The sequence below is a fragment of the Maylandia zebra genome, linkage group LG16 (genome assembly GCF_041146795.1).
Source record: "Maylandia zebra isolate NMK-2024a linkage group LG16, Mzebra_GT3a, whole genome shotgun sequence".
Classification (NCBI taxonomy): Eukaryota; Metazoa; Chordata; class Actinopteri; order Cichliformes; family Cichlidae; genus Maylandia; species Maylandia zebra.
Window position 1 is genome coordinate 26,028,364 of NC_135182.1, and position 288,358 is coordinate 26,316,721.

General features: G+C 40.9%; 9 protein-coding genes across 22 annotated transcripts; 6 read left to right on the top strand and 3 right to left on the bottom strand.

Moving 5' to 3' along the window:
- Positions 1 to 7,657: 7,657 nt before the first annotated feature.
- Positions 7,658 to 28,198, top strand: gcc2 (GRIP and coiled-coil domain containing 2). Its single transcript, XM_004555584.4, has 24 exons — positions 7,658 to 7,850; positions 8,355 to 8,417; positions 8,665 to 8,749; positions 8,834 to 8,913; positions 9,004 to 9,108; positions 9,286 to 9,790; positions 9,909 to 11,767; positions 11,921 to 11,996; positions 12,129 to 12,229; positions 12,469 to 12,567; positions 14,416 to 14,535; positions 15,398 to 15,562; positions 15,756 to 15,860; positions 16,555 to 16,717; positions 17,117 to 17,217; positions 17,429 to 17,506; positions 17,601 to 17,738; positions 18,888 to 19,006; positions 19,496 to 19,672; positions 19,948 to 20,156; positions 21,917 to 22,144; positions 22,368 to 22,507; positions 24,985 to 25,186; positions 26,049 to 28,198. Exons 1-24 carry the CDS (start codon positions 7,845 to 7,847, stop codon positions 26,120 to 26,122), a joined length of 4,998 nt encoding a protein of 1,665 aa, XP_004555641.3. The 5' UTR covers positions 7,658 to 7,844; the 3' UTR covers positions 26,123 to 28,198.
- Positions 23,710 to 24,773, bottom strand: tmem223 (transmembrane protein 223). Its single transcript, XM_004555583.3, has one exon. It carries the CDS (start codon positions 24,614 to 24,616, stop codon positions 23,834 to 23,836), a length of 783 nt encoding a protein of 260 aa, XP_004555640.1. The 5' UTR covers positions 24,617 to 24,773; the 3' UTR covers positions 23,710 to 23,833.
- Positions 28,199 to 29,951: 1,753 nt separating the features above from the next.
- On the top strand, positions 29,952 to 66,723 carry LOC101469398 (LIM and senescent cell antigen-like-containing domain protein 1). Of its 9 annotated transcripts, none has more exons than XM_004555589.3 (11): positions 29,952 to 30,133; positions 54,993 to 55,152; positions 57,093 to 57,159; positions 57,317 to 57,437; positions 59,489 to 59,638; positions 59,892 to 60,042; positions 61,219 to 61,311; positions 62,813 to 62,861; positions 63,093 to 63,168; positions 63,522 to 63,709; positions 65,092 to 66,723. In XM_004555589.3, exons 1-10 carry the CDS (start codon positions 30,105 to 30,107, stop codon positions 63,661 to 63,663), a joined length of 1,038 nt encoding a protein of 345 aa, XP_004555646.1. In that variant the 5' UTR covers positions 29,952 to 30,104; the 3' UTR covers positions 63,664 to 63,709; positions 65,092 to 66,723. The 9 variants fall into 9 exon arrangements, with proteins under 9 accessions (XP_004555646.1, XP_012775759.1, XP_004555645.1 ...); XM_012920305.2 differs by lacking the exon at positions 29,952 to 30,133 and adding an exon at positions 34,624 to 34,645; XM_004555588.6 differs by lacking the exon at positions 29,952 to 30,133 and adding an exon at positions 38,418 to 38,646.
- A 1,964-nt stretch (positions 66,724 to 68,687) lies between these two features.
- On the top strand, positions 68,688 to 91,471 carry ranbp2 (RAN binding protein 2). Of its 3 annotated transcripts, none has more exons than XM_004555591.4 (30): positions 68,688 to 68,892; positions 71,433 to 71,500; positions 71,589 to 71,700; positions 72,981 to 73,133; positions 73,420 to 73,650; positions 73,809 to 73,942; positions 74,416 to 74,611; positions 74,850 to 74,990; positions 75,101 to 75,260; positions 75,378 to 75,559; positions 75,903 to 76,099; positions 76,608 to 76,731; positions 77,296 to 77,457; positions 77,600 to 77,737; positions 78,035 to 78,166; positions 78,317 to 78,544; positions 78,646 to 78,729; positions 78,873 to 79,014; positions 79,147 to 79,241; positions 79,332 to 83,811; positions 84,223 to 84,300; positions 86,219 to 86,395; positions 87,235 to 87,321; positions 87,514 to 87,689; positions 87,875 to 88,115; positions 88,877 to 88,963; positions 89,078 to 89,232; positions 89,329 to 89,602; positions 89,785 to 90,140; positions 90,391 to 91,471. In XM_004555591.4, the coding sequence occupies exons 1-30, from the start codon at positions 68,821 to 68,823 to the stop codon at positions 90,694 to 90,696; spliced, it is 9,168 nt and encodes a 3,055-aa protein (XP_004555648.3). In that variant the 5' UTR covers positions 68,688 to 68,820; the 3' UTR covers positions 90,697 to 91,471. The 3 variants fall into 3 exon arrangements, with proteins under 3 accessions (XP_004555648.3, XP_004555649.3, XP_004555650.3); XM_004555592.4 differs by having other exon boundaries at positions 79,159 to 79,241; XM_004555593.4 differs by lacking the exon at positions 84,223 to 84,300.
- Positions 91,472 to 92,612: 1,141 nt separating this feature from the next.
- On the top strand, positions 92,613 to 98,406 carry tpt1 (tumor protein, translationally-controlled 1). Its single transcript, XM_004555594.5, has 6 exons — positions 92,613 to 92,769; positions 93,390 to 93,463; positions 96,190 to 96,374; positions 96,464 to 96,569; positions 97,599 to 97,715; positions 97,925 to 98,406. The coding sequence occupies exons 1-6, from the start codon at positions 92,742 to 92,744 to the stop codon at positions 97,925 to 97,927; spliced, it is 513 nt and encodes a 170-aa protein (XP_004555651.1). The 5' UTR covers positions 92,613 to 92,741; the 3' UTR covers positions 97,928 to 98,406.
- Positions 98,407 to 99,255: 849 nt separating this feature from the next.
- Positions 99,256 to 164,572, bottom strand: LOC101471877 (general transcription factor IIF subunit 2). The gene is made up of 8 exons (XM_004555596.3): positions 164,416 to 164,572; positions 162,981 to 163,054; positions 162,723 to 162,741; positions 161,793 to 161,937; positions 106,241 to 106,322; positions 104,442 to 104,541; positions 102,413 to 102,556; positions 99,256 to 100,495 (listed from the first exon to the last, which is right to left on the bottom strand). The coding sequence occupies exons 1-8, from the start codon at positions 164,479 to 164,481 to the stop codon at positions 100,367 to 100,369; spliced, it is 759 nt and encodes a 252-aa protein (XP_004555653.1). The 5' UTR covers positions 164,482 to 164,572; the 3' UTR covers positions 99,256 to 100,366.
- Positions 128,638 to 130,607, top strand: kctd4 (potassium channel tetramerization domain containing 4). The gene has a single exon (XM_004555595.2). The coding sequence runs from the start codon at positions 128,968 to 128,970 to the stop codon at positions 129,742 to 129,744; it is 777 nt and encodes a 258-aa protein (XP_004555652.1). The 5' UTR covers positions 128,638 to 128,967; the 3' UTR covers positions 129,745 to 130,607.
- An 18,069-nt stretch (positions 164,573 to 182,641) lies between the features above and the next one.
- LOC101472453 (TSC22 domain family protein 1) lies at positions 182,642 to 224,834 on the top strand. Of its 4 annotated transcripts, none has more exons than XM_024805407.2 (3): positions 182,649 to 186,034; positions 221,266 to 221,317; positions 223,192 to 224,834. In XM_024805407.2, the coding sequence occupies exons 1-3, from the start codon at positions 183,417 to 183,419 to the stop codon at positions 223,459 to 223,461; spliced, it is 2,940 nt and encodes a 979-aa protein (XP_024661175.1). In that variant the 5' UTR covers positions 182,649 to 183,416; the 3' UTR covers positions 223,462 to 224,834. The 4 variants fall into 4 exon arrangements, with proteins under 4 accessions (XP_024661176.1, XP_024661175.1, XP_024661179.1 ...); XM_024805411.2 differs by lacking the exon at positions 182,649 to 186,034 and adding an exon at positions 213,557 to 213,924; XM_024805410.2 differs by lacking the exon at positions 182,649 to 186,034 and adding an exon at positions 220,548 to 220,942.
- A 1,738-nt stretch (positions 224,835 to 226,572) lies between these two features.
- Positions 226,573 to 235,144, bottom strand: serp2 (stress-associated endoplasmic reticulum protein family member 2). The gene is made up of 3 exons (XM_004555601.3): positions 234,973 to 235,144; positions 230,339 to 230,411; positions 226,573 to 227,045 (listed from the first exon to the last, which is right to left on the bottom strand). Exons 1-3 carry the CDS (start codon positions 235,054 to 235,056, stop codon positions 227,005 to 227,007), a joined length of 198 nt encoding a protein of 65 aa, XP_004555658.1. The 5' UTR covers positions 235,057 to 235,144; the 3' UTR covers positions 226,573 to 227,004.
- Positions 235,145 to 288,358: the final 53,214 nt, after the last annotated feature.

A 288,358-nucleotide genomic window follows, 5' to 3' on the forward strand; every position in this document is an offset into this window, starting at 1 on the left:
TTAAATCAGTGCCCCAGCCACTATCTTAACCTATTGTGAGGCTAGAGCCAACCCCACCTGTCATAGGACAAGAGGTAAGGTCATGCAGTGCAGCCTCGGCATATTTTAAATATATGTGATTTTATGGTTAATTATTAAGTGAACCTCTTGGGATTAAGAATCCACACTAAGAGATTTTCCTGGGTTCAAATAGGCACATTAAACTAGCATGTTTTTCAATAGCAAGCACTCCTGGAGGAAATCCAACTCAAGCATGGACAATGCAAAAACAGCAGGGCCTTACATGGTTTCATACATGGAACTCTTTTTGGCACTTTGCTCATCAGTTTGGAAAATAAAGTCAGAACTCTGCCATGTTTTACTGCACTGACATTTTCTTTGATTTATGGTGAAAAATTAGCATACATGAATCTTGGTCAGGCTTAATGATTTTGAACGACTACCATTGTCCTGTATCATTAACTTTTATTTGCCCCAGTTAGTCTAAAAAAAATCAGTTTGCTTAAAAAGGCCTAAACAATGCTTTTATATATAAGACACTGTATCACTGCTGAGAAGCTTTTTATTTATGTAAGGAGTTTTTTTTTATCTTTTACTGGAAATGCTTAATGCTGAACTTCACTAAATTTGACACACACATTCCTGTACTTGTGTGTGTGCAAAGGAGCAGGGCTGAGCTGAGGGTTGGCCAGCACTTCCATTAGCTCTGATTGAAATTGAACCATGTAGATGAAATATGTGAAGGCTAAGAGATCTCTTTAGTACACACATATATATACACACACACACACACACACACACACACACACACACACACACACACACACTGGAAAATATGTTCATGCGTACAGCTACAGGCCAATGGTTACAGGTCACAGCTCCACCAGACTGATGATGAATGACAAGAAGCAGAAGAGAGAGAAAAAGGTGGCGAGAGAAGAAGCGTAAGAGGGACGCAGAGCGAGGCAGTATTTCAGTCACACTTAGCAAACAGCTGTCACTGGTGAATCCAGATGCCTCATCACTCTCTGAGCCTTCAGCTACAGCGCTTTATCTCCACAGCCGCTAATGAAATCAACACTGGCCTGCTGTGTGCGCGTGTGTGCGTTTTTTGTATCTGCATGTATGAGTTTGGGTTGTTGTTTGGCTCATGTATTAAACAGACCTGACATTTCAGGGCTGCCTCACTACGCTGAATGAATGTGTACATTAGCTTCTGTGGTGACTAAGCAACAGGGTCATGTATAACAAAATGACAGTGAAAAATTGCATTTTCACTGATGGTCTTGAAATGATTTGCATTACAGCTGGCTGTTTGAGTGCACAGACTTCAGAAAATGTCCGATGTGAAAATGTGCTACTGGGTGCAGACTTAATCTTCTCATAACCAGTATATGTGTTATGGAAAAATTATATGTTAACTGACCCTTACAGCTCTTGTGGCAGTTTCCCCAAAATCATCAGGTCCAGTATGAATATGAATACAAAAGTGCATTGATCCTTAATTTCACCTTTATTTTTAAGATGACTGTTTGGTTTCAGTTTTCTTTGGAGGAAGCAATTCAGTGAATCTGCAGTATCTGTGCAGGATGTTCAAAATGTGGTGTAAGCATGTGGAAGAGGCAGGCAGGGAGTGGGGACAAAGGAGGAGGAAGAGGGGGAGAGAGGAAGACGGTTGTAATCAAGTGCATCAAGCGTAAGTGCAGACGGATGCAGGTTGTGCCCGTGGTCCTTGATGAAGTGCTGTTCTCCTGCTGAGCCACCAAACTATTTATATACAAGACACTGACAGCCTTTAGGTACGGAAGAGAAAATTGCTACACTTACCACTCTTTCTTCCTTATTGCTCGATACCTCACTGTGTGCTATTGTACACAAAGCGAAGTCCAAGACTTGTTTTCTCCCAAAATTTTAAAGTGTTTCCAGAAGCAGTTGACCCTGTCCTGTGGTAACTGGTGTTCTGGACCCAGGGGCATCTGCCTCAAAAAGTCGGGTTAACCAGAGAGCAAAATCCTGATGAGATCAAAGGTCACCCATGCATTTGGATTCATCAGATCAGAGGCCTTGCTGCCTGTATGCAACATCAATAATATACTAGCATCACCGGGATAGAGGGCCGCCACCTCTTCTGTTACACCACACCTGGAAACACAGAATCAATGAGAAGATCCACCACCAATTTTTGTTATCTTATCACATTTAAACAGTCATTCTTTTAACTTAAAATTGTTTGGCATTTTTTAGCAACCTGCCTAGAACACCTCCTGTTGCAAAGCTACATGGGGTTAGGTGATGGGGGCCATTTAACAGTCACAATATACCTTTCATGATGCTTATTTTCATGCTTCCTACATGACTCACAATCTCTTGATGAGTCCAGACTTAAATCACTAGTGAACTATATATTTATGCACTGGTGTTATGGTTTACATATGATCTACATCCATCCATCCATTCACTTCCACTTATCCTTTCCAGGGTTGCGGGGGGCGCTGGAGCCTATCCCAGCTGTCCAGGTACACCCTGGACAGGTGGCCAGTCTTTCGCAGGGCTAACACGCAGAGACACAGACAACCATTCGCACTCACATTCATTCACAGATTCACACCTATGGGCAATTTAGATTGACCAATTAACCTATCCCCACTAACTGCATGTTTTTGGACTGTGGGAGGAAGCCGGAGTACCCGGAGAGAACCCACGCAAACACGGGGAGAACATGCAAACTTCACACAGAAAGACCCCGGCCTTATGGTGGAATTGAACTCAGGACCTTCTTGCTGTGCAGCAACAGTCCTAACCTCCGTGCCACTGTGCAGCCCAGTAGCATTGACATGGATTATTATTTGCGTTGTAACTACTGATGCATGGTTTGATATCGAGGTTTAGGTCTCCAAAGCTCCAGATGTTTCATAATGCTGTCTTTGTCTGGTGCCTTGATTTATCATTATAGGTGCACAGAACTGATGTGATTTACAACACCTTGAGCTCTACTGAGCCATTTATGATGATGAACATTCAGTATGCTAAACTAAGATGGCAAAAATGGTTATCATTACCCTTCCTTAATATCGGCATTTTAAGTCACGGCAGATGACTACTGCTCCCTGAACCTGATTATGCCGGTGTTTCCTTCCTGTGAAAAGGAAGTTTCTTCTCTCCACTGCTGCCAAGTGCTTGCCTAACTGCTGGAGTTGTCTTTTCATTATTGTACATTCTCAGTGTACCTACGAAACATCTTGAGGCAACTGTTGTTGCAACGTGGCACCATATATAAACAGTTTAAATTTAATTAGAAACTAAAAGACTACACAAAAAGACTACCTATCTCTCATCTCTACTTGAATAATGAAATACAGCCACTGACAAATTGCCTCATCTGGGAATTCTGACACACTGATTTGACTATTAACCTGTTACATAAAGAGCCAGAGTTATTAACAGCAGCTCAGGATATAATGACATATTCTGTCATCTCTCAGGTGTTCACGCTTTGGTCATTTATTAGAGAACCTGCGCTCTCGGGGTCTGTGGTGAAAAGAACAATCTGAGAGGTTCAGTTCCCACATTAATACATTAAAATGTCAAAGCTCTATGTTAAAATGCCAACCCTATTAATGGTGCTGCCAGTCTGCAAAGGTAAAATGTCAAGAGGGAAACAAATGCAGGAAACAATGAAGAAAATAAGGGGGAGACCAGTATAAATACTGAGTAAAGGTAACAATCTTATCTCAAGGACTCATTCAAACAAATGCAAATACTTTGTTACAAGAGAGATTAGCAAAAAATAACTGAATGAAGTCGCTACTGCTGTGGTGAGTAAAGATGACAGATGATGATCTAAAGAGTGTGTAAAGAATTTTGTACATAGTTAGTGATGAGTAGAAATCTTGTATTCTGAATTGTTCATTCAGTCTTTATTAGCAGTGAGTTGTGCTTGTTTAAGCCTAAATCAAAATGCCATTGTCTTCAGTGAAGTTGTTGCTTACTCAGGAGCTAATCAACAACTGCCTTGGCTTCTGCAGGGTACCCACTGGGAGGCTTCAATCACACTGTAGGGGTCAGTGACATAAGCACTCCACCTCGCCACCCCCAAAGTCACCTTTCAATGATTGGGTAGGAGGTCGAGTGGAATAGATTGGGGGAGCAAGCGAAGACAGAAATGGGGCGCGGATGCCAATTATTTTATATCCCCTTCAGCTCTGCTACAGCTTCACTACAGCTACACTGATTTCCATATTGTTTAAATCAGAGTTGGTACCTTACACATCACTGATTTAAGAAATCCATTACACTGTCAAAGACTTGCTTAATGTAGCGACAAACACACTGAGGATGATCGCCAAACTCTGCTGGATCACTAAGCTTGACTGAGCTGTGTGCCTTTAACCTTATTATTATAGTTTTCTTGCAGGTTTCCTACAACTTTACTATTTTATTTTATTAAGTTCAATTCATTTTTATTTATGAAGAACCAAATCACAACAACTGTCACCTCAAGGCACTTATATTTTAAGGTAAATACCTGTGACAGCATGTGTATATGCTTTTTAATGACAAAAAACAACTGATTTTTATATTCACTATATTTATAAAGTCACAAATGCAAATCATGTATGCGTGTGATGCATAAGAGGAGCACACTTCCTGTGGCTCCCTGCCTCCCCTATTTTAAGGTAAATAACTCATTATAATAGTGAGAAAACCCCAACAATCAAACGACCACCTATGAGCAAGCACATGGTGACAGTGGGAAGGAAAAACTCCCTTTTAATAGGAAGAAACCTCCAGCAGAACAAGGTTTGGGGACGGGCAGCCATCTGCAGTGGCCAGTTCGGGGGTGAGGGGATGGAAACAGGACAGAAGAGTGCAAGACAGTCAGAGATGAATATGCCGAGTAGTGTGCACACAGAGAGTGAAAAAGAGGTGAGTGAAGAAGAAACACCCCGTGTCAGCAGCCTAGGCCTATTGTAGTTAGTTAGTTATCTTTAGCTGATGCTATGCTCTAACAATCGTTTTATTTGCTACTGTTAACTAGCTGGTGAGGACAGAAAATAGCTTCAAAAGTCTTCTCATTCATAGGTTACTCGCTCATTAAACACTCATCAGCAGAAACATTTATTATGTGACAGCTGTTGCTGATTAGTGGTTGTGATTTTGTTTTGTACTGAACTAATACTGAACAATAAATTTACTTCCCCAGTAACAAGTTAGACACATCAACATAGCTTAAGGTGATGATGAATGGCTGTTGTCCTTACCAGCTATTAGTCACAACTTTTAGTAGTGTAAATGCAGCACAAAATTTCTAAAGGTAAATTTGACATGACATAAATATTTAAAGTTAAATTGTAGAGATGCATGTGTATATGCTTTTTAATGACAAAAAACATCTGATTTTCATATTTACTATGTTTATAAAGTCACAAATGCAAATCATGAATGCGTATAAAGCATAAGAGGAGCACACTTCCTGTGGCTCCCTCTTCTTATACAAAGAGATGAGGTGAGGGAGAGCAGCAAGAAAAGGTGAATGTGTCTCACTTGTTAGTTTAGTTTGAAATGTGGGAGCAGAACTTACAGGAGAGAGAGATAGAAATAAAGAAAAGCAGAAGCATGAAGGAGCGTCTGTTGCTCCTCTTGATAGACCCAGTCAGGCTATTCATTACTCCCGGAACGCCAGCCAGTGTCAGTTATATTACGGCAAAGCCATCCCTGACTGACGGCCACGAGTGGGGGGAGAAAAATGGCAGCAAAATACTGCTCCATGCCCTGGGAGAAAACAAGGGAGTTGCTGTGATGGATGGATGTGTTTGACCCAGGCGGGGTGGAAGGTAGAGATGGGTCTCTTCCAGATGAGACAGGGAGTCGGCAGAGTCTCTGCACCCCCCTGCTCGGAGCATCTCAGCCTTGTCAGGATGAGAGGCATCTTGCTAAGTTGCTTCCGTCAGTGCTTCTATCACTTGTGTCAAAACAGACGCTCTCCATATTCAACAGATAAAACTGGACCTCGCGTGATTGGAATACTGAAACAGAGCTAGGCTCTCCACTGGGTTTATGACAGCCCTGATGTCAGCAGGAGGGCAGATACCCCCCAACCTCTCTATAGCAGTCCCAAAAATATCATTGTAGTATCAGACAGCTTTGGGATGATTTTATGGCTTGCACACACAGTAAAAAAAAGTCTCTCCTTTTTAGGATCTCAGCTATAGTATGCATCCAACTCCTATAGCCTTTGACTCCACAATCTATATTGCCTATTTCTTCCTGAATATTTCTTATGCAGTCATGCTTTTTGTTTTTGTTTTTTAAATTTGTCTTACTGGCATGTGTTTTCTATAGGTTCATAAGGTATTCCTCTTTAGTGGGACTGCAGAACAAATGATTTCAGTAAAAACAAAAATGTGTCTAAAAAAGAGATTTGCAAATCTATGGATGGTCCGTGAAACCCAAAGATGATTAACAGAGAGAACAGCAGATGAAATAACTGTAAACTGTTTAAACAGATGTTGCAATACAAAAGCCAAATACAGGATGGCAGAAAGCCCATCAATAAAAGTCTGAACCATTTGATTTAAATAAATATAACAGAATATCCCTGTATTTTCCAAATCCCAAACTTATGACCTGCATAGTTTCCTTGTCTTAATCTCTTAAGTTATATATCAAAATTTGATTCTACCCCATCCTGCCTTGTCCCATGCAAACATACACTTTGCCTCATGTAGTTTGTTGGTATCTGTTCACTCTACGGCTAGATCGAGTGGCTTTGATATAGCCTATGTGTATAATAAACAGCAGTTGTATTTTACTTTTACAGTGGAATAAAATCTTTCTTGACCATAATACTAAATTCTGTTAATAATTTATTAAATGCTGAAAGCCCTGCTGCAGGCAGCTACTTACTATTTCTCCTCTCAGACATCAGGCCAGCAGTTAATTACAGGTTTTGCTGCCATATAACATACCCAGATAGACATCACATCTATGTAGCCATTTAAAACTATTTACCATAATCAGTATGTAATTAAGTTATTACCTAAATTATTTTCAGTTTTTGCCTTTTCCACATTTTAAAAATCCGAGCTGTATCTAACAGATGAAAGTGAACAGGAATTCAGTCTGTGCACAACTCAGAGAATGCAAAAGGCTCTGATTTAAAAGACAGATGTGCTGAGCTGGTGAAAGTGAGATGCAGAAACTCAAATTCCAGTTGGTAAATAATGTAATTAGATATAAATAAATTAAATATGAACATAGCAAATGTTCAATGATCAGCCAGGATCAGTATAACTTATACTACTGTTATGCTCTTTTTTCTTTTCTTTTTTTTAAAAACTAAATTTAATTTGAATTAAATGCTTCAAACATTTTATGTAAATTATTATTATTATTATTAAGGCATATGGGGGGCAGTTCGTTATAAAGTTTAGCTGCTGACATGTTTTTATTTGTTATGAATTTATAAGACTCAAAGTACTAATCATCACAACTTGGAAACAATGTAACAGTTAGAAATGTATCAATAATACATCGTTTGTTGTCTTTACGTTGAAAATAGATAGTTAACTTTTTTCTTCAATGTTAAATTATTGGTGATTGCCAGTGTCTGTGTTTAAAGTTGTGACGTCAACTATACCGACGTCACCTGGTTGACGAATGCGGAAGCGTGTGCTTTAGCTTGTTAACTCAAAACCATAACAGAGGAGATGTTTTCCGTGTTTAATCTGTGACGAATCGTAAAATACTTTGGAAATCGATTCGACTTTGTCCGGTCAGGTTCCCGGCAATCTCTCTGAGCTTGTCAGACGATTGAGAAGCAGTAAAAAGTCCGAAAAGCTGGGATGGAGGTAAATGATCAATGTGGAGGGGTTAGCGTTAGCTAGTCTCACAGATAGTAATGATGTGTACCTCGAGGTTAGCAATATATGAATATATATATATGTGTGTGTGTGTATGTGCGTCTGTTTCTTAATAGCTGTTGTTGTAATGCATAGTTAATTATCACGATGAACTGTGCTGGTAACAGTAAAAGTCACCTGCAGTAGTCCTACTGTAACAACCATGAATTTTAAATGTGCTTAATATCGAGACGTTACCTGGTGATACTTAACTAACTTTGCTTACACAGTTTCAGTAAAAATTCTTCTGCTTAGTTTCTTTGCCGAATTGACAATAAGTCCGTAATTAATCATAAAATGTTGTAAACGTACGCCACCAGAGGTAGACTTTTGGTAAAAAAGGACATTAAAGTAAAATTCAAAGGAAATATTATGCGACCTTTGTGGAATAAATCTGGAGTTGATCATAAAAACAAAACATTTTTTCATATTTTTCTTTTATTAAAAAAAAAGGACCCTGGTGGTACCGGAGCTGAGTCTGCGACTCCATCAGCAGCAAGCACACCCAAGTCAAAGGTACTGTACTTCAGCTGTCTACAGGCTTGTGAGAAATTATAGGAAAACCTTGACAGCCCCCTTTGATTCCCAGAGAATTCAACCTATTCTGTTCCTTTAATTTGTCATTACTGTCCTGCATACTGTTACGACTTACACATAAGAGTTATATGTATCAACACTCTTCAGCTGGATTTTTTTCTGTTTTGTTAGAGATGTTTTGGTAAAGATATTTTAGCCTCCTTTTAACTTTGTGTCTTATTTTAAGCTGGACACGCTCTCTAAAGATGATCTCATCAAGTATGCAAAAAAGCAGGTAGCTGCCATGCAGAAGATGAAGAGCAGATGTACAGGTATCATTACACATTCATCCTGTGTATGTGTTGTGCCAGTACTATACAAGTTTATGTCATGAGTTTGTTTATTTGTCTTCTTAGATTTGGAAAAAGAAGTTGAAGCCCTGAAACAGCAATCCAAAAGCAGCAACAACAGCAGTTCAGATGACTCTTTGATACAGGTTTGCATGTTTGCTAAAAGCTTCTTCTGTTAACATGCAGTACTTCATTTTCATACTGCGTTACGTGAATTGTTTATTTGTGTGTAACAGGAGCTGACTGAGAGGATGGATGTGGTGCTGCTGGAAAAGGCGGAAACTCAGCAAAGTCTTGCAGTGTCTCGTAAAGAACTAGAGAAGACTAAACAGCAAGCCAAGGTGAAAGATAACACTCACACCGCTGTATGATGTGTAAGCCTGATTACACATTCAGGTTTGTGTTCAGAGAAACTCAAACGGGTTTATTTGAACACACTTTGACATTTATGCAGTCTAATAAATGTATTTTGTTATTGTAACCAGATCTTCTTAAAACACATATGCTGTTTGTTGCAGGATGATCTGGCAGCGCTGCAAGGTGAGTTTGACCGGGCGATAGGAGAGCACCAAAAGAAGATCAAAGCCCTAGAGAGCAGCATTGAGGAGTGCACCAGCAAACACCAAGAAGAGGTGTCTCATTTCCAGAAATTACTAAAAGAGCGAGAGGAGCGTGACAGAGAACGGGAGAGTGAAAGAGAGAGGGAGCGCCAAGCAGATCTTGCTAGTGCAAAAGAGAGTGCAGAGGAAGTCCGACGTTGCTTAGAAGCTCAGCTGGAGACCCTTCGAGCTGAACTGCAAACAATGCAAGAGCGAAATTCTCAGGAGGTTCTTGAGATCCAGGAGAACCACCAAAAGGAGTTGACACTGGCCCAGCAAGAGGTGGAGAACTTGAAGGAGGAGCTGGCTCAGAAGAGTCTGCAGCACGAAGAGGAAATGAGGACTCTAGAAGAGGACTACGAGATTGAGAGGGAACGTCTCTTGTTGCTCCAAGAGGAGCTAACTGAGCAGCTTGCACTCAAAGGTAAAAAAGCTCTTTTTAGTTAAGTCTGTTCTGGTATCAAAGTATTAATATTGTGTTTTCCTTTTTTTTCTTTAAATTCAGTTTCAATTAAATCAAAATATTACTGTTATATTTCCAGATAGCTACCTGCAGGATGTGCAGGAGGAAGATGAAGAAGCTGCCCGTGGTTCGGGGATCGCCAAAATGCTGGAGCTGTCTGGCTGCAGTCAGGGTGACTCGAGCCATGGTGATGGAGAGGAGACAGAGACGGGAAGACTAAAAGCGACACTGGATGATGTTCAAGCCCAGAACACCATGTTACAGGATGAGATGACCCTGCTTAGTAATGTGAAGGGTGAGCTCGAGGCAGAGCTGGAGAGGGTTAAAGAAGAGTTTCAAATAGAAAGAGAAGAACTGGAGTTCAAAATTAATGAGCTGCAGATGCTCAAGGACAGTGCTTCTGCTGAAGCTTCAGTGACCCAAGATCCTGATCAGCAAGGTGTCCTCAGAGAAGCTGAAGAGTCTGTGACCAGTCTAGCCAAAGAGCAAAACTCTCAGAGTCCAGAGGAGGAGCAGCAGAAACTAAACCAGGAGCTGAGGACAAAATGTGAGGCCTTAACCAAAGAGCGAGACTCTGCCCAGGCCGAGTGCCACCATATGAGGGGCATACTTCAGAGTTTTGAGACAGAATTGGGAGAGAAGACAAATGATTTTATCGTACAGTACAAAGCCATGAAGGAACAGGCAGCTAATAATATACGAGACCTTAATGAGAAGGTGGAACAGCTCAACAAGGAGAGGGATGAACTGCTGGAGAAGGTGAGAGAAGCTACAGATGAGAAGAATGCTCTGATGGGGGATATGCAAGACCTGAAACTGAAGCTTGAGAGCTCTCAAGGTGAAGAGCAAATGTCTTCAGCCTGCGAAGTGAAACAGTCGTTGGAGGACGTTACTAGGCAGAATGAGGAGATCATATCCCAGCTAGAGATAAAGGAGAACATGACTCAAGATCTGAACAAAAGGGTCGAAACACTGACTGAAGAGCGAGACAAAATGCAACACCTGCTGAAGATCAAAGAAGAGGAAATGCAAAAGCTCAATAATGAGAGAACAAAAGAAATTGAGAGGCTACAGGAGGAGAAAGAAAAGGAGGTGCTTTTGCTAAGAGAGGAAAAAGAGACGGAGCTGAAAAGCCTGAAAACAGAAACTGAGGATAAAGTGAAACGTTTAAACGAGGAGAGAGAAAAGTTAGAGGGAAGCCTAAAAGAGGAGTTTGTGAGATCTGAACAGACAGTTTCCACTTTAGAGCTGACTATAAAAGAGCTTTACACTGAAAAGTCTGATCTCCAGCAGAAAATGGAAGAGGCTCTCTCAAGGCTTTCCAAAGCTCAGGAAGAGAGGGAGCTCTTAGACTCTAAGCTAGCAGCCCTGGAAGCTCAGCTGAACCAGGAGACATCTGAAAAGCAAGAACAAGAAGCAAGGCTGAATTCAATGAAAACAGAGGCAGAACGAATCTCTGGTTTTCTTGGAGTAATGGAGGAAAATCTGGGTGAAGAACTCCAAGAGTCCATGAGAGAAGTCAAAGACCTCCAAGCACGGGTTGATGAGCTGGAGAAGGAGAGGGCCCTGTTGAGAAGCAGCCTTGAAGAAGCTCAAGGGGAGAGAACATTTGAGGAGGTGCAAACAGAGCTCAAGGCCCACATCAAAGACCTGGAACAAGAAAGAAACATGTTGAGAACCAACATAGAGGAGGTGGTGAAAGATACTGAGGGTCTCCAGAAAGACCTGCAGGATATGAAATCAGTCAATGAGAAGATCATCGAGGAGAATGAGAAACTGCAAGCTCAAATTTCTCTCATGACCAAGGAGGAGGAAGAGAGGGAGGAAATAGTGAGAAAGGTGGCGATCATGGAGAAAAAGAACAGAGAGCTCAAAGAGCAGCTGACAGAAAAGGATTCACTCATATCGCAGCTGAGGACCGAAATGGCTTCTATCCAGGTGAGTGGAGCACGTGATGTGTGTTTATTTTCTGCAAATGGGGAGAGTAAGTGCTTCTCCACACTAGCACTAATGCATCTGTGAGGGGAAAAAGAACTGTTACTATGACAATTTGTTTTTGTGCTCTTTCTAACATTCTCTCTTTTTCCTCAGTCACCCTCTCAGGAGTCTCCAGAACAGTCTGCGTCCTCTGAGGAGAATAAATCGAATGAGACTGCAGAGAAAATAGGTGTGAAGATGATTTCTCTTCATGCTATTTATAAAAGCAATCTAATCTACAAGTTATCATGCAGAAAAGAACCAAAGATACTTTCCCGGACTTTTGATGAATCATATTCTTCTTTGTTTTAACTTCCTGCAGCTCTTTTGGAGAAAGAAAAAAAAGAAAAGGACGAGAAAATGAATAAAATCAAGGCAGTCGCTGTCAAAGCAAAGAAGGAGCTGGATGCCAGTAAGAAAGAGGTACTGTGAAGAATGAAGAATGTTATCATTTACCAACACAGACAATAAGGCTATAATGAAAAGCTTTAGATTTCTCTAAATAGCAAACATTGTGGTAGAAAACTTGCACTCCATACTGATCCTTAGGAGAACTCCACAACATTCTCTTGTTTTACAGATTCATGTAAACATGAATAATCAGTATATTTTTTGCCAGTAAATGAATGCTCGGTGGGGTTTTTTGTTTGTCTGTTTTTCAGGTTATAACCCTGAAGGAGGAAATAGAATCACTGAAAGCAGAGAGGGAGAAAGTGAACAGCTCTATGAAAGATATCATCCATGGTGCTGAAGGCTACAAGGTAGGAATCTTGGGTTGGAAAAGACTTGTAGCATACAAAGGAAAATAGTTTGCATGAAGTAGTGCACAAAGTATGTGAATTATCACAGTTTTGTCTTCTTACTATACAAACGTAAAAGACTGGGACAACTACATATTAATGCCTACGGGAGTTTAATGCCATGAAAACCATGGCATGAAGCTCCTGGCCCACAGTTTTTGTGCTGATTTTAATCCCAGAGGAGGTTTGGAGCTCTGCAGCTACTGAAGTAACTCAGTATCTGGATTCGATAAATCTGCTCTGTAACTTTATGTGGCTGACACTTCCTAAACAGTAACGCTCTCAGTGGCAGTATTTCAAAGTGGATCATAGAATATCTAAGACAGCATCCTGTTACAGCATCACACTCGAATTCAGCAAACTTTTTAAAACAGCCCATACTTTCACAAGTAAATGCAAAGCAGAAATTTGTATTTTCTTATATAAGTAGAGCGTTATAACTCCAGGAAGCCACTTTTTTTTCTTTCTCATTGGATGCAGTACCCTCAACATATTTTGGTATTCAAAGTTTTAATTTATCAGCTCACCAACAAGCTCTAGATTTTAGCGTGTTACGTAGTGAGAATATATATTTTAACATGCGTAGTGATTCTGCTTGTTTCTGAGTAATTGACCTGACAGTGAAGCTGAGGGATAATCTTTCAAGGTTGACTCCATTAATACAGCACCATTGATTCAATCAGTTAACAAGCATAATGTATTCACTAGAGAAAGAAAATCTTTGGCTTATTTTCTGGAGAAGTTTCTAATGAAATATAGGTGCACTTTGGAGTTACTGGGATTTCTGACTTTCCTGCTTATAAAATAGGGTCATCTATTGATTGGAAGGTTGGTGGTTCAATCCCTGGTTCCCCCTAGTCTTTAATTTTTAATTTGATACTGATCAAAATGATTGAAAAACAGCATTTAAATAAAGTAATAACACATATACAGTTTTACACTGTAATGATTTGCGTTGCAGGCTGTTTGTCTATAAGAGTAATTTTTAGGCACATTTTATAAGCCAGCACTGGTGAAATACTTGTAATTGGGAAGGCTTCACAAACATGTTCTTGCTACAGTACCTGCAAGAAGAATCCTGCACTGTTTCTAATAGGCCTGACTTCCAAACAGTTAAGATAAAGGGTGTAAGTAAGGCATCTGTTGTTTGCATGTTAGATACTGTCTATATTACTTGAAGACACTAGGATCCTGTAGTGGGACTTTCATGAAACTGAAATTTCCAAGTGGAAAAACGTTTGTTTTCCTCTCGGGATTATGATGTCAGACGTGTCAGAACAGAGACGCCACAGTGAAGAATGTTTACACTGTGGCTCTTTTTCTCAATGGCTGTTTGAAATTGGCAGAACTATTAGGTTTGTATCCGGGTGTATCAGATGTTACTGCTTCGCATGGACCTTTTTATGTCATTAGCTTTTCATCAAAATAAAAGCATAGCATGAATTAAAGCAAAATAAACTTGACAGATTCCATTGTGCATTTAATTAGTTTCATGCATTACTAATACAAAAATCTTTCTAATTGGCAAGTAGAGGCACGCTCACTTTAAAAAAAGACTTTGTGTGAGACATTGCTCCCAGTGGTCTTCATAAACAGCCCCCAGATTGCACTTTGCTTTATGACTGTGTCTCCATTAAAGAATAAAACCACTGTGTTGTGTCTAATGAGAGTTTTGTCCCACGTTCAAATGTAAATGCAGCTGATAACTGAGATGCATAGTGTTTACCTTCACTGAGCTGTTCATCAGGTTTCCAGTAATGAATATTGAAGACTTGTTTGTGTGCGTGCGTGTGTGTGTTTTGTGTTTAGAACCTGCAGATAGATTACGACAAGCAGACAGAGCAACTGGATAAGGAGAGGGAGAAGGTGGAGGCGGCAGAGAGACAGATTGCTGAGCTGACCAAACGACTCAGCAGTGCTGTCACACAGGTAACACAGACACACATTCAGTCTCATGCACGACAACACACACACACACACAAACTCTCGGCCTCCACTAAATCAAAGCAGGGGATTTTGTCCAGTAATACATTTCTTCAATACTTACCCCATAATTCAGTTTCTGTATGATTTAGAGGGAGTCGTTTTAGCCGACAACACTTTACCCAGCTATATCTGACAGCCCGGCGCCCACAAATAGCCCATCAGATGTGACTGGGTGAGCTAGGGAGAAATTGTTTTTATATGTACTCTTTTCCCCAAGCTCATAACTGTTTCTCTCCAATGAGAGAAAAAGAGGCAGGTAAATGGAGCGGGCTGTAGCTTCCATCTGCTGCGTGCAGTACTGAAACACCATTTTCTGAAGCACAGGCTTAGTCTTGTGTGCGCTCATGGATCTCAGGGGAAGCGCGAAGACTGGAGCTAGTCGGTGATCTCAGAGTACGTCTGGGCATCTCTGTTTACCAATCATAGTTTCACTGTTTGGCTGACAGATGATGGGAGAGAGCTGCTGCACAGGAAGCCCATAGAGCCTGCTACTGTCAGATTTGCATGAATGATTTTTTTATTTTTATTTTTTTAGGTGTCACGTGCCAACTGGTGTATTTATAAATGAGAATGTTGACTACAAAATATGTAAGACAGCTTTCCTCTTTGTAAATCATCCTTTTTGTTTCCTGCGGTTCTTAACTGACACAGTAAACTGAAACCAGAATGAAGTTCACACTGTAGAGTCACTAAAGCTGACAGATTATGAGCAATAAATCAAATGAGAATACACCAGATTTCCTCAAGAGTATCACTGCACACTCACCTGACAGCGGCAATAAACAAGTCTTTTTTTTGTTTTCAGAGTGAGACACTGAGCAGTGAGAAGGAGGACCTTCTGGCTGGTATGGAAACCATGAGGAGCACATTGAAACAGTTAGAGACCAAGAATCAGGAGATGCAAAGGCAGTCAGCAAATTTGGAAAGAGACCTGCTGGCCGAGAGATCAATAAAAGAGCAAAAGATAAAGGTAGAAATGAAGAGAGATGAATGTCATCTCCCTCTTTTGTGCAAGCAACTACTCTATGTTTTATGTTTTTAAATAATCATAAAAACAGCCATGCACGGTGAATTTATTTTTATAATATGTAATCTGTATTACATTTAAATATACCCCCCCCCCCCCTCCCCCCCCCGCCATATGCACTTGCTTGCCTCTCTAGGATTTGTCATCTGCCATGAAGGAGGCAGAAGAGCTGACAGCCCAGCTTCGCAAGCAGCAGCAGCAGTCTCAGCAGACTGCCCAGGAGCTGGAGCAGCTACGCAAGGTACACACACACAAATAACACACAAGTGCTTCTCAGACACTAGCGCGTCTCAGAGGGCCGATCCAGTCAAGCGACTGAGCTGGTGATGGCCGGCCTGCAGCTACAGCAGCACCTGATGAAGAGAAGGAGAGTAATTCTAGCCCACAGTACAGGGACCGCTGTTACTTTTCCATTAGTGGAGACCTACATAGTATAGACGTGTACATGAAAGCTGCCAGGAGGTGCCTACGTCATGTGAACACAAAGATTGGATTTTTCAGGTTGATACTGATAGTAGAAAGACAATTAAATGCTTATAAAGGTTTTTTTTTTTTAATCTCATTTTGGCAGTTTTAGATCAGTAAACAAGCATGTTTTAAGTGCAGCAGAAATATGTAGATGTTAGTTCAATGGTAATTTAAGGAAGATGAGGGATTGTATTGTGTGGTTGTGATTGTAATTATTTAATTTAACTAGATTTTAGGACTTTAAAAAGTTAGATCCTTACTTTTCTTTAAGAAAACAATGTGTGTGTAGATTATTTCATCCACTTTCTTCAGCTGTCCAAGTTTCCAAAATACTAACTGCACAATATAGTCAGCATAATTCAATTAAATGTAGAGAGGAGGAAATCCAGAGTTTCAGATAAATGGACTTGAAGATGAGTCTTAGCTGTGCTCCGTTTAAAGCTGTAATACGTTGATTCTCCCTGCAGGAAGCACAGCAGAGCTCTCTGTTGGACATGGAGATGGCCGACTATGAACGTCTGGTTAAAGAACTCAACACCAAACTATCAGAAAAAGATGAGTGTGTTGAGGAGCTAAAGGGTCAGATAAACAGCCTCAACCTGAAGGAAGAAGTGCTCAAACAGGAAATTGGTATGATAACAAGTTCAGTGACTGGCACACAGAATAATACAATCCAAATGTATTTAATGTTGCACCGTATAATAATCTTTAATTGAAATTTTGCTCGGTGAAAGCAAAACTTCAGTTTTATTTATGTTCTATATTAGCAGCACACACCTGCTTTCACTGACCTGAAACATCTATTACTTTTGCATAGCCCTGTGTATCTGTGTGCCAGTACATGGGATCAGTAGGATCATTATTTAGGAAATGTTAGAGCTTGTTTTTTTCATTCCTCCTTTAGTTGCTTCATGCTGTCAAGCTCCATAATGACAGCAAAATACTAGAAAAATAAGAAGACTGCAGTTCAGAAATTATGCTGTTTGTGTGTGTGCACATGCCCATTCAAATGTGCAATTGTGTCATCAGAGTCTTTGAAGTCCCAGCTGGACCAGGGGGAGGAGAAAAACGCTAAGATAAAACAGCTGCTGGTGAAGACCAAGAAGGACCTGGCTGATGCCAAGAAACAGGTCTGTGTGTGTCTGTGTGTATTTGAGGTGTGTCTCCAAGGATTTCTTATGAATGTGTGTAATGTTGCTTCTTGATGAATGTAAATAGTGTTATGCAGCCATGTGTGGACATGACTGGAGGGGGGCCTTGAAGTTATTGGGAATTCTTAGTCATTTGTGTGCTTTCCTATTTGGTTGTATGTATTTAAATATTCCGTGTGCATGTTTGCAGGAAAGCTCACTCATGGTGCTGCAGGCCTCTCTGAAAGGAGAGCTGGAGGCTAACCAGCAGCAGCTAGAAAGCTCTAAGGTAACACACCTAGCACTATCCCTTTCAATAAACTGTAGAAATCCATTTGTTTCATACCTGTGGCACTTAATAAAGCCTGTGTTTGTGAATTTAGATTGAGGTGTGTGACCTGACAGCCGAGCGCCATCGCCTGCAGGAGCAGCTGAAGTCTGCGTTGGAGCAACAACAGAGAACCAGCAGCTCTCTGCAGCAACGCATACAGAGTCTGCAGCAGGAAAGAGACACTGCCAAGGTGCGTGTGTTGACTTTTCACTTATAACAGTTGAATTGACAGTTTACGCTATAATAACTCAACCATAACGACACCGAAGTCGTTCAAGGACACCTTAACTGTAAATTTTCAGGTGCTGTAGCTACGTCAGACCCGTCCAGCTTTGATTAAATTAATCGAAGGCTTCTACAGCTCAGGCTCAGTAGTGTTATATGAGTCTGCAACTAATGACTACTTCTATTATTAATATCTGAATTTTTTTTTGATTAATCCACAAATCTTTGTAGTATGTAGAATTTTTGAAAAGTGCTCAAGGTAAAAACTTTTAATTATTCATTTTTGGGTCACCAACACTGAAAAAAACAAATTCCACTATATGTATAACACAAACGAGAACTGGGTAATGTATTTATGCATGACGTTTTTAATTTTATTGATTATTTTAAGAATATTTTAAGGTCTTACCTTACCTTATATCTTATATCTTACATGTATCGTGTAGAAACTGTTGTTGTGATTTGGCGCTATATAAATCAAATAAATGTATTTGATTTGAATTAATTGAATTTAACTGAGGTGATACTACTAATCTGAAGTCAATGGAGGAAGATTCTTTGGCTCAGATCAGTTAAACAGCTTTACAGAAACTTCTGTAATTAGATCTAGAAACTGTAAGTCTTTATAACCATAGATTCCTGCAACAGGAAACAAAAATCTGCAAACTAGTCCTTTCTGGTAAATACCCGACCAACCAACTATCTATCTGACCTTGATTTACCTGTAATCTCCAATGCTTGGTGACATCCAAGACTGACAGTAAAATAAATGCTTTAGTCAGCTGCTGCCACCTCTGGCTCAGTCTTTACTTTTTCCCCTTTACATTTTTAGACAGTAAGAGAGGTTTGTGAATGGGTTGTTTGCCTAGAGCAATTTAAGTTAAGTTATTGCTTTCTTTCTGTAAAAGACAGTCTTCATCATTGTTCATCCAGTGAAAAACTGGTTTTATGTAAGCTGTGGTATTGAAATCTCAATTTTTGTAAATGTGTGAGACACAACAAAAGTTTTCTTTATTAGATTTTCTAACAAGACTCACTAAAATAAATTTGTTCACCAACAATATATTAGAAAGTCAATCGTATACGTCTTGTTAACCTTTTGTATTGATTCCAGGTTGAGCTTGAGGCAACAACCAAGGAGTTTGAGAGTTACAAGGTGCGAGTCCACAATGTTCTCAAGCAGCAGAAGAGCAAGACGACCCAGAATGAAGTAGACTCTGGCAAACTAGAGAGGTAAAGGCATGCAAGAATGATAGAAGTCTACAAAGACTGTAATAACAGACAGCTGTTAAATGTATGTAACCAGTGGCGGACTGTGTGATGCAGATCATTGCATGTGAAATTAATGGTAACACATTCAGTTGGCTTTACATTAGAGGAATTCAAATCTTACTGCATTGATTAAGGATGCTGTTCTAAAGCTTCTCTCTCCATGTGAGACTTTTAAACACATGAAAAACTCAAAGTACACCCAGAGTTAGGGTTAGGAAAGAGTGTTGTTCAGATGTGATCAAGAAAACTTAAATAACATGCAAAATGTCAAAATGCACAGCACATAATTGATTTTGAACACAAACACCGTGTATTTACAATGACCAAAGCTGAATTATTGAAGACACGGTATAACCTACAAGAAATCCCACATGAGAAATAATTTACATTCATTTTCATCCTTCTAAAAGAAAATATCACTGTAAGAGTAATGTGTGGTGTGTTTTTCAGGGAGCAGTTGGTCTCTCAGGTGGAACAGCTGAGGACGCGACTGGTGGAGAGCCAGCAGAGTCTCCAGAGCAGCGCAGCAGAGCTGCAGCAGCTCCAAACTGAGCATGACACTCTTCTGGAGAGACACAATAAAATCCTTCAGGAAACTGTAAGCAAGGAAGCTGAGCTCCGTGAGAGGTGAACACACTTTTATTTTTTATGTTGTTCTTTAATCTTGTCTTGGCAGGAATTCATTGTACTGTCACGTTGTTGATACGCAGCACGTTTTAGCCTTTTCAGCTGTTCATCCTTGCATTTGATTTTGCAATCAGGAGACATAATCGCACATGCTGAGAACACCTGATTGCGCCATTTTTATTTATTTATTTTTTTTACTTACCTGTAGCATTTCATATTGATTCGCTCCTAAAGGAGCACTTTCTAAACTCTCTTCCTGCTCTGTCCACCTACAGGCTTTTGTCATTGCAGTCAGAGAACGTGACCCTGCGGTCAGACCTGTCCCAGGCCCAGGCTGACCTGTCTTCCCAGGTTGAGGCCCAGCGGCAGACCTACAGGGAGCAGCTAAGGAAGCTGCAGGATGACCACCGGGCCACTGTAGAGACCCTGCAGGGCCAGCTGACTCGTGTCGAGGAGCAGCTCTTTACCCTGCAGAGCCAGAACAGTAAGCATGGGGGTGGGGTTGTAAACTTGAGCCAATACCTGATTCCCTACAAGAGGTAACAGAGCAAATAGGTGAGGTAACATTTTTATCTTTTACTAAAGAGCAGACAGCAATAGACTCAAGGAGTACATGAAAGGTATGGTATATAGAGATCAATGAAATCATCAAGTGCTTTAGTTTTCCATGGTGCTTGCACTTCTCCTACATGAGTGGAGTGATGTGAGTCAGAAAGAAAACCATGAAGAGGGCATCAGTGTGTTTATCAGAAGAGCAGCATTGAAAGCTCATTCATCACCTCCCACACAGCTGCCCGCTGGAGTCAAACAGCAGAAACACACACAGTAGTGACTAGGAAAGGCGTGTGTGTGTGTGTGTGTGTGTGTGTGTGTGTGTGTGTGTGTGTGTGTGTGTGTGTGTGTGTGTGTGTGTGTGTGTGTGTGTGTGTGTGTGTGTGTGTGTGTGTGTGTGTGTGTCTTCTCTGTCACTTGAGGACGCCAGGTGTTGGCAAGGTTCCTCAGCTCTATCCCCGCCTCTCAGTGTGGCAAACAGCTCACTGTGGCATCTGGAGAGACTCATCATTAGTGGCTCACACATGGATGCAAGGATTAACTCGATACTGGAGCCAATATTAACCTTAATTTGAAGTCATATTTGAGCCACTTTTTACCACTATGCTTCAATTTCACGCCAGATTAAATGCGTTACTGCCCTATCGGACAGACGGGAGATAAAACTACTGGCCTCGTATTTTTTTTCTTTAATAAATCAGATGTAACATTTATATATGCCTTTTGTCATATTTTGTCTAATCTTTTATCCAAACCTTCAAGCAGCACATAGACACACACATAAAAAAGTCTTTTATAAATTAGAAATCGGTCAGTGTTTAAGCCTTTCCAGCTGTTCCCTCTGTTGCAGGCTGTTGTGATGGCTTTGCAGAAACACTGCTCAGTATTTTTCAGATATACATATGATCCCCAGGGTGTTTACTTTCCTGTAAATTAGATGCTTTTATTTCCTTATTGATTTCTTTAAACCTTTCTATTAGAGCCTGATGTACTATTAAATCAGGACTCCTGTATGCTTCACTCTTTTGAGTGGCAGTTGTCATGATTTGGTTGATTAGAACTGGGTAAATATGTTGGGCTCTTGAGTTTACTGGACTTGAACTATTATGAAACGTGTTCAGTATGCAGGTAGACTTCTTGCTCCTCTCAGTCGGCTACATGACAAGGGAAGTAAAGAGCCTGACGGGAGGTGGCGAGGTGAGGGGGATTGGTAGCGAGTCTGGCCTCTTGGATCAGTTCAGGTTCATTAATCACAATCTATTCTTCTGAAGTTTTCTCATTTTTCCCTCTACCCTTCTCTTCCCACGTCACCATTTATGCCAGCTGAACTGGTTAAGACCTGGAGTAGTCTGGTGCCCCCTCATGTTACAGTGAAGTAGGACACTAACTCACAGCTGCTGTGATCGGACTTGTTTGTACATAAGAATCCAGAGATGCTTAAAAAAAGATCTGAAGGCTGCTTTCAGTTGAAACCCTTTTAAATTCCTTTATTTATTTACTATTTTCCACCAGGGATTTTACTTAAACATTTTAAGGCCATGAGCAGAAAGTCTTTTTTTCTTTTTCTTTCTAATTCTTGTTTGACACATCTTGAATCCAACCTCCTCCTTCTCTCTTGTTCAATATGAATGTATTGATGTGCCCAGAAGACCCACACAAATCTTCTTCTTCCAACCTTTTACACCCACTCAGATTCAGTTGCTGTCCAGTCCAGCCGTAAACCGCTGGCATCAGATCCACAGCGCAGAAACACTGACCAGAACCAGGCGGGTGTGGGACCAGTGGCCCTCAGCGACCTGCAGTCTATGGCCAGGGAGGAAGGTGAGGGCATGGAGACCACTGAGACTGAGAGCTTCTCCCCTGCTCCTACATCCCTACCCTCTCTGGAGCAGCTTCTCACATCTCCAGAACCCAAACAAGGTGTGTTTGAAAGCAGAGGTCCACAAAAAAAAAAAAAAAAAAAAGCGCATTCAGTTTCCAAAAGGACTGCATATGTGACCTATTCAACAAGATATAATGATGAGCGTTACAATGAACAATGAATGACTATGTTTGGGGGAAAAGAATAGATGCAGACTTTGTGTAGTGACAGAGTTTAATGTATTATATCACCTCCTGTATGTGGCATTTGTTATATCTCTAGAGCCATTTGTGTGGACAGTGGAGCCAACCAAAGAAGAGTTAAGTGAAAAGCTGAACACAACCACCCGCAGCATGGAGCACATGAACAGCCTGCTGCATGAAACTGAGGCTACCAACGCTATTCTCATGGAGCAGATCACTGTATGTATACTTCCTCAATTATACAAACACAGAAACATTTTTTTTTTGTTGCTCAAAACTAAATTAGAGACCTAATAACCCAGACAAGTTGTCTATTTTAAAGTTGCCTCCCCTGCGCACTTAGCAAATCTACTATATGACACATCCCCTATAATAAATAGGACCTACTCCTAAGCATTGGTTACAAAACTCAAAGAGAATGATCCCCTTTATTAACGAACAACTTGCAAGATTTAAAAACATACAATTAAAATCACTGAAAGATGTTTCTTCAAGACCGAGAGCAAACGCATTGCCTACATTTGCTGTACTACTACTACTGTTAGCTGAAGGAATGGCATAATTTTAAACCATCTGATTACTTTCTTATTTACCTCCCCTTTCAGGTTGGGCAGGACATTCAGCATTTAATTAAAAAAGAATCTGCCAAATCAAACGTGCAGATATCCACTGTATCGACCCGCTGAGGATAAGAAAGCAGTCAAAAGTAGATTAACTTTAAGTATTTATTTTACATACATTCTGAGTTATAAAGATCATCTTTAAAGTTATTTTGTATTGTATTAGTATATTTACATTATAGGTTTTATTACATTAGAATATGCCATATTTATTAAGTGTTATTAAAGGAAAAGGTCTGTTCTCTGGTTTCTAGCACTTTATAAGGCACATACAGAATTGCTGTAATTCAGGCTCAACTCTCTTACTTACTATAAGCTTTTATTTAGGAGGTTATTGGTGGAAAAACTGTTAGAATTAGTCATGCTTGTATGTGCTACTGATCTGTGCATTGTTAAGAAAGTCGTTAAAGGTAACTGTTTCTAACAGTTTGTTCTTCTCTACTGATAAATATCTGTATTTTTACTCATGCTTATATTTGTGTTGTCTGTTGCCCGTCTTTTTTTCGGGTAGCGCGGTCGTGTACTGGCTATATATCACCTCAAAGCATGAAGGTCCTGGATTCAGGCCTGCAGAGGTCTGTTTTTTCCAGGGCTTTTGTGGCTTTTCTCCAGGGGCTGATTTTAATCGGCCTATAAAATTTCTTTTTAGGTAAAGCACACTGCATTTACACGTAAAGAAATGTGCAATATACATAAAAATTCCAGTTCATTACTTCAAATATTAAATTCTTGGAAATTTATATAATAATACTGAGTCAAAAGCGTGAGGTTTTCAATGTAATGAACTAAATGAGCCAAGTATTTGTTGTCAATCATTTAATTAATTCGGATTGTACAGATCAGATGAAAAACACACTGATATATTAGTGTGGCAGCCACGTGAGCACACACCTGTAGACTGCTGTTTCAGGTGTGGCAGCTGTGTTTAAAGTGGCCTGTATGCACCAACGGTAATATCAAACAGCTTGGCGTTGTTCACAGTCCCCTCTTTGTCCAGAAGAAAATAGAACTTGTGCCCTTTGACCCTTAGAGGAATAAAGGAAGTGGTCTCCTGCCTGTGGGCGTGGCAGGCTACATGAGACAGAGGGACTGTTATTCTCCTGCCTTGGCTTGGTCCCAGAGGTGACTGTGTGCAGACTGTCACCATCCTCCCACCCTGGTGTAAAACCACTTTGCTGACAGAGCGCCGACAGAACAGAGCCCCGAGTACCACTATGCCTGCTCCTATTGTCAGGCATCCCAGCGTGAAACCATACCTCCAGGTGTTTGAACCCAGGTTCATCTCAAAGCTCCATATTCCCGCCAGACCCGTGGTGGCAGTGCTAGGCGTCTTGGTTCTCCCCTTCTCTTTAGTGCCGCCCGTGTCTCTGAGCCCCGTGTAGGCGAATTGAGCCAAGTACGTCCAGAAGACGAACTGTCCGCCGCAGAAGATCGAGAGAAGCCGGAAGAAGCGGGTCCTGTCGTGCTCGAACAAGGTGACATCTCTGGGCGGCTGGGTGGAGGTGCACATCCTCCGGCGTACGGCCAGCTGGGGGCCTGTGTGGGCAAATATGCCGCCCAACAGTCCGGGAGAAGCACCAAACCGGGAGGACGTGCTGCCGAGAGGCGTAGTGTGCGCCGACAACGACGTGTTTCCAACCTGGTTTAGCTGAACGCTACGGAACCGAAACCGCCTGGAGTAACACCACAGCAGCTGCTCGAAGCCCATCTTTGTCTGTCGCTGTAGTTTTTTAAGCTATTTCGCACAAGAACTGCTGCAGTCCGGGTTTAAAAGTCGCTGTTGTACTCGCGTTCAACGCTTCATATTCAGTAGACAAGAGGACGTCGCCATGCTTGTTGTATGTGACGTAAGTTGCTCGCTTACGGAAAGTAGCGTGGACCAAATTTAATGTTATCTCTTCGATATACTAGTAATCACTAAAACCTCTGAGCTGACCTCCTATATTCCTATTTTTTAAACCTGAAATGGACTCGACAATCTATTGTGCATTAGCTTATTTTCCTGCCGTTTAGCATTAGCCGAAGGGACGCTTGGATATTGTAAATTTTAAAGCGCTTGTATGTTCTACCTCCTAGCTGTTGAAGAGTGAAGTTCGCCGTCTTGAGCGAAACCAGGAGAGGGAGAAGAGTGTGGCCAACCTGGAGTACCTGAAGAACGTCCTCCTGCAGTTCATCTTCCTGCGATCCGGCAGCGAGAGGCAGGCTCTGTTGCCCGTCATCCACACCATGCTGCAGCTCAGCCCAGAGGAGAAAAGCAAATTGTCTGCCATTGCACAAGGTATGCAATGGGTAAACCTTGTTTGCATGCATTTATAAAAAGAAAAATCTTATTCACCGCATGACCTGTTCAAAAGGTTATTATGTATGATTTAAAGTGTAGAAATCTTTTGGTCAGAAATTTGCATCCACGCCTCATGGAAAAGAATTCTATGGGAACTTTGGACATTTAATGATTTATGTGAGCTCTTATTTTTCTTTTGTTAATGTGAGGGATGATTGTACCGTATATTTCTCTTAATTAATTTAAAAGCAAGAATTGGGTGCACAAGTTTGAGCTTATCTTGGATTTTCTCTAATCCACATAGGGCCAGAATTATACTTGGAAACTCAAATATATGCATACACTCCAACTAATATTAATATATGCTACCACCACCATGCTTGACAGCTGTCACAGTAGTCTTAGGTTTGAAAGTCTCACATTTACACTTCCAAACATATCAACAAACATTTCTCCACAAGTTTCCAGCTCGTGGCAGTCTTGAGCCTTGGTGATTTCTGAAAATAATTTATTCTCATTTTATGATGGTAAAGTGAAACTGCCAAGTCATTAAAGGTGTATGCTGTATTCCACCCTGAAAAAGAAACCATTTCCAATTCACTTACAGGAGCGCACGGCCCCACTGCAAGAATTTGTCTCTGCTGTGTTTTCTACAGAGCAGCGTCACAGTGATTTTCATGCTGAGTCATAATAGAAAACACATAACGACAACCTGTCTTTGATTTTTTTTTTTTTTTGTTTCTTCAGACAAAACCCTTTTTTTTAAATTAATCTCCTCTTTTCTGAAGTGCTGCAGGTTATAGCATCCAGAATACCTCATTAATGTCTAACCACCTGTTCTTGTGTCTCCTCTCTGCAGGTGAGGAGGAGGCGTCTGGGTCTCGGAGCTCAGGCTGGACCTCCTACCTCCACAGCTGGTCTGGGATCAGATAAAACCGACCACAAATCAAAGCCAAGAAAACACTGGGAGCACAAAGTCGGCGTTATTACTGAGCCTTTATTTTTAATGTAAAAACCTGTCCTCATCATTGAAGCTGCACTTTTAAAACAGTGACAACTGGGAGGTTAACTGGGGGAACTTAAAACTTTGGTGGGATGCAGTAGATGGGACCAAGGAATGTATCAGATAAAGAGGAGTGTACGATTAAGATGAAGAAAACCAAAATATTCAACATGTATAAGAATTTGAGTTTGCAGTGCAATAGCTACATGGGTCTCTTACTGATAACTGTGATGAATATCTGTCTTCCTTCAGCGTGCTATAAACATGTATTCCAAACATTTACTGGACGTAATGGTTACACAGTGAGGCATTACAAAGCATCATTACTAAAATGAATGGGTATAATAAATTAAGTGTATGTTATGTGATGATCGCAGTGTTTTTAAATCCAAAAGGGTGCAAACTAATTGTGAGAGGAAACCTAATCAAGGGGAAGAAATGTGTGCTGGTGTATTGCTTGATATGATTTATAGATCTTTAATTACTTCTCAAGACAACTTTACCTGCATTTTATGATGGGCTTGATTTAGTAAATCAAGCCCATCATAAAACCGTGTAAATTTACATTAATGTAAACCGTGTAAATTTTACACGGTTTACATTTTAGCTTTTCTCAGAGGTATACCTAAAACTTATAGGCTGTTGAATGTGATTGAACTGCCTTCATGTCAGCCATTCTACTGGTCTCTGCTGTATAGAAATTAACCTTATTCACAAAAAATTTGATTCTCTGATTTTACGTTTAACTTGGTTGTTTCCCGGAAGGTAAAGAAAGCATTAGGCGATCTGTAACGCAGTATGCTGTGGGAAACGTGTGTGTAATTTACAGTAGTTCATGGGCTAAACTGCCATAATCTCATTTCAGTTGCACTGGGATGCGTGTTTATAAGTCTGAGGTTCTCTTCAACATTACTGATTGTTGGTGAGGAACTGTGATGACCTGTTATGCTCCTTCCCACCTGTATATTTTTATTTTCGAGTAGTTTCTCAGACTTCATGGTTTAAAAAAATGCTTGTCTTATTCTGAGCTTTGATGCAGCCCTTCATCCACTTTTGATTCTCACTCCCTTTAAGACAGCCTCTTTTTCTGATTGGCTGCCCCTCACTAGCAAAAGGTTGGACCTCCTGTGATCATATCAGTGATTTCACCCCTCACTGACATCACACAGAGCCAAGAGTGTAAGAAAATGAGTGTTTATAGCAGTATAAAGCCTGGGCTTATTTGCACATACACTCTTTTGTGTTTAATCCAAACTTCCATACATATGTCTATAAAACAGACAATAATAGAACACTTTTAACATTTTTCCCCAGGCTGGTTTTACAGTTTTATTGTTAAATCATCACATACTCAACTCAGGTGCACTAACAGTTTCCATGTCTTGAGTTCTGATTCATCGTGCCCTGTAATAATTTGTAATATTAGTTGCGACTTTAATATTGGACCATTATTTTAATAGTTTGTCTCTCTTTTATGGGAGTGTTTTATAGTTTTGTCATTTGTGTTGCAATTTAATCACCGAACCTTAACAAAGATTTGTTGCATCTTGCAGTTTCCATTGCTGAAAGCACATCTGCCTCGCAAAAGTGTCCTTGAGCAAGGCTCCTCATCAGACCTATAGATGCTGTTGATTTTACATTCTGACTTTTGACCTGTGCTTTGAGTTTGAAAAACACCTCATATCTACCCCGCTCCCAGTGAAACACATACTTACTCATATGAATACAGTTTTCTGCTGACCAGTGATAAAAATAATTATTAACCGGTTTATTTTCTCCCCCTATTGGCAGCTTTTGGTGATTCACCCAGCACAATGGACTGTATTTATATCTAGACTTTTATATTTATGATACTTAACGTGGGCAGAAGCTATGAGAGATTACCCGAACTGCAAAATCGTACTCAAGAAAGACTACGGCAGTGATTGTTTGTATGTTTTTCTGGTGTATTTACAACTGTAAAAAAAAAAAGAGAACTTAACAAAGATTAAAATGATTCCATGCTTTGCGATCAGTCCGTGTCCTTTATTTATAATTGATTTTTGAAGTGCAGCATTGCATCTACAGCTTCTAATCAGCAGCCAGATGTTTTACATTTTTCTTTCTTTCTTTTTTTTTTTTTGAGGACATGCATGTGGTGAGGAAGCACTTTTATGGACATGTTTTGCACATTAAATCAAAAAGAGCAGATAACTACAAGATGAACCTTAATTTACATCATTAATAATCCTCCTGTTTTTGGTGTTACTGCTGGGCATCTGAACAGATGCAGTAGCCAGCCTATGTGCTGCTCTGAAAGTCCTTCATCCCTCTGGAAGGAGGGAGCAGGGTCTAGGGGTTTCCCTTTTAAGGAAAAAAATGGTGGGTGCATTATCATGACGCAATCGGGAGAGGAAATGACAAACTCCTGCATCTTTTACTGTAAGTAATGTAAACATGCTGTTAGCCCCGTCTCCCTGCCTGCTACTGTTATGTGATGGATTCTGTGATGTTTTTTCAGGGCTCCCACCCGCCATGTTGAACTGTAGTTACAGTCCTCCCAGTGGTGGCAAACTGAAAGTCAGATTTTCCATCAATGCTGACCAGATGTGTAGATACAGCCCAGCGTAAAGCTGAAGCGGATGTAAAAGCGGCTCTCGGAATCCGTCTCATTTATATTATAGTGAGATAATGAGCGCAGAGAACCTACTGAGTTTACTGGGTGGTTTTAGGTGCATCCTGCCAACAAAACCTGAAAAAAAAAACAAAGTCACTTGGACCGCGTGCAACAATGCACGAGCCTCTGGTCTCCAAAATAAAAGCACTTGATTTGATAACGCTGCGTTTCTGTTCTTCCCAAACGTGTTTGGACTCTGTTTTATTGCCTCACTAATGTAAAAAAAAAAAAGATAAAATAAAATTAGGGGGAAAGGCAGACAATTGAAATTTTTTGCTTTCTAACAGTTCTGAAATCACAAAGTAGCGAAAGAAAGGAAAATGAATTACAGTATCATCCGTTTTTCTTTGTTTTGTTGTTTTTGTGTTTTTTTTTCTTTAAGCAAAGAGCAACAAGTATAAAATCTTTTGGAGTGACCAACAAGCTCTTTGCATCATACACTTAAGAAAAAAAAACAAAAAAAAAACACACTGACTCTGAAAAATTATTTTTTTAAAAACCAAAAGGTAACTCAAAATTATTAACTTAGATCTCGTCTTAATAACCCAATTAATCCAAGTCATTTTCTCAGTTTTGAGTTATTATTGTGATTTATTGACTTAGGTCGGGGATGGGGACCAATGTCAATATATATTTGCAAAAAGGCACATGAATAAAATCTTTAAATTCCATAAATTTCTTAAACATTTTAGCACCAATACTAAATAAAAAAATGTTTAAAAATGTTTTCATTCATTCATTCATTGATATTTTTTCCTGTATATTTTATATTAATGTGCATTAAACTTTGTATAGTAAATGCGAGGCAAACAGAATGCAGTACAAACACACACAAACACATACAGGTTAAAGGTATAAAGGAAAATTGTTTCCTACTGTATTTTAAGGCAGTTTTCCTGACTCCTCATTAGCTTAAATGGAAACTAAATTTGTGTTAATAGTCTCGTGCGATATCGTGGGAGACCCACGTAAGATGATGTGTTGCTCGAGTTTGTGCAAAAAGGGAGGAATTTATTCTTTTTAAACCGATTTTTAGGGTCCTGTTTGAATCTTGCAAGCCTGCTGTTTTACACTGAAAGGTCCCACCTGGAAGTGGCTCATTCACTAGAGTGAGATCGGCCGGACTGAGGCGAGGCCCCTTCTCGCCATTCTACTCCGCTGTGCGAAAACCAACGTTACATCCCGGACTGCACAACATCTGGACAGCTGCAACAGTGATCGGGTGACGCACATCTGGTGGGAGAGAAGGCACAGTGATGCTCGGCATTACAGAAATGACAAACGGGTGAGCGATTTGTTAAAAAGTTTTATTTTTTCTAAAAAGAGAGAAATTGGTCTGAAAAGTTGACAGTCCGCTATCCTCTGTTCTTTTGTGGAGTGAAAAACTGCAGTTTAGTCATTTATAAGTCATCCAAGGCGGTTGGACCTTTTTAAATACACAATATACTCCAGAGGCAATTCTCTAAAATAGACGTAATAGTAAAGATAATTAGTAACACAGTCATATTTATTGTATTGCATCTTTAGAACAACTTAAGCTCCTCTTTAGCCCCTCCTACCTAGTTACTTTCACTGTGGAAAAGGGTAACGTAGTTTTTATAACATATGATTAGAAGTAAAACACGTCCAGCTATCACATGGAAAATGATACGTAATCAGAAGTGGGTTTGGTTTAAGAAACCTCTGTTTAAATAGCTGTTTAATCTGTTTGGTCTGTTGCTCTGTGTGGCCAACGACATGGTCTGGAGGTTTGAAAATGATGTTACCTTATGTTTGAATATTTTTAATAATTGCAACAAATTTTCTAAAGAGCACTACTGTTTTTTTAACGACTTTAATTTTTCAATTTTATCCAAGTTTTGCACTGTTAAAGATGTAGTGTTTATATGACGGTGCAGAATTTAGGCCACAAAATCTGGAGTTTTTAGCCTTGCACCAAATGAAAATCTCCAAGCCTGATTTTTAACAAGCTTTTATTTGAAAATTTGGGTTTATATTTAATACATTTTTGTTGACCTGGTACTCATGTGTGCAAGTCATTGATGCATGCCCTTCTCACACAGAAAACAGACCTGTGGGTTTTTCCAAAAGCACAAAACCTTGAGAATATTTTTCTCTAAAGGAAGGCAATATATATTTTTGTGGATGTTTTCTTTCTTTCTTTTTAAAAAAACAACAACAAAAAAACGGAGGAGGATGTTCCTCTTCTCTGTGACCTCCACCCTGCCCTGGAATGTTCATATAAAGAAACTGGACAGTACTGCTTTCTAAATCACTTCCTGGCTAAACAGTCCCTGTGGGACTGCTGTTCGGAGCAGTAGTTTCTCCAAACAGCATGAATGCTTCTGCAGAATTAATTATGGGTTAGGATGAATATGGCTTTTATAAAGCACTAAAAGCTCTAAGATGACTAGCCCTTCTAAAAGCCTGAGGATTGCTGCATTCCCATTGCATTACATTTTTTATCTGATCCCACATTCTGTTGATACAACCAGAGCTTAGACCAGCGTCTCGGTCTCCAGTGTGGACTTGTCCTTGTTTGGAAGCAGTCAAGTTGTGTGATGGTGGATTTAACTGTGTGGGCGATTATTCATACTGTGCTCAATCACTCTGAAATGCAGGAGTTATTTAAACAATTCAGGTTTTAAAAGAAGAAACATAAGTTTGTTTGTTTTTTCCTCCGACACAGTTCCTTCTTATATATTTGATGATTAATTGTTGGAAAAATCTCCATGCACCATTAAGTAATTTATTGAGTCAGCTTTCTCTAATTGTCTACACTGTTGCCTCACAGTGAGAACCTACCTCTTACTGCTCATTAAAAAGTATTTATAGTCATGGGAAAAAACCAAGTACACCCCATGTTTCAGTAGCTTGTAGAGCCACATTTAGCAGCAATAAGTCAAATGAATTGCTCTCTGTATGACTTTATCTGTCTGTCAGATCATTGTGGAGGAATTTGGCGTTGCTTCAGTTCATTGAGGTTCACGGGCATTTGTTTACGCACAGCTCACTTAAGGTCCCACCACAGGATTTCAACGCCTGGACTGTTGCAGCATGAAGATTCATTTCTTTTTTGGCCATTCTGTCATGGATTCGCTGCTGTGCTCAGGATTCCAGTTTTAGCTGTTGGACAGATGGCCTCACATTTGACTCTAGAATACTTTGGTTTACAGGAGTTCTTGGTCGACCCAGGTGCCAGATCACACACCCCTCCCTTCACACTATGCACGACAGTTGGTATGAGGTGTTTGGATTTTGCCAAAGGTGGAGCTGTGCATTATTGTCAAACGTCTTAACTTTGGATTCATGTCTTCCAGAAATCTTGTGGTTTGTGCAGATGCAGCGTTGCAAACCTAAGTTCGTGCCGCCACATTTTGTTTTGTTTGTTTTTCAGAGAGAGGAGGCTTTCTTCTGGAAACCCTTCCTAACAACACATACTTATTCATTCTTTAAATGAGGCCTGTAAAGTCTGAAGTGTAGCTCAGGGGGGGGGTTGCAGTTTGTCTGAGCATTGTGCATTCTGGCATTGGGGTGAATTTGCTGGGACGTTCTTTCCTGGTAAGATTGTAGCATTGCCTTAACACACACCCGAATCCTCCAGAACAGCAAACTGACAAAATTTAAATGGAGCTTTTCTACTCAACTTGAGGACTGAAAACATGCCTCATCCATACAACTAATTTTTTTCTACAACTGATTGCTTTCTGTTTAACATTCACACTCCAATGGATGCACCGGAGAGCAGCTTGGGGTTCAGTATGTTGCCTGAGGATGCTTTGGCGCAGACAGGGATCAAACCACCAACCTCCAGATTACTACACCTGCTCTGGCCACCCACTGATGACAAGAAAACAACATAGTGTTAAAAGTGTCTGGACTGCTGTTTTTGATAAATAAAGTCCAAATAAAAAGAAGATGACTTTGTAACTGATGCAGCAGTTAGCCTCAGTCACAGTAATTAATCAAGGTAACATCGCCACAGCAAGAGTTTTTTCTTGGCTAATGACTAATTGCTACTAAAACATTAAAGGCAATGAGGTTGTGTTATTTTATCTAACAGAAGTCTTTGCATTTTCCTGTTGCTTTTTTAAATTATTATAAATGAGCAAAAATGTATATCACCCCCCTCCCCCCCCCCCCCCAAAAAAAAAAAAAAAAACTGATAAAAAAAAACAATTGTTTTGTTGTTTTTTTCCTTTTGGGGGCGCCAAAGTTCTTTCCTACAGGTAGAAACCATTCACGCCACAGTGCTGCTCTAAAGCACTATGGTTCCTCTTTGTAAGTACGCTGAAGGATTGTCTGCGGCTTTTATGAAACCCTGTTGATGTTTTTAGCCTCTGGTTTGCAACTAATTAAAGTGTTTGACAGGAAAAAGCACAGACTTCTGCCTTTAACTCTTTCCCTCATGAAGATATGCAGAGGCAGAGACCACTCTCACTAACATCTGATGTACACTCAGTCATTTTGTTCTATAAGCAGGCCTGAAATTGGACAGAAGCTGCTCAGTTCAGAAGAGTGCTTGAAAGGTTACTCCTAGAAGGCTTTTAAGAGGTAAAGGGTTAATAAATGCTCCGCTCATGCCTGCTGTCATGTGCAGTCACCTCTCAAAGGCTCATTCAGAGCAAGAAAAACTCTTCTGTTAGTCAGCTGGGAGCCTGACCGATGCATGGGGAAGTATGGACCAACAGGATGTGTAATGATCGTACAGTAATTACAGAAGTTCCTCAGTGGTGTGTGTTTGTGTGTGGAAAAGATGGCCTTTAAATCGGGTGAGGCAGATGTAGCTATTATTAATCCTGCAGACAGAAGAAGAAGTAGCTACTTTTGGCTGCTTTGTTGTTTATAGCCCACATGTTTGATTTGGCAGGTTTTTTTTCTCATCCTGACACATTCCCAAAGGGATCTGTGTTTCCTCCTGGGATCATACCGGGAATCTTTTGCTGCAATTGACTGCGAGCTAAAGATTCCCTACACGCCGTGCATGACTTGAGTTCCTCCTCCTTGATTATTTGTATCAAGATTAGCTTGTAATATGTTGTACTGAACATCAGGACTTTTAAAAATTATTATTTTAATGTGATATGCATTTTTGAAGATGTGAGAAAAAAATTTTTTTCTCTCTCTCTGTATCCTGTGATAATGGTAGTGAATCTTTCCAAAGAATTTATGTATCCAGAGAGTTAATCTAAGTTGAATCAGGGAACTGAAAAACTGAACCAATCATATTGTTGGTAGAGATAAATGGGCGCTTGGTTATTTCAGCAGGGAGATATTTAGCAATCTCTTTTGTCTCATCACAGTGAAACAGCCTGTTGTTAGACATATGAAGGCACACCCATCACTATGATGAATCCCTCACACACACACAATATAACATGAGCTCAGCCTGTGGTTTACCCTCTTGATTAAAACTGAGAGAAACACCAAATTTCGCAGCTCTGTGAGAATTACTTTATTATCAACGCTTCTTCATCAACGGCTCCTCGCGCCACTTCGTTCCTCCATTTTCCCCCTTTTCCATGTGACCTTTTATCTGTCCTCCTCACACCCTGCCTTTATCCTGGCAAACATTCTGCGAGCCAGTGGCCTGAACAACGCCCCCCCCCCATCACTCTCAAACACACACACAGTGCTAACATGTAGACACAAGTGACCACAAACACACACAGCTGTGAACAGGAAGTGATGTGGCCGCGTTGACTGAGATAACGGTTGTTAGAGTGTTTGCAGTTATAGCAAAGGGGACTTTGCACCAACGGCCGAAATATTCTAGCTGCAGTCTGACAAAATATTGGTAAGATGTTTGTTTTTTTTACATTTCATTATCACTTTTTGTGATTTTAGCAGCTGCGAGGCTTTACTACGTGCACAAGTGAAAGACATGTCAGGGTGTTCGTCTGTTTTAGTTGTCTGTGCTTCCTCATGCAGGTGTCAATCCTGGCAAGAATCAATTTATTATTTTAATTTAACATTATATAGTGTACCTATTTGACCACCTTCAGAAATGACCTAATATTGACATGATTGCATCACACAGTTGTTGCAGATTTGTCAGCTGCACAATCTCCTGTCTTCCACCACATCTCAAAGGTGCGTTATTGGTTTGAAATTTGGTGACTGTGGAGTACAATGAACATATTGTTAGGTGGCCAAAAAAAACCAGGTTGAGATGTTTGGGCTTTGTGGCTTGGCTGGAAACAGGAAACAGAAAATGAGTACACTGTGGTCATAAAGGGATGGACATGGTCAGCAACAATACTCAGGTAGGCTGTGGCACTTAAATGTTGCACAGTTGATACTTAAGGGCCTGAAGTCTTTGCCTTCTTCTGCTGCTGCTTTTTTGGGGTCGGCACAGCAGATCATCTGCCTCCATCTCATCCTAACCCTGTCATCCTCTGTCACGTCTATGCGTGCATGTCCTCCTTTACTACAGCCACAAATCTCCTCTTGATCCTCCTGTTGTATTGCAGCTTTATCTTTAACATCTTTTGTCCAGTATAGCCACCATCCTTCCTCTGCACATGTCCAAACCATCTTAGTCTTGCGTCTCCCACTATGTCGCTAAAACCCTCAACCTGAGCTGTCCCTCTGATGTACCTTCTGGTTACACATAATGAAAATCTTTACCTCTGCCTCTGATCTTTTTTTCACTGCCACGCCCTGCAAACCATCATTTCATATTTCATAGAAGGGTTCACTGCCATCTTGTACACCTTCTCTTTCACTCTTGCTCCCATCCTTTTCTCACAAATCAGCCCTGACACTCATCTCCACCCAATCCTCCTTACCTGCACTGTCTCCTCCATCTCTCTTGTGCAGTCCGTTGCTTTGGTTGGATGACCCCAGGTATTAAAATTCATCTACCCTCAACCTGTATCCCTCTCATTCACACACATTTATTCTGTTTCTTCTACTGACTTTCATTCCTCTTTTCTGCAGAGAAAAGCTGTAATTCCACTGTCAGCTTATTGTTGTATAACATATTAATCATCATTGTGATGAAGTTTGTTTTCTGGCATGAACGTAAACCACACATAGGCACGCAGAGCTGGCATGCAACACCTTAAATTAAACGAGAAGCAGCATTGTGCTACTGTTAGCACTGTTTCTTAATCCCACTGTGATGGGTTTCATCTCTTACCTGCAGTGGTGCATGTCACACAAACCGAATATGAAAAGCGTAGGATTGAAGTCAGTAAGAGTAGCTGTAATATCAGCAACAGCCACACAGTGGCAGTGTGTTCATGGTGGAAGGCTTGTTGGGCTTGTGGGAAACGTCTGCTCAGCTTGTGTGTATGTGTGGTGATGACGATGAGTCAGTCTTAACTCAACATATCCCCTTAAATTCCAAATTGCACAAATGTCATTGCACAACATCACTTTTCCTCTTTTCGAAATACAGCTGGCACGCTTTTATTCGTTCCGAGGAAACTTTTAGAAACTGGCTGAAGCATGTGAAGAGTGGGGAAGAAAGAGAACGGTCTGGGATTCATCATGAGTGTTATGGCATACTGAGACATGTCAGCCGGAGCTGCTGTGACCCTGTTCCAGCTGCTCCAGGATGTGAAGCTGACATTAAATTTCAAAATTCACACTCTGTGCATGAGTGTGTGTGTGAGAGCAAGTGTTTGTTAAGGCTACGTGGAATGCTGAACAGGTCAAGGCAGGCTGTTGAAGGTGAATCTGCGGGGTGGAAATGTTGCGTGTAGTTGTCTGTACATACATGATTTTTGTCAGCCGTCAAACAGCTTTCAAACCTGAGCTGTACCTTTGCATCTCTAATGGTCATTTTATTTAATATAAACATCATAAAAAGAACTCCTAAGAAAGCAATAAGAATTAACTCATGAGAAGTAGTAGGTTGTTCTATAACCAGCACCTTTATAGCTGAGCTGTTAACTTTCTACAAAATGTGCTAATAAACAATAATATAATAAATGAAATAATTGTTTCAAAGGTGTTTTGACACCTCTCCTCAACCTGTGGTTGCGTTGTGCAGATGTTAACACCAAACCAGCTGCACCAGGACACTTTTAGAGGAGATGAAGTTAAATGAATGAGTCACATGAACTCCAAAGTGGTTCATTTATGGTGACACCATGATCCAACCCAGCTACCTGTTGTGCTCTGCAAGTTTGAACTAAACACCTTCCTGTTGTAGCCAGGTATGCTTTCTGGCATGCAGCGGAGTACCGCAGATGTTTAGAATACACAAACTCTAGGAACTAGCCATAAAATGAGTAAAACTGCCCAGACAAAGATGAATGCTGGTCGGTTCTCTGTCTTATCTACTAGTTCAGAACACAGCACCTTCTTCAAGCCCAGCAGACTGAGTAGGCATGTGCAAGAGTAGCTGCAGATACATAAATAGATCCTTTTAAAATCCTCCAATGAAATAAGAGAACGTAACCTTATATTTGTTTTGTGGGCAGTAAAATATTTAAATTAGGTTTATTTAAATTTAGGCGCAGGGCAGAGGTAAACAGGCCATCTGTGCAGTATAGTCTTCTTTTAGCTAAACACAACCTTCCTGCCTTTTTATACAAGATGTAACGTGAGGGACAAAAGACTCGCCTGTGGCAAAGCGCAGCAGGATCAGGGGGCTTCAAGGCCGACAAAGAAATATGCATCTGATCGCTATACTGCACTTTAGCACATATAAGCACGCAGAGCAAGAAGTCGCGCACCCTTCGACTTTATATCTCAGGAAATGCTCTGTGTGAGGGAGCTTCCTTGACAGAGCGTGCATATAGTCAGTTGATGGCTGTGAATGCTGTTTACCGAACCCCGTCCCTTCTCTGATGACATCACAGCTTCATGTTTTGAGAGGTTTGCGCCTGAATATCTGTTGTGGTTTGTGTTCGCTGTAGATTAGCCCTTCCCACATAAGCGCTCCCACATAGTGCTGTGATGAATTATTCATAGAGTGACATTTTGCTTTTTCTCAATAGTTTGTTGTTTGTTGCTGGGAAATAATTTCAGTTTACAAAAGCTGTGAAAATAGTATCCGTGCCGACCCGTGTACCCGTGATCAGATATCAGCGCTGGTCCTTAGTGCGTTCCAAAGTACAAGAAGTTTGAAGTTTGGCTTTATATTCCTGTCATCGATCATAATAAAGTTTCTTTATGAACAAACAAGACATCTACAAATACTTATTGGCAATATTGACATTTTTTTACTTTAAAGCTCCAACATGAATGCCTTCTTAAGGATTATGCAGAAGGCACTCACACTCTGTATGAGTGTATTCTAAGTGTGAGAAAATAAATCTGCTTCTTTTTATCAGCTCTTCATGCCTTTTCTTCTCCAGCTTTTATTTGCTGTACAGAGAGTGCTGAGGCAGAGAGATGTAGGAGGTGAACAGAGACTGCGTTGACAGTGTTGAAAGGTCGAGGACTCTTCTTCTTCTTCTTTTGTCTCCTCCTTCCTGTGATGCATTCCCCCCCTTCTACCTGCTGCAGGAGGGGGAGGGGGACCATATCTTTTTTGATAGGTGTGTAACCACATAACCACACCTCTGTGTGCTCAAGGGTTTGAGCCCTGGAAGTGTATGTGAGAGACAAGTACTGGAGTGAGACGAGACTCAACAATTCGTACTGGGGACTGAGCGTTTTCAGCCGACAAGAGGTAGGAAGGAAGGAAGGAAGAGAGGGAGGGAGAGAGAGAAAGCAAGGCAAAGGGGAGATGAACTCTTTGAGGCTGAAAGAGTTGTCAAACTCAGACTTATACAGGCGAAGGAAGGAAAAACCAGACAATGGAAATGTCAGCGAGAGTTTGGCTTGGGACAGCTACAGGTGGGTGCAAACTGTCACATTTACGGTGAGAATGACACAATTTTCTTGTGTCATTGTGTGTGTTGTATTGGCCGACATCTCAATGCGATTGTCAGTCTGTAGCACTCAGTTTTTAGGAAGTGTGGTCTACACAGGGCGTTGAGCCCACTTTGGTTTTCACACATGTAAATGGTTTTTAATGGCTCAACAATGACACTTAGCATTTCAAATAAAAAACCATTAAAAGTGTGCGGGTTCTTCAAAGGTCATGTCAAGTACTGCAGTGTGCTTACAGAAGTGTTCGGCGAGATAACAAACGATTAACTTCTTCAAATCTGTTTTTGAAGTCTTTGTTCGATGTTTCTTTTAGGGTTTAATCTCAGTTCACAAACATTGATTTTTAGTGTGGGGTCCAAGTGTTGTCAAACTTATCAGCTTCCTTATCATCAGCACTGACTTGCAGTCTCACATGAAATAGCAAATGTGGTGTGTGGTATACTACAGATACTTATCTTTACTACAGGCTCTTTGAAGAAAACTACTTACCGATGTGTTGCGTATTAGCGTGGATGGATAAGGTGATATTTTCTGTGGTGTTTGAACAGTAAGTATTGTGGTTGATGGTTGAATTCCTGTGAGTTATGTGAGCAGCAGCAGCAACAGATGTGTACATGTACAGAGTTTTGTAATATTGGTTTTTATAATATGATAACATCAGTTTTGGATGTCTGTTGGTTTCTTTTTGTCAGACGCATCTCTCTCTGTCTCTTGCGCTGTCGCTCTCCTCTGATGTGTGTTTCTGCGAGTGTGTGTGAGATGCTGAGTCGTATGTGGCATGCAAAAATGTCAGGAATGTGGACAGAAAGAGGGCTCTCTTCAGAGGTGTGTTGAGCCAAACCAAAAAAAAAAAGCTCCGTTCTCGCCCTGTAACCCTGAAAAAGGGTTTGAGGAGCAGGCGGAGCAATTAACATTTAAACAACTAAATTAAAATCAAACCTTTGGTGAGGCAATAACATCGGACTCAGCAGGGCCGCTGTGTTTAACAGGTATTCAAATGCAGTGTCACAGACAGCTTATATGAATATAGTGCATAAAAATAACAAATTAATTAAATATCCCTGTGACAGTTGTGACTGTGCAGTGTTTGTATTTATCTAGAATTACATTTAGGCAGCATCAATAAATGATAAGACTGCTTTAAACTACAGAAGTCAGAAAACGGAGGTGAGAAAGACAGTGGGCATTTATTTACTCTTGTATTTCTGATCCACTCTGTCATGTGAGACGCAACTCAACTGTTCCGATACTCCTGACACAGAAAGGATCACTAAGGGTTTTCACTTAGGCAGCGGTTGTCCTTCTCTCCGGCATCGGCTGGAGCTTTCTTTAGGTGCCTTCCCATCTTTAACAAATATCCAGCAGGGATGACTACATTTACCCAGGGCCCTGTTTATGTGATGTTTTTCTGCTTCCCTGGCCGCTCTGTCTGTGGAGATGGTGTTTGCTCTGTGTTGTAGCGACCTGATGACACCCAGTTTGTGATTCAAACATTAAATACTGGTTCGCATGCATTGGTTTATAGTATACATTAGCTTTTAAATGTCCCCCATTACTGATGGAAATCTCACAGGCTAAGAAGGGTAACCTGCGACTTTTTATATACTCCCTGGCGAATTTGATGTGTTAGTCCACCAAGTTAATGTAATCAGTGAACTGTGGTATGTCCTGAGATTTGATTTTCACCCAGGTGTCCTCCACATATCTGAACCAATGAGTTGGTGGTGTTCCAGGGTAGGATAACAAAGTCCTCTTTTCCACTTCTTCCATGTACAAGTTGGCCACAATGGGTGAACCTGGGGAACCCATGGCACACCAATTTTTCTGCCTTTATTACTGAAACAGGTGGAATGAAGACTGGTTGTCGTTTCAGGGGCTCATTAGCATTTTTGTCACCCTTGACTGCCAGAAGGATGATATTGTTGTTGTCATTACTAAGTGATGTGAGTGCCTCCCTCTCCTCCATGTTGATGTTGGATGCTGGGGGCTTTGCGTTGCTGAGACAGGCCGAAACCTTTGTCCGTAGTTGCTCTTCTTCCACGTCTGCAATGTTGTTGTTTTGAATCGCTGTTTCTGTGGCTGTGATCAGTTCCACTAGCAGGATTTGTCTCGGCGTCACAGCAAAGTTCAACCCTTTAGCAAGGATGTTTTTCTCTGCTTGGATGAGTTGTCTGTCAGACAAATTTTTCACCCATTTGTTCACATCCTCAGCGTGGCATCCTTCTAAGCTTACGCACAGCTCATGCATCAGTCATATTCCTCTAGAAGCAGGCTTGAAATATGACACAAACTGCACAGTTCAAGTAAGAGGAACATGGGCTATTCCTAGCAGGCGTCCAAGGGGGAAAGAGATAATATTTATATTTCAGAGAGAAATATAACCAAAGAAACAGTGCTACAGGATTTAACAGTGGCAGGTTATTAGGCTATTTTTGGTGCCAGACATGTCCGATAAATTTTCAGCAGAACCGAAATGAAGCAGATGCTGTAAGTAAAGCTGATAATAGTGAACCTTAACAAGCAAATCAGAAGAGCAAAATGAATCATTAAAAACACAAAGAAGGAAACACTTATCAAACTGATTAAAGGTTTGGGTGGAAACAGTTTTTATTTGATTGCCTAATCATTTTTTTATATAGGTATAAATAGGGATGGGTATTGATAAGATTTTAACGATTCCGGTTCCATTTTCGATTCTGTTTAACGATTCGATTCTTTATCGATTCTCTTATCGATTCTTTTTTTTTTTTAAAAAAAGGAGAACACTAAGGTCGATTAGCTCAGAGCTTTGTTTTATATCTTCTCTTTGAACAAGATAGAAATTTAGGAGTAACATGGCCTTACAAACCCAACAGTGAGATCTTGAGAGATCCAGCCTACGGCTCTTCAATGGGGTGTCACAGGGTCCCCAGGAAAAAAAATTGTAAATGTAAAATAATAAAATAAATATTCTTGTGAGACATATCACATATTGACGGGGTCGGGTTATGTTAAAAAGTATAAATTTTTATACTTTGTTCATTGGTTCAAAGGTACCCCACACTTCTTTTTTTGTTTGCTTGTTTGTTCTGGTGTATTTTTCATTTGAACTGTTACTCTGCCAGAGTACTCATATTTACAAGATGGCATTGAACGCCCCATTGGTGTATCAGGAAAACTATTTTGTACGTATGTTCCTTGAAGGGGATTGAAGTCGTTCTTTTTTCCACCGCAACGAAGGGCTAGGAGTAGGAGAGGAGCTGCTGTATGTTTTTGTTATCGAATCGATTTGATTGTGAAATAAAGCATATGCAGTGAGAAAGCAACTCCAGGAGTCATCCCTGCCTTAAAGCTGCAACATTCTTCTGTAGCAATAACAAAGTATAACATAAATTGTTCTGTGGCAATTACACAAGAATATCCAGTAATGTCCCTGCCCACAATTAAACACATTCACTTACCAAAAATCGGGGGCATCTGCTGTGGCAAATGGGTGCAAGCCTTTTACCACAAACTTAGACACTGCTCGGTGACATTCGTCTATCCTGGCCTGAAAGGAGACGCTACCGGTAGACTGCAGCGAGAACTGCCAGCATCTGAGCCAGACTCTGTCTGTCTCTCTCATCATGGTCACCTACATGTACAGTAATGGCAGGTCTTGTAATAAGGCAGATTGCGCTAACATAATATGCACTGTTAGTTGATTATTTACCTGCCGCATTAACGGGAGAGGACGTGCAAACGTTAGCGCTGCTGCTGGGTTGAGAGTCACGAGTCCGGAGCGGAATTAAAAACGCGTGTCATCGCGTGTTTTGTGAGCAAATGCTTTTGCATATTCGTAGTGTTTCCTCCCTTAAATGAAATATCTACTTTGCAAGTTGCCCTGTTGTCATCGGTTCTCATAAAGTATAATCAAACTTTTGAGCGTTTGAGCCGCTTAGGCGCCGTGTTTCCTGCCAGGTAAATGACGCTCCGCAACGTGGTGACGTCATTCGGGGCGACTGGAATCGATAAGGGAATCGTTTGCAAAAATGGCAAACGATTCCAAGGAATTGAAACAGTGGGAACCGGTTCTCAACAAGAACCGGTTTTCGATACTCATCCCTAGGTATAAATCCTATGACAATTCATGTACTGTTGACTATCCGTGTGAGGGAATAATAGTTAATATCACAAAAAAGGTTCTGCTTGAAGAACAGTAAATAGTAGTCTAATTTGAGTTTTATGATTGTGTGCATAACCTCTTACTTCACTATTGGTTGTGTGGTTTGGCTACAGGGGTGGCCACATTTTAATCTCTGTTGTCAGTGGCCATGGCCACCCCTTACCTCCGGCCCTGCAGTTAGATCCGCCTACACACTTCCACTTGTCGTCATCAGAATTAGGTGGAGCAGTTGCAATGTTGACAAAGAAAACAAACACCGCAATTTCAAAGATTAGATTACATTTACATTTTCCAAACCAAAAAAACATCCATAACTATGTAAAAATTATTTATTCGTTACATGTAATGATCAGTTGATTCATATTTATTGGGGATGGGGTGATGTTAAATAATCTTTAAACGAAGATGAAGATTGCAACTTGCTAGTAACTCTGCACTAATAACAAAGAGCATGTGACATGTTGCTGTTATGCTTTGTGTGTTTTTCCTGTCCTGGGCAGTTAAATGGGATTGAACATTTGATAGTGGAGGTCAAAGTGGCCTTCAGGACACACTCATCGAATCACTCAGTTTTACATGTTTGTGTGCACTTCTATGCTTGTGCTGGTGTGTGTACACTTGACTTGGTGCCAAAGGTTTTGCTCAAAGAGACGTCAGGTCTGTGTTTCCATGGCTGCTGTTGACACTGCGAGTATGTTACAGGTGGTGTGTTAGATTAGTTTCTTTGGTCTGAGACTCCTTGTGTTGCATCAGCTGAGAGGAATCAGAACTGCTGCTGATTCCAGTTTTAAAGCGAGCCTGCAGAAAGAGGCCAATTAAGCCTAGAGTAATATACATTTAAACATAAATGTTCTGTATTATATTGTATGAATAAATGACCTGCTTTGTTATTATATATACATAAAAACAACAAAACTGGTTTGGTTCCATCTTAAGTTTAAAAACCAAATAGAATAGAATTGGATGCCCTGTAGGAAGAAGGCAGTGTGGACAATGTTCTGCTGAGAAAACATGGGTCCTGCCATCTATCTGGATGTTAGTTTGACACGTACCACAAACCTAAGCAATGCTACAAATCCAATAGTGGATCCGACCCGTTGGAGTACTCCCTGATGGCTATAGCCTCTTTCAACAGGGTGACACGCCCTACTACAAAGCAGAAATGTTTCAGGAATGGTTTGAGGAGCACAACAATGAGTTTGAGGTTGTTGACTTAGCCTCCAAAGTCTCCAGATCTCAATCCAATCAAGTATTTGTTGACTGTGTAGGTCAAACAAGTCAGATCTATGAAGGCCCTACGTCACTGATCAGTGCTGTTAAAATCTTGGTGCTAGATACCATGGCACACCTTCAGGGGTCTCGTGAACTCCAGGTCAGAGTTCTTTTGGCAGCAAAAGGGGGACCAACACAATATTAAGCAGATCTTCATAATGTTATGCCTGATCGGTGTATGCTCCCGAACTCTGCTGAAGCTCTGCCGTGTTTATTTGCTCATTTGAAAAATAGAGGACCTGTATTTGTGTTTTTAGGATAAGCTAGTCAAAAAAGTGCACATCTAAACATCAGCTCCTTTGTAATCAATGGATGCTTATCATGAGTGCCAAGGGCTCGGACAGTGATAGAGTCTATAAAGGGATCAAATGTTGGTTCAGCACATCTAATGTTCCTTTTGTAAAAAAAAAAAAAGAAAAAAAGAAAGGAAAAGGTCTCAAATATTGCACACAGAAATCATAAAGAAAAAATCTGTTATCCTTTTTCTGTCTAATGTCTAAACATGCTCCACAGTTGGAGACAAGCCCAGGTCATTTGATTGGAACCTGACCTGTGAACCCTCCAGTGATTCCCCCTCTCCAGACTTTTATTAGCACTGGTCATTTATAGCACTCTTTCAAGCTAATGCTGGACACACTATCCCGAGTGTCCCATGTTCTGATTTTGGTTGAGGATTAAGATAAAGTACATGATTTTTTTGTGGCAAACAATTCAAACCACAAAACAATATATAGATGACATAATTCAGAACACTGCAAAACTACTTTTTCGGTGCTTTCGCCCTGGCATGATGATGTTGACACTGTACCACACTCATTGACCCTTAATTTAAGTGAAAGCTGTTGCTAATGTTAGCTTAAAACTAGATTATATAATTTTTTGATGTTTTATTATTCACTTTATGTTATGCAGCCGATGCTGACACGGATATTTGTTCAGTTAAAAATCTAATATGATCAACCAATAACATATCTACGAAATATTTTTTTCTTTCAGATACGCAAAGCACAAACACATTGCCTTAGCATTTGTTTTATTTAGTTATTTATTTACGTGTTTAAACGTAACAAACACAAAAACAGTTTTTTGTGTTTGTTCCAAACACATGTTGCCAACTGGGAACTTGTCAGGAAAAAAAGTCTCAGATTACTTGTTTACGCAGATAACTCTGACTCTGCTCTATCCACTCTGTTTCCATTAGGGATGTTGTGGAGTGCCCTCTGGTGGGCAAACTATGCAACATCGATACTCATAATGTGGTTAAAGGTTGTTTTTTCCATCTTGTCTTTACTTTTTGAATAGATTTTTAAAATCTTTGTTCAATTCTTAAATTAAAACACAGTGCTCACCATTTTTGTGTTTAATATTAAAGAAACAGCAATTCTCTTTCATAGATTCCTTGATTATTTACCTGATTATAACTGCTGGAAGACCAACTACACTGATCCCTGTATTAGAGTATCTTTTTTTAATCCTCAGTAGTGCTTGACACTATTACGTCAGATTTAACAAGGAGTGAATGAAGCCTAAAAATCCTGTCCTGCTAAAGGAACACACCAGAGACATTTATCCAACTGCTGACAGTTGCTGTAGCCAGTTTTAAGCTCAGGTTGACGTTCATATCAACACTCACATTATCTCTCTCTTTCTCTTTCACTAGTATTGAGAAGCTCTTTGGCTGAGTGCTGGGATCAGACTATACACTTACTGTCCAATCTGAGTTGTAAAAAGCAACAAAACTCTGTCAGTATTGTGTCTTGGATGCTTCAGGAATCTAAGACAGAAAGTCCTATGTGAAGGTGTTTTTTTTCACATTTTCTAGTTTAGGTGTGTCTAGAATGATCAACAAAAACGAGAGGCACAGTTTGAGCGGTTTCATCTCCTCACATGTCTAAACAGTCATTTTGAGTAATGACAAACTCTGCTCTGGGGTGAAGTCACTTGTTTGGCCTTTAAATAATATCTAGAGAAGAAAAGTTATAACAATTGAATTTTCCAGTTTCAATATTGGCACATTCAATATTTTCAAATTGACACTATGGTTAGAAAATAACCAACTTGTAAAGACAACTATGATCAGTGTGGGCACCAGAGAACTTGAATAATTGTTTGTTCAAGTCTTTCATTTTTGAGGGTGGAACACTGTGCTGTGACTGTAATCAGGAGGAAAGCTTCCTGTTCAGCACCCACCCTGCGTCCATTGTGCCCCGGTCACTCAATACTGATTCCAAGTGGCTAAGATTCGCCGCACAGACCACGTGACATTATGACAGACAATGCTCTTTTCTGAAAAAGCTCTCGAGGCTTTAAATAGTGCCCGGTGATATGTCTGGCTGATTATGTCATCTATGTATGAATCCAGACTTTGTCTTTTGATGACAACCAGATTGTTCAGACATACCTACCAAGATGTCATCCAAGGGTTAGTATAGTCCTGTTGTGAAGCCTTGAGCTTTTTCACCATATTGATGTTTGGAAAGCAGGCATGACACATGTGGGGTAAATATGAGTAGGAGCCACTTATCAGTACTTTACCCCTCTTTTCTTTACCTGAATCAAGAAAGTTACAGATTAAACACCACATATTATTCAGCAAGCTTAAAACTAGCAACTGAGACCATGAACTCACAAGAAACTCATTGCCTCAGGTTATAAATCAAAGCCTGTACACTTTGATACAATCAGTTGATTTTTGCAACCAGAGGAGTCTCCCATTCCTAGAAAGAAAGAATGCAGGTTTAAGGCATCTGCGTACTGGCAACCTTTTGATTACCCCCCGAGTCTCTACCTCCTGAGTTTACTTTGCTTACTTTCTCACTCGTTTGCATCTTCCTATCACAGATAGGCATCTTCTCCGGTTGCCAGTGGTTTCGTAACATCTTTCAGTCACTGTAAAACTACTATTGTATTTTAATAAAATATGAACAATGTCTTTACACCAGTTAGTATCTCTGGTGTTGCCTAGCAAGAGCACCAGTCAGCTAGTCGCAAGCTTATGCGTTGGTATCGAGAAGAGGCATGAAAAAAAAATCTACAGCTATGATGCTTTTAAAAACAAGCAAGAAAAAAATGTGGGTAATAGACTTTGAATGTGAAGTTATGTAGCCTTCCTCCACTCCGAAGACAGAGCTGGCCTCTATCATGTATACAAATTCTCTCGCACACATACACAGACACAAAACAGCAGCTGCCAGCACCTAGTTTGGAGTCGAGGCTCCACTGGGTGTCTATTTGTAGAATGGAGTCATGTAGTAAGACTTATACTGAAGGACTCCGACGTGTTTCAGCTGGACGCACAATGACACATGGGACTTGAACATCGTGGTGCTGACGCTTTACAGGTTTAAGCAATCATCAGCCATCCCTTACTTTGCTGGATTAACACACTGGCTGCTCTCCAGTGTGGAGAGTCAAACATGTTTGCCTCACTGGAGCGTATTTGCGGATATAGCCTGGTGTTGTTTTGATGGTTTGGGAAGTGGTCATTAATTTGAGATGCCAGCTTAGTGTAGCCACATAAAGAGCTATCAAAGAGAATTGTGGCTTTAAAGGAATGCCCTTGGCTTGGACCAATATAGGGTAGAAAGATGATTAACAAATTTATAATTGTAGCCCTAGACAGCTTCTGATGTTTCAGACTGATATTGGAGAAGATTCTTACTATTTTCTCAGTTGAATTCAAGTTTGAATCCTGCGGAGACTTTTAAAGAACAAAAGCAGTTCATAAACGGTGTTTTTGGAGCTGGTGAATATGAAAGTGTTCAGGGATTCTGACTCAGCGAGGCAGCTTGCACTGATACAGACTTTGACATGATACCAAACTTTTTTTTTCTTGTGTGTGAATTTCCTGCTTTGCACAACAACACAACAGCTGGAAAGGGAAGAAACAGGGATGTTTGTGTGTAAAAAAAAAAAAATAAATAACAAAGGAAAATGCGTGCAATTAAAGCCACTTCTGTTTTTTCCTGCATGTGTTAGCTACTTACCTCGTATCAGGAGGCTGATTACGCATTCAAGTCTGGCCCCTGCAGGCTTGCCGAACACACTGCTGCTTGGTTTCTTTCACAACTGTGTTTATCCAATGATGTCTTACATGAGATGGAATAAACAGTAATCTGTTACACTGTTATTCTCTCTGTTCCTGGTTTGTACTGGACTCTTTTAGGCTCTTTGCGTCGCTGTCTGACATTCCCGCTTTGCGCAATCCTCAGTTGGAGCCACATTGTTAGATCTCCCAGAAAGCTGAGAGCTCCAGCTGTTTAACACAAACACACACACAGAGATTGATAGCATGAGGAGATATCAGGCGAAGACAGTTTATATATTAGGGATTTCAAAAATTAAAATAATGCTGTGTGTGTGTGTGTGTGTGTGTGTGTGTGTGTGTGTGTGTGTGTGTGTGTGTGTGTGTAAGTGCGATCTGACACAGTGACCTCTGCCTGGACAGGCGTCAGGGTGGGCCTTTCAATTTCAGCAACCTGCCCAAGAATAGACAGCGAGTTTGGAAAAGTGTGTGTGTGTGCTGAGAGTTGATGGGGGAGTGAGAGAAAGGGGGGGGAGTATGTCCATGAGAGAGGGTGTGTGTGTGTGTGAGAGAGAGAGAGAGAGAGAGAGAGAGAGAGAGAGAGAGAGAGAGACTACTCCCAGTGTAGTGTGATTGGTGTTTTGCTCTCCTTCTTGCTATGTGGATTACGGCTCTCCCTGCCTACTGCATTCCTGCTGCTGGAAACGAACACTGAAGCATCCCAAAGCATTTTTACTGGAGTGTAAGGACTTTTAATAGCATTTCTCTTGAGCCAGCGGTAGGCGGACTATTGCTGTTAATTCAGATAAGCATGGATATGAACGGACGTGGAATGCCTCCATCGATACCTGAGGATGAAGCTGTACACCACAGTCCTCACAGCGAGATGAACGGCTACCATCAGAGGCTTCAGGGCGGTGGAGGAGATGGAGCGGAGGATGAGGTCCCCGTGTCCAAATCACAGAGGCGGAAGAGTGATGTGAAAGTCTACAAGGAGTTTTGTGATTTTTATGCTCGCTAGTAAGTAGATCAGAAGTAAGATTTTATTGTGACTTGGAGACCTCTAACCACAGATTTCTGTGAGTGTAGTAAGAAAAGATATACCTCAGTGTAGGATGTTGAATGTGCAAATTGTGCCTTGAGGTGTGTAGTAGTCTTCTGCTTTCCCCTTTCAGCTGCCCAACTGCCAAAATATCGACAGGACTTAAAGAGTTGTCTTCTTTGCCTGGCTGTATGATGACTGGTATCATCTCATTCTCAGCTTAAGAATATGCTTTTTGTAACCAACATGCCAATTGAAGTGGTAGCAGTGCACACAAAAAGGGATTATGACAGAGAAATTGTGGGTTAAGGACTTTACTCTGCTCATTTGCTGACGTAGCGTTAGTGTGTTAACCCCGAGCTTACGGCCGTGTTACAGAATGTGAAGAATTCTGATTTATTTACTGGGCTTTATCAGCTTAAGCTTCCTTAGGTGCCATGTTTGTGCAGGGATAGCTCTGAGCGCTACAGGAGGGAGCACACAGGAAGAGTTATTTTTGTGCCAAGGGGGGGAGTTGTTATGCAAAGCAGAATATGCTGGCTGGCATTTGAAGTATGTGTGCCTGAAACACAGGAAGGCTAAATATACATACTTTATTTCTGACTGATCAGGGTACATCATCACATGTGGGAAAGCATGAATGTAGGGTCACCCACAGGTTTCTCTAAAGGACGCTTAGAGGCCTGTCATCGGAAGCAGTCAGTAGAGACAGAAGAGACAGAAAATTTTGTTTTGAGGAAAGCAAGAGCCGTGTCAGTCGTGTAAAACATTGAAATGGAACTTTTCAATATAATATTTCTTTTCGTGTGCTAAGACAGTCATTTCATCCACTGATTTTAGCTCTATCTTTGAGCCTGCCCCTCCCTGTAATCCAACTTTTCGCTGACTGGCTGCACCTAGCAAACAAAAGGTTTGAACAGCAGATGGGTGGGGCTTCTGTGCTCGCAGCCTAAAATGGTCATGTTAGGAATATCCGTTCTCAATGACATCATACAGGGGCCGAGTCAGGAAACCGAGCTGTTGGTTCACGGGGATTACTGGCACATGTGCTGACATCATTTTTTAAAAATTTGGCTATTTTTACTGTGAGCCCTCACCAGTGTAATAAGGCAATTCTTATTTGTAAATCTGTGTTGAAATCATTCTAAGAAAAGCTGAAATTTACCATTGCATGGTCAGAACAGTCAGGTTTTTTATATTAAAGATACAAGAAGAATGAGAAAACACTGAAAAATCAAATCAGAAGACCTGAAGATAAATGGAGACCAGAGAAGGCAGAGTAGAGAGAACAGATGGTGCTCATAAAAAACGATTTTCTTTATCCACTCTTATCCACTTTATATTCACTGTGGAGTTTTAAGAAATCTGGACCCATTTTAATTGTATTAGAAATCATTTTGCCTTCTCTTGACTTGTCCATATGAGCAGTTCATGCAGAAGCTGGTGAGAATTTTTTTTCAGCCTACACGGCCTTAAAAAGAGCCGGATTGTCATTGATTGCACCAGGCTTAAAGAAACAACGTATTTTCTCTGAAATCTGCATCTCTGGCTTGTCTTTGGCTCACACAGAGTGCTAGAAGCTGATAGCAGAGTGGAAATGCCTAAAGGATGTATCACTTCCTCCCACCAAGCCTGTGGACAGGGCAGGGCTCTCAGTGTGTTTGATATCAGCCCAGACAGGGCATATAAAACAATATGCGTCTGATAAGCATGTGAGGAGTGGAAACATCTTGTTTCAATGTGTTCATGTTAAAAGAACCTCCACTCACTCTACCCGTTTGATGTAGCGCGCATTCTTAAAGCCATTTGGCAGACATTTGGAATGATGACCAGTTTAGAGTAAAGCCCTAAACAGTGAGTTAAAATGTCTTGAAGTTTATGGAATTCTTGATGATTCCCAAGTTGGTGTGAGTTTAAATGAACAGATGGCATCACTCCATAAACATCCTTCAACGGCCTTGTGTGCGTACTTCTGTTGCTTAGATACACTGTGGTATTGTGACCTTTAAAACAAAGCAGCGAAGCCGGGACAGTCCCGCTATTCCCTTGTCATTGTTCCTTTATCTCTGCAAATGTCTGCACATTCCCATTCACCTCCAGTTTGTCTTAAGTGTTAGGAGGTGTTGTTATTCTGAGCAGGGGGCATATGCTTTTATTAATTAACAGTGAATGTTGCAGTTTTGGCATTTGATTGCTTTCTGTGCTTGAGGTCGAGATGAAAGTAGTCCAAAGTTCAGCCTGAGTATAATTTGTAACAGAAGTGGGTTTGGAGAGTTATGACAATATAAAGGATCAGATTGGGGAGAATTGTGTAGAGATTGCCATACCGGATTCATTTGGTCAGATCTCTGTGCTCGGTCTAACAAATCCTACCTTTAGGAGTAAATACAGACTGGTCAGATGCACACAGGACCAATCAGCCAAATATTAGATGATAGTATAGCCAAAACTTGTCAACATCTATAAAAACTAGATGCTGTAAATTTGAGCTGACTGTTTGACAGATGTGTTGCACATTTTTCATAATAGATTCATTCAGTTTGAGAGAGAGCGTAGTTTGCCCGTTGCCAGATCAGATTGGCTTGTTTTCCATTTTGTAAATCAAAATCAAAACATCCAGCTGTGTGCCAGCTGTTCATGTGTCAGATTTTCTTTTTATTTAAATGAACTAAACGTTTGGGGGTTTTAACTGTGTGTTGTGACAAATTTTGCAGATGTGATGGTTGACAGAAGAAAAGATTGCAAATAATTCTTTTTGTTTTTTGAGGATGGTTTCACGGATCTCTGTTGCAGGTTTTTGGGTGTGCCTCATAATGTGCTGCTTGTTCTGGCACCGGTTTTTGCAACATAAGGAAATATTAGCCTGGGGCCCACCCCCAGTGATGCATTACAGTTGTGTTTTTAGCAGTACAGCAGTAAAAAAATGTAAGGACTGGTTGTGTGGCTGGCAGAGTTGCACTCAGAATACAGCACATGGAAACAAGAGGATTAAACTAAGCTAAAAATGCTTTTATTAAACTAAAATGAAGTATAAAATAACACAAGCTAAGGAAGGTATAAAAAAAACCCTTTAATAAAGATAATGCAAGGGAGAATACAACCATGAGAGAAGATGTGACAAAAACAAGGGAAGACTGAGGCAATAGATACAAACAAAGGATAACGAGAGAATGGGAAACAGATGAGAACACAGCTGGAGATAACTAGCATAATGCCTAAGGAGGAAGTAAAACTAGACACAAGATACAGGGAGGAACAGACACCAAAATAAAACAGGAAAAGACTGACACACCCAGACTAAGACAACCAGGCTTAACACAGACAGAAGACAAAACATGGAGACCAAAGACAAGGAACAGAGTGGGAATACACAAAGGGGATACACAACCTTCAATTAACTAAATGCACAGATAATTGAACAGTAACCTTAAGATCATGAGAGAAAGCCCGAATGTCAACAAACAGAATACAGAACCATGACACCAAGAGTAATCAAAAATACGAAACCAGAGAAACCCAAAGTTTCTCAAAACAAACAATTCTGATTGTCGAGCAAAACAGCAATAGCTGTTCTGTGTCCTGTGTACTGTTTGTTTGTATATGTGTCTTTTTGGCTGCTGTTACAACCAAATTTCCCCTTGTGGGACAATTAAAGGATTATTCTATTATATTCTATTCTAATAGCTGCTGCCTGTCTCAGGTTTCCAAACTTTAAAAAAAAAAAAAAATCATTAGACCACATCTGTTCTGTTTTGTTTGGGGTTTTTTGTTCTGTTTTGTTTTCTGTATGAATCCATGTTAGTGCATGCACTCACATTTCTTGGATGGACGAGCAGTAACTTTAGTTTGTTTCCCAAATCAGCTGAGCCAAAATAAACCTAAAACCTTGTGTGTATGTATGTGTGTGTGTGTGTGTGTGTGTGTGTGTGTGTGTGTGTGTGTGTGTGTGTGTGTGTGTGTGTGTGTGTGTGTGTGTGTGTGTGTGACTGGTCTTTCCCACATTACTTTCTCTTTTGACTCAGTATATCTTTCAGCTGTTATGATGTTGGTGGACGATACTACATCAGGTGTGTCCTGGCATGACCCTTGTTATTATTATTCTTTAGGGAAATATGTTACAGAAAGAAATTCCTTACAGATGTAAAATCAATGGTAGGAAACAATAAAATATTTTTTATAATTAAGTTAGAGAAATAAGGTTGGACTTATTAAATAGGGGGGAAAACCCTGGGTACCCTAAAGAGGAGCCGTCTAGAGGACTACTCATACATTAATAGCAGTTCTTTTGTAAGCCATAGGAGTTGATGCAGATAAGAAAGTAGTTTACTCAGTATGGCAAAAACAATTTGCAGGGAAGTGGCAACCAGAGACCATGGAAATGAATATTTGGTAACCACAGGTGTGTCACGGTTCTGGGTCAGTTTGACCCAGTATTTTGAGTTGTCATGTTTTTGCAGGTTTAGTTTAGTTCCATGTGTCATTTTCTGTCTGTCTCTCTATGTCGAGTCTGCGTCTTAGTGTGATGGTTTCTTGTTCCTGTTTTATTGTGAAGGTCTGCGTCTCATGTGAGTGTGTTCAGTTTTACCTCTGTCTTGTCTTGTTGATTATTCCCAGCTGTGTCCACCACCTGTGTGTAATTCCCCTGTGTTTCTCTGTGTATTTAAGTCGTGTCCTCTGTCATTGTAGTTGCTGGTCCGTCTGTGTATCCACCATGTTTCTTCCGTGTGTTCCCCGCTGTCACCATCTTATGCCGTCGTCCACCTTGCTTCATGTTTGAGTTCCGGTTCGTATTCAGTAGTTTAGTTGTCTCCAGTCTAGTTTATTTCGTGCTCCATTTGCTGTTTGTCTATATTTATTTCGTGTTCAATAAACCACCTTCACTTCTCCACTACTGCCTGCGATTGGATCCTCATTTGTTATTTTCACACGGCTCTTCTCACCCGCCGTGACAAGGTGAAGTAACGGTTGGCAACACAAAGTAGGTAGGAGCTGAGATAAACTTTGTGACTGACTGAAGCAACCATGAGTGAGAGTAAAGGAAAAAAAAAAAGAGAGTAAAGAATACTGTTGACTGAGATATGACCTGGTACTTAATACAATAGAGGGCTTACCTTGGATACTAGAGCCTGGGATGGTGGCAAGCAACCAGCAGTCACCTTCAAAGCAATGCACGGAGTGACTTGGTTCCCAGCTTTAGGATTAATGAAGGCCAATAAACCGGATTATAGAATACACAGTTATGTTTTCTTAGCATTATGAACCACCTTTAAACCACACAATGATGCCTGCAACAGACAAAAGGCAATGCCCTGACTCAGAGTAAAGTATGGTGTCATCTGCATAAAGCTGCATTTTAGCAGTAAATCAATTCTTTTAAATTGTGTTTTTAAAAATAGAAAAAAACGGGTCTAAAATTTAACCGTGGGGGACTGTCCAGAAAACTTGACTTGTATCCATCTGTATAAACACAGTGAGATATATCCGCAAGGTAGCTCCTGAACACAGTCACCCAAACCAACATCACTGAGTCTGCCTAAGAGCAGGGTTTGCTCAAGAGAATCAGATGCCTTGGATAGATCAACAAACATGGTAGCACAATGTGTCTTTCTGTCCAAGTGAATAATAATGTCATTTGTTACTAACATACCTGCTGCTATGGCACTATTTCTTTATTTGAAGCCAATAATATCTTGAGCGAAGCGAGTTTTGCTTCAGTTGCAAAAGCTTTTTGTAATGATTATATTTTATTTAAGGTTTATATCAACTAATCTTTTGAGTACAGAAATATACTTTGTCCTTGATTTTAAGTTTGTTTTTCTTCTCCTCAGCAACATGGCCAATGCACTGGCCAATGCCATGTGTGAGCGCTGCAAGAGTGGCTTTGACCCAGTAGAGAAGATAGTGAACAGCAATGGGGAACTTTACCATGAACAGTGCTTCGTGTGTGCCCAGTGTTTCCAGCAGTTCCCAGAGGGGCTCTTCTATGAGGTAACATCTTTTTCTTTACTAATCCCATAAAATATGCATGATGGTACCATGATGGTTTGTGCATTATAATAAACACCTGCTAATTGTGTCAACTTTTTATAGCAGATATGCTTCATTGCCTAACAAAGCTTACAATGCAGCTTAACAATAAATTGGCCTTCTTTATATAGTTAGATCAATGTTTAGTGTGAGGGAACTGTCCAGTTAAAGTAAATAAAGAAGGGTGAGCACAACCTTAAAGGATTATTGGATTATTAGAAGCTCTCTTCCAGTAAACCGTTTGCATACTTGACACAGGGCCAGATGTTTTACCGGCTCCAGAGAACCTGTTAGCTCTGATCAGTAAATAAACATCAAAGCCAAGGATGTTAGATGTCATTCCTCATGCTACATGCTCCTATAAATACTCAGATAAAGATTAGCTGCCACATTGTGTGACAGTAAATACTGGAATGGCTGGTAATGAGTTTTTTGTTTTGCTTTTGAAGTATCAGTATCAGCCTCACAACTTGTGCATCCTTGATGATTGTGCTGTACTTCTTGTCATTTTGTCAGCTTTTGCTCATCACTGCTGTGTCAGTTGATACATATTACCTGTAAAATGTAGATTTAAAAGAAAACCCTCTTGATAAGAATGATAATAAAACTCTTGTTTTAAAGGGAAGACTTAATATATAAAGTTTAAATACAGTTAAATGTATACAAAGAAATATGTACAAAAGCCTGTTTATTCTTTTTATATTCTAAAACTGGGTTACAACAGTGTGGGTTTAATTCCCCCTGCCGAACTGATTGAAACACCCCTTCTGTTATTTGACCCCCACCCCAAACCCACTTTCTTTTCCTGCATATCCTTTAATCGTTCAAAGGAATTATCATTTTTCGTCATTAGACGGTCCATTTTTCCGACACCCCTGTTACTGGATTGTAGCCTGTAAGTGTCACATTCATGATATAATAAAATATAAACTGTGGCAGTCACTCATCCAGATTAACCTTTAGAAAGCTCGGTCATGACACTGCTGTTACACCCAGACAGTGGGACGAGAGATTACCCAGTGGTGCGTGAAGTCAATTTATGCATTTCAGTTTTCTCCAACTGAGAAACAATGACACTGTGGACTCATAAGGTAGCAACTTGTCAATCAAAATATGTACTTTTTTGTTAAATTTCACTCTAACTGGCACCTTAAATAACCAAATAAACATCACGCTGTGCTGAACACTTGAAACTAGTGATGCATGTGGTTGCAAGTGGATGCTTGAGGTTTATGGCTTTTGCTGGGTAAATAATGTCTAAAACTTACAGACCGGTTAGTGAACCCCTGGAAGCCACATGGAAGTCACTAAGGCAAAATGGCAAAAACCTCCAAACTGATTTTTTTTGAGGTATAGCATGTTGCTCCAGTTGTATTTTGAATAGAAGTGATGGACTTGTCTACAAACATTTAACAGCTACTCTCCAGTAGTAAAACTGTGGAAAGGGCAACACAAACCAGAAATGCAAACAGTTTGCCCTCAAAATCATCGATTCGTTGTACTGCTGCTTGGCTGGAAGTTAGCAGGTATAGTTTGTCCAGATAACAATAAAGTACTAACAGTGGCCGTGGCAATCACTAGGAGGTTTTTAGTGCAACACTTTAGTTTAGTTGAAGACCCAGCAACCAGCAACGGCAGACGTCTCTCAAGCAATCTGCAGATGATGTCATGTAAGAAACCCCAATACAGTCCGATCTCTTTTTTTTAAACCAGAATCGCCCCCTGCTGGCCACTACAAAGAACTTCAAGGCTACATCCACCTTTTATTTACAGTCAGTGGTTCACACAGTATAATAATTAGAAGTTTGTGTATATTTTAGCTATTTGAGCTTTTTTTTTTTTAATGATATTGTTTGTCAGTGTTATGACTGTTCTAATCTATTTATGTGATCTGTTGACAGTTTGAAGGCAGGAAGTACTGTGAGCATGACTTCCAGATGCTGTTTGCACCTTGCTGCCACCAGTGTGGTGAGTACAGGGAATTAATTAAATCCATCTTTTTTTACCTGCTACATTTGTTTCAAAGGGAGGATGTGGACTTTGTTTCTCTTGACATAATTAATGTCTGCGTAACGTTTGCATTATCATGAACACACCTATTTAAACGTTTTTTTTTTTCTCCCAGGTGAGTTCATTATTGGCCGTGTGATCAAGGCAATGAACAACAGTTGGCATCCAGACTGTTTCTGCTGTGATATCTGCCAGGCTGTGCTCGCAGATGTTGGATTTGTTAAGAATGCTGGAAGGTCAGTCATCTACATCAACTCACCACAGTTTCGGTTGGGATTCTTTTTAAATGATGTCTTTTAACAGCTATAGAAAGCTACAGTTTTTTTTTTTCTGTAATGCTTTTTATCAGGTACTTTATATTAGAGATGGACCGATCCGATATTACGTATCGGTATCAGTCCGATACTGACCTAAATTACTGGATCGGATATCGGAGAAAAATAAAAAATGTAATCCGATCCATTAAATATCATGAAAGCACCTCACAAAACTTGCAACACCCGTAACTCACCTCAGAACGTTAGCACGTCGGAGCAGTATGCATCACGTGATAGAGCGGCTGTGGCATGCAGGACCTGTTGGTGGTCTGGATAGCATTTGGAGCTTCGCTAGCAACCCGGCATTTCATCTCCGACAAAGTTATCCCCGAGAGAAGTAAAGCAAGTGTGTAAGTCCATCTCTGAATGTTTGTAAAGCATTCCTGCGTTAAGCTTAACAAGCGACTGCCTCTTCTTGATGCTACTTCAATCATGAAACTGCTTAAATGATCAGCTGATCGGCTTTTCTGTCACGAGTCCGTCTCTCTTGTTTGTTTTTGGCCCACTTTGCACCAGAAAGAGGAAGAGTGGATAAACAACAGCAGCACGTTTAAGCTTGATCAGCTGTTGTTAGAATTTATTTAATATTACTTTCTACTCGAGGATCTTTTTCTACGTAGCTGACGGCTGGTAACTGTGCAGGGGCGGATCTAGCAAAGTTTAGCCAGGGGGGCCGATAGGGCATTAACAGGGAAAAGGGGGCACAAAGACATACTTTTCTTTCTTATTCTAATTTAAAATGTCGAGCTTTTAATAAATAATTATCTGACACCCAAAGTTTTAATTTGATGTAAAATGAATAGAAGTCCATTACTGTATATAGTGACTATTAAGTCTAATATATATACCCTAGTAAGCTATAGTACTTTTTCCTTTGGGGAGGTACCATCTGTGCAGTCTGCAATTTTGTTGAAGAAAGATGTTGAATCTATTTAATATTTCTTGAAAAATAATTGATTTCTGTGCATTTTTTTTCACACTGCATCAAATTAAGGTTGATTACGTCGATTAAGCATCATGAGGTGGAGCGTGAGGGGTGGTTCCCTATTTTTTATTTATTTATTTTTGTTGCTGGGAGTTGGAACCTTATTAGTTAGGTTGCTTAATATTTACGCTAAGTACTTAAGTTTATTAGATTGATCAGTATTGCTGAACTATGAAATGTTTTTTTTTTTTTGCATACAGGTATAACAGAATAGCTTTAGTGTAGTTGTTGTTTTAAACTTGAGTATGAACTTATACAAAATGCAGCAAGATATTTAAAAAAAAACAGTTTTGTTGATTAAAAAACACTATCGGATTCAAATCGGTATCGGCAGATATCCAAATTTATGATATCGGTATCGGTATCGGACATAAAAAAGTGGTATCGTGCCATCTCTACTTTATATAGAGCCTGTCTTACTCTCCCCTGACTTTTATATTGTCTTGGCTCAGCTCTGAAATCTTACACCAAAGCTCATAGATGTAAAACAGCCCTGAATTTTTCCCAACACCTTCCGACAGCGCTGAATGTGAAAACCAAAATACCTGGCACAGCTGGAACATATTAAACAGTTTTAACTTTGCTAGCCTCGTAATAAATAGTCAATCTATTGTCCAACCAAAATAAATGTGTGGTTTTCACACCAATGAGCAAGCATCATTTGTTCTGCGTCTTGCAAGCTCTGCACAGGCGGCTTTGTTTAAGCCAAAATATTTCAAGTAGTTAAAAGTTCTACATATGAGGAAGTCCCAACCTAATTTTCACTGTTAGCCTCAGTTAATGTATAAAAACATGTCATGGACACATCTAACTCCTGTGAGAAGGATTTATGGAGGATACTTGTACCGGTATCTGTTTGATTCACTTGAATCACAGAAGACAAAACCAGATGTGGAAAGATCTACAAAACTCATAATTAGGTGATAAAGCATCTAAACAAGTATTCTGTCTTTCTATATTTCTCTCCCCCTTGCTGTCCCACCAGGCATCTGTGCCGCCCATGTCACAACAGAGAGAAAGCTCGGGGCCTCGGCAAGTACATCTGCCAGAAGTGCCACGCCATTATTGAGGAGCAGCCTCTGCTTTTCAAGAACGACCCCTACCACCCTGATCACTTCAACTGCAACAACTGCGGGTAAACAGAGACTTTCTATTAAAAAGAAAATCACCGTCAAACATGTTTGAAACAATTGTTAAACAAGGAGCATTTTCAGAAAGGCGTATTATTGCTCTCTGCTGGACAGGTTGTTATTGCAGCTGTGTGAAGCTATCTGATCATATTCACATATGCACTATTGTGTTGTGTACGTAAATGACAGCTAAATAAATCTCTTCAATTACAGTAAAATGTACTGGGATTGTTTATTGTGGGTTTTTTACCTTTTCAGTAAGGAGCTGACAGCTGATGCAAGGGAGCTGAAGGGGGAGCTCTACTGTCTACCCTGCCACGACAAGATGGGTGTCCCGATCTGTGGAGCCTGTAGGAGACCCATTGAAGGCCGTGTGGTTAATGCAATGGGCAAGCAGTGGCATGTGGAGGTGTGATAATAAAACAACCGAAAAGCATATGAAAACAGCTTTAGTTACATTAACTTGGCTCAATTTATTCACTGAAAATAGAGTCACCTTGAAGGAGGTAATATTTCAGTGTGTTCATTTATTTAGTATGATTCGTCAGATTGTATGTGGATCTATTTTAAATCTAAATGATGTATTCTTTGGTTATTTTCCTTTTCTGTATTTAGAACAAACACAGTAATTCTCAGCTGGATTTCATAGAGAAAAGAAAATGATTGCTTTCTATTATCTATATTTTATCCTAGTGAAAAATGTGCCATACTTTTATCCATATTTTTTTTACCTCCACAGTTACGTTTATTGGCTTTATTTTTCCTATTTACATCTCTATTCTTACATATTTCCTTGCATATTTTCCTGTCTTCCCTCCTCCACATGTAGCATCATGTGTGCACTGTGTGTGAGCGCCCGTTTCAGGGTCACCCGTTTTATGAGCGAGGCGGTCGTGCCTATTGTGAGAGACACTTTGATATGGTGAGGGGATTAAGCACCGGCCTTACGTTGGTTACCGCCCCGCCTCCCTGCCTGGCTACAGTCACCCGGCCTCCATACAAGGGGTTACACAAGTATAAAAGTTTTCTAATCAGTCTTTCAACTAAAAAGTGGATATCTTGGCAAACTTTTTTCTTGGGGCCTAATCATACTTCCACCTTAATTTCAAACGAGGTGCTTTTCCTGACTTAACATTTAAGGGTATCTAGAGAGCTTTATTGTCCTGTGACATCTAGAGCTCTGTCTGAGAGTTTATATGTGCTACCAGAAAAAGATAGTGGCTGTATATATAGTATTTATTTTGTAAAGTGGATCGTAAAACTATTCACCAAAATCAGCTATTTAAAAAATCCATGCCCTCACATTAATCAAAAATATGTTATATCTCGTAGCTGAGATATGATTTTTATTCATTACCATCATAAAAATGTTATATTTTCCCAATATCCTCTAGAGGTCAGTATTCTGACTTCTCAACTCTCTGTATGGATGCAGTAACAAAACCTTTGAAACAACTGATCTATTTATGTTCTGATAATATCTAAGCCGGACTGTGCTGCTACCTTTAACACAGTCTGAGTGTGGGGTACTGTACTGACTGATGGCTGTGCTAACCATGTGTGCCTGGCTTGGGTTTGCTTGCAGCATTTTGTGTGTGCTAAGTGTGAGAAACCTTTCCTGGGACACCGTCACTACGAACGCAAGGGCCTGGCCTACTGCGAAACGCACTACAACCAGGTAACACACACTGGTACTCGAAATATTAATGTGGAACACCAAAATAGAAATTGAAACATGCTGTTATGTTTAGCCTGTTGTGAAACTCGCATTTCTCTGTCTTAGTTTATGGTATGCATGACTCCGTCAGTATCAGTAACAGAGTTTACATTAGCAGTGAACTGGAACTGTGTGTTCGTCCACAGCTGCTGAAGTATAAAATAAAGATGAAAACGTGAAAATTTGCAGTCGAACATCGAAATGGACAATTTTTTTCTTTCATATGCTTACTGGACACTTTATTGGGTACACCTGATCAACAAATTGGTGTAGCTGACATGAAAGCATCGCCCCATCTTGCCCTGTACTAACAGCTCAGGCTCCTGGTGTCATTTGAGAATCATTAAAACACCTACTTCAGTATTGTTCCTGACCATGCCCATCACTTTATGACCACAGTGTACCCATCTACTGATGGCAGCTTCCAGTAGGATAACAGACCATGTCGCAAAGTTCAGATCATCTCAAACAGGTTTCTTCAACATGACGAGTTCACTGTGCTCAAATAGCCTTCAGTCACCAGAGCTAAATCCAATAGAGCACCTTTGGGACATGGTGGAAGATCATGGATGTGCAGCTGACAAATCTCCAGCATTTGTGTAATACTATCATGTCGATATGCACCAAAATCTTTGAGGAATTATTACAGCACTTTGTTGAATTTTTGCCATGAAGAATTAAGGCAGTTAAGTTTCCAAAAGGAGGTTCAACCAGGTACTAACAAAGGTGTACCTAATAAAGTGACCATAAGTGTATGTAAGCATTATGGATCTGTTCCAGATATACACGTATTAGTTTTTGTCCAGTGAGTCTAAACCACTTGCACAGGTAGATATGTGTAACATTGAAAGAGATATTTCTCTTGTCCCAATGCAATTAGCATGATCATGATCATAGATCTATAATATTATATCAAAATGCTTACATTTTTTGGTGGACTTTATCTCTTTATCATCTAAATCATTATTGACTAAAATCTCAATGAGATAAACGCATGTAGAAGCGAGCCGAGCAAAAAGCTCAGGTTTCTCAGTTTCTGATGTTTTTTTTCTACTAATGAGCTCGGCACAGACTTCCATGATCGTAAGGAGTTTGCTATTATAGGCACTGATTTGGTGGGGAGCAATCAGGAAAGCAGGCTTTCCGAAAATTAATCAGGAGATTTTTTTTTTTCTTCGTAAAGGAGCCTTAAAGCTAGTCTTTCTCATACATCTATATGAGACACGTTACATCAGTGTTCACTTCAGTGGATCTCAAAGATGATTGTCAATGTAACAACTCCACCTAGTGTTCGAAAGCTTTAATGGATCTTTTTTCTTTTTCACTCCAAATGCCTTGTAGCCTGCGCTTGTTTCTGTGCCTTCTGAGCACAGTACTGTGTGTCATGTGAGCCTCAATAAAAACTGATAAGATGTACCAGTGCATTGTTAACCTTTTGTTTCTCTCTCCTCATCACATGCAGCTGTTTGGAGATGTTTGCTACCACTGCAATCGTGTCATTGAAGGCGATGGTGAGGAAGTTAATTTTAATAAATATAATGTATAATGGCTGTTTACATCAGCATTGTTTTTTTGTTTTTTTACTTTTACTGCTTCTTTATTATATTGAATTTAACTTGATTTCTTCTCATGGTTTGCCTTGAGAATTATTTGTAGCCTGAACTTCACACCAACATTAGTTTAATTTAAACTATAAGTCTACAATCTGCCTCATGTGGCTGCTCCTTCTGCTTTTTTCCCAGTGGTGTCTGCTCTTAACAAGGCGTGGTGTGTCAACTGTTTTGCCTGCTCTACTTGCAACACCAAGCTCACCCTGAAGTAAGTTTTGAAGACAATTCAAGCTGAATTATGAATCTCTGAAGGCTCTCTGTAGACTTTCACATGTGATATGTTTGACGGTTTCTCTGTGTAGTCTGTCACGTTTCTTTTCACTATCCTCCATATGAGACTGTTTGCTGCTGCTACCAAACTGTTTTTTCTTACCTTTCTCTTATGCTGTGTCTCTGATGGCTTATTTCTTCACCTCACCTTCCTTTCATCGTCCTCCTGTCTTGTCCCACTTTCCCCCTTCCCTCTCCTTCATTCCTTTCCCTTCATCTTCTCTCTCTGCCCCTCCTCATGTCTTCCTCCTCTTTCACATTTCCATCTCTGCTTCCTCCCTGCTCTATCAGGGATAAGTTTGTGGAGGTGGATCTGAAGCCGGTGTGCAAACACTGCTATGAGCGCCTCCCTGATGACATGAAACGTCGGCTGGCCAAGCGAGAACGTGACTCAAAAGAGAAGAAGAAGAAATTGATACCCATGTGTCTGTGATCCCTCTCTTTCTGCTCTCTCCTTACTTCAGCTGATTTTTCCTTTGGTCAGTTTTTGTCTTCCTTGCTATCTGTTTCAGTTTTTTCCTACTTTCCATGCCACTTTTAACCCTTAGATCACTGATACACTGAGTTCAGTTGGCTTCCAAGGCATGAAACAAAAATACGAGCAGAGAATTGTAGATGACTGAGTATATCTGAGTGACGTAAGACCGGGAACATTTCAGCAAAATGTTCTTTTCCTAGTCGGAAATGCTAGTAAGGATTTAAGCCGGTACTCTTGTAAACTCTGCTGTGCAAACAGAAAAATCAGATCAATCACAGGTTGAAGGGAAAGCTTTGTTTCATGGGTCTCCCAGTCTGTCTGATGTAAGGCGCAAAGCCGTAATCATTTCCGGCAGCTTTCTGGCATCAGCTGTTGAAATTCCGAGGTCCTAACAGTTATGACACATGCGCCACTCCATACAGCGATTATCTACTTTGGGAGGGAAGGCTGTTCAGGGGCAGCTGGCGGAAATTGGTTAGGGAGCTGGCCAAGTTAGTAGAAGTGAACACAATCAGAAGGCACCCAAAGACCTTCGACATCTCTGTAAATATTTTCTTGTAACTCTGTGTCAGCACACACATTGATTTCTGTCAAGGAAAACACAGCCAAGATTCTGTTCATTCAGGAATTGTTATTCATCAAAAGGCATTAAGAATGCCCATGAATCCCAGCATTAAACAGACATAAATTAGGACTGCTTGAAAAACAATGATCAGAATGACTTCATTTAAAGTTGAGACTGCAATTATTAAAAGAGGGATGCGTGTTTCTGTCATCTTGATCATGTCTCAGCCTTGTAGGGTGTCAGTTTTTGTTATGAAGGGTGGGAAAAGATGAGGTCAAGTTGAAAGAAAGGCAGATGTGAAATGTAAATATTAGGTCAGAAGTCAAATGTGACATGATACTTTGAATGCAGAGTATAATGTGATTTTTAGAATCCCCGTGTATCAGTATCCAAATTTAAGTCTTAAGTTAAGACAGTTGTCTTCTTCTTGTGTATTGTCTTAAAGATAAAAATATGATTAATTGCAGCACCCTACCAGAAACACACATGGGGAGGTGTGCATCTTTGTCCAGGATTTGGGGTTTTGAAATAAAGGTCTGAAAAATAACATTCAAAATTCAGACGTTGCTACGTCCAATTTTTGCAGGAGTCAGAGTTTTAATGATGGAATTAAAATGTATTCAAAAAATTGGATTTTAAAAGTAATCTCTGAGACTTGTCAGAAACGGGCTTCTGAAGGAATGAGATCATTACAGTGATGCTACACAAATCATATGTTACAAAATAGCAAATAGGTCCTCTCACCTGGAGACAATATCCTCTACTGATCACTGACCAGTCTTCTGAAATACAGCTGTTTCTCACTCTCTCTCCCACAGGAACAAGTTTGTGGAGTTTGACATGAAGCCGGTGTGTAAGAAGTGCTATGAGAAATTCCCCCTGGAGCTGAAGAAGAGACTGAAAAAGCTGTCTGAAACTGTTGCAAGGAAGTAAAAACACAGTGGAGCAGCTGGAGAGGGAAAGATAGACGAGACCGTGATGTGGCCGTGTACAAGCCCAGAATTAAAATAAAGAATTTGTGTGTTTTGCAACTGCTATGTTGCATTTAGGTTGGTTATAGCTAGAAAGCATTGCGCTTTCAATTTCATGTGCCTGCAGCCGGCAGCTCCGCAGTCACATTGTCGGTCTGACAGCTTTAACATTGTGCCTTGTACCATTTTTGCAGAATTGCTCCACTGTGTGTTTTACACATGCCTGCTAATTTCCTATATTTAAAAAAGTGACATGAGTTTTAAGAGTACATGGAAAGCTGGAGGTAATATGATGACTTAAAAGCTTTGCCACCACCTTTATTGAAAAATATTACTGCTTCATTATTATAACAATCAAGTAAGCCCAAAGAAAGAAAATGTCCTAAATGTGTAAATAACCTCAAATATTTCCAACTTGTATCATTTTATGTAATAGTAGTGTTTATTTCCATTAATATTATGCATAATAAGTATTTTGTCTGCCTTTTTTTGTTGTTGTTTTTTGGACCTACATTTTAATATACAGCATGCTACAGAGGTGGACTCGACCATCACCTGCAGTATGTGGATTGCCTTGTTACTGTATGTGCTATGTATCTTTGTGTGGCATGATCTCTGTGCAAATTGGTATTTATTCAGCATTTTTTTTTTTAAGTTTGCGTTTACAATCTGAATTAATTCAATACAGCCAAAGTGCCGAGGGTGAAATTTTGATTTATTAAATACATGTGAGTGAATAACTGTTACCTGTCAGTGTTCTATAAAACAATCCCTCCCCCGCCTCGATGTGCTGTCAACAAATATTGATCATAACAAGCGTCTGAGCCACAGGATTTATTGAATGGTTACTGCAAACTCACTGTGTGTTACAACATGACGGCTTGTAGCATGTACAGAGACCGGATGTGGGATTGATGTTGAACGTTTCCTCTGTTGTTTGTAATCCAGGGAAAGTGATCCTCTTAGGGAGGTGTACCGACTTCCTCGGGGCTCAGACCCACTTAGGAAAGAAAGCCAAACTGGTCTCATTCTTGCAGAATGCTTCACATGAGCTGCATTTTATCACAAAGCTTTGCTTAAAATACAAGCTCTATAGATAAACACATTCCACTATTTTATCATTATAAAGTGTATGTTACTGCTGTGCATTTCAGTGCAGATGGCACAACTTTCTCTATGTCATATAGAAGTAAAACTATCCGCTGGGCTGATTGTTGTGAGGCAGAATTTCGGCACCTCGAGCCACAAATAGTTCAGTGCATGGTTTTATTTGATACTTTACTACTCTGATGGACTGAGATGACTCTGTGCAAACAGATACTGCTCTGATACTGGATATCATCATTGCAATGTTTGCGAGCAGATTTATTCATGTTAACACACCAAAGTGCATGTTCTCAACTTGAAATTTGGAAAGTTGTTTATTATATTTAATGGCGTTCTGACACTTCATCAAAATAAACACATATGCCAATGCTACCGGTGTGTGTGTGTAGTGATTTATTTGGTTTACAGCTTCTTACCATTCTTGAAGTGTAATGTGAAACCAGCAGCAGGCTCAGGATTCACAAGTGTTGCGTAATGTTTAATGACACCCCAATTTTCACATATGGTATGTTGCATTCGGGTCCACGTTAAATGGGAACATGCTTGATTTTTATGTTTATCAAGTATATTAGCATCTCCACATTCTCATATACACACACATATGAAATGACTCAGAGGACTACTAATGGACATTATGCACATGTGTGCAACACTAAACAGCCATTAGCATCTGCAGGATAGTCAATATGACAATCATAATCTGAAACAGCATCCATCTAACTTCAGAAGTTATTAAGAGCACAAATCAATAGAGTTCAAGACAAAATTGTTGGCCATATCCAGATGTTAGCTAACTCTCAGTCACATTCAGCTAACAGAAAATAATTAGAAATACAACTGCAACATGTTTGACTATTAAAATACCAGTTCAAAACATAAACTGATAGAATAAATATTTATTACTAGAATTATGCTGTAAGTTTATACAATGACAATCATGCAGAGTATAAAACTTTTGGGAATAAAGTTAAAGATAAAAAAAATACAGGAAGATTAATCAGTGTACAATATCAACTAAAGAAAGGCAACATCCAAGATGATACATACTTACAGACAAAAGAACATCAGTTTTATTAATACATATCTTCAGAGTACACCAGCTGGAGTATTTTCATTTATATTCTACCTCCTTTTGCCTTCAGCACTGCCCTAATTCTCTGTGGCATGAATTCAATAAAGTTCTGGAAACATTTCTGTGAGATTTTGGTTCATGTTGAAATGATGGTTTACATTTTCAATAAATAAGAGATTACTGGTTTGATCGCAGGAGAAAACAAAAAATCTACCAAATCAAATATGTAGAATTACCTGCTGTGGTGGCCTTTTTACAAGCTGCTGAGTAGTACTGGCATGATAGCATCACGCAGATCCTGCAGATTTGTTCTCCTGTTCCAACACATCCCAAACGCGCTCTATTAGATTGAGATCTGGTGACTGTGGACGCCATTTGAGTGCAGTGAATTCACTGTCATGTTTGAGAAGGAGACAAGGAGAGTCATGCTACTGAAAGCAACCATCAGAAGAGAGGTGCATGGACATGATTAGCAACAATACTTAAGACTGCTGCATTTCAGCAATACTGAGTTGGTACAAAAGGGCCCCAAGTGTGCCTATAATTACCATTACAGCATCACAAGAATCGGAATCTTTTTTATAGTTGTTGTGCAATGGAACATTGAAGACTTTTCTTTTTCTGACTATTGTTAGTCAATCTTAGATGTGGTTATGTGTAAAAATCCTAGTAGATAATCAGTTTCTGAAATCATACTCAGTTGACTCCATCTGGCACCAACAACCAGTCACCCAAATCACTTCTCCATTCTGATGCTCAGTTCATAATGGGTGATGAATGTGTGTGTAGCTGATAAAGTTCAAATGGGCATTGCATATCACAGCTTTTCCTCGACAACTGCTACTCATTCACATGTGCAGAGGTTTTGATGAGAACACTTTGGAATAAAACAGGTGACTAAAAAGTGTTCTTAAATACAAAATACTTGACTGAAGCTTAACAACAGAAACAGACAGGAAAAATCTGCAAAGGTATCAGCCTATACAAATGGACATGATATAGCATGATTTGTTTAAGTTAATAGTATTGGTTACACATATACATGGTTTAAATATCTGTTTGTTTAATTTAATTTATGTAACAAAAGTTAGCCAAAATATTTAGCAAATTAAGGATTAAGGCTTAATTGTTGGAGAAATGAGGATTTTCAGGTATTTGTAACAGAACCCTTCAAACTGAAATGCGTCAGTCTGCGTCAAACTGAATTCTTGTTCTCATTGGTTAAGAAGTCACGTGACAGCTGCCGTTTGACGGCATTGAGACTGCGCAATACCATCATGGGGAGTTTACGTCAGGCGAGCTGATGTTCGCGTCAGTTTTGTTTTAAATATTTAGTGAATTTCTGGTTTTCTATGTATCACATTCAGCCGCTGTAGAAGCCCCTGACCTTGGAAGCTATGCGGCGAAGTAAGGCTGAAGTGGACCGTTACGTTTCCTCTGCGCAGAGTTCCTCTCCCTCACTCAAAGAGGTAAGTTAAGCCCGCCGAGGCTAACGTTAGCATGCTGCTGCCATCATGTCAGATCAGCCGGTATGAGGTACGACCTGTTCACATGTTCAATGAGCACTCGTTGCTTTTTTGATTATGATGACGGTATTTCGGTTGACTCATATATCGTTCTCTGTATAACCCCCGTCCCCCGGATAGTCTTAAAGACTATAGCTAACCGGCCGGCGTGATGACGCCCCGTCGTGTCCTCCCCTTTATACTCGGGAAAATGCGCGGCATGGGATCCCTTGAACAGCGCCAGCTAATCAGCTATGCTAGTTAGCCACGACAGCGAGACAAAGCTAGTTGGATAGGGTGTGCAAGTTTCATTTCTCTGGAAAAGCGAGGTTTCGGTTCAGACAACAATTAAAAATGCTCGTTGCTTCATTGTATCAGGAGCAGCAAGCCTAACTTTGTTCAAAAACTGGTGGTTTTAGCATAATTGCAAACAGACTTGTCTGTTAATCAGGCACAGTTCCAACGTTTCTTGATTTGTTTTCGTTCTTTTTAAGTATTGTTTATTCGTTTATTTATTTGGATCGGATGTGACGGGGGAAACTGCTGCACCCACAGAAAATCAGAATATTTAATGAGAAATAAATGCAGTGTAAGAAAACATTGAATGCATCAGAATTCGGGCTTATCAACAGTCTGAAAGTGGCTTAACTAATAGTGATTAGTTCGAAAGTGTACTGAAATGACAAAGAATACAGAAATATATGCTAGTGTTATTATGAGATCTTGATCATTTGTTTTGTAGATATCTTTTTAATGTTGCAGCTGAAAATGTTGGTTTAATTGCTTATACATATCTACACCTACACCATGGCAGCATAATATGCTAGTCGATCAGTCAATTACTTGAGTAAATGTGATGCTTTGTGGTCAGTGGTCCTAACCATGCTCTCAAGTTGCTTTACCTAGTCAGGGTTTTGTTTTTGCGTAATTCCAACGATATTTTGGTCTTACATCAAAGTAAAGTCATCAGGATTGTGTTGTTTGTTTGTTTTTATTGATGTAGTGTGTGTGGTTTAATGTACTCAAGCTTAGAATACACTTTGTGTGTTTAAGATCAAAAGTAATTTAAAAAAATGCACGGACCTCTAGAATAGAATAAACCTTTATTATCCCACGAATGACAAATTTGGGTGTTACAGCTCCTAGAGCAAGGGGAATATAAAGTATAAAAGGAAGACAGTGGTCCTATATACATAAGCAACTGAAGTTCGTGTATATACAGGTAACAATGTATAGAAAAAGTAAAAAGTTAGGCCACCCGTTGTGCTTACATGCATAGTCACCCTCCCAGAGGCTTGTTTTCAGTCAGGAGAAACCTTGGTATTGTAAGATTAACAGTCTAGCCCAATGGTATTTGTAAAGTTGCACCAGTAAAGCCAAAAATGTAGTTTTGTTTGACAATAGATTCGCACTACTACACATACGTGTGCATTTTGTTGTGTACAGTAGTGTGTGTAGTCTGGAGACATTTGCCTGAAGAATTAAATCACAAGATTGGGTGTCATGCTGTTCAGAGCTTAAACCTGTATTCTTATCAGCAAAATGCATTCCTAAACAAACATACAGAAATTAAATGTTTTTGTGATTTGTAAGTAAAATGTAATTATGAAGGACTTTTTAAGACGGGAATCTATTTTTAAAAAGTGCGTTACAGGGAATTTAAAAATACATCAGACAAAAACAACGTATTGCACAAGAGCATTACCCAATTGCCTGTCTAAATAGATGAATTTTCAGCTTTTTATTTTTTATTATAAAGAAGCATCATAGTGCGTAGAGGGAGAGGTAAACTGTTCCACAGTTTTGACGCTAAGGTTTGGATTGCGTGATCCCTCTTTGTTTTGAAATGGGTCTGTGGAATAGCCAGAAGAGCACTATCTACTATCAACTTATTCTACGTTGTTCACCTGACACTGAAAAAGTCAGTGATAATAGTTGTAGTGTGGTGGGTAGGAGAAGCTAGCAGTAAATCTGACAATGGGTAATGCTGTAATCACGATGGCTAAGATGTTACTAACTTTAGCCCCTGGGAGGAATAATTTCCCAAAACTACATTTTAGTTAATTCCTCAGGATAAAAGATGTTTTGGTTTGGTTTTTTTTTTTGGTTTTTTTTTCCTTTTTGTGGGGGTGGGGTGTGTAAATACCACAAAGCTGATCACTTGATCAAAACTAGATAATGAACAAAAATATCTTTCACTATTCTGATGTATTCCCACTTCACAAACTACTTGAACCATCTATAAAAAATTATGGATGGGCATGATTTAACTAGGCATTGGCAGCTCCATCTGCAGGATTTTTTTTTTTTTTTTTTTTGTATGGCTAAAAATGGGCCTTTGAGTTTGGGTATAGTTACTAAGCAGGTACTGAGTACTGGTGAGTATTTAAATCCCAGTAAGCCAGATAACTCTTCAGGACATGTGTAATTGCATCTTCTCACTATCATAACAAGATGAATCCATTTCCTCATCCTGGTCCACATATTTTTTTTTCTCTCCACAGAAGCCAGTCAAAGGGTTTTTATTTGCTAAATTGTACTTTGAAGCAAAGGAATATGATCTTGCAAAAAGGTAAGCATGTGAGCCTCTCCATTGTTTTGACCCAATGCTTGTGTGTCGCTATATTGTTTGTAATTCCTGTCTTTCATGCTTTTCCTAGGCATGTGTCAGACTATCTCAAGGTCCAGGAGAGGGATCCTAAAGCACACAAGTTCCTTGGACAGCTCTACGAGAGAGAGGGAGACATCAACAAAGCAGTTGGATGTTACAAGGTAAAAAGAACATCTTAGTGGAAGCATTTCTCCCTTTAAAAGTGTGTCAGAATGTGGTTTAAGAAATCATAAGATTCAGGTATGAAATGAGGAAATATTGTTTAAATGACAAAATGATGAACAGCTTCCACAAACCCCGTATTTGCTGTCAGTTGCAATCTTTGATTTTCAGATTCAGCTTCCTTTTGTTTGAGAAATCAGAAAGATGATTGACCTAAAATTCCTCCAATTGTCTATGTACATAAGTGAATATGTGTGTGGGTTTAAAAACTGCTCTGTAAGTGCTGTCGGTGCAACTGCTGATTCATGCTCACACCAATTTAAATGGACCAACCAAACTCGTATATTTACCTGGACACGAAAGGGAAATTACCCACATGCACTTTGAATAAATTTGGTTAGTTGTGATGAATGCATATATTAAAAAAAAGTTAAAAATAAGTATCCTCTTTGTTACTATGGGTAATTTCCCACAGCAAACAACAAGGCTTTAGATGTGATTTCTGTCTGCCTTTTGGTGTGTGATTCTTTTCCTTTTTTTTTTCTTTTTTTTTTTTTTTAAATATAAAATGCACTGGGTAGTCTATCAAACTGAATGCTAAATGCTCTTTGTTGTTTTACTTTTTAAAAGATGAATCACCAAGCTCTCTCTGACATTCAGGAATCAATAATCAGCTTCCCAAAGGCACTGTTAGGGTTTTATTGCTATAGCATCAAATCTAGAAGATGAATGATGACAGAAAATTGAGAAAAATAAACTGTGATTTATTTGCTCTCCCTTCTTGTAGCAGTAACTTTTAAGAACATTAAACTCACCTTGAGGGAGTTTTTTACTGATTCATTTGCACCTGAACACTAAAACTGATGTGTACTGTAATGAAGCTGGTTCTCAGTTAATGAGCTGAAACAAAGTGATTCAGAGTCGGTGCTGAGACTCATCAAAACACTATCAGCTATATAATTGCTGTACATTTCCAATCTTTTTAAATGCACTCAAGCTGTGCTCTGTCCACCTGTGGGAAGTGAAAATGGCCCACTTAAAACAGTTTTTTATTTTTATTTTTTATGCACAGTTGGCTGACTGTAGTGCAACCTGTTTCTTGGACGTAAACGGCTCCAGTTGCTGCTGTAATAAAGAAATTAATAATCAGCACAGTGTGAGAAAGAAGAGGAGGTGATGAGTTTTTAATTCGTAAAGCAGGGAGAGAGAAAAAACTGGCAGAGCTTTTGATGCATATGTTCAGCTTCAGACTAAATGTTTTTCTTCGCTTCTATTGCAGCGGTCGGTGGATTTGAATCCAGCCCAGAAAGACCTGGTGCTGAAGGTTGCAGAGCTGCTTGTCAGTAAGCAGGAGTGTGACAGCAGGGCAGAGTTTTGGGTGGAGAAAGCTGCAAAGCTGCTACCAGGAAACCCGGCAGTTTTCAACCTTAAGGTGAAGCTCCTCCTTTCTTCTTTAGCTCCAGTAACATTCACTAAACATTGCCTTTGTCAGCTGTGAAGTCATTTGATCCCACTATTTTAGGTTGTTTAACAAACTGTTGTCTAGTTCCCAGCCTGATCCGTCCATCACTTTGCTTAATATTCTTAAATTAAAATGAGTGGGAGTTTTAATGTCATTTAGGTTTACAAAAACAGTCGAAGAAGAGGGTACAACTTAATTAAAAGTAGAAAGAATGCCACACTGAATGTCTTCTGTTCATTGCCACTGCTGCTTTTAGGAGCGCCTGTTGAGTCGTCAGGGTCAGCAGGGTTGGAACCAGTTGTTCGACCTCCTTCAGACCGAGCTGGCAGCGCGGCCGGCTGACGCCCACGTGAACGTGAAGTTGGTTCAGCTGTTCCGTCAGGATGGCCGGCTGGAAGAGGCTGTTAAACACTGCCTGGCTGCTGAGAAAAGAGCCATGCTGTGCAACAGTCTGGACTGGTACACTGAGGTGGTGTGCACACTGCAGGTTAGTATGGACTTTGCACTAGTGTCCTGCTAAATTAAAGTGTACCTGAATAGGCGGGACCAGTATGCTTTAAGTACTTCTATTTTGGGCCTTATACTCATCCTCCCACCTTTATAAGTGCATAAACTTTTCTAAAGAATGGATGACCTGTGTTTCAGGAGTATCTGGCTCAGCTCAGCAATGAGAAGATGAGTCGATGTATTCGGAGAGAGCTGTTGTTGGCCCGCTGCAGCCTGCTGAGAATCACACTATCTGAAAGCAGCGTGCAGCCAAGTGTAGATGCACTTAAAGAGTAAGTTGGGTCCTGGATTGTTCAAGAGAACTGGACTAAAATCTGGGGCCTTTTTTTTGTTTTGTTTTTTAAATTAAGGAGTAATTTACAACCTAATCTCTCCCGTGTATTCTGGTGACCACGTGTCCTTGTAGTAAAGTTTTAAAAAAACAAAGTTATATGGTTAAAAGTTAACATTCAGATTCTTTTCCTCAAACATTACTGATGTCAGAAAACCTTGCCAACCTCATAAAATGTAATTGAATCACATTAAGTTCTGGTCTTTAGTAAAAGTTCAGTCTGTTTAGGTGTAACAGGTTGTTTGCACCTGATCTACAGGTAAGAGAAGCAAATAAGTCTCAAGCTTTGACTATTTACAAGTCAAAAAGGCTAATTGTTGCAGCTGTTTCAACAAAGGCTAACATTGTTGTTGTTAGTTGTGTTTTTAGCATTCCAACTTTTTTGTAAACTGTTCATCTGCATTGTGCTTGTAGGTTTGACCAAGCTATGCAGGAAGTGAGCAGCGTTGCAGGCCGCAGTGCAGACGAGCTCCTTGAGGTGTTTGTGGAGATGAGAGGGCACCTCTACCTGCATGCAGGCACGCTGCTGCTTAAGCTGGCTCAGGATCGCCAACAAACCTGGAGGGCTGTTCGTGACCTGGCTGCACTGTGCTACTTACTGGCATATCAGGTAGTGAGACACCAAATGAGCAGATTCATTTACTTATGTTGTTGTTACTTTAAATATATTCCAGTAGTTGTACCATCGTGCAACTGTGCTGTCCCTTTTACCTTTTTTTTGCCTGACTTGCAAAGGGTAAAGGACTTAACAGTTCTATAAACTTGTTCAGGACCTAGTCGTGGTCTTTCAGTGAACGCTTTGCAGTTTTGTTTTTGTTTGTTTTAATTAAAGTTTGTTTTTCCTCCAGGTCCCCAGACCAAAGACAAAAGTGACCAAAAGAGATCAGACCGCCCCACAGTTTCTGGAGCTGCTGGCGAATGACCGACAGAGCCAGGCCGGCCACATGTTGTTCAATCTGAGTACAGATTCATCTGCCTTGATCAGTGAGGTCTGACCTTGGTTATATGTGATTTCACATGATTCTCACTGAAGTGTTCTTATGTCAACATGAACATCAATCATTCGTGCGTCAGTGTTTAATTATTTTTCTCTTGGTAGGTGGTGGAAGCTTTCGGGAACCGGAGTGGTCAGGACTCCCTGTTTGACCTCCTGCGGGGTCCGCAGGCCTCTGCTGGATTATCTTTTATCGCCAATGATGACATTCATTCCCTTACTGCCATGGCTCCAGAGCTCTCTCAAATGGCCAAATGGGACACTGGTACGAACCAGTTAGCTACCTGAATACTAAAAAAAACTGTTTTGTTTGTTTGTTTTCCTGAAATTAAAGAAGCATTTAGTAGTGAGTAGTATAATAACTTTGCTGCTTTCTCTTTAGGCTCCATCTTGCTCCACAGTGGTCAGTTGCAACATCTGAGCTGGTTGGGACTCCAGTGGAACCTTCTGGACCAAAGACCACCGCTGCGGGAATGGCTACAGCAGCTCTTTCCTCGGCTTACGCTGGAAACCTCTAAACTAGATACCAATGCGCCAGAGTCAATCTGCCTGCTGGACCTAGAGGTAAGGTGGTGCTGCTCCTGCTCTGTGTGTACTGGTCTAACATACTCTGTAAACCTCCTCCTGGCCAAAGCACAGAAAAATGTATGAATAGATAAAAGGTTTTACTTGAGAGAAAATCTGGATCTTGGACTTCTGGAGTTTTTCTGTTGCATTTTGGTTCATTTTCATGAACTTATGTTGGCACTTTATTACAGCAGGCTGTGCAAAAGTCTTAGGAGACAAAATTAAGTAAAATGAAACTTCAACAAGCCAACAGCACTGCTTTTAATTTATAAACACAGTTTTGTTCTGGTATTTCTTTCAGTATTAAAGTTTTTTTTTCACTTGTGTTTGCTCCATCAAGGTGTTTCTATATGGTGTGGTGTTCTGTAGCCACTGTCAGCTTCAGAGGACGGCAAAGATCAATGCTGGAGTCAATCAGTCACAACAACAGCTCTTTGAGCCTCGTTGCCTCCCTCTTCCTCTCCTCCGCCTCTTGACCACTGACAGACAGAGGGAGTGGTGGGATGCCATCTACAGCCTCATTCACAAGCGAGCAGCGTGAGTTCTAGTGCTGTCGAGAGCCAAATGGAAAAACATCCAGAACTATTGCATAAGCAAAAGGGATATGATTGGTTATGTTGTGTTTACTTAAACTGATTTAAACACTATTTTGAGGATCTCTCCCGATTTGAATCTAGTTTGTTTCAAATTAGTGTTGTCTTGTTCCTGTATGTTTAGCTCTGTGATTTATATAATTGCATAACAACTCTCTATTCTGGTTTTCAAATTGTTTTTTGATGGATTTAGCCATTTATTTTCCTCAGTATTTTCCCAAAATGGTTCAAATCAGTGGTCACTATCTGTAGTCTGTTTTAAATCTTAGAAAACTGTACTTAACAGGGCTAAACTCATTAAAAATACATTTCTAAAACCTCATTTCATTTCAATAAGCGATATGAACCTATCAAAACAGTACATTAACATTTAACTGCAATTAATTTATAGTCCCATTATTGGCTATGTTCATATATTCAGTGTTTTTGATGTGTGGCCTTTTGCTTTGCAGACCTGGTGTGTCAGGAAAGCTACGAATGATTGTGCAGCATGGGCTGAGCACATTGAGAGCTGGAGAAAAACATGGGCTTCAACCAGCACTGGTCATCCACTGGGCTCAGTGTCTTAGCCAGACGGTACAGAAACACACACAGATGCATACACTGTTTGCTTAAACTCAGTGAGTTGCAGGATGGTAAAGTGATTAAAATTCTAATGTATCTCTTTTTGAATGCTTTTTTTATAAAATAAGGCATTTAGAAAGTCCCTTGTACCTTTGTACCCCTTGTATTGTAGCTTCTAATGGGAAAACCAGCATATTCTGACTGTGCTGCATTAATGTCATCAACTTCCTTTATTTAATACTTACTTTATTAGTAAGTAAGTCCATATGCTTTAAAAAGACAGCAGTCATCTACCGTCACAAGCTGCACTGACAGTTAAAAGCATGTAGGTAACTCAGAGCTCTCTCGGCTTTCACACCTGCTCCTTTCTGTCACTCAGTCTGCAGCTGCTAAACAGAATTAAGTGCAAGATGTCCAAACAGCCACATGTGCCACTTCTTTGGCTGCGTGTCTGCTGGATTTAAAACCACTAAGAAATGAGTTGTGACAAAAGGCTTCTGTGTACCATTCTGCTCCTGTGCCAGACTCAATTTCTGTGTGTTTTTTTTTTTTGTTTGTTTGTTTTTTAATAACCAGGGGGATGGAGTGAACTCCTACTATGACCAGAAGGAGTACATTGGCCGCAGTGTCCACTACTGGAAAGTTGCCCTTCCACTGCTGGAGAAGATCAAAAACAGACGCAGTATACCAGAACCTCTTGACCCTCTCTTTATACACTTTCCCTCCAAAGATATTCAGGTTAATAATGTTCTCATTTCTTTTTGCATCCAAGTAGTTGTCATGTTTAGCCTCAGGTTTAGTCCCTAAAGACCTTGACACTTTCAGCTATACCTGAAAATCAGTCTGAGTTTACCTCTCTGTTTAATGATCTTCCTTTCAGATTTCTTCTGTGAAAAGTTATGAAGAGGAAGCAAGGATAGCATATGCAGTTCTTCTTGACATTGAAGGGAAAACCGAGGAGGCCATTTCTACCTTGGAAAGTATCAATAACATGTCCTCCATATGGCATTTAGCTCAGGTAAGCATAAAAAATATATACCTGGATTTATTGTTCACACCACAAGAAGCACTTGGGTACTATGGTTTTTGTTTGGTTTTGGGGTTTTTTGTTGTTGTTTTTTTGTTTTTTTTAAAGACACATTTGTGTCCAAGTCTCTCTTAAAAACAAAAAATTAAAAAAACAGATTTTCATATAGTCCACTGTTATGTGGTTTCAGATGTTTCAAGTTAGTGGTTCTAACACTTGTAGAGGTGTTATATTCTAGAGTGTATAGTGATTTATTTTTTATTTATTTATTTATTTATTTTTTGGCAGATATATCAGCGGCTGTCAGAAGAGGCCAGCAATGGTGTTGAGGAGACTCAAGACAGGTGCATCATGTTCTTGAGAAAGTTCAGGGCATACCTGTCAAAGATCTACAGCGCCAATGCAGATGACATTGAAAAGGTAAGTCCCAATTTGGAAGAATCAAAAAACAAAAACTATAAATTTGTACGACTGATGTTTAACTTGTGACACTTTATTTTGTTTTGTTTGTTTGTTTTTTGCTAAAGTAGAAGCAGTGTGAAATTAAAGTCAAAACTTTTTCTTTCCCAGCTGCCTGTCTCTATGGAGGAAGTTGTGGACCTCCTAAATGATGTGAACCAGCAGCTGGGGGAGAACGGGGAGGTCATGGATGAAGAGGATGAGAAGGAAGAGGGGGGCCTAAGAGGACCAGCCCACTCCAGCCCTGCTCATCTTGGCGAAACTAGTGCAACCATATCCCACATTAAGTTCTCCACTCCCTCTCCAAACAAAAGCATTGTTTCTCCTTCAAAAAGACTGGTAGGTCCATGTTGTTATTTATTTAAATGACTCAGTTTTTGTGTTTTTAGTCAAACACAAAAATCAATTACCTTTATAATTCATTCACATCCTTTCTTTAGATTTCTCCCAAAACACAACCTCATTGGGTGGAGGACCAGAAGAGTCTCCTTCAGATGTTGTGTCAGCAAGTAGAAGCCCTTAAGGTCAGAATTCATTTTTAAGATAATATTTTGTAACATTGTCCCTTGTTTTTAAACTGTGATCACTGTTACTTGTTGTGTTACTTTCAGTTTGGATTAAATCAATACATTTCAGATTGAGTTCACATGATGCTCCTGTTTTACAGAATGAGGTTCATGATCTGAGACACAACTCATCAGGCACTACAGTTTCTCCTCATCATAAAATGTATGGCGAGACTTACGGGGCTGAGGGCCTGCAGGAACCATTTACCCCGGTTCAGTCCTATCATGGAGCCCCCCTAACAGGTCAGTATGATACGCGGATCTGAAACATGATTAATTTTATATTTAAACACAAGATTTAATTTACCAAAGCAGTTTAGTGACATAAAACTTTTTTGCATGTCTTTTTTTCTTTTCTTTCTTTCTTTTTTTAAGTTGCCACCACAGGCCCCTCTGTGTACTACAATCAGTCACAAGCATACAACTCTCAGTATCTCTTGCGCACAGCAGCAAATGTAACCCCCACCAAGGTAATCATCATTTTAATGCTGAACAAGCTTTAATGCTTTAAAAAAAAAAAAAAGGAGTTTGTTAAGTTTATTTTTACTCTCTTTACACAGACCCCAATGTATGGCGTAAACCGCATGCCACCTCAGCACAATATGTATGCCTACCAGCAGCCCACGCATACACCTCCACTGCAGACAGCCCCAGCCTGCATCTACCCTCCTCAAGAACAAGTCTTTGGTGCACCTCTACGGTTTGAATCACCAGCCACAAGTCTTCTTTCACCCTATGGTGAAGATTTTTATGGCCAGAGTGTTACCCAACAAACCAGTAACCCTACCTTACCTGAACCTGGCTATTTCACCAAGCCACCTGTAGTCCCAGTTCAACAACCAAAGAACATTGAGGGAAAGCCCATGGACTTTGGAAAGCTCTCCTTCAGCCAGCAGGCACCCACTGAAGTGCCCAGAGTGCCTAGTTTTGGTACAGGTGTAACTGCCCAGTCAACACCCTCGCCTGCTTTTAAATTCAACTCCAATTTTAAATCCAATGATGGTGATTTTACATTCTCAGCTTCTCAAAATAAGCACAGTGAAAGTTTGCTTGGCCTTCTCACATCAGACATTCCCAGTAAAACAGACACCGTTCCAGAGAAACCACAAACTCAGGAGCAGCCCACCACCCAAACGGGCATCTTCACCTTTGGAAACAAAAATGTTACCAGCTTTTCATTTGTTGATTCTGCACAGAGCACAGCTGCTGGAGGCCTGTTTGGGAAGGTGGATCAACCATTTCAATTTGGGGACATGTCCAAGCCAGCGTTTGGAATGTCAAAGCCTACAGCAGAGCAGGAACGGGCAGGGGAGAGTGACAATGATAGTACTCATGCTGAGGAGGATGAAGATGGGCCTCACTTTGAACCTATTGTCCCTCTTCCCGATAAGGTAGATGTGAAAACGGGTGAGGAAGAAGAGGAAGAGATTTTCTGCACCAGGGCAAAATTGTATCGATTTGACACGGAGACAAAAGAGTGGAAGGAACGGGGCATCGGCAATGTTAAAATCTTAAAACACAGCACTAAAGGCAAGGTCCGCCTCTTAATGAGAAGGGAACAGGTCCTTAAGATCTGTGCAAATCACTACATAACACCAGATATGTTGCTGAAACCAAATGCCGGCTCTGATAAATCTTGGGTATGGAATGCTATTGATTATGCAGATGAGGAGCCTAAACCTGAACAGCTGGCCATCCGTTTCAAAACTGTAGATGAGGCAGCACTTTTCAAAGCCAAGTTTGAGGAAGCCCAGAAGATTGTACTCAAATCACTTGACAAGACAAATCAACAGGAGAGGAAAGAAAAAACCGTGAAAGATTCTGAATCGATTGCAGCCCAGTTTGCACTGAAAGAAGGAGAATGGGAATGCTCTGTGTGCTGTGTAAGAAATAAACCCACAGATGTACGGTGTGTATCCTGTCAAAGCCCTAATCCCAACGCCTCTTCAAAGCCAGACATTCAGGCTGCTGGGGAAGTTAAACCTAGTTCTTTTACATTCAAATTTGGCACTGATTCAGCAAAACCAAGTAGTTCTGGCTCCACATTTACTGGATTTGGTGGTTTTGGATCTTCTGAAGCCTCTTCATTCACATTCGGTCTCAGCTCCTCAAAATCTGCAGACACTGGTTCCAGTACATTTGGTGGCTTTGGAGCCCTACTTACCAGCAAACCAGGGCAGTGGGACTGTGAATCATGTTCTATAAAAAATGAGGCCAATGTAGACAGTTGTGTTTCTTGCAAAGCTCTTAAACCCTCGGCTAAAACAGCTGCCGCAGCACAAGCTGCACCAGCTGCTGGTGCACCTGCAGCACAACCCGTTCTGTCCAGTGTTGACTCTGCTGGGGTTGCTGCCAAGTTTAGTAAGAAGCCTGGACAGTGGGATTGTGATGTGTGTGAAGTAAGAAATGAAGCCTCTGCTGGTAAATGTGTATCCTGTGGAAGTCCAAACCCTGCTGCTAAGCCAACAGAGGGGGCTTCATTAGGGTCAAATCTTCCAACAGTGTCGGGACCACAAGCAAAGAAAGATGGACAATGGGATTGCAATGCCTGTCTGGTCAGAAATGATGCATCAGCTGCTGAATGTGTTTCCTGCAAAGCTCCAAATGAGAATGCATCTTTAGCAGCTAGATTTGGTAAGAAGGATGGAGAATGGGACTGCGACACTTGTCTCGTGAGAAACGAAGCCTCTGCTGATAAATGTGTGTCCTGTCAGACCCTAAATCCTAACGCTAAAAGCACAAGCAGCACTAGTTCCTCATCGTCGTCCTCAAAATTTACCTTTGGAACAAAGAGTCCGTCAAGTCAGCCTGTTGGAACTGGATTTACAATACCTTTTGTAAGTGGGGGCACCTTTCAGTTTGGTCAGAGCAAAGATAAAAGCTCACCTGCTTCTTTCAAATTTGAAGCTCCCCAGACTGGATCTAGCGCAATCAGTTCGTCAAGCTTCTCTTTTTCAATGCCCATTGGGCCTGGTGGCTTCAAGTTTGGTGTTCAAGACCCTCCAAAAGAATCCCCTTCAAATGATAATCAGACTCAAACTGGGTCAGCCTCCAGTATGCTCAAAAGTATAGCTGACAAGCACAAGGAGAAAGAAACTGTTTCTACACCCTCAGTAGAGCAAACGGAGGAAGAACAAAATCCATTAATATCTGGAAAAGCAAATGCGTTCAGTTTTGCAGACTTGGCTAAATCTGCTGGAGGAAACTTTCAGTTTGGCACGAAAGATCCAGAATTCAAAGGTTTCTCTGGAGCTGGTGAGCAGTTGTTCACATCATTCCAAGCAACCCCCACCAAGACAGAAGCCTCAAATGAACTGGAGGATGATGATATGTATAAAACAGAGGAAAATGATGACATCCAGTTTGAACCAGTGATCCAGATGCCTGAGAAGGTGGACCTGGTAACTGGGGAGGAGGATGAACAGGTTCTTTACTCTCAGCGTGTCAAACTGTTTAGATTTGATGTGGGTACCAGTCAATGGAAAGAGCGTGGTGTGGGAGTTCTCAAATTCCTGAAAAACACTACAAATGGTCGGCTAAGGGTGCTGATGAGAAGAGAACAAGTTCTCAAGGTTTGTGCCAACCACTGGATCACCACCACCATGAACCTTAAACCCCTGGCAGGCTCAGACAAAGCCTGGATTTGGTTGGCCAATGACTTCTCTGATGGAGATGCTAAACTCGAACAGTTAGCTGCCAAGTTTAAAAGCCCTGAGCTTGCTCAGGAGTTTAAGGAAAAGTTTGAAGAGTGTCAGAGACTTCTCTTGGACATCCCTTTACAAACCCCCCACAAGCTGGTTGACACAGGTAGAACAGCACACCTCATTCAGAAGGCAGAGGAAATGAAGTCTGGTTTGAAAGACCTGAAATCATTTTTGACTGACGAGAAAACAAAGATAAAAGACAATGACACACAGGGAGATATTGCAACAGCTGGTGACATTTCAAGCCTTGTAATCAAGCCCCAAGGTGACACCACCGGCCCTACCTTGGAGTGGGACAACTACGACCTCAGAGAAGATGCTTTAGATGACACGGCTGACTCGTCGGTCTATGCCTCCCCTCTTGCCAGCAGCCCCCTGAGAAAGAACCTATTCCGCTTCGGGGAATCCACTGGTGGGTTCAGCTTTAGCTTTCAACCTGGCATCAGCCCCTCAAAGTCTCCTGCTAAGCTCAACCAGAGCAGAGCTTCAGTGGGTACTGATGACGAGCAGGATGTCACCCAGGATGAAGAGCGGGACGGCCAGTACTTTGAACCTGTGGTCCCCTTGCCAGATTTGGTGGAGACTTCTACAGGAGAGGAAAATGAGCAGGTGGTCTTCAGTCACAGAGCCAAACTATATCGCTATGATAAAGAGTCAAAACAGTGGAAGGAGAGAGGAATTGGAGACCTGAAGATCTTGCAGAATTATAACGATAAACGAGCGAGGTTGGTAATGAGAAGGGATCAGGTGCTGAAGATCTGTGCCAACCACTGGATTAGTCCAATCATGAAGCTGGAACCTATGAAGGGCGCAGAGAAGGCCTGGGTCTGGAGTGCTTTGGACTTTGCTGAGGAAGGAGAGGGCAAGCTTGAGCAGCTGGCTGTGAGATTCAAGCTGCAAGAAACCGCAAATACATTCAAACAAGTCTTTGAGGAAGCCAATGTTGCTCAGGGAAAAAAAGAACTCATGACTCCAGCGACATCTAGAGTGGTTCCACCACAAGACAGTGGAACACCAGGATCTGCAAAGACCACTCCAGCTGTATGTGGCAAAGCAGCCATTGCCGTTCTTGAAGAGACGACTAAGGAACGTACTGAGCTTCCTGCAGACACTGGATCAAGTGCATCTGCATCACACAGTCCTGTCAATCCCGGAAAGACTGTGGTGTCTCCCCCAAAGTTTGTTTTTGGCACTGATACCCTTCAGAAGATTTTTGGCACTCCTAAATCTCATTCTGAACCCGAGCAATCTACAGCATCTGGTTTGAAAGCCAACGGCTCTGGTTATACTGCCAAGACTTCACTTCAAGTTCCTGCATTCAAAATCCCAGAGAAAGGTAAGAATAAAAAAGGGGCGTCTGAATTATATTTGCATTACTTTTGAATGATTGTCTCAACGGTTTCAGTTCATTTCATTTTTACCCGATCGTCCTATTTCATCTGCATCTCACTGCTTCATCATTGCCCACACCTTTCATTTTTAACTGGAACACAACGTGTATTTCCTCCGTCGACATGCTCCCCTTTTATATTTGTTTTGCAACATGCACATTTAGTGGAAATTTTAGAGACAAAACATGACTATACTGCACATATTTTACATATCCATAGGGTTAATAACACTGTTATCAAATCAGTCATTGCACAGCTACAGTATTTCACATTTTTCAGTCAATTTTGGCATTTTCTGATTATGACACCAGCCTCACAATTAGTCTCTCTTCACTCAACAACCCACCATCCTTTAGGGCTGGATTTTAGGCTTTTCAAAGATAACCCAATGGCTTTTTGGACCAGCTCATCAACCACCCAATTTGAAACCCCAGGTACTCTAATCACTGCAGTGTGTGTTAACACTTCTCAGCTGTCACGTGACTGGCCCTTGCTACTACAAAGAAATAACCTGGATGCACGGAGTGGAGGAAAAAAAAAAAGCAAAACAGTCAAGCTAATGTGTTGCATGCCAAGTGTGTGAAGGTTTCAGTTTTTATTATTCAGTAATTTTAATTGTAGTTCTTTAAGTAGCACTTGTGTCACAAGATTAAATAGTTTTGCACTGAAGTAATGCAAAAAAGCAGAAAATATTTAATCTGATTTCATCTGAATCATCATGGAAATGGTGTTTAAAGCACTGAAATATTTAAGGAAAAAAATTAAACTTGGAATTAAATGTAACAATCTTTTCATATGAGTGTCATTTTCATAGTGTGGCTTGCAGTTTTGTTTATATTAGCTGAAAGTAGATGAAAGATAGAGGTAGCCCCTGTGTCTAAAGGGTGAAGCTGAAATGTAACTGCCTTAAATGTGGTCAATCATTGACCAGGAGGGGGCAACTATTCTGGTTGCGGAAAGAATTTGGATTGCGTAGACCTGAATGGGGAAAATTACAACTACTCCCTTGATCTATGACATCAGTAAGTAATTTCTTGAAGATCTCAGTCGCTAGTTTTTAGCCTCATTGAACATCATGTTTCATATATTCAATCTAGAAATTGGTCTATGTTACCGGGTGTCAAAACAGGAACAGACCAGCAGCTTTCGGTGACCAAGTGTCAGTGAAGTATAGGCACTTGTACAAATTGTGTGAGTTGGTATAAAAGATGGACGGTTTCTTAAAAGCAACTTCAACACAGAACATTACAGATTTCTATTTAGTGGCCACCAGGGGGCGCCCAGTAGTTTCAGAATGATTTGGGGTTGAATAGAAAATCACTTTCCTGATGCCTTTATGGGCTCAGTTGCTAGTATCAGATTGTACTAATTACAACATTAAGTCAATTTTGGAGCAGGGTTAACCACAATTAAAGAGCTGTCAACCACAAATTGTTGACCAGTGAGCATTCAGGTTTGCAGCGAGATCAAATCCTTGTTTTGTCACATTCAGCTTTAAAACACCTAGATGATGAAAGTCCTCAGCTCGAGGCTTTAACAAATAAGTGGCATCATGGCTAGATCCACACTTCTCAACTTGGAGAGAAGTGTGGACCTCAACTCGAAGCTTTACAAACTGGTCAGTGACTTCATGGTGGCTACATCCATCTCTTATAGACAATCTGTACAAAAGTGAAACACGTAGGTTCTTTGATTTGACTTGGCAAAAAACAAATGTTCACTTATATTTATATTATTGTTTCATATGAGTCTTCAGTCTGGATTGAAGGTCTTACACTGCGCTTTATTTCATGTCCTGTATATACCAGAGAGGCTGAATTAAAGAGTACAGCGATGCCACAATTGTAGTGTGGGGCAGTTAGACTAGCACCAGAAAGGTCTTCTGAAAGGTGAGCTGAGAGCAAAGGGCGTTGCTTTAGAGAGGAATGTACTGTGCAAACGTCCCATGTGCCATTTTTAGTGCTGGGTCTGTAGCAACAGCATGGAATGTAATTCCTCATCTGGTTTGATTTCTCGCAGTGAAACTCTAATCAGCAAAGGCTAATTAGAGTTAAAGCTCAGGTATTTATCCTGTTTAATGTTACGATACCATGTGTCCAAGAGTAAGTGGTGTAAACGAGACCATGCAGAAATCCTCTGCTTATAAAACATGTCTCACTGTTGTAAATCAAATGCATGATGTTCTGTTTTGCTGTGCATGATTTTGTGTGTGTGTGTGCGTGTGCGTGTGTGTGTGTGTGTGTAATTAACACCTGTGGTTGCAAAGGCTTTTAATTTTTACATTTTGGCCTGTCTTCCAACAGTTCTTTCCCAGCCTGACTTGTTTACTCCTATCATATCCATCTATCATAGGATCCCCTCAGGCAGAGGGAAGCAGTGCTAGGTCTGATGAGGATTCGGAGGTGGAGATTGTGTACGTCAGGGAACCCACAGCTGAGCAGGCAGCTTTAGCTAGGAAGCTCCAGCTGCCCATCACCTTCTTCTGCTACAAGAATGAACCAGGCTACATCAGTGATGACGAAACTGACGGTGAGACCCAAGATATGGAATGAGGGTTTGTTAAAGTGAACATCAGTGGTTGTACATATGACATATGACTCGCTGAAATAAATCTGCTTATTTGTGAATCGTTAACATTCCCAGGAGACGATGTAAGAAAGTGAGAATGCTAAAGTTTTGGACAGAAATGGATACCAGTGTTTAAAATAACAATATAGCACATAGATGCTATATAGACATTTTTTGTTAGCTTTTCAGTTTTTATTCCTTTCTTTTGAACCCCAAAAAATGTATCCAGTGCAAAAATGAATGTGACGCCAAAGGGCTGCTGGCACTGGTAAATGTCACCTTATTTGACAGTTTTGAGAAATAAGGGTGGTATAAGAGATGTACATGACTCTTTTTAATAATTGGTAATTTATTTTGAATATTTGAACTGCTCCCACATATGATGTAATGAGTTATTAGAGCCAGAAGGTAGCAGTAGTGCACGGTATTTCTCTATAAGGATATACATCTGTCCTGACATAAATATCAAAGTGGAACCTTAACCTTAATTAAAACATGTTATTTGGAGTGAATTTTTATTTAAATTTTATTATTTGAAACTGTAATTTCTGCTTTTATAAGACAAACTAGTAACTGTCCCATTCAGAAAGCTAAGAAAGGACTTATTGGACTTTTTGTTTGTTTGTTTTGGAGGGGGGGGGTTCTCCTTTGACATCAAAGTTCAGTAATGCCTCTTTGGTTTTAAATCTGAGAATACAAAATTGCCTTTAATCTTTAATTCATTATGGGTTGAAGTCTGAACAAACACTATAATTTTCTTTGCAAACATAATTAAAGGAAACATTTGTTTTAAACTTCAGATGAAGACTACGAATCAGCAGTGAAGGCCTTGAATGGAAAGCTCTACCCTGATACTCCTGAGAAGAACACTGCAGCTTGTGGTGATGGTATGTAGTCTAAACCCTGTTACATGTTATTATAACCAACTCATTTTTCAAAAGACAATTGGTTTGGTTTAATTCTGCTACTATGTTAAAGGGTTTTATGTCGATCTGTTATAGCCATACAGCCCAAAATTTGTGTACCTTAATAAATGTTATGTTGATTTTGAGCCTAAACTTGCTGTTTGCTGCATTCAGAGTCAGACTGTCAGGTGGTGTGGGAAAAGAAGCCAACACCAGAGGAGGAGAAAAAAGCCAAAAGCCTCCAGCTTCCACCCACCTTCTTCTGTGGCCTGAGCACCACAGACAGCGACCCGGACCAGGATAAGCCTGAGGACTTTGAGACAGAAGTCCGCAAAGTACATGAAGTCCTGGTAATGGCTCCGAATTTACATAGATAATTCTGATTATACAAGCAGAAAACTCAACTTTTGTTTTTTAAAAAACAAACAAATGTTAACTTTTTAAATTAATTATTTTACTCTGTCAGTAATACTCAGAGGCATCTTAAGATGGGTATTAATTTGGAACATGTTATTAATTTGGAAATGTGTATCAGGTTGCTCAGTTAGACAAATCTAACGAAGCCTCCAGCAGTCCTGCTGTGACCCCTGAAATGCCAGCATCAGGGCCATCATCCAGCAGAGCAGAGGCTGCCGACAGCACATCTACAGCAGACAAACAGACCACAGCAACTCCAAGCAGCAGCTCTCCCATTGACCTCTCAACTAAGAAGAGTGTCGAGCTGGAGTCCAACACTGAGAGTAAACCTGCATCTTTGACTGCTACAACAAGTCGAGGTAAAAAAGTGTGAAAAACGGCATAAGTATTTTCAAATGAAACATAACTCTCCATCTTCAGCCACATACTTTATGGGTTTTCGCTCCAACTTTTAACTTTAATTTGAAATGTTATGAAATTTTTTTTATAAAATGTTAAAATGAGGAGCTAGTTTGGATGATAAATATTGAATACATTTTTGCACAGACAGAATTTCAGCTGAGGGTTTCTTTTATACTCAGAATGTTTCTGGGAAGTTATTAAGATAAGATAAGACTTTATTGATCCCACAACGGGGAAATTTTTGCGTCACCTCAGCTCAGGTACAGATATATGAAGGAAATACAAAAATACAATTAAGTACAATCAATGAAAAAAAGTAAGATAATACACTATATACAATGGTAGCATACACACTATGTGATTATGGATATAGTTGGAAATACGGAGGACATAAACTATATAGCTTGGAAGGTCATGGAAGGTCCATTATACATGAAGTGGTGACCGTGGATATTCAGTGTCCAGTGACTTATGACATCGTGATTGAGGAGTTATAGAGTCTAACTGCTGTTGGGATGAATGATCTGGGAAAGCGCTCCTTCCTGCAGCGAGGGTGTTTCAGTCTCTGACTAAAGGAGCTGCTCAGCCCACTCACATACTCATGCAGTGGGTGATGTGGGTTGTTCATGATGGATGTCAGCTTTACTAACATCAACCACCTCCACAGACTTATTATGAAGTACGGAAGTATTTAATGTCTTTGTTGTTCTGGCTGCAGACCTCTCCACCTTTGGCTTCAATGCATCTGGCTTCTCTTTTGCTGAGTTGGCCAAAAATACAGATGGATTTGCATTCGGATCAAAAGGTTGGCTTTAACATTAAAGATTTTCTTCAGTTGTTTATCTGGACTGTTGTTTTGTTTCACTGCTAATTGTTTTAATTTTCCCTCTTAAAAAAAAAAAATTAAAAAAAATTGTAGATGCTAATTTCTCATGGGCAAATGCTGGAGCAACAGTGTTTGGATCTGCAGTGACCTCTCAGCCTAAAACCAATGCTGATGAGGGGGGAAGTGATGAAGAAGAAGCTCCTAAAAATGTGGACATTCACTTTGAGCCCATAGTATCTCTGCCCGAGGTACATAAATGTGCTAAGCCCTAACATTTTAGTACAATTAGTAAACTTGTATTTATTTTCCATAAAATTGTATTTATCACTGTATTTATCACTCAGGTGGAGACAAAGTCTGGAGAGGAGGATGAGGAGATCCTGTTCAAGGAGCGCGCCAAACTGTATCGATGGGACCGGGATATCGGCCAGTGGAAGGAGCGCGGCATCGGTGACATCAAGATCCTCTTCCACCCAACCAAACATTTCTACCGAATCCTGATGAGAAGAGAACAGGTGCTGCGGGTTTGCGCCAACCACAACATCTCAGAGGCGATGGAGCTCAAACCCATGAACGCCTCAGCGAACGCACTGATCTGGACTGCCACTGATTACTCAGGTATACATACAGCATTGATGTGATGTTGTATTGTGCTGCGTTGTGTGATTTGTCTGTAAATACTCACTAATAATCATTCATCTTGGATTTTTAAACCACTTGCATGTGTTTATTTCTTAAGGCAACATGGGGATTATTTTTCACCTGCTCTCTTTCTCCTCGCCCCCTTTTTGATTATCTAGATGGCGAAGGTGTGATTGAGCAGCTGGCGGCCAAGTTCAAAACCCCTGAAATAGCCGAATCCTTCAAAAAGACCTTCTGCGAGTGTCAGAACCGGATGGGCCAAATTGATGGTGATGCTTCGTCTCTGTGCTCGCCACAGATGTCCAGAATTCAGGAGCACTCCAGAGACACTAACCCACAGGTGTTCCTCAAGCTGGCAGCTGATGGCCAACCTCTGGGCACAATCACTATAGAGCTGTTCTCCCATATTGTACCCAAAACTGCAGAGAACTTCAGAGCTCTCTGCACTGGTGAGAAAGGCTTCGGGCTGCGGGACTCCATCTTCCACAGGATCATACCAGATTTCATGTGTCAGGTGAGGAAAGATCAGGGTTTGGACTTTCAAGATCAGATGAATGTAAAACTTGTTTGATTACAACAAAGTGGAATTTACTCTGGGTTGACAGAAATACACCCTGGTTGCTGTTTGTAATCATAGCACAGCTCTGTAGTTTGATGTATGAAGTATTTTATTGATGCCATGACAAATCAGTCCTGTTGTTTAAAAGAAAACTCTCAGGAGAAAATCTCTAGCATCACTAACAAGTGCTCCATTGGTCTTTCAGGGTGGTGACATCACCAAGAATAACGGCACAGGAGGCAAGTCCATTTACGGCGACAAGTTTGAGGATGAGAACTTTGATGTCCGGCACACAGGCCCGGGCATCCTGTCGATGGCAAATCGCGGACGCGACACCAACAACTCGCAGTTCTTCATAACCCTGAAGAAAGCCGAACACCTGGACTTCAAACATGTGGCTTTTGGCTGGGTTCGGGATGGCATGGATGTGGTGCAGCAGATGGGAGAGCTGGGCTCAAAGGCAGGCCCTCCAACAAAGAAGATCATCATCACAGACTGCGGACAGCTGTAGCGTTTTAATGTTAAGATGAAGCTTTACGGCTTGGTTTAGGTTATTAAGTTAAGATCAGCTGAGACTCTGGATGAGAGCAGTGTGTGCAGTACTAACATTCCTGCTAAAACGGAATCTTTAGTCACGAGGCACCGATCACAGGGCTGCTGGTTAAGTTGTTCGTCACAGAAACTTGTCCACAGTAGCCTTGAATTAGATATTCTTTCACTGTCCTGACATATTCACGAAAACAGAAGCGAGTTGGTAAAGGAGTGGAGGCTTTTGGAACAAATGTTGTAAACTTTTGCACTTGCGTCTTTATCATCTGTCAAATTCTCATTTGTATTTTGTGTGTATAAATGTACATGGACTATTTTTTTTCTTTCTTTTTCTAAATGTTTGTTCCTCCTTTTTGTCTTGCATGTGCTCTGTTTCAATGCAGTTGTTCCCTCCATGAGCTCCACTCTGGTATTTTTTTTTCTCCCCTTTTTGAACAAGTCTTAAGCCACTGCTCCCCTGCCTTTTCCTCCAAATGCTGCCTCCATGTACTTTTAACTGTTGGGCGCCCACAGGATTTTTTTCTGTTTCAATGGATTCCACAATGCAGGTAATTGGACTTCATATGTGCCCATGCAACCTGAAGTAATCTCACTTTGTTGTGGCTCAATGATAATCTGGTTTGAATTTTACGAAGGGGATCCATTTCATGTATAGTTTGAGAGAAATAAAGGCTGAAATGGTGCCACTTGTACCAAAATATGCTTATTATTAAACAATAAAGTTGCTTTACGAATAATCGATGGTTTTATGGCTTGTCCTTGTTGACTTAATTTTGCTCTGATACAGTTTGCAGGTTCACTCTGGGTATTTTTAGACTTCTATCGACTTTATTTCACCACTTAAAAGATTTTGCATTCAGGTATTTAATGTGACAACGTGGATGAGCATCAAACTATTTGGAAACTGGAAACTTGCACTCTTTCTTTCCATTACCAATGGTATTTTTAATTCAGAGCTTAAAGTAAGATAACCTTAAAGCGAGTAGTTGCATTAAGTTGTCTACAGCAGGGGTGGGCAACTCCAGGCCTCGAGGGTCTGTGTCCCTTCAGGTTTTAGATGTCATTGAACCAACGCAGCTGATTTAAATGGCTAAATTAGCTCCTCACCATGTCCTGAAGTTCTCCAGAGGCCTGGTAACGAACTAATGTGATTCAGGTGTGTTGACCCAAGGTGAGATCTAAAACCTGCAGGACTCGGGGCCTGGAATTGTCTACAGCCTGTATATAAAAGATCCACTCTAGACTCAATGGTTGAGTGTTGAGTTAAGCCATAAAGCTATTCAGATAATTGCAGCATTAAAAAGAAGTTTGGGCATTTTTGTAATCTGTCATGCACAAAACATAAAGCCCCAGTGACACAGGACTAGAGACAAGCAACCCCCCTGAAAACTATGGTTGTAGTTTGCTGCCAATTGCTAGTTAAAACTGGCTGCAACAAATATGGTACTACACCAAAAACCTCCTTGTAATTCCTCAGGTTGGTGTCTTTCATGCAAGCTACACCAGGAACTGCTAACAACCAAAGAAATCTAAAGGCTTTTGCTGCAGCACCCCTTAATTTTCCCCAGGAACAACTTGTAAACTGGTCAGGGAACACACATCTTTCCCCAGCAACTAATGACTCCTGGGGGCGATTGCCGACTGATATCTTATTCAATGATTGTGTAAAGATGATTCTTGAAATGCGAATTTGTGCACCATGGAGGTTGTGACATGGGGAACAATCTCAAAGAAAGGGCCTCAGAAGATCATACAACAGATTCTACAAGCTGCTCCTTTTGTGCTGTGATGATCCAGAATTTCCTAGTTCAGAATAGCTGTAGTACCACGTCTGACCACTGCACCCACAAGTGGCAGCAGAACCCGGAGCAGGAGCCGACCCACAGTGACGTCAGCAGGATGTAAATGTAGCGCCTCGCGGCCTGATCGGTCTTTTTCCTCTCCCGTGCTGTTTGGGCGGTTGGCCTGCTCTCTGTCTCTGGGAAGAATTAACACCGAAGCAGCAAAATGATCATCTACAGGGACCTTATCAGCGGTGAGTGACCTTTTTACATGTCTTCTTTCACGCTGACCGGGTAGCGTGACGGTCGCGTGTGTTATTTCACGTTTGTTGTGATGTTATAGGTGAGAGTTGGTCACACTAACGAGCTAACTCGTGTTGTCATGGTTCGGAAGTTAGCGCTAGCTAGCCAGATGCTAACTCAATCAGAAGAGTATGTGGAGTTAGCCACCCTGTTAGGCTAGCCGGTGATTGTGGCCGGTTAGCTTTTAGCTTTGCCCACACTTCGGCTCAATTAAAGTTTTATAAAAGTCTAAAAGAGCACCGGCTCAGTCACCGGTGAGGTAGCTTGGTAGTTGCCGGGGGTTGGGGCTATTACTGTTGGGGTTCGTCATGGTAAAGTAACGTGGTGAATGTGGCCTTTCAGCATCCCCCCCCTCTGCTGCAGTTTTATTTTTGTCCGGCAGATTTTTCTAGACTTGCCATTGTTGGTGTTTCCCCGCCACTACGCCTTACATTTTATTTTAATCGCATAAGATTCAGCCTTGAATTGTGGATAACTTTTTAGCCTCTGCTGCTGCTGTTTCTGTTCTTTTAAATGATGATGTTAGCTTGGAGTGTTGTAATATGTTCCTTCCTCCCTTTTCCTTCTACAGGTGATGAGATGTTCTCAGATGCCTTTAAAGTCAAAGAAAGTGAAAACGGGATCTTCTTTGAGGTTGAAGGAAAGGTGAGTTCGAAACCACATGTTCAACGGAGGATTTAGCTAGTTTCACCCTTTTCCAACAGCTTGTTCATTGCTGCTTTGCAGCGAAATTTAAAGTGTAGTTGGGATACACCCAAAACTAAGTTGTTTTAATAAAACCTCAGAGAATAAGTAGCTGCTTTAAGCTGCTCCCTTATTAGGGATTTATGCTTTGGTGGGAAATTACACCGTTATCTGACGCAGACCTCACTAGAAATGTAACAACACATTAGATCAATACAGCCCAAGACTGCTGTGTTGGCCTTTTCAGTATTGTCCATTCCTTCTGTGAGTGGCTTCTGGCTACTTTTTAACCAGTTTTTGAGTTCATTACTGAGAGAGTAGCCATCATTATCTCAATCTAAGGAATAATAATCATCGTATTAATGTAACATAGAAACAGCTAATTACTGGAAGGAGACTGCTGAAACTATTGGAATGGATATATGTACAAAGCAATTGGAATTTGAGGGACAAATACCAACACACACACCCAAAAAGAGAAAATGGGGGTGGGGAAAGCTGACCACAAAGGGGGGTGGGGAAAAAATAAAGGTACTAGCATTTTATTTGTTTCTATCTTGGCTGAGCTTGCATCTAAAACACCGGGACACGATCATATGGTAATTAACAAATAATGCGTACGCTCTTTTTAAATTTATTCCCCAGTTTTGTAATTTTTCTCACAGCTTTGGTATTATTATTCGGGATGGGCCACTACCTATGTTTAAAGTAGATTGGTAGATGTTTTTTGGAGTGAGTCATGTGATTTCTGGCTGTACTTCCATGACGTCATATTGACTATGACTGAAGATGACTCATAGTTGCAGGTCTCCAATAGCGTAACTACAAGGTCCTTAACCTGCCTCAGAATCGGACAAAAAAATTTTTAAATGCTAGAACAGTTTGAAGTATCATGTTAGCTTGGTGTTTGTCTTTAAGCATACTTTAAAATTAGTCAAAGAAACTTGGTGATGTAGTTACCAGACAAATACTTAAAGCTTTGTTTTTAAGTTAATAAAAAGTAACATTTTTAGGTTTAAACAAAAAGACGTGATTCGAAGAGGTTGGGAAACTGTTGCGGGCTACAACATTTAAGTCAGCCGGCTGTTCTTGTTAGTTACCGTATTTTCACGACCATAAGACGCACTGTACTAAAAGGCGCAGTCTCAGTTATGTGTGCCATTACTGTATTTAACACACACATAAGGCGCACTGGATCATAGGGCGCATACAAGTACCGTATGCGTATTTAAAAATAAAGCGGGAGCAAACCTGAGTTCGGTACCTTACTCACATTTCTATTACCGGTAATCGTCATCATCAACAACACACAAGCATACAAGTGTGCGTATTTAAAAATAAAGCAGGAGCAAAACTGAGTTTGGTACTCACATTTTTATCATCAATCAAACCCATCGAAGTCCTCATCCTCTGTGTCTGAATTGAACAGCTGCGCTAAATCTCCATCAAACATGCCAAGTTCACTTTCTTCACTGTCAGAGTCACTTTCCGTGCCGTGCGGCTCCTCGGAAATGATGCCGGCTTTTGCGAAAGCTCGAACAACAGTGCCAGCAGACATGTTAGCCCAAGCATCTACAATCCATTGGCAAATTGTGGCGTAACTCGCCCGGCGCTGCCTTCCACTCTTGGTGAAACTGTGGTCTCCATCGGTCATCCATCGCTCCCAGGCCGCTCGCAGCCTTACTTTGAACGGGCGGTTCACACCGATGCCCAGCGGTTGGAGTTCCTTTGTCAGGCCTCCCGGAATGACAGCAAGCTCACAGTGCATTTGTTTCACTAGTTTTTTCACATCGGCTGTGAGATGGGCACGCATAGAGTCACAGATTAAGAGCGATGGTGATGCGTGGGAAAAAAACCACCTGGTCTCCTTACATACACCTCCCTCAGCCACTCTTTCATCATTTCCTCATCCATCCAGCCCTTTTCATTTGCCTTAATGATGATTCCTGCTGGAAACTTCTCTTTAGGCAAAGTCTTTCGCTTAAAAATCACCATAGGCGGCAGTTTCTGTCCATTAGCATGGCAGCCAAGCACAACAGTAAAAGAAGACTTTTCATACCCCGTTGTGCGTATCGCTACCGTGCTGGTCCCCTGCTTCTCCACAGTGTGACTCACCGGGATGTCAAAAGTGAGCGGGACCTCGTCCATGTTAGTGATGTGGCTGGGCTGGATGTTTTTGTCGCCGATGTGTTTGCTGCAGTAGGAGCGGAAGATGGCCAGCTTTTCCTTATAATCCGCTGGAAGTTGCTGCGCTACCGTAGTCCTGGTCCGGATGGAAAAATGGCACAGTTTCATAAAAAGTGAAAGTGAAACTGCTTTTAGCCGAATGGTGACCGTCGAAACGCTTCTCCCGCTCGTTCTTTGCTCGATGATCCACCGCTCGAGTCTTTCCTCCAACTCGGCCACACTTCACCCTTTAGCGTTCTCATTGTGTTATCTACTACGTTCTCATTACAACACACAGGGCGCACTGCGCTATAGGGCGCGCCGTACTTTTTGAAGAAAATCTAAGACTTTTAAGTGCGCCTTATGGTCGTGAAAATACGGTATACATTTTTAAATGGCTCAAAAATACTGAATTGGAGGCCAACTGATCTATTGGTATTTCCCAATCATTTACTATTGCCCTTGCTATGATGCACCAGTAATAATTGTTTTTTCTTTTTTCTTCCTCTCCTCAACTACAGACCGTCACCAGGACAGAAGGGTTTGATGATTCTCTAATTGCAGCCAACGCTTCTGCCGAGGAAGCAACCGAGGGCAACGAGTCTTCCACAATCTCCGGTGTCGACATCGTCCTGAACCACAAACTGCAGGAGACGGGCTTTGACAAGAAGCAGTACATGACTTACATTAAGGATTATGTGAAGGCGTGAGTAGCTTGATGTGCCAGTGAGAAGGAGTTCTGGTTTTGAATGATCTTCGGCTCTGTTAAATGAATGTGTCTGTTTGCATGTCTAGTGTTAAAGCCAAGCTGCAAGAGACCAAACCAGATAGAGTGGAGAGCTTTATGGCTGACATCCAACCAGAAGTCAAGAAAATCTTGGGGAACATCAAGAACTACCAGGTAGCTATACAGAGATGAAATGGCATTTTAAACCGTGTTCACACTAAATATAAAGTTTTGCCTTGCGAATACAGTAACTACAGTAATTTTTGGAAACCCTTAAAAGCCAACGGGAAGGGTGAGGAGTGTAGACAATGGGTGGAGTTTGAGTGACATTTTCAAGTCTTGTAGGAAGGCCTGCATGTCACTTTCTGAGTGTGTGTCTATACAACACTTGAGTTAAATCATGCAGCTGAAGCTCTGAAAACTGTGGCAATAACCATGTTGGCACCAGGAGAATTCAGTGTATGGGAGAATCTCAGCTGACAGGTTTTTCTTTTGGGAGTCATCATCAATTGCTAATGGATTGCTAATCCATCCTGGAGGTGGATTTGCCTCTATCATTTGTCAGTTTGTAGCTTTATAGCAGGGGTGCCCAATCCCAGTCCTCGAGAGCTACCGTCCTGCAGCTTTTAGATGCATCCCTACTCCAACACAGCTGAATCAAATGGTTTGATTACCTCTTCAGCATGCCATCGTGTTTGGCAAAGGCCTGATAACAAGCCATTCATTTGATTCAGCTGTGTTGGAGTAGGGATGCATCTAAAAGCTGCAGGATAGTAGCTCTCGAGGACTGGGATTGGGCAGCCCTGCTTTATAGACTGTGTGATAACGTAGTGTGAATACTTGACATCTAGACTGGGTGCTACTGTTAAGTAGTGTCAAAAAGACAAGTTTAACCAGCTTGCTTGTTTGAAATAAACATGTCAGTTCTTTGGCATGTTGATCTGTGGCTGACAGCCAGCATCCCGAAGCTTGTTAATGAAACGAGGGTGATGGGGAGACTTTCCCCTGCCATCAAATTCAAGCAAAGCTGCCAAATTTGAAATTAGATTTTATTAGTTTTAAAAAATGTGGCATTTTCTGTGTTCTACTGTGAATAAATTATGGGTTTAAGAGTTGCAAATCTTTGTAATCCGAACTTTTTTTTTTTAATTAAAGATTTTCTGTACGACTGAGGAAGGTCTAATGGTTGCTGTTTGCTTGCAGTTTTTCACAGGAGAGTCCATGAACCCAGAGGGCATGGTTGGTCTGCTGGACTACCGTGAGGATGGCATCACACCATTCATGCTTTTCTTCAAAGATGGCCTGGAGATCGAAAAATGCGTAAGTGCTATGAAATGGGAAAGACTTGATACATTTCTCAAGCTACAAAGTGTTTCTGCTGGAGAACATCCGTATGCCACAGTACACACACTAATTCAGTCTGGATTTCTAAATGAATGTTCCGTGTTTGTAAAATCATGCCTGCTGTCCACTTGGGTGTAGATTGTTAAATTTAATAACCACACACTGTTCCTCTCTCTTTCAAACAGTAACTACCTGGAATTACATCTGCTGTTCACCTGACTGCTGCTTCCAAAATGGCCTACAAAGCAGACTGGAGGAGCACTACCTTGCATCATGCCTGAACAGAAACATTGTCCAATTTCTTAAATATTCACATTACGGCCCACAGAACCGCTCCCAAACCTGGGGGGTGAATCAAACATGATTAGTCACCAAATACAGTTTTTAACCTTTACTTTTTTGGCTTTTGCAGTGTTTGATTTTTGTCCCAGGATTGGCCCAGTTTTTGTGATTGAAACAAAAAGGCTTGGACAGCGAGCAAAGCTCTGACTGGCTGAAAGAAGACGTTTGTTTTCCTTCTGTCTGCATACTGTTTTAGCAACAATCCATACAGGTTGGCATCACCAGACCCCTTTGAGTTTGGGTTTGTGGTTGCATTAAATAAGATTCCATCTACAAAAAAAGACTTATGGTTTAATTTGAAAATGAATAAAAACGAGTACCACAACTTTCCATTTCATTTCTGTGTCAACCTTCACTTCTGGTGCTGCAAACAGGCAGTTTGTAGGTTGGATTTCAGAATATCCTTTTTGAATTGCTTGAAAAGATGCTTTTGTAGCGTTGACAAACTGATCTCATGTGCAGTCGTCCTTGGGTTTTCTCTTTCACCTTTTTGATTCTCAGATATTTGTGAAGTGCAGAACAGTCACAGCCAGTAGCTGCTGGCAATGTAATGTGTAAGCTTCATGTATAAAAGCGAAATTCAAGAAAAAATGTTGCCATACAAAGTAATGAATAAACACAGAAATTAGGATGACTAGAGCTGGTAGTACGGAGGTTGTTCAGGAGTGAACTAAAGTGCTTGCGGCTGTTGACCCAAGGTCAGGTGTATGATGAATGCAATTTACTGATGAGATTGGTGTTAAATGTGTGAAGGTGATATGGAGGGCATCAAGTGCCAAAATTAGTTAGTGACATTAAATGTTAGTAATAAAATATCAATACATAATTTCCAATTTTATTAATGACTTAATTCATTTTGATCGTCCATAGTTTTACAGTAGTGATTCAGAGCAGCCTAGTGATCTGCAGTTTAATCCACTGCTCAAGGACTGCAGTACAAAGAAACGTGTGTAGCCAACTGTCGAACTGGTCGTTAGGACAGCACAGACATCAAATGTATTTGTTAGTTTATCTAAGGTGGTCTTTAGTCTCAACAACTAGATAACCTTAAAATAAACCGACACTTGTTGCAAGGTTTGACAAGAAAAGGTTGTTTTCCTGTAGACTTCTATAGGATTTGTAATGTCTACAATCACAGCTATCACCATCTAGTGGCCTTCATACAGAATGCATATTTAAGACTAATACATAGGCTTCATTTCTAAAACAAACTGCACCCATGTTTTTGTTTTTGATGATGCAGTAAGTGTGAAAGCAGAGCTGTTAATTGACTTGTACATCTTCATTCCTATCCTCACCCACAAGCTGTGGGCAGTGAATTAAAGGAGACTGAGGGTATAAGCAGGGGAAGTCTGTTCTCTCTGACGGGTGTCTGGGCTCAGGACTGTAACTTAGCTCTTCTCTACTCTTCTACACCAACACACTAGCAGCTCTTAATGTAGAGTTGGCACTGTCATGGTACCACAAAACTGCCAGGCTGAGAGCTAAGAGAGAGGTTATCAGAAGAAATCCACAAAGGATTCGTAAACACGTTTTTTTTTTTCTTCTTCCCCATGGATGTTACCCCAACTGCTGTTATGTGGCATTTTCAAAGGGTCTCAAACCTTTTGAAATGTGGGCTACTTCTCAAAAGCAACCAAAGCAGAACTGCTTTGCACTGTGCTGGTGGGGGAAAATAAAAGAGGTAAAAGACGATTCTATTAAAGACTGTGTTTGTCTATACTTGTGACTTGTGTGAAGATGAGATCACATTTTGAAAAAAATAAGCTGGTTACAGAAGAGTTAATACTTTTGTTAATTACAAAAACCGAAATGCATGGCTTTAAAAAAAAAAAAAGGAAAAAAAGAAAGTTGCGCTCACTACTGATCTCACTCGAAACTAATGGGAATGAGACCCGCTGACACACATTTAATAGCTGGGGTGCAGTCAGACCAGCAGCAGCAGCTGGTGTGATTCATTGTAACCATAGTTTAAGGCTGTTCATAGTTGCCATAGTAACACTCCTAGAAAGAGGCAGCATTACTAGAAGTTTCGAGCCAGTTTGCCCCTTAATCTTTGTTTTCCTCAGCAGAGGACGTTTATTTCTTTCTTTGAATACACACAAAAATTTATCCTACCACAAAAATAATGATTTTACACCATCGTGCCATATTAGTTATGTTTGAGTGCACCCAAAGCTTTTTCTCCCCATAATTCTGTCAACATAAAACAAAATTACTGGAAAAAAAACAAATTTGTTGCAAATTTGAGGCCCAGAAGATACTTAATAGGACTCTGGCTCGGCCTAGGTGGTCTGCATCTCCTCCTCGTCAGATTGGTAGTGTCGGTACTCCGGCTTCAGTTCCCAGGTGCTTTTGTGAACGCCTTTGCTGTTGTATGTGCCGATTTCCCTCATGATTTCTTTCAGGTAGGTCTGTTCCAGACACAAGACGCAGCTTGAAACATGGTGCATTTAAACAGATGTGTTGCATGATTTTGTGGACAATTTGTAACTAACTGAGCACAAAGAGCAAACATTTGCACCTTGTTACTTTAACCCACACAAAGACAAAAGTATGCCTTCATTTTTCAGTTCACACCCACTTTCTCCTGTGCTTGTTCTAAACCAGTTGCTAAACCGGTACTGGCCTCATATTTATCTTTAAGTACCAGTTATTAGTATATGACACTACTGGGAGCTGGTGATTGACTCCCTGCCTTTGTCTGCTGCCTGAGCCACAATACTCCAAATCCACGTGCCTCTTCCTGCATGTTGTGGTTCCACAGGAGGGCCGTCCCACATACAGGGGTGTGGAGCTCACAAATGGCTCAGAGAAGAGCCACAACTCCTTCGCACCCAAAGAAGTCAGCTCAGGCGATTTAGACACGTGTCTATGGCCCCTCCCAGGTGAGCTGTTGAACTGTGAGGAAACCCAGCGCATATGAGAGAGAGCGTGTCTCTCGATCTCCTCATGATGGACTCGAGCCACTATGGTGGTGACCACTGTTTAGAAAATTTCCCCTGAGATCCACAGGGGAAATATTGTGGGGTCTAATAAATCACTGATCTGTTTCCACAATCACTCTATGCTATAAGAATATGAGATTTCTGGCTTCTGGTGTCCTTTTTTTCCCCTCAGTTATGGATCAAGTATATTCCCAGAGTACTAAAAAGAGCTCCACTGGTAGAAGTAGTTAGTCTAAGGTTAGGTATAATCCATTTTTTGGTTCAGGGGCATTCACGCAGGAAGCAAACAGCAGAAACTAGAAACCACAAAAAGTCAATGGCATCAGCAACTTCAACTGACAACAGAACAGAAATAGCTGCAGTTTGTGGGTCCCGAGTTAAACTTTTCTGAACTTCGAGGTAAGCGACTGAAGTGTCTTCAGGAAAACTGCCACTGATTGACATGTGACAGGGTGGCAAATACGGTAGTAGGTTACCTAGGCAACTGGATAACCCTAATAATCATCCACCAGCTACAAAGACAAGTGCAGTGAGCAAATATTCCCCTTTAGGCACAACAACAACCCTGGTTTAGCTGTCAGAGGGTTAGAGTGGACCTGATATGCTTTTCCTTATTTCTTTTTTCAAAAGCACCTGTAGCATACTGTTGCAATTGTAACAAACTTATTTAAGGATCATATCAAAAAAGTACATACACGGACTCATTATTTGAAACAAGTGGCCAAAAAGCTGTTTCTTCTTACTTTAAATCATGCGCTAACATTGACTTTTGGTTTAATCAGCAGGCATGAACTCGCAAGCAGGGGCTACTCTTTGGTAGATCAGACAATCCTCTGCAATGACCAGCAGGTGTCTCTGTTGAGCTTGTAAAGATGCGGCCGCCAACTGATGAATAACCGTAATGTGCTTCAAGACTTTTCATAATGGGCATTTCGGTTACTTTAGTTCAGTTAATTTGAGTGCTAGCCAAGTGCTTTAGGAGAGAAATGATGGTGTGGAGTGTATTGGGGCGTTTGACTCCTACTCAGCCACTGGTTATGCAATCAGATGCAATCAGAGGGAGAGGAGGACCTAAAGGTCTCATCAGCACCTACACATTTCTGTTCACTGCGAGCTGGAATGAATCCACTGCACTGTATCGATTCATGCCATGTGTGCGTGTGCACACGTTGGCCCAAATTTCAGCCACAACAGATAGTGTGAACAGGCATGAACGTCACACCGTGGGCGATTTGTTCAAATTTAACAAAGCAAGGTGGATAGTGGGCAGGTGTATTGGTTTTTTTTATGCTTTTTACAGTGATGCTGTTGCATGTGTGCATGTTTGAGTGTGTGTACATGTTGCTTGTTTCACATGGGTTTGTGTGCGTGCACGCTGCTCACCACAGGTTGTTTGGTGATGTCCACCAGCGCCTTAATGTTGTAATACTGGTGCTTCTCGAAGGCCGAGAAGAGCATGTCCAACACGAGCTGACGTTCAGCTCTCACCATCTTCCCTTCAGTCTTCTTTTTCTTCTCATACTCCATCTTAGACCCAAACTCAGTATTAAAACTGATGACAGTAACATTAATGACAGTTAAAATGCTATATAATATAGCCAGACTAAAGACAACTAAACTCATTTCAGTTGGATTTAAACACCAAAAATTGTGCACTGACTGTTTTCTCCTGATTTGAATCAGCAACTGATGGCACACTTGTTGCATTCCCCCCTTGGCTTGTTCAGTTTTCACATAGAATTCAAACTGAACCAAAATGCATTACTGAACGCCAAAGTCTAGGACCTAAACCTGGAAGCGCTTTGTTGTTATCTTGGAACAGGTTCTGAGGTCATATCCCCACAAATTAACCCCACTAAAGGGGAAAATGAGCCAGAGGCAATTAACCTGGAAGACCACAGAAAATACAGATCACAGATGGGTCTAGCGGCTGTATCTGAAAAATGCAAAAGTGGACCTTAAACTTGCATTCTTTCAAACTGCGACTTTTTTAGCTGCAAAAATAAGTATGAGGAAATGACCTGACTGGTCACTTGACCTGAAGAAATAATCTTAAAACCTTAAACAAGGTTTTATTAAGTCTTTGTTGCTCATTAAATTTTCCTTAATATAGAATGATTTTCTTCCAGTAAAATCTTCTAATTTAACCAATAAAGCGGAGTATGCTTTGTTGAAATGCTGTGATCCAAGTTTCACCCATCAAGGTTAAATGGTTATGATCAAAACACTCAAATGGACATCACAAGCCAATGGATGTCCATCTTTTATGTACAGTCTATGAAATTGCTGTAGACCAAAGACGCCAAGTCAATATATAAACCTGTTAGTTTAAAATATTAATAAAATTGTGACCTACAGAAGGTAAAATACCTTTCATACCATAATTATTCCCTTCAAGAGGTTACATTACAAAAACTACATATATATGTGGGTTTTGATTCGCAAAGTGTGGGCTGCAACCTCCTGGTGGGCCATAAAGGTACTGCAGGTGGGAAACGAGAAGTCTTGTTTATTTAAAAAAAAATTTAACTGAACTATTTAACCTTTTTTAGCACATCGTAGCGGTTAAGACAGTCACCTAACACGTGAAAGAGCCACAACTGGATACAAACAGCTCCTGTAAAATTTCCAAAACTTATAATAGATAAAAATATAATTTAAAAGAATTCCCCTTAATCCTGTAAAAGAATGCGATAAGATGCACTTTTATAAAATGCATTTTTAGCTGTTTTTTTTTAGTAATTTAGTTAAAAATTTCCATGAAATATTTATATTTTAAGATGGAACTGAACAAATGCAACAAAGCTGAGGAATTAAAAAACAAACAAAAAAAGTTCCCTTCATTTCTAATCTATTTTTAATCCTGAACTCATCTTATATCTCATCTTTAGCTGGGAAAGAACTTAATACTGAAAAGTAAAGGTGCTGATGGAGAATCAAGTTCAGCAAGCGAACCATTAGAAGATCAAAATGCATTAAAGAAAACACAAAGAAAAGTATTATCTGCTTGTGTGATGAAGAGATTGATGAAGTGATGAAGGCTGGGTCATTAATACATTTCAAACTGTGCCGTCTGAAGTTTGATGTGATTCATTCTGGTTGAGAGAGACTTTTAAGTTACTTTATGAAAGACGACCTTGCAGGTGGCAACATTACGTCAGCACAACAGCTTTTTTTTTTTACCCTACAATGCCAAGTGTATCCTATTAGATCCATGAGTTTTTAAGACTTCTACATCAACAGTGGTATTTTTTCCTTGCCCAGCTACTGTGAGCAGCAAACAGTAATACAAATTAAAACTCACATATAAATGTTGATATTCAATTTCTTTTTTTTTTGTCAAACAGGTGATACAATGAGTCAAACTAGTTACAGACACATGCATACAAGGACTGCTGATATTACTTCTCACATTGAAATCATGGTTGGCCACAGGCTTGAAAATGGTGGTGACGGCTCTCTCCAGCTGCTGTGACAAACGCTGAGGCTTGATGGACTCTTTAATCTGCAATCTGACACACACACACACACACACACACACACACACACACACACACACACACACACACACACACACACTGAGAGAGAGAGAAAGTTTCCTCTATCATCTGTGCTCTAACGTCTAATGTGATCTCAGCTGACAGATTGGCCTGTTGGCACAAAACACAACTGTCATAACCTTGGGCTTGAGCTAAGCAAACAAGTAATGGCAGCTGCTTTGCTTGAAGATATCCTGCTTTCTATTTATTTATTTTTTTGACTTTCATTAATCTTGACTCACATTTTTTTTTTTATTAAAGTTCGACCATCAAATCAAACAGCAAAGCACTCTGCCTCCCTGATGTCCTGCCATAATCACTGTGATAACTGATATTGGCCACAAGCACTCCTGCTTCAGTGCTGCCATTAGTGAAGCCGATTGTCCTCCCCATTTATAAATAAACCCAATAATGATCAAATTGGATCTAATGCATACATTTATTCGATTGAATATGTTCACTAATGTACCGGAAAAGGTGGCAAAGAGCTTCATATAATCATTTGAAAATGTAGCGAAACTATTCTTGAATTGTGTCCACACACACAGACGCCACCATGACAACATAATGTCCTTCATTATCCTGTAGCCTGAAATGATGGAGGGCCATTTGTCAGCTGCTGTCCAACTGGGAGATTAAAAAACTGGATCCAAAAGTGAAGAATTTTCTTCTCAAGTTTGTGTCGAAGTACAAATCAGACAGATCTAAGTTCGCTCCGTGCTCTGTGTTAGATAAATACTGCCGTCCTGTAATGTTTAAGGAGGATCTCAGCTTTGTTACGAACACACACCGGCCATGTTAGGGACAGAGGACGTAAGACTGCTTTTTTGCACTTCAGCTTTCAAGGTGCTTTTTGTTAGTTCTAATGTGCCTCGCTGATTTGATGGTCGACAGAGGAAGCGTCTCACACACTGCTGTGTTTTGTGTTGGATTGTAGCAGTGCATCTGCCACAGTGATGCTGTTGCTATAGCAATGCCATCCTCCAACTCTGGCTGGAATAGCATAATCCAATGAAGAGGAGACAGAAACCAGTTTGGAAATAAAAAAATTTAAACCCCCCCCCCCCAAAAAAAAAAACAGCCTGAGTGGACTCAAGTGTTTAGTGTACACAAATTAACAGTTGCAGTCGTGATCCTGTCAGCACGCTGCCAACTTGTCTACTCACGCTGGAATTGATTCACAACACTTGAATAGATTTCGTGCTTTTCAGGGGTGAAAGAAGCAAATTCAACAGCACGCTTCCAAAACAACAAATAAAACCCTTACTGCTTTGTGTGTTTGATGTACATTTGTGTTTGATGCTCTCCAAATGTCATACTTTGTTACCAGTGCACCTCTAAAATATCTTTTTCTTCCCAGAACTTCATTTTTAGATGTTTTCTGGCAAAGTCTAATTTGGACTTCTTGAGTGTAACCAGCTTGTTGTGCCTTGCTGCAAACTCTCTGTATTTCCAGGCATGAAGGCATCTCTTGGTTGTAGAATGTGACAATGATACATCTACCTCCTCGATAGAGTTCCTAACTCTCTTTTCCGTCTGTATATTATTCTAATCAACTGCAATAAGAACCACTGTAACGTTTAAGTTTTGGGGATTACATCATCTCAAGCAAGATGAATTTAACAGCTTTCAAACTGCAGAATTTGGAAGAGAAATTTCAGCGTTCACTCACTTCTTCAGCTTCATGTAGCTGTCAGTGACGACTGGTCTGCATTCGGCTCGGTGCACCACCATCCCCTCCAGACTGATTTCATCTACAACAAAGACAGTGACTCAACTGCTTAATCATGATTCAGACACACAGATTCTGTAAGTGGAGGGAAGTCTTTGTTATCCACATTTTATTGATGTGTAACTCAAACAACACACACACACACACACACACACACACACACACACACACACACACACACACACACACACTTTTATTGAACTGCAGGTATCTTTAGTGCACATTTGGAAGAATCAGTTTACAAGTAACTACCAGAAACTGTTTTTAACCTCTTGAGAACTTGGGTGAATGTACACATTCCTACCTTCAGCCTATTTGAAGTGGACTTGCAATGCATTTCCTTATTTTCTATCTTATATATCTAAACTGTTGCATTTTAGATACTTTAAAAAATGGGCAAGTTTCACTTAATGAGGTATTCATGAATAATCTCTGTTAGAAGTTCAGACTTCAGACTGCTGTAGATGCTTGCTTTCTAACTTAATTTTTATTTGCTTTTTATACTGAGGTTTTCTGACATCATGAGTACATTGCTCGTGAGATGTCCACCATATGGGACAGGATACAGCCACCAGTTGCTAGGGAAACATGTATTCCCCGACTGGTCGGTAGTGGTTCCTTAATGTTGGTTGATATCAGCTGATATCAGATGTTGCTGCAGAAGAAACTTCCTGGTGATTGCTTTGGTTGCTAGCAGATTGTGTGTTTGCAGACTGCTAACAAACTACTAGCTGAGGAGTAGCAAACCTTGAAAAAGCACGATGGAAAGCAGAAATGGAGACGGCTCACCTTTGAAGTAAATGTTGTGTCTCGGAGTTGAAAACAACATGTTCAAAAACTTTGAACGCAAACAGTCTAGCCACAGGCGGTTGCTAGGCCTCATTCCATCGCGACCATGTACGTTCAAAATAGCTGACAAGTTAACATCATGCCAACCTCAAATCTTGGGCTTGTTTGATGTTACCTGGCAGGGTTTTCCTCACTCGGTCACAGAACAAGACCACAGCCCACGTTCTTCATCTGATTCAAAAATCTTTTCCCATTAATGTTGCACTGAGTGTTTATGCATGTGTTTGTCCACTCTGCATTTAATCATTAGTTATTATTAACCTCACTCCTAAATAGTCACATCATGTAGCCTTGTAGATGATTGTTAAAGCTGGATCTTGTACAGAGTAAAGCTAAGGGACGAGACTGTGCCATATGTAAAAGGCTACATTGAACTCTCTCAACGTGACTGACAGCAGACAGCAGAAGATGAAGTCTTGAGTGGGGGATAAATGGAAAGGGCAGATGAAGATGATGATGATGATGAGGGAGACTGCGACAGTGAAATTGAACGCGATAATTAAAGGCCGTTACACGGATGTGACAGTCTATGATGACAGCAGATCACACCTTTTTGCTCCACACCACGTCCTTTTCTACTCTGAAGATTCACAATTATTCACACTGAGTGTTTACCTGCATTTTCAAGCAACAAAAACAACCAGCCTGCACGCCCACTCTCACTACCCCCGTGCATAAAAGCTTTTTGAGGATTCCTCATTGAAGGTCATTTAATGTGGGGGCTGTGGTGCCCCCTGGTTTTCAGAAACTAAAGCTCACTGTGTTTCTAAAAACGTCAGTGTGCATTCGTCGGTGGTACCATTGAGACTCGAGTAGGGCCCAACCTGGACCGATTAGGAGCTTTTCCTTTTTTTTTTTTTTTTGGCCTGTCCCGTTTGGCTCTTTTGCCATCAGAATTGTTGTCTAAAGGCAAAGAAAGATGCCCAATGGAAGAAAGATTAGGAGCTTTTCCAACATAAGAGCCAAACCCATGGCTTTAACAAGGAGACACAAAACACAATTTTTAAAAAAAAGATACTTGTTGTGGTCATTTTGCATCTCTTTATACTCGTTTCAGCACCTCTCACAGGGAGAGTACAGGAAACAGTTGGAGAGGGCAGTTAAAACGTTTAGATATACTTGCTGTAATCTGTTCAAAATTCAATCATCAGCATTAAAGTTAGTCAGACTCTTTTTTTTGGGAGCGCATTACGTTAATTTCTCCCAAAATACACTTTCTGAGATTTGTGATACACCTCTGAATGTCTTCTATCGCCACAAAGCACCTGAACCCAGCTGCACATCAGTTTAGACACAGACCGCAATTTACCAACACTTTCCAATCCAATCTGTCACAGCAGGAGACAATACGCAACGAGCACAAGTGCTTCAAAAGCCAGGTGTGCGCTGCTGCTGCTAGAAGGAGCCTCAAACATGCTCGTAGCCGTAATTGCTGTCAGTGGAGCGCTACAAATAGCTGAGTGCACTGAATAAACTACGTAGCTCGTTTATCAAGTGTAGCTGTCTCTTTTAAACAAGTGCACCAAACTGCATAATTACTGGATTTGCTCATAAGACTGGAAACGGACAAGCTGCTGTATCTTTATGCGTACGTTTAGATGCAAGGGACTTTTATTTGATCACATCCAGAGAGTTTCACTTTCACACATTTCAACTAGCATAAAGCATCAAGTGAACATACTTATAGTCCAGCCAGAACTCGCAGCTTGACATTTCCTGCCGTTTGTCATTCACCCTGCACAAAGGTTTTTCTTTTGTTAGATTTATTTTCAAGCTGTTCTTTCATTAGGTGCTTTAGCCAATTATCCAACTGCCCAACCCACAACCTTGTTGCTGAACCGTTTGATGCCTCTTCTGCTCCTCTCCAATCATTATCGGGAGCAGTTTTCTGTTTTCTTTTTTTCTGAACGTTCAGGAAATGCCGGAGTCCAGTTGGTGAGCGTTGGCGTCAGATTGGCAGCGGCTCGCGCTATTGTGCATTGTTGGCATCGTTTGTAGCCGGACGCGCAAAAAGGTCCAAAAAGCCACTACATTTTACACTCATCATTTAACAAAACCAGAAGAAAGACGAAGATGCTCTAAGGGTAAACAGAAAGAGCGAGTCTACAGGGAGCTGCAGAGGCCAGCAAATAGTTGGCGAGGCATTCATAATGAATAGCCTGATAGGCCTGAGTGACCTGTGCAGTGGAGAGACAAGCTGTCAAACTTATTTTAACAGGCTCTTCTTATTTTTGAGGTGGTAAATCCTGTAAATCCTTGATGGCTACACACCAACCCTCTCATATCCATCTGCACCCTGTACATTTTTCCTTTTTGTTTCAGTCCCTCCTACTTGAAACGGGGGCATAATGCAAAGAAACGGTCCCCGGCATAGACGTCTTTCCCTCTTGGACGTCATCCAAAGAAACGTCAGTTTCTGATGATGGAGGTGCAGCAGGATCTCCTGTCAGTCGGCTTCTTTTGTTCCCTCATCTGCGTTAGCCCAGATGCAGCATCCTGTCCAGATTATTACAAGGGTGCATATCATAGCTTGCGAGGCAGTTATTGTTTTACCGATCTTCTCCCAAATGACTAAATAACGTAAAAAATATGTCTCTGCATGTTGGCCCATAAAAGCACATGCATATGCTCTACTAACCCATAATGAAAGCACAATTACATTTTAATCTAGGCTGCCTGAAAATTTTAGGATTTTATATACTGAATAAAAAAAAAACCCCACATACACTAACAAATATATACACTGTACTGTCCATATCCATTAGTTTTAACAGGATATTAAATAAGAAACTCTAGAAGTTCATTTATTGCTGATATAAACTGTAGCGCTGTGGCAAAGTAACAGCTATTGAATCATTTAATATGAAGCTCAACCCTTCTGAGGGAAACCTCAGTGCTAAGTTTTAATTATGAAAGTGCAAGAAACAATGAAACAAGGCAAATATAATTGTGGTTCAGATAGGATTGTACAAAAAAAGTGAAAACTATCTATTGGAGCCACTATCTCTGCTGTTTTTGATGATCCCTGATGTCGTCGCTGCCCTTCCTGTTCTGGCTCACTTTTCAATCAGCGTTTGATCTACACACAATGTCATCCATGTTGATACTGATCTGTTGGGTCTTTGGAGGCCTGCACGCAAGCGCACCTACTTAGGTTTCATACCCTTCTGTGTGGGCTCTGCGTAGGCAAATAGACATGAGTGCAGAACCGTATAACAGGCGTGAGACTGCATGCCTCCACCTCTCACTGTGCATGAACGCAACTGAAGATAGTGAGCTTCATTCATAGTTTGTATACATGTGCGCATTTGTGCATAAACAATGCTTATGATCATTCCAACAGCATATCTGGAATGACATTAATACCATTTAATATCAAAATTAATTAATTATCTTGTAGCAGCCTTGAGGGGTCCTTGAGGGGTGAGGGGTGACTAGTGCAAAGACTCATGGGACTGTTCATGTTGATGTTAATCTGTTAATTTAAGATGCTATGACAGTTATTGCATTTATGTTTTGTTGGTCCTTCATTGTTACTGTTACGTTATCATCTGAACTCCAGTGTTTTCTTGTCTGCTTGTCTGAAGGTGACGTTGAGTGCGGCTGCCAATTTGCCACCGTGACTTAGACTGTTGAGGCAATTAATGACCTCTGGTCACTGTTCATGTTTGCAGGGTTGTGTGTTAATGCTAATAAGACGACAAAGAGTGGTGCACAGAACACAAGAGCCGCAAACACACAGCAGCAAGTGTTTCTTGTGGTTTGTGTTCAGATATTTTTATTCTATATTTTATTTCTCCACATCAAGTTATTATTATTGTATTGAGTTATTTATTTTACCTGAGCCATAAGTCCATGACAATGTTGGACAGGCGTCTCTCAAAGAACAACGTAATCGCTTCCTTTGTGATCCAGGAAACCTGCTTCCTTCTAAAGAGAAATGGACACGTGGCAGAAAGCAAAACATGGACTGAAACCTGATGTCCCAGAGGTGTTCTTTTGGATTTAGGTCAGGTGAGCATGGGGGCCAGTCAGAGGTATCAATTCCTTCTCTATGAACTGCCTGGATACTCTCGCCATATAAGGCCGGACGTCGTTGTGCACCGGGAGAAAACCCAGGGTATGACAGTGCATCCAAGGATTTCGACCAATAGCAGTCAGGGTGCCACTGCCTAGCCTGTAAAGGTCTGTGCATCCCTCCATGGACATCCCTCCCCAAATCACTCTTGACCTGCTACCAAACCGGTCATGCTGAATGATGTTACAGGCAAGGTAATGTTCTCCTGAGAGCTCCTACTCGCTCTTGAGACTGTGCTGGGAGAGGTATTGTCTCATGCTACCAGTACTGACACTGACCCAAGCCAAATGCAAAACCAGAGTGGAAAAACTAATCAGTCTGTGGCCTCAACCTTTAGAAGTGTTTTGGGGGTTGTCTCATTGTTGCCAATTTAATTACCAGCAAATCAGCTGAAACTGATTAACAACCTCCTCTGTTACGTAACTGACCAGATCAATATTCAAGAAGTTTAAATTACTTGATGCTACACTCTGATTAAAAAGCAGTCCTTTAATTATTTACATTTTGTTTAGTCGTGTCGTTTCCATTTTAGAAAACAGGGAAAACAGGTGGAAACAGTGAATTTGTTGGGGACTATTATAAGCAGTGGATAAATTTGCACTTTGTAGATCACAGAGGCTGAACATGTCACTCAGTGCTGCGGCTCGCTTGTGTTTAAAAAGAAAGAAAAAAAACAAAAACCTTTTTTATATTCAACAATGGAGCCCTTGTCTGCAAGATAAGTGACTGCATGTATGCATGCATGTATGTATATATGTTTACGTATTCAGTGATGACCAAAGCTGAACAAAAAGCAGATGCAACGCCACAGTCACCATAGTAACCATCACACCACCACCTGACATTATGTGTCACACAACATTTCATCAACTGCCCGCCAAGAGTCCGTTTTTTAAATCTTGAGGGGACAAACACTAAGGTGTCAGAGATTTCTCACTAATGTTCATCTTTTTTTCCCCCACTAATGGATGCAATTATGTGCAATTATTGGCCAGTGAGTGCCAGAGCAACACGCCTAAAAACACACCCACACATGAGAAACGTGTGCACACAAGCACCGCGCCGCTGAGCATCCTTCGCCTTCATCCCCGTTATGAAGTAGTTGCGGTCAAACAGATTCAAGGACAAGCGGATTGTTTTCCTCCTGCCATTCAAGTCTTCCAGTTTCCTCTTTCCGAGGCCCGAAAGGACACTGATTGTAGCAGAGAAGTGCCTTTGTAAACATGAACAGCATGAACAGCAGAGAGAGAGCGAGAGGACCAACATGGGATGATGACTGACCACATCAAATGTAGCTTCAGGCGTCTGTGTGGGAGGAACACTTGAGACGAGCTGCAGACTCCTGCACAACGGCTTTACTATAAAACTCAAGCGCTACATGAATATTGTGGTCCACACCTTCAACAGACGATCGATATTTTAATTCTCCCACGCACATATCATTCACAGGGCCTCATTACTCTTCAGTGATACAGACATGTCATGGCTGTTACTCAACCATATCAATGAAATCATGAATATAACATAACACAACCACACCGACGTGAACAGATTCTCTCTTTGTCATGCTTTTTATTTTCCTTTTCCATATTAGGATTCCTGAGGAATAAAACACATGTGAATGAAGCAAATCTCCAGGTGAGGATGCTTGAATAAAGCAGCTGAAATTGTGATCGTTATTGTCGGATGACTTGTTTTGTTTTTTTAAATCAACATTGTCTAACACAGAAGATGGCTAAAGAATCTCCAAGGGTAAAATCGTGTGATGTTTTCAGAATCAGGCTGTGCATGCCTCTGTATGCTAGCAAAAACTAATCAACCAGCCCTCTCCTCTCTGATTCATCCTGAGCGTGTGCTGACTGGCTATGGCAGTCCTGTTATCAGGTTTGGATTTATAATTTAAGCTTACCAACACTGGTTTAGAACAGAAGCCTGAATCAGACAGCCCAATGTGAGGTGGGTTTTTAGTCTTCTTCCGCTTTAGTTTGATTTTGCACATGACTCCCATCTCCCTTATTTGTATTTGATCTTTGTGAGCAATTGGACATCAGCAGCATTGCATGATCCTCCATCCATCCATCCATCTTCTTCCGCTTATCCGGGCCCAGGTCGTGGGGGTAGCAGAGAAGCCCAGACCTCCCTCTCCTCAGCCACTTCACCCAGCTTGTCCGGGAAAACACCAAGGCGTTCCCAGGCCAGCTGAGAGATTTAATCTCTTCAGCATGCCCCGGGCCCTCCTCCCGGTGGGACATGCCAGGAACACCTCGCCCAGGAGGCATCCTTGTCAGATGCCCGAACCACCTCAACTGGCTCCTTTTGATATGGAGCAGCAGTGGCTCTACTCTGAGTCCCTCCCAGATGTCTGAACTTGTCACCCTATCTCTTAAGGGGTCTCCAGCCACCCTTCGGAGGAAGCTCATTTCCATGGCTTGTATCCACTATCCTGTTCTTTCGGTCACTACTAGTGACCATAGGTGAGGGCAGGGATGTAGATCGACCGGTAAATCGAGAGCTTCGCTTTTACGCTCATCTCTCTCTTCATCACAATGGACCGGTGCAGCGTCCGCATCACTGCAGCCACAGCACCAATTCGTCTGTCGATCTCCGGCTCCCTTCTCCAGTCACTCGTGAACAAGACCCCAAGATACTTAAACTCCTCCACTTGGGGCAGGAACTCGTCCCCGACCCAGAGTGGATCACCCTTTTCTGGCTGAGAACCATGGCTGCGAACCGTTCCAGTGCGAGCTGGAGGCCACTACCCGATGACGCCAACAGAACCACATCATCCGTGAAAAGCAGAGATGAGATTCTGAGACCACCTGCGTGATCCTGTACATTAGATTCATTTAACCCACAGACACAACCATGACATAGACTTATTGTAGCTCAGGTGGCAGAACGGAAAGGTACATGCATGACTCTATGAGATTAGATGGTACTGCACAGGAGAAAACTGCAACACCAAAGACAACTACAGCTATCAACTGCTCTGAGAGCTAAAACTAACGTAAACCCAGAAAGATTACAGTTGGCAACAGGGGTATAATGGCTGCGAGGAGGAAATACGAGTCCATACGACAGGAAGGACAAAAGTTACTGATGTGGTTACACAGTGGTAAAAATTAAAAAGCTCCACCCAACATGCAAAAACCCAGTGAAAAAGATATTTTTCAGTTTTATTAATGACATTACTGTTCAGCTTCTGTAATGTTACTTTAGTTACTGTTAAACTAAAGTGTTCAGCAGTTATTTTATAATTTTACACCAGATAAAACCAGAGTGCTTACATTCGACAAACGCTGTGTCACTGCTACTGCACTATAATGCTTGGTCTTGGGAGCTTGTGGCAGTAGATTCACACTTTGAGGCAGTGTGTCATCACTGACAACAGCTGATTGGAAAAGAAGGGTGGAAAATGGCCTTTATTTAATTTTGCTGCTTCCTGCGAACTGCAGTCACAGATAAAATGATTTTCAGTATAATTTATATATCGCAAATGTAATAATCATAAAATAATTTTGAGGCTTTATCGCCCACCCTACTATAGATGGTGATTCCACCAGTGACTTTTTCCACATCATCACTAGAGGGTGGTTCATTTTAAAGCGTTACACTGTTGGTTAAAATAAGAATTTGGTGGTGTTTTTGGGGGGATAAGGACAATCTCGGACTGATCCCAAGAAGTTGATTTTGTTCGTCTGGGCGTAGCGTTTTCAGTGGGAGAAACATCTCAGCTTTTATGGATTTCCTTAGCTGGATATTTAAGATTACATCAAGACACTTTCTCAGACTGAGTTGAGTAAACTGTACTTTTGTAACTTTCTGCTGTGTTTTACAGTGTTCAAAGAGTTGAAAGTGAGACTTTAAATCAACTGGCTTCAGATAAAGTCCAGGAAACTAAAAAAACTTTTCTTTTTAAGTGCCTCCTGCCTCTTTATGTAATCCCAGACTGACTCACTGATGTTGCCATCGGGGCTCTGTGGGGGGTCATACCACATGCTGCTGGACTCCTCCTTACTCTTTCTATATATTCAAGGTCGCAGTCTCACTCTGCAAAGTGCACTCAAGACCAGTAAAGCGCTTTTCCGGTTCAGCGTCTCTTACATGTGAAGAAAACAGTGGCAGAGACAAATGTCCAGATGCATTTCACTCTTTTTCAGGTTTTAGCTGGAATCACTCGTCTCCCACATTGTTGCGTAACACTCGCACTTCCTCTCTGCCTGCCCATCATGTCATACTATAAATTACAGAGGCCTGAATTTAACAAAGATAACCTAACGCCGACTTACAACACCATCCTGAATACAGACGGCACAGTCCGATCCCCAAAAGGAAAAGGTATGCGCGCAGCCGCTGACAGTGATGTCATCCAAAGACATATTGTGTTGGGTGCCGAGTTCCTGCAGCTTAAAAAGGCCAAATACATCGTAAGTTGCATAATTATTACAATAAAAATAGAAAGCGCTTCAGGTGTTTCCACATCAGAGCTGACGTCCGCTGAGCACATCTGCATCACAGCCCGGTCATGTCTTCAATCAGGCTGGCTTTTAAAAGCAGCACTTTACCAAATTCAAGGACCCTTTCTTCCATTTTTATTTTGCATTTTTATCTCTTTGTTTGAAGACAAACACTCGAACTGGAAATTTATTTCAGACAATGTGTTCCCCCCCCCAAAGAAAATCCCTCCCTCTGCTTTTAGCCCACTGCTTCACGCACCCTTGTTCTTTTATTTCATACAGATCTATTCAAAATACATTTTCTCTTCTCACAGATGAAGCTCTGCCAGATAACAGATTGGGAACAAAGACCATCAGCGCACACGCTGACTCTAATTGCAGCACATTTCAATATATTCAGCGGTCTTCAGGGTTTGCTTTTTCCAAGGCGCCCAATCGTTATTAATCAAACAGACTTCTTCAATATGTCCTCACGTTTGAAAGTGCAACCAAGACAAAAGAAAGCTGACAAAAGAAGCTCCAGCGAGGCAATTGTTCAAGGGTAATATTTTTATGACCACCAATCATTTTATCACAGAACAGCAGAGCTAACAATTACTGTACACAGTGGTGGTGCCCACAGTGATTTAGGCGAGCAGACAAAAATGCAAAGTGCCAAGAACATTGGCATATTTTCCCTCTTAATAAAAAGCCCACCCATTTACTGCAGTTCAATCTATTCATAATATTAGCACCACTTAATACAAAAGAAGCCAGGAGATTAAGTAAATTAGCTGATTAAAGAGCGGCATGATAATTTAAAATTTATTGAGATCTGAGCAAAGCTTTTAAGAATACGAGGCCATGTCTGATTCAACAACTAAAGCATTAAACAGCTGAATAATTACTAATAAATGACGGAAAAAAGAAAATAAATAGGCCACGGAGAAGTCAAGACCTGTATCAGCTATAATCCAGATGTGTAAATACATTTAATGCCATTACATTTAGCTAATTCTGTAAGAGCAGAGAAGCGAAAAGTGTCCGAGTGAAGACGGCAGAGGAAGAGAGACACAAGCGCGAGGAGGTCACTCGTCCACCCCCTCATGCTCATCTCTTACCTCCATCTGCTCCGAGGCCCTTTCCTCAAAGCTGTGACCTTCCTAATGTTAAAACAACAAACAGCTTTCCGCCCACTAGACCTTCATCCACCAACACCGTCTCTCCATCTGTTCTCATCTGTTTCACTAACATGCAGAAAGCCTGCATATAGAATCAGCGCAATAAATACGTCAAAGAAATTCATCAGGCACGGATGCTTTCTCTTCTCGCCTAACAGCGCATCCATTTAATTTTTATTTTTTTTCAACGTTTATTGACCTCAAGCTTCATTCGGCAGCTACAAAAAGATTTTGCTCTTACAAACACAAGATCTAACCCATTGCATAAGCAGCTTTTGTTACTGTGCTCCAGGCTCTTCAGGTGACCCCGGTTCTGTTTTATTATTATAGTTTCATTTCTGCTCAAAAACAGCATTCTTTCCTCCGACCTCAGCTGGGATGGGATTGAAGCCCGGTGACCTCCTGGATATATTACCAACTGTGATCTTCATGGGTTTACACTAGTTTTTGCTCTCAGGAACCGTTTGTAGGCACACGAGTATTCAGAAAAAAAGCACAATTTGAATAATTTCACACACAAACTGATGTTCATAAAGACAGATGGCGCAGTGAGAACGCACACACGCGCATACACATGGTTTTCTAGAGCCAGCTGTAGGTGATAAGATGAAGTGGAGATGGAAGTATAAGGTGTGAATCTACAATCGATGTATGGTCATGTGAAAATCAGCTGATTTCTTCTAGACTTGTGCACTGCTTACTTTTATACCTTCGTGTGCTGGATTTCCTTATAACACGTAACTAACGTTTTACCCACTTCATTTACAATCATGAACTAAGAAGATGTAAACATAGGTGTGATGTAGTGCAGCAGCAGATCAGATCTCAACTGGAAATGGTTCAATTAAAGCCGCAGTAGGCAGAAATGTACAAAAATGGCCCTTTCTTGGCTTCTCTGTCAACACATATCAGCAGTTTGTCCAAATTTTGTTCATTCTGCGCTCCAGATGGGTTGAGACTGTTAAAAATCTTAATTGTGATGACCGCGTTTAAGCTGCATTAATGCTGATAGCGTTTTTTTATTTATTTATTTATTTTTAATTAGTTCGTCCCCGTTTGTACTTCTTCTGTGTTGTAAACGCGCAAATCAGTCCATGCATGATTACATTGCCCCGCCCATCAAAAAGTCTGCACATGCGCGAATATATCACACATTGTTCGACTGACGATTCCCGGTTGGAAAATTTTTACATATCGCCCAACCCTATTGTGCGTATTATATTCCTTGTTTCAGTTATCACGCTTTCTCCATGTTCCTTTTATCTTGTTGTCGAGTCTCAGTCTGTTTGGTGTTTAGCGCAGACACCGTACCAGTCCTTCTATATAACTTCCAAACATACCAGTCACATTTGTTGAGGTCTATGTCTTTGTGACTTGTACTTTTGTTTTTGGGAAGGTGCACAAAGAGCTATGCTGTAAAGCAAGCATTAGGCAATCCTCAGTTTTGGCTTTGCACAAGACTCCAACCCTGTTATCCCAGGTTCAAGTCCTCTGCAAAGTCTTACCTTCTGTGTAGACCGTTCCTTTTCATACAGATAACCTAAAAGGGTTTTGATTAGCCGAAGTCTCTTGTCACAGACTAGATTAGCTAAAGCCAGTATAGCTGTCTAATTCCCTCTCATGCCATCTGAATAAAAAATTTGTTGAAAGGTTATTATGAGCGTTTTGTTTTTTTCTTTTTCTTTTTCAGTGTCAGTGAAAACGTGTGGCCTAACCCAGCTCTGCACTCTGCACTATTACAGCCTCCATGATTTTCCAAGTAGCAGTAGTGACAGATCTATTGCTTTGGGTTGCTTTTAAATTGTATTGTATGTATAGCAAAGTGACTGTGTTCAGTTTTTTGGACAGTTAAGCATGATTGATATTATAATAACAAAAAATACCATCTAAAAGTGCCGCAGTCAGAGCCACAATATAGTGCAGTGGAAAGCAGTGCAGACATGGGAGTTGTAAAAAAATAAAAATAAAAATAAAAATAAAAAACATGTAGCAGCACAGTTTCTTTTATATAGTTGAGATGCAGGAAAATATGTTTGTTCTAAACGTCAAGGTTTTGTATCAAGTTTTTCAGATCTTGGATCTTAAAGAATTGCAATGGAGCTTTTATATGTATTTAATGAGTCCGTTTCTGCAGTAGGTGAAATCTTTGCTCAGCATTTGAGCAAAGCTTTCAGATCATCCTCTCCGGGGCATCAACACGCTGACATCACTGGTCTTTGGAGAGATTTAGACTTTGATTTCTCCTTATCAGTTTTTTTCAGCAGGTCTCGCTTTGCTTCAGGATCATTTCGATGCTGAAACATCCACTTCCTTACTTATTTTACTCAGTTAATTGTGGCTTACTTCTTCATTTTTTGCATCCAAATAGATTTTGTATACTTCTTGACTCCATCATCAATAAATGCATGCACCTGAAAGTATTTGTAAATTATTGTACTCTGGTTACTTTCAGGGCCGTAGTTACTGATGTAGGGATATTTTTTTCCAGGTGCTTTGTTGTGAAGCCTTTTTGGTGTTTGAGAAATGTTCATTATTATATGATTAACCTCATGACTTCACACTTGATGATGGTTTATATGTGATGAGTTAATAATATGGGGCTATAAAAAGTCACAGCTCTGCACATAATGACTGCTGCTTTGGCCTTTGTTGGAGAACCTTGACAGCGCCACCGAAGTGGTGAAACCCTATTAACTCTGACCAAAGTATTGTTATTTAAACAGTAAATGCTTCTCCAGGCCTCTCTATGTGTTCAAAAGGCAAAAGATAAGAAATATATATATTAGCATTTGTTTCCAGACTATTTTTTGTAAGAGAGAATATTGAGGAAAAAGCTGCTGATTTGCTGTTTGATCTGCATTCCCAGCCTTACCCTGACCACGAGCTGTGGGCAGTGACCAAAAGAATGACATCATGAGTACAAACAACTGATGAAAAGAAGCCAGTTGAGGTGGTTTGGGGATCTGACGAGGATGCCTTCAGGAATCCTTTTAGGTGAGGCGTTTCATATCAAACTGGGAAGAGATCCCCGGATACACTCAGAACATGCTGCAGAGATTACATTTGTCAGCTGGCTCAGGAACACTTCAGTGTCTCTGTTTAGACCGCTACAACCAAAATATGCACCCAGATCAGTGACAAAAATGGATGGATGGTACTACTTCTTGGTTGATCCATGTGATATGTCAGAACTACACTAATGAATATGTGAAATCCATGGAGTCAGATAAAACACACCAATTATTTAAACTACAGGAATGCCTTAAAGACCTGGATGACTTTTATTTTCTGTTTCTAAATTGAGATGAAACTGAGGTTATTGTACTCGGCTTTAAAAATCTTATAAATATGTTGTGTAACTAGATGCTTACTCTGGTACTCTGTTAGCTTGGCCTGCAGTAACACTGTGAACACTGTGAGGAATCTTGGGAGTCTGTTGTTGACCAGGATGTGCTTTTCAATGCGCATACTAAACAAATATGTCAGACTGGTTTTTTCCATTTGCGCAACATCTCCAAAATTAGAAACCTCCGAGTGATGCTAAAACACTAGTTCGTGCCTTTATTACTGCTATGTTAGACAACTGTGAGTCTGTGGAACCAGTTCCCAGGCTGGACAGAAGCTGTCTCTACTTTTAAGAACAAGCTTAAGACTTTCCTCTTTGACAAAGCATATAGTTGACACTGAACTGGAAACCTTTGCTATATTATAACTTATTTTGACCTACCCCACATGGTAATTTGACCCTTAAAAGTATACAATGAATACTCTCTTTAAAGTTCTTCAAGTGAGTTATGAGAAAAATGGATCAAACATCCAGGGCACCAATACTTATTTCTCTTACTTTAACGTTACAACGTTACAATGTTAATCTTACATTACATTTGTGAAGCTTCTTCCTACTGAAGCTATGATATATCATGATAATAATGTAGCTTGTTATGGAAGAGTTATAGAAAAAAAACCCCGCAGTGAATTGTGAATAAAATAGATCTTGAAATATGAAAATATCATGTAGGCAGCTCCCGTACTTAAAGCATTCTGACGACTCATAAATGCTCAAACAATAACATGAATTTTGATTCACCCCTTTGTACTCTGAAGGTTTTAACACCGAAAATATTAATATTATTAAGGCTATATTTTGTACAGCTTCTTAAAACACACCTAAGCTATTGTATATATTTAAAAAATTGGTTGACTTTATGTGGAATAATTGAGTTTGATTAATATTAAAAATTCATACAACAAAAATGCGTGGGATTAAAGTTTAATCATTTTGATGTTTTTGTTTAGGTCTGGAAACTTGAATGAAGTTTATGCATCTAGCTTTTAGACATCATCAAATTTTTATACTTGGGAGTTTACTTTATCAGCTACTAAATACAACAGACAAAGGGAAATAGACATGAACACACTGTGTGCACACATACATATACAACAGCTGTGGCAGGCTAGTCTAAACATAATGACAAGCAAGCAATGAGTTTGCTAGGGTGGGGGGTGGGTAAGGACATGACGGGGGCAAAGTCACTGATTGGATCTCCAAATATAATTTCCCATTAAAGCTCATATCTGCCAAGCCCAGAGGCTGCTTCATTAAAGAAATTTAATGATTCCATTCGTTAACTTTGAAGTGATTTTCTGACGTTTGCACTTCTACTCAACCCACTCGTTTTGATTTTAAAGTTGATTAGCAGCATCCATATGCAACAAGTAGGCTTTGAAGTGCCGTAAATACACAGAGGAGTGCTGGGCCATTTAATTACGAGTGGACCGGTCTGGCATAAATGAGTCGGTTTCTCACCTTAAAACCTCTTGGGCAAAACGGAGCATTGAGAGTTTTTAAAAAAGGTTTAAAAATAGGGTGGATTTTAATGTCAGAGTGGCTTTTATTATAAATCTCACCTTTGTGCCTTTACAGGTATCATACAATCATGCATTTTGGGAGGGGGTCATGCTCTCCTAGAACAGTAGAAAATGAAATATGCCCACCTTATAAACCCCTTAAAGAAGCTTTCATTGATTATTTGCCAACCTCTCAGGACAGTCTTTGTACAAACACACCTGAACTTTAATTAATGAATACAAGCCATGAAAGTATAGTTATGAGCTGAGCAGTTTCCATGAAGATTATAGGCTTTATCTAAAAGATGGATCTGTCTAAATACTGAATCCATTGGATAAATGCCTTTAAGCTGGATTCTTTTAATCTCCCGCAGAGAGGGACTCCTCACGGCTCCTTGGACCTGTGACCTCAGTAAATGCTTTTCTGACCAATTTATGGGCTCTGTTGATGCTTTGAAGTCACACTAAATACAAGATGATGTTTATTTTGTAAATTATGGTCATTATTATCCACTAAGATGGATAAACAAAGGTATAATCATCAGTTATTGACATATGATTAACAAAGCATTAGCCTTGGTTCCACAGTTTCAGTCAGATCTGCCCTGTGTTCGAGGCATCTGGTTTTAAAGAGCTAAAAACAGAGAGTGATGTCATGGTGGCTACAGTCATCATTTATATACAGTCTACGGTTTCTGGGCACTGCATTTTCAAACTTCTACATTAGCATTTTGGCTGCTGAGATACATTTTTAAAGCCAGAATTCGCCATATTTAGACGAGAGGGTCAAGCGTTAGGTCATCAATTAGAGGTGCAACACATAAAAGCACAAATCTCCTAATTACTTCTAAGTAACCGACTAATTAAGTACTAATATTTCAATCACCAAAACTGGAGCACTGACTTCTTCGGCTTGCTGTGCTACACAGGAAGCCATGTCATAAAATTGCATTAAAATGCTCCAAAAAGGAACCAAAAGCGCAAACACAGTGCAAAGGTCCCATTCAGTGGCTGCTGTTACTCGAGGTGAGGCCCGTGGCAGGGACACGTGTCAATTAAAACAACCTCGTCAGTTTCCAAATGAGAAATTGCTTTTTTACTATCCTGTAAATGTGCTCTTAACCTGGCTCAATTTCAGGTTGCTGCTTGATTCATAAAGAAAATTGAAGACAGTTACGTCCTTTAATCTTGAAATGATGTTAATTGAGGGATCACTGAAACTCAGCTGGGATTTTGTAGGAGCATTGAACTCAGTGACTTCCTGTCGGTTGCCCACAGCTGGCCACGTGTAAAAATTTCCCAAAGATCACCCAGCAGCAGAAACAATAAGACCTTTAAATTGAGAGTGATGTGCTCATTTACGCATGTGGCACAGCAGCGTTAACTTAATTAAAGGAGTCAGTCAGGATGCAACAGAAAATAATGTTGTTCTGCAAATCCGATCTATACAGTGGACCTGCTGGTAATAAAGCCTCTGAATGAATCTTGACCTCTGAACATTTTTAATAATGTATAAATCATAACGCATAAAATTCATTTATACTGCTTTAATTGTGATGTAGAACACAGGATTGTGGAAGTAAACTTTTTAGCAGCTTGGATAAATCTGAGCCTCTTCCTGACCAGGTCTATGTTCATTTTCTTGGCAGGTACTCACTGAGCACGTTGCAATTAGGTTTTAAACCAAATATCCAATCAGCAATCACATGGCAGGAAGTCTGTGTATTTAGGCGTGTAGACACGGTGACCTGCTGAAATTCAAACTGAGCATCAGAAAGGAGAAGAAAAGTGATTTAAGTGACTTTGAATATGGCACGCTCGTTGGTGCCAAATGGTCTGGTATGAATATTCACAAACTGCTGATCTGCTTGGATTTTCCCAAAGAACCGTCTCAGGGGTTTACGCAAAACAGTCCAAAAAAGAGAAAATGTCTACTGAGTGGCTTCAAGCTGAGGCTGAGAGGGTCAGAATTTGGCATAAACAACATGAAAGCATGAATGCATGCTGCCTCGTATCAACTGATGGGGGATTCATGCTAAGTACCATAAGGGCAGTACCGTCAATTCCTCCTATACATTTGTCCACTTGTTTTTTTAAATAGTTCAGAGAATAATTATCATCTCAATATAAGGACTAATTATCCATCCATCCATCCCCTTCTGCTCATCCTTATCAGTGTTGTGGGAGGGCATATAAAACTCTGGGACATTACCACATGGTAGTTAACACATAATGCACCAGCACCAGCATAAATGCCAGCAATGACGTTGGCTGCTTATGTACGTTAAGTCGTAGGCTCTGCAAAGATTCCCTTTAGAAGTCTAAATACGGCGTCAGGCTGGTGGTGTTGTGGGGGATATTTTTTTAGCACATGTTGGGCTCCTTAGCACCAACTGAGCATTTAAATATCAAAGCCTACCTGAGTACTGTTGCTGACCATGCCCACTGTACTAAGCCTCAACAGTCAGCAGATCTCAATCCAAAAGAGCACCTATGGGATGCGACAGAAAGGGGAGGTTGGTTCGTGGATGTGCAGCCGACAACTCTGCAGCCACTGTGTGATGCTGTCACATCAACACAGCTAAAATCTCTGAGGAATGTTTTGAGCACATTGCTGTTATCTGTGCCATGAAGAATTAGGACAGTTTTCTCAGAGCCTGGTTCTGCCCGAGGCTTCTTCCTGTCAAATGGAAGTTTTTCTTTCCCACTGTCACCAATTGCTTGCTCATAGCCCATTTGATTGTTTGGGCTTTCTCTGTATTATTGTAGGATATTTACCATAATAATATAAAGCGCCTTGAGGTGACTACTGTAGTGATTTGGCACTATATAAATCGAAAGGCAAAAAGCGATCCAACCCGGTACCAGCAAAATGTACCTAATAAAGTGGCTGGTGAATGTATACCTGAGCAGTTTCTTTCTATTCAGGAAGTTCTGACTTGTTACACAAAACTGCTCTACACCCATGCCAGCAGCTCTGTGAGGCAAATACTACATATACTACATACAAATACTAATAAACCAATATTTAAGAGGTGTAATATTAAGCATCAGGATAGTTTTTCATCACAAATCAGGCAGCCTTTTGTTGATTTTTTTATTTATTTGTTTTTTATAGAGATGGGAGCTCCGTGTGCATTTAAACATTGTTTATGATATATTTCCCCTTTTCCTCCATGGGTCATATTTGCTTGTTTGTATTACTGAAAAAATAATATTGGTAATAGGGTGCTGATATTCATAAAAAGAAAAAGTAGCTGTGATCAAATCAAAATTCACACAGTCATCATTTTAAAAATACGCTGCTCCCATCTGATCAGCTCGATCCACTGGGACTAACACATGCAGACCCTTTACAGCAGACAGACTTCCATAATGAATAAAGCGAGAGATTGACAGCTCCGAGCTCGCGCAAGACCCCATTTTAAGTGGTTGCCATGCCAGCTTCACAGCAGTCAGTGACTCCATGTTACACCACAAGCTCTTAGAGCGGCTCTATGAATAATTCACCACCTTTAAGAGCGAAGGAGAGTCCTTGCTAGCAGCATTTTGGGGAATTTATTTCAAACATTCAAAAAGCTGTCACTTTGACAACAGCCGCGACTAACAGATTCCCACCGACGTTTGAAGACGACGGCGGTCCCCGGCGAGGCTGTTTTAATAAAGAGAGCAGAAAGCAGGTCAAACCTCCCACAATCCTCTCCGCTGCATCTTGTCCTCGTTTGTGATTCCAATTGAGTGTCGTTAACGATGATACAACTAATCACTTATGAACAGAAAGATCACAGAGGCGACGTGCAGGAGCCGTCGTTTTGGGGATCAACTACCCCACGTAGGCAAGGAAAAGAAGCATTTCAGTCACACATCAATCAGAGAGCGCTCGCATGTTTGAATAAAGTGTTTCAGTTCAAGTGAATCTTCAATCAGTGCACTTGCCTACATGATTCATTTACATCTACAGCAGCAGCAGCAGCAGCAGCTCTGAGGAGTAAGTGGGTGATAACCTGTTGCATCAGTGGAACATACTTGTTGCTTTTTCGGTGGAAAAGCAATCAGTGTAGCCTATTTTATTCATTTCTGTCTGTTATTAAGGGTAAAAGAGCAGGGATAAATGGAGGATCTACAAATAAGCAGACACACATGAAAAAGACTTTTTAATGTAATATACTCTGATTTATAACCTTTCTGCTTCATTATTGATTCTTAAAAGGTGCAGCAATGCAGCTATTTTTCATGCTCACAGGGATTATTCAGTTTAATGTATTGCATTCTAATATATTTAGATTTAACAGCTATTCACTGACATATTTTAAAGCAATCAAGCCAAAATTTTCAGTAGTTACAGAAACAAGTGTGAATATTTGCTGGTTTTCTTTAAACTGAATAGCTTTAGGTTTTTCACACTGGGGTGTAACCAATAATCATTTTGTTGAAGCTCTTAAATTAATTATAATGCATTTTTTCTTTTCTGCCTTTTAATTTTTTCCCCCCCTCATTCTCATTAGATCCATTGTGGGGTAAAAGAGAAGCCATGCATAAGGCAGGACTTCATTTTACGCATCAGAAAGGAAACAAAGAAAAGAAATAAATAGATAACCAACAGATCCAAAAGCACCCAAATGCAGATACAAGTCATTCACAAAACTCTGCAATATTCACAACATACTCAGCACCAAGACATCTGCCCGTTACTGCTGGATTCTGACCTGATCTGAATAATCTAAGCTGCATGGGTAATCTCCCAATTGAAGACCTTGCCTAAATGTTCTATAATTTATGCAGAGGCTGTCATTCATCACATTGGTACCTCACCATAAATAAGAAAATGAGGTGTAATCAGAAACTTGTTTTAATGTCACTACCCACTCTGATTTAAAAGCATCCATATTGTATTGATTCCTTAATGAACTAAACATAAGAGGATAACTTGATCCTGCTGGTATCCAATAATCCACACCACAAACCATGTCTGGACATTTTTATTCACCTTAAGTAGTTTCTTCAGAAATTTACCATGAAAAACTTCGATAAACGAGATATCTTCACACCTCTGACTCATATACTGGTAAGCAACTGCAGCAGGGCTTCAACAGATAATCCCGAGTCTCTAGCTTTAGTTATCCCACTGTAAAAGGCATTTTTTTAGCCTGCTTTACTCATTTTCGACAAGCTTGCTACCGCTAAATGTTACATCGAGATAACCTAATCTTCCACTACTCGTATAACTGTATTTTCTCACAAGGCAAGTAAATTTAAATGCCTTAACAATATTTTGCTAGTGAGTAATCAAACATAAACACCACTGCAAAAGAAGGCGCCCCGTCTCCGTTGCCCTCCGGTGACAAACCGCCACAATCCAGGTATTTTGTCACTGCCAGACTTCTGTGCAAGTGATGATAAATTATGCAAATTAACTGGCATTGCCTCCCTGGTGTAAAAACACATCTAAAGTAGGTTACAAACCGTCTGCACTGAAATATTTCTGCAGCAGTAGCTGCGCGGGTCAGAATCAAGAGTAAACATGGATTTAGTGTGCAGGCTATCGGGCCTGAGTGTTTGTGTAAGTGCTTGCGTGATAAATAAGAAATGCAGGGAGTTCAACATGGGAGCAATCTGACTGCTGACATTTTCCACTTCTAATATAGAAACACCAACAAGTAATAAAGAGGACACGAGGAAAACCTGTTCTTAAAAGGCGACTGCATAATAAGACTGATGCAAAGATGTTTCTTTTATGGATTATATGTTTACCAAAATCATTAAATCACCACATGGAAGCTGAAGTACACATTGATTTTGCACACTCACACTTTAGAGCAGCTTCTGCTATAAAATGAACATCTACCACAAAACTGATACGTATCATTTACCGTTATTTATTTAGTAGCTTCCTAGAATGGTAATTTTTCTTCCATTTTCAGCCCAACTACAGTTATTTAACATAGTGTTTAGTGTGTTAGAGTGTAAGCATGAAGCACCAGACCAAATCATCTGCGTGGTATGCGCAGACTTTTATGTTTTTAATCACACGCTGTTACCAGTCAGCACTGCTGGAGCCGCTCTGCGTGTTTCCTCGTGTTTGATATGAACTGTGATTTCTTTCACATTTGTAGTCGCGCTGGAGGAGATACAAAAAAAAAAGAAGAAAAAAAAAAAAAAGAGTGAAACGCAAAACAAAAATAAGCACACACGGACACACGTAAACAGCGACGGCGTGAGTCGTTAGTACCGAGCGACCAGTGGACCATTTTTCCCCTGACAGGAGGCTACAGGCCAAAAGCATTAACCAATTCAAAAGCTGTCCTTCATGACCGGACCACCGTGGACTGTAATTGGTCCATTTCCTTCACAAGGCCCTCAAAGCGAGCGCACACACACACACACACACACCGCACACACCGCACACATGGGCACGATCAATAAACAATTTGCTAAGACAGAGGGCCCGCCTGTTACCTCGCAAGAAGGAAAGCAGGAGAGTCACATAAATTTACATGAAACGAGGCCAGCCGCCTCCTCCCCGTCATGACCGGAGATTTCAGACAGATTCCAGTTCACATGAAGCGCTGTGTGGTAAAACAGATGGATCTGGCTGCAAAAAGGAGTTTCATATTCAGACTCACACACGCTGAGACAATTTCACACCACAAAAATTATGGAAGCAACCCTCCCCCCTCCATCTGGTGAAAGCATGGCTTGCGTGCATGTGTGTGTATGTGTGTGTTAACTAACAGCTAGAGCTGAGCTTTGCACCTTTTTTATCCAAGATAATTAAAGACAGAGTGAAAGAAAGAAAAAGAGCGAGCTTCTGGAGTCTGTACTCCTCTGATGTTTGCTCACATACTCCCTCTCTCTCCTCCCTGTATGTGACGCTGCCTGCCCACCCACTCTTAAAGAGAGAGAGAGAGACAGAAAGAGTAGAAGAGACAGAGAGAGAGAGAGAGAGACAGCGAGAGGAGGGACACGGAGCAGAACAGAGAGCGAGTCTGTTTTCAGCTCCCAGTTCACTGTCGCTCCTCTGCCAGGCAGCACTCACCCATCCACCATCACACGCTCTCAGACACATTTGCTCTCACTATACAGACAGCTGACAACACCTTCTCATTTCCTCTGCTGCCGCACCGACCCACAAAGTCAGATCCAAAGGAGAGGGGGGAAGAGAAAGAAAAAAAAACTGACTCGATTGGTACCGAGCACACACAGACACACACGCGCACAGCTGAGCAGACACACCAGCTCCGAGGCTGGGTCGAGGCTGGAGAGGGCGTCTGGAGAATGGAATGGGACCTCAGCAGGATGGAAAGTGAACTGAGGCACATCAACCCGGACCTGCTGCAGCCCAGCAAGAGCTTCAAGAAGCCCTCCTCGGGCACCATCACCCTCAACGTAGGGGGGTTCCTGTACACGGCCCACCGGACCACCCTTGCCAAACAACAGGGCTCGTTTCTCGAGGAGGTGGCCAACGGTAAGAAGGCGGTCCAGCACACCGATTCCATGGGCAACCCCTTCATCGACAGAGATGGTCCGGTTTTTCGCCATGTGCTCAACTACCTCCGAACAGGAGAGCTCCAGCTGCCCGATGACTTCCGGGAGGCGGGGCTCCTGCGACGAGAGGCCGATTTTTACCGCCTGACTGAACTGGTGGAGGCTGTGGTCGAGTGGGAAACTCAGAGGGCGGCACTGCGGGAACCCGCCTTCCTGGAGGTGACGGATAGCCACGAGAGGTCGCAGGGCCTCAAGGTGTACTGCAGTGACCCCGCCTTCATCGATAAGGTCAAAGGGCGGCTGGTGCAGATCTCCAAGAGCCGCTTGGATGGCTTTCCGGAAGAATTTGTGGTGTCATCCAACGTGATACAGTTCCGACACTTCATCAAGTCGGAGCCTGGCTCGCGGCTCGTTCTGAAGGAGGACAGCACATTCCTGTGCACACTTGACTGTCTGAAACTAGAGACAGTGATGCTAGCACTGAGATCGGGCTTCAAGCTTGTCACCTGCCTTGACAGCAGCAAAGGCTCCGTGGTGGTGGCCGAGGCCCTGCATTTTGTCAAGTAGGATGAAGATGATGAAGGGGGCGGGGAGGGGGAAGATAGAGGGAGAAAGGAAAGAGCCTGTTTCTATATCCACCCTGTGAGGTATTGGTTTGAAAGTGTTATAAGATGTGCCAAGCTGTAATGTGTCATTGATAGGAGAACTGGTGGGTAGGTCTGTCGTACAGGGCAGGTTTTAAATGTTTACTGCACAATAGTGGCTTACACACACACGGGATACGTTTTTGGGTGATTGTTCTGAGCAGAATGGTATTTTAGCATCACCGTTTGCACTGCTTTGTATTTATAGAACTCAAAATGACCCACATCATCTTGACATTTATAGCATCTTTAACTGCATCTGGTTAGGTATCATGCAAAAGTTTAAGTGACGCGAAAGTCGACGGCGAGTCCTTTCACACAGAAGACGAGCGCGTCGAATTAAGGTTTTAAAAACTGCTTGTGTTGCGTGATGTGCCATTCAGCTTTTACTACAGCCTGTGTGTGCACACGTGTGTGTATGTGTGCTGGCGTGCGTGTGTGTCCACTGCTAAACCCACCCCTGTGTGCTGTGTTTAGTTGGTTTAATAGCTTGTGCTCAGTTTATTAGCCTCTCCGGAGCCTGAAGGGACAGCCACAGCTCATTCGGATCGATTTGGATGGACAAAGCGAACTTCACAACCAAATGTTTGAGTTTTGAGTGCAAAGAACTGTGATTATTGTAAGGGCTTTGAATCTAGCATGATGCATGTGCACTAAATAAACTGTGTGTTTGTTAGTGCTGTGAGCCTCTGTGAAGCCAGTGACACAAAAAATAAAATGCCTATTACTTTTCAATGTGAGTATTTTACAAATAAAAGTGAGACTAAAACTCTTGGGTCAGAGTGTTTTGACGTTTAATGTCGCTGCTTTTGTGTGACAAACCTCACAAAAACTGCTTCCGTTAATGAGGAAACTTATTTTATACTATCAGGCAGCAAGTCTTAGTATTAGATTATTTTTCTTTCATACAATAGCTTAAAAGCTACACTTATAACCATTTAGTCCTGACCCTGCTGAACTTACAGTCTGTACAGAGTGAGACTGTTACCCACTGAGTCAGACAGGAGCATTATTAATGTTACGTATCCAAATGGGAGTTATACACAGACTTGGCTCTTGCTTACAGCCAGTACTTTTCCATGCTATAAATGATGCACTTCTGAAGTTCTCCAAACATGTGAAACACTGTTTTCCACATCTGGAAAATTAAAAGGAGAAGGGAGTCTTTTCCACGGTTTTACATGCCGGCCAGTGGAAACCTGTAGAAATTACCAGGTTTGTGATATTATTTCCTCTGATGCTGTTCCACGATGTATTGTTCAGATCACGCAGCACTGCAAAGTAGCTAAACATCATTAACTGCAAAAAAACCCCAAGACATGGAAGCAAAAATGTTAGATAGAGGCACAGCAGTCAAAGATCTCAGAAATATAATGTACAGGAAATTCCTAAAGGAGCTTCCAGGGGGTGAAAAGGGTTTCAAAACGTATTTTATGGCAAAGTGTGGAAACTGTTAAAGCAGTTATTAATGCAGTTTCACATCACTGAAATTATAATTAACAAAACGATAATAAATTGTCAGAAAAGTAAAGGTGCAAGACTTGCTTCTAGAAGGACTTTGATTCAATCTGAAACAAAGCTCTATAGTTTCATTTGCCTTCTTGCAATATGCCACATAAAACTATCAGAGGGGCTACAGATACAGTTAGCGGTTAGTACAGAATTTGAATGCTCTGTATTTTTGGCCGCAAAACCACGCTTTCTTAAATATTTTTAAAAAAAAATATCTAAATGAACAAACCTCTCTCGCTTATACAGATACATTAAAAAAATAAATAGAAAATAACAGCAATAGGCAACAGGTCCACTCTAAGGAGAGCACCTGACATCAATATAAAAGTCACTACTTCTCATAACGCTGCAGAGTATGCAGATGTGCTGCTGCGTAATCAGAAAGATTTCTGCAAGTTAAATAAAGAGAAAGATTGCCGTGGAGCTCTGGTACAAATCTCTGACTGCACTTCAACAGTGATACAGTGAGGCTCACTGTGTGTCCTCGCCAGCGTGTCTGCAAAAAGGATCCTAATTCAGCCCACCGACATCTGCAAAGTGTAAAAAATTGCAGTGAAGTCTTTAACTAGTGTAATATTTCCGTAAAGTAACCTGCCAGCTGTACGACAGTTGATTGAATCATAAAGTTGCAAAATATTAAAATAGCTGGAAAAAACTACGTGTGATAGTTTTGTGCCTTTCCACTAATCTACATGTAAATACAGACTGTATGAATGTGGAGAAACTGGGATACAGTGTTGAAAAAGCCAAAAAAAACCCCCCAAACAAACACTTTCCTATGGCTCAGGTGAAAATTTTTAAAGCGCGTTTAAAAAAAATCAGTGCTTTTACAAGCAAAAATCAAACTATAGGCTCAACAAATGTTGCCAATAAACTAAAAGACGCTGTTTTAAATTGATGTTCTGCTTTAACTAATGTGGCTCATATTCTCAAATAAAGTATTTTAATCATTCCTATCATATTTTCTACAGCATTTCTTTTTTATTTTCACAGGAATCCTGCAAGATTACCTCTCTAATATGAGTTCAGTGTAAGTAGCTCCAACTTGGTTACAACGCTCATTATGTTTAAAGCAAAGTCTCCCATTATTATGCAACAGCGTCTGTCACACAGTCTAATCAAAACATGCCCTGCTCTCACCCTCACACCGCCTGCTACAGTAACTGACAGCCCAAGTCGTGCTGCCTCCACAGTGCACCAGCTTCCCCTGCCGCAGCCTCGAGGGAGCCCCTTCAAACCCGTCCAGCTCTAGTGGAGATATTTGGCATTTTAAAACTGGGTCATACTCTGGGATGAATCCTGCCCTCCTCCCCCAAGGAGAATCTCTTTTTATCCCTTTTATCACTGTACCCTGATTTGTGTCATGCATCTAAGCAGCTAGTAACAGGTAACAAGTAATCATTACCTGCAAAGTCCAACTTTGCAATATTGTACTGGTCAAAAGTGCTAACCGTAGGTGTGCTTATTTTAATAGCAGGTGGATTAGTAAAATGATCTAATCAGCCTCCTGGGAGATGATGCAGAAATTTCATAAGTTCGTGACTGCAGGAATGGAAAACACATTTCACTCTGTGAGACCACTGTAATGCAAATCAATGACTAAACATGGAAGACGCTGCTTTGATTTCATCAGGTGAAACATTCCTGGCTCAAACATAATATACATCAGGAAAATCAATGGCACTGATATTACACAGGTACAGAGCTAAGTGATGGAAAACTTCTTTAATTTGAATGCACTGAGAAGTAGAATTATATGCCCCTGAGGCAAATAACTAGACCAGGGGTGGGCAATCTCAGTCCACGAGGGCCGGTGTCCCTGCAGGTTTTAGATCTCACCTTGGGTCAACACACCTGAATCACATGATTAGTTTGTTACCAGGCCTCTGGAGAACTTCAGGACATGTTGAGGAGCTAATTTAGCCATTTAAATCAGCTGTGTTGGTTCGAGGACACATCTAAAACCTGCAGGGACACCGGCCCTCGTGGACTGAGATTGCCCACCCCTGAACTAGACAGTAAATCATCAAATATCTACTCCTACACTTTCACAAAGGATGGAAAAGAACTAAATCAATACAACAAACGAAGAGATATGCAAATGAGTTTCTCCTATGAGTCCATTTCCTTTCTAAACCGCTTAAATCAAGTTCCTCGTGATGAATACAAACTTAGCTTCAGATCTAAAAGTAGAGGCTGTGTTTACACGGAGCCTAATATTCTGATCATAAACTGTTTAAAATCTAAAACTGGATTCAAATATTTAAACACATAAATCAGGTTAACCAAGCTTGGTTCAATGGTGGTGATCTTCATGTTCACTCCCTCTGTTCTGATGTAAAATGCATGACGATATTTGCCCCGTGTGTCCATCTCTTTCCAAACAAATGGCAGCTTCCAACAGATAGTTACAGTCAAGTTTAACATCCATCTAAATGTTGCAGCAGAAATCGCCGCTGATAAGACCAGGCAATGTTTTTCTGATCTTCTGTTGTCCATCTTTGGTAACGAGAGTTTCCTGTTCTTGGGCGACAGGAGTGGCATCGGATGTTCCGCTGCTGTAATCCATCTGCTTTAAGGTTCAACATGTTCAGAGATGATCATCTTCATACTATTGTTGTAACAAGTGGTTGTTTGAGTTGCTGCTGCTTTCTGATCAGCTTCAAGCACTCTGGTCATTCTTTTCTTACCTCTGGCATCAACAAGGCATTTTCACCCAGAGAATTGGCGCACACTTATGTTTTCTCTTTTTTGGACCAATCTCTGTAAACCCTGGAGATGACTGTGTGGGAAAATCCCAGCAGATCTGCAGTTTCTGAAACACTCACAACAGCCCAACTGGCACCAACAATGATGCCAAAGTCACTTAACTCCTCTTTATCCCCATTCTGATGTTCAATTCGAGGAGGTCGTCCTGACCGCGCCTACATACCTAAATGCAATGAGTTGCTGCCATGTGATTGGCTGTTAAAATATTTGTGTTAAAAAGCAGTTAATCAGATGAACCTAATAAAGCGACTTGGACGTTTGTCATTTGTAGTTAAGTGTTTGTCTTTGCTTTAAACTTCAACTAACACTCAAACTAATAAAAAAAAAAAACCCTGAAAAGCTAAACTGATATAAGCAACTGAAGTCCAGAAACTAAATGAAAGTAAGTTGAAATAAAAAGACAACATCAAAAGGAAATAAAAAACTAATGAAAAACCCGACGACACTAACTGAACAAATCCTCTGTGCATAGTTTGCTCTTAATGCCAACTTTTAGATGAATTAGAGAAACAATAACGAGAAACAGTTGAGACAAGATTGAGTAACACTGATGAGGAGAAATATATAACATGTATTTAAAACATTCACTGTAGTGCAGTCATTTCAATCATAATGAAAAAAAAATGCATGGTAGCAACTATAGCTACAGTACTTTCTCTTTAAAATTGAAATTTAAACACATACCCCGAAAGCAGGGGTCTCAAACTCGTGGCCTGGGGGCCACTTGCAGCCCGCGTCACCCCTACCTGTGTATTGACAGGAAGAAATGTAATGAAATTTGGCCCTTGAAGTTACCGTTTTTGTTAGGGAGGATTTGCTTGTTGTAGAGTGCAATGTTAAAATAAGTTCTTTAAAAAGCAAGACATTATTTAATATGAAGGCGATATGAGCAGAGAGTACAAACATGTTGAAGGATTGGCTGTGTTAGTTCAGTGAGAGAAAAGCAGTCAAAAAGTAATGTGTACACTTATGTCGCCATTTTCATTTTGTTAAATACAAACAAAATTATAGCAGAAGCGCTGCCACGTGTCTGGAATATTTTCAGAAAGATTTGTGGGTGTTTTCTTGTTTGTTTGAGTTTTATTTATACTACTTGAACACTAAAGTGGCCCTCACATGAGATGATTGTGCCAGCAGTGGCCCACAGGTCATTTAAGTTTGAGACCCCTGCAGTAAAGAAATAACTAAATACCAAATAAAGATTTAGAGAGTGAATTTCATACTATTTAACACACATGTCCTCCCACATGCAGGTTCATTGAACGAGAAAGGGGAAAGAGACATTATTGAGTGTTTGCCTGTGATGGCTGCAGCGTTTAAACAAACGTACTGGTACTGGGCGACATTTCCGGCACCGAAGCAAACACACACACACACACACACACACACACACACACACACACACGCACAAAGCCTGGCGTACATTCAAACAATGCTAAGAGGGATGCGTCAAGATCCATTTATGGAAACTTGTGGGAGTGGAAATGTTTAAATTCAATTGTCCCAAATGGTGACAGGCATTCATCTCCTCTTCTTGTTAGGTGTGGAAAATCCTCCACGAAGCAAGTTACATTGCCTCTCGCTGCCTCTGCTGGATCTGTTCGTTACTGAGCATGCCCATATGGAGAGCAACAATCAGCCACCTTCTGACGACTAGCAGCTCTTGTTTTACTTCTAACTGCGCTCCCCCCGGCACGGCAGCCGAAACCATCTGCTCCAGCAGGGGGATGTCGTCAAACCGACAACCCAGGCGCCACCACCTTCCTCCCCCGACTCATGACTCACACGCCCACGTCAACCTCTGACATCAGGCGAACCTAATCCACAGCCCACGCCTCGCAGACAAACACAGACGACAAATACACAAACACACATGGTAGGAAAGTAAAGCGCGAACACCTTGAAGAGGAGATTCGCCCAGTGAAGCTGTGATGCTCACATGTCACTCACGCTTTACTGTCAACAACATCAAACTCGAGGCAGGTTTTAATTGCACATCACCTTCATGCATTTTTTATGAGCGTGACTGCTTCACTTATTAGTTGCGGGGGTCAAAGAGATCCACGCCTCATCAAAAGCTGGGAAAAGGGCGACGAGAGCGGTGGCAGGGGCAGGTGGCGATGAGGAGAGAGGCGGTAAAAGCAGAGAGGGAAAACTCAAATATCAACAGTCTTATCTCAGTCTTTTCACCTGTTGCCAGGCAAACTCAACTCCCTCTGTCGCTCCAACACACCCCTCCTTATCATGACGGCTCAGTTGTGTGGTGCCGCTCAGCCAGAAAATGACTAACATACCTCAGATTTTTTTTTTTTTATCTTTCAATCGCAGAAAGAGAAGCAAAAGCAAAGAAGGAGGAGGAGGAGGAGGAGGAGGTGGTGGTGGAGGAAGGATGAAATGAAGAAGGAGAGGGGGAGGGGAGGTCAGGCCCCTACTGCTTTCAGACTCAGCGCAGACAGCAGTAATATCAAAAAGAGATATCCAAGTATGAACGTGTAGAATCTGTGGATTCTTTGGTACTGGAAGCCTTGTGGGCTTCTGTTTGCAGCACAGGGTTTTTATTTCCCACTTTACAGCCTGTATCATAGAGAAAGCACTGAGTCACGGTTAACACTGTTCACACAGGGCAAAGAGTGGTTTGTAATTAGTGGACAGATACCAGCTGAACAGGTCAAACGTGTTAAGTTCTAACATTTCCATTGGTACTTTATTCCTTTCTCACCCGCTATATGTGTAAAAGCCCCTAATGCAACAGTAGGCCATTTGTTAGTTCTAGCTTTTTTTGTGCATATATATATATATATATATATATATATATATATATAGAGAGAGAGAGAGAGAGAGAGAGAGAATATGGACAGCTGGGACATCAAGCTTTTAATAGACTTGATGAAACCTTGGAAGCGTTGGCTAAAATTAATCTAAGAACCAGTTAAAGATCATTGTCTGATTATTATTTAGCTTTTTATTAACCTTTTAAAAATATATCTGCATCCAAGTCCGATTTTAAACAGCAGCAGCAGCAGCCAGCTCACATATGAGGTTGCCGCTTATCGTCTACAACTATTTCTACTTGAGGCACTCATGACTCACTGCTGTTGCCTCCTAAACGAGAGGCGCATCTTCTCAGGAAAGACAAGCCTTCACTGCAGGATTAGGAACAGAAGTCAAAACAGGAAACAAACAGATTGCAACGTTTCTTCCCCCTTTGAGGTTTTCTTGTCTGATCTTTGCAGACTGTTGCTGAAATCCTGGGCTCCTTACACTCATGCACTGACGTATTTTAGAAATGACAACAGAAACAGGACATGCTCACTCAAAGCAGAGCCCAGCAATGCTGCACATGTCTCTGGAGGAAGTTTGGGTTGTTTTTTTTTTTATGTGGTGTTTTTATTTGTTTTATCAGTTTTATAGTTTCTGTGCTTTTGAAGTTGTTAAAGCTGTAAAAAGTGGGCAGAGCTCATATTAAACCCTATGGATTAAGAATAGGATGTCATTCAAGTTCATATGCACATGAAGGCAGATGAGGGAATACTTCTAGCATTGTAGTGCACATTCTAAATGGAAAGGTTGAGAGTTTTGTGTCACTTGGCATGGAATGCCATGGAAGATGTACGTGTTGTCCCATGGAGCAGTGATGGAAACAGGGAAGGTGATCTGCACTAGATCAACATTACAGCTGAGTTTAAACCTCTGCTGAAATCCTGTGAATACCATCTTCTCCTCATCACCCAAATACGGGACCTGGTGTCGGGATAATTAACTGCGGGTTGCATCTTTTCTGCGCAGGAGGTCGGCACCGCTGAGACTGGAGGCCACAAAGAGACACACGTCTCTGCTGCCGGCTGCTACTGGATGTATTTCTGCAGCTCCATAAAAAGACTATTTTTTAATGATCCCTTTATGAATTTTCTCTTTGCTTAACCTTTGGATTTTATTTAGTTAGTTTTATTTAGTCATTCTTATTTGTGGTTTAGTATTTCTGTGTTTTATGGTTTCAGGAAACGTTAAAAGTGACTCCATGGTTACCATCGCTCTTTTTGCTCCTAAGCTGCTGGCTGTAATACTGTTTCTACCTTTTTATTCTCCTGTTAAATTCTCCGTATACACACAGACACACTCATTCATACACGAGACACTACTTGTGATGTCACTTTCACCCCGTGTCACTCTACAAAGAAACAACATGCATAAACAGTCTGTTAACAGACTGACATCCCACCTGATGAAGACCCTGGAGCGGTTGGTCCTGGCTCAGCTTCGGCGCCTAATAAGCTCATCACTGGACCCACTTCAGTTTGCCTACCAGCCTGGCATTGGAGCGGATGATGCCGTCATTCACCTCCTACATCGTTCCCTCGCTCACCTGGAGACCGCTGGAAGCACTGTGAGAATCATGTTCTTTGATTTCTCCAGTGCCTTCAACACCATTCTTCCCTCGGTTCTAAAGGACAAGCTGGTGAACTCTGGAGTGGACCATCACCTCACTACCTGGATCCTGGACTACCTCACCGACCGACCACAGTATGTGAGGACTCAGGGCTGTGTGTCGGACAGGGTCGTCTGCAGTACGGGGGCCCCACAGGGAACGGTTCTGGCTCCGTTCCTCTTCACCATCTACACTGCAGACTTCTCCCACAATTCCACCCAGTGCTTCCTGCAGAAGTTCTCTGATGACTCTGCAATAGTCGGCCTCATCACTGATGGGGACGACAAGGAGTACAGAGGACTGACTCAAGACTTTGTGGACTGGTGCCAGCTGAACTACCTCCAGATCAACGCCAGTAAAACCAAGGAACTGGTGGTAGACTTCCGCAGGCACAAGCATTCTCCACTGCAACCACTGAACATCCAAGGTATGGACATTGAGGCTGTGGACAGCTACAGGTACCTTGGTGTTCATCTGAACAATAGACTGGACTGGACTCATAACTCAGACGCCCTCTACAGGAAAGGGCAGAGCAGGCTGTACCTGCTGCGGAGACTCAGGTCGTTTGGAGTGGAGGGCCCACTCCTGAAGAAATTCTATGACTCTGTTGTGGCTTCTGCTATCTTTTATGGCGTGGTCTGCTGGGGCGGCAGCATCTCTGCTGGGGACAGGAAGAGACTGAACAGGGTGATCCGAAGGGCCAGCTCTGTTCTAGGATGCCCTCTGGACCCAGTGGAGGTGGTGAGTGACAGGAGAACGGCGGCTAAGCTGTCATCCCTGATGGACAACATCTCCCACCCCATGCAGCAGACTGTGACAGCACTGAGCAGCTCCTTCAGTGGGAGACTGCGGCACCCACGGTGTGGGACGGAGAGATTTCGCAGGTCTTTCCTCCCCACTGCTGTCAGACTCCATAATAAAGACTTTAACTGATCAAGCACACACATCCATACATATGCAATAATACTAAGTGCAATAATCCTTTCTGTCATCGTTGTATTTTTACTCAGTTGTATATAGTATTTGTATTCTATTTTTATCTTATTGTATATTTATTTTATTTTATTCTACTGTATATAGTATTTTATTTTATTCTATTCTGTACAGTTGTGTACTGTATTTATTCTTATTGTATTCTAATTTTTGCGTCATAACTTTTGCACTGTCCACTTCCTGCTGTGACAAAACAAATTTCCCACGTGTGGGACTAATAAAGGTTATCTTATCTTATCTTATCTTAAATACCATTTACATAAATGTTGGTGTACATTTATGTAGCTCAATGAAGAAAGGGTAACTGTGGGAAATCAACCATTATGCAGAGATGCTAATCAAAGAGCCTGACGGCAGTGGCACTGTGTGCTCAAATGCTGAGAGCTTCTTCAAGGACATAGCACCAAAAAAAAAAACCAAACAAAAAAAACCAACACACATGGCAAGCACAGACAGTGGCTACGGTGGACAGTTTAATTGTTTCTAATACTCAGTTTCTCTTCACTACAAAGAAGATCATCATGGCAAAGACTAAAGGACTAAAGAGAACAAACACAAACAAGAAAAGAAAACACTGGTTGTTATTAGGTAGCACCTAAAGACAGCACCATGCACGGACCATAAAGTAACCAAATTACAGCAGAACAGTTCCCAAATTGGAAAACCAAAAAAAAAAAAAAAGAGATGAGAAATGTCATTAGTTGCATTTTCCTAAACAATTATATTTTTTTCCTAAAGGCCTAAAAACTCACTCCTGCAACAGCATTTTTACTCAAATTCAACCCTGAAGCCACTCATTGGGCATGAGACCAATGCCTTTGTTCCCAGTGCACCTCTGCAGCTTGTTGTAGAAACAAATAAACATCCTCAAACTCGCTGTTGTAGAAAACAAGCTTATATCACAGAACCAGTGTGAAGCTGGAAAATGTGGAAGAGACCATATACTGTAAAATGAAAAAGACGTGGCATTTAATAATGAATAAACTCTGAATAAAAAAATAAATATTGAGAGAATAAAATGGGGGCAGGCAGAAACACAGACAATAGAAGTGGTAAAGAGGGCAGATCAGAAATAGAAAGATACAAAAAGGATCTCCAGCAGAGCCGAGGCAGAGCCGGAATAATGTGGAGGAGGAAATCAGAGCAAACCTGCCCTCCACCTTTCCAGAGCATGTGTGAAAGTGATAATCAACGCACTCTGACACAACACGACATCACAGGCCGAATCACACGAGTGTGTCTGAGTGTGCGTGCGTAGCTGTGTGCATTACGTGCATCCGTGCGAATTAATTAACGTCTGTGATTTAAAAAAAAGTCTCTTTGGAGCGATGTTATTAATGCTGCGCTGTTTCCGTTCCATAATTTGTGATCTGTGCAGCGTTCAGGACTCCGAAACGACACGCAGACCTGGAATGACGCGGGTGAAACAAAACCATCTGGTTCACTTGTGCTGAATTTATTCAGGTGGGACCACAACGCAGCACTCACTGCCCATCTGTGGCATTTTTAGGAATTATATAAAGTCATGAGAAATTCATGAGAAATGCAGCAGGGGTGACTTGTTTTTGTACTGATGAGTATCCATTTAGTTTTACGGCTGGAAGTTATGTATTACTACTTGTGTGGCCAACAATTGCTCGCAAACTTGTTGTGCCTTTAATGAAATTAGCCTAAAATTAATATGAATTAGCATGAATTAATTATGCATTGTTTATTACAAGCCCATTTCAGTTTGGGTGAATTAAATTTTTAGATGTCTGCAAACCTTTTTGAATGTGTTTTGATGCACTTATCTGGCAATAAGGGTGGATTAATTATGTATTCTTAACAGCTCATCCAAGAAATTGGTGCTTCATTTTTGGTGAGTGAAAGTCCAAGATTCTATTTATCTGTTACTTCCACGCTATCGTCCAATTATGGACACTTCTGCCTCCAATAAAACAAAAACAAAGTAGCAATGGCTAAAATGCTAATGTTGATGCATCAAAAAGACAACAACACAAACCAAAAAGTGACATCACAGTGGCTACATCCATGTCTGATAGGCTGCAGCACATTTGCTTTGATGCTTTGAGCTGTTCAACAAACTACATGATTGCACCATTTCCAAATAACTCAGTTTTTGTTTTGATTATGTTCTGCAATAAAAATGGCCACATATCAGAAAACACACACTCACCAGTCTTTTTATTAGGTATACCTGTTCAAGTGTTGCAGGAACTGCTGATCTACTGGAATCTTTCCACACAAGCTTCTCTAAGGTTTGCACAAAAAGGCCCAAAACAGAGAAAACATCCAGTGATCATCTGTGGATGAAGATACCTGGTTGATATCGGACAAGGGCCGGACAGCTTAAAGCTATTAAGAAAGCAACAATAACTCAAATAAATGCACTGGTACTGATGTAGTGCTTTTCTGCTCTAACTGAGCACGCTGAGCAACTGAGCACTTTTTACTATAAGCATCATTCATCCAATCACATACACACGATCATAAAAATGCTTTTTCCTATACAGTTTCATCACAGGTTTCAGTATGTTGCCTTCCACATGCAGGCGGAGGGAGCTGGGAAGCTGATCCCCCAGCTTGTAACCACTTGTTATAACCAAAGTATGCAGAAGAGCATCTCTGAATGCACAACACGTAGAATCTTGATGCTACAGCAGCAGAAGACCACAACAGGTCCCACTCCTGTTAGTTAAAAACAGGAAACTGATGCCATTTGCACAAGCTCATCAACACTGGAAAACAGAAGATTTGAAAAACACTGCCTGGTTTGACGGGTCAATAGATGCTCCAACAGTTGGATGGTAATTTCAGAATTTGGCGTAAAACCAGAGCATAGATCCCTGCTTCCTTGTATCAGTGGGTCAGGCTGGTGTTGCACTGGTGTTGGGGATATTGTTTTGGCACATACAGAGGCTACCTGAGTATTTTTGCTGACCATGTCCTTCAATGTCGTTTTCTGCTTTCTTAAACGTGGTAATAGGTTCACTGTACAAACACCAGCTCCGAATACAGTAGAGCTGTTTCCAGCACCTTGCTAAATCTTAAATCTGAAATGCAACAAAAAAGGTGTACCTAATAAAGTGGGCCTGAGCGTGTATGGCAACACGGTTTTATCTGTGATAGACCAATATTAGCCGATAATATTGGCAAAGCAATCAATCATGTATTATTACTAGTTTTACTGTAACAGCGGTGTAGAGGTGTGGGTAAGCGAGCAGATTCCATTCATGTACCTGCAGCGTGTGTTATGCAATCTTGATTTGTTTGTGTGTCTTCAATAACTTTGTCTTTGTGCCTTTAGGAGGTACAGCAACAAACAACTGCCCAAGGCTCTACAAGAGATCCTGCCATAAAATATGCAGCAGTCAAGCGGTTTAAGACATCCCTGCCATGCCTGGCTCATCCTCAGCGGCAGAAATCTGAGAACAATGAGCGCAGCACCGGATTTATTTGGAAAATTAAAAGCAACAAATCTCTAATGAAATCCACACGGGCGGGTGGGTGAGGAGCTTTTTAAGGCAGAATCCGACAAGTTTCTGCGCCGCTGAGTAAAACCCTCCCACATAAAACAAAATTACTTTTCTTTCTCAGACATCTCACACAGAAAGCATTACTAACGTATGGTTTGCGTGACCCATGCATAGATAATATTTGATGTGGACAACCCCGCGACTGGATATAATTACATTTTTTTAAAAAGCACCAATGTCAGCCAGAGTTTCCAACCAGCTCACGCACACAGCCCTGACAATAATGTGATACTTTTTTATTCATGTGTCAGCGTGCATGATCTCTACAAAAGGCAACCGTTGACTCTAATACACCTCTAAAAAGCCACTGCTGCAGGTCAGCTTGGCCTCTGGATGTTAAATACAGAAATGGGCTGTTAGAGTAAATTGGATTCCTCATTTTAAATGCAGCCATGGAGAGGCTGAAATAAAGCACAGTGCAGGCTCAGATACAAAAAGACAGATTGCAAAAAAATTGGAGCTGGAGAACAGGGAAAAGAAGAGGGAATTATCAGAAATCATTTTGACATGGAGGCTCTCTCTGTTTCGCTGCTTTGAACACTTTGTCTAAAAGAGCCAGAGAAACTGAAATGCATTTAAAACAACATGCCAAATATAAGCTGGTTGAGAAAAAGAAATCCATTAATATGATGGGCTTTGTAGACAGCAGCATGGGTCATCAAAGTAACAAAACCTCAGCATTTTCTGCATCTAACCTCACAGAAAACATTTCCCTCCAGCATGCATTACTAAAAAAAAAAAAAAAAAAAAAAAAAAAAATCTTTCCAGCCTTTCAGCACCCCACTGACAGAGGCGAACGTTGTATCTACTGGCGACAGAACATCACATTTTAGCCCCTCTATCATTATTCAGGGTGTCACGTGTCGGCTGTGTGGGAGCGCAGCAGGGGATGGTTGAATAAACCTTTATTTCAAGAAGCAAAACAGAAACGAGAACACACATGGCATTTCTCTAGCCAAACAATTGCTGGCTCACTCTGTCATATTTTCACCTTGGGCAAAACAAAACATGCTTCTCTGAGAAGAATGGGAGCCAGTGATTCACCTTACTGTGACTACAGGGAAAAACAAATGTGAGATCTGCATTTCTGAGAAACCTGCAGGGTGCAAAAAAAAAAAAAAAAAAAAAAAGTTTAATTTTAATCCACATATTTTGATTTTCATTCTCTGCAGTAGCTTTTTTTTATGCACAGAGAGGCACAAACCACCCACCTGTCCTAATGCTCTGGGTAATAGAAACATATTGCCAATATTTCAGTGATGTAAAGCTACAATGGCATACTGCGTCCATGTATCCCCTATATGTAACTGAATCAGATAATTTACAATTAAGTGCTCATATTTATTAGTGTTTTATACAATTTAACCAAACACCAACCTCGGGGGTGAAAAATTCAGTGAACAAGGAAGAGTTTAAAAAACTTGAGGCTGGCTCCAAAAGTGAGTCATGTTAAAAACAGAAGACTGTATATAAAAGATGGATGTTGATTCTGGGTCTAAACAGGAAGCCAATGTTTTTTGCAAGAGTCTATGTGGAAATACAAACCTCATGTCATATGTCCCAAATAAACCATTTTCAGATTAGAGAACTGGTTAAATTGTGAGTTTAAGCGTTACTGAATATGACTTTATGTTCACAACCTAAACCAAGGAGGTTATGTTTTTGTAGCTTTTTGTGTGCGTGTTATTCAGTTTGTAAACATGATAGCACGAAAAACTTTGTAGGGGTGTAGAGTGGGGTCATGTTAACAATCAACTAAAATCTTCAAGGTCAACTTAATGATTTACTTGGTTGGAAATTGACAACCTGTAAGGCTTGCAAGTTGTGCGAGTTGGTCATGTGGGTAAGCTCAGATGAGCTACTTTTTGGTAGTTTGGTAGTGTTCAGTTCTAAAAACAAAATTGCTATGTCAAACTCAACTCAGCTTTTGGGTTAGCCTTTTGGGGCCTTAATTTTTTCAAATAAATCTGCTGGTTTAATGCCACTTTGTGGGTTAATGTGAGCCCAGGACACTTTCACAAAGATTCTTAATCTCAAGAGTTTGACTTTCTATTTAAAATAACATTTTTACCTTATTAAGGGTTTGAATTATACATTATTAGAGGTTGCTTTGAGTGCCAGGTAGGCGCACAGGACCGGTAGCTTTGCTTCAGTTGAACAGTCATAAAACTAGACCTCTTGATTGGATTTGTGGAGTCACGTTCAAAGAATTTTTAATGCAAATATCTTATGAATTACATCAGAAAACCTCTATGAAAAGACTATCGAGGGAACAGTTCACCCTGCCCGGGATAGGGTTACCGGGGCCCCGCCCTGGAGCCAGGTCCGGGGAGGGTGCCCGAGGGCGAGCGTCTGGTGGCCGGGCCTAAGTCCATGGGGCCCAGCCGGGCACAGCCTGAAAAAGGGACATGGGCCCATCTTCCTGCAGGCCCACCACCCGCAGGAGGCATCGTAGGGTTCGAGTGCAATGTGAGTCGGGCGGCGGCCAGGAACGGAGGCCCTGGCGGGCCGATCCCCGGCTACCAAGACTGGCAATTGGGACATCCAGTTGAGGTGGTTCGGGCATCTGACAAGGATGCCCCCTGGGCGCCTCCTGGGGGAGGTTTTCCAGGCATGTCCCACCGGTAGGAGGCCCCAGGGCAGACCCAGGACACACTAGAAAGATTATATCTCTCAGCTGGCCTGGGAACGCCTTGGTGTTCCCCCGGATAAGCTAGAGGAGGTGGCTAGGGAGAGGGAGGTCTGGGCTTCTCTGCTTGGGCTGCTGCCCCGCGACGCGGCCCCGCATAAGCGGAAGAAAATGGATGGATGGATGGATCTTATGAATTATATTGATTGTTACTATTCTGTGGCCCAGACTGTCTGAGACATGAGTCTGTAGGTTTTTACCTCACACCTATAGTTCTACTGACTCATCTAGTCTGTTTTTCTCTAAGTTTTAAATGGTTTAAAATGCAATTTTTTTATTATTATAATCAACAAAAACATCCAGTTAAGAATTTTTAAAAAAAAGGGGACAAGATAAAGGACCGTCCCTCCAAGTATCGTCACATTAAACTAATTTTAAAATCAAATCAGCAGTCAGAAACATCCTCTGCTTGCTCTCATTTACAGATAATGTTATAATGATAATGGCAGATAATGGCTGCATGTTGCCCCACACACACACACACACACACACACACACACACACACACACACACACACACCTGGGCTGTGGGTCTGTGTTGTGTCATTTATGTGCAGAAAAGGAGACATGAAAACTGCAATGAGGCAGATTTAATTTATTACCATTATAATCATATTAATTTAATCCATCAACGGAAAATAAGATGAAAAATTGCTTTGAATTGCGAGTTACTGACCACTAACGATCCACAAAGTCATCCCCCATTTCCACAACTCTAACATACACAGTGGGTGCATCCTACTAAACAAGCCTGCAACTGTGAGCAGACAACTTAGCACTCCACCTTCTTCTAAAAACAATATGAGAATTCCTGTTTTTAGAAGGAAAACAGGACTTTTCAAACCAGTGGGTGATATCATGGTGATGACATCCATCTTTTAAATACAGTCTATGGTTTTGGCTATATGACACCATTCCTCTTGGTTACATGTAATTTATATAAACATGTTTTTCACATAAATAATCCAAATGCATTTGTTCTTTAGGCATAATTGCACACGCCATCACCAAGTGCACTTAGCTGAAACTGTCCAAACCATTTATATCACAGAGGCTAAAAAAAAAAAAACCCCAACAACAACACAGCAAACCCCACCACCACCTCTCTATATAATTCAACAAAGTTGAAAAGAGCACCACAAACCACACTCTTTAATTTAAAAAATTAATTCAGTTAACGCAAATCTACAACACTTTCAACAGAAATATAACACTTTCATCACAGAGGGATTTACTGCAGGACTGATGCATTAGTTTGAACCATTTGTACCTAATAAACTAGGCACTGAGTGCATTTAAATGAGGCGGTGCTTTCACGATTCTGCTTAACTTGCAAGCAATTGAGCAGGCACTAAATATGTTTTTCATTCCTACGCAGTGGGGTGGCATGAGCTTTTAAAATGTATGTGTTGATTGGTAACAATGGATTCTTACGCTCCCGATGTGCAGCTACCAGCCCAAACGTGACCCGAATAAATGAGAGGAGGGAGACAAAGGAGGAAATAAAAGCACAAAGCTGAAAGTGAGGGTCTCCAGACACATAAACACAGCAAAACAAATGTCAGCTTGCGAACAAATTACTTCCAACAATACCTGTGACATTATATTTTCAGAGATATGCTCTGCGCTGCGAGAGAGCAGTGCAAAAGGAGAGAGCTGACAGCTTCAACCAGCCCTGACTGCAAGGATGCCCAAGAGGTTTGAGCCCAGTGAAAGCAGGCGGAGGGAGCTGGGAAGCCTCCCCACTGGCTTACCGCAGCCTTGACTCGCCTAACAAAACACAGAAAGACTGCTCCTTGACGTCAGCCAAGGAAACGGCCCAGCCTTTCCACTATTCGTGCACAACTTCTAGCATGGCGAGAGGATGGCTGAAAGCTGGAGATGAATACAAACAATTCATACTGGAAAGCCTGCTGAACGCTTCTGAATGAAGCCAGATATAACCAAGCATCGGCTGTTAGTGTCATCTAACTACAAAGCCATGCTTTTTTTCAAGAGGTATCCAGTCAAGAGATATTCCTCTCTAAAGCCTCAGCAATTCATAAACCACACTGGTGGAATGAACCTATAAAGCTAAGCCACCCGCACTCCTTCAATAAAACACCTACGACAGTCTGCCCGGGATCCAACCAGCAGCCTGCGCGCTTCCAGAACTTTTGAGCGTGATGCTACTGTGCAACAGGGATTTCAAATAACAACACAGGACAATTTCTGCTTTATATTTAGCCTGCTCACAGCCCTCTGAATCGCTGCCCACATTTCCACTTTTGTCTCTCTCGGAGATCTGATATTGTTGTTGTAAACGCATGCTTCCTGTTCGGAACAACAGCCAAGCCAATCAGTATTTATCAGTCAGACTACAGATGGTGACTTTATCAAGCTGTCGCACTCCAACACACAGGGTCACATCTTAAATATGGAGCTGCAGAGTGGGAGGAGGCCCTGGTTTTATAGATGCTCTCATAATGAATCACAGTAGTAGGCATTTAGAAAACCTAAAGCAACGATCGCCATTACAGACACAGTTTCAAATGCCTTCCTCCGTCCGTTCCTCCAAGAATGACTTGGTTGGTGTGAGCAATGACAAATATTGCCCAGAATCCATCTGCACTCGCACTTAAAATGATTTATGCTCATTTCTAGCTCCATATTTCATCTCTTTAAATGTTCTCTTGATAATTAAAGATACTTCTTATTTTGTGTAGCCCCTCAGTTCACATGTGGCCTAAAATTTAAAACACGTGTTTATAGCTATGCTCCCTTTAAGCCAGCTTTCTTCTGATTGGCTGCCCCTCTCAGACAGAAGGTATGAATAGCAGGTGGTGGAAACCCCTGCGCTCACAGCCAGGCTCCTGTGCCTGAGATGACCATTTTAGGTATGTCCCCCTTTTCTTCATGAAACAGATTCAACAAGGTGCTGGAAACATTCCTCAGAGATTTTGGTCCATGTTGACATGACATGTTGTCGGCTCTATGTCCATGACGTGAATCTCCCTTTATACCACATCCTAAATGTGCTCTATTGGATTGAGATCTGGTGACAGTGGAGACAATCTGACTACCAGTTTGAAATGATTTGAGCTCTGTGACATGCCTGGTTATTCTGCTGGAAGCAGGTGCAATAAAATGATGGACATGAGTCTTTGAGTTTAAACAATGCTCAGTTGGTACCAGAGTACCAAAGTATGCTAAGAAGCTATCCCTCACACAGCACACTACTCATCAGACCAGGAAACATTTTTCCTGTCTTCTGTTGTCCAATTCTGGTGAGTGCATGCAAACAGTAGTCTCAGTTTCTTGTTCCTTGCCCACAGGAGTGGCACCTTGTGCCGTCTTCTGCTTCTGTAATCCATGTAGCCTTCAAATCAGCTCAGAGTAGCCTGGCAACTTCTCCTCTAACCTCTGGCATTAACAATTCATTTTCAACAAGAGAACTGCAGCTCACTGGATATTTTCTCTTTTTCAGACCATTTTGTATAAACTCTAGAGATGGTTGTTTGTAAAATCTCAACAGATCAGGAGTTTCTGCCTGCGTGGCACCAACCACCACCCTGTGCCATGTTCAAAGTCACTGAAATCACCTTTGCCAGCTGCTTTTCTTCCTGGGTTATCTTTCTCAACAGAAAGTTCTCAGCATTGTGATGACGCACTACAACAAATTACACAGTGACATAACATCTCATCAACAACGAAACACAGACACATTCAAGATAAGCTCCTTAAAATATAACAAACCAGATACACCGCAACTGCTTCCTTTGCTTCAAGCTCTTCCCAGTGTTTAGCAAACTTTGTGACATACTTGATATCATTTCAGCATAAATAAATCTATTACTAAAGCACACAGACTTTAGAAATACGTTCATTTGTGGTCTGAAGCCTTCACAGCTTGATACAGTACTGTTCTTTGAACTAAAGGAAACACACCATCTTTACGGTATAACAAAGTTTGTTAACCTTCAGGGAAATCACTGTCCAGGCAGGAAACACTGTGAATCCATTTCACCTGGTTTGATTGTTTTGCAGGCGGTGGCCACAGACTATAGCTTTCTCCTTTTTCCTCCAGACTGATTTTTCTGTCGTTTTGCTTTTCATTACTGCTGGTAGCCTGAGATGATATCTGCAGCCTATTGAGGCTGCACAGCTACTCCAGCTCCTTCAAAAACACAAACACTCCCATATGTGCCGACATAAGGTTTTCTCTGTACCCCAGTTTCAAAGAGTGTGGTACCATGAGACAACAGGAGACAGGCTGTAATATGAGGAGAGAGCTGAACAGGACCATAGAAGGGCATCAACCCAGCAGCACGTTTGGCATCTGCTCCTTTGTGTGAGAAGGAGCAGGAGGAACACTGTCAGAGCCCGAAGACACGACCTCCAGGGGGCTACACATGTGCATGTTTGTGACCAAACTGTCAGAAACAGACTCCATGGAGATAGCACGAGGGCCCTACGTCCTCAAGTTGGGACCTGTGCCCACAGCCCAGCGCCTGTGCAGCTTGACTGACAGTCACCAGAACTGGCAGGGCTGCCACCGGCACTCATGTCTGTCACGTGTATTAAATGTCCTCCTGCAGCCTGTCTGGTAGAATGATTATATCTGTATTAACTGAAATATTACTTTTTATAAAACGTAAGTGGAATCTTTGTAGGGATAATATTAAACACTAAAAGACATTGACACATTGTTACAATGTCTCTACAAACAAAGCTATGTGTTTTCGTAGCACCGTAATTGACTTTTGTGTTTAGGGGGACTATTATTTGTTTGGACATTGCCTAAAAACAGACTTCTGGGCTCTGCAGGGGCTGTGGTGGAGTGCTGCATCAGTTGATCTGGCTCCTAAAAAAAAATCACTTTAACCGAAAAAAAAAAAAAAAAAAAAAGGAACCGAAACCAACTAAGAGTTTGGGATGAGCTGGCGTGAGTGAAACACAGCTAATAAGTCCTCAGCATATGTGAGAACTCCTTCATGGCTGTTGTAAAGCTTTCCAGGTGATGACCTGGTTGAGAGTGTACAAAGCTGTTCATCTAAAGTGTTAATATACAGCTCCACAACAAAGAGATCCGCAAATGTGGAGGTGTGCTGATGCTTTGGACTGGTACTCGAGTTTATTGTCATTAACTAGTTTTTCAGATAAAAATTAAACCTGTTATTTTAATACAGTGGACAGCAGGCCACACAGATCGCCTTCTTTCAGCTGCTCCCTTTAAGGGTCGCCAGAGCAAATCATCAGCTTTCATCTCATCCCATCCTTAGCATTCTCCTCTGTCACACCAACCCTCCGCATGTCGTTCTTCATTAGCTCCATGAACCTCCTCTTAAGTTTTCCGCTTTTCCTCCTGCCAGGCAGCTCCATCTTCAACTTCCTCTCTCCAAAAACAGCAGGCAACACACATGGCAGGTGAAAAATCAAACACTGTTTACTTGCTAAACAGATCATCTCAGAATTTATCCTTGCCCACGATTATAGAAGAGTTCTATATTCAGCACTCACAGTTTCATCTACCAGCAAGACAGAAGTCAAAGAACCAAACAACACAGTGTGTACATTTGTTACTTTTCCCTAAAAGTCTAGGGAATGTTTTAAATTAACAAACGTATCCATGTCGAAAGGAAATTAGGCAAGGAGGAGGCGAAACTGGCAATAAATTAAGGGTTTTAATTATTAATTAAACTAAAAGAGACGGACAGGTTGCTATCACCACCAAAAAGGAGAAAACACAACAAAGCTCAAAAAGTTAATCACTAAGAAAAAGAAAGAAAAATCAAAACGGTAAATGATTTGTGCACCGTCCTCTCCACTGAGCAAGAGTAAGCATGCACGAACAGGGAATGAAAACATAAGAAAGAATTATGAAAATAAAATTCTGAAAAGCAAATAACTTATGTGACAGCTAACATCGCAAACACCTTTAAACCCATGTTTCTGACTTCTAGGGCTGTTCGATATAACGATATATATATATATATATATATATATATATATATATATCTCTGATGACGATATAAAAACATCTATCGTTTCATTTTACGCTATCGTTTGTTTCGTGGTGTCGCAAAGTAAACTGTTTATGGCAATATTTATTCGTCGTTCTGATGGTCACTGTAGTGGCTATGTTAATTTATTAAAGTTCTCTCTTTCTCTTATATGTAATATAACCACACTGCTGACCGACAAGCGCCTGTTTTTACGCGTTGTCATTAGCAACAGCGACGGTAACACCTTCGCGTGTCCGCTTGTTTATGTTCCACATAAACCTTTCACAATAAAGCTCAAGACCCTGTTGAGACTTTTCAAAATAAACTGAATCACGTGAAAGAGCAGATTATTTACGGATGAGAAGTAAAAAAGAGCCGCCAGGTGCTAAAAAATAAACCTTAGACTCAAACGTTAGAACAGGCTTTTCCCCGCAGCAGACCGTGTAATAAATACAAAGAAAACGGCGGCCGTTACAACTTATGTCTAAAAATGTATAGTTTCATGCATCGGTTAAAACACTCGACTCCGGGTAAAGGACGCGCAGCTGGAAACACTTCACACAAGTCGAGCTGCCCGAGATTCACAGAAAATGTTACATTTTTGTGATTTATATCGTTATCGGGACGATAGAATTCTTATATCGGGATATGAGATTTTGGTCATATCGCACAGCCCTACTGACTTCCACATATTTTTAATGGTGCCTTCAAGTGTCAGGAGACAGCAGGAAACCACAAGAAGAGCAGCATCTGCAAAGCTCTGCATCGACTTCCTCACTCGTCAGCAGTGCAGGGTTTGGATTCAAAGATCAATAGTTACCTTCAGAGCTACACATCTTCTTGACTTTGGGCTACCTGCACTTTTCTGTATCTAATCAAGTGATCAGATATTTTCTAACTTTTTAAAACAAGAGGAGTCAACTCTAGTTTCATAAACAAATGCAGGTAAAGGACTGTTGTATGCAGGTGTGAGCTTATTAGAAGTTAACTTTATCAGTTTTAGGAGCATTAAAGCATAGATTAGCATTAAAATGTTTTTACAAGAAAATTTATTCAAACACACTAACGGGGTTCAGAATTGCACGATTACACCGCACAAGAGCGGTAGAGTCAATCCTACAAAATAAAATATCTATTCAGAAAAGACATTTTATTATTAATAGTCTCAACAGACTGTAAAGCGAACCAGAACATACAAGAAGGAAAAGGGACTACACACCCGAGTGTTTCAACAAGTGTGCAAAGTTATAAAAGAACTCAAAGTGAATCCTGTAGCTGTGTAAACACTGATAATAAGAGGACAGACTGTTCTGTGGTTTTCAATAGTTTCAAAGAACTCAAGGACTGCAAAGTCGGAGTGAAAGCTTCACACAGACTCTACTGTAGCAGAGCAGCACATTACATCTGGCTTTTCTTTTCTCTTCTGCACGCTACTGTGGCAGCTAAGCCTGTTGCTTAGCAACCTCTTAATCAATACCTGGTTCTTTTTGCCGGAACAAAGCAGAACAACGAGAGGGGAAATAATGGAGGAACATTTAGCTAGCAGCCTTACAGGACAAAAGGCATGTCAGGCACCATTTGTGCTCGTATCAATCATGAATGGTCACAATTAAAAACCTTTTACAATTGTTGGATCAGTGCATACTTGTATAGCAGAGGTGGAGGAATGCATTATACAGAGTCTGAAATGTTTGGATTATATGGATTAGACACTGCGTGGTTGGCTAAATTACATATTTCCTTACAAGCAGAGATGGATCAAGCAGGCCCAGCCAACTCTGGGACGTTAAATGGAAGAAACGCTTTTGCGTCACAATGTAATTTGCATATCACTGCCACACAGTTTTATATAGCGTTATTCCAATTCTTCAACTGAATAACACCTTTTTTTAGGTTTTTAGATAGATGTTTGTCAGTGATAAATAGTCACTTCAGTCACAACTGGAAATCAAGTTTAGAGTTAGTGTGTCATGAACTGAGCCGGACCACATACAGCAGGTGTGAGGGTTCCCAGTTTGAAGACTGGAGTTTGATTTTTGGCCATCGTCATGCGTTAATAATGATAATATATCACAGAGATGATCCCTAAAGGGAGCAGTCAGACATCGAAACTATTGAAAACTAAACAAATGATCAAATCAACCAAATCAACCAACCAAATAAAATAAACTCGATTGCAAATAGTAAGTACACTTGAATCACAAGATTTTAAGGGAATAAATTGTTATTAAATTAAGACTAGTAATAATGCCGCTTCTGATATTTTCTCACTCTAAAAGGTATCATTTTAGTATTTAGTTTCTTAAAATCTTGCAATTTCAACATCCTGTACTTCTGCTTTGTCATACATATCTACACTGTCCAGTCCTCATGCATGTATAGTAACCAGTTAGTCCATAATTTATCCCAATCTCCACTCTGCACAAATGCACATACAAATATACATATAAATATGCTATACTTGTTATTTTCTGTTTGTCTATTCTACTGAGTACAATGAGGGTAAGGAAAAAGTTCATGTCCCTTGATGTGTAAATATACAAAGCTGAGTCTGATCAAAGACTTTTCTATATAAGGATCTATAGCTGATGACATTCTGTGGATAATAATACCAGCACGTGTAGGTCTGACAGTAATCCAGCTGTGCAGTAAGACTGATTATGACCAAAGAAAAAAAAAACATGATATGTATTTATTAAACAAAATTACTCTCAGTGGATTCATTAAAGAGATGAAACATAGCTTTGTAATTGAGCATATTTCCTTAAACCTTAATTACAACTCAAATTAAAAATAAATAATAAAATGTGAACTGAAGTCACCATGCGACAGTCTGGTAGAAAGAGAATTTGAAAGCAAAGCAAATGAAAAGGATGCGCTCAAAGACAAAACAGGAAAACTTTTTCAAAACAAAGCACAACAGTCAGTTTCTCTCGATTTATTAATGTTTGGAAGCCAAAACTGTAACTGAAAATAAAATTCAGTTACAATTCACTTTAGTAGTGATGACTAGAACTGCAGCCATGATATAATTAATGACATCGTCTCTGCCTTTAAGTTAGTTCAGACCAACTGTACTTAAAAAAGGTCAATTTATAAACATGCGACATCTACAATGACTGCAAACATTGATTAAATTGAGTTTAACTAGGATTCAAACCCACTGCGATCTCTAAAAGGAGTCAAGAGAAGGTAATATAGTGGAAATTTAAATGCCAATGGCTGATTATATAATTTCCCAAATGTATCACACAGAAAATCCATTATTTCAAAATATAGCCTGAACCTGCTTTGGCCGAGGTGTCAAGAATCTGTTAACATTTGAGTAGGTGAGGCAAAAAGTGTGAGAGCGAGAGTGCAAGTGCAGATCAAACCCGTGCAGGCGTGCGTGCGTGCGCAGGTACGGTTACGGCTGGAAAGCTGCTGTGTAATTGTACGTGTGCGCTTCGGAGTGCGAGACTGTGGGGAAGCGAGTGGAAGACCGGTGTCATACAGTACACCTTTCCTGTGGGCGAGTGGGGGTGGAGCTGAGCGCCGGTCAGGTAAATAGAGACTACACACCACCGCATCTCAGAGGACATTATCCTACGTCTTGTTTCCAGTGCACTCTGGCAGTCAGGCCAGCCATCTGGAGCACCAACACCTTCTAGAAAAAAATGAAGAGGTTTAAACGCCTCCTGTGCCGTTTCCACATTCACAAACATAAGATTATAATCCTGGTGATCCTCTGACACCTGTGCCCACCCACTGCTGCTTCTGCTGCTGCAGACTAACGCAATAATGTTTCTCTCTTTAAAAAATAAAAAAAATTATTAAAAAAAATTACAACTCTAAACTTCTGCTGAAAATTTTCACTTCAGCACATATTAAAGTGTTTCTGTTTCTGGTTTTAATAAAGGACTGAACAAACAGAAAAAAGCCTTGAAAAAGAGAAACTGAAATATCCATTATCACATGTAGGAGGTATTAACATGCACATGCAAGTGTGGGTGCATCTAAAGTGCGTGAAGGCGGTGATAGAATAAACCTCGATAAGGACAACGCTTTATTTTAATTTTCATTACAGTTTGGTAATAGTTTTCTGAGACAGAGATGGCTGATAACGTCGATATTAATTATTATTCTGTGATTTGGGGATAGTGCAAATATTCATAAACACAATTAGGTCCAAAAGGTTTTGAACCATGACAATTTTTCGCAATTTTGCCTCTGTGCACAACCACAGTGGATTTTAAATATTACAGATGTGACTGAGTAGAGACTTTCAGCTTTATTTAAAGGATTTCAACAAAAGTATGGCATTAACTGTTTAAGAAAGAGTTTTTCTTTTTATACAGAGTCATTATTTTCAGATGCTCTAAAGTCATTGGACAACTGACAGGCAGTTTTATGGCCAAGTGAGGCTTGGTACCTCATTTCTTTTTTAAGCTTAAAAAAAACATCTGGGGTTGATTCTAAATATTAAACTTGCATTTTGTAGCTGTTTGCTGGCAACTCTCAATACGAGGTTCAAAGAGATGCTAATGCAAGTGAAGGAAGCTATCTCCAAGCTGAAAAACCAAAAATAAACCAATAACCTAATAAACTAGAGACAGAGGAATGACTTTAGGAGTGTCCAAATAAACAACCAGGTGCATTCTTAAAAGGACTGAGTGCAATTGCCAGCTCCGCAGCACAGAAACACCTAAAAGATCCCAGAATGTGAATAATTTAGTCAAATGCTGCAAAACTGTTCGAACAGATAAAAAAACAAAAACATATACTACATGTTTGTTACTCGATCTCAACCTAATACAGCATGTCTTTCAGTTACTAAAGAGAAAAGGCACGGTACAGCATTTCAAAGGAGGTTCTAGACTTCAGGCAAAAATGACTGCAAGTATTAAAAAACAAACAAACCTTTTGTAAAAATTGCTTTCAAGCTGCTAGAAATGGAGGACTATCTGTCAAAATGCTGCCAAACAGTTAATGCATCACTTTATTTAAACTCCTTGAATTAAAGCTAAAAGTCTGCACTTCAGTCGCATTTTTATTGTTCGATTTAAAATCCACAGCGACGGTGCACAGAGGCAAAACTACAAAAGCTGCATCACCGTCAGTCTAATGGCCTAAACTATTATCTCTTTACCAAAATTGAATTTTCTTTCCTACACGGGCACACAGGGTCCCATTAAAACATTTAAAAGGGTTGCATAATACTCTCAAATGCTGGAGGACATATTTGTTTTTTGGAAACATGAGTTGTGGAGGATTTGGGAATTGATTCGTTTCTGTGAACTGGAAAATAAATATTGAAAGTGAAATTTTCCTATATTGAAAGAAAGACTGGTTCAGATTTAAAACAACAGGGATTTACTTTAATTAACTTTTTTTTAATACTTTGGCTAAAAAAATGAAGTCAACGTGCAGTAAAAAAAAAACAAATAAAGTTTTGGCTTGAACCTGTTTAAAGTTTTAAAGTGTCCATCATTAGTGGCAATGCTACTTTGATATCTAGATCCTCACATTTCTACATGCTATAGCTGTAGACTCACACCAGGGGGCAGTGTTAAAGTCTTTTGGAACAACTTGTCTGAGGGCTACTAACATTTGCATCTGTGCTGTAATTGGTCCTCTAGCTTAATGAGTGTTAAAAACAATTTTAAAAAATCCACTTTCCAGAGTTCTCATGTAAACTTTCTTGATCTTTAATGGTTTTTCTTCACTTCTTTCTCTTCGTGGTGAACTATAAACTGAAATAAACTTATCACCTTTCTGTCCCCGCGCAGCACCAACGGCTGCTGTTGCCAACAGACTGCACACAAGCATGTCTGTGTTGGTTGTTATTCAGGCCTTTACCCTACACAGACAGACATAAATATAGTATCACAAATAACTTGACTCGTGGACAGGATTTCCCAATGGTGCTTGTGGTGTTGAAGCCTATTAATTAAAGTATAAATTAGTATCAACCAATATAAACACATGAGCTCATGTCTGGCTTACGTGGGAGCCATTCTTATAACTGAACCGCTCGTGTAGTAAATTTACTCTATGAACACTGCCTTCCTTTTCAGCAAACTATACACGACCAACATGTCTGCAAATTTGACACGGTGAATGTGTTGGTACTAATGGTTTGGCTACACCGCCATCTTCATGTCAGCTCCAGCTCTTAAAATCTATTGTTACTGACACCCATGTATACAAGCTGCAGGGCTGAGTCACTATTTGCAAGTCAGTCACACAAAGCAGGAGCACTGCTTTGGTTTCTCTGTGACACAGTCCAACATCAGCTCATTCTGGAGTCATTCCACCTCAGATTATTGTGGTCTTTCTGCTCGACCATCCAAATCAGGGATGTCAAATATCGTGGGCCACATACAGCCCATTCTGATCTTAGGCAGGCCGGACGAGTAAATCTCATCATTGCCCAGATTGTCCTGTAATTATAAAACAAAAGTTTAAAGGCTACTATATAGTTTTTGTTAATTCACATGGTATTCACCCTTTTTTCTCTCTCTCTTTTCACACTGTGGACCACTTGTAAAAACTGAATTTTTTAATGACATAAATAGTTGAAAAAGCTACTTATTACATTATTCTGTTGAATGACCATGTGGTAAGTCTTTATCCATGGAAAGAGTTATAAAACTTCTGAAAATAAGTCCAAATATTGTGCCATTCTATACATGGCTGCTTCCCCTGAGCCTGGTTCTGCTGGAGGTTTCTTCCTGTTGAAAGGGAGTTTTTCTTTCCCACTGTAGCTAGAGAGGGCCATCTAATTGTTAGGGTTTTCTCTGTATTACTGTAGGATTGTTACCCTACAATAATACAGGCTCCTAATCGCAGTATGTGAACACGGCAAGTAGACCTTGCAAGGCTACTCACATGAAATGAGTTACTAATTCTTTTTTCATTACGCTTAATGGTTTTTATTTATTTATTTGTACATATGACAACTGTTATATATGTGCGTTTTAATGCCTCTTAGTACATTTTAATCTTAACCTGAATTATTAGACTCCTCCAGGGGAATATGCTTGTCTATAAAGTGGATCTCAAGGTTAAATTCAATATATTTTCTTCAATTTTGTGATTAAGAAAGTACGCTGTGTGTTTTATAAATAAAGCTGTAAACCATTCAGAAATTGTCCTTTTTTTATTAGTGTGCACTCAAATATGCAACTCTGTATTTTATCTAGTCAATACTCAGATATTTTTTAGGTATCTGTCCCCTGGTTCATTTTTATGGTGAGAAAAGCCAGTAAAAGTTTCAGGCTTTCACCCGTAATATTTTTTTGTTATATTTATGTTCAGGTATCACTTCAGGTTTCAAAGTCCAAAAGAAAAGGGTCAGGAGCTGCAGTAACCCTACATTAAAGTAACCAAGCATTAAAACTTTGTTTTTCCAATTAGTGTTCTGAAAATATCTTCAAAGATTAAGTTAAAATTTACTTGCGGTGAGGTGTTTCTGTTCTGTTTCTTTGCTGTAGAATGTAATATTAAAAAAAAAAAAAAAAAAAAAAAAGCTTTATCTGTCGTGTTGCTGGGGAAAAAAAAACCCCACAAAAAAAAAAAAAAAAAAAAAAAAGTTCTTTTTCTCTCCAAACTGCCCACGAAATGTATTCACTGCTCCATTCGGATTCACACCTTCCACTCTGGACAGACTTCTGGTCTCCAGTCAAAACTAATCTGGTAACGCCCGGGGAGCGCTCGAAATACACCACCACCCAAATGCGTGCCCCCTTATCGGGGTTAAAAAAAAACAAAACAAAACAAAACAAAAAAAGCACCACCACCACAAACAGTTATTTCGTTGTTACTGAGCACCGGCACCCTGGGAGCTGCAGAATTGCTCTTGACATTTTGCTGATTTGAGCACCCCACCCCCTGCCATTTATTTACCTTTTCACTAAATGGAAGTTTTCACTGAACTGAGAAAAAATTCTTTTATTCCACGTCAGGGAGCTTTTCTTTCCATTTTCTAATAATTTAACTTTCAGTTATTCCCCTTTGTATTGCCTAGAAATGTTAATTAAAATCCAGTTCATTGTTCTTTACTTTTGATTCACTCGACTTGTTCAAGTGTTAAAATAAAGTTATCCCTTTAAAATTAACACTCTAATCTATTGTAATTCATGGTTCACACACTCCCAGACACCAAACCATACAGTTGCAGCTATTTTTAAGCCCTTGGTCTGATGCAAATCCCAACAAATCCCTTTGGCTCAGACGGGGTATGACACATCGTGCCTGGCAGCGAACGTCCTCCACAAATCAGAAGCCGCTCTCCGAGTATCCTCATGAATTTTACAGTGCAATCAGTGCAGAATATATCAAAAACAGCTTTCCATCAGTGCAAGTAAACCTAAGAGACTCGAAGGCTACTTAAATGTCACATCCTGAGTAGATTCCCAGCTTTTCTTCCCCCTTATATTAGTCGTCAACATGGCAGCTCAAAGACTTTTCTCTTTCTATTCTCCGATCGATCAATACTTTACAATTAGAGGAACCAGAAAATGGCTTTTATGGTTGCTTTGACTGGAACTCATTCCACAGCATTAGCATAATATATTGCAAGTGTGCAAGGAAGCTACTCTAATGCTGATGCCTGCCTTGGATCTAAACCACATTTTTCCTGTTTTTCTGATTATACAACAACTTCTCTTTTCTTAATCAGACAACGCTACCTCAGAAAACGACTCTGCGCCCCATTGACCTTGAAAATTGAGCTTTCTAAACATTTTAACAGAGTAAAAAAAAAAAATTGTATTTTAAACTTCTCCTAACCATAACATAGTTGTTTTTGTAACTAAACCTAATTTAAGCTGTTGTCACACATGAACTCCAGATAACAGATAACAGATAAAATCAAGTCTGCACAGAGGTGGTCTCACTTTAGCTGAGGTTTAGATGAAGCTGCTGTCTGGGTACAGCTCACAGGAGGCAGTGCGCACGATGCCTACTTGCTTGCTGTGAATTCTCCATACGCGTTACATTCTCGCCTAACTCTGCAAAGCCAGGCTCTGGTGAAGACCCAAAGTGGTCCTGACGTGCAAATTGTTCCCCTGACCTGATTTGAAGTGAAAGACTAATCGATCTCTCAAGCAACTGATTCCCTTCAGGATCCCTGGAGCCAAGTCTTTCTGTTTTACTGGGCAAAGTAAATGACTAGAGGTCTTTGAGCCTCAACAATCTCAATCTATTCTCCAACTTTAAATGCATAAGAAGCACAGCTCGCTGGCTTGTGGCCGGGTGTGGTATATGAAAAGCACAGTGGGACGCTTTTTGTAAGAAGAACTGGAGGGCAGGATGAACTAGCCCCAGGAAAAGTGTGGATACAGACAGTGGGACGGTGACCATGGAAGCTGGAACCAGCTAATGAGTGCGTAATAACTCACCAGCCAAGTCAATTCTGCTTGTGAGTAGCAGCCAATAAAAAGAAAGCTACCTGAAAAACAAGGGTCTCCTTAAAACAAGAGCTAAAACAGGACTGCACCAAGGCCTTGTATAACATTGTTAAATCTGAAAACTGTGAATTATGCAAAGCACTTTAATAGAATCCAAGAATAAAAATACAGAGCTGGAAATGGCCTTAGTGGGTCTCATTTAAAAGAAGTCTAACGGCCCCAGAGTCAATCTCCTGGTCAAAATTAAGACGCGTTTGTTCCACCTCTGCTGCACCTCTCTCTTAATAACCTCTTAAAAGTGGAAAGACACTTGTAGGCTGATTCAGGAATCCTTATGTGCACTGTTACGAACACTGCAAACAAAAAAGCATCACGATTGTTTAGTTGTTGCTCTGAATATGCAGGAAGGATTCGGTCGTATTGAAAGCAAAACCAAAAAAAGTTTCTTTAATTATTAAATAAAACAGAACTTTTATATTTTCTCCCTCTTATATCAAAGCCGATCTTTCTCGACTTTATTATGCACCACCCTGCAGGAATCACATGCACTGTCTATCTATTTCAGTTTGAACCCTTGAGCCAGCTACCAAACATGATCCAGATGGCTTCATGATCCGGCACGAAAGCAGCACGGAGACGAGGGCTGGAACAGCTGGTTTAGACTGACCTGTGTTACTGTGGCTGAAGACTGCCATGGTCTGTCCACCCACTGGGTGCATTGTGAAGGGATGATCCTTTGGGACCTCCAGTGATGCATCGTTCTCCCCCACAGCATCCAAGGCTATCAGCTCGTCACTGAGGCTGAAACATACCTGAGAAACAAAGCTGGAGGTCAAACACGATGCACTGAAATCATATCGATCCATCAGAGGGAGGTGGGTCAGAGCAGCAGCAGACAGTGATGGGATGTAATATAGAAGAAAGAAAGAGTAAAATTACACAAAGCTAGCTGTGATATAATCTTGATTTTAAATATAGAATATATAGGTGGGACTGCGGATATTTGGACAGTGACACGATTTTAATCATTCCAGCTCTGTAGGCCATCACAGCAGATAAAAAACAATCGAGTTTCAGCTCAAATGACGGGCAGACTCTCAACAACAATATTGCATTAACTTTTAAAGTCATTTTAAACACAATATTTTACACGTTGGTAATAAAACCTTTATTTTTAATACTTTGTTGACAAACCTTTTGCAGGCGATAAATACCTGAAGCCTGAAACACTTGACACCAACAAGAAAACTGTTTTCAACTTTGTGATATTTTTTAATTTTTCTTATACAAGGTGTAATTCCTAAAACCCTCAAATTAAACCAGAGTCTGCACTTTAAGTCATTAATTCACAAGATAAGTGCAAATATTTGGTACACAAGTTAAATATTAAAAATGATACCCATGTCCAAAAATATGAAACTAACTTGATTTAGTATGAAGGTGTGTATATCATTAGAAACAAGCCATTCCTGCTGATCTAAAAAACAGGAAGAAAACAGGCGGAAAGGCCTTTAAAGGTCATCTCATTGTAGTTAAAAACCAGCGTGTTTTATTCAAACATTTAACCAACAAACCAAATCATCCAAAGCTGACTCACCTCTGTTTTGCCTTGCTTCCTGTCGGAATTGTGAGAAAACAGAATAATTTAACATTTCATTAATCTCAATAAGTCAATAATTACAATTTTCCCACAGCTACAGCCAAGATTCAGTTTATGATGATGATGATATAAACATTCAAAAACTGCCATTTTTGTTAAAAAAATACTTTTTAAAACAGCTGCTGAACAATCAGCTAATCACTGCAGCACTAACACTAAAAACTAATATGGACACATCCACACTGAGGTACCTACTTTCCAATGGCAATCTTTCCAACTTCTCCCTTTTCTGCAGCTTTGTCCCACTGCTGAGATAAATACTTGGGAACCTGGAGAGAAATGCACCAGTTTAAAGGCATCATAAGAAGAGTGCGTTCATGTTTGGGGGAGTTGCTCTTCTGGCTGTTGCGTTTACCTGAATTTTAGTTGACCAATTTATATGCTGATATTTTTCCTACTGACTGAGATCTATAGGTGGTAGGTATAGGGAAATAAAATGAATTAAAATAATCTGCTGTCACTTTGTTTTTGTCCTGGTTAAATGCAATAACACACCCGATGTGCATCTTTAGGGTGAACTATGCATTGGCGGTCATAGCATGGTTGAAGGACGTTTCTCCCATTGCTGCTGTTTTAAATACAGATATCGATAGATGATCAAATGGCTAGTTTAGTCCCCTTATCAAAGGGCTCTAATCATAAGTATCACATGCACTGGGAGCTAGCACCATTAGCTGCCGCCTTGAAGTTGGAAAACAACACAGTTTCTGATGTAATCCCAGAGGTATGAGTCCAAGATACCTGACGAAAAGCTGAAACCACTTCTTGAGTATAACATCATTATCTTTACATTTTCTATACTTATTTTTATGAATGTTTTCATCTTAAACTTTCTGGACTGAGGGAGAAAATGTCTTTGATGTGTTATTTGGGATTAAGATTCATTTACAGAAAACAGATGTTTTATTTTATTACTGGAAATTTGCAGTCATTTAAAATTTTATTTTATATTCAGATGATCTGTGAGAGAAGTGCTCACCCGTTAAGGAATTAAACAATGAATAACCAAGGGAATAAGTCACAAAGCCATCCTCTAATTTATTTTGAATATCAAGCATATGCATTCCTTTTCTCTTTATTTTCTTCTCAAGTCACAATTATTTGTACTTCTTGTATTGCAAGAAATATTTATTAGACTTAGATATTGATAAAGGACAGCTTAAAATCTTGCTCCGATTCTTCCAAGTGGGCTAATCTTTTCCCTCCCCATTACTACGATACCACGTGAATGCACAAAGTCAATGCTTCAGTTGTTTTTTCTCTTGGTCACAAACACACAAACATATTCCGCTTAAACACCTAGCGTAAAACAATAAGTACGAGCACTTCTTAAAAAACAAAACACAACAACAACAACAACAACAACAAAAAACGTTTTTCCAAGTTCATGTGAAGTTACCCGCACCCGGAAGCTCGTTTTTCCGATTATTCTCACGCCACATGAATGCGCAATAAAAGTTCTGTAGCTTCAATCCTTCGATCAAGTCGACACCTTTAAGTAAGGTGAATTATTTTAAAAAAAATCACTTTTCAAAGAAGTGCCTGTGTGTTACCAATAAACTGATAACACCTGTGAACGTCTGTGAAGATGAAATGACGTCGTGATTTGATCATTTTCAGGTAAACAAACCTTCACAAGCCACACGCCTTTACTTTGTTTGACTCCAGTCAGGTCAACCTCCATTTTCTCTGACATCGTTTTAAACAGTAATGCGAGAATTGGCTAAATAAACAAGTACAAACAGGGACGCCTGGTGACCGTTCAATTTACTCAGGAGTATCCAATTAGGCAGGGAGGCTTCAAAATAAGACTTCCTGTTCTATCTTTCAAAATAAAACGGATTTTTATGATTAAAAAAAAATACTTGCACAGAAATGTTAAGTCTTGGCTTTATTATGTAAAATAGCCTGAGGCTGATTATACCTCGCTTCTTATCCTTTCATGGAGAAAAGAAAACCACTTTATTTTCCTCCATTATCTGCAGGTTCACACATAGATTAAAAAAAAAGTTTCTCTTAATACTCTTAATTTTTATTATGTAACGTCCTCATGCGTGACCATTTCTGTGGACAGATTTTCAGCTCTCAATATTTTGATTAATGTGGGACTGTTTGCTCTTTAAAGACTTCATTTATCACGGATCTGCTGGGGGAGAAGTAATGACATGACGGGGACAAATGCCACAGGCTTCTGTGATTTTATGAGCTACAGGCTGCCTATTAAAATTACATGACATCCCATGACCAAGACAGTGATTAAGGGTTGTGATCTTAAGCCTTCTCCATCCAAGTCTTAGACTATTTCTTCTAAAATAAGCCTTCAGTATGTGCATATTTAGATTAGATTGAAAAGTAAAGAAGTTAAAATGTTAACAGGAAGCTCAACAGCTAATTATGTCCACTTTTTTTTACAATAATTCAGCCATAATGGACACTTTTATGAATGGACAAGTAATCATATGGTTGCATCAAGCAAAATATACTTAGGTCAAATAAGGACTGAACGACGGTCTAGACCTCTGAATCATCACTCTCTCAACATTCAAAGAGAGCAAAGAGAGTCTGATTGTCAGGCCACTAAAGTCCAGGGTCAAGCGCTGCAATGAAAGCATTATATGTGCACGCTGCAGGTGGCTTTAAAGGACACACTGCTGAAGCCCCCAAGTTTCTTATATCACAGCATAAACAACCTGGTGAAAAGTACAAAATTGACGGACATCTCAGTCTGCAAAGGTGTGAAAATAATGATCGCTGCAAATTACTGTGCCTTAAGTTTAAGATTTCCTCAAGTCTTCAGCATTAAAATGCTGCATTTTTGGACATTACATGTCTAAAAACAAGAGAAATACAGTACCAAAGGACATTAAAACCAACTATATTAAGTATTAATGCACTTTATGACTTGTTTCATGTGTACGGAGATCATAAAATTATCATATTGCCCACTTTCATTCATCCTAATCCTAATGTCCATATTTATCTAATTGTTTTAATTCAAAACCATTTACTGACTGGTACCATCATCATGTGGATCAACAGGAAACCTGGAATCGTTCAAAAATGAAACTAATTATTATTATTTTATCTAATTTTCACCTCCTCATCTCCCTCCTGCTTGTGACCCTTAAATTAATCTCAGTAGCTCAATGCTGAACGATGTCACTCAAAAACGCATCTTGAAGTGAAAGAAGCTATCCACTGTAGGAAGCGATAAGATGAATACTGCACAGATGTGTGAAAATAGGTGTTGAACACAGCTGGAATGTACAAACCATGAAGGGAGGAGTCACCTGTGATAAGCTGTGTGGTCATAAAAAACAACTGCAGTTGAGCTATAAAAAAAACCTGTTTTGCTTAGGCTTAAAAATGATTCTCCAAGGGAAGGATGTCTCATTTTTGTTACATGTCTGCTGTCTCATCTCCTCTCTCTTTATTGGTCTTCCTCACATCTTTAAAGGAAAGCACAGAGACACAAAGAGACCAAGTGAGGATGTGCAATTTGAAAGGTTAGGTGGCGTCTGTGTTGTTGTTTTGTGCTGTGCCCTGTTTTGTCCTGCAGGAGCTGATTGGAGGGCAATTAGCTGCATGAGCTACACCTGAGCCCAGTGTGCTCAGATATGAAAGCTTCTCATTTCCCTGATTCCTCTCCTTGCATCTTACTCTCTCTCACCAGTGATGGAAATAGAGGAGCTGAACAAGAGACGGTCGCTTAATGAAATGAGACGCCCTCGCCTTGGAGCAGCAGCAATTTAAAGCAGTGTCAGTTAACTGTGATGTTTGATATTATTTTGTAATAATAAACACTGCAGCTATGTTTTAATATCTCAGGTGTAACTGAGCTCACGACTGTCTGGAACCTCTTTTAATTAAACTCAAAATATGGCATATATATAAATGTTATCCTTGTTTTTAATCACACACACAGGAACACTTAAAAAGCTGAAAGTGTGACCATCTTAATTAACTAAAACAATTTATGAATGCAAAGATGAGCTGTTTAGTGAGTCCTTCCACCCTGGTTTGTATATTGCAGCATCTTTTGTATAAACTGAAAGTACTGCTGTAGAGGATAGACCTGTGCAGCTTCGATTATATATCCTCTGGTTAGCCTCCTCTCTTCTCCAAATGCATTTAAAGTGTTGAGACACACTTCAGTGTGGGGCACTGAGATTGATTTCCAGGTCACAGGCAGGAGGTGAGAGGAGAAGCCCTCTATCTCCCACTATGATCAGCCTGGCTACAGCAAGCTCCTTAGGTTTCTTTATTTTGCTTTCCCAATACACTGACACTTCATTAGGTATGCTCCTGCTGCTCAACTGCTCGTTAACACAAATATCAAATCAGCCAACCACATAGGCACAACATAAAGATTGTTAGGTCAAGGCAAACTGCTAAAGTTCACACCGACCATCATAATGGGGCAGAAAGGTTATTTAAGTGAGACTGAACGTGATATGGTTTTTTTACTTCTATTTTATCGAAATTGTTGATCTTTTCGGATTTTCCAACACAGCTGTCTCTGGGGTTTAAAAAAGAGAAAAATGTCCAGTGAGCCACAAACCTGTGGGCCAAAGTGCCTTTGTGATGTCAGAAGTCACAGGAGAATGGCCTTGTGGACAACAACCAAGTTGGCAGAAGAGCATCTCTGAGTGTATAACACATTGAACACAATTTGACCCAATTTGCTATTTCTAGGTCATCTCTGTTTACTTGAACATGACAGCAAGTACTCAACTGTCCTCCACACTCATCTCAATCAATCAGTCACTCTGAACAGGAATGTTGCAGGAAAACAGGAAACTGTTTGAAGCATGCTGGACCAAAATCTCAAAAGGAAGACCTTACACGAATACAGAGAAAGTAGAGAAAAAACCCAACAAATTACCCCTTATGAGCAAGCACTTGGCGACAGTTGGAAGGAAAAGCTCCCTTTTAACAGGAAGAAACCTCTGGCAGAAATAGGGAGGGGCGGCCATTTGTCACGACCGGTCGGGGTTAAGGGGAAGAAGCTGGGACAAAAACAAGCTGTGGAAGAGTACCAGTGATTAAAATTAGCTAATGATTAAATGCATAGTGAGTGAAAAAGAAACACTCGTCATGGGAAGCCCCCAACTGCCTAGGTCTATTGCAATGTAACTAAGGGAGGATTCAGGGTGACCTGATCCAGCCACAACTAAATGCTTTATCAAAAAGCCTAATCTTAAATCCAAACAGGGAGAGAAAAGATGCCTAGAAGCTGAAAGTGGGTTCAAATTCACATAAGCAAAATATACCCAGTGAAGTCACAGGTATATATACATGTTGTCTTAATGTAATAATGTTTTCGTAAACACATTTCATGTCTCTCAGTCCCCGTTTGAGATTGTGGGCTGAGTTTCACCGTTTTTTCCTAAACCACTTCACTGAATGAATCACCTCGAACAGTTTTCAGCTGCATTTAGACACAATTTGCAGATCTGTTTTAACCTTTTACAAAGCACGTTTTACGCAGTGATTCACTTGTGATGCGTAATGACAACAACAGGTGGCCCAAATTAAACCACAACACAGATGCCATTTCTGAAACACAGCAACTCAAAATTGTCCACACTTGTTGCTGCTGAGCCGGCTCCAGAACAGCAATTTTACATAAAACCTGGGTTTTTTTTCATAAAAGTGTCCTTTACATTTTTCTTATATAAGATGATGTTTACTTGAGTCATCCTTCATATAATTATGAGAAAACATGGTCACTTTCAAAAGAAAATTATAGTATGAGGCATATACATGCATTGGCGATCCTCTGTTGCCACTTTTACTGTTTCCTGATGTTTCATCACTTTGTATTGACAGAGGAAGCTGTTTCTGTTTTACTTCATATTTTTTGCCATTTTAGTCTAAATGGTAAATGGCCTGCATTTGTATAGCGCTTTACTAGTCCCTAAGGACCCCAAAGCGCTTTACACTACATTCAGTCATTCACCCATTCACACACACATTCACACACTGGCAATGGCAAGCTACATTGTAGCCACAGCTGCCCTGGGGCGCACTGACAGAGGTGAGGCTGCCGGACACTGGCGCCACCGGGCCCTCTGACCACCACCAGTAGGCAAACATGGGGTTAGTATCTTGCCCAAGGATATTTGGCATGCAGCCAGGAGGCAGCCTGGGATCGAACCACCGACCTTCTGATTAGTGGCTGACCTGCTCTGCCACCTGAGCTACAGCCACCCCACAGTAGTCTAATCCAACCACGGGGAACAGCCGCACGTCCTTCTTACTTGATCTGGTGTGCGATCGCTGGTCAGCTGTGTTTTTAATATGACTGGCTGTGTGTGTGATCTGAAACATTTATTTGGTTTTGAGCATAAATAAAACTGTTCCGGCATGGTTGAAGTTTTTCTTTTCTTTATTTTTTCCAAAGGTGTTCAAGGTTTTGTGAAACTGAGCTTTGTGTTTGGAGTCTTTGGAACAGATGGAGGGTTTCAAAGACTCCAGGAAGGCTGAGTGCTTCAAAGGAGGCGAGAGAGGATGACAGTGTGACCTATAGTTCTCCTGATACTCTGCAAGATTTAACTTGGTGAAACTTTAACTATAGATATACATTTCTACACACTTGTTTTTTGTTATTGTTATTAGTGATATTAATGACTGAACCACCATAATAGTGATTTTATTATCATTATAACAATAGAAATGTGAATACACACACTCACTAATCTAAACCTGTTGTGTAGGTTTAGATTAGTATAAAAATAACAATAATAATAATTCAAAAAGGCAGAACTCAGACCAGACCCAGCATAGAGGAGCTGTTTGTTAGTTTAGGTATTAATAATTAAAACATGTTAAAAGTTTATTTTTATATTGCAAAAATGGGAAATATAATTCTTTGTTAGGAGAAATAGATAATAATTATTGGTACCCAAGTCCAGGCTCTCTGAGTTTGGATAATAAACAACCTTTATTTTTGTGGGCTAGACCCATTAAAAATACACAAACAAGGATCGAGTAAGGCCTTTTTCAGGGTTTCCTTGGTTATGAGTTGTAGTTTTTTTGTCTATAAGTGGCGAGCTGAGCAGAGCTCTACTCTGGAAACTGGGAGAGAGAGCAGCAAACAAACACAATGACACATGAGGAGAAGATGGTTAAACATGAACAAGATGAAGAAAATACAAAATAAGAGTTGTGCTACTGTGACGTAAACATGGTTTTTTTGTATTTTCTTCTGCTACCACCTTTATAATCTTTACAGCCTGGCCAGCAGGGGCTTAATTGGAGAATAAAATCACAGGTTTATGTTTAAATAGTGCCAGTCCACAGAAACAGTCATCTCAGAGCAGGTAAAGACCTGATGAATCAGTGATCCCTTATGAGCAAGCGACAGGTGTGCAGGTGAGCAAACAGCATGTAGGAGACGAACAGAGAGCCACACCTGGACACACAGAGAGAAAGAGAGCTGAGAAAGGGGAGGCAAAACAGACTAGGAGCCTCAAACCTCTCGTCTCCAGCGGCTTCCTGCGACTCTGACAAAAAAAAAGCCCTGCAGGTGTTATTCATGCGTCACCCTCATGAAAGGGCACAAATACATTTTTACATTAATGCACCATGATAAACACCATCATCAGAAATATCAGTAACAGGAACACAAATGTGGATGGCACTGTGTAGGATTATGACTGATTTACTGACCTTTATCCTTCAAAAGAGAGCTGTGGAGATTGTTTCTGATACTTCACCGTTTGCCCGGTATGTGCACTGTGATAGTCTGCTGAGTGTTTTTGCCACACTTGCATTTCAGACTTAACATCTGATGGCTTCTTAAATAAGAGGTCTGTGACTGCGAATCAGTAGGCGAGGTAGCCGAGCTCTGCAGTGATTATTTCACTGCATAAATTATGCATGTAGAGCTTGAGCCCAGAGTAAATCAAGATTAGCTTTCGAGGTCATTAACATGAATCATCAGCATGTGACTTGCATGTAATTAATGCAAACTGCACTGGCTCAGAGAATTTGGAGACTATGATAAATTCATGGAGATACTGAACATGTGCTCTCAATATTGCTTAATATTAAACACCTTACTTGATTTACAGTTTGATTAACTGTGACATCATAAGTGATGATAAACTTAGACGGTGGCTGTTCTCAGCACATCATGAGTCTAAATCAGAGTCGTTTATCGCCCTCATGTTGTTGTGAGTAGTCAAAGAGGCACACCCAGAGGGGCACAGCTTATCTGAAATGACATGTTCTCTGAAACTATCTTTAATTAAGTCGTGGATTGGGCGTTCATACTTCAGCACTGAAGCTCATTTGTATATACTGCCATCTTGTGGACAAATCCTAGAACTGGAACGGAATGCAGTGAATGAGTGAGTGAATGAACAACAAACTAAATGTGGGATGAAGAGTAAGCTATATTTAGGATCCCAGGACTTGCAAACTGAATTCATGGTACTTGGGGAGGATGGGTGCTGGTCATGTTGGGACATTCAAGGGAAAACCAATAAGATGACTGTTAGGTTAAAAGGAGAGAGGAAGGAGCTAAAATGGCTTGTTTCAGGCAGATGATGAACTGAAAGCACTGTATAGGATTAATAAGGATTACTCTGAGCTGTGACTCAGGCAAAACTGCTCTAATAGGTAGTTAAAAATGTAGAGTTAAGGTGTAATCTTTTTGCCAGGAAAACGTTTTAGAAACACCTTTTAAATGTAAGACAAGACCCTCATGTTCAGATGATGGGTGTTTTTTCATAACAAACAGCAGAAAGAACTTCCTGTAACTTTCCTAAATACATCTCTCAGCAGTGTGACCTGCAACCAGCATCCATGTTTTTGTAACACAAAGACTTGCCTCAGAGCCGCCGCACCTCTGTCAGCTGTCCGGTCGTCAGCACATTCACATAAAGTCGAACACAGTGAAAGCTGCCATCTACATCAAGACCCAGAGACAGAGGGTCCAAAGTGACCGACCCGATGACCGCAGATTATCAGCATCATTGGAATGTGTTGAAAGTGAGACGACAAATCCTAAGTATAACTTCCTCTTGTAACACAAGTTCAAACTCTGTGAAAATCCTGCAGTCCTTTATATGTCCTCTGCTGGGTGAAAGATTCAAAAACGCCTTTTCATCAGGGATAAAATGAACTTGGCAGCAACTTGGCTGCAGTTTTGGCTTTGCTCGCTCAAGGTCGTCCTCTCTTTGAGTTAGGTGCAGTCTGAATGTATATCAGCGAAAGACAAGGATGATAATTAACCCGGTGAATTAAATGCCAGAGCTTTGATTTACGTTAAGACGTCTCCATCAACAAGATCTCACCTTCAGCTCGGGGGAGACATTCTGACATGAAAAGTTTTGTTTTATTGTAATTACCTGCTTTTTCACTTCAATGAGAATATCTCCTGGCTCTGACACACTTGCTGTGAGTGTGATGTAAGGCATGATTGTTATAATTTTTTTTACAGTTAAGTGCTTGCGATGGGCTGCAGGGTTTGTTGCCATGGCAGCCCCTATTAGACAGATGTCTTTAAAAGGAGAAGAAGAAGAAGGAAATACTGAGGAAAGAGCTTCTAGTGTTTATTACAGCTACTTTACTGTTAAATATTAATTCTCTGCAATGGGCAACAAAGATTCTTGAACTTTTCACTCAAACATTGATGTAGCCAGGTCACTGAAACAAAGTGACAACAGAGAATGTTGACTTGATATTTATACATAGCCACAGCTGTGTATAAATATCACAGTGTTCGCTGGAGTGTGATTACATTTGGATGTTAGACAGAAACCGCTTAGGCTTAGAAAAAATTGTTTGGATTAATATGTGTGTGAATGAATCAATGAGGCTTGTATTATAAAGCGCTTTGAGCGCTCAACCAGAGTGGAAAAGTCCTATATAAGACCGGCTCCATTTACAATTTACTCTGTTTAATGTAAAATATATAAGCTTGTAAAGGTCCAGTGCATTTAACAAATGACATTTATTTGAAACATATCTGGCTGCAGGAACATAATTACAGCCTGAACTGCTTTTATTAAAACTTTTTTATCAACATTAGACACAGATGTTAGACAAAGATATCACAGATTTTTTAATGTATTTATTCCCTGTTGTTAAACAAAGGTTGACTTAGTCTACTCCTTATTTAAGCTTTAAATGAGTCTATTATGCATGTTTCATGTTCATATTTTGCTTCACAATTCAATATCTGTATCTTATACTGGGCCTTTGTCATAGATAGGCCTTTGTAGATAGATAGGCCCCTAAACCCCTAACCCTTTGTAGAATATGGACATATCCACTAAACAACAAAAGCTGGTTATAAGCTAACCGTAGGCCAGTTAATGTTAGGCTCAAGTGTTCTAAAAATCACACCCTACCTCTGATAAAGAATTTGATTTCATTCTCATATTATATGAGAGTTTATTTGCTAAGTGTCCCAGTCCAGCAATGTTAGATCACTTTCAAATGACGTGTTACAAAGCCAACTAACAGCAGCTAAAAGATGCTCATAGCAGCTAACAGCAGCAAAAACAGCAGCGCTTACTCACAGAAAAGTTCAGGATATCCTCAAAAACTCACCAATGTATCACTATCATCAGACAAAAATTAGCTTCACTAACTCTTTGACTCATAGTGGACTCCTTTCACAAAGTTTTACAGCCTCCTCAAGAGAAAACAGAAGTGGACACATATTGACAGCTGAGGTAAACACCAGGCCAACAGCTAACACTCGCTACAGATGACCGGCAGCCAAAGTTATTTATCCTACTGACATCTAGTGGTGAGATTTTGCACGCTGTACTTCTAAGAAAAATTTAGCAAAGTACCTTAAATCTGCATTCATACTACTGGCTAGCAGGGGGTGAGCTCTGTCATTTTGGATAAATTTCAGTAAATTTGCAGCTCCCTTTTTGTTTGTTTGTTTATTTTTATAATTTGTTTTATGGTATGATGCCAGTTACATTCAAAAACTGCACACAACCAACACAAATATGCTTGCATGGAGTCCTCCAAAGACCTAACAGCATGTAGCTCCACATTGAATATCCTATTTGTAGGTGAATGTCTTGTCTGTTACTGTGTGAACTCTAAAGTTGTATGATATAACCTCACTCTGCTCTACAAGTGGGTAGAGGACCAACAACAGGTCAGTTCAGGATGAGTAACCCACAGTTATTAGAACATGTTTGTACATCTAAACTGTTTTTTGAAAAAAACAACAATGACTCCTGATCACTTTTGATGATGTTTTTCCAAGGTTTTTTTTTTTTGCTATCACTATTGTATAATTCATGACACTGCTCTTCTACATACTTATAAATATCCCAGCGACACAGCTGTCTAACTGTCTCCTCAGCCCCACATTATATTGAAAAACAACAACATGATTCACTCTGGAGGAGCCGAATGTTTGCTGGTAATTAGTATGTGCAATTTTTAAAAAAGTAAGCCACTGATTACATGTGTTTACAGGCTGAATCCTCCATCTAATCAAGAGATTGGCTTGGGTGTAGTAACGCTCTGAGGACTCAGTGAATATTTTCTCTCTGGAATGTGGCTTTCTCTGATGAGAACATTTTTTTCAAAGTGTGTAAAGTCATAAGGTAGATTTGTATGAAACATGAAAATGTAGCTGACACAGGACCTGAGCGACGCATCTGACCATTCGGTTTACACATCTACCATTCACTAAAGCCTCATCAGAAGTGGTTTCTGTAGAAACGTGGCTGCTTTTTAAATTAAGGCTGAAGACTTTTGTTTGTCTCTGCTTTTTATTAAATCAAGGAATTACAGATTTATTGTACTTTCCTCTTGTATTTCTTAAATTCCTGTCTAAATGTCAAACCACTTAGCATTGCTTTGCCCCATTGAACCTTTGATGTATCAAATACCCTGACTAACCTGATGAGGGTGCTGTAATCAAATCTCACCTTTTAGTTATCATGTTTTTAGAGATTTAAAGACAGGAGTTAATACTGTTGTACAAGTGGTAGTCAGGATTGTCTACAGATGTAGAATTTCTAGTGTGATTTAAATTTAATCAAAAATGCCATTTTTGCATGTACAGCATCAAAACAAGCTAAAAGTAACATCAAATTTAACATTATTGTTATGAAAACAAGGACAAATGGCGGTGGTTGAGTATAATTCTGCCACTTGGTTGAGTGTGAAAATCCTTAAAATCTGGTTATATTAAAGTTTTTGATTATTTCACTTCTTCACTGACAATGTTTTTGTTTCATTAAATGCGAGTCTGTGGCATCTTAAATCCTCTCCTTCATTATTAAGTGCAGTATTTCCACTGGCTCCTCTCAGGTTTCCCCTTTCACTCATCACTCAGGCATGCAGCTCTAAGGTTACTGCTTTGTTTAATTCATTGTGCTGACTCTATGTTACTCTATCAATGCAATAAGGAATAAACAGCTGTTCTTACTGTGGCACAAATTTTTAAACCCCTTTGTCACATCTCATTCTTCTAAAGGGAATCTCACTGGCCTTTAAGCAGCTATAAATCGGCGAGGTGAGGCCTTACAGTGTATCCTTATTCACTGGTATAAAGGAAAAATCAGTATGTTAGCATTTAAGTTTCACTGATGAACCCACGAGGCATTACACCACAGCTGAGTCACCTTTTAGCTAAACATGGCATCTTAAAATAGGAAAACAGCCTGTAGATATCTTACTTTATTTAAAATCAAAGCATTTTAAGAACAAAATACGTTGGACGGTGCATCTTTTCCTATAAGCTGCAAATACTGGGAATACTAATGTAGAAGACAGAAGGACCCAAAAGCATGGCTCAAAGCTCCAAAAAAAGCTTTATTCCTGGGAACTTGCAAAGTAAAGCTGACATAAGGGCAAACAAATAATCAAAAGGAATTAAACTAGTGACACAGGATAAGAAACACACAGCTTGAGGGAGAAGGCAACAAAGAGCACGGGAAGACAATGAATCCACACATGGAAGACACAAAAAGCTGAAACTAATATCAGATGATGACCCAGAGGTAGTACAACTAGACATGCTGCAGAGACTAAAGACCGCCAAAGTATAACAGGGAGAGACAAAACACTTGACGCAATGACAAAAATGTAAACAGCCACAAAAAAGACTGAGTCAGATACAGAAATGGGGGGGGTACAAGGGATAAATAAAGAACCATAAAACCAGAATATTACAAAATATTCTTAGAAGCACAGAACCAAAAAAAACCTCATACATCCTAAAAACTCAAAACCCTGGGTCCAAGACTCAGAGACCATGACGACTATACCCACAGCACTACAAACAAAATCGACTCTCTAGCCACCTCTATATGGAACAGTGATTAATCGAAAAAGTAAACTCACTTCAAAATGTGTTTATGTACTCATGGTTTTTTGAGAGTTTTTATAAATGGGCTTTAATTTTTTTTAAAATATGTAAATGCATTTTTGATGATTTGATGAGCATGAATTGTGTGCTGAAGATGACCATACAGACTGTTGCAGGAATGGCCAGTGATTCTATATATGAGTGGGACTGGCTGCCTGTGTTTCCATTAGCCCTGCAATGGACTGGCTCCAACCCCTGAGTGACCATGAAAATCGACAAGTGGAAGAAAATGGAAGGGACATAAAATACTCATGTCTATACTTTGTCCCATAAAATGTGTTTGGTAAGAAGTGGCTAAAAGGAGCTGCAGATGTCAGAAATTCAACTCAGGTTGAATGGTGTAATGAGGGAAAAGGACAAGGAAGCACGAGGTCCTTTTTCATCAGGTGGCGAGCAGCTAGAAAGTAAAATGTGGTGGTAGCCAAGAAGTACAAAACTAAACTGCAGCAGTTGACATAATTTATTTACAATAAAACCATCCCAGGGAATTTAAAAAACTAAAACTATAGGTCTCACTTATATACAGGGGCGTAATTTCCAGGGGGGTTAGGGGGGTTATGACCCCCCCAATAATCAGACCCAACCAATACAACCCCCCCCCCCCCCAATAAAATTATGAATTATCCTACATACATAGGCTGTTGATTTTCTTTACTCATTTCAGTTATTACCAGCAAAATAGTTGCATGTTTAATCATCTGGGAATTTACCCAGACTACCCCAGGTGCAACAGTCTTGAAACCATCACACAAATCATTCTTCCCCAGTTGGGTCTCATTTGGAGAGGCATTCTTACTGGGTACAACTCCTCCACCACATCTGAATCCAGTTCCACAGACAATTCCAGGCTAATCTCCTTGGCATCCATCGGGCCAGTCCAACCTGTTGCTCTCATGAAGCTGTGCCATCTTCATGTTTGTGCCACTTATACTCTGACACCTCTCTCTGATTGCCTTCACCTGCCATCTTTTATGTAATATCAATTCAATAAAACTTTATTGATCCTGAAGGTTGGCCCTGAAGGAAACTGGGTTAATATCAATTTCTGGTAATATCAGCAGGTGTGGATAATTTCTTTGATTAAGGCACGAAGTAACAGTGGGAAGGAAAAACTCCCTTCTAACAGGAAGAAACTGAATCAGGATGATCAGTCTTGCAGATGCTATGCACAACAGCATTTCATGTGTGGTGATTGCATTTGGATATCATCAAAGCAGAGCCAGTTTGTAAAGATGATCATTTTCTGAACACAATATACAGGAAACAGAAACTCCAATTGCTCACAGAGCTTGTTTTTCTCAGTAATCTAAAAAGTGTTTGAAAAAATTCCATTGACCTTTTTTGTTAAAGGAACTGCGACGATGCAAACTCTTGTTTTGGTGCACACAAACACGGTCGTCCCTGTGCCACTGTGGCCCTCTCTTTACATCATATTCAGCCAAGAGGACAACCCCAATCTGGATTATTTATACAGGCACTGATCTCAGTATTTGAAACTTTGACCATGTTTAAAATGGACAAATTGTAACAGTGTATATTCACTGTTACTATATAAGTATATGTCACAGGAAATAATTCAAAGAATAATAGAGCTGCTTTAAATTTCACTAACAATACTTAAAGAAATTGGGACCTTGCTGCTAAACAAACATGTCTTCAGGCCTTTACCCTCATCCATTTTTAAGACCAAAAAAAAAGCATAAAAGGTCACGTGTATATGTTCATCATATCTGGGTTTCCATGTGACATTTGGCCTAAAAAGTGCAACAGATGGTTGTAGAAGGAGCTTTACTCATCACAATCTATAGCATATTAACTAGACTTTTGATTTTATTATTAGTAACAAAGAAACAATGCATCTCTTCATATGCAAGAGAGAATAGGGAAATAGATCACAGGTAAAATGTCTAAATCAGCAGAAGGTATATATGTTAATTCATTTTGGGGGGTAATGTGTCAATACAACCCTGCTGCAAGGGATTCGGAGTCTAATCTTTCTTTAGTCAAGCTCAGCAATGTGGGAAAACAGGCTCATGAATGAATGTTGTGGCTCCTCTGGTTGAAATAAAGCTGGCATCTATTCTGGCCTCCATTCACATCAGTGGACACAAGCCTCAGACAGACTCAGCTACCCTGGTTCTCATCACCGGGCATTCAAGCATTTTAGCTCAGTTATTCCACCATCAGTGCCACTCGTGTCTGAAAGATCTGCTACCTTATCATTAAAGCTCCACCAGGATACTTCGACAAGCAACAAAGACTAGATTCAGAGCAGAATAATCATTACCTGCTGCTACAGTTGGTTAAACAAGATAACTGAGGTAACTACTATCTAGCATCGCACATTTTGGAAACGTGCAGCAGAATGCAGATGTACTCACAAATAAATTAGGTTATCAAAACTTTATTTGTAAAAGAATAAGCTTTTTTTTAAAAGGTTTGTTTGTATTTTGCAGAGTTACAAGGACAAAGTAAAATATTTCCCAGTTCTGAAAGATTGTAATGATCAGAAGATGGAAATATTTGGGGTTTAATCATCTCAAAACTGTGCAATGCACCACAGAGCTTCAGTGCTTTGAAGTGCACTTTTCAGAAATCTCTTGTTAATCAAAAGGCTCTTTTTGTTTATGTAGAGCCTTTCATCCCTCAATTAATTTAATTTTCGCATAATAGTCACGTCTGTGTTTGGTCTGGGCTGTGTGCAAGCACACTGAAAGTATTTCCTAGCTTGTGTGGACGCAGTTCTGATTTGATGAAAACACAATCACATAATAAACTTAAATGGCCCCATTCCAAAAGAAAACATGCAGTGTTTTAAAGCTTTTGCGGTCCACACATTATCACACTAATGTTCCTCTGACTGTGCACCGCATAATCAAGAAACGCTGAATTACCATTGTTATTTTTGGACCTTTTATTCCTCTTTCATTTATAATTTGGCATTGTAACAACAACCACATTGGACAGAAATGACGAAGTTTCTATTAAATAACAAAGTCCAGGAAGTCCTGTTGATTGGTGCAGGGATAACAGGGCAATATATCTTCAAGTGAAATCACATTCATTTATTCTTTAACCATAGAGGCAGCGTAACGCTAAACTTTTATCAGGGTTGGAGAGTCTTGTTCTATCCCCAGCAGTGTTCTTGCTCCACTTCCTGGACTTTTTTTTGTTCTGTCTGCACTTCTTATGAGCACCTGTTCTTTGGAAAATAAAATTTTCTTGTTAACCCCATTTACATTACAGCTTAGAGAGAGGGGGGAGGAATCAAACTGCCTGCTCAAACTTAATAAGCGAACTCACCTTCTGCCCGAGATACGTCTTCCCTAACTGCCCGGGTGTTCTTGAATTAAATTAGGAAGAATCGCTTTAGGACACATCCAACAGTCGGATGTCTTTCAGTCGGATATAAAGAACAAAACATGTTTCTCCTTTTTCTCTGAAAACCCTTTGAGTGATTACTTTTCTTCATAGCAGGGCAAAGAAAATCAATGCAGAGTTCAGAGTATAAATTACTCATTAGTGCTAGAGCCACAGCACAATAGTGCTGTGTTTTTTTGGGTTTTTTTTTTTTTTTGTGGAGTGCCAGGATGATTTAAAGCTGCTGACAGCACCAGGCGCTTACACTGCAATAGGCTCCTGCTGTCCCTCTTGTCCTCTATCATTTGTATCGATGGGTATAGCCTGTCTGCTTGCCTGACAGTTAATCTCTTCTTCTCTTCCCTCCTCCTTCACTAACTATTACTCTCTCCTTTCTCTCTGTGAGCCACCACAACTCCTCCTCTTTCTATTTCTTGCATTACCTCCCCTGTTTTGTTTTGTTTTTTTCTCACAGATGTCGTTATGATGTATGATTTCACAGTAGCTCAGACAGCCAGTGTTGCTTAAACTCTACAAGACATCTATTTTTTCTTACATGGGGACCTATTCTGGTTTTTTCCAGTATTTTTTCTCTTATATGATTCACAGTCAATTATCTTCTACATTCTGAGTTAATCTAGTGGTTCTCAAACCACCAGCATTAATTTTAACACCATTGTTTCCCCCAATCATGACCCTTTTTTAAAAAGAAATAACCCACATTTCAGCATCAACATCATTCGACTTGGCTCTGAAAGCCACTGCTTTAACCCAGCTTCCTTGTGACTGGCTGCTCAACACAAACAGAAGGTTTGAACAGCAGGTTGGTTTGACTTCTGTGCTTATTGCTGTGTACCTTAGATGACCATATTAGGTATATCTACTCTGTTTGACATCGTTCTGATCCAATAGAAAAATATTGGGGGAAAAAAAAAACAAATCTCTGAACCTGAGAGTTTGGAGCAGTCAGGGATTCCTTGCAAATATGCTGACCTCATTATTTGAAACCTGCGTCATGTTTAGAGCATCTACCTCTGTGGATCATGAACTCTGACCTCTGGTTAGATGTGAAAGAAATGCAATTTCCCTTAAAGCATGCTTCTGATAACCAAAATACATGCAAAAGAAACATATGCACTGTAATTCTATGCCTTTATTAATTGAACTTAACATATTATTTAAAAATTTCAGTGCAAAGAGAAGAGAAAAGAAGAGACTGATTGAAAAGAGCTAGAACTGGTTCTGTATATCCAGTGATGAACAGAAAACACCGGAACACAGAAAATGGAGAAGCTCGAGTTTGAGATCAGAGTTCGTTGACCTGCTGTGGCAACATTACCAACCAACAAATGTGTACATTTTTCTCTCTCTCCTGTGTTTAAAAGGGAGAGAGTGGGGGTGAGAGAGGCCCCAAACAGCACCTGCATGTAGAATAATCCTTCAGTGTAGTTGACACATGTGTCTGCAGAGGGATCTAGCAGCTCTCTGTCTACCTTTGTTTCACAAACACTGCTGTGGGGATGTTTTGCTCATACCACAACAAATGTTTACACCCTCCATCATTTTCCCTCTTCTTTTCAGTATTTTTCACTGTCAAAATAAATCACATTTTTCTTTAAATGAGTACAATAAAAGGGGAACACGATAACCTAACAATGGAATTACTTATTATTTCCCATGTATGTTAGCATAGACATAAAATTAATCATTACACAGAATTCAGGTTTATATTATTTAGTTTATTATTGTATTGTTTAGAAGTTAGTGCCTGAAACTGCAAGCCTTTGTTTTTAACAACGGTCTCTCTTTAAACTAGTATTAATGTAGGTAACTGAGTTATTATACTCCCCCAAAAGTCTTTTTGTTAATTCCACCATCTCTAAGAGATACATCATAGCAGGTATTACTAATACTCACTCACATACTGTCTTGCTTTTTCTCACTTTCATTCCTCTTCTCTCCAGAGCATACCTCCACCTCTCTGGACTCTCTCCCACCTGCTCCCTGCTCGCACTAAGACCACAACATCATCTGCAAATATTATAGTCCACAATATACTTCCTGATCTCTTTTCCATAGTTTTATTGTATGGCTCAGCAGCTCTTCACATCACTCTTGCTCTTGAAAACTAGTACCAGCACACTTCTGCTCCGTTCTTCACAGACACTCTCTCTCTAGGATTTAGTTTGGTGAAAAAGCCCCTTGCCCTCTCTCCTAGACATCTCTATACCTCCACATGTATGTAATCCATCACTTAAGGTGGATGTTGATTTTCAGTTAAGGGTCTAAATACTTTTTTTCAACTAAACAAGAGTATTTTGTGTTTTTGTAATTCAAAAAACTTCCCTTGATTTAGAAATATGTTTAAATTTACTTCCATTTTCACTCCTGTGTTATGTTGGCATCCCCTGTGTCAGAAACAGTAATGCATTTTATTTATAAAACTGGAGTATTTCCTGCAGGTTTTTCCACTCTCCAAAGAATATTAGAGTGAGCCATACTGGGTCTTTTGACTAAGGTTGTTACAGTGTACCACTGGTGTAATGCTACTTCTACTTTTTATAAGAATGGTTTATCGTCTGTTTTATGTATGTTGCTACAACAACTCAATTTCCTTCTGGGCTTAATAAAGTTTCTCTGATTCTGATTCTAAAACAAAATAAAACCTAACTGAAGCAATTTTGTGAACTTGGAAAACTATACAAACAAAAATGAAATTACCTTACTTTAATATGTTAGTTTGGTATAAAATGTTATTATGTTATAATTAAGACTTTGGATGTCTATAAGACTTTGTAAAAGTTATTTTTATTGTAAAAACGTGTACTCTCTGTACTCTCCAGAGAATTAAAAAACAAAACAAAACAAGAAAATCCGATCTGAAAACTAACTGAAACTAAACTGAATGAAAAATAAAAAAACTCAAAATTAAATAAACTTTTAAAGTAATGAGAAACTACAAAACTATAATGACTCCATACTGATTTCCTCTGGTTCAAAAAGACCAACAAAATCTATTGTGATGGCCCTAAACTGGTTTTCGGAGGGAGCGGCTGGGCTCGGCACTTTCCGGCACGCTTCGTGGATATTGACGTGAGCTCGTGGCCGCCTCTCCCAGACTGCTTTATGTCTGGCAGCAGCGGCCATGCGCGGTCGCCATATTACTGCGCACCCCTCCCCTCCGGCCCCGTCACAGACAGCGCAGACCACGGCAGCGGTGCGGGAGGCTCCATACTGAACGACGCTACCGCCGGGGCGGACCAGTGATACAGCAAAACCCAAACGAGGACCCAGAGGAATGGATTTAACCCGTGTACGGCGCTTTTATTAGAAGTGTTTCGCCTTTTAAAGCTTCTAACTGCGGATTAAAGGTGGCTCGCTTTCACTTCGTTTCCTCTTGTTAAAAGAATAAGAATACAAGAACCCAGCAGTTTAAACAGCCGAGTTTGTGTTTAGCTAGCCGGTGATGGAGAGTGGCAGCTAGCTAGCTTTTAATATAACGCTAACTTACTCAGCAGCTTTTTGCCCGCTTTTTGTGTTCATTGCAGCGTGGCGTCTTTTTCTCTTCAACAAAACATACAGAAATGTTAGCTTGTGTTTAATAAAGGCGCAGACGGACAGCTCTGGTAGTTAACCGGCGAACTGGCATCAGCTGACGCTAGCGGTCACTAGCTTCTTTTGCCTCGCTAGGATAACGCCGAAGCGAGTGAAAGAAGACAAGGGTGTAAATATCGGCACAACTTTTGCCTCATATCTGCGCACTTCGTTGAAATATCTATTGTTTTTTTTCTAGATAATTTTTTTGGTCGTTTGTCTGTTGAGCGTAGTTTTGTCAAAACGGCGCCTTTAACGAGCTGCAGCCTTATTGCATACTGTCAGAGACCAACTACCGCCCGGATCTTCTCGAAATGCATCATCCGGACCCTGCAGGAGACTCTGGCAGTGTTAGAAAGATGGCGCACCAGGCTGTCTTTCACAGAAGGGGGAGCAACACTGGTAGCGGGAGCGGCCCCGGGCTGTCAACATCAGCTAACCCGGTGGTTAATAACAGCCACGTACCAGGCGATGACTACCCGCCCTCCCTGTTGATTCAACCTCCTGCTGGCTCATCCTCCCCGGGTCCCCATCATCCTCCTCCCCCCCACAGCCTAAATCTGCTCTCCCAGCCCCAGCCCACACAGTCCACTGGAGCTCAGATAAAAAAGAAGAGTGGTTTCCAGATCACAAGTGTGACTCCAGCACAGGTATCTGTTAGTACCAATAACAGCATTGCAGAGGATACTGAGAGCTACGACGACCTGGATGAGTCCCATACTGAGGATCTGTCGTCTTCTGAGATTCTGGATGTGTCCCTCTCCCGAGCTAATGATGTAGTTGGAGCAGAGAGAAGCTCCTCAGAGGAGACGTTGAATAATTTCCATGAGGCGGAGACCCCTGGAGCAGTCTCTCCAAATCAGCCTTCACACCCCCACACCTTGAACCAGGCACAGAAGCAACACGGTGGAGCCATGGTGAATGGGACTGTACACCATCAACATCCTCCACATCCTAACCATGCCCAGGTCTACCCTCTGTCCTCTGGCTCCGGGATCACCGCGTCTGGTCTCACCTCTGGAGCTTTACCTTGTGTCACCCAGAAAATGCCTTCTAATATGGGCGGCCCTCAAGAGAGAGTTTCCCAGGCTGCTCCTTCAAGTATCCCCACTCAGCCTACGGGGACTGCAGTCCCGGGATCTATCCCTGGAATGCACAGCTCTGCTGCTGGCAATACAGTTAGCATAGTTAATCCCCAGACCACCAATGTTAGTAATGTGAATATGTTGAGCTCTGCCAACGTGCCTGTGAGAGGGGGGATCAGCACGAGTGCTAGCACTAGCAGTGGCGGCTATCCTCTCAATGTGATGAGCAGCAGTGGAGGGAGTGGAGGAGGAGAAAGTGCTGCTGCTCCAGCGGGGAGCAACCTAATGGCCCCCACTAGCATGATCCAGCAACACCAAAACTTAAACTCCAACATTGCTATGACTGCTACAACTACTGTTGCTGTGAGTGTCTCTGGAGGCGTAGGGCTCCCCAGCGGGCTCCATGGAAGAGTTGGATCAGCTGTGCAGCAGCCTGTGAGTGCAACTGCTACAGCTGCAACCACAGCTCCTGTATCAACTGCTCCTGCGGCCCCTGTGGTGGCCACCACCACAAGCTCTCGCTTTAGAGTGGTGAAGCTGGACTCTAACTCTGAGCCCTTCAAAAAGGGCAGATGGACTTGCACTGATTTCTATGATAAGGAGACCCCAGCTCCTGCCCCCACTTCTTCTTCTGATCCTGGGTCCCACAGCATACGACAGTTTGTCTCTGAGAGCTTTGCTGGGGGGTCGGAGAGAGAAAGCACAAGTGGGAGTTCTGTGAGTAGTACTATGAGTACATTGAGCCATTATGTCGAGAATGTGTGCAGTGGAGATGTTGGTGGACCACAGCATGCACAGGATTACAACTCCCCTCCTCAGGGCTTTCAAGGAATCCTCCCCAGCGGTTTAAGCATGGGGGTATCTCACACCCAACCCCAACAGCATGATAAAACTATTGCGGCCCCCTCGGCACCTACAAACGTTCATCAGCCTCCATCCATGCCGAGCCACCAGACCACCATGGGACTCACTGCTGTGTCCCAGCAGCAGCTCACTTATGCCCAGGCAGTTGCTAATCAACCCCCAGTAGGTGTTCAGCAGCAGAAGATGGGTTATGCCACCCTACCACAACAGCCAGCTGCTGCCCCCCAAGCACACACGATGTCGATGAGGCCACCTGAGTACACACAGCTGCAGCAAAGCATCCCTCATTCTGCTGCTGCTTCCCAGCCTTTGTCCAACCAAGCTGGAGCCACATCTGCTGGGATGGCTAACGGAGCCTGCCATATGATGGGAGGTCCTCAGCAGCCCCACTCTCTTCAGTCTACCACCTCTAGTATGTCCTCTCATGTCGGGGTAGCTGGTGTTGGCCAGCAGCCTCAGAACCATCCAGGCCATTTGGATTGCCAGCAGCAAAAGCCGCAGTCACTCCCAACACAAATCCAAAACCAAGGGCTGAGCACCCAGCTGCCAACAGCGGCCCATCAGAGCCAGGCGTCTGCACCAAGTGTGCCTCCCCCCAACCCTCAGAGCGATCACCAGGCCCAGGCCCAACCCCAATCTCACAACACTGGGAATACTGCTCGGATGCCCCCGCAGGGAGTTCCCCATAGCCAGCCGTCTTCTGTGAGCTTGACCCATGACCACAGCAGTGCCCAGGCCCTGGCTCACGCTGCACAGGCCAGCGCCCTGTATGCCAGTCTGCCGAGCTTCACCACCACTCAGCTGCAAGATGCCCAGCGGCTGCTCCTCCAGCATCAGTCGGGTTTGTTGGGGTTGCCCAAGCTGTCTGGGGGAGAGACTGGATCCAACACTGGCCATGGTCAGGAAACTGAGGGCAACGCTGCCACCGCCAGTGCCTTAACAGCACCAGCTGGTCTCAAGACTGTAGATGGAGAAGAGGATGGGTAAGAGACTTCATTTTTATACTTTTCTCACTTATATTTGTTTGATTATCTGCAAACGGTTTATGGCTTTCTTTTTGTTTTGTATTAAAAAAAGAGTTTTGTGTGATGGTACTCAGCATTTTAAGTCTGTTTGAAGCTGAATGAGTTCACTGTTTAATGTTGCAGCTGTGAGGGAAGAAAAGTGTTGTTGTTATCCTAGATCACCAGCCGACAGAGGCCAAGCTGCTGCACTCTCTCTGTCCTCTGTCAGTGGGATACAACGCAGGGCTCAGCTGGATGTGACGTTTCTTGTCTTTATCAAGTGGCTGCAGTGATTCAACATTTTACCTCACCCGCCCGCCTGCTTGAAATCCCGGCTGTCTGCCTTACAGGGCACATTTTCTGCTGGGCGCACAGTTCCCTGTAGAGACTCTCAGCACATTTTGTTGTTGAAAAGCAGAAATTACAGTAGCAGTTGTCGATGACTTAATAAGCAATAGAATAAGACAGGTATGAAATAAACTGACAGCCATTGTCAATTTTGTGTTGTAGTCAAAGCAAGTCTTGAAATGCCCTTTCGTCTTTAGGAAAGAAACAAGAGTTGCCAGGTTGCCTATTCACATGAAAATGAAGGCACATGGCTCCTTTTTTCCTCAGTGAAAGCTTATTGATTTCATTAAGAGCCTTTTCCCTCTCTCTCTCTGCTACTGGCAAACTTGAAATCCTTTGGAAATTCCTCACAAGAAGTTTTAAGAACATATTTTGAGGTTAGACAGGAATTTTAATCACTGTGCAGCACGAGGGACTTGCTTTCATTTCCGTCACCCCTAACAATCTGAAGTCTTACGAATATGTTGGTGTTACTGTCACCTTTGCCCTCATAGCTTTAGGGATGTTTAGCATATCTGAGTCTCAGTCAGCGCTTAGCGAAGTGATGCCAGGTACAGCTGGGAATGTGGAGGGTAACATGGAAGTTATGTTAGTTTGTTTTTTTTTTTTGGAGGGGGGGGGGGTTGCCTTTATGGGTCAGCTGGGTAGATACTAAAGGGTGACTGTTTTTATCACATGATGTTTAACTCAGGAATTTGAAATCTATGTGGGATCAGGTGGATTATTGTCTTTAATCATCACTCATACCAAAGCCCTGCTTACAGATTATCTCTGTGAATTATACTCATTCTGTCTAGTTTACCTGCTATCAGTGGTAGTGGTAATATTTTGACTCTGTTTTCTTACTTTTAGACTAGTCAGTCTGCACCATACAGTGGCTTGTGTGGCTAACATTAACAGTGCTAGGACGAGCTACCTTCTGTGCTTGCAAACACCTGTGCATAGTGTAAATAAACATGTCTCCGGTCAGGTGGTTTTAAGCGAGTTTACTTTGATGCGGCCTACATTTTGCAGATGAAAATAAAACAGAACTGTGCTGGTTTGCAGGGCTGTTACCTGCCCTGTCTAACATTGTGCTTCTTTACAACTAAAGTGAGACAAAGAGTGGGTCCAGGACGCTGGGCCCGACATTCGACAGGTAACTTGGCAAAAACTTTAACCCAACAGATAACCGGCACTGTACATTAATGCAACATGAGAAATTAGTTTAACTTAAGGCTTTTTGATTATGGCAAAATAATAATTATGGCAAAATAATAATCCGAATTGTTGGTTAAGCTCAGTTATTTAACATGCTGCTTGTTATTGTCAGTAATTTCAACACTGTACAGTTACAGAAAACAGACTTTTTACAGCAAGTTTCCTTGAAGATAGGAAGAAAAAAAAAATTGATAGGGGGGAAAAAGAATAAAAGATATGAGCTTGGTAGGAGACATGAGGTCTGAGAGAGTTTCAGACCTGGGCTAACAGGTATTTTTGACTTTAAAGCCTGTGTAACAAGAGTAGCTGCCACAAAGAAGCCCATGCATCAGCTTAGCTACCTCGCACAGCTCAAGAGGCCTTCATGGTAGCTACAAGGTGAGACCTGGTGACTGAGGCAGTTACAGGCAACTGATGATAATCTTTTCACTTGTACACCAATGAAAACGTTGCAGTATTTCTTTTCCCCCACATAGTTTCGTTTTCATGGCTCCTCCCTAAAAGCTCAAAAGTGGTGGTGTGAAAATGAATGCAAAAGTAATTTCGAAATCCAATGATTATTGTTTTTTAATTTATAGTATTTCTGCTGCAAATTACTGAAGGCAGCAGCTTTTAATCATCTAAGCAATTATTTGTTCACAAATAATTGTGAACCTGAGATTTTTTTTTTTTTTTTTTTTTTTGTATTACTGATATCTCTGCCTCTCTTTCATGTTCACTGACAAAAGTAATGCACTTCCGTGACTGCATAACAGGCATACTTCAAGAAAGGTATTTCCCTTGTGATTCTATATTTGGACTTGTGCAGACAAAACACAGTAAATTAATCTATTAATTACAAAACTGCTATGTAAAGTTATGTTAAATGACAACCCTCTTGGGTTAAAATAAAACTTAATTTAAAAGCATCACTTATTACCAAGACAAAAAATGAACAGCAGTTGTGATCAACTGCATGGTTTTTAAATTATTGAATAATCAAGATTACAATAATGACCACAATGATTGAGCAGCCTTGCCACCAGTGCAACACGGCTCTCCACCTAAAGAAAAATGGTTGCATGGTCAGTATTACAGGAGCTAGATATCTTAGCTGGACTTTTGAGAAAGGTTGCCCCAAGATATAGAGCCTCTACAAAAGGCCTTATGCAGATTAATTAGTGACATGATACTTGAAAATGTCTTTTGGCAACAAGAAATTCAGTTCTGTTTTGGAACATAAATAGAGTGGTAACAAGGGTAAGTGTGGAAGCTGACCTTATTCTTAGCATTTCAACTTCATTCTCAAAATAGAATTTCAAATTTATGCTGAGTTTTAAACAACAAAGAAACACTTGATGTGGTCTCAGTGGTCATTTGGGGAAAAATGGGCTGTCAGAAGTGCCCTTTGTTAAACTGCAATCAAAAGAGGAACTGACCACATGTCAGATAACATAGGAACTGCTTTGCTCATTGGTCTGGCTTAACATTGTGGCATCGTGCCCTTTTGTGTTTTGGACACACAGTTTTGAAACACTTATGTTTTTAACAGTCACTAACAGTTCCTGCCCACTGTTATTGAATTGTTGCCCTAACGTTAGTTGCAGTAACAGAGGAATGACTGTTCTAACTTTAAATTTCTGCTGAAACATTATGGTCATTTTGTGCAGAGGCTGTCACTGAGATGTTTTTTCTTAGCTTTCTCTGTCTGGTAGAAATATGTGTACAAGTATGTTGTGAACAGGGAATCTGTGAGCTGTATTTAGGGTTGGACAGTTCCTGTGGTCTTCTCTGTGACTGTTGATGACCAAATTTTCAGTTTTTGTTATGTGGGATGACCCTGTCCTCACGAACCCCTCCGGAGCCAAAGCTAACAGTTAGGTGTCCTCAGAGTGCCAGTTCATCTGTCTGCATGTGTCTCTTTGAATGAGGGAGCTTGTCTGTTGTACATATCCTGAGTCTGTCCTGCGAGTTATTAATGAGGTGTGTGAGTGAGTGTGAGGATGCCACTGCTGGGGTTTACTGGCAGCTAATAGTGATTAAAAACAGAATGTCAAATGTTCCTGTGTGCAGAACTTTAAGTAAAACCTGGCATGCTCCCACGCTCATGGCTCATCCTGTATGTGAGGAAGTGGTTTCGTGAGGTGAGACTTCACATTTGTGTGTATTTGCGTCTTGTGACCAGAGGTTTTGTAGATTGGCAAGCTGTAAAAGTTTGGTCAGAAATGAATATACAGTGGTGTGGAAAAAGTGTTAGCCCCTTCCTGATTATTATTATTATTATTATTATTATTATTATTATATTTTTTTTTGAGGGGGGGTGTTTATCACACTTGAATATTTCAGATCCTCAAACAGTTTGAAATATTAGACAAAGATAGCACAAGTATAAATGCAGTTTTTTTTAAATGAAGGTGTTTATTATTAAGGGGAAAACAAAAATCCAATCCTTCATGTGGAAAAATAACTGGTTGGGCCACCCTAGGCAGCAACAACTGCAATTAGGTGTTTGTGATAAGTGTCAATGAGTTTTTTACAGTGCTGTAGAGAATTTTTGCAGAATTGTTGTAATTCAGCCACATTGGAGAGTTTTTGAGCATGAAATGCCTTTTTAAGGTCATGCCACAGCATCTCAAGATTTTCCAAAGTCTTTATTTTATTTTTTAAACCATTCAGAGTTGGACTTGGTTTGTTTTGGATCTTTGTCCTGCTGCAGAAAACAAGTGCGCTTCAGCTTGAGGTCACGAACACATGGCCAGACATTGTCCTTCGGGATGTTTTTGTAGACAGCAGACTACAGCAAGTCTTACAGGTCCTGAGGTGGCAAAACAGCCCCAGACCATCACACTACCACCACCATATTTTACTGTTGATATGATGTTCCTTTTCTGAAATGCTCTTACTTTTATGCCAGATATAATGGTACACACACCTTCCAAAAAGTTCAACTTTTGTCTTGTCAGTCCAGAGTTATTTTCCCAAGTCTTGGCGATAATCAAGATGTTTTCTGGCAGGCAATCACTTTTTCACACCACTGTAACACAATTTTTTTTTGTTGATTTTGTTTTAGCTTTAATGAGGCAATTCATCAATTACACTTTGCTCTACTTGAGCCTCCTTTTTATTTGTTTTCTTGCTTTTTTGAGATTAAAATGGTCAGTTTATTAACTATTATTGGCATTCCTCTTGTGCCTTTGTCTCACCTCAGCAGTATTGCTTGTAATTTCACTAAAGGACCCACTGGGAAATGAGAATCCCATCAATGCCTGGATATACAGTTTATTGACTTGCTTTGATCAACTTGCTCTCGACATGTCTGCCTCTTTTTCCCTCTCAATTGCCCCATATCTCTGCGCGTCTGTGGATGCAACCATCAAAATGAAAAGGCAAGTTATATTTCTTGAAGACAGAGATTATTTTATGGTCAGTTGTACCAGTCTCTGTTAGCTAGAATTTGTGATAGAGGTACCCCTGTCTGTGTAGTTTGGCATATGCAACCTACATATTCTACCAGCCAGGCCAGAATGTTTTGAGAATCTAGAAGTGCCAAGTTTGGCCCTCATTGTCTAGAAAGGTGCTTTTTCTCTCAGGCAGTGAATATGGGTGAAATTTTGTCCTGTAACATAAAGTTGGTGGGGGACTAATACTTGGGTTTGTATTAGGTTCCCTGCCAAGGCTGCAAAGCTTTAGGGATTGTTATAATGTCAAACGTTAAGGTCAATGTCTCTTTTGGTTTTAGAATGATTAACATCTGTGGGGAAGCTTTCATTGCACTTACGGTAATGATGTACACAAGTGTATGTCAAGTGGAGTAGTGTTAATCTTCACTTAACCTGTCTGCTTCTCTATTATGCTAACAGTGAGCAAAGCAGAAGAGACAAATTAGTGTGACACTATAACACAGGAGAAGCACAAAAAAAAGACACACACACACACACTAGTGCTAGTTTTTTATTTTATTTATTTATTTTAATATTTCTACTTTCTCATTGAGAATGCAGGGTTTTTTTTTTTGTTTTTTTTTAATGTATATACACACTAATACATGTTGCGTCTAGCTAACGGGCAGATGATGATGATGATGATGATGATAATCATCACATGTTATAGTAATGTTGCAATAAGTTTCCCAGCAAGTCAAATGTAAGAAGAGTGACGTCATTAGGGTTGGGACTTTTCATTCATGTCTATCTATTCACTAGATCCTTGCAGTGTTTAAAGATGGACATAGCTGCTGCGATGCCACCTGTTATTTTCTTAAGTCCTATTTTGAAACCTTAAAACTTTCCCAAAATTACAAGAATGCGACAGTTGGTTCAGTTGATGTTTATCTGCAACATTATTTTTCTACCTACATGTTCAGATAATGCAAAGCATAGAGAAAGCATGTCTTTCTCTATGCGATTCTTCTTTGTGTTGGCAGTTGGCTTCAGTATGTTCACTGAATTTCACTGTCAGCGCATCCTTAATTTTGTGGTGACGTCTTTGGAGATTCTGCAAATTCTGATGTTATTCCACATGCTTGGTTTATTTATTGAAATGGAGTAGTAGGGATTCGTTTTATTTTGTTGATAGCAACACTTGTGATATTTGGGCTATGAAAAGATATTTGCTGGAGGTATGAAAAGTTTTGGATTGAAGAGGGGGAAAAATGAGACCTCTTATGAATCCAGCGTGTGAGGTAACTTATATATTTACATTCTTGCTAGCTTTGGCTAGCAAGAATGTAGATATATAAGCTAAAGCTAGTTAATATTTAACTAGCTTTAGCGAGCAAGAATTAGCTTTTGTTAAATTTATTATGGCCCAACAAACTCAGTCCACTCTATAATAATGCACCCACTGTGGAATTAGGCAGCAGTGTAACTTTTTTCTCTATAATGAGGAAACAAAATAATAATAGATGGAGCTGTTTGTCACGAAGGTTAGCCTATTGTCCCCGTGTGAGCATGTTCAGGTTGGGAGGGCAGTTTTCTCAGATGAAAGGCACACTAAAAACAATCCATTACAGGCCATTAGTTTTCCCACCACACTCTTAAGTGAAACAGTCCTGTTTATTGATGAAAAAACAAACCATCAGCAAGAACGGGGCAGACACAAACAAAATCAATGACGCATCTGAGCAGAGAACACCAGCAAAGCAGAAGACTAAGACAGTAAACTGCGCTGAGAGGGTTTCTGCTAACTTCTGGTCCCCCCTGAACAATCTTAGTGTTCAGTTTCCTTCTGCCATTCATACTTTCACCTCCCGGTTAAAAAGTGATAGTAAATACTCAGCGAGACCTCCCTCTCGCTGCCTCTGTTGCTCATACACAGCATGTTGTTGCTCTGTTGTTTTCTGGTGCTCTCTGGCTCGGTCTGTATGTGTGGTAGGATTGAGGGAGGTGTCAGTAGCATAACACACAACAATTGCTGTTTACTTGTAGTGAAACACTTTAGTGCTATATAAAGAGAGCACGGCTGAACGTTACAGCAGTTTTGGGCCATTTGTTGTGACGGCACTTTGTCACGGAGATTGTTCTAACTGCTCAAAAAAATGTGATACCTGCCCAGGTTTTGGCCCCTGTGTGGATTTTTCAGATTTGAGTGATATTTTCACTGTGTATTACAGCCTGATAATAACAAGGATATAGTGGGGTAATACAGTGTAATTCATAATAATTACAAAAACTTGGTACCAACAGTGATTATAGCTTGAATACTTGAATACGATTGGACTGAAATTGATGTAAATATGGCAGTAAGGGAACATGTGATCAAAAGTTTGTAATTATGGTCTTTTTTTTTTTTTTTTTTTTTTTTTTTTTAAGGTTCTGGTGGTTTCACATTGTATTGCTAATGAAGTTTTTATTTAAGCAAATGCTTATTTAGGTTTAGAGTCACACTTTTTCCCCCCCTGTCATGAGTGTATGACTTATAGTGGCATGAAAGTGCTTTTATAAGTGGACAAAAATACCACCAGACAACCAAAACCATAAATAATGGCTCTTGGGCCATAGAGTTGTCCTTAACAGGCTGCCTGTAATACTAAGAATAATGCAAAAACTTTTTCTATAGCATCTTGCTAAATCAGTGCTAATTTAAATAAGTCTATATTTTAGAAAAAGAAGAAGATAAAAAAACGGTCCAAAATATATCAAATTAATCAAAAATAAAATGTCCAAGCAATGAGTAAGGAAAGGAAAAAGTAAAAATTTAAGGTGTTTCTAAAACTTAACAGTCGATCAACATTCCTACCTGCATCTATGACCATGAGCTTTGGTTGAGGAAAAATGGGATTGTGGAAGCAGGCGATGGAAATGAGCTTCCTCTGAAAGGTGGCTGGACTCTTCCTTAGAGATGAGGCAAAGGTCGAAGTACGGATGCTGCTACTCCACATTGAAAGGAGCCAGTTAAGGGGTTCGAGTATCTGATTAGAGAGCCTCTTGGACATCTCTTAGACACCTCCTAGGTGAGGTGTTTCAGGCATGTCCTAGTGGAAAGAGGCTAAGACCTAGGACCCTCTGGAGAGATTGTCTCTTGGTAGCTTGGGGATGTCTTGGTGTCCCCCTGGATAAGGTGGAGATGGTGGCCAGGGAGATGCCTAGACCCCTTGCAGCGCCCTCTGCCGCTGGGACCCTAGCTCTGTTAAGCAGCTAAGTTTGCTAATCTTATAAGAGGAGGTTTGTTCCACAGTGGTCTGGCTAAAACAATAAAGGCACATTTTGCCCTTTGTTTTAAGCCTGGATGAAACCTGTAACAGTAATTGATTCTCTGATCTGACAGGTCTGGGGCTTAGGCTTTTATATCTAATGAAAGAGGTTTTCAGTTATATTGTTCTAAAGAATTGGTTTGACCTTTACAATATTTCTAGTTTGTACAAAGCAAAACTGATCTAGGCTTTTGATCCATTTTGAAACTGATAAATTCCTTGTTTGTGAGAAGGTTGCTGTGGTTTGGTTATTAGTTGTCCAAGGTGAGGAGTGACGCTATCAGAAACATAATTGGGACCAGTTACAAGGATTATCAGTAAGACGTTAAAAGTCGGACTGCTTAATGTGAATGAGGCCACTTGGATTTAAAGTTTGCTGTAAAAACTAACCTGTGGTGAGGAAAATCACCTGTAAGCCTTGTGTAACACATCGTCGTTTCCTCACCTGTGGGACGAGTTGACCCCCAGTGAGAGCACAGTGATAGACAAAACAACCCAAAATGAGACGGGCCTTCTTTGAACTGAGAACAAGACAAACTGCAGATGCAGCTCCTCTTTTGGTCACAAGTTATTTTGGTACCTCTAGTCTCTTTTCTTTATCCTCCATTTGCCTTCACTGGTCTTGAATGTTGAATGCTGTTAACAGGCTGCTATGCTGCCTGTCTAGCTATTATTATGTCCAACATGCTGTTCAGTGGTATAAATTTTAATAATGTGCAGATAATTGTTTGTTTCAAAAAGTTTTATGTCCTGTGTGACAGATAGCTGTGGATCATTAACTTTTAAATTAATGTTTATGTATTCATATAGTTAGAACTGTGAGTGAGGAGGCTCAACAGTCAATACACTCCTTAGCACTAATATTTGCCACTGACACTATAATTCTAACTTTACTTTTGACTTGTGTAAGTTTACAGATGTAACAGTTTGAGAAAATATGTTCCCTACTTTTGAAGCATAAGCAATCAGGCAGTCTGTAAGCAAAGGCATTTACTAAATAAAGATCCACAGGTGATATGTATGTTTTTGGTTTTCCTCCCTGTTGCTACTTTGATGTTAGATTTATCCGCTTTTTTTTTTTCTTTTTAAAAGAAATACAAAACCCAGAGTCACAGGAGTAAATCCTAAAACCCAGATTGGCATGTATCTACTTCTGGTAGGTGCTTGCAGTTGGGTGAATTATAAGTTAAGTGCAGCATAAAATGCGTAACTAAAGGGTATACCTTGTGCAGTCAGTGGCAGTTAAACTTTAGAGATCAGTAAAAGTGAGTTGGGTGAGATTATCTTGCATAACAAAAATGTTCAGGCATCATAAACATTTTTCCCACAGAGTTTATTCTCTGTATTAATCCAAGAATATGAAAAAATCCTATCAAGGGAACCCAGGAATTGCCATACTTCACTTAATAAAATCTGTGAATAGTGTCCCATAGCTATCTATCATGCTTCTGCAACTGAAGAGGAAAAAAACCCATCATACAGCAAGAGCTTAGAAGCAAATTTCAATGCAGAAAACGCACAAAAGAAAAAAGATTGCTTTGTAATTGTTACAATCCTAAACAAAGAGAGATTTCTTCTGTAAAACCCCACCAGAACATCTGGACACTAGGTCTGTTAAGTCAGTGCCAATAATAAATGAAAGTCGAATCGATGAAAGGCAGCAGTGAGCGACTCTGCTCAGTTTGGTTCCATCTGGTCCCGTCTGCTGTGTCCTCAAGTAGTCTGAACCAGCTCCAGTAGACCTGACTAACTTGGGTCAGGTCAGCTCAGGTCACTTCCGCTGTGTGCTGTGAATTTTAGGGATCTCGTTGATCTCCCCACAATGAGCAACGGGCACAACACGCACACGCACGCTCCCTGCACTGCCAGGGGGAAGATTACATTCAAAACAGCTGCAGCAGAGATAGCCATCATGCTGCCAACCAGCCCACATTCCCCTAAGCTTTCACACTTTGAAACACACTATACACTTGTTCGGACCAACAATAGCTCCCTTTAAAAAAAAAAAAAAAAGCCTGCCTCATTCATTTTAGTATGACCACTGTGTTAGCTCAGCAGTGGTTTCAGCAGAAAAGTGTATTTTTTTATTTATTTTTAAAATTTTTTTTAACTTCATCAGCAGAGCAAAGCGCCGTGCGAGGTTGGCTGTTAAAGATTTGAAATGTACGTTCACAGATGCTGATTGAACACCACTTCAGGGATGCAGCTGGTTCTCGGAGGCTATCCTTTGGTTTAAGTTGGTGGTGGTGATGCTTGTGGATGGAGTACTTGAACATTTTCCAGATAAATTTTAATTATTTTTTTATTTTTTTCATGCTGTTTTTGACCATTATGATTACCATAGTTTTAAATGAAAGCTGGCAAAACCTCTTGTATTTCTGGAGGTAACTACACACAAGCTCAGTTGTCGCGCAGACGTATGTGCCTTTTCCTGTTACTTTGGGCCATTCAGTGAACAAAATCCTGTTTCATCCTGACTGAACTAAACCCCAGGATGAGAAATATTAGTTTACTTGGTGCTGTTATGTATTGTTTAACTAACACAAGTTAGATTTTGTTTTACAAACAAGAGCAGGATTCATCACTGCATATTGATGTCGACGTGGTATTGTTATTATCTAAATGTGTACATTGTTGGGGGAAATTGTGCCAGAGACGCTGTGTTGTTACAGTTATTTGTTTGGAAAGTTTATTGTATTAAAAACGTGGAAGAAAAGGGGGATTAACATACAAACACTAAATCTCCTGTTGCGAACAGCATATGAGACATTTTTTTTTGGGTGTATGCATAAATTTTAAAATGCTGTTGATTTCATCTTCAGTCACGCATTTTTATTTTTAGGCTTTAGTGGGCCGCCACTGTCATCCCCCCTAAACATGCAGGCAATGTGCTGAATCATGGCCGGCATTCCTGTGGCCAGAGCACTGTCCAGTCAGCTGCAGGAGTTTAACACACACATTCACACACATGTAGAAGCAAAAATGCAGTGCATGACTTTGCTATAGGCGTAAGTTTGCTGCCTCTTTGTACTCCATGTGTTTCATAGTGTTTGTTCTGCTGCTGTCATTATGTCTCTGTTCGCTCTTAGCCGAACAGCACAGCTACCAAAGGTCATCCCAGGATAACGGAGACATAGTTATTGATAGTTGTGAGGCTTTTGTTTTTTCTCCATCGATTGATGCTCTCATCATTCCTGCAGACTATTTTCAAATCATTTTCTATAGTGTTGCTGGATCCTATGAGATATGTGAAGTTCTCTGTTATTGTGAATGTAAAACTATGATATTGTAACAACCCAATCTTATCGCAATGTATCGAGAAAATGTGGGGGGGGGGAACCTACAACAAATAATAACAATGATGCTATCGTATAACAAATTAAAATGGAGGTGGTCTGTAAACACCAAAGTAACAATTATACAACTACTCACGATATCTGGTGTAATTAGTGAAGCTGTATCAGGATTTCATTTTTGAAAAGTCATGACGCATCTAAATGGTGTTGTATCCTGTGTAGAGAAAAGACAAGTTGGGTATTAATCACTACATTTATCACTTGATTGTCATCATGGGTGTGCCCAGCTCATTGAAATTTAAATGTTTCTGCCCATGCTAGTCAGCACCAACAGTTGTTATTGTTTTAAATTGTTCTAAAGGAATGACTAAGCATGCTTGGAAAAACAAGTGTATCAAGTATCGGTGAAAGACATTTGCAAGAGCTGCTGTGGTGTTGTTACTACAAGTCTTAATGGGTAGTAGAAGTTATCTGCCACTAACTGGGGCTGCAGGTTCGACGGACAGTACCACTCGTCTCTCCTGTGATACAAATGAGCGAGGTTAAAGACAGCTGTAAGAAGTAAAAATTCTGCAATATGATGTTGAAAATATTTTATTTCTGCTGTCCAAGGTAAACTGACATCACAATGTGACTGAAGCCTTGTGAAACACATTCATGTAATATTTGTGTGGCCAGTGCTTAACTTTGTCCATTTGACTGTGTGTTTTTGAATGTTTTGTGAGCATTTTGTTACGTTTGGACTGTTTAAATAACTACTGAAGTAGTAGCAGGAACAGCCTTAATATTGTTATTGTGACAGAACAATGATAGATAATCAGTTTGCTGTTATGAGAAAATCGGCAAACGTTTTAGGTTTTTGGAGGTAGAGCTATGCCACTTTAAATGGGCCTGTTGTGCTTTTCTGTATTTTGTCATATATTTACTGTTACAATGGTGGGTGTTACTATTAAACATGGTCACTATGTGCAAGAAATTCTTTTGGACTTGTTTGAACTCTTGGTTTAAGGCAGTTGCCACAAGTTGAAAAAGGATGGATGCCAGCAGAGAAATGTTTTAAGAATCCTGTTGATTGGAAATGAGTTAAAATAAAAGGCTTATCTATAAATACCAAAGCTAAACAGTGTTGGGTTATCTCAGGCTAGTGCAGTTTGATACTTTGTCTGCTTGGCTGTGGTGATGTGAGAGTTTCAGTCAGTCAGGGTGCTTTCCCATAGGCTTCAATATTCATTCACTCTGGCTTTGTGTGAGCTAATCCCTTTCTCTATGCTCTGTGGCTGAATGAGGAAGGCTGCTGGAGCTCTACGCTGCTGGAGCTCTACGCTGCCGGAGGCCCCCCCCCCCCAAAAGTCCTGGCAGCTGCTTCTCTTATTAGCATGAGTAAAGCGCTGAGATACTTTTCTGTGTCCTGTAATTCAGTGTCTGTACTAGACCATTTCCCATATAATACTTAGGTATACAAATATTTATATGTAATACTTTTTACTTGTGCGTCTGTGTTGACATGCACTTGGATGCACACACTTAATAACAAAAAACCAAGAGTTTATTTTGAACTTCAGATGTCTTTAGACTAGAGATTGACTGTTTGTTTGGTTTATTTTATTTATTTTTTGTTCTTAGTTTAACTTTTGACAGCTACTGGCACGGTTTCTGACTATACTGTGTCTCTGTGTGCAGTTTTGAGCTCTGTAAACAGTGCTGTACTACCCCCTGCTGGTTAACAAGCAGCGACTGCCAACAGACACCAGGATCATCATATTGGATGCAGACTAGGACTGTCAAGGGATGGTTTGAATGCTGCCTCTAGTCCTGAAAGAAGCACATTTAAATCTAAGAGTCCTAAATACATTCTTCTTTCAGTCTTCCTTTTCAGGCAAGCTAGCTGTCCTGCTGGGAGGGAAAAGCAATGCAGTAGAGCTATAAATTCATAACCTGTAAAACATTTTTTTATTTTTTATTTTTTTAATTCCTCAGCACATGCAGGATGGCCAATTTTTGAGCAAACAGAGGTTGTTTTTGTTTTAAAGACCAGTTTTTCCAAACTGTGATCAACTTTTCCCCTCGTTACAGTAAGAAATGTTCCGTTTAACCTGCCTGGGTCCAGGAATGGTTCTTGTTTTTGAGTTTCATAGCCCATTTACTTTTATATTTTTCCCATTCATTTAATGTTGGGTTTTTTGTTTTGTTTTTAAAAATATGTTTAATGTCTCTTTAACAGCACTTTTTCAAGAGCACTTGTTATTCATTACATATTAAATGTATTTATATTACATATAAAATATATGGATTAACACTTTCAGAAGAGCAGGTGTGGATGACAGAAAATCATAGCACTTTTTCCAGAAAGTAGATTAAAGAGTTTAATTTAACAAATCTCAACTCTGCTGTTAGATGAGGAAAGCCCTGTAAAGTCAGATGATTGAGGAGCACTGCAGTTTTTTCCTTAAAAGAAGGAAGAATTAAAGCATGTTCATGTCATTTTTCTTTTCCTTTGGCTATTTGACATGTATTTTAACTCCACAAGAAAAACAAGGAAAAAAAATCAGCTCTGGTGACTTTTCTTTGTGGGAACCAGATTTTTATTTATTTATTTTAATTTGCAGGGAAAGCTCTGGCACTGGGGTGACTGAGGACAATGAGTGGTGAAATGTGAGAAATGCACATCTTTACTGCACGGATGCTTTAATGCTTTAAGGTGTGATTAGACTTGATGAAAAGAAGGGTTGGCTGTGAAAACGGTACACTAATATTTTCTCACAGTGCCTGTGAGAACCTGAGCAAATTATATGGGGCCTAATATAAACAGTTGGTAGACATTCGCTGTTAATATACTCACCTGGTTATTATTATGTGTTCATGCTAAATTAATGATAGGTGTTTGAAGTGAATATAGGTGACCTTCCCATGTAGACCGGACTGAAAAGATAATGAGCAGTTAACTGTCTAAGATCACAGGCTTGCGTTTGTATTGTCCTGTTAACTGTAGCAGAGGCTGTTACAAGGGCAGGCGGAGGCAGGTCTACATTAGGGAACAATCATCTTATTTATTCTGTTTTATTTTTAAATCCTGCGATGTTAACCTATTACAGATATTTTATTTGTATTTTCATTTAGTTATAATTGGAAAGCAGAGGCTGCTTCAAAGAGAAATGTTAATATAGTTAATATAATCTGGGAAATTATTATAAGTTTTCAGCAGCCAAGAGCTGAGATTACTCTTCATTAGGTGTTGGTTCAAGACATGGTCTAAGCCAGGACCACAAACTTTTCCTTCATTAATCTTTTTTTTTTTTTTTTTTTTTTTTTTTGTCTGGAAATAGGCTTAGTATATGTGTGGGAAATCGGTGTCATTTGACTAGGTTTATACATAAACTAATTCATAATGAAGAAAAAATGCCTCAGGCCTACGGTGTATCACAATCTAAATTACATCAGAATCTCTTTATGGCAGTTTTTATTTCTATAATTTTTGAGATGTTTTGCTTTAATGAGTATCAAAGTTTCACAGGCAGTTTAATTCTCTGGAGTATCAAAGAAACCTTTCAGTTTTGTTTTGTTTTTTTTAATGTCAGAGAAGGTTTGTTTTTGAGAATGGTGAACTTCAGCTCACAAGTCAGTTTGTGAGATGCCAAATTTGAATTGTTTCTCTGAGGAGCAATTCACCATAAAGATGTGTGGAGTGTGCTGAATTAGAGAAAGTTTGGCTGCAGGAATGTACCAGCAGATGGCAGTGTGCACAAGCTAATACCTCCTGGTCATCCCCAAACGGGCAGTTGCATTAGGAGTATAGCCTCGCCTTGCTGGTCTGTGACAGTCAACAGTTATTTATTTGATTTCATATTTGTAAAATGGGAGGAAATGGTGAAGCAACGAGAAATTAATTTCCTTTTAAGCTCAATGCTCAGAACACTCGTGAATGAACAAATGCCTGTAACAGCTTCTTATCAAATTCTTTATGCTGTTATAACTGTGTGTTAGGGAAATGTAATGTAATAGGCTGGAAGGCTAGGAACTGTAGGAATAGGGTATTTTTGTCACAGTCACTTATGGTGTGCCTCGTGGTGTAATTGTAAATAAATTGTTAGTATCAACTTGTTAAGATCAAAGTCTAATATGAGGGCAGTGTGTTGGTTCATCTCTCAATGTTTACTGCTGATTTTACTAAAAATTTCCCAAATATCACTCGGATGTATCTCGTCCACAGGTTAGGAAGTCCAGCTCAAGTGAGGCAGAAAATGAGTCCTTGGCTCCTTTTAGAGCACTTCTTCACACACTTTTTCCACTTCAAAAAGGCTAGAAATGTTTAAAGCTCACACCACAACAGCTTTTTATTAACGAGGAACAAAGAATTCAATTTTAGTCAAGTAAATATCAGCATGGTGACTTGAACATGTAACATGTAAATGTAATGACACTCATGACAAGATGAATTGTAATCGCATGCATGATGAAGGGCAGAAAATTGGACTAGTCGTTTAAAGAGTCATCCTCCAGAAGTGGTTTGTTTATGCCACCTGTGTGCCAACGTAGTCTTTCCTACAGATGCATTATGGGAGTTGAGATGCTTCAACATGCTGTAGTGATATGAAATTTCCAGGTCACAGGCAGAAGGACAGAGGAGGCAGAAATGAGAGAGATGATGAGACCCTGGTGTTTTCAGGCCAGTTTTCTCAAGAAGTTACAGGAGAAAAGTTAAATTGCATCCTGGTTGTCGCCGCAGGGTGGTGCTGATGTTTTATTGTCATTTTTTGATTTTACAGTAAAAGCTATGTGGTTGTGTTGGGCTTGGGCTGTTATTTCCACTTTGCTGCAGATCTCTTGTTTGTTTAGCTTTTTTGGTAAATCAGACAGTATTTTATGAATCATCTTTTTGATAGTTTTGCAGTCAAGCAGCTACCCAGACTCACTTATCTGATCCTCATGTTGACAAGCTTACAAACAGTATATGTACCAACCAATATATGGCAACGCCTCCTAGCTTCACTAGCTGGCACTGTTGAGCTGTAATTAGTCGGAGAATACTTCTCATAGTTATCACATGACTCTGTCTCTGTAGCTATGCTTGGACATTTATATTCGTTAACCTTTTGAGAGGAAGCTGGATACAAAAACAGAAATATCCAGATAAGGGTCGTCTTAGTGAAAGTGGCGTGACAGAGCTTGCAGGAAACAACATTTTGTTGTTTGGTTTCTCATTAAGCCGCGCTTATGATAGCTCTGCTGTCGTCAGGGGTTTAGGTGCGGTGACGGTGGCGCTATCATTGGCTAATCCACTCAGTGCTCCGTCCTCGTGTCTTCACTTGTAATCTTACATGAGTACAAAGAGGAAACTGGGTCAGGGATTGGAGCTTAACATTTCCAGTTATTGATCTGCTGCTCCTCTTCTGTCAGCTGATGCTAGGTAAAGAAAAACTGAATAGCAACATTTTGTTTCCCCTACATTACAAAAAAGAAAGAAACAGATACAAAGACACATTTTTGTATCATTGTGTTTTTGTTGGTAGGCATTTGTTGTTCTGAAGAAGCCTAAGGGATTTGGAAAGACCAAAGCATTATTGATCTTAATGCACTCAATTTCCTCAGTGATCCATCACTGATCAATTCTGCTGCTCCCTGAACCTTCAGTGTTTATATTTGTATTTCCACAGTTAAAATTAGTTTGCAGGTAGCAGCAAAAGGGGGGATGGGAGAGAAGCAACAATATGTAGAAGGCAAACCAAATTAATCAAAAGGAAATGCTTAGGATACTTTGTTTGATAGGTGATGGTGAGATAAAACAGTAGGCAACACAGAAGTATTGCACTTGTGATGTGAACTAAAAGCCTTGCTCTTAGCAAATGTTTCAGGATTTTGCATTTTTTTTTTCAAGATGCATTACAGATGGGGAAAGTTAACTTTAGGAAATACTGGAAAGTGTGCAGTGGAGATGCTAATCTGAATAGCTTTACTTGATTATTGATAATTTTATCCTACCGTTAAGCTGTTGGTTTGAAAAAGCCCTAACCTTTTTAAGGGGCTTGTGCTTTATTTATAGTGCTGCATTAAATTTGTGGCGTAGGTCTATACACTTTACCATAACCCCATGCACCTTCCCAGACATGTGTCTACACAGACCTCAGGCCTGTGATTGATCTGTTTGGTAATAATACGCAGTGTAAACTCACCATATTGATCAACACAAAGTCATACTTCTGTGAACTAAATGTAACAGGCTGTAATTATATCTAGCTTGCTTGTTACATTATAGAAATAGATAATAATCTGGCAGTGTTGAAATGAGGCTTTTCTCATTTTCACAGTTTTGAAAATCGCTGTATAGACTCTAGGGCTGCCACGATTTGTCGACTAGTCACGATTACGTCGACTATCAAAATCGTCGACGACTGATTTAATAGTCGACGTGTCGTTTGAAGCTTTGTAAGATCGCAAAAGACGCAGGAATAATAGCAGGATTTAAGAGTGTAATAACGGACTGAAACAGAAGATGGCAGCACAGCATGTACAAGGATGCCAGCTGCCGTTAAACCCCGAAGAAGAAGAAGCAGCTGTGTCCCAGAATTCATAGCGCGGCCCAGCTTAGTTTCCAACAATGGCGGTAGCTAGTTAGTTTTAATATTACTCTTATTATTCTTTCTGGGTCACAAAATAAACGTTTAACATATTTTCAGGCGAGAATGTAGCTGTGTAAACCTCAAATATCGGCTCAGTTTATCAGGACACCACATATTTTCAAAAGCGCTCCGACGTTCTCGGAGACGTCTGTTACCCACTAGCTCGATAGCTAGCCGGGGGCTAGGTCACTAGCGCCGTGAGAACACCGGACTCCCGGCAAATTGTTTTCAAACCCACCGCCGTCTTTCGCGACTCAGGTTAAATATATATGAGTCACTTAGATAAATTAAAAATGTTATTGTTTGGCTTTTTTTTTTTTTTTTTTTTTTTTTTTTTTTTGTATTTTATTTGTTCCTGAGTAAATCGGTTTGGCTGAGATTAAAGTTATAGTTTTTACACAGCTGAATAAACGTCAAGCAGACAGCTGATTATCAGAAGTGTGAGATGCTGGAGAATATACTCCGGTGTCCTGTTATATTTTAGATAGCAAGGAGTTTATTAAACTTTACCGAAACAATCTGCAAATTTCATTAAAATTGAATAAACTATCATCTTGTCTTTATTTTTAGTTAGCACCTTAAAAGCTTAAAGCTGTAAGCTAATGATAGTTATATAAGAGCAGATGCTGCTGGTGCAATAAGCTGTAGTTTTATGTCCAGTGGATGATGATCTGATTAGTCGACTAATCGCATAAATAATCGGTGACTAGTCGACTATCAAAATAATCGTTTGTGGCAGCCCTAATAGACTCAGAGCTCAATATTCCACAGGCATTGTGTAGACTGACTGTGACGGTTGATGTTACCAAGAGATATGACATCTAAAACTTTGTTGCACTAGCCAGCTGACCACTGCTGCAGTCTTTTCCTTAAAAGATGATGATATCACAGCTCAGACAAAACCCTCCACATCAGGTCTGGTGGTGGAAAAGTGAAAATGGGGACACAAAATTATCATGGAGGTTATTATTTTATTTCCTGTTTTCTCCCAGCTATTTTAGCATCTCCCACTCTGTCATCTGAGAATGTCTGAACTCGTGCATTAATCGTATTGCTCAATTAACATATGCAATATCTCTCGTAGTGCAAACAGGAAGTGCATCTTAAATGTTCTCGATGTGAGAAGCTATAATTGTGCATAAAGAGTACAGCGCTTGCTTTTTAGTAGCATGGTGTCATTAGTTTTTGTTCTGTTACATCCTATTAGCTGCTGGCTATTCATTAGAATAATGCCCATCCCTAGGAGAGACCATTGTTTAATGCACATCATCAGTTCTAAAATAGAAACACATGACTGTGCTGATGCCGCTGGCCAAAAATAATTTCAGTACCGCTGCTTCTGCCCACTGCTTTCCCTGATTTGGCTGAGAAACCTGTTGAATATGGAGGGAAATTTGTTGAGATGTAGAGCAGGGCATGAGAGGTGCAGATGACTCAGTCAGACTTGTGTGTCTGTATGAGAATATCAGCCTCCCACCAGCCAACACAAACACACTTATAACACCTTGTGATAGCTTTTAAAGTGGTGACTCTGTAGCAGGTGTGAGTTGTAAAGGTTTGTAACCCAGACATCAGTGTGACTCAGTTTTCCACCCTCACAGACGCTTAAGGATTTGATTTTTGGGAGGTTAAAAAACCCCTCAAATATATATAAAATAGTATAATTAATATATATATATATATATATATATATATATATATATATATATATATATATATATATATATATATATATATATATATATATATATATATATATATATATATATATATATATATATATAAATAAATATATATATATATATATATATATATATATATATATATATATATATATATATATATATATATATATATATATATATATAATATATATATAAATATAAAAAATAAATATAAAAAATAAATATAAAAAAAACACCCAGCACGCCCCTGCGGGCGGTTTATCCTTCAAGCTCGGGTCCTCTACCAGAGGCCTGGGAGCTTGAGGGTCCTGCGCAGTATCTTAGCTGTTCCCAGGACTGCGCTCTTCTGGACAGAGATCTCCGATGTTGTTCCCGGGATCTGCTGGAGCCACTCGCCTATCTTGGGAGTCACCGCACCTAGTGCTCCGATTACCACGGGGACCACCGTTACCTTCACCCTCCACATCCTCTCGAGCTCTTCTCTGAGCCCTTGGTATTTCTCCAGCTTCTCGTGTTCCTTCTTCCTGATATTGCTGTCATTCGGAACCGCTACATCGATCACTACGGCCGTCTTCTTCTGTTTGTCTACCACCACTATGTCCGGTTGGTTAGCCACCACCATTTTGTCCGTCTGTATCTGGAAGTCCCACAGGATCTTAGCTCGGTCATTCTCCACCACCCTTGGGGGCATCTCCCATTTTGACCTCGGGACTTCCAGGTTATACTCGGCACAGATGTTCCTGTACACTATGCCGGCCACTTGGTTATGCCTTGCCTGCTAGCATCTTGCACCCTGCTGTTATGTGCTGGATTGTCTCTGGGGCATCTTTACACAGCCTGCACCTGGGGTCTTGCCTGGTGTGATAGACCCCAGCCTCTATGGATCTTGTACTCAGAGCTTGTTCTTGTGCTGCCATGATTAGTGCCTCTGTGCTGTCTTTCAGTCCAGCTTTGTCCAGCCACTGGTAGGATTTCTGGATATCAGCCACCTCCTCTATCTGCCGGTGGTACATACCGTGCAGGGGCCTGTCCTTCCATGATGGTTCCTCGTCTCCCTCCTCTTTCTTGGGTTTCTGCTGCCTGAGGTATTCACTGAGCACTCGGTCAGTTGGGGCCATCTTCCCAATGTATTCTTGGATGTTCGTTGTCTCATCCTGGACTGTGGTGCTGACACTCACCAGTCCCCGGCCCCCTTCCTTCCGCTTAGCGTACAGCCTCAGGGTGCTGGACTTGGGGTGAAACCCTCCATGCATGGTAAGGAGCTTTCTTGTCTTTATGTCAGTGGCTTCTATCTCCTCCTTTGGCCAGCCTATTACCCCAGCAGGGTACCTGATCACGGGCAGGGCGTACGTGTTGATGGCCCGGATCTTGTTCTTACCATTCAGCTGACTCCTCAGGACTTGCCTGACCCTCTGCAGGTACTTGGTGGTTGCAGCTTTTCTAGCGGCCTCTTCATGGTTCCCATTCGCCTGCGGGATCCCCAAGTACTTGTAACTGTCCTCTATGTCTGCAATGTTGCCTTCTGGTAGTTCAATCCCCTCAGTTCTGACTACCTTCCCTCTCTTTGTTACCATCCGACTACACTTCTCCAGTCCGAACGACATTCCAATGTCATTGCTGTATAGCCTGGTAGTGTGGATCAGTGAATCGATGTCTCGTTCACTCTTGGCATACAGCTTGATGTCATCCATGTACAGGAGGTGGCTGACAACTGCTCCGTTCCGTAGTCGGTATCCGTAGCCAGTCTTGTTAATGATCTCACTGAGGGGGTTCAGGCCTATGCAGAACAGCAGTGGGGACAGAGCATCTCCTTGGTAGATCCCGCACTTGATGGTGACTTGTGCTATGGGCTTGGAGTTGGCCTCTAGTGTTGTACGCCACATCCCCATTGAGTTCCTGATGAAGGCTCTTAGGGTCCCATTGATCTTGTACAATTCTAGGCATTCCAGTATCCAGCTGTGGGGCATTGAGTCATAGGCCTTCTTGTAATCAATCCAGGCAGTGCACAGGTTGGTCAGTCTGGTCTTGCAGTCTCGGCTGATTGTTCTGTCTACCAGTAGCTGGTGTTTTGCGCCTCTGGTATTCTTGCCAATTCCTTTCTGTGTCCCGCTCATGTATTGAGCGGGACACAGAAAGATAGAGAGATCTCTAGATAGAGAGATCTCTAGATAGAGAGATCTCTAGATAGAGAGATCTCTAGATAGAGAGATCTCTAGATAGAGAGATCTCTAGATAGAGAGATCTCTAGATAGAGAGATCTCTAGATAGAGAGATCTCTAGATAGAGAGATCTCTAGATAGAGAGATATATATGCAGTTTGTAGTGCAGATTTTCAGCCTGTTCCCTCATAGCATTAAAAATTAACAGAAAGAAACACTGAAACTGAAGGCAGAGAAACCCACAAACAAGCAGCATCTGAAAGCGGCTGATATAAAGGTCTGGCAGAGCATCTCCAGGGTGAAAACACAGCATTTGGTGTTTTGGGCAGTCAGCTACTGACTGCAAATTTTCTTCCAATTGCAGCAAATGGTTCCTATAATGAAAATTGGGTGACTATGTGTAAAAATAGCTGTAATCGCAAAACCCTTTGAATTAAAGCTGATTTAAAATTCACTGTGGTGGTGCACAAATGACAAAAATCACGTTTTTGATACTTTCTTTGTTTTACTTTCTTTGTCATTCATGAACGATCTCTGCACTGGAATTGCTTGAAACTGAGGCTGAAGAGAAGAACATGGCCTGCAGTTGTAGATGGTGGAATTAAGAGTTCACCTGCAGGATGAGGAATCGACTGCAAAGCAGTTTTTTTTTTTTTTTTTTTTTTTTTTTTTTTTTTTTTAAACCATCAGTTATCATCATAAATTATACTCTTTACTACTTTACTGGAAAAGCGTGGGTGACCCTCCTTTGGCATGTAAATGCAGGGCCCTTTTTCCAACTGCCACCACAAATACAATGCACCTGTGTGGGGTAACGGTGCTGATATATCTGTGATAGGTCGATATCAGTTGATTTATTGATCAGTCACTTTACAGGACCACTTTACAGATGTCAGAAATATTTTTTTTGTTTCTTTTAATGAAATTTATCACACAACTTATAAAGTTACCAGTCATTAAAATCAATCCTGTATAGAGGCCCATAGTATCAGTGCATCATTTGGACATGCTTACAGCCTTTTTCTCCCCCTTTTATTGCTGATGTGAGCATCATTTCTGTCCTCTGATGTCTGGACAGAGCACTGTGTTTTCTTTGGCTGCTAATCCTTTTAATGCCAGGTTTCACTCCGCATTATTCAAACCTGCTGCTCGCAAACCATCACAGCTTACGTAACTGTGTGTGTGTGTGTGTGTGTGTGTGTGTGTCTACAATTATGTGTAAAAGAGAATTGTTTTATTCGTAAGAACTGACTTTGGTGCAAGGCTGATTAAACTGTGCTATATGCGTGTTGTGGCAAGAGACTTCAGGCAAAAACACAGTTGGTTTTTATTCATAAAGAATTATGAGGTACTGGTTTATTTTGCTTTTATAACATGTCTTCTTTTAAACTAGTGAAAAATAATGGCTTAAATACATCATCTGGTATTCATTTTCTTGTTCTTTGTCTATTGGATATTCATGCAAATTGAAGCCTGTTGCATATTTAAACAGAAAAGAAAAAAAATTGTAGTAAGTAAATTGAAGGCAACATGCTAGCCACCAAGCTGCCCCACATTGCACCATATTAATGACTAACCCGTGTTGTGGGATCATCTCAGACTTTCTCTTGGCTGCAATTTGGTCCATTTTCAATGTCCTCTCCCTGCCATGTGATGGCATGTGTCTCTGCTGATTAGGGACTTTAACTTTAGTTCCATGCGAAAATATCTTTTTAAACTCAGTAAACACTTCGCTGTTGAGTTTATTGGCTTAATCACTCATTTTTGATCATATAAATGTTTTTTTTTTCCAAGTCTTTTGTTTTTTGGTCATGCCGTGTTTCAAAATGGAGGATTATCAGTGGTGGTAAACCCCACCCTGATAACTTGTGGTTGTCTGCTCATTAGCACCCACCCTTCCTCGTCACATCCATTCCTCGCAAAAATGCTCATCTTAAGGCTTCAAAAAGAGACTTCAGAAACAGTGGCTGTGGTATCTGTCCATTTTCTATATGGTCTATAACTAAACCTCACGAGTCATCTTTGTCATGGATGTCTGGATGTTAATGTTGCAGACCATTTATAGCTTTCAGTCATTTGTGTTTGGGAACTGAAGGACATAGGTAATGACATCGTACTTAATGAGCAGGTTTGGTGGCAGTAAAGGTGACATTGTACAATTCAATTTGCTTAGCTAAAAGGTCATTGCGAATATAAGTCATCAAACTGAATATTCTCATGGTTGATTTATATTTGAAACGTGCATTCGTTTGTGTCTCTCTCCCTTCTTGCCGTATGACTCAGTGAGAGTACTAATGCAGAGGCGGTGGATCTAGGCCATTCCAGTCCCCATGTCTCTGGCAGACTCTCTCCCTCCTCCTTTGCCTCTCCCCTCATGTGTGACTTTTAATTTAGAGTGAGGACTGAGGACTTGCTGCTGTCAGCCCAAATGTTCGAAAAGCCCATCCCTCTGTCACGTATGGATGCCAAAATGACCACTCATCATTCCTCCCTGCTTCTCTGACTCACTCAGTAGCTCTCTGTCATTCTCCATAGTCAGGGTGTCACAGTGGAAAAACCACTGCCAGGACTTACTGGTAAAGTCTGTGTGTGCTCCCCACTATCAAACTACAGCACAGCCAAAAGCCTTTACAATTCAACAATTCAATGGGCCTCTTTTCTCATCACTGGGACGCGCCAGGTCCTTTCTTTTTTATTTTATTTTATAAAAACAAAACATTTACAGTTTACATTTTCCCCTCAGAAATGGCAGAACTGGCTGCCATGTTTAAAAAAAAAAAAAAAAAAAAAAAAAAAAAGAAGAAAAAAGAAAAGAAAAAAGAGTGAATTAAACCAGAAACTGTATATTAGGGATAGACAAATTAGAAGTAATTAAGGAGACAGATAACATCAGAATAAAATTACTCATATTAAATTTTAGCTACATCAAAAGCATGTTATGACAGGAAACTGCAAATACGTCATTCCAACTTATTCATGTATAGCTTACTGTGAAATCTGGTGTAATGGTGGTATTAACTTTTCTCCTTACAACATTATTGTTGTTCTATTTTTCTTGTGCTTCCTGTTTTTTCTATGTTTTCCTTTGTTTCGTTCGCTTGTCAGAGTCTATAGGTGAAAATTAACGTGTGGCTAATTTTTGCACTTTTTACAAATGTGGTGTGGCTTTGTGAGAATTTCTCCCCCAACCAAAGAATTTCGTTGAGTCTGTGGTCAATCAGAAAGTTACTCTGAGATGATGATATGAGGATGATGACTGCAGGTTGGAAGTACCCAACTTTTGAAGCTAATCATCATATCTGTGAAATTAAGCAACAGAGATCACCTCAGGTCTATGGGAAGTCTGGTTTCTGATGGTTCAAAATAAGAAGTAAATGCATGATAACCCAGCAGTGCATCTGCTTCTGTGTAGTTTAACTTTTGCATGTGTTTAGGCTGCAGAAAGGTGCAGGTCACCTGTGTGCTCAGTTACTTGCAAGTATGGAGTAATTGTTTGTCTTACTAGCCTCAGAAGGGAAATGTGTTCATATGTACTGTAAAAGGGGGCCCTTTCTTTAATAAGTATTCCTCATTTTTAAGTTTTAATTATTTTCTCTAAATAAATAAAAATCTTTCCACTGGAAATATAGTTGAATATAAAACATTAACTCAAAAACTAAAAAAATTAGTCCTTCAACACACCCGTTAAAATAAAAATAATCTCTAAGAATATGGTTTACCTAAAATATAATGCCATAAACGGGGTGTGGCATGAGCTGCCCAGAAGTCATGTGGTACTGATTCATATCCCCTGGATTGTGCTCATCCTTTACCTGTTGTTTCTTGGCGGGCTGTCTCTAAGCCAGCAGAGGCCCTGTGAGTAGGGCTGCTCGATTATGGCAAAAATGATAATCACGATTATTTTCACTGAAATTGAGATCACGATTATTTGACGATATTTATTTAACCCTTTAAGACCTACTATAGAACCAAGTCCACCAGAGCTTATATTATTTTTTTACATGCTGTAGTGCCATTTGTGGGAGCATTTCAAGTTGCTATACAACTGTTATAGCCCATATTTTACTAATATGTATGCATTAAGTCCATAGTAACTACATTAATTGCAAAAAAGTGCAATAAACTACAAAAAAAATTGAAAATCGCTTTTGTTTTGTTTACATATATTTCTACTTGGAGAAATTTAAGAGGTTTATCCCTCAAAACTTTAAATACAAAAAAGTTGCAAAAAATAGTTTACAACAACAGGAAATTTATTTTGAGTGTCTTCATAGTTTTATTTTGGAGATACAGCAATTTTTATATACTGCAGGAAAAACAAAAAACAATCCTATGATGCAAATTTGCAAAGAAAACAGCATGTGCATCATTTCACTGTGCGAAGTGTTACGAACAGCTGATAGGAACGGCGAAGCGTGTTTCTGGAATATTATGTTTTTGTTCCTGCAAGCGCTTTTTATGCAATTTTTGCAAAGCTATATGTGGAACGAAACCGTGACCGAGGACAAGCTGATGGCATCAGATGTAAGTACAACTCCTCCGGTTTCATGTGCAAAACAAATTATTGCGCTAGCTTACACGGTTCAGATTCTACAGGGATTTAAAAATAGTTACGCAAAACGGAGCGTGCAGCTCTGACCGGCTTTAAAGGGTTAACAATGACTTTAAAAAAATAATATAAAATAGTGTGCAACACCACTGAAGGTTTTTTTTTTAAACTCTCTTTTCAACCAACGGCAGTCACTCTCCTCTCCAAATAACTTCTGCTTAGCTTTCCGAGCTTCCCTCGGGTCCTCTTAATCAGCGGTCCCCAACCTTTTTTGCGCCACGGACCGGTTTATGCCCGACAATATTTTCACGGACCGGCCTTTAAGGTGTCGCAGATAAATGAGGGAGGGGCTAATAATCGGCTCAGTCATTTTTAATGATCGTTGAAAGCCCAGATCGTAATCGTGATTAAAATTCGATTAATTGAGCAGCCCTACCTGTGAGTATATGTTGTGTTTTCTATCTGTGGAAAGCACTAAGCCATCTTAAAGCTGCCATCCAATGAGATATGACAAGATAAGACCCTAAAGCACAGGGTCTCTGGTCTGTCACACAACGGGCTGGCATATGTACTCGTAAAAGGACAAAGACATGATTTGGTTTGAAGTGGCGAGTTAAGTAACCAGTGTCAGGAATGCTCTTACCGTCTTTGACAGGAAACCCTAAAATCCTGTTGACTTTGAGTTCAAGGGAATTTTGTAGCATTATTAATCTCTGTCACTAAAGGTTAAAGGACTGATTTGTAGTTCTTGAGACCAAAAAATGCTACAAACTCGGACTCCGCGTAATCTTTTTTAAGATCTGTTTTATTTTTTATTTTTTTGCATATGTCTCAGGCTATAGAGACCACAGGAGCAGGGAACTCATTGGTCCACATGCTAATCTGCGGTGATGGTTTATGTAACTCCTAGTATCACATGATCACACGTCACCACCGGCTCAGTAACTGGCTGTATTCAGTAAATCACTCACTAGTCAGCCATTCAAACACAAATGAGTGACCGAGGAAAAAAAATAAGGAGCTCATGTACAGTCATAACCTGGCACGCTGCCTTTTATTCACTGTCCAGCTGCAGCTGCGTCTTTTGCTGTGATCTAGCACGCTGAATTTAATAAGGCACGAGTGGTGTGGGGTTTTTTTTTTTTTTGGTGTTTGTATTTTAAAAAAACAAAACAAAAACCCACACTAAACAAAGAAGGTCAGGGACACACTGCTGCTGCGCTTACTCTGGAGTGTATATGCTGCTGCTAACGGACGGCTCCATGAGAGTGCGGGGGATACGAGTGCAAGGCCATGACGAGATGGCAATGAAGCTTTTGTTCTGGGAGCTGGAGCAGCATCTCAAAAGGTAAAATGAAAACAGGGAACCCCCACCGCCATCACCACCTCACCCCCTTCCCTAAAGGGGTCTGTATACGGTAGCTGTGAATAGACCAGTCACTACAGTAGCTGCACACAAAAGGCTGCATGGCTATATTGTCCTTTGGTTCAGTCATGCAGGGCTTCAGGGGTGCATTAGCACTGCATGTTCTTTTAATTCACGTGTAGCAGATAAACTGTAGGGAGTGTTTGATGTATAGTAAATGTGCAGATGGCGAGTAGACGATACACTGTGTAGTCCATGTGTGCTGCTTACTCATATCTTCTGGTGGGGTGAGTAATTAAAACCTACAGCATGCTGCTTTTTTTTTTTTTTTTTTTGGCCAAATTCTGCTGTTTTATTTTATTTTTTTAAATTGGCCTCTTGTTACAAAATGGGGCCATCTCCTCCATCATCTCATATGAAGTCCTATTTTTGCAGCAGATGCAGCCCACAGTGTCATTTCTGTACTTCCTGTTGAGGTGTTCTTGATAATGTGCACAGAAAATGCGTTAAAATCATTGTTGTTGGTGTTGTATAAAGCACATTATACTTATAATGGTATCCGCTACATGTACATAGTTTTTATTGAAATAAGTGCTTAGTAATTGTGGTCAGATAAAAGCAGAACATCATCCAGGAGCTGGGTTATTTCTCTCCAAGTTTCTTCAGTAGGTCACTGGGCTGGTGTGTTGTTTTACAGCAAACTAGCGAGGCCATTCATTGGTTGGCTGGCCTGCGTATGACACTGCCAGTTATTGCATGCATAGTTTAAACACTACAGTGTTCTGTAATACATCAGCGAACAGAATAAAGAAGAATTACTGTGACTTTCATAGCAGCATTTTAATGGGTTCACTGCATCTGTGGCACATGGTGGTGGCAGAAATAAACTGAAATGTTTTTAATGACTGTGATGGACTGGTGAGCCATCCTGTCCTGGCTATACTGGGACAGCTGAGATAGGCTCCAGCCTTGGATGGATGGATGCTTTTAATTGCTGCCTTTCTTAATAGAAACAAAGAACACACTCATGCAGACCTCAGCAATGAAAACATCCCTTAAATAGAGTTGGAAAATGGGTACTAATGTCTAATTGAATTTGTGAGGTGCTTCAACCCTGGATTCGTTTTTTTTCTTGGGGGGGGGGGTTGTGTTTTTGTTTTTTTGTTTTTTTTTTTTTTTGTCCCCCCCCCCCCCCAAAAGGTGCAGTGTGGAGTATATAGTTCATTGGAGGGTGTTTGTAGTCGTAAATATGCCGCAGCCTGGTGAGGAGTTACTTGGGGCTTTTACAGAGGGACTAAAGCTTCAGCTGTAAAGGAAAAAAAGGATGATTGCTTTGTTTTTATGTCTGAAAGCCGCAATTGTAATAAAATAAAATTTGATTTGTTGTTTCTATGTTACTTGATACCAGTCAAAAGGTGGGAAAATGTGAACTGCATCTTTGTGCTGGCCAGCAGGGGGCGACTTTTGTGGTTTCTGAACGACTTAAGTTGTGCAGAGTAGGCCTGGGTATCACAAACAAAAATACTGCATGATCTTCACTGGCAACTATTGGAGTATTCTTTGAATTCTGGAGACAATCGATACAAATGTAGTAGTTTGTGGGCAAAAGCTGGTGCTAGCTGGTTAGGATGCCAACTTGCAGTTTTACTAAATTAACTTGGAACACTCACATTTGCAAAACAGTACATGTGTGTCTAATTTGGCCCACAGTCGAGCTCAAGCACCAGGATATTTAGACAAAAATGACTGCACCTCAATGAATATACAACCCAATTACAAAAAAAGATGACTGAATAAAATAGGTCTTTATGAGATTTCGGTAGAACACAGAAAACTATCAAATGTTTAACCTAAGACATTTTATTAGTTGGTTACAAATATTCACTCTGTTTAACTTTGATGGCAGCAACACATTTCAGGAGTTGCCCTGCCTGCATTCCAACTTTTTAACCAATGGAAAAATCATGAAGCTAATAAGACACAAAGATGAACTGGGACTGCTGAAAAACGAGAATCCTCTATCAGACAAGAATGGGACAACTTCCTCTGTCCCAGCCTCCGGACTTAACTACGTTTCTGTCAGAAACTCTGGATTTATTTGATAATTTGAGTTAAAACTTTATAACCAGTTTAAAATTTTGTCCTAAAAGGTAAAAAGAAAAGCCCCTCTGTCTTCACTGATGAGGGCTTTAGTTCAGGATTTTATTAGGTTTAAATCACGTGTGGGGAAACTAAGTTACTAAGTTTCAGTAGTGTTTTTGTGCAAGTTGCACCTTGAAAAGCTTGTTCCTAGCTTTTCCTGGAAGTGCATCAAGTTTTTCAGCGTAAACACGTATAGCTCCTACCAAACCTCAATGTAACTCCATATACGTAGGTCTAATTTGGACCTTATGCGTGGGTGTTACTCCTCAGCAGCCGCTCTTGTACTGGCTATTTGGGGTGTGGATAATTGGCTAAACCCTCTTCCAGTCAATTGACCGGAAGAGATAAGCACTGCTCAGAGCTTCTTATTGAGGTACTTGGCTTTTCGGTAAGTGTTTGACTGAGGACAAGGGTGTGCGAGGCGGGCAAGAGTACAAAAAACAGTTTGTTCATAGTGTTGGTGCTTACTGATGCCCAAATTAGCTTAAGCCACCATTTGTAAAGGTGACTTCTGGTATCCAGCTGGTGCTTTGTTTTTGAATACTTCACCTGAAAACACTAAGATTAGACCCCTCCCATTCTTCAGCCTGCTGTGGTACTTCATACATCAAAATGTAAAAATGCCCAAAATTTCATCATTCCAGTTTTGCAGTTCTGAGATTTTACTGCTTTTTTTTGTTTGTAGATTTGGTTTCATTTTTACTCCTGGCTCAGTAAAACATGTAACTTAAATATGATGCTACCAAAGTAATCGGTAACAAAAATAATTAGCTACAGTGTGCAAGTAGATGTAGAGAATTGTCATTATTTTTATCCAGTCTTTCTTAAAAAAATAAATAAATAAAATAAAAAGACAATAGTTGTGCATCATATGGCCCCTTGAGGGTTAAGCTCCACAATCAGTTGTACTCAGTGCCTCAGTTTTCCCGATGGAAAATTATTCTTGGGCGTAATACTGCAGGACAAAGGCACAAGATCACTGACACTTGTGACTATTTGTAAGAATAAGAATACATAGAAATATAAAAAGCAGTTTTATTAAACATAAGGTACACACATACACATAAAAGAAACCAATAAAACTTGAAACGACAGAAGTTCAAAGAAGTTGTAAAGTGTTAACATTAAAATCCAAGTGAATGTTTTACACGTTGCTCTGTTCAGTCTTTAGCTCTTGATTCAGGGTTTTAATTGTAATAATACAGGCATTTATTTTTTTGGGGCCCTGAGTTGAATTCATGGGGATGTTGAGTCCTCTTTGTTTTATACCAGCTTGCTTGCCACAGATTTGTCTTCATAGCTGTCCTGTGCTTGCTGGCAAGTCCGTTTCTCAGCTGTCTGGTTATAATTCTCATTCTGACCTCCTGATGAAACATTAACTTGTTCTGACCACAGAAACTGGACCTTAAGTTTCTTCACACTAGTTTTGTGGCTTGATTGCTGTATGATGTGGACATGGGTGTGATCAGAGGCGTGAATGTCAAGAGTTTGTATAAGAGATTTTAAGGACTTTGCGTGTGTTTGGGGAATGTGTGAGAGTGACCTTTTCACCGGGTGTAGGGAGGTATATGGGAGAGGGTGGTGCGCTGTGGGTGTCTGATGTGGAAATGTTTGGAAATGTAGGAGTTGTTTGAGTCTGTTGAACAAAGACTCCCATCTGTAATGTGTGTGAAAAAACTTTTGGGTGTGTAGATTTCAGTCAAATTAGCTGCAGTGACCCACCATGACTGCCTTGAAGACAGACATTTGATAACAGTGTAGAATTAGGTAAGATAAGAGGTCTTTATGTTTACAAATAGTAGCAAAATTTCCACATTATAGCAACCAAAACAGTAAACACAACCAACAACAAAACAAAATTAGTGGAAGTGAAATTAATCATAATGAAAAAAGCTCAGTTGAATAGGATGAAATAAAATAACGTAAGATTACGAATATGTCTCTGAAGTAAAACCTCAAAAAATATGTAGACATGGATCATCTTGCAGTAAGGAGGAGCATCTGCTTTATTTACTTTTGTTTCTGTTTTAACTTTTTTTTTTTTAACCCAACACAGCCATTGCACATCAGATGTACTTGTATGTATCCCAAAAGTCTGTAATTTAATGTGCTACTGCAGTCAAAACATGAAAAACAACCAATCTGAAAAAGTATAGGTGTACAACTTTATGAAATGGCACTAAAGAACTCCTCACTTTGTTCTATTTCACTAAATTGAAATTACAATAATCCAATAAAGAACTTAATATTTCAAATTCCAACAAATAAATCCAGATATTATGATATGAGGGACTGAGTATTTACACAAACTAAATCAGAATGATATGCATACATGTATACCAGTATAATAAAAGCAAATGAAATGCATCATCCATATGCGCTCAAAACCACAAAACTAATCATGTAAACCACATTTGTCTGACCAGTATTTGCCAGACAAATGTTGATTTCTCTATACATAGTTTCACTGTTTCAGAGAGCAACAGTTTATGGCAGATGAAAAATTGAATATGTTGTCTAATAAGGCTGTTATAGGTGAACATGATCTTTTTCAGAGGGTTCAGAATTTGTAATGGTTGTTTTACAACAGAGGTATCTGCTCCCCTCACACTGGAAATCCCACTCACTGTGTTCAAAAGGAAAGCCCAGGTCTTTCTGTCATTTTGTTTGTAATATACATAATGGTATATTCTGCGAGAGTCAACACTGTTTTATGCAGAGGACAAACTGCCTCAGTTATGTATCTTTTAAAATCTATTCAATAAGGAGAGACTTGTGGGGTGATGGATTTTTCTGAAATGTGCTTATACAGTGTTTGGCCTGCAAATATTTGAGAAAGAAAATGGTCTGGAAGTGGAGGACCTTTTATTTCTATGTATACCATCTCTGTTCCCATTTGGTAAGACAGTCTTTTTAATGCCAGAGTCCTTTGATAATAATCCTCAAAGTGCAATACATCACAAGGCCACAAGGGGGCAACATATGTACACGAAATAACACTAAGTGCCCACCTGAAGTATTTTAAATACGTTCATTTCTGTGTAACCTAAAATAAAAGCTAAGCTGTTCTTTTGATTATGTTCTGTTAGTGCAGATTACATGGACCAAGTTGACTTTCATCTGAAGTTTCAGTGTTCAGTTTTATTTGTAGCATCAATTCGCAACAGCACACTGTGACCCTACAGAATTGGAGATACCCCCAGCAACAGTAGGGAGGAAGATCTTCCTTTTTACAGAAAGAAACCTCGAGCACAACCAGATTCATGGAGGAGCAGACTTCAGCTGTTCTGTGTGGGGTTGGCATGTTCTCCAAAGATATGAATGTTATAGATTATTTAGAGGATCTAAGTTACCCACAGGCACCACAACACATGTGAAAATTAATTTAAGTAATAAACTTAAATGTTACCGTTAAGTTTGACCCCCTTGGATGAAAGTCTTTCTTACTGTGGAGACTACAGCAGCAGCAGCTGATACATTCCCTGTCCGTCAACCTTGTGCGTCTTGTCTAAATAATTTATCGTCTTATCTGTCCCTGAGCCATTTCTCCGTATTATAAGCTCTTTCTCATAATGGACACTGGCCCTCATGGGTGCCAATGAAATAATGCCTTAGTTTGGACGAGAGCGTGGCTAGGACCAGTAGTGCAAAGCAACTTAGTACATTTACATGGAGCACAGTTGTGATCATTTATAAGTATTTAAGTTATGCTCATTCCCTTTCTGCTCCACCATATTAAGTTTTGTAGTTTGCACTCCATATTGTTACAATCTTCAGTTACTTGTTATTTAGGAAGATTTTTTACAAACGTTATTTTGGTGTTTTAATTTTTGGTCCATGCAAAAAGTTGCATTGCTCCTAAAGGATAGAGCCTTTATTATTCTCTGGTGCAGAAAGCTGTTCTACTACTTTGAAGCCCACTGTTTGGGGCGCGTGCAATAGTAATGTGGAGGTCACAAATGACTGGCAGGTGTGCAGATGTCAGCATAGATCTTCGTGCTCACCATTTTGAGGAAAAATGTGCATTCACTGAGTGGTTGGCAAGCGGTTGCTTGTTGTTTTTAGGTTGGTCAGGTTGTGCCAAAACAAAAAATCTCCAAGCTGCTGCGATTGCCGGTCATTTGCAAGGAAGATTTCCTGCAAATGCTCGCCAAATACATGTACAACGTTTACCTTCATGTCAATGTTGAGCCTCACCACTGTAAGAATGTTTGAAGAGGCATTCAGGGAATTCAAATTCTTTTCCCTCTAGCGACGGGTAGATGCCAGGGGATTGCCAGCTAGTGTCTAGGCCTGTGAGTACAGATAAAGATATGGCCATCCAGCAATGATTTAAAATGATTAAATTCAATAATATATGATTATGGGGGGCAGCTGTTTTTCGGATATTCCCCCTTTGTGCTGCTGGACTATGATTTTATGCCGAAACCAGTCGGCAGAGCTGCAGGTGTGGGCGTTCCCTGCATATATTACGCAAACAGACTCAGCCTCCACCAATCGGAGGTCTGTCTCTTTCTGCGCGTGTGTGGATAAATCATCCAGCCTCGTCCTTAGCTGCAGATCTGTGTGTACGCGCGTCGCTGTGATGAACTGACCTTGGCTTACATCCGTACCGCTGCAGTCAGTGCGCGAGCTTTACCGGAGAGAGGACCAATAACAACAAAAGGAAAGGGGGAAAACACACAGGGAAAGAAGCGCGTGGATGTGCCACGCAGATCCTGTAAATCATGAACAGCATGAATGCTCCGTGCTACACCATGGCTATGGATCTAGGCGTGTGCCAGCTGAGGAATTTTTCCATATCGTTCCTGTCGTCGCTGTTGAGCGCGGAGAGCTCGCACGTCCAGCTCGATAATAGGTGAATGCTCCGTCAGCTGCTTCACCTGCAGCGCTGTGCCTTTTCCTCATGACTGTGTAGCATCCAGCTTAGATGACTGTAAATGCTCACTGTGAGGGGAAAAAAGAGCATAAAAAATTCCTGCTTTTATAGAAAATTCCAGATGTTTCTAGTAGCGACCTACATTTCTATAGAGGGAGCTCCTCAGGCTCTGCGGTTCGCTTTCCTCTATTCTCTGCATTTCTCTCCATCCATCTTATTTGCTGCTTTTCTCCCCCTCCCCCCCTCCCCCCATTGCAGCACAGTTTGGCTTAAAATGGATTTATTTCTCTTTTCTCTTGCAGTTCATCCGGAGCCAGCGTTGTGGCCATAGACAACAAGATAGAGCAAGCGATGGTGAGTTTTTCCTTTAATTTGTTGTCTTCGAATTGCTATAAGATGTCTTAATAGGGTATTCCTTAAAAGTATTTTACTTTAAATCACCTATATCTGGAACTTCGTCATCCCAGTGTACTTAAGTGTTTATTTGAATTTCTGGCAAACAAAACGTTAACGAATTGTGAAATAAAACCGCTAATACGTGGAGAATAGTGCAATAGTGTGAGACTTCAGAACTGACGAGTGACCGGACGTAAAGGTGAAAGTAGTTTAGCTAACTCAAAACGAACCGCTGGTTCCAAGTTGAAAGAACATCCCGATTATTACAAATATAAAATAAATATAAAATTATAAGCACAACAGCCGATCAAAAAATAATCAAAGTTTTAAAAAGATCTAGCCCTTTATTTCCAGAAAAATCTAAAGTCTCTGTTGTCTCTGCTGTCAGCTCTTGTTGCTAGGCAAACTGGAAGGCTTGCAGCCTGGGTATAAATATCTCGGGCTCTGATTGGCTAACACTTAAACGTGGGCCGGCTTGCTGACGTAGCACCTTGGGAATATTCCCTCTCACGCTTCTCCTTTCATCATCATCTATTATATTATCCCAGATTAGATTACATAGAGACTCGCTTCTAAAGATCTCTTTCCACTTACTCCTTCATGAACTGTTAGTTTAATGTTTTAGGTAACGATCATTTTGTTGTTGTTTTTGTTGTTATAGTAGTTTATTTTTATTTTTCTCTCTCGAAACATTCGTTTTTTCATAAAATAGTTCAGTATAATGAAGGCTGGCAGTGCTTTTCCATGAAAAGATAACACACAGCTTCAATTTAGGGATACTTTCAGCTTGAATGAAAGTTCCTGACTTTTTCCAAATAAAATAGGTCAGCTTTAAATGTTTGTTTTCCCAGATCATTAAAACTATGATCAACAGTATTTTCAGTGTACAGTCCCATGATGCACAAATAGTCACACCTTAAGGCCATCAGCATCTGGTCCAGGTGAAGACATAAGACAGGTAGCTTTTTCTTTTGCTGGTGTTTGCAATTGAAAATTAGCTGGATCCTTAAAGACTAGTTAGATTTTAATAAATGTCCCTTAATGTTAAGAACAGTTGATTTATGGAAATCAGAAAGCAACTGAAGAGGATAATAAATTAAGTCTGATCCAGAATGTTACTTTCTAATTAGTCACAACAACATTGATAAAATTAAAAGGAAATTTTAAATAAATAATTCAACTCAAAAGTGTTAGTAGTTTTGTATAAGGCAATAGCTGTCACATTTCCTTCCGTAAATTCGTCTCCCTGAGGAGATCAAGCCTTAGGAGTAACCTCAAAGCGCTTTGTATTGTAAGGTAGAGACCTTCCAGTGATATAGAGAAAACATCAACAATCAGACGACCCCCACTCCCACCCCACCCCCGTGAGCAAGCACTTGCTGACAGTAGGAAGGAAAAATTCCATATTAATTAATTTAAAGTTAGCATAATGTGTCGTCAACAACTTGATTCAATGTCATTTCACTCCTGACTTCAATGTGTGCAAAGCAGCAAAAGAAGGTACTCAGTGTGTAACGGGACTGAATAACATTATCCTGTGAGTCTTGTCCAGTCTCTTCTTACAGTGAGGATTACAGCTTATTTAGTAAACATTGGCATTGTAATAGCGCTGTGTTTCAAATTGGTGCATATCTATTAAATGTAAAAATGTGCAATTTCCATTTGGTTTAACAGATGCTACCTGTTATTTTATCCTTCTCCTTATCAACCTCATCCTTAAATTTAAATTCACATCAAACGGTTACAATTATGATTTTTGCCTAAAGGCACAACCTAATTTACCTGATGTTTGTGGATTCCTGTCGTAAACCTCTACCTCCTGTCTTTTTCAGGACCTGGTGAAGAGTCACCTCATGTACGCCGTGCGTGAGGAGGTGGAGGTGCTGAAGGAGCAGATCAAGGAGCTGATCGAGCGTAACTCCCAGCTAGAGCAGGAGAACACGCTGTTGAAGACGCTGGCGAGCCCCGAACAGATGGCCCAGTTCCAGGCCCAGGTTCAGACCGGCTCGCCACCTACCCCTCAAATGGCCGCCACGCCGGGACCCGCAAGCGCCACCACCCTCTCCCAGTCTGCAACACACAGCTCTGGCCCCTCGGCATAGCCTGGCCCAGGTGGAGAACTTGACTTTTTTGTTTGTTTGTTTGTTTGTTTGTGTTGTTTGAGCTCTGGCACAGCCGCCGAGCCAAACTTTGCCTTCAACCGCAGGAGGCTACGCCGTTAAGATGAGAATTTGCACATTTTATCTCAGAAGGATGCAGACAGAGGGACGAGCGGGGGCTGCGCTCGGAGGCGCGGGGGGAGGGCGACAATCTTGAGATGCTGTACATGAAGTTGTTTTGAACATTTGCCAAAAAAGTCCCCCTCTTTTCATCAACTAGAATGTCTTACAGAGGAACAGCTCATCAGTGAAAACAATGCTTAGATTTAAATAGAAGAAAGAAAAAAAATCACTGTGCCTGAGTGATGTCGACTACACCAGTGGGTGGAGCAGCAGGATTGATAGTTTCCTGTTTTGCAGAATGATGTAAATAAAAGAAGTTTCCAGGTTGACGGAATCAAGAGGAAGACACCTTCTCCAAATGAAGAATGTGAGCAATCATCACAGACTCCCCCATCTGGAATGGGGGAGTTTGGGGTGGGAGGGGAGGTTCTTTACAGCAGCATTGATGATGATGGTATGATCTTTTAGCTGTGGGTTGATGGGATGAACAAACCGTGGTTTCTTATGGAGATGATGATATTCTATTTTCAGTATTTCAACCTCCTCGTTTTTGCCCTCGAAGCTCCTCATTGCAGTTTTCTCAGCCCTGCAGTGGCATGTAATTTAAACCTTATCAGACAGGGTTGAGACTTCTTTTGGGCTAAGCTGCATTTTTTCCCCTTTTTGTTTTCCTAAAAGATTCGAGAGGGCAGAGGATGATGTATATTTCTGTATAGTGTAAGTATCATGTAAAATAGAGAGGAGGTGGTGGTGAAGATAAACAACAGATGCTATCTAGATCACACAGATTGATGCAGATGAGTCTTGCCCAGCCTGTGTCATCTATTTTTAATGCTGTATTTTCAGGACTGTGGATGGACGAGGAGTTTAGGATATTTAACTGACAACAAGCAGCCCGACTGTGTTGTCCATAACCCTTACTGCAACATTAACTCTTGACTGTAAAACCATTTCCACTTGGTTCTCTTTTTCTTTCTGGAGTATTGCACTCTTTATTTTATTTTATTTTTTTTTGACAGTGAAATACTTTTGGATGAACAATATCTTAAAGTTCAATTTAAAAAAAAAAAAAAAAAAAAAAAAAAAAAAAATACAAACTCTAGAGATGTTCTTTTTCATTCTGTGTATCAGTTGTATGCTCATGTTCTGTGCATGTTTCCGCAATGACCGGATGAGATATTGTAACATACATACCACAATTGCACTTGACAGCTGCACTTCACAACTTTCAATAAACATGGTTAAGGAAGAAATGACTCCTTTTTTTCTCCTCCCCTCCCCAGTTTTCCTGTCCAATTACTGCGCTCATGAATGAAAAGAGTGACCACATTTGGACAAGAGTGGAGCATTAACTAAAATAAAACGCATGATTTTGTGAACTTGAAATAAACTAACTAGAGGAAATCGCTTTAATTTTGGGATTAATTTGGTAAAATGTTTCTGTGATGAGACTGAAAGACAAGAGGTTGACACTCTGGATGTCTACTTGGTTAACTTAAAACTTGCCTCTGACGTATCCCCTCCATATAGTACCCATGAAAAAGACAAAGCAACTGAAATTGCATTAAATTAAAAAGAAAAAGTCAAATGAAAGAGGTTAGGTTGGTATCCCTGTTTGCAGCTACAGCTGAAAAAACCTGGGAACTAGTCTAATGTTAAACTCTGACAACCACTGGACAATTAGTGCAACTCAACTCTTTGCAGTAAGGGAGTTGACTCAACTGGTTGGCAGCTGTGTGTGTGTGTGTGTGTATATATATATATATATATATATATATATATATATATATATATATATATATATATATATATATATATATATATATATATATATATATAAAAAAAATTTTTTCTTTTCTTTTTAAAGAAGGTTGGAGCGTGACCACTGCATCAATATTAGTTTAACATCTGAAATTCTGACTGGACTCAAGGAGTTTATATAAATTTCTGTGTATGTATATGGAGACGGAAGTGATTTTCACTTCACATTTAATCACAGCTATTATCACAGATTGCTCATAACTGTCCACTTGTCCCTGTTCAATCGCAAGCTGATGGCAGACAGAGCCCATCTTTACACAACAAAGTCGTTTTGAAACAAGTAGTTGTACACCAGGTGCCCGTCTCCAACTGTTACAAAATGAATGAGACCGCTGCACATTGTGACTGTAGCATTAGTTAGAGAGGCCATTACAATCTCTAAGATCTCCAATATCCAGGTGGATGACTTATAAAATAAACTCACCTTCCTCAGTTGCTGTGGAGGGAAAACTATCCAAAGAGGCCAGACCTCCCATGGCTTGCTTTCTTTATATGAAACTGCCTCCTACGAGCAATTACATATAACCACAATGGGCTCTGCATGTATTTAAGAGTCAGGGAATTTTACAGACTCCATTAAAGTGACGCTAAAAAAACCCAAACCTAAACAAATGCATTTAAGCTCCAGAAAATAAAAACAAAAATAAATATATAATTTGGATAACTTGCAGATGTAATTAAATTCAGTGTTTACATATCAAATAATGTTATCTTAGCAGACAGCAATTAAGTCATATTACAAACACAGTTTGTTTGTAATATGACTTTAAAAAGTCATATTACAAACTGTGTTACTGCTCTGTAACACGTAACAGTTAAACAAGGTGATATTCACACTGGTTTAATGCACTGGGATCTCATTTGTTCCCTTTAGGTGGCTGAACTGAACCTTAAATATAGAAAGCAGTGTTTTTGTTTGTCATTCTCAAACTTCTAAATCACCCCCTGATCCCTCTCATTACTGAAAATACCCACCATCTCTGTTTAGAGGGAAACCATATTTAAACTGGAAATGCAAGATTATGTACACAAAGTTCTGATAGCTACTTTACAAATGAGCTGTATGCGTACCCCGGGTGACATTTAAAGCATTTAGCTGCATCCTGCTGCCACCTACAACATGAAACCTCTGACGGGTGGAGTGAGTATCGTGCTCTGGTAAAACAGTCTACGACAGCAGAATTAAACGTGGACGTTTTCTAAATGCTCAACATTTATTTGAAAAAACATTCTTCATAGACTGACAGTGAATTATACAAGTATGGCACATTGTTAGCAGGAATCACTGGTCGCACAGTCACACACCACCTCTCTCTCTCTCTCACACACACACACACACACAAAATGAATCACGATCTCCAGCCGGCGTGGTCTCAGACTGTCCATAGAAAAGCTGTCAGTACCACAGACTGCAATACTGTAAACGCTGATCAGGGGCAGGGTGGTGTCTTTAGGGTCAGCTTCAGGGGGACGCTTCTCTCCCTCTCTCTCCAAGGAGTGGCATTCATCTCTGGACCTCTGGAGGGTGCACAGGTGAGGCGCTATGAGGGCATGAGGAGGGTTTGGGGGGTAGAGGGCAGGGGTCCAGAGTCTTCTCCTTCATCACATCCCCATACGGATGCTCTGGATGATCTGAAATATGGCTGAGAGCACACAGGGAGACACGACGTCAAAGCCTTGACAGGAAGGAAAACAGCGTGGTAAACAGCCATGACATCATTTCTCATCTGGATTCTCTATCCCGTTCCTGGGTCCAATTTCCCGCTCCAATCAGCAGCTTTTTTTTTTTTTTAAAAGTCCTGTCAACTCTGTGATACTTTTTAAAACTGCAGCAGATGTGTGTCCCTGTAATGTGGCGTCAGTTTGTGGGTCGCTCACTGAAACACACTGAAAATCTCATTGTCCATCCATCCATATTCATGGATGGCCAGCCACCCTTCGGAGGAAGCTCATTTCTGCCGCTTGTATCCGCAATCTCGTTCTTTCGGTCACTACCCACAGCTCGTGGCCATAGGTGAGGGTAGGGACGTAGATCGACCGGTAAATTGAGAGCTTCGCTTTTACACTCAGCTCCCTCTTCACCACGACGGACCAGTGCAGCGTCTGCATTACTGCAGCTGCAGCCCCAATCCGTCTGTCGATCTCCGGCTCCCTTCTCCCATCACTCGCGAACAAGACCCCGAGATACTTGAACTCCTCCACTTGGGGCAGGAACTCATACCCGACCCGGAGTGGGCACTCCACCCTTTTCCGGCTGAGAATCATGGCCTCAGATTTGGAGGTGCTGATCCTCATTCCCGCTGCTTCACACTCGGCTGCGAACCGTTCCAGTGCGACCTGGAGGCCCTCACCCGATGAAGCACAGAACCACATCATCCGCAAAAATCAGAGATGAGATTCTGAGGCCACCAAAGCGAAAGCCCTCCGCCACTTGGCTGCGCCTAGAAATCCTGTCCATAAAAATTATGAACAGAACCGGAGACAAAGGGCAGCCCTGGCGGAGCCCATCACCCACCGGGAACGAGTCCGACTTATTGCCGGCAATGCGAACCAAGCTCTTACAACGGTTGTATAGGGATTGAATGGCCCGTAGTAATGGGCCAGATACCCCATACTCCCGCAACACCTCCCACAGGACACCCCGAGGGACACGGTCGAATGCCTTCTCCAAGTCCACAAAACACATGTAGACTGGTTGGGCAAACTCCCATGCACCCTCAAGTATCCTGGAGAGGATAAAGAGCTGGTCCAGTGTTCCGCGACCAGGATGAAAACCGCATTGTTCCTCCTGTATCCGAGGTTTGACTAGCGGACGAACTCTCCTTTCCAGCACCCTGGCATAGACTTTCCCAGGGAGGCTGAGGAGTGTGATCCCCCTGTAGTTGGAACACACCCTCCGGTCCCCCTTCTTAAAGATGGGGACCACCACCCCGGTCTGCCAGTCCACAGGTACTGCCCCTGATCTCCACGCAACATTGCAGAGGCGTGTCAACCAGGACAGCCCTACAACGTCCAGAGACTTCAGGAACTCGGGGCGGACCTCATCAACACCAGGGGCTCTGCCACCAAGGAGTTGTTTAACTGCCTCAGTGACCTCGCCCCCGGAAATTGGCGGGTCATTCCCCTCATCCTCAGACTCTGCTTCCTCCTCGGAAGACGTGTCAGTGGGATTAAGGAGGTCATCGAAGTATTCCTTCTACCGCCTGACAATTTTCTCAGTCGACGTCAGCAGCGCTCCGCCAGCACTATACACAGTGCAGGTAGAGCACCGCTTTCCCCTCCTGAGACGCCTGACGGTTTGCCAGAATCTCTTCGAGGCAGTCCGAAAGTCTTTTTCCATGGCCTCTCCGAACTCCTCCCACACCCGAGTTTTTGCTTCAGCCACTGCCCGAGCCGCATTCCGCTTGGCCTGTCGATACCTGTCGGCTGCCTCCGGAGTCCCACAGGCTAACCAAGCCCGATAGGACTCCTTCTTCAGCCTGGTGGCTCCCTTCACCTCTGGTGTCCACCATTTGGTTCGGGGATTACCACCACGGCAGGCACCAACCACCTTGCGGCCGCAGCTCAATGCAGCAGCTTCGGCAATGGAGACGCTGAACATGGTCCATTCGGACTCAATGTCCCCAGTCTCCCTCGGAATGCTGTTGAAGCTCTGCCGGAGGTGTGCGTTGAAGATCTCGCGGACTGGGGCCTCTGCTAGACGTTCCCAGCATACCCTCACTACGCGTTTAGGTGCACCAGGTCTGTCCAGCGTCCTCACCCGCCACCTGATCGAACTCACCACCAGGTGGTGATCAGTTGACAGCTCAGCCCCTCTCTTTACCCGAGTGTCCAGATCATATGGTCGCAGGTCTGGTGATACGATTACAAAATCGATCATCGACCTACGGCCTAGAGCGTCCTGGTGGAAAAAAAAAAAACATTCTTGGCAAAAGCGAAAAGCGAAAAGCAAAAGCGAAAGAATTTGCCAAGAATGAAGAAATGTATTTCTATGATCTTACTCCACGGCCACGTTCATACATGTGAAAGTCTCCATCTCATCGTTTTGAATTGAATTCTAATGAGCATTTAAAAGACGTTTTTAAGTTCGTGACTTTTCCAAAATTTTTCATCGTTACTGTAACGACAGAAGTATTTAGGGCTTAATCATACTCAAGTGGTAGCACAAATGCTTTACCATCAAAATATACACAAAGTACTTAAAATACACAGTTATTAGATTTACATTTTAACCCCTGATCCCATCCATGCTGTCCTCTAAGCAATTTGTAAGACTTCTGGTCAAGCTGTCATGCGGCACAGCTACATGACGCAAGCTCCAATGACGTGACGTGAAGGTCATGCAAATCGATAGGCCGTTTCAGCTTTGGAGAAAAATTTACTACACCCTGGGTTTGAAAAAAATGTCTGGGATTCTCCCGTAGACCGAATTATCTTCTGATGCCACCGTCATCTGAAATGGAGGAGGAGCTTAATACGGGTCAACCTCTCTTTTACTAAAAACAGACAAGTAACACGATGTGAGACTTCACACTTCACAGCACTCTAGTCTTAAAGCATCAATAGACACGCTACACTCCCCTGTGAACACAGCCCTGCTCCAATGAGGCTGATTAAATGTGAGTGCTTAATAAATCTACTGGATTGGGGATGTGGAGCTCCAGTGGTCAACTGCATAATTAATTAACATTTGATTTGAGTGAGCCTTTAAACATGAAATAAGCCTTATCTGTGTATATAAAACACTTAATTTAACACAGTTACTGAAGGTCCAGTCATCTGAGTGAGATAATCAAAGCATTAAAGAGCTGCTGGGTATTGAACACAGACTGATACATCACATCAGTCTGACTTTAGGTCCTAAAATCCAGCATCACTGACCAGTTGAAACCACTTTCTTCTGTAGATATTTTAAAAAAAAAGAAAACGTCCGTACCTGATCCACACACAACAAACACAAAGAGGGCGAGCAGCCAGGGACCCACAGGATACTTCTCTTCTTGTGGCCGCTGTGGAGGAGAAACACACATCATGTACGTCAGCAAAAATGTGCTGCCGAGCAAACACAGAGGCTTCCCTGCTCCTTGTCCAACTTCAACAACTGTTTTTGCAGGGATAAACCTCAGAGTCTAATTATACACTGAAAGGTGCAGGGTCAGCACTTCTCTCTCCCTCTTTACACGGTGGCTCATCAGTCAAAGGTTTAGAGAGCAGCCGTGATGAGCTCAAATTCAAATTTTATTTGTCACGTACACAGTCATACACAGTACGATATGTAGTGAAATGCTTGGACAACTGCTCGTGACCTAAAGAAAACAAAAAAAGGAAAGGCTATGAATAAGATAGGAAATAAATATGCAAAATTAAAAAGGGTAAATTTAACTAGGAAGGAATAAAATATAAATTAAGGTTAAAAATGAAATAACTGTACAACACAAATTAGAATGAAGGGTAAATTTAACTGGGAAGAATAAGATAAAATATATAAATTAAAGTTGAAAATAAAATAACTGTACAACAAAATACACAATACACAATATAGAACTATATAAGAATGTATGAAGAAATCTAAATATAAATAAATATATACACAATAACAGCAGCTGTACAAGTATTAACTGGAAATGAAGAATATAGTGACCAGTGTTGTGCAAAACCAAAGTCCAGAAAGTCCAGTGTGTGTGTAAGAACCATATGTGTGGGTCAGTACTGTGTGGTGGTGTGATTGAGAGACCGTATCGCCTGCGGGAAGAAGCTCCTCCTCAGTCTCTCTGTGTTGGTCTTCAGGGAGCGGAATCGCTTTCCTGACCTCAACAGAGAGAACAGTCTGTTGTTGGGATGGCTGAGGTCCTTCACGATCTTCCTGGCCTTGGTCCAGCACCGCCTGCTGTAGATTGAGTGCAGGTCAGGGAGCTCGGAGCGGATGGTGCGCTCAGCTGACCGCACAACCCTCTGTAGAGCTCGTCTGTCCTGCATGGTGCTGTTCCCGAACCAGGTTAAGATGTTTCCCGCCAGGATGCTCTCTATGGTGCACGAGTAAAAGTTCCTGAGCACCTTGGAGGGCAGTTGGAAGTCTCTCAAGCGTCTGAGGTGGTAGAGACGCTGTCGGGCCTTTTTCACCACGGTGTTGATGTGACAGGACCATGACAGGTCCTGCGTGATGTGAACTCCGAGGTATTTGAAGCTGTCCACTCTCTCCACTGGGCACTCGTTGATGACGGGGGTCTGGTAGTTCCTCTCCTGCTTAGTGCTGAAGTCCACTATCAGCTCCTTTGTCTTACTGACGTTTAGAAGGAGGTTGTTCCTCTGGCACCAGTTCTCCAGATTCCTAATCTCCTTCAGGTAGGCCGTCTCGTTGTTATCAGAGATCAGGCCCACCACGACGGTGTCGTCAGCAAACTTGATGATGGTGGTGGAGCTGGTAGTGGCCACACAGTCATATGTGTACAAAGAGTACAGCAGGGGGCTCAGAACACACCCCTGGGGGGCTCCAGTGCTGAGAGTGGTGGAGGCTGAGACATGTCCACATCTGGTTGGATGTGTTAAACCTGGACCACATGCAGCTTGATTTGATCTCAAGTGGGCTCAACCTGAAAAAGTTTTGCCAGTAACTTAAAGAAGGGAGAGAATTTGTATGTTTACATCTAAAAATATTTCACTTTAACTTTAAAAAAAAAAAAACAAAGAAAAATATTATTCCTTTCCAAATTATTCTCTTATTTAATGAGACATTCACTCTATTATTATTAATATAATAACATGTACATATCTTATCAGACACCAGCAACCAGCTCAAGGATTTAGCAGCAGAAACCCTGATAATCACAACCAAAGCATTCAGAGGAGCATCTATGAACCCATGACACATTGAGCCTTGAAGCAGATGGGCTACAGCAGCAGAAGACCACACTGGGTGAAACTCCTGTCAGCTAAGAACAAGAATCATTGGAAGATTAGAGAAACGTGGCCTGGTCTATGAAACTCAATTTCTGCTGCAATATATAGATGGTAGGATCCAAATTTGGTGTAAATAATATGGCAGTATGATTCCATCCTGACTTTCATCAACAGTTCTTGCAACACCTTCCTAATAAATTGGCCAGTGTGTCTGGCGTCACAGTGGGAAAAGACAAAACCTGCTCGTCTTTAGCTCATCTTGGTCTAGAAATGCTTCCACTCCCTGTGTAATACCATGGGGATCACCAGAGAAGGATTATCACAGAGCTTTATTGGAAAACTAGAGCAAATGAGCAAATTTGACATTCTGCATTACATGTCTGCTGTTGGGATGTCAAACGTGTGAGGAGGAGGAGGATATGTGAAGAAAACTAATGTTGACATCACTGAATAGAGTTACCGAGACTAACAGAAATGAAAAGAGAAAACTTGTGGAGAAGACAACCCTCCATGATCCCTTTACTGACCTTGAGAACAGATACTAAAGTTAAATCCACAGTAGTGGAAAAGAGTGCAGATAAAAATGAAAATGTGAAGGACGTATTAAAGATATTTTAAAATGTTCCACAGTCATTAAAAGTAATTAATAGTAACTAATAAGACTCATAAGCGCCATCTAACATCTATTTTCACTTTTTTAATTCAGTGTTTTTTTTGGTTTTGCTTTGTGATATCAGCTTGCCATTCAACTGCACTGACCTCAGTGAAAGGTGGGAGCAGGTGAGACAAACATGTTGAGTAGCAGGGATGTCAAAAGGGCAAAGACTCCTGTTCAGCTCACCTATTTTGGCATTAACTGTACTTTCTTAGATTTTACAGTCTACATTCTTGCTACAGTCTACATTCATACTACACCACATTCATCGATTCAAAAACAATTAAATGAGAGAAAAGCTCCAGTTGGTTCTTTTTTGTCTTTTTTGGGGGGAACTTCACAAAAATCTTCTGGGCAACGAGCCACCACAAACTTTTCTGCAATTTTTTTTGCAAATGTCTTTCTTAAAATTTTAGCCCAAATGGTTGTGATGCTGTAGTAAGTGAAAGAAACCAATGTTTTCTAGCATGTAGAAATTGCACGGTTTTTTCAATTCAACTCAACTTTATTTACATAGCGCCAAATCACAAAAACAGTTGCCTCAAGGCACTTCATATTGTAAGATAACCATTCTACAATAGTGGACTTGGCGACAGTGGGGAGGAAAACCTCCCTTTTAACAGGAAGAACCCTCCAGCAGGATCAGGCTCAGTGAGGGGCTGGTTGGGGGTTAGGGGAGGCAGGAAAAATGTAGAGTGCTGTACAGTGGTCCTTCGTTTATCGCGGGAGTTACGTTATGACAAATAACCCGTGATAGGTGAAATTCATGAAGTAAGGAAAGTTTTAAAGTCTGTCTCCTGAATCCAAACTGGGAGCTGGTTACATAGGGGTGTCAACACAAGGCCCAGGAGCCAAAACTGGCCTGGCGAAGACGCCAAACAATGTGAAGGAGGTCCTAAATAAAGTTAAAAGTCCAAAATGTAAGTTTTACAAGTCTTATTTTTGTTTTTTTAAACAATTGGTCCACAGTAAAACAAACAACAACAACAAAAATTTCCAAAAAATTACCAAATAAATCTGATAAATAAATCGTACGTTCTTTTATTTACCAAAAAGCCTTTTATCATTTGTTTTGTTTCATTAGGGGGTGGCTGTAGCTCAGGTGGCAGAGCAGGTCAGCCACTAATCAGAAGGTCGGTGGTTCGATCCCAGGCTGCCTCCTGGCTGCATGCCAAATATCCTTGGGCAAGATACTAACCCCATGTTTGCCTACTGGTGGTGGTCAGAGGGCCCGGTGGCGCCAGTGTCCGGCAGCCTCGCCTCTGTCAGTGCGCCCCAGGGCAGCTGTGGCTACAATGTAGCTTGCCATCGCCAGTGTGTGAATGTGTGTGTGAATGACTGAATGTAGTGTGAAGCGCTTTGGGGTCCTTAGGGACTAGAAAAGCGCTATACAAATGCAGGCCATTTACCATTACTTTTAATCATTTTTGTATTTTTAAAAAAATATATTTATTTCTAACAAGTCTTTTCTGTTACTTTATGATAGCTCAGTAATTAATGTGTAGTTAAACTTCTTCACCATGACAGAAAGTTTCACCGGTCACTTAGGATCAAAGTGGACTGTATGTGGCCCACAATGTAGAGTAAAATAAAGTGATGGGTTTATTGGGGTTTATTTTCCTTTTCCTTGATGACAACCAATTATTTGTTTTTAAATCAATGCATTTCAGACGTGCTCTCACGTTTACCGCTGATTTTATGTCAGAATTAACGGGTTTCGGCAATTTTCCTGCCCTAACTGCAGCCTCTTCACCCGGACAGCAACATGCAGTGTGCGGCGGTCACGAGCGGAGTGAATCCAGTCTGAATAAATTACACCCCGATCCGCTCCGTGTGAAATAAAACACACCGCACATATCACGCTGAAGCTCCCAAGTCGCTCAGCACCCTGACACCTTTAACTGACAGCTGGCACCATCAGCACTACCATCACCGCTGCGCTCACGCCGGGCTGAACGTCACCTCTCTGGGCTAACGTGTCAGGTTGGCGTCGCTCTGCGTGTCCGTTAGCGGCTCACCAGCGTCTTGGCTACGTTTCCTCTTTGAGTGATGTTCTTGCTGTGCTTCTCGTTGGCCATGCGGATCCTCTGTTTGGCCACCATCTTCACCGGGATACGCCAGTCTGTTTTTAGCCTGTTGTTTTCTGATGCTGCAGGTTGACGACAGCAGCAGCAGCGGCGCCTGCGTCAAGTCACCAAAAGTCCGCGAAGAAGAAACCGGAACCGAAGTGCGATAGCGTTCAAAATACGAGCACGAAGCTATTATAACAAGTTTTTATGCTCTATTCTATGGTATTCGAAGTTCAGAAATCCAACACGTGACTATCTATATATGCTTACTGTACGTTTAAATCGTTGTAAGACTTAAGTTATAAGAAATTATACAAACTGTTTACCGAGACTCTTACTTTGAAGGGCCCCACAGGATGTTGCGTGTTGTACGTTGTTGAGCTTGAAAACAGCATCCCCATGCACCTGGCGCGTTCAGGGGCGCGCTCCAGCTATCGATGACTGAATAATAGACTATGATTGAAAATAAATGAAATAGAAAACGAGTCGTCACTGTACGACTCATTTTCTGTACACGTATTTTGTAATAAATATTATGAGATGATTAAAAATACTCTAATTTCTATCCATCCATCCTCTTTTGCTCATCAAGTTTGTGGGTTTACATGTCTGTCATCTACCTAAATATAACGATGCGTGTTTTGAGACAGCCTAAAAGTTACCTTGTTGTTTGCCTTAAAAAAGAAGATTGAAATGTTTTTTTGGTCCAGTGGTTACCAGTCAGAAAGCCAGTGGTTTGATCCCTAGCTCCTTCAGTGTGCATACCAAAGTATCCTTGGCCAAGTTACCTCACCCTTAGTTGTCCTCAGTGCATCCATTTCACTTTGTGGGATTCTTGTTTTGACATTTCAAAGCACTTATTACAAGTCTCATTCACCTATCCAGACAGGTGCTTTTGCCTAACATTCACAAAGTTGCTTTTATTCATCTGGATGTAGCTTTTCAGCGGGAGAAATATTTCATCACTCGTCTAAGTGACCTAATCAGTCTCGGCTGACTGCAGTTTCCCCACCCTTAAAAACCATATATTTGCATAATAACCTAAAGAAGCACCAAAAACAGGGCATGGGGTCATGGCCATTGATCAGTGATCATGAAACTGAGTACTATCCACAGATCGGTGGGGGACGACTGCAAGCACTGGATTTATTCTTGGTTGAGAGATGGTTGTTCCTGTGGTGATGTGTGGGTGTTCATGTGCTAATGGGGTTTTGCCAGTAGGGGGCGCTGTATTTGAGAGGGCTCATGAATGCCTCTATAAAAGAAGACTGACTTGTGAATGAGATAATAAAAATGTTTGGAGCAGACGCTCGCAAAACACAAGTGGATACTGTGTAATTATTCAAAGCTATACGAAGACAACACATGGTACCAGGAGTAAAAGTGGGAGAGCGGAAGCGATAGTAGCTCAAAGTTCTGTTTGAGATGGAAAGTTTGAAGCCTCCGGAAGGACTGAAACTGGCGGTGTTTTAAGCAGCAGTTTGAGCTGTACATGGCTGCCATGGGACTGGACTCTAAACCCGATGCCAGGAAAATTGCATTGCTGCTCACGGTAGCTGGTCCTCAAGCCATTGAAGTCTTCAACACGTTTGAGTTTGAGGAAGTTGGTGACAGGAATAAGTATGACAGAGTGATTGAAAAGTTTGATGCACACTGTTCACCACAGAAGAACACAGTATATGAAAGGTATGTTTTCCGATCTCGGATGCAGCAACCAGAAGAGACTTTTGATTGCTTTGTGACTGATTTGAAGCTAAGGGCACAGTCATGTGATTTTGGAGAGCTGAAAGATTCTATGGTTCGTGATCAAATTGTGTATGGGATCCATGATAAACGGACTAGAGAACGGCTGCTCAGAGATTCCAAGTTGACTCTGGATGAAGCAGAAAGACTGTGTCATGCAAGTGAGTTAGCCCTGCAGCATGCAAAGACATTTAATGAGACGAGCGTCGCTGCAGTACATGATGGTGCAAGAATAGCTGTGGTTAAGAAGAAAATGGGGAAGAATATGTCACAGAAGCCCAGCAAAGAGGATACAGTGTACTCCTGTAAGCGATGTGGTAGCAGACATGAACCTAGACAGTGTCCAGCTTATGGCAAAAGATGTTTGAAATGCGATGGAAAAAATCATTTTGCCAAACATTGTCTGTCGAAAGCCAAACCCAAATCAGTGCATGTAGTTGAAGAGACTGACTTAAGCGAGACTTTCTTTGTGGGCATAGTGTCACTTGAGGATGTAAAAAGTGAGCATAACGAAGCAGAGGACAGTGAGCGATGCTCAGATTATGAAGACACGTGGATTGTTTCACTCCCAATACAAGGAGCTTTGGTGGCACTAAGGATTGATACAGGTGCGCAGGCGAACCTAATCAGCATGACAGAGATCCATGCCATGAAACCAAAGCCCAAAATAATAAAGAAAAGAGTACCTCTAAAAGACTACAATGGAAAGTATATTGAGAGCAGTGGTCAATGAAGGCTTAAAGTGACAATAAAACATAAAGATTATGATGTATTGTTTAATGTTGTTCCAGAAGGTCGTGAATCACTGCTGGGTGGCGTGACATCCAAAAGATTGAACCTAGTAGAAAGAGTGTATCACATCAGCTGTCCAGAAACAGAAAGTGGACAGCGAGGAGCAGTTGACTCCATTGTACAGCATTATGAGGATATCTTCAAAGGTTTGGGATGTCTACCATGCAATTACAGTATCCAGCTGAAAGAGGATGCAAAGCCAGTGATCCATGCACCACGTAGAGTCCCAGCTCCACTGAAGGACCGTTTAAAGAAAGAACTTAACAGGATGTTACAGTTGCAGGTCATTACAAAAGTGGAAGAACCGACTGCGTGGGTAAACTCAATGGTGTGTGTGGATAAAAGGAATAAAAACAATGATTTGAGAATATGCATGGACCCTGGCGATTTAAATCAAGCCATAAAACGTGAGCACTACCAGATACCAAAGCGTGAAGAGGTTGCAAGTGAAATGGCAGGCGCCAAATACTTTTCAAAGCTAGATGCAGCACAGGGTTTTTGGCAAATAAAGCTGGATGAGAAAAGTTCAAAATACTGTACTTTCAATACACCTTTTGGCAGGTATAGATTCCTCAGAATGCCATTTGGCATAATCTCAGCATCTGAGATTTTTCATCGTGCCATGGACAACATGTTAGAGGGTTTACAAGGTGTTCGCTGTTATGTTGATGATGTGGTTATATGGGGCTCCACCCTACAAGAACATAATGAAAGACTGGTGAAGGTGCTGCAGCGGATGAGGGAGAATGGATTAAAGTTAAATCGTGACAAGTGTCATTTTGGTGTGAAGGAAATAACATTTCTGGGAGACAAATTCTCTGCTGGAGGTATTGAGCCAGATGAAAGAAAAGTAAAAGCCATCGCAACAATGCCACGCCCGACAGATAAGAGAGGTGTGCTCAGAGTGATGGGAATGATAAACTTTGTAGGAAAATTCATACCTAACTTGTCAGTGAGAACATCAGCACTAAGGGAGTTACTTCGTGATTCCATGGAATTTAAATGGTCAGCGAGGCATGAACAAGAATGGAATGATTTGAAAACCACACTGACAACGCGCCCAGTGCTTGCATATTATGATCCAACTAAGAGTCTGAAAATCTCAACAGATGCCTCAAAGGATGGGCTTGGAGCTGTTTTACTTCAGGCTGAAGAAGGGAGTTGGAAACCAGTTGCTTATGCTTCTAGATCCATGACTAAGTCTGAAACCAGATATGCTCAGATTGAGAAAGAATGTCTCGGACTGGCATATGGACTTGATATTTTTCACTGTTATGTTTATGGTCTTCCTACCTTTACAGTTGAGACAGATCATCGTCCTTTGGTGTCAATCATTAAGAAACATCTGAACGAGATGTCGCCGAGGATTCAACGTCTCATGATGAAACTGCAAAGGTACAGCTTTGACTTGATATACACACCAGGAAAGCATTTAGCTTTAGCGGATGCACTGTCGCGAGCATCAGAGGTGTGTCACGCAAGCTCCACTGAGAAAGAAGTAGACGATCATGTTAATATGATAGTGGAGTCTCTGCCAGTGTCTGAAGCAAAGATAAAACAAATATGCGAGGAGACAGCTGCAGACAGGGAGCTGCAAACGGTGATGGAAAATATCCAAGGAGACTGGCCCAAAGGGTCTTGTTCAAAGTATTATCATGTTAGATCGGAGCTCAATGTGGTAAATGGACTGCTGTTGAGAGGCAATAGGATTGTGATACCACATAGTCTGAGACAGCTGATACTTCAAAGAATACATGAGGGACATCTGGGAATAGAAAAGTGTAAAAGGAGAGCTAGAGACACTGTGTACTGGCCTGGCATTAATAAAGACATTGAGACTAGGGCTGGGCCATATTATACCGTTCACGGTAATACCGGTATAATGTTAGGCAACGATAGGAAAATGAAATATCGCGATAGAATATGAGTAAAACGCGCATGCGCAGTGCCTTTGTTTTCATACGCACATGGCCGATTGTTGAGTGAAACAGTGTGGTGAAACAGTGAAACAGAATTGGTTTGTAAAAATGGTGCAACTTCAGTGATGTGGAACTGGTTTGGTGTTTGTCCGTCAGATACACAACAAAGCACATTTTTTTGCAGAACATGCAAGCGGCCGTCGTTATTGTCGTATTTGTCGGACTAAGATGCTCTTAAATCTGGGAGTAATCTGGGTCCTAAACTCAGTACCCTTCAGGTCAAACAAACACTGCAGCATCACTGAGAGTTAACTGTCTAAATTCTTTCATCTTTAATAAAACGATCAGCATTGCTGCTTTACCAGGTGTAACAATTCAGTTTAACTTCCAGGCATCCATGAAAACAAAATTTATTACATTTAACGGAGTTAGAAGTTAGCAGGAAGCTAGCGGAAGTTAGCTCGCTAGTTTCGCTAGTTACCTAAGCATGATATAGCATGTTCTGACTGAGAGATTTCTGAAAAAATTCAAACGTACAGCTCTGCTATCACTTCCAACATAAATGAAGGCAGGAAACTAAACAGCAGTGACGTTTGTAGGGTTACTGAAGTTGGGCTAGCTGGTATATAATGATGTGCTACGTGATCGCTAGCGACACAGCTATGTTAGCATAACATAAACAGTGAAGCTGGAGGATGAACACTAAGGTTCCTCATGGTTAGAGACAAATGCAATCGCATGGCAGGATGCTGTAAACGGACCAAACGTCAGTCAGGAGAACAACTGAGATAATCCATCCACAATACAAGGCTAGTCATTAATATACTGCAACAACATGGGAATAATCAGAATCAGAATACTTTATTGATCCCTGGGGGAAATTATTTTTTGTTACAGTGCTCCATTTTAAACCAACATTAAGACAAGACAGAATAGAGCAGCTGCCAGAGAATTCAACATCAATGAATCAATGGTACAGAAGTGGAGGAAGCAAGAAGAATGAGTTTAATAAAGTTTGATTTATCTAACTGCTTTGTTTAGCTCAATGTGCCTTATGGTCCAAAAAATACGTACTGCACACTACAGTTTAATGTTGCAAAGCACCTCTTTTTAACTTCAGTGGATATTATATATGGTTATGCTCAGGATATGTCAGCCCATTTCTACTGGAAATGCCTTTTGGTTAAACTTTCAGCAAGGAATTTGCATTTGCACTGTTACATTTTTATAAAGCTTTAATGTACATAAAAACCAGCTTCTTGTTTAAGTGAAAATTAATGGAAGGTTGTCTTTTTGCGCTAGTAATGTTGTGGAGTATTTTGTCTCGCATCAATTATATCGTCAGTTATATCGTTATCGCAAATTTTCAAATGTATATCGTGATAAATATTTTTGGCCATATCGCCCTGCTCTAATTGAGACCATGGTCGGAAAGTGTGAAACATGTAACAAGTTTCAGAGCAGACAGGCAAGAGAACCCATGATGATTCCTGAACTTCCTACAGCGCCTTGGAGGAAAGTCGGAACAGATTTATTTCATTTTAATGGGAAAGACTATCTGTTGGTGATAGATTATTACTCTAACTTTCCTGAGATTGCTCTGCTTACAAGTACAACTGCTAATAATGTGATCACACATGTGAAGTCTATCTTTTCCAGGCATGGAATACCTGAAACTGTCATTAGTGACAATGGTCCTTGCTATAATTGCAAAGAATGGCAGAATTTCGCAAGAGAATACGGCTTTAAACATGTCACATCAAGTCCTCAACATCCACAGGCAAATGGCAAGGCTGAAAAAGGAGTGCATATCATCAAGCAGCTTCTGAAGAAGGCTACAGACAGTCGATCAGATCCTTATTTAGCTATGCTGAGCTACAGGACTGCTCCTCTTGACTGTGGTTTATCCCCTGCAGAATTGCTGATGAATCGTAAGCTACACAACTTTGCCCTGCTATGCAGAAAGCAAGCAGAGTGAAGGAATTATAAAAAAAAACAAGAGCATCTGAAATGGAAACAAAAACTACAATACGACAAGGGGACAAGAGCACTTGAGTTGCTTGCAAAGGATGATGTAGTGAGAATCCAAGATCAGAATGCATGGAGCAGGAAAGCAGTTGTTCTTCAGGAAGCAGGTCCGAGATCATATGACGTAAGAACTGAAGAAGGTCATGTGTTCAGAAGGAACCGTCGCAACTTGCTGAAGACAAAAGAGACATTTCAGGAGGAAAAATATGGTGATGGAGATGAAAATGTTGATGTGTCACATGCAGAGACAGTGTCTGGTTTAAAACCACTGGATGGACATGGGCATGTGGAGAAGAGTGCAGTTGTTTCAGAACCTGTATTGAGGAGGTCAGAGCGTAAGGTCCAAAGACCAGTTAGGCTTAATCTGTAAAGCTATGACTGGATTTGTTTTTTTATCTTATATTCTGATGGTGTAACAAAAAAAAAAAAAAAAAAAAAAAAAAAAGACATATTATTGTAATATAAATATGTGTATATGTTGATTCGTGGGACCTATGTTGTAAGAGAAAAGGGGATGTGGTGATGTGTGGGTGTTCATGTGCTAATGGGGTTTTGCCAGTAGGGGGCGCTGTATTTGAGAGGGCTCATGAATGCCTCTATAAAAGAAGACTGACTTGTGAATGAGATAATAAAAATGTTTGGAGCAGACGCTCGCAAAACACAAGTGGATACTGTGTAATTATTCAAAGCTATACGAAGACAACACAGTTCCTGACCAAACCAGCATTCCTCCCTGTCCAGGATGTGTACATCCTCTTCATTGTAAGAGTGTCCACTGACCTGTAGGTGTAAATAAGACTGCGGAGTCCTGGTCTGACGGGGTAGCTCTTCTGTGCCGTGCCGTCCGTGAAGCCTCCTGGCATACACCATATTACTGTTGTTGTGAATGGGGACCGGATTCTTGGGGGTAACGCGTTTTGGGATTTGAAAGTCACGGAGACAGTGTTTTTAGAAAATGCATCTCTGCAATAATACTCCTAACACATAAGGTATCACTAAAGGTTTTCGCTTAAGCAACAGTTGCCCTCCGCTCCTGGATCCAGCTGGCATAACCACATTTACTCAAGGCCTTATTGAAATGATATTCTTCTGCTTCCTTCTGCTGTGCCCGTCTGGGATGGTGTTCATTCTGTGTTGTAGTGTCCGGATAACACCCACCTTTGACTCTTTCAAGATTCCAATTCTGTGTCTGATTCCATGAAGCCACATCCATTTAAGAGATCCACTGCCAATGTACTGGTTCTATACATCATAATGTCCTCAGAAGTCCATGAAGTCCTGTTGGGATCAAAAGTGTTTTAGAGGACCTACATATTATTAAGCTGGTAGTATTTTTTTTTTTTTTTTTTTTTTTTTTTAAGCTCCTACACCCTGGATGCTGTTGTACTTTGTAAACTCTTTCAGTCAATGTGCCATCCCAGTAAGCTACTTGGTAAAGATTAATGACCAAACTGGGTATTTGGTGCTTCCTTTCTGCTCTACTTGATTAGCTAGAACTGCAGATTCACTAACGTCATTATTTTAAGGCTCTAAGTGAACCTTTTAGTATTTACTTTAACCTCTGCCTCTGTACCACAGTGTGTTTTCTGTCCCATGTCCCCCCTCTCACCCCCAACGGGTCGCTGCAGATGGATTCCCGTCCCTGATCCTAGTTCTGCCAGAGGTTTCTTCCTGTCAAAAGAGTTTTTCCTTCCCAGTGCCACCAAGTGCTAGCTAATCTGGGGTTGTCTGATTGTTTGGCTTCTCTGTGTATTACTGTAGAATCTTTAGCTTACAATATAAAGTGCTTTGAGGTGACTGTTGTGATTGGTGCTATGTAAATAAAACTGAACGGAAGTTTTTCCAAATCTCACTCTGATAGATAAGAATACTTAATGTATTTTAAAATTCTTCCACGAGTCTGATTAAACTTGAAAATGTCAGCCAGTGGCTTTAAGGGCCAGTCTTCAGGGTGATTAATAGTTAGCTGTCAAAATGAACAAAAACCAAGTGTTTCTGATATCAGCAAACCCACTAAAGCCTTTTTTTAAATGACTAACTGGCTACAATACTGGCAAATGTTTACACCACTTGAAAAAACTCGTACTGCTGGTCTTGTTGTGAACATTTATCAGAGTGAATGGATTATTGCTGTAAGGCGGTACTTGTTTGACACCACACTACACAATCAGGGTCAATAGACTCAGTGTTTAGACCACCTTAAATTACAGCCTGTGTGTCTGACTACAGCGGAGCGACAAGTGCATGGTGAGAGTGATAAGAAGGTACTCACTCTCATGTTACACAGACAACAGCAAAATGACCAATATAAGCATGAAACCCATCTCAATGCAGTGAGTAACAGCTCAGCTTTTACTTAGTATGACATGTGTTTCTGTTACAGCGTCCTTACATCACGAGGAGGAGCGAGCCGGCTGCTCGCAGTCAGGAGGGCAGAGACAGAGTAGAAGTTTCCTAGCAACTGAGTCAAAGAGTTTACTTGGAAAGGACTCCACCAATGAAGAAGAGACAGACGGGTTGTCCAAACACTGTACTTACGAGTGTGTTTGTACAGAGGGCCTCGAATGGTTAGATTATCAACTGCTTGACCAACTATACAGTCTGAAATACATACAGAATACAGCATGTTGCTTTTACTTTTGTAGTGCACCCCAAGACAGGTTAACAACAGAAAAGTGTTTAACTGTTGGCAGAATCAGTCCTATAATCACATTAATACTAATCGGACACCACGTTTATTTCTTCCAGGTGAGTATGAGTCAACGCACATTTTATTTCAGACAGTGAAATTACAAAGAGAAGGAATACTTTCAGCTTATACCATTTTAAATAAAAAAAATGTAAGCAGGCCATTTATTTTAACATGTACAGAAACAAAACATGCATGGCACTTGTCCATACCCATAATTTAGTACCCATGGTTGCACTGTTTAATGAATGTAAGGGCATCTGGACCTCTGAATTCTTTAAACAGAGTTTATAAAATTTGGAAAAATTTTACTGAGTTAAAGAATGTTCTAAACAAAAGAGAAGACAGATTGCAACTTTTGCTGGGTCTTTTGTTTTTATGAAAAAAAAAAAAAGACTGATCTCAATGGGCCTTTTCTGGTAAAAATAAGCAATCAACTAAACTAACCCCCACTGATCACTAATGTAGCTGAAAGCAGAAGCATGAGCTGTGTTTAGAATAAAGGTAAGCAGAGATGACACTGAATTGTGTGCTTCGGTGTATTAGCCATATTCTTACAGTTGTGGACCCACCTCTCAATTTATAATTGATACTTGTGAATTTACAAAACCAAAGATTCTCCTGATAGGCTCCCATTTTCTCCTTTGCCACCCCATTTAAGAAGGAGAAGAAGAAGGAAAAAAAAAAAAGCTCAGGGGGTGGTGTAGCAACCTTGTCAGCCTCTCTGACCTGACTGCAAGTCTCCAGCTGCTGAGCTCAAGCCTGCCAAGAAAAATAACACCCAGCTCCCTCTGAAAATGCAAACATTTGACATTTCCCTTCGTGTGTGAAAAAGAAGCGCTGTGAGGAAGTCAGAGGTTGTGGCTGCGACTTCAGATCAAATGTCCTGGTGTGATCGGCGTCAATGCAGGACCTGAATTTGAAGCTTCTTTCTTTCCCATCCTGGGAGGTCTCCATCGTCTCTGAAAGAATGAACAGTTTTTGGTGAACCAAGATCCAAATTGGCATGAATAAACAACAGATTTGGATGCAGAAAACAAATTATAAGCCTCCTTCTCTGCAATGACAAACCATTTAGCTTTTGGTGATATTTGGTCAATGTTACCTAAACATTATCATCCTGAAGAGTTGGTTGGTTTAAGAGAGATTTATAAATATGATACTGTAATTTAAGCATTCCTGCTAAGTGACTGTACTTTGTAACTTTAGGCACCCAAATCACTTTATCACCTAGTCACGTGGCAATAACTCACCATTTAAGCCACTGAACTTTAAGCTGATCATCAGTAGGGGAAGAAAGGTCATTTAACCCTTAAGCCCTCCTCAGACATTTTTTTCCCCCAACTTTTTCCATTGATGAAAAAGATTTCCTGCAAAAAGAATCCATGACAGAAGCTTAACACAGCCAAAAATGATCGTCAAATCAAATTTTTTAAAATCAGTGTCTTTTACTCTTACATGTGGTCCATACTCTGATGCATTTGCACTCTTTTGAAAGATAAAAAAAAGAAAAAAAAGAAAAAAAAAAAAAAGAAATATTCAAGGATTTTATGGCAGATTTTGCAATGTGAGGAGACAAGAGCAAAGTGACGTTGAATGTAACATGGTGGTAGTTTTTGGCGGTGCCAGACACTGTAAATCCAAGTAACATCGTGTGGGAAAATTCCAGCAGATCAGCAGTTTCTGAAATGCTATGAACAGAGAATGTGTTGAAAAAGAAAATGTTCAGTTCTCTGGGTGAAAACATCTTGTCGATGCCAGAGGAGACTGGCCAGACTGCTTTGAGCTGCTAGGAAGGCAGCAGGTATAACGGGAAACTGAGGTGACAATGGCTCGCCAAAATTAGCCAGACGATTAAAAGAAAACCAAAACAAAAAAAACCCAAAAAAACCCCAGAAACACCACAACATACCCCCCCGAAAAAAACAAGCATTGCCTGGTCTGAAGAGTCCCGATTTCTGCTGCGACCTTTGAAATTTGGGGTCAAAATTTGGCATAAACAGCATGACACCATGAATCCATACTGCCTTGTGTCAGTGATCATCATTTAAAACACCACAGCTTACCTGATTATTGCTGCTGACCACATCCATTCCTTAGCCACCAGAAGATGAGTACATTGTGGTTACAGACTCCAGCAGGATAAAGCTCTATGTCATAAAGCTCAGATCATATCAAACCTTAAGACCTCCAATTACCTGATCTCAGTGCAACAGTGCACCTTTGGGATGTGGTGGAACAGGGTCACATCATGATGTGCACCGGATGAATCTGCAGTGGCGCAGATGCCATCATATCAACATGGAACAAAATGTCTGAGGAACAGTTCCAGCACCTTTTTGAATCTGTGCCATTCGGTTGAATCTAAAGGAGTTGCTGTAGCTTAGAAAGCAGAGCAGGTCATCTAATCGGAAAGTTGGTGGTTCGATCCCAAGCTGCTCCAGTCTACATGTCAAATCTTGTCCTTAAGATGCTTACCCTGATGCATCCATTGAAATGTAAATGTTAGAACACACAAAAGTAGTGTTTATACAACATGCCCCATTCATACAAAGCGAGTGGTTTGAGTGCTCAGGTAGAGTAGAAAAGCAAGATATAGGAACCAGTCTATTTACCACGTCATGAACAATTACACAGGTGAGTGTATGCAAGCTGTGACATTAAAAGAAACTCTTTCATGCACATTTAGTGAGACAGTTTCCATCTTGTGTTTACAGCCAAGAAATTCACTTCTACCTCTGCACCGTTTTTGTCAAAACAGCTTGGAGAATTTCTGCATGTTTATCTGCCCTTGCAACACAAATGAAAACATTAAAGTTTCCATTTATTCTCAAACTGTGCAAACATTGTACATTTTAAAGAATAAAGATAAAACTGAGTTCTTGCTCTTTGTTAGCGCAGACAGGAGGGAAGCTGAGACCGTTTACAACTCCGAGGCAATAATTATCCCCAAGTCTAAGGGACAGCAGGTAGATGACTTAACATGTGCATGTGGGATGAAACTGCTGTAGGTGACTCCAACTGGGGAGTGTTTCACATTTAACCCACTTTAGAAAAAGATATTGTTTGAGGAGTAAAAACGTAACAGACACTGTTAAGTAGGATCCAAATTCAGAGAATTTCAGAGCATCTGTGTTGTAAAGGAGCACCACTAACCTTAACCTATAACACTGGGAATATATAACCTAAATTCAGACTTGTTTACCTCAAACCTGCTACTCTAATTATAGTCCAAAAGCACCCTGTAGAGAACAAACATGTACTTCCAAGTCGTCACGAGAGGAGGGTAAACAGCAGTTAACCCAAGCAAAATAAACCTGAAACATGAGAGATGAATTAAGCTACAGACAGATCCAGCTGGAGCGGTGGAGGAGGGAAGGAAATATTCAATGTCAGCTCATATGAGGGTGTGACGTTAACAAAATAAGGTCTGTATGAAAACACAGAGACAGGAGGCTGGGTTGAAGCTCATTACATCCTAAACGACTCCACCCTCTTCTTTTGAATGCTGGGCTCATTTACCTCCTCCCTGCTGGCCCACTCCCCACTGGCCTTGATGCTGTCAGGCAAACAGAGCTCCATGTTTAAGTTCGGCTACAGAAAAACAGACTTAACATAACTGAGCTGCTGGAGAGTGCGTGCATTTCATGTCCGCAAACAGTGATGTTCATTCTCATTCCCGTCAGCTGCTCACGCTCACTGCTGCTGCGACGAATGTGAAGCACCATTTACACGCTTCCTGCCACACAAGCAGTCTCACAGCAAAAATGCCGATCTGCTTTTTTCTCTCTCAGCACAGCCAAATGTTTTTCATGGGCTGAAGGAGGAAGAACAACAAGCCGGAGAATGTATTTGCAATTAACTGACCTTTGGCCACTAAGAATTTCACTGATGCTTTGTGGTGAGGCACAATTTAGAAAGAAAGGAAAAAAAAAAAGCTGTAATGGATTGATTCAGTCAAGGTTATTCAATTATTTACACAGGTACAAGCCATTGGACACCCTGGAATTGTTGTTAAAGTGTGGAAACCCCCCCCTTCTGACATCCAGAGAGCTCTTTATTCATTATAAAGAATGGCCTGTCTACTTAATCCATTAGTTTTTTTAAACTGCCCATTATTTGATAATGTACCATTAACCTATCCCTATGATTTGTCTGCTTCTGGATTTATGTCCTGTGAACTAAGCACAACTGTCTCAATAGGCACCAGTTAGAGGGTAAAAATTTGTGTGTGTTTGCATGAGTTTGGGAATGCATTTTTGTTTCTGTGCGTGCCTGTTGCTTCTGTGGGTCGGGTCTTCGACTCAATCTCAGGCCCCCCACAACTGTGGAGGCCTGTCTCACCCCATCACACTTGCTGGTGCATTCGTCTGCTCTGGCAGAGCCTACCGGCTTGTCGCTGCAGCCCCCTGTGGCTTTTGCACGATGGCTGCTGGATGAACCTGGGTGACCGGTTGGGATCTCCTCAGCACTTTTCTCCTCAACTAGAGGAGAATGACCAGGAAGATGGAAATGGCCAAGGGACAATTTCAGCCTCAAACTGCTTCCTGGACAGTGTTACAGGGGAAGGACTCTTGTGGTTGCTGAACTACAGCAGCTTTCAAGATGAGGAAAAATAAACAGAAAGGGGATGTACTTGATGGTTCTCAGTCATCCAGGTCAGTGGTCCCCAACCTTTGTTGCGACACCGACCGGTTTATGTCTGACAATATTTTCACGGACTGGCCTTTAAGGTGTTACGGAAAAATACAACAAAATAAAACCAGTACCAAAAAAAGAATATTATTCATAACACACGAGGAAAAGGCCCTGGGAAACAGAGTTAACGAAAAACAATAAAAAAAAAAAACAATAAAAAACTTAACATAAATGTCACACCTGAGCCTCAACTCTCGCGGCCTGGTACCAAAAGACTCACGGACCGGGGCTTAGGGACCGCTGATCGAGATCATTGTAGTTTGTCTGCCTGCAGACCGTGACACAAAACTCAGAGTGGAGAAAGAGAGAGGTGGACCCAGGAGCAGACACAGGTGAGGAGGCAGAACTACATTGACATGAGGGACACTGACAAAGAAACCTCAGACCCGATACTGACACAGAACCAAAACCTAGGAACAAACAAAGACATCAAGAAATCAAAGATTAACAATACAAAATAGAAAATGCTGCGTCACCGACCCAGGACTGTGACACTTTGAAAGAAAAGCATCTGTACTACTTTAAGTTTCTATCTCATCAGAGAAGCTTCTTCAGTTCTAAGAGCAATTGGTGGAGAGTCCCAGATTTGAAGAAGCTTCTCAGATAAGAGGAACACTCTCCAGTTGGTTCCTATAATTTGCTAGGTTTTTGATTCCCTTTTATACTCCCTAACCATCTCTTCAACCTAAGACGCAGACAAAGAAGACTGTCCCAAGAGTTTGCACCTTGTGTTCACGGTCAGGGAACACCAGAGCGGAGTTGATTTTATGGAGAGCACAAAATCAACTTCTAAGTGAAAAGATACAGGTCTATTTCACTATACATGCACTCCAAAACAGGATTAATCAGACTCTACAGGAACTCAACACTTCTACCCTCCCCTATTTTCAAGTTTGTGGACAAGGCTTAGAGCCCAACATTCGAAAGGAAAAGACCGACAACACTGGAAATTCCATACTTTGCTAATAAAAACTCCCCAGTCAATACCGGCACAATACTTCACCCATTTTTCCTGACTGTCCTTGGTTGTGAGAACTTTTCAGACAAGAATCTCACTGAACCTGAAAAGAAAGTGCTAGCCAAACGACTCAATTTTGTAATTTCTCTCCCACTCAAGACGGCGGCGCGTGAACAACGCGAGGCTCAGTGTCTCTCCAGAATCTGCTATTTAGCGTTTTTTTTTTTTTTTTTTTTTTTTTTTTTATCTACTTTTAACCGGATTATTCATCCAGAATTGCTGTGCGTTGCTGACCTACAGCAGACAAGAGCTTCTGGACATCTGGACTCATAACTCCAACAGTTTTATCGCCGATCTCCGACTCATCCCAGAGATCTCCAGAACACCGGAGGCTGTTCACTCTCCCCGGCCAGGCGGAAGTGCACGCAGACGGCGCCGAGATCGTAAACAAAGGCGAGGTAGGCGCGGAGGGCTACGGGCTAAGCTAAAGCTAACACCACACCGGCTGCCTTTACCCAGTATTTTCCTCGCCAATGTACGTTCTCTGGCAAACAAAATGGATGAGATACGGCTCTCCATCACTAACAACAGACGGATTATGGACTTAAATGTCATGTTTTTCACCGAAACATGGTTGAACAACAGCTGTCCTGCTAACAGAGTGTGTGGCGTGCATGTGTGGCGCCCCACACACACACACACACACACACCGAGCCGACAGGCTAGCAGATGACTCCGGCAAGACCAGAGGTGGAGGTTTGTGCATTTATATTAACAATGCTTGGTGCATGAACTCCACTACTACTGAGAGTCACTGCTCACCTAATGCGGAGTTTTTAAATGGTCAAATGCAGACCTTATTACCTCCCCAGAGAACTCACTTCTATCATACTCACTGCCGTGTATATACCCCCCGACGCTAATGCTAGGTTGGCCATGAAAGAACTTTCTGCAGCCATTAACAAACACCAGAATAAACACCCCGAGGCTGCTTTTATTATTGCTGGCGACTTCAACCACACCAATTTAAAGACGGTCCTCCCCAGATTCCACCAACATATCTCCTGCCACACCAGAGGAGACAAGACTTTAGACCATGTGTATTCCAACCTGGTTGGAGCCTACAAAGCAACACCCCTCCCCCACATTGGACAATCGGACCATCTCTCCCTGTTCCTCACACCTCGGTATTCACCACTCATCCAACGTGTGAAACCTGCTGTGAGGACAATTAAAGTGTGGCCAGAGGGGACAGACGCAGTGCTCCAGGACAGATTTAAAAACACAGACTGGAATATGTTCACCCACACAGACCTGGACCAGTACGCCTCATCTGTACTGGATTACATCTCCGAAACCACAGACAGTGTCACCACCCAGAAATGGATCACCATGTACCCCAACCAGAAGCCTTGGATGAACCGGGATATTCGTCTCCTCCTGAAGGCCCGCAACACCGCCTGGAGCTCAGGAGATGCACACGCCTACAGTACAGCCAGGGCTAATCTAAAGAAGGGCATCAAAAAAGCCAAACACCATTACAAAAAGAAGGTAGAAGAACACTTCTCCAACTCCAACCCCCGACGCATGGGGCAAGGACTCCAGACCATTACAGACTACAGGACCACCAAACCCTCCCCCGCATCCTCTGATGTCTCCTTCCTCAACGAGCTCAACAACTTTTATGCTCGTTTTGAGCGAGGGAACCCCACAACCACAACCAAAGCAGACGTGATGCCAGACCACCAACCTCTGACTCTCTCCCCTACCGATGTAGGAGCGGTGCTGAGCAGGATCAATGTCCACAAGGCTGCAGGTCCTGATGGCATCCCCGGGCGTGTTCAAAGAGCGTGTTCTGGGGAGCTTGCAGGAGTGCTCACAGACATATTCAATCTGTCCTTGGCCCACACTGTGGTACCGGCCTGCTTCAAATCCACCTCCATCGTCCCGATACCCAAAAACTCCAACCCATCTTGCCTCAATGACTACCGCCCAGTAGCACTCACCCCCATCATCACTAAGTGCTTAGAGCAGCTGGTCCTAGCACACTTCAAATCCTGTCTCCCCCCCACCCTGGACCCCCACCAATTCGCATACCGCCAGAACAGGAGCACAGAGGATGCAGTCTCCATCGCACTGCACTCTGTCCTCTCACACCTGGACAACAACAACACCTACGCCAGAATGCTGTTTATAGACTTCAGTTCAGCATTCAATACAATCCACCCCTCACAACTCATCAGGAAACTGACAGCCCATCAGTTCCCTCATCTGCAAATGGTTACTGGACTTCCTGACCAACCGCCCCCAACATGTCCGGCTGGATAACCACTGTTCATCTACAATCACGATGAACACCGGTGTACCACAAGGCTGTGTGATGAGCCCTTTCCTCTACTCCCTCTTCACCCACGACTGCAGACCTGCTGATGGTTCCAACACCATCAAGTTTGCAGATGACACCACGGTGATTGGCCTCATCAGTGACAACGATGAGGCCGCCTACAGGGAGGAGGTGGATCGTCTGGCTGAGTGGTGCGACAGAAACAACCTGCTGCTTAACACCGAGAAGACCAAGGAGCTCATCGTGGACTACAGGAGGAATGCTGACCCACATCCACCCATCCACATTAAGGGGACGGCTGTGGAGCGTGTGAGCAGCTTCAAGTTCCTGGGAGTCCACATCTCCGAGGATCTCACCTGGACAACCAACTGCTCCAAGCTGGTCAAGAAGGCTCACCAGCGCCTCTTCTTCTTGAGGACTCTGAGGAAGAACCACCTGTCCTCAGACATCCTGGTGAACTTCTATCGCTGCACCATCGAGAGCATGACAGCTGTTCCCACTGTTCCTTCAGTGGGCTGGTTTCAGTCATTATGCAAATGTACTGTTTATAAGATCTGGGAAAACCTGCAGTCAGCTGATACTGAAGAAGTCACTTGGATGAGTGACGAAAAGTTTCTCCCACAAAACACTGCGTCAGAATCAACTTTTGGAGATAAAATAGGAAATCGAAAAAAAAAAAAAAAAAAAAAAAAAAACCACACAAAAAAAACAAAAAAAACAACCCCTATCAAATTCTTAGAAGCCTACGTGTCTGACCAAGATCAGGAAATACTGAACAAAATACACAAAACCAAACTAGAATTAAATGGAATTATTAATAAAAATAAAAAAAATAAAAAAACCCAAACAAACAAACCCTCAATTCCTACTACAAAAGCGTCGCTTGCCTTCTTCCTTCTTCATCATCATGGTTGGAGTTTACATCCCTCCTTAGGCCAATGCGAGCAATGCACTGTGGGAGCTGGCTGACCAGATTGCTAAGCCCTTATTGGACTAGATGCACAAATAAAGGCGGTGAGGTCTACCCCTCCCTAGCTCACATAAAAGACTGTTATAAAGCCTCAGCTGCAACCGGCGAGGACAAGGGGAGGTATGCTTCGCAGCCCGACCCCATCCATGCAGTAAATACCTATCCCGTGGTCGAGGTCGAACCGCCATTATGGCATTGAAGGTGACCAAAGCCGTGTTATTTGTGTTTACAAGTCATTGACTGAGTCTGGATGTGCAGAGGCATGTAAAGGCTTAGGGGACCCATTGACCAATGTTGATGCATTTATCACTCGACACAAACAGCTTTGCTCCTCGTATCACTTAAACGGTCAGGAAACAGAAGCCACCTTTAGGAGGTGTCGGACACCTCGGGTGAGAGGCACCTACACGGGGAGGGATGGCAACACCATCCTGCCCAATGGGCATGAAAACTTAATAGGTCAAGTTGACGGGGTCTATGAACGCCTTAGAAACACTTTTAAAGCCTCTGGGGGATTTTGTTGTTTGGTGCAGAGACAACAACCTCCTGCTAAATGTTAGTAAGACCAAGGAGATTGTCAACTTCCAGAGAGGCCACACCTGTCACCCCCCATTGACCATCGACGGCGCTGCGGTGGAGAGGGTGAGCAGCACCAAGTTCCTGGGGGTGCACATCAGTGAGGACCTCTCCTGGACCACCAACACAGCATCACTGGCCAAGAAAGCACAACAGCGCCTCTACTTCCTGCGCAAACTCAAGCGGGCAAGTGCTCCACCACCCATCCTGACCACATTCTACAGAGGAACTATTGAAAGTATCCTCTCCAGCTGCATCACTGTGTGGGGCGGTAGCTGCACTGACTATAACAGGAAAGCTCTACAACGCATTGTGAGAACAGCTGAGAGGATAGTTGGTGTACCACTCTCCTCCCTGCAAGACATTTACACCACTCGCCTCACCCACAAAGCCATCACAATTGTCAACGATGCAACCCACCCCGCGCACTGTCTGTTTAGCCTCCTGCCCTCTGGAAAGAGATACAGAAGTCTCCGCTCCCGCACTACCAGGCTCACCAACAGCTTCATCCACCAGGCTGTGAGACTGCTGAACTCTCTTCCCTCCCGGCTCCCAGCCAGCAGAATCACCAGATTGGCAGAAGTATAGGAAGACAGACTGGACTCTACCCCTCCCACACCCCATCCAGGCACACTCTCCAACAAGGAAACACTCTCTGAACCAAGAACTGGAAAACATTCCTGACTGGAAACAACTACCTCTGCATTGCAATTGCACACACCTGCTGCTATATATTTTTAGTATTTCTTTTAGCACTATTTATATTACTATTACTGCTGCTATAGTCTTATGCTGCATTAAAACAAAAACCCCTACCAACCACAACCTGGGACTACCTCAAGTAGACTAGTATACTATTTTCCAGGGAACACTGTTGGAACACTTTATTTTTAGGTCTTGTCTATCCTGTTACCTATTTAATATTACCTTATTGTTAGGGCTGTTTTTGTTGTGCACCTGCACTTTATTGTTGTCAATGTCTACGCATGGGACAGTGTGAAACGTAATTTCAATTCCTTTGTATTGCAAGTACACTTGAAGAAATTGACAAATAAAGTTTTCTATTCTATTCTATTCAACAATGTGTGCAGAAAGAGGGGGATGTCCATGAGTTCAGGGCAAGATTAGAGGAAGTTTTCAAAGAATACAGAGAATATAGCCTATAGCAGCAGCAGCAGTTAAAAACATGCTCTGATGAACAGCTTTCATCCACCCATTGCTGATTTCATTAGGAAATCAATTGTTAATCATAACACTGACAGGTCCATTGAATGCATGAACTGGGCCCGCCCTGCACAGGAAGTAATCAAAAATACAAGTCAAAGCTTTGCCGCCGCCTTGGCAGATATAGGGACAGGTTAGAAAGGGGAAAAAATAGAGGCGGAGGCAAGAGAGGCAGAGGGAATTTGGGTTCTAAAAAGGGGAACGGGACAAGAAATTCGATAGGTGTTATGGGTGTGGAGGAAAGGGCCGCTATATTAAGGATTGCCCCGAGCCCCAGCCTGAAGAATATAGACGTCCCAAACCCAAAAACCCATCAATAACTGACTAGCACCTGTCGCCACTGCCAACACCCACACATGTACAGATGACTGTTTAGGTTGCCAGAATCAACAGTCTGTGCTCCAGACCATACATTTAACTGAAGTATTGTTAAACTTCGCTTGCCTTCTTCCTTCTTCATCATGGTTGGAGTTTACATCCCAAAACCATTCAATTTGTGTGTGAATCAGGGGCAGATAAAACAGTCTTGAAAGATCATGTGTCAGGAGTTGACCCTTCAAGTGGCACAATTTATGTAAAGTCTGCAAGTGGTCAACTAAATCAACATAGAATCTCTAAACCAGTGTGGATTAGAGATCCTACCACGCAAGAGGCAGCCCAGGGTTCAGTTATGTGTCTAACGTGTCCAGTGAACCTTTTAGGAAGAGATATGATAAAACTTGGAATTTCAATAATTCCAACAGCCACTGGAATGACAGCTGCAGGAAAAGGAGAAAACTGCTGTAACAATGGTTCATCAGGACAGTGGGGATTTGCATTATTACTGGACACTTGACCTGTCAGCCTCCAGACCAGAGCAAATAAACTGCAAGCTGCAGCTGAGGAACACAGACACCAGAAGATTTGTTACGCTGATATTTTAAGACTACGCCTGGGCCTGATGAGGCCTACACAGACAGTGATGAAATTAGGGCCACAGAATCACCATAAAAGCAATATACACTGATGGAGAAATAATGGCTGGATGCAGTATGATCCTTTCTGAAACAGCACAACTCTTTAAAGGAAAAATGCCACGTTTCACTGACAAAGTAAAGCACGGCTGAGTGGACAGATTTAGAGTCTTTAGTGATGCAAGGTGACCACAGAGCGTGGCAGCAAGCTGGAGAGGGGTGGGAGACAGACATGCAACGCAGCATCTTTCGTAAAAAGCTGGGATGGGTGACACAACACCACAAACACATTTAGAAGGGGGTGAGAATGACACATAAGAATGATATCTTGTAGATGTCACAGAACACCCGGAGCTTAAACAGGTCCCAGAGAAGCTCTGGTCTACGGGGAAGACTGATGTAGTGTTAATGACAACAGCAAGTCCGATGGTAATAAAGCCCAAAACCTCATATAGGCCAAGAGTGAAGCAATATCTGTTAAAGCCTGACGCAGAGGAAGGCATTAAACCAGTAATAGAGGACATGATTAAAGCAGGGATATTAGTTGAAGCACCACATGCAGTATCTAACACCTATTTTCCCAGTCAGAAAGGCTGATTCACAGTCGTGGCGCATGATTTAAGACTTAAGAGCTGTAAATCAGGCTGTGGAGAGCATCGCTCCATGCATCAACACCCCAGAGTGAGTGCCTGACTCGTGATTTTAGTGATGTTTTTGAGTACAGCATATCGGATTTCAATTTAGTTCACATACCCACCACACCAGAGTGTATCAGAAATACCCACGAGTCACACAGATTTTGAAGAAAGCTGCATAACAGACTCAAATATCACAGGCATACGACACATACTTAAATGTTGCAGGCTTGCCGCCTGCTGAACAGAGTCACTGCTTCAGTAGTTGATAAATTATGTTTGATTGAAGCTAAACTCAATTATCATCAACAAGCAGCACAGGGACACTTGCAAGAAATAGCCGGTGCTCCAACTAGGATCACAGAGGTAATAAACAAAACCTCCAGCGTATTAGATGTCATCTGCACCAGAATTTTAAATTCCTGACTTAAAATCCACATCATGGACCCTCCTAATAAATTATTTAAACACAATAACGGTACCTCCACTCCTGCTAGATGGTTTGACTTAGAGGCTTTTAACCAGTGGTCTGAACAAATAATAAACAAATGTGATATTCTGCATACAAGACCTCATAGGGCTCGTGCGACAACATCTGATGCACATCCTTGTAGGTCTGTTCCTACTGCTGCTGGGGCTGTTGTTAATGGTGATTGTATAGCTGCTGCTGATCTTGCGTCCGATGCACATCCTTGTCTGTCGGCACAGCTACTGGGGCTGTTTTTACTAATGCTTCTGTCACACCTGCTCAGGGGTGTGCACCTGGCACACAAAGGTGTCTGGGTGCTGCTGCTGCTACTGATGCACCACCACAAATGATCAGTATTTCTCCTCCACACAACACCTCAAGAAATTTGCAGTCCTTCACAATGTTTGTGTTAAACAGGTGCTGCAGTAGTCGAGCCGGTTGTTCAGTCTGGGTCTGGTAGACACAGTCAACCCTAGCATTAGAGAGATACCCAATTTTAATGCCCAAGAATTGCGTGAGCACCTTGATTTTAGGGACATAAGTCTTGATGATCCAGAACAAGGGCCGGCAAGGGTGAGAGACTGCTTAGCCTGCGTGATAGGGCAGTGGTTGGATCTCAGCAGAGTTGTGTTCTAAATGTAGTTCTGCGAGGACCGTTGCTGGCTTCTGATGTTCAAGCTGTTTTAAATGCTGATGATTAGTACGATCCAGATCTTTTTCTCGATCAAATAGATTCATCATTACTCTGCATAACTTGAGCTATCAGTGACGATGAATTAGTTTGTCACAGTTGAGCAGAACAGTAGCAGTGGTGCTCGCCTAAGACTGGTTCACATCCCATATGATGAGATTCTCTCAAAGGTAAACATCTGCACACACCAAACGCACAACAATTTGTGCTTCTTCCTTTGCATAGCGCATTGATTAAACTCATTATCCCCTGATAATGATAAAATTGCTATGGCTAAACAGATGCATGCTGAAGTAGGCCTATGTGACACACAGCAAGTATCATTCTCTGATGTCAGCAAATTTGAGAACACTTAAAACATCAAGATTGTAATCTATTATCATGCTGCAGGGTGTAAACATCTTAGTTTTTTCACACATGATGAGCCAAACCCAAACACTGTCATGATGTACCTGCACAATTAACACCATCACCTGATTGAAAAGCCAAAAACATAAAAACATAACTCAACCTGACCTGCCCAAATGAGAAACAGCTCCAGTTATATAGCAAATGAATAAACCATTATATACACCAAAGGTAAAACTAAAGAGATAACAGCTAACCATCATTCAAGAAGAACCCCATTCCCCCTGCATGATCACAATAGATGGTCCAGTCCACTTTATTGGCTTCTGCATTTTAACCAGCTCCACCCTCTTTCAGTCAAACCAGGAAGGACTGGAGCGGAGGGCAGGTAACTCAGAAAGAGCAGAAATATAATCAATATAACATACCTATATAAAATAACAATGCAAAGCAAAGTCTATGCCCCCATTTGGGCTATAGCTTAGTGCTGTCATGCATTACAGGTAAACTCAAAATATCAAATTAGTTAACTTATGATCACAGAAGCTTTAGAGCATAACATAAACATAAGACAAAAGACCAAATGAATATTACCCAAGTATCTCAGTTGTGTGGTTGCATGCATCCATCACACCGCCTCACAAAACCCCTTTGATTTTCAGGCTGAACTCAGGCGCTACTGTGTTAATAATGTTGATGTCTTGTGTAAAGCATGCAGTATATATCGTGACACTCTACTGGGTTGTACACACATTGATCCATTCATGTATACTACCTTAGCTGCATTCAGCATGTGTGTGTATAAAACACTGTTTCTGCCTAGAGACACGCTTGCTCTCACGTATGATGGTGCATTCGTCGAGCAGAATAAGACGTTTTCTAACATCTCTATTGAATGGCTTCAATACGTGGCCCATACTACCAACACAGTGGTAAAACATGCTCTCAGAGGCGGCGAACAGCGGATTGGTCCATATTTTGAGCCCACAAGTAATACGGCATATGAATTTGCTGGATGTTTTCACCACAGTTGTGTTAAATGCTACCCCAGGAGTGAAGTTAACCATGTCAGCAGAGCATCCATTGGACTGCTGCATTGCATATTTTGTGATAAAGTGGATGCATTGAGATAACACAGTATGAGCATGGTTGTGATGTGGGAGTGTGAATGGGCTGCCTTGAAGCAGACAGACCCCACAGTTGTGGCTTTCATGCACACATACAGAAAGCCAGAATGCCTGAATCCATGAGATGCCCTCTTCGGTGGGCGCACAAACGCTCTAAAGCTGTACCACCAGACTACATGTGATGGAAAAAAATATTACTACGACTTCAGTCTATCCCACAGTGCAGTCTTTTTTTTAAAAAAAACAAAACAAAACAAAAACAAACATCCTTTAGGACACCTGCAAATCATTTACAACAACCTTGACAGGCTAGAAAATTATTTCGGCTTTGTACATAGCACTGATATATAGAGAAAGTCTGAACGATAGAGATCTGTTTATTCAAGAAAAATCCAGTAGAACTATTTCCTTGAACACTAACTACCCTAATATTGTTTAATAATCCATGAGATAAATATCAGGTCATCCTTTCACAGCGAAGAGGTGAAAGGATGTCATCACACATGCGGAGGAATCTGTCTCTGTTTGAGTTGATATTAGTAATGCAAACTTAGATTTCATCAATGCGTTGTGTGAGAGCCTTTAACGTATTGCAAGGCAACATTTGACCAATCAGCAGTACAAACATCTAAAAATGAAAGGGGGGTCCAATAACAGTCAGACTGATTTGATCTTTTTTCTCAGCAATTTTGAAAAAGAGACAATCAAATAATCTGGCAGGTTTTGACTACCGTTATTAGGGGCTGCAATCCCTTTTATAACCAGTCTGATTGCAAACAGGTGAAAATGGAACATGTGTGTTGTGATATTTTGATACCATGGTAGCATTTACAGGATATTGTTTTATTGTGATATTATACAGAAAAGAGTTACTCAATAAGGCCCATTTAATAGTTGTTTTTCTCTTTCTCTCTGACCCAAGAATTGATGTGTAAGACTCACAGGCTGGTACCCCAAGGTCGAAAACGCCACAGAGACGAGACCACTTCCTTACTCCCATCCTCCCTTTTTCTTTATCTCTTAGAAAAAGGCTCGTTAAAGGCCAGGTGGTTTGTTTCAGAATTCACTAATGAAAGAACTCTGTATTCTATGTCTAGGAGTGTATTTTGCTGGGATGATCATAAATTGTAGCTGAACTGATAAACTACACACAGGATACTTCTTTGCTCACAAGGCAGGAAGACGTTTCCTTATTTGGTCTGTACCGGAACTTGCTGACACACGAACCTTTTTTTCCTCTATATAAGCTGTTGTATACTTAATAAACCTTTGAGTCGATTTGGGAAGGCAACCTGAAGCAGTCTGTGTTTCCTTGTTCTCCCAAGCTGCTCCCGATGTCGTAACTAACCCAGCTGAGCGGTATACCTGAGTGTTACTTTGAATAATTAGGAATCTTATAAGGACAAAACTCTGCTTATCGCTCACGCCTTGGAGGAAACCGGGGACGGAAATTTCCTTCAATTTTGGTGTCAGAAGTGGGATCCGCTGACAAAGGTAAATACACGTCTTTAATATTTATATGAGACCGTATTATGCCTCTCTCAGTGATCGATCCATAAAGAAACGGGATATGCTGACGAAGTTTCACTTAGTGATCCAGAGAGATACACTGACGACTTCCTCAGTCCCCGAATAAAGTAAATTAACCCTTGTGTGGTGTTGGTGGACCCGCTCAGAAAGACACAGGAAGTTGCCTGTTGTTTTGCGAGAAGTTGCTCGTTAAGCGAGAAGTTGCTCGTTAAGTGAGAGTTGCTCACCCAAACAAAAATTGCTAGCAATAAATTTAAAGTAACCTCAGCTGTGCCGCAGCGAAATACTAACATAAATCCTTCAAGCGTGTAAACCCCTCTGGAAATCACTGAACATGGGTCAGAATAATTCAAAGACCACAGACAAGTCCGATAAAAAAAATCAAAATTACCTGTAAAACCAAAAAAAATTAAATTTAAAGTCTCAAACAACAGCTCAGTACAACTCCCATTTCCGGTTACGTGTAACCTACGTCCGCGAATCGGTGAAGATGTCCATGATCACGTATCCAGAACATGCGGAAGTGCTTATGTGACTGACTTTGTTTACAACTTACGGACTGTAAGTTCAATGCATTCTAATTTATTTCCGGAGCCCTATCCCGAACGATTATCGCCAGAAAACAGGTCAGTAAAACTGAAGGCCAGTGCAGATACTACCACGAAAGCTAAAAGTGTTAAGATAAAGTTGAATTTTGATGTAGAAGGCTCAGAGGAAAGTGAGAAACTAATGTATGCAGGATTACCCGCTCCAGCACAGCAAGGAAGTTTCAGAGGACAGAAGGATAAAAGTAGAGATATGTGTTTTTATTGTGGCTCAGTTTTCCAGCAGCCGCAGACACCCAGAGCAAAAATGAATTTGTGTATTTCATTTAACATAAAGGGTGAAATGTTTGCTGACACTGATAACAGCTTATGTTTTCTCTGCCCTATGTACCGACATGATGGAGAAGGAACATCCTCTGTGTCAGCTGGACCCTCAGCAGAGAATGAACTCAACATCCTTTTTGTCCGGTACTCTGTCACACACTGTGCCAAAAAAAACGTGTACAGACGCCACTACCAGGTAATCCCATGACTGGGAGCCACACTTTTGTTTCTCTAAGGTCAAACAGTGATTTTGTCACATAACTCAGACATAGTTTATGACATAACTACACCATGTCGACACATAGATCTAACCTACCCTATCCACTGTACTATTTCTGCAGTTACATTGCCAGCTGAATACCAGAATATGACATTATGGTCAAAAAGTGAGAATGATATAGGATTTATTGACTGTACACTTTATCACGTACACCTATTAAAACACAACAAGCCAGTATATGTCAAGCAACATCCCATTTCTGCCGAAAAAGCCGCAGCTCTAGATGTCATCATAGGAGATTTAGAGACTACAGGAGTAATAAAGCCTACAGTATCTCCATATAATACTCCTGTCAATCCTGTGCCAAAGCCTAACAAACCTGGCGTATGGCGTTTCATACAAGACTTAAGGCAAATTAATGCAGTCAACATTCCTCTGCCACCTCTCGTTTCAGATGTTCACAGCATATTGACATGCATTGCATACACATTTTACCGTGGTGGATTTATGCTCCGCTCCTTTTTCTCAGTACCTGTGCATGAAGACACACAGCCGTTATTTGCATTCACACATAGAAATAAGCAGTACACTTGGACTCGTCTGCCTCAAGGCATGATAGACAGCCCTGCTGCTTTCTCAATGGTGGTCCGTGCTACCCTGGACAGCTTCACTCCTCCAGGGCTGTACTGGATGACCTCCTCCTCTGTGCTGAAAGTGAAAAACTATGTCAAACTGCTACACACATGCTTCTCCAGCACCTCCAAAAGACTGGCCACAAAGCATCAGCAAAGAAAATGCAGTACTGTCAGACTTCTGTTCAATATTTGGGATTCACACTGTCTCACGGAAAACGTTCCATGACTACAGACAGGGTCAAAGCTGTGACCTCTGTCCCTCGGCCCACTACACAGAAGGAAATGTTGTCCTTCCTGGGCATGGTGAACTATTGCAGACAGTGGATACCAGACTGTTCTTTTCATGACCACATTCTGCGTGACTGTTGTAAAAAAGACAAGCCTCCTCGAATACTGTGGTCCACAGAAATGACTGCCTCTTTCAATGCATTAAAGGGAGTGCTGACCTCCACCACTCAAAGGTGCTGCCTGAATTGATCAGGAATGCCGGCCTGCCTGAGGGCAGTAGCAGCTTGCTCTATCATGATAAGGGACTGCGAGAAGCTTACACTCTCACATGACACTATTCTACACACCAATCACCAGGTCACGACCATTCTAGCAAACATAACTACACAACATATGCAAATCTCACTATAAAAGCGAGCAGCACACCTGATTCGCCAGCACATTTATTGATCCTATGCTGTGTTCTTCTGACCGACAGGATGGCTCAGACAGGCTTGACGATCATGACTGCATGACACGTATACAGGAATCCACAGCACCACGTCCAGATTTAGAGCAAACACCTATCCCAGACTCAGCCACGGTTTATGTGGACGGGTCCTGTTCAAGGCCGAGTGACAACTCATTTCTTTGTGGCTATTCAGTGGTAACAGTGCCTGACATCATACTAGAGGCTCACTCATTACCATTTCACTCAGCACAAAAAGCAGAGCTCATGGCTTTAATACGCGCCTGTGAGCTCCATTTGGATAAGCGTGTGACAATTTACACAGACAGCCGCTATGCGTTTGGCGTCGTACATGACTTTGGCACATTGTGGAGACAAAGAGGATTTAGATCTGCTGATGGAAAACCAATTACTAAATTCTGATTTTGTTCAAAGACTTTTTCAGGCTATACAGCTACCATCGGCCGTTGCAGTTGTAAAAAAAACGAAAGGACACAGTACAGCTGACACAGACGAAGCAACAGGTAATGCCTTAGCAGACGTGACAGCCAAGGCTGCAGCTGCATCACAGCTCCCACCTCCGCAGGAAGTATTATCTGTGCCCCTACAGCTGCCACTTGTTACACTCCCAGACTATTTAGAAACAAATGTTGGTTTAAAAGTCATACAAGAGCAAGCCTCTGCATGTGATTATACCTATTGGGAGAATAATGACTGTACCTTGGATGACAGAGATGGCCTATATAAAAATCTTAAGGGTTTGATTGCCCTCCCATATTCCCTGATGCCAGTCCTTGCCCGACATTTTCACGGTATGAGTCATGTTGGACAAAGGGGTAATAGGGGCAATAAAATCAAGATTTGTAATTAAAAAAAACATCACATGCAGTAAAAAGCATATTAGCAACCTGTCTAACATGTGCGCGAACTAATGTAGGAAAAGCAAAAGCAAAACATCAGCATTTACCACAACCAGATTTTCCATTTCATACATTACAAATTGATTTTACACATATGCCAGCGCAAGGAAGCATCAAGTACTTACTGGTAATAGTGGATCAATTTAGTAAATGGGTAGAAGCTTATCCAACCTCAAAAGAAACTGCAGAAGTAGTCTATCAAAAGTTGAGCAATGAAATAATACCCAGATTCGGAATACCTCACCAAATTAACAGTGATAGAGGACCTTCATTCACATGAGAAGTAATTAAAAAGTGTGCTAAAACTTTAATGACCTGGGTCAAATTACTTACTCAAGTCCTGTGTGAGATTAGAAGGACTCAATCTGCAGTAACCAAATTATCTCCATTTGAAATAAGACCATTTCCAACACCATGGTCAGCTTCCAGAGGGGCACCGCTGTCAGAAGGTGATGTATATTGCATTGTCCGACTATGTCTACAATTTGGTAGAAACACTGAATAATAACTATCAGAAAGTTTGTCTCTCCCAGCCTCTCCCCTCCACAGATCCAACCCACAAGTGGAGACCAGGAGATGCGTGTTGGTGAAGCCGCTAAAACCAAGGACACTCTGGGAGGCCGCGCATTTTCCAGCCCCCAGGCTTTACTGGCAGTGACGAGAACCAGCATCCTTACGGACGGACAACCTCAGTGGATTCATGCCAGCAGGGTTAAGACCAGCCCAATCGGACCATCTCAGGCGTCGGATCAAGCAGACGACATCTCAGGCGGGCCAGCGCCGGGAACCAGAACAAATAAACACACACGGGTAGATGACATCTCAGGCGAGCCAGCGCCCGGATCCAATGTACATACACACACGCAATCACTGATTAACACACAACGTCTGAAAGAGCCACAGCAAGGTACTCGAACATCCAGCAGGAAAAGAAAGCCAAAAGTACCACATGATGTCTAACCTGATAAAGCTAGACTCATTACATCCTGATCATGGAGAAAATGAAATGCCCATTGTCATCATACGACATTTATTCTATGTCTCTCGAACCTGGGACCAGGCCAGGAGACAACTGAAGAACTGTTTTTCTTATATACTTTCTTATATATTTAGGTTATTTATCATATCTATCGCATTAACCTTAGGATTTCTCTTTGCTATTTTGTATTGTAGACTGCAACCATGTTCACATTTCTGCAGGTCGTATTTTGCTGACGATACCTCATGCTCTATTTTGCAAGACACCTACTTAATGCACTCCTCACGCTCCCTGAAATCAGTAAATGACAACATAGACGCCACTAATGAACGATTTTATGCACCCCATAGAGCAGGAGCTAACGCCTGGTATGAAAATGCCAGAACAGCCGCTCGTGATTTAGGAAACAGTAACTGTTATGTCTGTTCAAAAGGTAATCCAGAACAGGTAATAGTAGGATACCCCATATCCGGTTTCCCCCTCACTGAGGGACTAGAGAAAATCGGCGGAGATAATGCTCTCCTTAAAGACACTTTACAGTTGACTCTGAGCCCTCTCGACTGCCTACTTAGACACACACACACACACACACACACACACACACACACACACACACACACACACCCCAACTAACCCTGAGACTCCATTAGGCGAATTATTGAAGTTATCTAATGACACCGCAGGGACCTGCGCCCCAATGAAACGCCCTAAGAATAGGTTAAAACCCTCACTGCCATTAGGACAGATCCCTCTCCATTTTAATACTAGTATGATATGTCTGCGCAGACTAAAGTTAACTGGCCCAGACACACACACAGATTATACAAAGGATAACTATACATTTTTCTCTGACTCCCCAGGTGCACGCTGTAATGAGACATGGCTAGCTGTCTCTGTGGCTGAAGTTGTATCATATCTGGAGGAACACACACACAGTTCAAGTTTGAGCAGAGAATCGATCATTGTTCCCCCAGAGGGTGTATTAAATGACACTGACTGGGGGGAGTTAGTTAAATCACACATGGTCACGCGCCTAACTAGACCAATCCCACATGCTTATTGGATGTGCAATAATACCCTTAGATTAGCTTTACCTGTTAATTGGACCGGTACCTGTGGTCTAGTAACCGTTGATGTTTGTTGTACTTTCATTCCCAATAACACCGCCCCTAACGGTTCATTCACACAAGCTATGAATAAACTTGAAGCATTGAAGATAGAACTAATTGCCGATACAGGCCACGGTCAGTGGCTAGATAAGTGGCTACAGGACACGTTTGGAAAATGGAGGGAACTAATTGTAGCCTTTGTAACCGTTGCAGCATGTTTTCGATGATTATTGTCTGTTGTGTGATACCATGTATACGCTCTCGGAATTTTTGATATTAAGCTTGCTCGAAGGACCAGTTACATTTATGATTTGTTTTATGTTTATGATTTGTCTTTATATTATGTTATTACATTCTGTCTTTATACTATGTTATCATTTCATGATAAAAGGAGGGAACTGTTGTGATATTTTGATACCATGGTAGCATTTACAGGATATTGTTTTATTGTGATATTATACAGAAAAGAGTTACTCAATAAGGCCCATTTAATAGTTGTTTTTCTCTTTCTCTCTGACCCAAGAATTGATGTGTAAGACTCACAGGCTGGTACCCCAAGGTCGAAAACACCACAGAGACGAGACCACTTCCTTACTCCCATCCTCCCTTTTTCTTTATCTCTTAGAAAAAGGCTCGTTAAAGGCCAGGTGGTTTGTTTCAGAATTCACTAATGAAAGAACTCTGTATTCTATGTCTAGGAGTGTATTTTGCTGGGATGATCATAAATTGTAGCTGAACTGATAAACTACACACAGGATACTTCTTTGCTCACAAGGCAGGAAGACGTTTCCTTATTTGGTCTGTACCGGAACTTGCTGACACACGAACCTTTTTTTCCTCTATATAAGCTGTTGTATACTTAATAAACCTTTGAGTCGATTTGGGAAGGCAACCTGAAGCAGTCTGTGTTTCCTTGTTCTCCCAAGCTGCTCCCGACGTCGTAACTAACCCAGCTGAGCGGTATACCTGAGTGTTACTTTGAATAATTAGGAATCTTATAAGGAAAGGACAAAAAACTCTGCTTATCGCTCACGCCTTGGAGGAAACCGGGGACGGAAATTTCCTTCAATGTGCAAAAGATGCTTTTGGTGGCCCAACACTAGTTGGACTTATTAAAGCATCAGACAACAGGCTAAGAATGAGTTGGACAATGAGATGCTTCAAGTGTTACAACAATCCGGGACAGATGTGTATGAGAAAGAGATAGATATCTCGAGATCGATATATAGATCTATATATATATATATATATATATCTATATATATATATCTATATATATATATATCTATATATATATATCTATATATATATATCTATATATATCTATATATATATATCTATATATATCTATATATATATAGATATATATATATCTATATATCTATATATATATATATCTATATATATATATATATCTATATATATATATATATATATCTATATAGATATAGATATAGATATCTATATATCTATCTATATCTATATATATATATCTATATATCTATATCTATATCTATATCTATATATATCTATATCTATATATATCTATATCTATATATATCTATATATATATATATATATATATATATATATATATATCTATATATATATATATATATCTATATAGATATAGATATAGATATATATATATCTATATATCTATATCTAGATATCTATATCTAGATATAGATATCTAGATATAGATATCTAGATATAGATATCTAGATATCTATATCTAGATATCTATATCTAGATATCTATATATATCTCTATCTATATATATCTCTATATATATATATATATATCTATATCTATATTTTTTTTTAAGATAAGATATTAAAAAATAATAATAATATTAATAATATATATGGTGATATTCTCCAAAGATACCTCACGCTTGTGAGACAAGGTGCCCATGAAAAGAATGCATTGTCTTTATCCCTACCCGAACAACTTAACAGGGATGCTACACACATCTAAAAGGAGTAGGAGGAATGCAGAGCTTATTTCATCAGCGCTGAACCGTTCGCCAGACTTAATTTCTTACAACGATAAAGGCGAAATTGTTGATAAACACACCATTAAATGTAAAGGTGTGACACTCAACGCTCTAAACTCAAGTTGCCACCTACGACTCCTTGAAAGGATTAGTTTGTGCGTTTGTAGCCAGACATGCACCTAACAGCTGTGCCTGATACTATCAGATGCAATAAAAAGAACTGATATTTGAAGAATGAAACTGTTGTGAAGAAGGTCAAAGCGGCCTACAAGTGCCGTGTGTTTCCAGACTATACAACGCAGATTAAATTAGAGCAAGGGTTTAATGGCAGACTGCATCTCCCTTGTAGCATGGTCGTCAGTGGCCCCAGTAACTGCAGAAAGACTTTGTCAAAAATATTGTTGAAAAGGCTTCCAGGATTATTCCACACCGTATTGATAACATTGCACACACCTCAAGCTGATGATACCCTCCTACCTACAGACAAGAACAAATTTGCTAATTATAGATGATTTAGTGAATGATGCCGCTAATAATATAGAAGGGTTAACCCTAACAAATAACAGGTAATTGTAAACAATAACTGTTTGATTTAACTTTTAGACATCTCCGAGTTGGAGGATTACCTATTCCCTCTGAGTCAGATTCCCAGGCTACCTTCACAAGTACAGCTAGATTCCCATGAAAAATATTTGCTTCTCGGACACTGAGAGACAAGACTTGTTAACAGAGCTAGGCCGTCTGGCCGCTCGTTCCCAGAGCTCCATGCTCGCTCAAGCAACCGCTGAGACCCAGGCCCACTCTCGGCAACGCAACACGCCAAAGCCCCGGCACGTGAGCTGCTTATACTGAGCGAGACAATGTGAGTTTCTGTAGGTTCTTGTAAATTTTGAGCTTACCTCGGGGCACTCAAGACTGAGCACCAGGACCAAGAGGAGGACCAGAGCAAGGCGTAAACAGAAAGCTGCTAGTCTCTCTCGCTCTTCGTGCAGTAGGTCTCATCTTCAATGCCCTGTACCAACACCGGTCGATTATCTTGTTAATAATTTCACCTCCTCACTACATACGACTCTGGATACTGTAGCTCCAGTGAAAACTGTCTCTGATTAGAAGTACCTGACTCCGTGGTATAATTCTCAAACACGTAGCCTAAAGCAGATGACTCTTAATCTGGAGAGGAAATGGCGTGTCACAAATTTAGAGGATCATCATTTAGCCTGGAGAAATAGTTTGCTGCTTTATAAGAAAGCCCTCCGCAAAGCCAGAACATCTTACTATTCATCACTGATTGAAGAAAAGAATCCCAGGTTTCTCTTCAGCACTGTAGCCAGGCTGACAAAAAGTCAGAGCTCTGTTGAGCCAACCATCCCTTTAACGTTAACTAGTAATGACATCATCATCATCATCATCATCATCATCATCATCATCATCATCATCATCATCATCATCATCATCATCCAGATGTAATATTATCTACAGCTACTCTTAGTACCATTGATGTTAAGTTAGACTCCTTTTCTCCAATTGATCTTTCTGAGTTAACTTCAATAATTACTTCCTCCAAACCATCAACGTCTTTTAGACCCCATTCCTACAAAACTGCTCAAAGAAGTCCTGCCATTAATTCTTTGATCTTAAATATGATCAACCTCTCTCTAATAATAGGCTATGTACCACAGGCCTTCAAGCTGGCTGTAGTTAAACCTTTACTCAAAAAGCCATCTCTAGACCCAGCAGTCTTAGCTAATTACAGGCCAATCTCCAGCCTTCCTTTCATATCAAAAATCCTTGAAAGAGTAAGTGGCCTGTATTTATATGGCGCTTTACTAGTCCCTAACGACCCCAAAGCGCTTTACACACACACACACACACACACACACACACACACACACACACACACACACTGGCGCCACCAGGCCCTCTGACCACCACCAGTAGGCAACGGGTGAAGTGTCTTGCCCAAGGACACAACAACCGAGACTGTCCAAGCCGGGGCTCAAACCGGCAACCTTCCGATTACAAGGCGAACTCCCAACTCTTGAGCCACGATCGCCCCACTTTGAGTATTTGTCAAACAGCTAATAGATCATCTGCAGAGGAATGGCTTATTGAAGAGTTTCAGAGCTCATCACAGCACAGAAACAGCTTTAGTGAAGGTTACAAATGATCTAATTCAGATAAAACTGAGGTTATTTTACTCGGCCCTGAAAATCTTAGAAATATGGTATCTAACCAGATTCTTACTCTGGATGGCATTGCCTTGGCCTCCAGTAATGCTGTGAGGAACCTTGGAGTCATTTTTGACAAAGACATGTCCTTCAATGCACATATTAAACAAATATGTAAGACTGCGCTGTTCCATTTGCACAACATCTCTAAAATTAGAAATATCCTGTCTCAGAGTGACGCTGAAAAACTAGTTCATGCATTTATTACTTCCAGGCTGGACTACTGTAATTCATTACTATCAGGATGTCCAAAAAAACCTCACTGAAAAGCCTTCAGCTAATCCAAAATGCTGCAGCAAGAGTACTGACAGGGACTAGAAAGAGAGCATATTTCTCCTGTTTTGGCTTCCCTTCATTGGCTTCCTGTTAAATCCAGAATTGAATTCAAAATCCTGCTCCTCACATACAAGGTCTTAAATAATCAGGCCCCATCTTGTCTTAATGACCTTGTAGTACCATATCACCCAATAGAGCACTTCGCTCTCGCTCTGCAGGCCTACTTGTTCCTAGAGTATTTAAAAGTAGAATGGGAGGGGGAGCCTTCAGTTTTCAGGCCCCTCTTCTGTGGAACCAGCTTCCAGTTTGGATTTGGGAGACAGACACTATCTCTACTTTTAAGATTAAGCTTAAAACTTTTCTTTTTGCTAAAGCATATAGTTAGGGCTGGAGCAGGTGACCCTGAATCCTCCCTTAGTTATGCTGCAATAGACGTAGGCTGCCGGGGGATTCCCATGACGCATTGAGTTTCTCCTTTCCAGTCACCTTTCTCACTCAGTATGTGTTAATAGACCTCTCTGCATTGAATCATATCTGTTATTAACCTCTGCCTCTCTTCCACAGCATGTCTTCTATCCCGTCTTCCTTCTCTCACCCCAACCGGTTGCAGCAGATGGCCCCGCCCCTCCCTGAGCCTGGTTCTGCCCGAGGTTTTTTCCTGTTAAAAGGGAGTTTTTCCCTCCCACTGTCGCCAAAGTGCTTGCTCATAGGGGGTCATATGATTGTTGGGTTTTTCTCTGTATCTATGAAGCGCCTTGAGGAGACTTGTGATTTGGTGCTATATAAATAAAATTGAATTGTTGAAATAAGAACATGTTGGCTTTTGTCCTGCCCCATTCTTGCTTTACATTTTTCTGACTGAATAATGGAGAACGACAGGATGTAAGGGACCCATGTTTATCACTAAACCTGGTTTTAGCTACGTTAAAGCCAAATATCACTGATTAATCTCAAAATACACTTTCACAAAGCAGTGAGCACCCTGCTGCGCATGACCCTTTAATGCTGGGCATACACTGCGATTTTTTTTCCAGTGCTCCATCTAAGTGCTCACACTGTGCGTCCATAAAATGAAGGTTATAACAGAAAATCTGTTGCTCACTCTCCCTAACAGTCTTTCATTCACACCACCTTTGATAAATTGCTAATGAAAAACATTGATCAGGCAGCTGTGATTGAGCAGCAAAGTAAATCCAACTATTTTCACGGTTGTGGTCGTGATAATTTTGTGAGGCCACGTCGAAAAGGCTTGGATGAGCTTTCCAAAGTTCTACAAGTTGTGCCTCCAGCGCTTGTGTCCAGATCACACGCTGCACTGCTCCATCTTTTTCGCTGACATTTATGGGTTTGCGTGTGCGCAGTGTGAGCGGCTGCGGTGACACCCTCACAACCAAGCAATTGATGATCGGGAGCTGGTCGTGAGGTGTTAATCGCTTCTCGTTACCCCACGTATAGTACACGACGCCATGATGAAGGCCAAAATCGGGCCGATCACCAAAACGGTCGCACGACTCAAATAGTCTCAAAATGGGCCAAAAAATAAAAAATAAATAAATAAAATAAAATATTGCAGTGTAAGGCCGGCATAAGCCCAGCTTTACAGCAACTGCTCACACTGTCAAGGCAATACAATAGACAATTACATCCACACTCTTTGATAAGTCTTCACATATCCTGCGCCAAAACTTCTTTAACTGCTGGACAGAACCAAAGTGTCTGAAATGTAAATTTCTAGCCTCCCTTTAGTGTGTTTGTTGGGCAACTTGGATGATGTTACTACAGAAATGAACACAGCCCACATTGTTTTCACTGTCCTATGCATTGCCAAGAAAATTGTCCTTATCCGGATAGGGCCCAGGCCCCATTGTGTTGTTGCTACAGTGTTGTTCTGTTTTTGCTTGTTTTCAGTGACTGACTGGCCTGTCTCTCACACACACACACACACACACACACACACACTTTATGGATGCTCTTAAGTGACAAATTCAGTGGTTCCCTGTTTTGAGGTTGTGTGGTTTTGTTTTATATCAAGCACATTAGAATTTAAGGCTTCGGTTAAGCATTTTAAGAGTATGACCCTGTATCTTGTAGAAAGATACGCATCACTATGCACCTTTCATACTGCTTCCATAAATTGAGGCTCTGAGTGCCACCTCAGTTTTCCACACATTACTGGCTGATGTCATATTTAAGATTAAGCAGGCACTGCACCATCTCAGAGACTATGGACAGGTTTCCAAATGTCTAGAACTTTTGGGATTAGCTAAATGGGTGCAGTGTCAGTCACTGCAGGATTAGCATGTGCAGATCACACCAAGCTGTTATTAAAGTGCTGATATTTTGGCTGTTTTCCTGCCCTGAAGGTTTAGAGCCAAGCCCCAAATATTTGTGCAACTGGCATTTTGATTAAAACAGAAGAGCTGAACTTCCTTACAGAAGTAAGTCTCAGTCTGACTTAGCATATGGTTATTTAAGAGTCAATCAGCAGTTGCATTTATGCTTTTCGTCTTGAGAAACCAAAGTAGTTTATGTTTTGGATAAACATGCTGGAAAATGTCCTCTTCCTGTAGACTTGTGCCTGTGAGTGCCACAGCAACTCCAAAACCGTTTCAATGCAGAGCCTCACATTCAGAGAGCCAAGGTCAACAAACACTGCTCCCAGTAGGTTTCTATGGTACCTCACTCATCCATGTATGGATTCAAACACAGTCACATTTCTTCTTTGTTTGCGTGTTTGCAGGTGGGTGAATGACTCCTTGTGCAACCGGCTGGTGCTTGGCGGTGATGCCAACGCACAGTAGGGGAAACTGGGTCAGCACCTGGCAGGCCAAGGACATGAACCCACACATGCAGATCTAGACCTTTGAGAGTGCCTACTTCATTTACCCGAACGTTAACCTTAAACTAAAATGCCGCACCCTCAAAACCTTTTAGATAACAAAGGGGAGAGAGAAAGTCCAAAACGCCATTCTTATCAGTTTAGGGCTTATGTGCTTCATTCAGGAATATATGTGTACTAGTTTCAACACCAAGTACTACAATTATGAAGTTTACTGTAGTGCTAGTCTTCCTGCTGTCAAATAGCATAGCCCTTGATTGTACAATGAAATTGTGGATAAGTGAAACACCATGTGTCAGCACTAGCAACAGCATTGCTGTAGAAAATGGAACTGGGAGTGATGAGGCTGCTATTCCATTTTCCCCCTAGATGGTGACATGTCAGGAACCTCAGACATGGGTGTGTTGATGTTGGGTAGTCAGTGAGAAGCCAGAGGAAACAGTGCATCTTGATAGCGTCAGTGCCTGAAAGACTTCTCCTGCTGTTTCCCATGCCATGGAGGAACACAGCAAAGTTGATCCAGCGTCCAAGATCTAAAATCCAGCAGTTCTTATGACTTATTTGGCTTCAAGTGATTCAAGACTTGTTTATTAATATGAAACAAAACCCCAAACACACGCCCAACTTCAGAAATGTGTTTACCTTGTTCAAGACACTTGGCTTTTATGGAAAGTTTCCCCTCCTTTTATAAAGAGAAATCAAGTCTGGCATTTTTTAAAAGCCCATATTTTCATGACATAGCCAGATTTTAGCTGGGCAGGGTCGGTGCTTTAGTTTTGCTGGGAGGAAGTCTAGCATAGTCAGTTTAGCACCAGCCACCTTCACCTTGTCTAAGTGGCAGTTTCTGGCTGAAAAACCCCAAACAGTGGTAATTTGAGTAGAGCAAGGATCAGGCTTCCAAAAATAATTAAAAAAAAACAAACAAACAAACAAAAAACACCACACCACATGGGCAACACTAAGGCTGCCAGGTTCACTTCTCATACATTTGTGAGTTCTGGGGAAAGGTAGGGCTTAGGGAATTTCCGCTAGGCAAGTGGGAGCTAGTTGGCTTAATACCTGGGAGTAACATGTTGATTAAGGAGGAGTTGAGCTGCTACATATTACAGAAAAACAGGATAGGGTTTCTTTTTTTGGGGGGGGGGGTTATTAAAAACATTTCACATAAACCACCAGCTGCTCACCCAACCTTACACAACTGAGCAGCAGGGTGGAAGTGAAAGGTCTGCTGTATATATAGAGGTCTTGATTATGGAACTGGCTGCAGCTGGTTGACTAACACACCTGTGGCCACTCCTGCAGATGAGCAGACAACCGCTGCAGAGAGGAAAGAGGAAAAAAAATCTCTCATAAAGTGGCAACAGGTCAACTTGACCCAGAATTGGTCGCTAAGTGAGTCACGACACTTGATAGAAATCACAAAGTCTGCTCCTTTTATGTAACCAGACCCAGACTTTTCATTAATTCTGCACTGTGATGCCTCAGCATGACAAGGGAGCTCGCAAATGTAATGAAATTAACTGTTGATATGAGTGCTTGTCATCTCACAGACTGAAATAAAAGTGAGACGCAGGGGATATAAATTTAGTAAAAACTTCTTCTGCTTCAGGCAAACTTTATGCCCGAGTGTACTGCTTCTGAGAAAATTGATGTTTTAAGTAAATGAAAAATTTATAAGCCATGCTGTGAGAGGAGATTTCTTGCTTCTTTGAAATCCTTTAATTAAGCTGCAAATTGCATCAAATCATAACTTTCAGTTAAGTTGTTCAAGAGTGCTTTATCTATGAATAATATTCTAATGGTTCTAAAATAATTAAATATGGTTTTGAATCATTTTTAAGCAAAAAGGAGTTAAAATACAAATCATACAAACAAAATTACTTTTATTTTAAATTTTTTCTTTTACTTCTACAAAACAAATCAGTTCAGTAGCACAATGAACAGAAAGTCCATATTGTTCAAATAAATGTGACAAATCTTTCTTTTTTAAAAAAAAAAAAATGGAAATGTGAAGAGTAAAAAAAAAAAGAAAAGTAGTTTGACTTCATTTGGTCTCTTGAAGGTTAAATAAATTCACAACATGGTCAAATGTGACATATCACAGTCACAAACAGAAAGGAAGGGCAAAAAGGTTGATCAGCTTAAAATAACCAAAACAACAACAAAGGAATATTTATTTTGCAGACTGTTCTTCCTGACATTATTTATATTTCAGTGACGTGTTGCATCTCTTGCATGCCTCATAGGTAAAATAACACATGTGCGTCTGCAGTTACAGTACTGAAATGGAATCACATGGTGGAAATCTCTCCTTCATGTGATCTCAAGCGGACTCACCGGCCTGTTCTCTTTTCTCTGTCAAATGTACCCTGCGTGGCAGCGTACCTCACTTGAAATTAATTAATATAACTGACATTTCCTTTGAAGAGCAGCCTCACTATATGTGCTCAAAACAGTACTTGTAATACTCAACAGCATATCCATGCAGTATGTACCTACATAATCAGATGCAGCGTGCAATGAAATGCGATGAAAACTACTTTTCTGTCCCGGTTCTTTGTTAGCTAAGGTTTAATTATCACTTCTCAAGAGTGATGGTGTAATGAGTAATTCAGCTGGCCGGCGCTCCTTTACCGTCAGCCTCATTCGTAACAGCAGCACCTCTGACGTAATATTTGGCTTTTCTATCTGTGTGTGTGTGTGTCGTTGTATCTACAATGGGTAAGTGAAGAATTCCTCATAGGGATGTGTCGGACCTCCGCCAGTGATGCAACTGTATGCTGTCTTGTGTGTTGGTTGAGGTGATGACTCTGCACAGGAATGTAAACTTCTCCTGTTGCCTCTTGCCTGGCTCAGGCCTCAGCTCGACACGGCGACTCATGTTTTTAATTAATTCACGAGTGCTTTCCGGATGTGTTACGCTTTCCTGGAAATACTCAGCTGTCCATTTTCACTGAAATCAACTCAGTATTACTAAGCAGAAATTTATTGACTGAACCTGTGATTGTGTATATAATCTCAGGTCCAGTCGATTTTTAAAAAGCCTTTTCCCCCAGGGTCAATATTTCATCTCTACAATATTCTTTAACCCTCCTACTTGAGTTTAAAGATGAGAGCTTCTTGTTTATCTCCATCGGCAGTCAATGCTTTTTCCTGTTTCCAAAGTTTTGATTTGGTTTTGGCAATAAAACTGGGTGGAGATGAGAAGGTTATCACAGGCATTTGTTGCCTGTTTCGTTTAAGGTTTGTAGTTAAGTGGCTTCAAACTTACCTTTTTTTTAAAGCAAGTTAGGACTCTGTATAAAATGTAATTAACTTTATGCATTGTATTTCATTTAAAATAGCAGAAAGTTGACATAGAACAATTTTTTTAATTGTTTTTTAATTTTAATGTAATTGCTTATAACGTGTCCTCCATGCGGACATCTTTTTCAGGAAACATCTAATCTCAGCAAGAAAGAAAAATGCGTGCACCTTCTGCAGTTTTAACCCACTGAAATATAAAGTCGAGCAAAGTTGTTAAAGTGGCCTGTCACCCAGTGAAAACAGCTCTAGGATTATAAAACAACAACAACAACAAAAATACTCTTAAGAAAGCCTCAAACTGTTGAATAGCTAAAATCATATGAGAAGGGATGGTATATTTTTTTCCCCCAAAAAACTATAGCAATATATCCTGAGGGTAATACAATACCCCAGTAAACTTCCTATGTCTTGACATCTTTTAAATGTGTTCAAAATGTGCACTGCAGATGTCCCAGATTCCATGTAATGTTTTATTTATATTAGATTCAGCTAAATTTAGAGTTTAAATGATTTGCAAATCAAACTCTGTCCTTTTTTTTTTTTTACACAACATGCCAGCTTCTATGGAAACTGGGCCTGAAGTTCGGAAAACACTACATTTAATTATTTCTAAGAACAGTGCCCCAGGGACTGGAGCCTCCATTTCTCAGAAGAGGGTGACTCATCAGGCAGTTAGCTCTCAGTGGGAGCACTGTGGCACACATCATCTCTGCACTCATTGCACAAACGTGGACAAAACAACTGTCTACCTAGTAGACTCACTCTTGCATTTCAGCTGACAATCTTTCGTTGAAATGTTACATCCCCAAAATTTTAGTTTATGATCATATTTTTGCAGCTAGCTGTTTTAAAGTCTTGGTCTTACATGTAATGTAAAGAGTGTGGCCTAGGTTAACGCTGCTGTTGGCCAATAGGGTGCCAATGAAAGCTATGGTACTGTTGGCTAAGAACAAAGGAAGATAAGAGGAGGGAAACATGAGAGCACAAGATAATTTATCTGAATTTCAGGAGCAGGACCACACCTCAAACACACCCCATCGATCCATTTCCTACACTGACACTATACTGTTTACACTAGACAGTATAAAGTTGGAATTCAATTAATAAACCCAAGCACCCTCAGCTTAAATTGAAATTCATATCTGCTACCTTGATGTAACCTAAATCTGACCATCAGCAGCACCGCAGTCACTGATGAGTCTAACTTTACTGTGAATTCACCACAGTACTGCAAACTAACCTGTTTATTCTGGAAAACCCAAACCATACTTTCATGCAACATTTGAATAACAAAGCTAGAATAGCTTAGTTTGTTTTGCAAGACGTTTCACAAAATGAAAATACCTAATTTATTAAAACCCAACATATACAAATCCAATATGTGATTAAAATTATTACATGTAAGCTTTAAATTTGCAGTTCATCAAGCGTCACTGAGCAGTCCTTACCTTTAAATATAACTTCTCTTCTTCCCCTAGTGTCCTGTCTTTCGTGTCTTTCTCCATCTCTGAGTGAAGTTAGCTCTTTCTTTTCTCTCCCTGTGAAATACAGCAGCTGGATCTTTAGCTAGCAGCAACTGTGCAACAATATGCCTGATGGCGGCGCGGCAGTAGCACGGCTCGTCATGAGACACATCAAGACCCTGCTGCCCCCCTCACTGGACCCAATGCAATTTGCATACCGCCATAACCGCTCAACGGACGACGCCATCTCCACTGCACTCCATCTTGCCCTGACACACTTGGACAAGAAGGACTCACACGTCCGAATGCTGTACATAGATTTCAGCTCAGCATTTAACACGATCATCCCCCAACAACTGATCGGAAAGCTGAGCCTGTTAGGCCTGAACACCTCCCTCTGCAACTGGATCCTGGACTTTCTGACCGGAAGGCCTCAGTCAATACGGATCGGGAACTGCACCTCCAGCACCACCACACTGAGCACTGGGGCCCCACAAGGCTGTGTGCTCAGTCCTCTGCTGTTCACACTGCTGACTCATGACTGTGTAGCAACACACAGTTCAAATCACATCATTAAATTCGCTGATGACACGACCGTGGTGGGTCTCATTAGCAAGAACGACGAGTCAGCGTACAGAGAGGAAGTGCAGAGACTAACGGACTGGTGTAAGGACAACAACCTGTCTCTGAATGTTGACAAGACAAAAGAGATGGTTGTTGACTTTAGGAGGACACGAGGCGACCACTCACCGCTGAGCATCAACGGCTCCTCTGTGGAGATCGCTGACAGCACCAAATTCCTGGGCGTACACCTGGAGAAGGACCTTGGCTGGTCCCTCAACACCAGCTCCCTGCACAAGAAAGCCCAACAGCGTCTCTTCTTTCTGAGAAGACTGAGAAAGGCCCGGCTTCCACCACCGATCCTGACCACCTTCTATAGAGGAACTATTGAGAGCATCCTGAGCGGCTGCATCACTGTCTGGTTTGGGAGCTGTGCCATATCAGACCGCAAGACCCTACAGCGGATAGTGGGAACAGCAGAGAAGATCATCGGGGTCTCTCTACCCTCTATTGAGGACATCTACACCACACGCTGCATTCACAAAGCCACCAGCATTGTGGCTGATCGGACACACCCCTCTCACACACTCTTTACACTCCTGCCATCTGGAAAAAGGTACCGAAGCATTCGGGCACGCACATCCAGACTGTGCAACAGCTTTTTTCCACAAGCCATCCGTCTCCTCAGCAAAAAGGGACTGACTGATAAACACGCACACACACACATACACTAACATTATCACTCAGCTTAACTCAAATACCTCAAAACATTGAGACTGGACTGACTAACCAACACAAGCGCAAACACACTGACCTACACCACCAAACCATCGCACACACCAACCTGTAAATGCTCTTTTGCACAATATTATTACTAGATATATTATATATTATTTTTTTTTTTGCACTAACTTGTCTTGTAGCACCTTGGTTCCTGGAGGAACGTTGTTTCGCCTCACTGTGTATTTTTAAACTGTATATGGTTGAAGTGACAATAAAGTTGAACTTGAACTTGAACTTGAACTTGATATGCACACAGGCTAAACCAAAAGTAACGAGTTCGTTTTGAAAATGTATGAGGTAGAAAGTAATAAAAGAAAAAATTACTGATGACTACAAGGACATTGTTTACAGAGATGTGCAGCATATGAACATGTTATCCTTAAATGTACAGGTAGTTGTCATTTGAGCAGTTCAAGTGATGCATTCAGATGGAACAAGAAAGTCAGAAGTTGCACGAATATGCATACAGGCACAGTTTAATGTAGCAACAGATTAAGTTGGTACGATTAACAATTCCAAGGTACTGAACGAGGACTTAACATGGAAACTTAAAAGTTCACTTGAGATGGCTGATGGCTTCTATTGCACTGTTGTGTCTGCACTGTCTTGTGTCTGTATTGTTCTGTTCTGCCTGGTGTTGCACTGTCTTTGTTTTGTTTGCAATCTTTGCGCATTGCACTTATGTAGTCCTGTGTTGATCGTCTGTTATATGTAGCATCATGGTCTTGGTGGAGTGCTGTCTCGTTTCACTATGTACTGTACCACTGCACATGGTTGGAATGACAATAAAGCCACTTGACTTGACCAAATTCAAAGAGCTCTGTACAGTTTATTTCATTGATTAGGTTTAATATATCTTGCTCTGAATTTTTTTCTTTCTTTGATGGTTTGCACAAAAGTCATTGTAGTGATATTAAATGCTGTTTTAACATGCCTAAATAAAAAATAGAAAGTGGCACACAGAAGTACAACAATCATTTTAGTGACTCCCGTAACAGTTCACAATAAGCAGCTGTATGGCTGTCAGATACACAACAGGACATTACTGTGTTCTCATAAATAGATGCATGCACTTGGAAAAGTGGGTGTAAAATTCATGATACGTCAGTCTGCTGCCAACCTTTCCATATTGTCCTGTTTATTTTGTGCTCTGTGTAAATGAGCTTTCACCTGTGGGAAGGTTGGCAGCTCCTCCAGTCTGCACGCCAAGGTGTCCTTGAGCAAGGTACTAAATTGCCCCTGTCTGTAAAATGAATCAAAACAATTTAAAGTGCACAGTATGAATGCTTCCAAATGTGACTTTACCGTGGAAAAGTGCATCAGGTACTCAAGAGTAAAGCACTTCATAAATACCAATTTTACCTTTCTGCTTTTATTTGAAGAAAAATACATGCTGTAGTTTACCTGTTTTCCACATTAAAGGTATAGTGAACTTAATTAAACCAGATGTGCAAAAGTTTAAGTTAACTTAGATACAATAAACTAGTGTTAAAGACAAAATAAAATTAACTGAGACCATGTTGTGGACTTAAAAAACTAACAATATGTGTGAGACAGACTAACTGGATTGTTAAATGGAATTATTGTGCTAAATCTCACTCCGACATTATCACGAAAACAAGAAACTAAACAAACTGAAATGCAAAGCACAAATAGCTATTTAAAAACACATGTTCGCTTTTCAAAATGCTGAGCGAGAGTCTAAAAAATGTGTCAACGCTCATGCTGAGTTTATCTTGTGTGAGATATTTAGCTGCTTCAGTTTCTCTTGGCAGACAAAGAGCTATTGTGGCTGCAGACTGTCATGTAGATGACAGTTCTCACAAACACAACTATCCAATATCGCGTGCACACTTGGATGTACACGAGTCCTTGGGGAGTGAAACACAACACCCCGAGTGATCGCTGACTCCAGTAGCAATGAATACATGGCATGGGAACACCTAATTAACACATGGACCAGCTGACAAATGTCCTTTGCAGTGTGGCTCCTTTCTTTAAGCTGCCAGTGCATGAAAGGAGTACTGCAACAGAAACATTTGGACATGCCAAGGTTAATATTGATGAGTGTGCTTTCAAAGAAAAATTTGAAGGTGAACGGCTTGCGTGGCAGTAAAGCAACAAGGAGGCCAACACCATCTAAGAAATTCACCAAAGAGAAACCAGAAAGTTGGTGGGAGGCTGTGTTTATGGATGTGAGATCAAAATAGAATTTTTTGCCTGAAATTGAGAAACACAGCATTTATAAGGGCTCATAAGGGCTACCATGAACTTCCAACAATCAACAATGGAACGATGAATAAAACATTGTTCCAGGAAATATAACTGGAAATTTATAGCTAACTAAAGCCTATAACTTGAGTGCATGGATGTGGATTTTTCATTACAATCTTCAGTCTCAGTCTTTGTGTTTTATCTTACACTGTGGTTGGTTATTACTGAGATTTAATGGGTTCGGAGCAGACACCTGACACAGTAACAGACATCACAGTCATAGAAATAAGCAACAAAGCCTGCTGAGACTGGTTGGGCTGACAGCTTTGACCACATTCAAAGACTAAAACTGAAGATTTTTCCCACATAATGTTTTTTTCAGTTAGATTTTTTTTACAAACGCTAGTTTTTAAATGGTTTTTTTTTTTTTTTGCACCTTGAGCACCGGCAACTCTGCCAAAGATTTACTTTTAAACAGTGAAGGTCAGATACTGATACTAAATACTGTGGAAGGACCTCAAGCAGTTCATTTGAGGATGCCCAGCAATACCAGAGCTGGGGTAATTTTGTGAGAAGCAGGGCTGTGAATTTGAAGTTTTTCCTTAGGGCTGTGTTTGCTGTTCAAACTGTGCCTGGAACCAAAGTCAACAAAGGTTTTCCACCCAGATGGAGAAAGTTGCAAGAGGAGTCCTCAAAGCAGAAATCCTTCTATCTATGTGACCAAAACAAGTTCTGTATTTATGTTTATCATTACAACGCTGAAATTTCGTTGACATGTGTCGGTTTAGTAAATCTGACTCTGGCAGAGCTGTGTTATCTTAGTTGGCTGTGACTGACCCTTACATCAAGAAAATATGGAACAACTGCAGCAACTGGCCAGTAATCAAAATCACTGATTTATTTCTTGCCTTAGTAATGTGAACCTAAAGAAAGTATTTCCAAATATTTGGACTCTGAAACATTTGGCCTCATTTGCAAACACAGTGCACAAATGAGTGATTTATGAATATTTTGAGGGTCTGGCTGTCTTAGAAACTTTATCTTATTTATTATTTTAAACTTGAGCTACACTGCCTCTATTATCAGCTTTCTTGATTTTTTTTAAAACTAGTATTTATTAATTTTTTCAAATGGTCATGTCTTCTGTGCATTTTCTGGCTTCCACCTCAGACCTTACTATTTAGGTTTTTCCTGCAAAAATGCATGTCTCCTGCTTTTTTGCAGGCTTCTTTTAAATCACTGCTCTTTCCACATCACCTTGAGCTAAACGTTTGCATATAACAGACATTCTGCAAACAATGAGCTGAACCCTATTATCTGGGATGAGTCGGATCCATTAACACATGCATGTTAGTGAGCTGCAGAACTGACTGGCGCACATGGGTTTTTTGTTTGTTGCAGGTTAATAACGTTTTCACACTTGGTGATAGAGGTCCAGTGTCTTCAAATAAAGGTGACAGTGCCTTCACAGCACCACGGGGATGGTGGATAAATTCAGCAGTTATTATTTCTCCTTTTAGCAGTTTAACAACTGGTTTGTGCTTTGCATTATTGTCAGTTATCTTCCATGCAAACATTTTTAAGCTACAAGATATTTGGTTTTTCTTGGAACAAACTATACCTACAAGAGGTTAGTAAGTTTTTCAAGTTTTCACTTTTACTGTGCTCTTCTAAGCAAGGTTGTACAAATAAATTTGCCTTTTGGCCTTTTTTTAAATCCACACCAAAGAGGTTATGTTATTGCTAGGGTGTGTGAATGTGTGTATGTGTTATTTTCTTTGTAAACGTGACGGCTCAAAGTTTTGAATAAATTCTGTTAAAAATTTGCAGGGGTGTAGAGCTGCCTGGTTAGAAACATCCATCTGGTCGGTCACTCGGGCTTGAGGAGGCTGGAGCCAATCCCAGCTGCCAGAGGGATATGCGTGAGTTTTGCCAGAGGTGGGAGCGACCCACCTTAGACTTTTAGGTTTGAAGTATTTACTGTTGCAACAGGGAGAAGAATTGGACATTCTGTGTCTAGCATCTTATCTAGTAATAGAAATATACATGAAAATGAAACAGGCAGAATTGGGAGCCAGCGTCTTGATGATCTCTGGATTCAGAATCAGAATCAGAATGGGTTTATTGCCAGATGTTGAGGTTTACAACATTAGGAAATTGCTGCGGTGCTTCAGTGCAGACAATAAGAATTAAAGTGCTATGTAGAAAGAAAGATATGTGCATGAGATATACATGAGATATATACATGAGAATAAGAATTATGAGTGCTACGTAGAAAGATATATACATGAGTGCAGGTGGTGATCAGTGCCAAACATGAAATGATGCAGTGACACAGCGTAGGGTCATGTGTTAGTGGCGGGGACAGTCATGTGGTTATTGTTCATGTGTCCAACAGCAGAGGGGAAGAAACTGTTCTTGTGGCGAGAGGTTCTGGTGCGAATGGACCGGAGCCTCCTGCCTGAGGGGAGCAGGTCAAACAGACTGTGTCCAGGGTGAGAAGGGTCAGCTGAGATCCGGGCTGCACGCCGCAGTGTCCTGGAGGTGTACAGGTCCTGCAGAGATGGGAGTCTGCAGCCAATCACCTTCTCAGCAGAGCGCACAACACGCTGCAGTCTCTGTTTGTCCCTGATAGTGGCTCCAGCGTACCACACGGTGATGGAGGAGGTGAGGATGGACTCGATGATTGCAGTGTAGAATTGCATCATCGTCCGTGTTGGCAGGTTGAATTTCTTCAGCTGCCTCAGGAAGTACATCCTCTGCTGGGCTTTCTTGATGACGGAGGTGATGGTGGGCTCCCACTTCAGGTCCTGGGTGATGGTGGTACCCAGGAAGCGGAATGAGTCCACAGAGGTGATGGGGGTGTCAGTCAGGATGATGGGGGGGAGTGGGGCTGTGTGCTTCCTGAAGTCCACAATAATCTCCACTGTCTTCTGGGCATTCAGCACCAGGTTGTTGTGGCTGCACCAAAACACCAGACGTTCAACCTCCCTCCTGTAGGCAGACTCGTCCCCGTCCGAGATGAGCCCAATGACGGTGGTGTCATCTGCGAACTTGATTAGCTTGACAGACTGGTGGGTGGAGGTGCAGCAGTTGGTGTACAGGGAGAAGAGCAGAGGAGAAAGAACACAGCCCTGAGGGGAGCCGGTGCTGATGGTCCGGGAGTCCGAGACATTCTTTCCCAGCCTCACGTGCTGCTTCCTGTCCGTCAGGAAGTCAGTGATCCACCGGCAGATGGGATCAGGCACATTCATCTGGGAAAGCTTGCCTCGGAGATGGTCTGGAAGGATGGTGTTGAAGGCAGAGCTGAAGTCCACAAACAGGATCCTGGCGTAGGTTCCTGGGGAGTCCAGATGCTGCAGGATGAAGTGTAGGGCCATGTTGATGGCGTCGTCTACAGACCTGTTGGCTCTATATGCAAACTGCAGGGGGTCCAGGAGGGGGGCCGTGAGGGTCTTGAGATGGGAGAGAACTAGGCGCTCAAAAGACTTCATGACCACAGATGTCAGAGCCACGGGTCTGTAGTCATTTAGTCCAGTGATCCTAGGTTTCTTGGGGACAGGGATTATGGTAGAGGACCTGAAGCAGGCAGGCACATGACATGCCTGCAGTGAGGAGTTGAAGATGCCAGAAAACACTGGGGCCAGCTCGTTTGCACAGTGTCTGAGGGTGGCAGGAGACACACCGTCTGGGCCGGGAGCTTTCCGAGCATTCAGACTCCTAAACTGCTTCCTCACATCTGCTTCATGAATATGAAGAGTTGTGGTCGGAGGAGGTGGTGTGAAATCCTCTTTTGTGTGGGGTGAGGGGGCGGGTGTTGCAGGTGAACAGTTTGAAGGTGGTGATGGCTCTATGGAGGGGGGAGAGGTGGGGGAATGAGTGTCCAAAGTGCCTCTATTGTTGGGGTCGTTGGAGGTGTGAAGGCTGCCTGATGGCTCGTCAAAACGGCAGTAGAAGTCGTTAAGGGTGTTGGCCAAGAGCAAGTCATCAGTGGAGTGGGGGGTTTTAGGCTTGTAGTTTGTAATATTCCTAAAACCTTTCCACACAGAGGCCGAGTCATTCTCTGAGATCTGCTGCTGCATCTTCTCAGAGTGCTGATGTTTGGCAATGTTCACTTCTTTAGTGAACCTGTACTTGGCCTCTCTGTAGCAGTCCCTGTCTCCACTTCTGAACGCCTTACTCTTTTCCAGCCACAGCTTTTTGAGTTTAGGAGTAAACCAGGGTTTGTCATTGTTATAACTCACCCTGGTGCGTGATGGCACAATGCTGTCCTCACAGAAGTGGATATAGGAGGTGACAGTGTCCGTAAACTCGTCCAAGCTGTTAGAAGCAGCCTTCATTGTGTCCCAGTCACATTCACATCTGGATCCAATTTCTGGAAGCACTATGTTCCACTGAGAGGAAGGGAAACATCTCAACTTTGGTTGTCACTGTCTCAAACACTTTAACCTGGATCTCTATTTCCTCCTGGGCTCTACACACGTGGATGTGGAGGGATTTTTCAGCCTTGGCAGGTGTGTGCATTCTCAGTCTGCACATAAGACTTGGTGTCCTAATTTGCTGTGTGTCTGGGAGTGTGTCTGTACCACAATCAAAAGCAGGTCTGCTGACATAACTTCATCCTGGCCAACAATACACAAAATCAGTGCAATATTTAAGAATGGAAAAAAGGACCAAGAAAATCTGACAAAAAGTTCAGACTCATACTGAAGAGTTTGAAAAACTGGTCAGTATGGTAAACCACATGGTACTTAACAGCACTATTTTACTCTAAAGCCTCATTCACAGTCCCACTTATTCTACTTCAAAATGATGAGCTTTTAATCAAAGAGAGTTGCTGCATTCAAGAAAGAATCTGCACACACTGTATATGGGCATATCTGACCTTGCTGTCAGCTTTAGTGCACAAAATATTCAGGATCAATGCTTTAAAAACACAGATTTACTCAGTACTTTTTTGATACGTGCAAGTTTAGCTTAAAGGAAAAGCTTTGCTTGTCCGCATGTGTGTTTATGGGTGAGTGAATAAATGCTGCTTCTAGCTGTCCTTATGCGCTGAAGGCCAGTCCAGGCCAGTGTGCCGGCTATGCCAGTATTTAGTCACGGCAGGTAACTGGGTCAAGAGCCCATAATCCCTCCTGTGTCCTCCTTCAATGCTCCTTCATTTATTCCCTTTTACTGGATCAGTAGGACAGGACGAGGGACAGAAACAGCACAGGGACAAATTATCCCTTCTCGTGTATCAGATGGCTTTCAGCATCTCTATTTTTTTTCTTTGAAGTCTTTGCTGGTATAATTTGAATTCAGAAACATTTTGCAGCATATTAACCAGAGGAGCAGCTGTGTGGATGTGCATGTCAGACTTTTCCTCTCCTGGCTGTAAAAAACTAAATGCAATCAACCTTTTTCAGTCTGTTAGAAGGTTGTTTATGTGATGAAGCTGCACCATCATCAGAGAGGAGACACAAATAAGCAACAGAGGCTTCAGGAAATCACTGAAAGGAATTTTTATCCTTTAATGTTGACGTTATTTGAACTTATTTGAACTTATTTGAACTTTTGATTTTCAACATTAAAAGGGGACTTAGGCATTTGCATGATTTCTCATAACAGTAATGAGGAGGTCTTAAGTCAGAGGTCACATAAACACCTAATGTGACTGTCTTGATGCCCTGAGGGTTAAGAGGGTTAACCTGACCAGGCTCTTTCCTAGCTCTTGGCTTGCTCTCTATCCTCACTTTCTTTCATCCTTTGCAGACACAAACACAGCTGAGATGCAGGCACACAATCAAAGTCTGTGTGTGTGTGTGTGTGTGTGTGTGTGTGTGTGTGTGTGTGTGTGTGTGTGTGTAAGCTCTGCCAATCCGAACCGTCTGACCTGCAGTTTTGTCGGGGCCTCAGCTCACCGCTTGCCCTGCAGATGGGCTGCACGTCAGCACTTACAGGAGGAACAATTATGAATGAGACCAGAACTGATCTGAATCAGCTGATCCAAAAAAAGTGTCTCATTTTACATCATCTGGGTCAAGATGAAAAGAATAACGGTCTCTGTCTCCCTCTCTCATGCAGACAAATGCTAGATTTCAAGCACACGATTACTGCATATCTATTAATGTAAACAAACTTCATGTAAAAGCTGTGGGTGATTGTTGATGCTTGATCCTGTTCATTATGACCTGCAGGCATTCGTAAATATTCTTTATTTGTGATGACATTCTGTCTCAGCGATCGTGTTTGCGTGCTGCTTTCAGTGCAGGTACTGAATTCATTCCAGGAAATCTGCTAACACGTGAGTCACACCAGCCCCGGGATCGTCTGCTGACTTAAATTTTGAGGGCAAAGTCGATCTGAAATTTAAGTTAATATGTTTAAGCAAACATAGCAGCCCATTTGGAATACACCACCCTGGAAAACAGTAAATAAATAATTGAATAAATGTGCCATTTCTTTTATGACGGGCACATTAAGACAAAAAATAGCACTTTTTTTTTCATTTATTGTTTATTTTGAGATTAAAGTTGAAATGTGGATCTCTGCCATGGCTCCTATAACCTCTCTGCATAA

Coding starts and splice junctions, on each gene's coding strand:
- gcc2 (XM_004555584.4), top strand. Junction 9,109..9,285: donor AGACTAAACAGCAAGCCAAG/GTGAAAGATAAC, acceptor TGTTTGTTGCAG/GATGATCTGGCAGCGCTGCA. Junction 22,508..24,984: donor TTCTCATGGAGCAGATCACT/GTATGTATACTT, acceptor TCTACCTCCTAG/CTGTTGAAGAGTGAAGTTCG.
- tmem223 (XM_004555583.3), bottom strand. CDS start 24,616: ATGGGCTTCGAGCAGCTGCTGTGGTGTTACTCCAGGCGGTTTCGGTTC.
- LOC101469398 (XM_004555585.5), top strand. CDS start 48,934: ATGGATATGAACGGACGTGGAATGCCTCCATCGATACCTGAGGATGAA. Junction 49,143..54,992: donor TGTGATTTTTATGCTCGCTA/GTAAGTAGATCA, acceptor TCTTCTCCTCAG/CAACATGGCCAATGCACTGG. Junction 61,312..62,812: donor GCGAAACGCACTACAACCAG/GTAACACACACT, acceptor CATCACATGCAG/CTGTTTGGAGATGTTTGCTA.
- ranbp2 (XM_004555591.4), top strand. CDS start 68,821: ATGCGGCGAAGTAAGGCTGAAGTGGACCGTTACGTTTCCTCTGCGCAG. Junction 75,560..75,902: donor TCTGCCTGCTGGACCTAGAG/GTAAGGTGGTGC, acceptor TGCTCCATCAAG/GTGTTTCTATATGGTGTGGT. Junction 89,603..89,784: donor GACTGCCACTGATTACTCAG/GTATACATACAG, acceptor TTGATTATCTAG/ATGGCGAAGGTGTGATTGAG.
- tpt1 (XM_004555594.5), top strand. CDS start 92,742: ATGATCATCTACAGGGACCTTATCAGCG. Junction 92,770..93,389: donor CTACAGGGACCTTATCAGCG/GTGAGTGACCTT, acceptor TTCCTTCTACAG/GTGATGAGATGTTCTCAGAT. Junction 93,464..96,189: donor TCTTTGAGGTTGAAGGAAAG/GTGAGTTCGAAA, acceptor CCTCAACTACAG/ACCGTCACCAGGACAGAAGG.
- kctd4 (XM_004555595.2), top strand. CDS start 128,968: ATGGAATGGGACCTCAGCAGGATGGAAAGTGAACTGAGGCACATCAAC.
- LOC101471877 (XM_004555596.3), bottom strand. CDS start 164,481: ATGTCAGAGAAAATGGAGGTTGACCTGACTGGAGTCAAACAAAGTAAA. Junction 104,542..106,240: donor AGCTACATGAAGCTGAAGAA/GTGAGTGAACGC, acceptor TGTGTGTGTCAG/ATTGCAGATTAAAGAGTCCA. Junction 102,557..104,441: donor TGGCCAACCATGATTTCAAT/GTGAGAAGTAAT, acceptor TTTGGGTCTAAG/ATGGAGTATGAGAAGAAAAA.
- LOC101472453 (XM_024805407.2), top strand. CDS start 183,417: ATGCATCATCCGGACCCTGCAGGAGACTCTGGCAGTGTTAGAAAGATG. Junction 186,035..221,265: donor GTAGATGGAGAAGAGGATGG/GTAAGAGACTTC, acceptor TTTCTCTTGCAG/TTCATCCGGAGCCAGCGTTG. Junction 221,318..223,191: donor ACAAGATAGAGCAAGCGATG/GTGAGTTTTTCC, acceptor TGTCTTTTTCAG/GACCTGGTGAAGAGTCACCT.
- serp2 (XM_004555601.3), bottom strand. CDS start 235,056: ATGGTGGCCAAACAGAGGATCCGCATGGCCAACGAGAAGCACAGCAAG. Junction 230,412..234,972: donor GAAACGTAGCCAAGACGCTG/GTGAGCCGCTAA, acceptor TCTCCTCCACAG/CGGCCACAAGAAGAGAAGTA. Junction 227,046..230,338: donor GTTTGTTGTGTGTGGATCAG/GTACGGACGTTT, acceptor GTGTGCTCTCAG/CCATATTTCAGATCATCCAG.